At 46.3% G+C, this 288,358-nt stretch overlaps 2 protein-coding genes, 1 long non-coding RNA gene and 1 pseudogene across 5 annotated transcripts; 2 read left to right on the forward strand and 2 right to left on the reverse strand.

Annotated features, from left to right (window-relative positions):
- The first annotated feature begins 15,006 nt into the window (after positions 1-15,006).
- On the forward strand, positions 15,007-157,909 carry PTPN14 (protein tyrosine phosphatase non-receptor type 14). Of its 2 annotated transcripts, XM_084865526.1 has the most exons (20): positions 15,007-15,644; positions 30,248-30,337; positions 68,695-69,023; positions 80,129-80,298; positions 109,514-109,611; positions 113,186-113,253; positions 116,682-116,752; positions 118,463-118,550; positions 121,998-122,086; positions 125,077-125,164; positions 126,147-126,229; positions 128,732-128,789; positions 131,680-131,758; positions 133,125-134,647; positions 136,126-136,269; positions 137,824-138,042; positions 142,047-142,175; positions 144,147-144,381; positions 146,499-146,662; positions 150,740-157,909. In XM_084865526.1, the coding sequence occupies exons 3-20, from the start codon at positions 68,850-68,852 to the stop codon at positions 150,866-150,868; spliced, it is 3,609 nt and encodes a 1,202-aa protein (XP_084721652.1). In that variant the 5' UTR covers positions 15,007-15,644; positions 30,248-30,337; positions 68,695-68,849; the 3' UTR covers positions 150,869-157,909. The 2 variants fall into 2 exon arrangements, with proteins under 2 accessions (XP_084721652.1, XP_084721653.1); XM_084865527.1 differs by lacking the exon at positions 30,248-30,337.
- Positions 157,910-164,187: 6,278 nt separating this feature from the next.
- SMYD2 (SET and MYND domain containing 2) lies at positions 164,188-209,453 on the reverse strand. Its single transcript, XM_084865557.1, has 12 exons — positions 209,141-209,453; positions 190,978-191,041; positions 181,948-182,058; positions 179,249-179,309; positions 178,437-178,561; positions 177,044-177,111; positions 174,025-174,127; positions 171,400-171,510; positions 170,514-170,634; positions 169,461-169,635; positions 167,131-167,239; positions 164,188-164,623 (listed from the first exon to the last, which is right to left on the reverse strand). The coding sequence occupies exons 1-12, from the start codon at positions 209,311-209,313 to the stop codon at positions 164,543-164,545; spliced, it is 1,302 nt and encodes a 433-aa protein (XP_084721683.1). The 5' UTR covers positions 209,314-209,453; the 3' UTR covers positions 164,188-164,542.
- On the reverse strand, positions 197,529-198,775 carry LOC311613010 (elongation factor 1-alpha 1-like; annotated as a pseudogene). Its single transcript has one exon. The product of its transcript is annotated as an elongation factor 1-alpha 1-like (transcript).
- Positions 209,454-209,616: 163 nt separating the features above from the next.
- Positions 209,617-246,036, forward strand: LOC311612551. Its single transcript, XR_014793306.1, has 6 exons — positions 209,617-209,799; positions 214,942-215,066; positions 220,924-220,960; positions 223,458-223,591; positions 245,645-245,732; positions 245,896-246,036. It is a non-coding gene; the product is annotated as an uncharacterized lncRNA (long non-coding RNA).
- The last annotated feature ends 42,322 nt before the right edge of the window (positions 246,037-288,358 follow it).

Consider the following 288,358-nt stretch of genomic DNA (forward strand, 5'->3'; position numbering starts at 1 on the left):
GCACCTGTGGGAGAGAAAGGAAGAGAGATGGGAAAAGGAAGGACAGGATGTTCCACATTCCCCAGCCCAGACTCAGAGATCATGCTGGTCGATAAGAAACACCTTATATAAAAGATGAATTATTCTGAAGATTCAAGTATACCAAATTGTAGGTTAGGAGACCCATTTTCCTCTCAATATTATTTTTCCCTTTTATTATGTTTAGTACAATTTGTCCATGTGAATATATTTGGGGAAATAATTTATTTAACATTTCTGTCTGTGCTACTTCTCACGTTCATGACACAAAGAGCATGTCTAGCACTCTCTTATATCTAGTGTTCAGCACAAGCCCTGGCACATACAAAGTTCAAGATACAGGAGTTGAGCCTTGACCCAGTAGCTCAGTTGGTTAAAGCATCATCCTGATATGCCAGGGTTGTGGGTTTGATCCCTGGTCACGACCCATACAAGAATTAACCAATGAATGCATAAATAAGTGGAACAACAAAATGGATACCTCTCTCTCTCTCTCTCTCTCTCTCTCTCTCTCTCTCTCTCTGTCTCTCTCTCTCTCCCTCTCCCTCTCTCTTCCTCTTTCTCTAACATCAATCAATAAATAATATTTTTAAAAAGATACAAGGGTTCAATTAAATAATGATATAATAATTTATGCAAGAATAAAAATTACAGGCTTAGCCAAAACCGGTTTGGCTCAATGGATAGAGCGTCGGCTTGGGGACTGAAAGGTCCTGGGTTCAATTCCAGTCAAGGGGATATACCTTGGTTGCGGGCATATCCCCAGTAGGGGCATATCCCCAGTAGGGGGTGTGAAGAGGCAGCTGATCGATGACTCTCTCTCATCAATGTTTCTAACTTTCTCTCTCTCTCCCTTCCTCTCTGTACAAAATCAATAAAATATATTTAGAAAAAAAAATTACAGGCTTAAATTTATAGGCATAAATAAATTAATAAACTAAGAGTCAGTGGTCTTTTATGTATTTCCATATATATAATTTGGTACTTTTTTGCACTGCTATCCTCCACTAATAGATAAGTGTTGGGAGACACTGGAAATTTAAAAAACTACATGGGAGAAACACAGGAAATTGGGAAAACTTTATGTATTAACTTATTTTTCTCAGAGATTTTAGAAAAGACATTATTTTTGTGTGTGTATTTTACCTCAGTACTCTACTGGTGTTTGGGGATTGAAAGGTTATATTTTTCACTGACATGTCCAGCAAAATCCAAGTGTACAATAGCCATAGTTCTAGAACCACAGGAAGTCCACTACTTGTGTAGTTCCTCAAGCACTGGCCCAACCACTACTCTTACAAATAGGACTGGGGAAGGAACACATTAAGGGACTGTGAGCTCCCCATGCCACTGGTGCAGAAGGAAACATCTTAGAGAATTATCAGGGAACTATACAATTTTAGAGTTAAAAGGGGCTTTAGGCCTGTAATAAGGTCTGACTTCAGGTCCAGATCAGAAAGTGTGTGTGTGTGTGTGTGTGTGTGTGTGTGTGTGTAAACACTGAATTTGTGTAAATATTGAATTCTTTTTTATAATTAATACTGGTACACATAATACAAACAAGCCTATGCTGATAGCCTTGGTGATTTACCTTAAATGAGATACCACCCCCCAATATACTTATTTCATAAGTTTGGAATTTTACTAGGTTTTCTCCAAAGTGAAGCACGGTTGAACTACTCTGATGAAATCCCAATTTTAGTGCAAGTGAAAATGTCACTTTCTCCCCTTACAGACTCTTGCTGAGACCGGGGTGAGCTCACCGTGTGTCACACACTGAGGTCAGAGCCATGTGGCCCAGGCCGGGCAACCAGCAGCTGGAGTGGAGGGTCTCTTATCCGTGAATCATATCCCCATCCTGCCAATTTCTTATAACTGGCTTATTTTTGTGCATTTTTTAGGACCTTGATAGATTTGTGTGGCCATATGTTAATATTTACTTCCTTAGTAACAGAATTTGATTCAGAAATGACTATTCCTCCACAAATATGGGGGAGATTTCTCAAACTGATTTTTCTAGAATACTTGTCTTCAACATTAAAATTTGTACCAATGATTTTGCTGGCTGCAAATCAATAAAAACAAATATTCAGTCATATATATATCACAAAAATGTAACTTACTTTATAGAGCAGCCATTATTTGCATTAATTTTTTGTCCCTTATTTTAACATTGTTTTCTTCCTTTGTATAATTTTCAGATATTAGGAATTTTGAAGTTAGAATCCATTTTTAATCCTTTTACAGATCTTACAGAAAGGTGCTATTTTTATTTATTTATTTATTTTTGTCCCAAATGGTGTTTCCATGCTTAGGATAATTTTTTTTTTAAATCTTAATTTTTTTTCATGATTCAATGATGTTATATTGGTTTTTGAAGTTTTATGCTATGCCATTTCATTTGAACGATGTTTTAAATTAAATAATACAGCAAATGGTGGTAATAATGTTCTCTCAAGAAAACTAGCTATGCACCATTTTCCACAAGTTATATAATTAAAAAAACCAGACCCTGTGTCTTTATCAAAAACTATATATTCATTCAAAATTCTGTGTTAAGTACAGGAAAGTATCTAAAGATGACCACAAGGACTGCTTCAGTCTAAATATGGAAGGTGTTTAATAAGTTCCCCCAAAAAACATCTTACTCAAGTCTGTATTATCAACACTTAGCAAATAGTAGGGGGTTATTAAATGTTTTCGAATTAATGTTAATATCACCTTTGAATGTAGGAAAAAAATAATTAACATTACTCAATATCCATCTATGTGTAGTCTACAATAAATGAAATTTTACACAAACCCTATCATGTAAGTGTTATAAGGAGTTTGTAGAGAAACTGAAAAGAAAAGCTGCCCTCCTTAATTGGAAAAAAAATATGACAAAAATATTGCATGGATTTTTTTAGAACATATGGAGCTGGCTTGGCAGATGGGTGGGAGTAGGTGGTTCCTGGCACTCAGAGAGGCCCTACATGTCCATCTTCCTGTTCTTTGTCCAAAGAGAGAGAAGATCAATGCACACACAAAGTGTTTCTCTGTTTCTTAAATAAGGTCCATGTAGTTATGATACATGGCTTCTATTTATATTTTCTGCTTGCTGAGCTTTCCTTTTTTCTCTTTCTCTTCCCTCGATGAGTCTACTGTGGTTAAGTTATCAGCTATTTTAAATGAAATAATTCTAGTTGAAATGAATGGGTGAAAAAACTGAATTGATAGGATTGTTTACTTATTTGGTGGCCTAATCAGAGCTGGCCTAAAGACATCAAATTGAGGTCATAGGCCATGAGTTTGTGCAGGTGTGTGCATTGGGAAAGTTATGTAAAAATTTGATAAAATGTAAAAATCTAAGTCTGATGTGGTCTTCACCATCAATGAAGACAATGGTTATATTTATGGTTACTCGTTTTTAGTGAAGATTCCTTCTATCTACTCCAAAACAAATGTGTTTCCTAAGTTTGGAATTTTCATATTGTGTTTTCTCCACAAAGTACTTTTGAACTTACTCTGACAGATTAAAATACAAAATTGAGCAGAAATAAAAATGTCATTTTCTCCCCTATATTGTTAACAGGTTGATATGTATACTTATAGACTTAAAAAAAACACACACGCACACAAAACTGTGTATGTCCCACCCAAAATGTAGAAATGACTAACAGTCTACATATTGTAAAACTTATACTTAATCTCTGCTTTTTCTTGCATTTAAAAAAATACCCATATGTGTGTGTGTGTGTGTGTGTGTGTGCAGTGACACAAAAAAACCTTGCCTGTATCAGTTTGAAATTATAGTGATTATCTCGTGGAATGTTCAGATGAAAATAGGTTATGAAAACAGACAACCCACCTTTTAAAAAAATATTTTTTATTGAGTTTTAGAGAGAGAGGGAGAGAAAGAGAAACATTGCTGTGAGAGTGACACATAGGCTACCTCTTGCACGCCTCCTACTGGGGATCTACCCCACAGCCCGGTGGGGAATCAAACAGGCAACCTTTCAGTGTGTGGGGAAACGCCCAACTAACTGAGCACACCAGCCGGGCAACAACCCACTTTTAATTATGTACTTCAATATTGTTGAAAATAAGAATATATATATAAGAATATATATATATATTAACCTTTTATTATTAGGCTTTTAATATTAGTACTTTGTGCTTATACAGAATGAATCAGAACAGTATAATGAACTCTCATATATCCACCACCCATCTCCAACAATCATAAATTCATTGCCAATCTTGTTCTATCTATATTTCCATTCATTTCCCACCTGCTGTTTTATTCAGAAGCAAAAGCCATACACAACATTTCAACTATAAATATTTTAGTATGTATTTCTAAAAGAGGAGAACTCTTTATTTGAACATAAACACAGTACCGGTTATCATGTCTAAAACACTTCATTATTCCTTAATATCCAATCAGTGTTCCAAGGCCCTCAGAAGCGGCATTGACAGCTTTTCCATTTTAGACTTGGCTTACTTGACTAGGAGTGTTCCCCTGGGGAGGGACGTCAGAGGAGATGAGAGACCTCAGAGCTGTGCTCAGTAACCAGCAAGCAGATAGACGTTCGTTGGCAGGGAAGGTGGCCAGGGACAGGGGGGGCCTGGGGTCAGAAATAAGAACCAGGTTTGGGAAAACAATTTTTAGTTCTGCCTTTCCCGCAGCCCTGCAATGCCTTCCTGGTACTGTGGAGGTAGGAGATCAGGGTACAGGCTAGAAGCCATGGGCAGCTTCAGGGCAGAGCTTTGACTGGCATCTCTATGAGCACATGGCGGTTAGTGTAGCTGGTCTGCCCAGGGCCAGGAAAGCCCCCTCCACACACGTGCTGCCCCTCCCCCTCTGTGGGCATCCATTGTAATCAGAGCTCCTGCCTCCAATAAGAGATGGTTTAGAGTTCCTTGGATACCTCTCCCACCAACGCACACAGCAATAAACACACACACCATTTCACTAGGGGGAAGCGCAAGCTGGCTAGATTTTTTCCCTCTCCAGGATGCAGCTCACTCATCAAGGCGACTCATGGCCCCAGGGGAACAGAGGTGAGCTCAGAGGGCAAATTCTGAGCATGGCAAGTTTGAGGGATACCAGAGAACGCAGAACTCATGGAAAACAGAAGAGGAATTTTCCACCAGAATAATAAATATGCTTGAAGACATGGCAGAAGATACTGGAAACATGGGGTGAGAATAGGCAGTTCAGTAAAAGAATTAAAAATACTAAGAATGAATCCTGCCAGATGGAGAAAGACAAAGACTGCCTGGTATTACTTAGAAGTGGAATCTAAAAAAACAAAGCAAACCTCAAATCATCATGTTGTACACTTCAAATATCTTACAGTCTTGTCAATTATACCTCAATAACGTTTTAAAAATTAAATTTTCTTAGAGTTTTTATTGATTGATTGATTTTAGAAAGAGAAGGACAGAGAGGAGGTGAGAGAGTTACAGAGGGAGAGGGAGAGAGAAACATTGATTTGTTGTTCCACCCATTCATACATTCACTGGTTGATTCTTGTATGTGTTCTGACTGCAGTTAGAAAACTAACCTTGACATATTGGGACGATGCCCTAATCCTGTGGTGGGCAAACTGTGGCTCTCAAGCCACATGTGGCTCTTTGGCCTCTTGAGTGTGGCTCTTCCATAAAATACCCCAGCCTGAGTGAGTCTATTTTGAAGAAGTGGCGTTAAATGAAGTTTAGGTTTAAAAAATTTGGCTCTCAAAAGAAATTTCAATCGTTGTACTGTTGATATATGGCTCTGTTGACTAATGAGTTTGCCGACTGCTGCCCTAACCAACTGAGCTACCCAGCCAGGGCAAAAAAAAAAAAAAAAAAAAAAAAAAAAATTAAATAATAATAAAAATAAAAATAAAAAATTTTTAATTTAAAAATAAAAAAAGAATCCTGTTGTTATTGAATAAAGATTTTAATGGGTTGCTTAAATAAAGTATCTAGTAAATATATGAGCTGGAGATTAGATTGAGGGGTTCCCCCAGGAGACATCAGGAAAGGACAGAGTAAAGAACAAAAGAAAGAAAAAAGAAACTTGGAGAATCAGGTGTCAAAGTGTATTTGTAAGCACACCAGAAGAGCAGCAGGAAATTGAAGGAGGCCAATCATTCCAACAATAATGGCCAAGAATATCCCAAGGTCACACAGTCAATGGCAAAGCCAGGAGGTCAGCCAGCAACGTAGCTAAAGTGTATACCTGAACTATTAGTTTCTTTCTTAGGCCTACTCAGTCAGGTGTCAGTTTGGAGAAGAAAATTAAGTTAGGAATAGGGCCTAAAGGGAGGAAAATTATAAAATAAGTAGAAAAAGGGGCAGTTCAAGAACTGAGAAAGACAGTGTGTTAAGAGTGGGAATAAGCCCTAACCGGTTTGGCTCAGTGGATAGAGCATCAGCCTTGGGATTCAAGGGTCCCAGGTTCGATTCTGGTCAAGGGCATGTATCTTGGTTGTGGGCACATACCCAGTAGGGAGTGTGCAGGAGACAGCTGATCGATGTTTCCAACTATCCCTCTCCCTTCCTCTCTGTAAAAAATCAATAAAATATATTTTAGGAAAAGAGTGGAAGTAAGTCTGGATATGTCAACTCAAGATCCTTTAAACAAACAACCCTCCCCCCAAAAAAACCCCACAAAAACCCAAAACAACAAGACAACAGATAAACCACAATCTAAAAGTAACAACCCAAACAGACAAGTTACTTCATCTCTCAAATCCTCAATTTCTTTATAAATGCGAGACTGTAATCCCTACCGAATAGAGTGGTTATAAAGATTAAATAACATAATACATGTAGGACTTTAAGCACAGAGAAATAACTGCATATGCTCACATAAAGAATTTTTAAAAATTTATTCACATAATAATATTTGTTGATGATATTCTATGCACCACGCAGTAGAATACACTGGTGAACCAACCAAAAATCTCTACTGTAATGGAACTTCTGTGGAGGGCAGAGGGTTGTACTAGGAGAGAAAAGTAATAAACGAAAGAACATAAAAAGATAATATAATATGAGGGAGCGTGAGTGCTATCAAGGAAACGAGAGCAGGGTGAAGGAGGAATAGGGTTTGAAAAGGTTCAGGACAGCTGGGGAAGGTCTGTCCAAGGAATGAAGTGTGTGCGCAAGCCAGAAAGCAGAGCTCCTGGCAGAGGGAACAGAAACTTGCAAAGGTCCTGAGGTGACAGAGGACTTGGCATGTTCAAGGAATGGCAGAGTGTGGGTATGACAGGGGCAGCGTGTCCCAGGGAAGACCAGCTGCAAACCGGATCAGAAATAGAGCCCGTGACCAGATCGTGTGTGTTCTCATGTGTGACTAAACATTCAGGTTCTCTTTCACCATTTGAAAACTTTGCTCTCGCCTGTCCCACAAAGTCGAAGGTGCTGATTACAGAGGGAAGCCCAGCATGTAAATCAAAACATTAGTAAACATTTCCTAGCCTCTACGATTTAGTATGTCAGAAGGTACCTCTGCCTCCTGGTTGTAGTAAAAGACACCTCAAAATTGAGCTTTCTGGGCAATTGCTTTTCCCTGTGAGGATCTTCCCGTCCTCAGCAGTCATTCCAAACCAGTCCTCTCAGTGCCCTTGCCCAGGCCCGTGGGAATAACTCAGGAATGTTTGCAGTCCCAGAGCCAGTCGCATTCTGAGTCACCCCTCGGTCCAGGGGAGGCATCCAGGAAGCAGCCAGGTCTTAGGGGAGGTTTTGATTTACTGCTTTGGACTCTCCTACACAGCCATGCCCATCCCCGAGGTAACCCTACCTCACCCCCGCAGGCTGGGGTGTCCGTGTTCTGTAGAAAGGCATCCCAAACACGACCTGACCTCTCCGTCCCCCAGCGAAGGTTGTTCCTTGTCGCTAATCACAGCGGAAGGTTCCTTTGATGTCCCATACCTCTCAGAGGGGTGTTCTGGCTACAGCTGCCCATGTCAGAATCAAAGGCACCCCGTTCCTGTTTTTACTTTCCAGCCATCTCTGAATGTGCAATACGTTTGGAAGGCTGTCCAGTTTTTACCACCATAAATCTGGTATTTTCATTTGCATTGTTATTAGTCGACAACTTCATTTGGCTGTTTAATTTACATTAAAAAATAAAATAATGCCGAAACCGGTCTGGCTCAGTAGATAGAGTGTCAGCCTATGGACTGAAGAGTCCCAGGTTTGATTCCAGTCAAGGGCATGTACCTTGGTTTCAGGTACATCCTCAGTAGGGGGTGTGCAAGAGGCAGCTGATCAATGATTCTCTCTCATTGATGTTTCTAACTCTCTATCCCTCTCTCTTCCTCTCTGTAAAAAAATCAATAAAATATATTTAAAAATAATTTTCATAATAATAATAATACTACAATAAATAAATAAATAAATAAATAAATAAATAAATAAATAAATAAAAAAAACAGGAATAGCCCAGCTCGCATAGCTCAGTGGTTGAGTGTTGACCTAACAGCCAGGAGGTCATAGTTCGATTCCAGGTTAGGGCACATGCCCAGGTTGAGAGCTCAATCTCCAGCATGAGGCAAGCAGGAGGCAGGTGAGCAATGATTCTCACTTGTCATTGATGCTTCTATCTTTCTCTCCCTCTCCCTTCCTCTCTGAAATCAATAAAAAAGTATATATATATATATTTTTTAAAAAAGAATTAACTCTGTGTTTTGTGTAAAAACTACTTTAACCCACTGCTGTCCATAAAGAAAAGGGAGATCTACTGACTTTTTACTCAGAAACATCCTGGCTTACTTGGCTTCTCACAATAGTGTGCCTAACCGTCCTTCCTTTATCTCCCATGAACCATGATTTCAAGGTTCCACTCAGAATTTCTCTCTTCCAGTTATTCGCAGCAACCTAGCACCTGTTCCCAGCATCATGCCACAGAATGGCAACAGGCAGGTATTTTAGAGATTAGACCGGGATAATTACAGCTATCATTTACCTGCCCTCATGCAACTCCATGAAGGTGTTGATGGCTCCTTGGCTGGCCGTGGTAAATTCTAGAGCTGTGTACCTTCCTGAGAGCTGGCCCAGGTGGGGACATAAATGGGATAAAGAACAGTTTAGCTCATTTCATGGATGACAGATTCATAACTATTCTTAGAAACGAGGGTACCTCTGACCTTTTGAGATTAGCGTTGCGGACAGAAATGACTCTACACTCCCAGAAAGTGTGACTTCACCACTAAATCAAAATCTCCCCTAACACTCCCCTGCTTCCTGGCTGCCTCCCCTGGACTCAGCCTCACTTAACCTGATCTCCTTGAAAGGCCTTATTTCCAAATCTAACCATACTAGGACTCCAACATACAAATTTTGGAGAGACACATGCAATCCATAATTAACACTCACAACGATTACCTCCAATTATGCATATACAAGACCTAGTCTTGTTCCTGGAGCACTACAAGTGTTTACTGGACATTGGTTTCCTTACCTCCTCCCTCTGTTGCTCACCTTCATAGGTGACTTCCTTCCCTACAGGAGAAATCATCTTTGCATAGAAGGTGTAGAACGTTACAGAGTGAATGGAGTTCTCTTTGACAAGACGTTTCTCCTTTCTCTTATGGGTGTGGTTTCAGATTGTCCCCCTGGGTCACTCCTTGAGAAGTGACTTCCCACCCAAAGAGCTAGGCTCAGCCACAGCAGCCGGTCCTTCTTCAAGACACAAGATTGACAACTCAAGCCATATTCTTTCTCTTGGCAATTTGGATTTGAGATACAACCCCCGTTGAATGAGAGGAATCCAGCCTGCAGACACAGAATGTGGCTGATGATAGTATTAATAAGTAGCATTGAGAGCTCAGCGTGTACCAGGTACTCTTTGTTCTAGGAGTTTTTCACACATTGACTCGTCATTACCACACCCCCATGAAGCAGATATGTTCACCATTCCCCCTTTACAGGTGAGGGCATCCAGCGGTGAGAGCTTTAGTTCTTTGCCCAGGGACGCATGGCTGTTGAACTGGATATGCCCACAAGAGGAGGATATGACCCCCAGCCAGGAGGAGAGAAGTAGAGTACCTTTTTGGTTCTCTGGTCCTATTCTTCTTTCTTGTGGATTCCAAGTTCCAGTATCCTGCCAATATATTTCTATTTGGCTTGAACAATTTGAAGCGGGGTTTTGTTCATTGTAAACCAAAGGATTTGTACTAATTTAAATGACTCTATTCCGTTACTTATATACCTTGTGCACTTTCTACCTACCAGATCAGTTGCACACAACATTAGATTATGTTTTTTATTTTAACAACCATATATAATCACAAAAAAGTGATTTTTTTTTAAATGACTCTATTCCATTACAAAGTTTAAAAGTGTTCACGTATAAAATGAAGAGATTACAGTAGTAAAAGTCTTTTCTGTATAATAGATGGTTTTCAGCAATAAGGGGTGAGTACACCCTTCATTGGCAGTTTGCCCCAAAGAGGATATGGTGATGATTGGATGTGTGCGTTCCCATCAAGCCAGGAAAACCTGGAAAGCAAGGTTGGTGCTGAGGTAGGTGGTGGGAGTGGGGGAAAAGTCAGCAAGCTGAGCCTGGTGAATATGATCAGGAAGCTCATACCCTGAAGATATGATTCAAAGGGTGCTTGCAACCTAAGGTGAAATTAGTAGAGAATGATAATGAACACACGGAACATGGAAAGATACTTAATAGGGCCTGGGTTTCATTTCTTTTACAACTTCCTGAAAGTACCAATAATGGGTGTGAATGACCTTTTCTAGAGTTGCCTGATTAATATATGTTGCTGTCCTGTGGAACTTTTAAAGAGTAAACAATTGATTTAATTTTGCAGATTTTTATTGAAAAAAACTTGTAATCTGTCTAGAGTGAGTCTGCCCACTGGTACCTGACTCTGGGATCACTGCCCGGTGCAGCTGCCACACTATCCAGGAAAACAGATCCACCTTTCTCCTAGCAGCTTAAAAAAATACAACCTAAAAACCTTTGGCATTCTTTCCTGAAGGAGGCAACGAGGAGATAATTCATTTGGGGCCTCCGTTGGCAGGTATGGATAGGGGAGCCCTCTCTCCTTTGATTCAGGTCAGGAAGTAGCCCCTTTGGAAGGCAGGGAGCCTTTTCCTGACAGGTGGAAAAAAGGAAGAAAAATGAACCGGAGAGGTAATGACCAGAAGGCTTGGTGGCCAGAGGTGAGGGGGCTTCAGGAATGGGAGTTCAGACATCAGAAAAAAGGATGAAATGGAGGCAGGTGAACCTGGAGAGCGAACCCAAATATACCTTGTGCACTTTTACTGGTATCTTATCCATGCCTCCACAGAAGTCTATCATTTTACCAATATTTGAGAGTAGTGTGGCTTCCTGGCTTAGTCAACCTGTGGAAAGGCTGAGTGTTGGAGGACCCCGTTAATTCCCCAAACTGAAGGGCCTCAAAGATGCAACTAGGAAGGAGGAAGGGCTGTCTTCTGTGTCAGAAGTGATTCTTCCCAAGCAGATCCTGTGAAGTTCTCTCTAAAGGAGAGCTCATCACCTCAGGGACAACTCTGGGGCTGCACAATTCTGGGGATGCCAGTCACACTGTGGACTATTTTAGCTCTGGGAGCAGTGCTGTGTAAGTGTATGTGGCTGTACGTGACCATTCTTTTTAATCAGGTAGCTTTAAGAAACCACTAGCTGTTAAGAAGTTCATATCCCAGTTAATTTCCTACTTTGTTTTTATTGATAAGAAGCTCTGAATATACACTGAGTGGCCAGATTATTTGATCTCTGAACGCATAATAATCTGGCTATTCAGTGTATATCCTATATAATAAAAGGCTAATATGCAAATTGTCCCCTTGACCAGGAATTTGATCAGCAGTGGAAGTTCTGCCCACTTCCCCGTGGCCAGGCTGGCTGGACCTTACCCATGCACGAATTCATGCACCAGGCCTCTAAAAAAAATCTATCTATCTATCTATCTATCACCAGGCCTCTAATATATGTATATATATACACACACACACACACACACACACACACAGACACACACACATACACACACACACACACACACACACACACACACACACACTAAGTGACCAGATTATTATGCATTCAGAGATCACAATAATCTGGCCACTCAGTGTATATAACCATTAAAGCCCTCTTAAATTTGTTCTAAAATCTTCTCTTCTTTCCTTGCCTGTCACTTAATAATTTTTGTAGGTGTAGAATAATCTAGGCTTATCTTATTATATTTTTGCTATGTCAGTGGTTCTGAATTGGAAAACTTGGGAGATGTTTCAAAATATACCTGCCCAATATATCAATAGGGGAATGAAGAAGCAAATTGTGACATGTACACACACAATATAATTCCAGTTAAATGATGTTTGAGAACTAGCAGAACTCCTTTTCGGTGGTGGAAGTCAACCTGGAGAGGTAATACTTTCTAAGATGTCACAAAAGGGACATTTCTGTGGTGGATTTTCTTTATCCTTATCTGGGTGATGGATGTATCCATATGAAAAACCATCAATTATAGGGACACCAGATTTGGGCTTTTTATTACATGTGAATTATATCTCAATACTGCCTAAAATATTATAAATACACACAAGTACACACCTGTCCAAGTCTCTTCCTTAGACCCAGGGAATATGCTGAATAAGCTATGGGAGCAGCGGGTACAGAGAGGATGGATATCTTGAAAAAGCTCCCCTTTTCTTTCCCTCTATCACTGCCAAATATCCACTTAGGAACTGGAATTAGACGGAGGGTCAAAACCAACAAAACAATCATAATTACGTACATAAGACTTTAACAATGCGTAGATCCCTAGAGATCATCAGTTTTCCTTCCTCTCCAGAGTGCTCTGATTGGGGAGCTTGGTTTGTGTTGCTTTCAGTGTTTTTGACGTTTTGAAGGTGTAACATTAATAGATTGACAGGAGGAACACACTGAGGTAGGGGGAATCATGGAGGCCCAGGAGATTCTGCCTGCATTTGTAGTTTAAATAAGGCTTGCAGGAAGTTGAGATACTCTGGGAGTTATTTGAATCCACAGGTTCTGACAAAGCTATCAAGTAAATCCGGAGTGATATATTTGGGATCTATCCCCTCAGCCAAACTCCCATTCACTCTGCTGCACACTGAGATGAGGGTTGCTTTTTTTTTTTCCCCTCCTTTCTGAAAGAAGCCTGTGACTCCCTCTTACATACTTACCCAGAGAATGAAAAGGCTTTTTGTCACTTCAAGCTGGACTTCCTATTTAAAAAAAGGAAGCCTGTCTCCAAGCACATCCTTTGCTCCTTCTTCACCACACTTGTCTTAGCTGCTGTGCTGGGTGTTAGGTATCATAGCGATTTTAACACAACATACAGATGCCACTTCCTTTCCTCTGAGACCCCAAGGGGCATTTCTGTCTCAGGGGAAGAGCAGGCGCTTGGGTTTTACCTGGGAAGCCCGCAGGTATTTCCGTATCTTTTAACCTTCATTCTGTTTTGCTCAAACGTTGAAGAGATAAGTAGCTTGCATTTTTGGGCCAGACCAGACGAGGCTCCACTATCAGATGTGACTGCTGTGTGACCCTGGGTGAGATACAGAGCTACTCTTGCCTCACTTTCCTTATCTAGGAAATGGGGATAATGACAGTGGGGTGCAAAGTGCTTCCCACACTTCCTGGACCACACAGTAAGGCACTCCCTAATTTTCTTGGGAAACCCAGCAAGTCCACATTGAAGCTATCCGGCTGTTTCCTTGGAAGTTTGAGAAACGGATTTTCTTTCTCTTCACCCTTCCCCTTTTCCCTCCCTTTTGGTGTCTTCTCTGCTTCCTAGAATTCTGGAAATTGTCAAATGCTCAGAAAAGACAGTCGCCTACACACTTACACATGATGGGTATAATAGGTCTTGCTTTTTGGTTTCTCCATACTCTTCCTCAAGAGGCCCAGAGTTTTTGTGACTGTGGGACAGTGAAGTAATCCGGAACAGTATCTTGTGACAATGACTTCAAGGACCCTTTTCAATCTAAGAAAGGTTGCAAGGACTGGGCTTTGAGTCCTGGTTGATCCCTAAGGCATGTTTCAAGTTAATGCAAAGGACCACAGAAACGTAGGCAATACATCCTACGGCGACAGTAACCCAGGCTTTCTTAGGCTGGAATACTCCTCAGTCATCCAATCGGTCACCAGCAGGGCCAGGCCTACCGCCCTGGGTTCCTCTCCTGGCTCCATGCTTTTCCCATCCAACCGGCTGCGGGCCATTAACCCCACCTCCGAAAGTGCTCAGGAAGTTGCCTCCCCTGGCAGGGTGGGGCGAGTTTGTGGCTTGGAAAGAACCGGGGAAAAAAACGACCTATCCAACTCCTGGCGCGAAGAAACGGCTTTTGCGATTCCAGGAGAGGGGAGTGTGTGCGGGATGAGGTGGGTGGATTCAGACAGCAGGTCCAGTGCCCCCAGGTGCCGGGTGTCCTGGAGAGAGAACTCGGTGAAGGCACCTATCCTTTATCTCCCGATCTGCGCCCCCAGTGCAGGGGCTGCAGGGGCACGTCCTGCTCGGAGGGCTTCCCGCTGTAGGACGGACTGTGCTGCCTCCAGGCCCGATCGGCCAAGTCGCCGCCGCGGTCCTGCCCCTGCGGTTTCCCGAGGTCTCGGTGAGATCTTCCCGTTTTCCCGCGAGGCGGGGTCGGCTGTGATGGCTCTTCCTTCGCCACCCCCTGCGACTCTCCCTCCAGAGAGTTTAATCCCGTCCCCACCTTGACAAACATTGCCCCTCATTCCCCCCCAACCTGCCACGTTAAAAGTGCGCGCCCGCTCCGGGGCCTGCGGAAGGCGCCCGGGCCGCCCGGCATTCCTGGGATTCCAGCGCCGTGACGTCCCCGGGGACCGCGCGCCTCCGCTCCCGGGCGCCGCGCTCCGCTCCCGCGCCCGCCGCGCGCGCCCGCCCCCTGCGCGCGCCCGCCCTCCCGCCCCGCCGCGCCCGTCCCCCTGCGCGCGCCCGCCCGCCCTCCCGGCCGCATTCCTCCCGCCCGGCCGCGCGCCGCCCCGCGCTCCCTCCGCCTCCCTCCGCCTCCCTCCCGGCCCCCAGCGCCGCCGAGCCGGCCCAGGGGTGGGCGAACCGCGGCCGCCGGCGCCTGCTCCGTCCCCTCCCACTCGCACGGCCCCTTCCTCCCTCCTCTCCTCTCCCGGCGGCTCGCGTTTCCTGCCACTCGGGCTCTCCGGCCCTTCAAAGTTCTGCCCAACTTTTCCCTCGCGGGCGGGCGGGCGCTGCTGGCACGGGGCAGGTTGCTGCGCTCCGGCTCGCCCTGCTGCTGCCAGCTCTCCCGGCTCTGGTCCTCGGGGAGCCGCGGACACTGAGTGGCCTCTGGCGGTCCTTCCCCATCCTCCCCGGCCTGCTGGCTTCGCCCCGATCCCCCCCTCCCGCGGGCGGGACGCCCCGGGCTTCGGGGGCTCTCCGGGGCTCGGGCTCCGTGCGCCCCTGCGCGCACTCGGGCGCCCGGATCGCGGCGGAACCCTCTTCCCTCCCCTTTCGCCTCCTCTCCTCCGGATCCTTCCCTCCGCCCCTCCTCCGCCTGCCCCTGGAACCCATTCCCGGGGGAATTGGGGCTCCGCCGCGGCCGTGGAGGGACAGCCTCTCCGCGCGGGACTCCGGGGCTCCGGCCGGGCCATGTAAGCGCAGGTAAGCGCCGTCTGGGGCGCGGGAGTCGGGCCCGAGGTTGGGGGCGCCCGGCGGTGGACTTGGGCAAAGGCTGGCAAAGCGTTGACTTGGGATCGGCGGCGGCTCCGGGCGCGGACGAGGCTGCGGGGGCGCGGGGGGGCCCGGGCCGCGGGAGTTGGCTGTTGCGGGGGGAGCCGTGCGCTGCGAGGCGCACGGCTTGTCTGGGGAGTGAAGGGGGAAGGAAGGTGAGAGCCGTCTGGAGGAGAGCTTGTGGCTAAACCCACACAAGCCCCCGTCCTCCTCATACTCTCCTGCTTTTTTTTTTTTTGAGGGCGGGGGGCATGAGACTGGGCCTCGAAAGGGCAGCTGGCGATGCCCAGGGGCTGGGGACAGGAGGATGGAAGACAAGGACATGGCTATCGCTTCAGCGGAGACGGACAGGCGTCCTCCCTACCTACCCTCCTCTGCCCCCTAGGAGGACAGGATCTTCTGGTGAGGGAGAGGAGTCTCCCTGCCATCCCACTAGGCCCCGCCATGCCACCCAACTCCTAGGCTCCCTGGACCCCTGCTTGGGTGGTCAGGCCGGCTCCTAGGGGAAACCGGTGACCACATAATTTCAGAATGGGTCTCCGCCTCAAACTTTCAAACCTCCGTGTGTGAATTAACTTCTGAGGATGGTGGTGGTAATGCACTCTCTCCCTGGCGTGACTCCTACCTCTGGGTTTTGAATACTTTGTACTTGGGTTTTTCCCCCCACCTTTTTGAAGGAGTAGAGAGGTAGCTTTGCCCCCTACCTTCACCCCCAGCCCTCCTACACTTGAAGGGGATTGTGGGGTTTTCAGGAACTGGCTGGCTGTGGCGGGCTCTTCAGGAAGGTGAGGAATCTCTAGAGTGCAGGCTGCATGTATGGGTTACAGGGTTTCCACCCATGTGCGAATTTCTTAAAATACATCGGTTCATTCATTCATTTATTCAACACACCTAGCATTGAACTCCTGCTCTGTGCTAGGAACCAGGGACCCAAAGATGCTGTAAGGAGATCTCAGTGCAGCCCCTGGAGGCAGCCCCCAGGCCAGTGAGCAATCGCAGGGTTGCGAGCATTGCCAGGGAAAGCTTGAGGAGTCCTGGGGGTGAGGTTGGCTCACTCACCTGGAGGAAATGGGTGCGAAGGGATAGCCATCGAAAAAACATGTGCAAAGAGGTCATACCTGTCCAGAGGCCGGAGGGGGCTTACAGCCAAGTGTTGCATGGACATTTTTTTTTTTGATGTATCAGAAATTAAACTGGTAGCATGTTACCTACTTCTGGGAGTCAGATATCTCACAGCCTCCTTTTGGCCTTTTGGACACACCTGCATGCCTGAGGCTGTTTCTCCGGGGAGGGGAGCAGCGGTGGTGAGACCCTCTAAATTTTAATTGGTGCTAATTGGCCCATGGAGCGGGGGAGGGGGGGGGAAGGGGGTGTCATTAAGAATGGTATCCAGCCGAGACCGGTTTGGCTCAGTGGATAGAGCGTCGGCCTGCGGACTGAAAGGTCCTGGGTACGATTCTGGTCAAGAGCATGTACCTTGGTTGCCGGTGCGTCCGCAGTAGGGGGTGTGCAAGAGTCAGCTGATCGATGATTCTCTCTCATCGATGTTTCTAACTCTCTAGTCCTCTCTCTAAAAAGTCAATAAAATATATTAAATATATATATATATATTAAAAAAAATGGTATCGATTCTCTTTTTAAGAGCAGTTCGACTGCCACAGGTGATCATGCTGCAGCGGTAGAGACTCTAGGATGAAAGTTACCTATCTTTTGGTGATGGGGTTAAATGTGTGTGCCAATAATAATAATAATAATAATAATAATAAAATGCATGGCCTTCGTGCCTGGGCCCTGACCAGCACGGTGCTCTTTCCCCAGATCTGAATGCCGGCCCTGCTGTGCAGGGGGCGCTTACGTATGCGTCTCTGTGTTTGTTAGCCTATGCTCTCCTTTAAAAAGTCATCACTGCTCCAGCACGGTGGTGAGGACCACTTTTCCCTCCCCTGAAACTTTGTCAACACCGCGGGCGGGCGGTGGTGGCCTTGACGGCCCTGGACTCAGCAGCGCGCTCCCGCCTGGAAAAGGTCCTGCCAGAGCAGCGCATTCTCCGCGTGGTTTGCCTTTCCAGGGGCCTCTTCACCGGGCTGGCGTGGCGGGCGGTGTAGTATTTATTACTCCTCGTGGCCGCGTCCCCGCGGAGGTGGCAGAGGGCCAGCTGCCCGTGACCTCAGGCCGGCACATGGGAGCGGGAAGAGCACCCTGACACTTGGGGGTGTTTATCCAAGTGCCCTCCACTCACCCCCCCTTATCTCAGGAGCGGCTCTCCCGAAGGTAGAGGGCCTGCAGGAGGGGGATGGCCAGAGAGCAGCTCTCTCTTGCTAAACCCCCAGGCACCTTCCCAGTTTCTCCTGCTGGCTCAAACACAGCTTTTAGTGACACCGCAGTTATTCGGGTTTGCGCACACTGTGTGGCATGGGCAGCTGTGGTGGGAAGAACAGTTAGTCTTTTTTCAATGGGGAAGAATTTTAAAGAATTCAGAGAAAATTCAGAATTTTTTTTAGGTGAGTTCTTACTGTCCTGAATGGCAGGGGGGGAGAGGGGGGGGAGAGGGGTCAAGAAGTATGGCGATTTTTTCCCTAGTGCTTTCTAGCCTTATTAAGCGCTTAGGTTTTTGTTTTTTCTTAAAATGGGAAGCAAACATAAGCCCTTTGATTGACCATTGTAGCCAACCCGGGTTTTACATTCTTGTCCTTGTTCCTCTCCTAGCCTGCATTTGAACTTCTTTACATAGTCATCAAGCCTGTGTGTGTGTTTTAAAAATATATATATTTTATCGATTTTTTATAGGGAGGAAGGGAGAGGGATAGAGAGTTAGAAACATTGATGAGAGAGAAACATCGATCAGCTGCCTCCCGCACAACCCCCACTGGGTATGTGCCTGAAACCAAGGTACATGCCCTTGACCGGAATCGAACCAGGGACCCTTCAGTCCTCAGGCCAATGCTCCCCATCCACTGAGCCAAACCGGTTTCAGCATTTTTTCTGAACTCACTCTAAGCCTCGGAACAGCGCTAGGCACTTTGTTAGAGATAAGACAGGGGAAAAGAGATAAGATGAGCTACTTAATTAGCCCATTAAGTTATTGCTGCTTGCACTGATTAAGGAGAACACGGGAAGACAAACACGTTTTGGTAAAAAAAAAAAAAAAGGAGGTTAAGAAAATGTCTAAAGGAAGACCGTGATCCCTCCTCATGACTTAGTTTACCTTTCCCGTGTCTGAGCCCCATGGAGGGCTTATGGCACGGCCCAGGGGGGTGGCGGCCAGTTTTGCAGCTTTCCCGGCCGTCCGTGTGCAGGGTCAGGAAGCCAGGAGTAGGAATATAGCCAGGCCTTCGTTCTAGCCCTACCATCTTTTCAATTGTGTGATGTTGGAAGGTCTTTGCAGCCTGTTCGGAATCTCAAATTCAATCTCCATCTCTTCTTCTACATGATGGGGCCAGCGGTGTCTAGCTTGGCAGAATCTCGGTGGGGAGTTCGGTGTAATGCTATAGGGCCCCCTCCTCACATGGTGCCTCACCCAGAGTAGGTGTTGGGTCGAGGATGGCTATTTATATGTTCCAGGAGTTCCATGTGGCCATGAATGCGCTCTTTGTGTCACTTTTTCCCCCAGCAGCCCGAACTCACATGCGTGCCAACATACACATAAAGCTTTGTCTTTGACTTCTTTTTTTTTTTTTTTTGGTCTGTTGGCTCAACGCAAATGTGTTAGCTGGCAGCTGCCACGCAGCCCCTCCTGAGAGAGGAGGTTGACATTTGCAAGACCAGGCAGTAGGGAAGCGTGAGGAAGGAGGAGAGCCCCTTGGAGAAGGGCTGAGAAAAAGGTCCTTTTTTTCTGTGTGCTAATTACTACAACAGGGTCCAGGACTAGTTTAAGGGACCTGACATTGTTTTAAAAATATTTTTAAAATTTATTTTAGAGGGGAAGGGAGAGAGAGAGAGAGAGAGAGAGAGAGAGAGAGAGAGAGAGAGAGAAACATCAATGATGAAAGAGAATCATTGATCATTTGCCTCTTGCACGCCCCCTACAGGGGATCCAGCCCCCAACCCACCCATGTGCCCTGACCTCCTGACTCATATAGGTCGATAATGCTCAACCACTGAGCCACACTGGCTAGGCAGCATCCTGGTATTTCTGATGTTGAAATCCGGTGAATGAAAGAATGTTCCGATAAATAAGTAAGCCCGCCTTTAGCAAGAAGGCAAAAAACTTCCCAAAGGAATGTCTTTGCAACCTGATTTCCTTCTTTGAAGCACAAAGACAGTCAACTTCAGCGCCTCTCCGGGAATGCCCGCCTCAGGTTGCTTGAGCTTTAATGTCGCCTTTCATCTGAGAAGCCTCAAGTATTTGACAAACATTAGCTCCTTGATCTTCATATCATCCCTCCCAGGAGGAGGGAAGGTTAGAAGAAAGAACAGCTCGGAACACATCAGCAGGGCAGGTGTGTAGCATGTGTCCTTGAAGCAGAGTGGATTGTCATAGCCTAGAACCGGGTAACCTGCGCGTAGTTTGCTTGCAGGCCAGGAGGATGGGGGTGGGAGGGGACAGATGGGGAGGGTGGGGAAAGCCCAGGTAAAGAGCAGAGCTGGCTGGGATTTCCACAATGGGAAGGGAGAGGAAGACCACGCTGCCCAGACCAGCCATGCCTTTGCCATACATTGCAGGCATGCTGATTAGGACAATAAATAACCTCCGAATTATTTATAATTTGTGAATGAAAGGATGTGACGCCATACTTATGGATAAGAGTTCCCGTCGCTGAAGATAAAAGGTAACGGGGACTCTCAGTGCCTTTCTGTGGCATAGGGGTGGTTATGCGCCTGAGTCGGATTATAAATGGCATAGGAACATTGTTTTAATTTCCTTTCCCTTTTTCCTGTGGGTTCTATATTCCTTGGCTTGGTCTTTTGTCCTGCTCTCCTCCCGTCAAGCTTTTGTTTGGCTTGCTACGTGGTCCTTGCTATCGGAAACAAAACAAAAAAAACATAGTGTGGCCATTCTTAGGTCAACCTTGTGTGTAAAATTTGATACGTGGCCGATTTAGCGTAGTTCCTTAGGGGACTTAATTAGGCTTATAATTGGCTTGACCCAGAGGCCTATGGCATATCCTATAACGGTAGGCAGCCACCCCATACATGCTTGATGCTGGTCAACGGGGAGGTGTCTGGGAGAAAAGGAGAGAGGGTCCCATGGCATCCTCTCAGAAGCAGAATATCCTCTTCACGTCGGTGATGTTTGAGATTTCAGTAGTGAATTATACTCCTAAACTCGGAAGGTTTTTTTTTTTTAAAAAAAATATATATTTTATTGATTTTTTACAGAGAGGAAGAGAGAGAGCCAGAGAGCCAGAAACATCGATGAGAGAGAAACATCGACCAGCTGCCTCCTGCACACCCCCCACAGGGGGTGTGCCCGCAGCCAGTGTACATGCCCTTGACCAGAATCGAATCGAACCCGGGACCTTTCCGTCTGCAGACTGACGCTCTATCCACTGAGCCAAACCTGTTTTGGCAAAATAAATTCTCAAGTTTTACTGGGTGGGCCATTGGACCTAATTTGCCTCCCAAGTTTTGTTTTTTTGTTAGCGCTCCATGGGGAAAAATCACTCATTGTTAAAAATTAGCAGAAGTTGCCGAAGCAGGTTTGGCTCAGTGGATAGAGCGTCGGTCTGCGGACTGAAAGGTCTCAGGTTCGATTCCGGTGAAGGGCATGTACATTGGTTGCGGGCACATCCCCCGTAGGGGGTGTGCAAGAGGCAGCTGGTCAATGTTTCTCTCTCATTGACGTTTCTAGCTCTCTCTCTCTCTCCCTTCCTCTCTGTAAAAAATCAATAAAATATATTTAAAAAAAAATTAGCGGAAGTTCCTAATGCTTCCTTTTGCACACAACCTATCCTTGACTAACACTTCATTTCCTCAAGTCTTTGGAAATGTCACCTTCTGGAAGTTCTTTCTTTCACACTCCATTCCCCTGGAGTAGTCGGGGCCTTAGCTAAGGCAACGGACCTCAAAGGCCAGTGCGCATTGGAATCACCTGGAAGTCTTACTAAAGCTCAGAGGGCCGCTCCCCACACCCACGCCAGCTTCTGATTCAGCCCAGGTCTCGGGTGGGGCCCGAGAATTTGGGGCTCAGTGGTGCTAGTACCCCTGGTCCTTGACCAGCCGCACGTGGAGAATCCCGGAGCTGAGGAACCCACCCCTGTCCCCAGGCTTGGTAGGTAGTCACTTAAGTTTTCACGGCATTGGTGCGACCAGTTCTGTTCCTGGTTGTGTTAGGGCTCTGGAGGGGCCCGGAGTCACATAATGAGTACGTATGCGTGTGCCTACCCAAGCCCATGAGATCCTGAATTAGAGGTTTCCATTTTGATGGAACGGCTTGGCTGTCATCTCCAATCCAGACCTGGCTCCAGACAGTTTGGTTTATCTGGTAACTTCCATCCATCTGGCTATGCCACTTACATGAACTCACGAGTTTCTTGCTACAGAAGCTGCTGCTTCTGTATTCGTCAGGACTCTGCCGTCTGTTGAATTAGCTGCTGAAGCCAGGCCTTTGGAATTCTCTTCCTGTCACTCTTTCCTTGCAACCCCCCCTCACTCCCCCCCAACCTCCACCCTCAGACACCACTAACAAACACTTAGGTCCTTTGAGTTTTTGTCTCTAAAATACCTTTAATTTGCCCCCCCCCCCCCCCCCCCCCCCCCCGCCTCTTGGGATGGTTCAAGAGTTTCAAAGGCAGTGTTTGGTATAGTCTTTATCTACTTTTTCAAAGAGTTATTAAAAAAAAACCACCACAAATCTGTTTTTTATGTTATTTAGATTCCTTGTTTACTTCTTTTTACCTGTATGATAAAGTAAAAAGACTACCTTCCCATTCTTATCTGCTTCCCTCTCTCCCTCCTCCCACTCCCCTCTCCTCATTAATACTTTTTGGTGCTTAATTCACCCTCTCCTTGGTTACCTACCTTCCCAACCTGACTCCCCTCTCCCCCTTGCTGGCCATTCCGCCAAAGGTCCACCTTCTGACCACCAGTTAGCATTCCTTTCGTTAGAGTCTCATAGCACCTTGCACTTACCTATGTTGGTAAGTTTTCTCTTTCCCTGTTATATGCTTGCCTCCCTGTCTCCTTTGGTAAGTAAGTTGTAAGTGTCTCTACAGCAGCCGTGTTTCACTTGGTTCAGAATCGGAATCGCCACCCTAGACGGATGGAGGTTGGTTTGCAGTAGCCGTGTCTTAAGGTCACTGCTGCTCACTCTATCCCAGTGTTCCCAGCACGTTAAATGATTTTATTAAATCACTCAACAACCCTGCCAAGAAAGTACTATGATTGTCACTCTCTTGCAGAGGGTGAAAGGAGTTAATTTTTAAAAGTGTTTATAGATCAGTGGAGGAATGCATTTCTGAAACGCTGTCCTGAGGGTCTAGAGCCCAGCCTGGTTTGGAATTTCTTATGGATTCTGTATTATAGGAGGTGCAGTGCTCTCTGGAAATGACATCATGGTCATGACTATATTGATTTTTTAAAATGTAAACAGATGGCATTGCTATTTACTGTACACATCTTATTCATTGTACACATATTCCCTTGAGGAGATGAGCTGCATCCCTAAGCTGGTACTCTGATTCTTCATGTTGTTTTGCTTTACTTGGATACTTCCCCTACTTTTCAAACCTGGGAAAGCTTGCAGATCTAGGGAGTATGACGACCATAGAAGAATTTATAAGGAGGGACATTTGGAGTTGAGGCATGGAACAGAATTGTTTTATTGCAGAAATATTCAGTCTTTGAATTCTGAGTGACCAGTGTTTAAATGAGAGAGAGAGAGACAGACAGACACCCTTCATGACACTGTCCCCGCAGACTTGCCAACCTGCTCTTCCCCATCTAGAACCATAACAAGCAGCACGGATTGATCATCAATGATCATTCATGTTATCCCCTGAATTTCAAGGTGGGCCCTCCCCATTTTTGTAGTTCTCCAGTAGAGGGCCATCGAGTGGATTTCCTGGCCGTGACCGTGAATTGGGTGTGAATCACGTGTGCCCATGATCCACCCTTCAACTCGGTCGGTAAGGTTCTGTGCAGATTTATGTCCCACGATCCCCCAGGCTCCGTCACGCTGCAGCTGTTTCCTGAACAGACCCGGTCCTGTCCCACCTCTGCGTGTGCCCTCTCCTCGCCTGGGGATCCTGACACTCAGCATTGCCCTGCAGAGCCGCCCGGAGGCCCGCTGCAAGGCCAGCTCTCCCGTTGGGTGCCGTCCCTGACCTCTCTCCACGGTCAGGCCCTTCTGCCACGGTGCCCTTGGCATTTCACCCTCTGTGCTCGGTGTCCTGGCCGACCAGCCTATCAGCCACCTGGAGCTGCCACCCGTCTCCCTCCCTAGACCGCGTTCCTTTTCTGCTGCGGGTCCCCTGAAGCTGTCCATTCCAGCCTGTCTCCTCCGGGCCCCAGGAACGCCTCCGAGGCGGACTTTTCTTCCTTGACAGTCCTTCAGGGAAGCCAGCTATCTCAGCATCTTTTATCTGTTCTGTCACCTACCCCACTGCTCTCTCCTGTCCCAGGGCTGCCTGCGCAGACACCAGACCACCCCTGTACACTACAGAGCCTTGTTTTAAACAGTCTCCTGTTTGAAATCTGTACTGCCACTTTATGTTATTATTACTGTGTTTTTTTTTTGAGGAAGTTTGATTTTTTTTTTTTTTTTTCCCCAAGAGAGAGGAAAGGAGAGGGAGAGTTAGAAATGCCAGTAATGAGAGAATCATTGATCGGCTGCCTCCTGCCAATATCTCAATATCTGCCCCCTACTGGGGATCCAGCCTGAAACCTGGGCATGTGCCCTGACTGGGAATCTCACCGCAACCTCCTGGTTCCTAGGTGGACACTCAGCCCCTGAGCTCCTTTATGTCATTCAGAGATGCATATGTCTGTAGTAAAAGCTGTAAGGAAATGCCAGATAGATAAACACCAGGCACAGAGGGGAGGCGTGGAGGAGGGAAAGACGGAGATGCGGTACTTTATCTCCTGAGCTGGGTGGTGGGGACACGCGTGTGTACGATATTCCCCCCTAAGTCTCTCCAGGGTGGAAACGCTTTCATTTTCGGAACACACCCCATTGCCGGCGGTTAAACGCACACCGCCCAGCGGAGCAGTCAGGGCTCTGCACGCACAGCCCCTGCTCCCACCAACCCCTCTCCTGCCCTCGGCTGGTCTCTGCCGGCTCCCTGTCCCCCTGCTCCATGCATCTCCCACGGCTGAAACCTGTGGTTCTGACGCAGGCTGTTGTTACTGTCCCTTTTCCCTGGAGTTCTCTTTCACGTCTGCTCACATAATCTCCTCTTTTGTTCCTGAATTATCTAGTGTGATTTTTATGTCTTCTTGGGTATTGTTGTCTGACCTTTCTTTTTGTCATCAGGGAGCAGTCGTTGCCACCCGATCCGTCTTTGTGTTGGTACTTTGCATTCTTTACCAAGATACACTTCACATTGCCTTAGGATTGTGTGTCCACCTGTCTCCCTGAAGTTGTAAGCGCTTCCGGGATGTGTTTTATGATTTATTTGCCTTTGAGTTCTTGGCACCTGCTGCCAGGTAGGTGCTCAATAAGTGGGGATTGTTGAGTAGTAAATGTAAGATTAATTTGTTTTTAATTAATTTGTTTTTAATTTAAGTGATTTAAAAATATGTATTGATTGAATGCCGAAACTGGTTTGGCTTAGTGGTAGAGCGTCGGTCTGTGGACTGAAAGATCCCAGGTTCGATTCCGGTCAGGGGCATGTACATTGGTTGCGGGCACATCCCCGGTTGGGGGTGTGCAAGAAGCAGCTGGTCGATGTTTCTCTCTCACCGACGTTTCTAGCTCTCTCTCTCCCTTCCTCTCTGTAAAAAATCAATAAAATATATTTAAAAATATGTATTGATTGATGAGGTGGAGGGGAGGAGAGAGAGAGAGATTTGTTGTTTCACTTATTTATGCATTCATTGGCTGATTCTTATATGTGCACAGACCAGGGATCAAATCGGCGATCTTGGTGTATGGGGATGATGCTCTAACCAACTGAGCTATCTGGCTAGGGCTCAAGTCATTAAAAAAAAAAAAAAAAAAAAAAAAAAAAAAATATATATATATATATATATATATATACACACACACATACATATATATATATATATATATGTATATTGATTTTTAGAGAGAGGAAGGGAGAGGGATGGAGAGATAGAAACACCCCCCTACTTAAGATGGAGACTGCCATCTGGGCATGTGCCCTGACCGGGAATGGAACTGTGACTCTTGGTTCCTGAGGTTCAACCATTGAGCCACACCAGCCGGGCTCAGGCAATTTTGTTAAGGTGTGTCCAACAAAACGTCAACTCACATGGAAGGGAATGTCTCAATATCTGAAATGTAGACTGTACACGGAGTGGATTTACCAGATGGATTTTTCTAATCCAAACCCATGATTGGTTTCAGAAATGATTTCTTCCACCTTTCCGGTTTAACGTATGGCTTTGGCGATGGTTTGGCACTGGTGGGGGGGTGGGGAGGTGGGGAGGAGGGTTGTTTTGTTATTTAGCCCTCCTTCCCCATGCCACCACCATGGAGACACGGTGTGGTGGTTTCTGGAGCGCTGTCCGGGCTGTGTGAGCCCAGGTGGGGACGTGGACCTGGGCGTGGAAGGGTGGCTTCTGCCCTCAGCACTGCTTGCTCCCGGATGGAGAGGCCGAACGTCCGTGGAGCTGAGCGGCAGCACAGTTTATTCGTGTGGCAGACGCCTCCCCCTCCAGATATAATAACCGTGGTGAAGGGGGGGGGGTCCTGCTGTTTTAGGCTTAGGAAGGGGGTACTCGTCTGTTACCAAGCTCAGTGGTAGCAGCTCAAGCCAGCAGTTACTAGGTTTCCTTCAAGACTCCAGCAGACAGCGTTTGCTTCTGCCGCTGGGATCCGGTGGTCTGTGTGGTCTGTGTGGAGTGTATTTTTCGTAATGCATGTTGTAAAATGTGCCGTAGATGATGAAGGCACGCACTTTTTACTTATTTTTTTAATTTTTTTTAGACACACACACAAGTCTCCGAATTGTCATTTGACAAACCGGGCTGGCTGTCACAGTCCCTGTGTTTAAATGCGTGGGTTATACTAACTTAACATTCTGGGAGATGGTGCTTTAAAAAAAAAAATCTGTTCGTGTTAAAAAGGGCGCAGAGATTCTTTTATTCTAAAGTCAAAGAATTTGTTATGGGATATTATATAATTATGAGGTTTATTGGGGGTTGGGGGAAAAGTGTGACTGACGTGAAAAGAATGAAAACTCCGAAATGATGAAATGACACCTACCCGTGTTAATGATATTCTCTGGAAAATTACTGTTTACTTAAGAGGCATCTAAAAATAAAGGCTAGAAAGGACGATTTGTGCCGTGCTTCTGCTGAGCAGCTGTGTCGGTGGCTTTCAAAACGAGGCTTCGTCTCCCAGCACCAGGTTAGGTACAAGTGTGTATTGCACGTCCCTTCAGCCTGTGAATGCCTCTAGGTGTTTTAGCTTTCCCCGTGAATAGGAAGCGATACTAAGTTATTTAAGGGAATCGCTTCCTTCCTTTCTTCCTTCCTTCCTTCTTCTCTCCTTCCTCCTCCCTTCTTTCTCCCCCCAACCCCCTTTATAATAGACTAGAGGCCCAGTGCATGAAATTTGTGCATCTGAGGAGGGGTTCCCTGAGCCCGGCCTGCTCCCTCTCACAGTCCGGGAGCCCTCGGGGTTGTCTGAGTGCGGGGAGCAGGCCTAAGCCCTCAGTCAAACACCCCATGAGGGCTCCCAGACTGCAAGAGGGCGCATGCTGGGCTGAGGGACTCCTCCCTACCCTCTGCCCCAGTGCGTGAATGTCGTGCACCGGGCCTCTAGTGTATTCATAATACAGTGAAGAATAATGCCCAGATTAAATTTGAGGCACTACAGAAACTTCATCCTTCAAAGAAAGACCCAGCTATATTCAGTAGCCCGTCTTATTGAGGTCAGACGCTGTGGTTAATACATACAGGACGGAAAAACCTTGATTCTCCAAGATCTGGCCATCAGCCCTCCTTTCCCCTCACTTGTAAGACTGCCAAGGCAAGAGCAGGCAGGGCAAGGAGGTATAAATCACGGAGGGCTTCAGACAGGGCATTGCAACGATGTTCTTAACAGCGGCCACTGTGGACGTTGTTTTGGGTAACTGGGCATCGGACAAAGGCATGGCGACGGCAGCACAGACAGTTTTCCCCCAGCCTCTCTGTTTTCCCAGGCGGACCGGCTCAGTGTTTCCTTCACCATTTTCCCCACTCCCATTTCTGACCTTTGACTCAGCAGAGCTTCGGGTCTGGAAACCTTTTTCCCTCCACAACGGTGTATAGGCACAGCAGTCTTAGGAAAGCGATGCCATTTTTATCGATAGCTTTATTCTTGAGAAATATAAATGTGAAACGGGTTATTCACTGAAGTCTGGCAGGCAGTAAATGGAGGAAGTGGAATCCGATGGTCTGTATTAAGTATATTTATTTTGAGTACTGACCCCAATATTTATGTTGAGCTCAAGTTCTTTATTTTATTTTATTTTATTTTATTTTATTGATTTTTTTACAGAAAGGAAGGGAAAGGGATAGAAAGTTAGAAACATCGATCAGCTGCCTCCTGCACACCCCACCCTGGAGATGTGCCCACAACCAAGGTACATGCCCTTGACCGGAATCGAACCCGGGACCCCTCAGTCCGCAGGCTGACGCTCTATCCACTGAGCCAAATCAGTTAGGGCAAGGACAACACTATTATAGATGGTTATCCAACTATTCCTGGGAGCTCTGGCCGCCGAGCGGTGCCTCACGGGATGGGGGTACAGGATAGAGAGGCGGTTAGAGAGTGTTATTGGTGATGGTGAGAAGCAAGCCTGATGATGACACCTTAAATGACCAGCAGCGAGAGACTAATATTAGCGGGCATGTACCCACCACTTCCCATGGGCAAGTACTTTGTCAAGCACTTTAAGTGGATTAGCTTTCTGATCCTTGCAACAACCCTGTGAAGTAAGCACTTCTGTAGGATTGTTTTATAGATGAGAAAATGAAGGCTTAGGAAGGCCGTGGCAGGCGTGAGATCCTACAACTCGTAAATACTCGTTTACTGTGTAACACCATTGGCATGCAAACCCACATCAGCGATGGAGCCGAGAGTCAGGTCTGGGCATCACTGCCTCTCGGAGGTGAAAGGGAAAGCAGAGCTGGGCCCACTCACCAGCAGTCCTTGCATTCATTCGGTGTCTGTGCAGGGTGTGTATTCCTGCGCATACCGTCATTGAATTAGGGAATACTGGTACAGGACAATCGTTGATGTTCCTAAGAATGATCTCAAATTACCAAAAGATGATGAAGTTGCAGTTACATAGATGATGTGTTACAGAACTGGACACTTGAAACATATGTTATTGTTAACCAATGTTATCCCCAATAAGTTTAATTTAAAAGAACGTCGACTGTATATGAGAAAAGAAAAATAAAGTGTGATTATACTTGATATTCTTCATTTACTAATCCTAAATTGCTTAACTTAGATATTTATCAGACATTGATTTTAGAGACTTTAAGTGCACTTCAGGTTGCTGTTTTTGTTGTTGTTAATCCTCGTCTGAGGATCTTTGGTCTGTGAATTTTTTTATTTTTTTTTAATCTTCACCTGAAGGTATTTTTTCCCGTTGACTTCAGAGAGTGGAAGGGGAGGAAGAAGAGAGAGAAAAACATTGATGGGAGATAGTCACATCGATTGGTTGCCTCCTGCAAGTGCCCTGACCATCGCTGGGGGAACAAACCTGCAACCCAGGTACGTGCCCTTGACTGGAATTGAACCTGTGATCCTTCTGTGCTTGGGCCAGTGCAACCACTGAGCAACACCGGCCAGGGCACAGGTTGCTTTTTGGCAGAGACCTTGATGTATTTCATGGCAAGTTCAGATTTTGTTAATTCAAGCATTAGGTCATTCTCTCCCCTCAGAATACTCAACAGTACTTTAATAAAATTGGTAAAAGTCGACCTACAAATCTGTTTCTAGCAGTTTACATTTTTGTCCATATTTTTAAATCTTTGTATGTAGACATTTTCATAATTGTAGCTTCATATACTTAACATATGTGCATGTTTTTAGTACTTATTGTCTTAATAATAATATTTTAGTATATTTAGTATATTTGCATATAATTGATATTGTATAAATCCCTTTGTTATTTTTTTATTATTGAAAGTACATACCTTTGCATTTCTTATTATCCCATAGATGATAATGATAATCTCCCCATTAATAATTGTTGATTTTATTTTAGGATAAATTTCCATGAGTGAGATAGTTTATTCAGATGAATATTTTTATCATATCTTGTATCATAGAATTTTAAGCATAAGTCATAAAGATAAATTCAGAAGTCACACAACTTCATTTTCAGGCAGCTATACCCTGTCAGATCTTGCTTTGTGACTAGGAAGTCAATTATTACAGCAAATAACTATGGCTTTTGTTCTTTTTACAGTTCCTTGTAGTCTGCCAAGAGGATTGATGAGCCATAGATTCATACATTCAGAAGCTGAATACCGACACTTGAACTAGGTTCACTTTTGGCGTAAGTGTTTGCTAACCCTTACATCATTTAGAGCCAAATAAAGAGTATTGGGTAGAATTATTTCAGTTATGAATATGATATGTATAGAATTATTGAAACATTTATAAAAAGGTAGTATTTTAGTTGGAATTAAAGAAATATATGAGTAAATACTTCATTGGCAAAAAATAAGTAATTATAAATTATTACATCATTCTAAGTTAATTGCTTACCTCATTTTATATATATTAGTGGCCTGGTGCATGAATTTGTACACTAGTGCAGTCTCTCGGCTTGGCCTGTGGGATCAAGACAAAACTGGCTCTCCGACATCCCCTGAGGAGTCCCAGATTGCATGTGGGTGCAGGCCAGGCCAAGTGAGAGACGGGGAAGGTTGGCCAGCTGGGGAGGGGCTGCGGGAGGATTCTAGGACTTGTCTGGCCCATCTCACTCAATCCTGATTGGCAGGACCCCAGCAGCAAGCTAACCTGCCTGTCAGAGTGCCTGCCCCGTGGTGCTCAGTGCACATCATAGCAAGTGGTTGAGCAGCCTTAGCATATATATTAGCATATTATGCTTTGATTGGTTGAATGGCCGACCAGTCAAATGGACACTTAGCATATTAAGCTTTTATTATATAGGATGTCATTGCTATCTGCCCATTATGCTATTGATACTTTTTCACTATGCGTTTTCTTATATCAGCTACTCTATTACTTGCTGTATTTTGATAACTGTTGTATTAGTTTTTGCTTTGATAACACAAAAAGTTTCCATATCTTAGTAGCTTACAACAATAAACATTTATTTTTTTTTGTCTATGTCATATACTTTTGTGGATGGGCTGTCATTCTTAGTGGCTTGATTGGACTCAGTTTAGCTCACATGGCTTCTCATTTGGGAATCCAGGTTAAAGGGCAGCCCTACCTGGGTCTTGATGTTCTGATGGCTGATGGCAGGAATGTGGTGAGAAGCATGAATCTCATTTAAAGCTGCTTCATGAAGGTGGCAAGCATGCTGTCTGGTCACATCTCACTGGTCAAAGTCCATTACCTGGCCAAGCCAAAAATCACCGAGTTGGAGACCTACACTCACCCCATAGGATTCCCAGGCCAGTCTCAGGGACATGGATGGGTTGTATGACAGGAAGGGTTGGGATAATCCCACCTTTGATGCCATCACTGACTTAACTCTTCCCTTCTGCTGTGGTAGTTGGATTGCTTCTGATTTTAACACGTATAAATAGCATTGCTCTCAACGTTGTTGAGCAAATTACATGTATTTACTTGGAGAGTATTTCTGGGGATACGGTTTCCAAAGTTGGCTTTCTGGGTCAGAGGGCATGAATTGCTGGTGGATCTTATTACAGATGGCCAGATTGCTCTCCCGAAAGACTGTTGGTTTATAGTACCGTCATTAATATTTAAGTATACAGCCTACCGCATATCCTCCTGGCGCCGGGTTTTACCACTCTCGTTTTGTTAGTTTCATCATTGTTTGCAGCTTAATTTTCGCCATTAGTAATGATGGTATTCTAAAATGAAAACTATCAGAACAAATTATATTGTTGTTTGTCTATTAGTGAATAAAACAATTTTCTTTTGTTGTTTCCGAAAATCATTATAAAATGATTCGTTTTTACCCTTTCTTTGTTTCTTTGGCCCCCTATTTTTCTCAGTATGCTGTTTCCTAAATAGATTGTTATCCAGACTCTAAGACAAAAAACAATGAAAAAAAGTAAAATAAAGCTTGACTTGAGGTTTTGTAGTTTTTATCTGAATGAAATCCTAAATTTTTACTATAGACCTGGATAAGTGACTGAACCCATTCAGATTGCTGAATTTTGTTGCATGTGTTCAAGCCTTAGGAAAGGGGATTTATTTATTGTCCTCTTGCCTAACATTTAATGGCTTTAATTTCATGGTTTTCAGATTCACCTATGGCCATATGGTTTATATAGCAGAAAAGATCAACTGAAACTTAAGAACCAGTCTTTCCTACAGTTTCCCCCCTGCAACCGTAAACTAAAACTTTTTATTACCAACTGTATCCTCTCGTGGGCTTACTTTACAAACTGTCATGTTGCCTGCTGCTACGGTTGTCTTTGGCCTCTGCTTAGAAAGAGTGGAATCTAGACATTCCCATAAGGATCCCTGGTTTTGTTTCCTCATGTGAGGCTTTGAGACTTCACAGTGAAGGCAAAAACACTTGCGAGGGAGATAAGAGAAATCTTCAGGCCTGTAGGCAGAATGGGGTGGAGTGGTGTGTGTGTGTGTGTGTGTGTGTGTGTGTGTGTGTGTGTGTGTGTTGGCAGGGGAAGTGGTGCTGGCCTTTGGGAATAACAGTTGGATTTTGCAAGTACCATCGGAGTGCAAATGCCTCCCACCTCATTTAGCGAAGGAATGCCAAAAATCCTCGGAACTGAGAAATCCACTCTGTGTTTTGTGAAACAGACTGGTAAGAGCTTGTAAGAAATATTACAGCTCAGTGGGAAGCAAGTCCAACTGTGCGAGAAGCAAGTCAGTGCATGAAGCAGACGTCAGTGTGTGAACCAGAGTTTATCTGAACAGCAGTTGCCGATGGCAGAATGTTTAAGAGGTGTGTCTAGAGTGTTCACAGTGTGACTGTGAAGACTCCTCTTAGTGTTGAGGAGTTATGAATTTGGATCCATTTGCCAGGAACGTCTTTGGGTTTTTGCTCCTGAAGCGGTTTCTTATCTCAATTTAAACGTCATTTTGTATAAGTCTTCGTAGATTTTAATTATTTTTTGGACCACGAGGACCCATTGTTTATGAAGTTGGGGAAAACTGGATTCTGAGGCTCCAAGTAAGTGAGAATGAGGATGCTTTCTGTGAACATAGAGGAAAGCAAGTAAGTTCGGAACAGGAGCTTCTGGAATGCAGGCAATAAAGACGATGCTTGTTCATACCCAGTTGTTACATATCTAGGATGAATTTGTAAAAAGGTTACTACTGAGCTCTTCTCAAAGGTTGTCATGTGCATTGTAAATGTTTCTTGAACTGCTAATAGTTTAAAGACAAAAGAGGTGCTTATCCCTGTGGTGTGTTTCACTTCACTGATTTTTTTTATTAAATATATTTTATTGATTTTTTACAGAGCGGAAGAGAGAGGGATAGAGAGCTAGAAACATCGATGAGAGAGAGTCATCGATCAGCTGCCTCTTGCAGCTGCCTCTTGATCAGAACCCCCCCCCCCCCCACTGGGATGTGCCCACAACCAGGGTACATGCCCTTGACCGGAATCGAACCTGGGACCCTTCAGTCCGCAGGCCGACGCTCTATCCACTGAGCCAAACCGGTTTTGGCTCACCTCACTGATTTCTGTATGTTGGGGGAGTTGAAGCAAGGGTGTAACATGTATGTGTGTGTGACTTTTAGGTCTGGGGTGGATGGTCCCAAATATGGGACCTTGTCCAGTGTTGCCCCAAATCAGATAGTGTTACCTGGTCTACTCCCTGGACTGTCTCATTTCTTTTCCATTTTTTTCTTTTCTTCCTGGCCTGTAAGTTGGCCTACCTGTAGAGTCACTTATATAATGCTGTGGTCTGAATGTGCCCCACCCCAAATTCAGATGTTGAGATCCTAATCCCCAGGGGTGAGGGTATTAGGAAGGGGGTGTGTGCGTGCGTGCGTGCGTGCGTGCGTGCGTGTGAGAGAGAGAGATTTGGGAGGTGATGAGGGCTTGAGGGTGGAGCCCTTGGGAATGGGATGAGTGCTTTTATAAAAGAGACCCTAGCCCCGCAGAACTCCCCGGCCCCATCTGCTCTGTGAGGGCATAACCAGAAGTCTGCGACCCAGAAAAGGGTCCTCACCCGTGTTGGAACCCTGCTCTTGGGCTTCCAGCCACCAGAACTGTAAGCAGTACGTTTATGCTGTTCATCCACTGCCCAGACTGTGGTGTTTCATTACAGCACGTATTCCAAGTACCATAGGGAATGAGATGCGGAGCTTAGCCCGCTGGGTCACTGACTGGCAGAACGTGATTGTGGTTGACCTGAGAGGGTCTAGGACTACTGGACTGACTCTTGTAACCTGTGCCCGTCTGGCTCTTTCACTAACATGGACTCTTAAATGCAACCATAGATATCGGACAGGTTTGTGATACTGTAATGAGTATGTGTCGGTTGACGTCCATGAGTTGTTGGGGCTGTTTATAGGGAGGGCAGGGGTAATGCCTGCTCACTCCCCTCAGGCCTCCTGGCTGTGGGTCCCCCAGGGATGCCTCTGTTTGGCTGGTGTGCTCGGCTGTCACACACAAGTGCCTTTTGGGGGTAGCCATCTTGTAAAGGACCCATCATCATCTCTCCTTGCTTCTTTGATCACCTTGGCCTCGTCAACACATACTTTGATGGTGATTAGGTGCCCATAATATAGAGATTAGGATCTCTCATTCTTGGGCTGGGGTGGGGCGGGTGGAGGGTGTGTGGGGGGGAGGTAGGAAGAGAACAAGTTTTAAAAACCACCAGACTGGCCAAAAACAGTTTGGCTCAGTGGACAGAGCGTTGGCCTGCAAAGGTTCCAGGTTTGATTCCTGTCAAGGGCATGTACCTTGGTTGTGAGCACATCCCAGTAGGAGGTGTGCAGGAGGCAGCTGATCAATGTTTCTCTCTCATTGATGTTTCTAACTCTCTATCCCTCTCCCTTCCTCTCTGTAAAAAATCAATATTATATCCCCACCAGACTGCATTTGGCTGGCATACTATAAACTTGACTTAACTATGTACCCCAGCTGCCTTTTAGATTTTTCTACCTGATTGGTTGTGTTTGGCGAGGTGTTCTATGCTCCTGTGAAATCCAGTCTGTCTTTTAGCTACATGACTGTTTGGAATCCTGGGTGTACCTTCTGGGAGGAAATATTGTTCTACTGATAGGATTTTTTTGGTTAATGAAAAGGAATGCTAAAAAAAAAAAAAAGAAAAAAAAGAAAAGAAAGAGTTAAATATGTAATTAATGTTTGCAGACTCCCTGAATAGGTAGCCCAAATAGCAATGCATGCAGTAGGCTAAGCCTCGCTTAATTCCAACAGGCAGGATGGCTCAGTTCCCTGTATTCAGAATTCTTGAGGACTACTCTGGTGTGCCCAGACAACAGTCCATTGGGTTGAGAATGAGCTGAGTCCCCTTGACAGTTAGGCTCCTCCTTGGTAAGATTGCTCAGTTGGGACTCGTCTCTCCTGGTTGAACTCCTCAGACCAAGTTCCTTCAGAGGCAAAGCAAGAGACGGGACCCGATATGCAGACAGAAGCTTCTGTCCGCACCCAGACAGAAGTCTCTGGGAATTCTGAGGCACCTGGTCTGATTCTTACGTTTGGGCGAGAACTTTCCTCTCTCTCCTGAAGGCAGAGCTTTTCTGCTCCTCTGCTGTAGGGATTGGCCTTTCCCTACTTACGTCATTTGCTCTGTGTACTACGTCGTCACTCTCTCTTATTTATTTTATTTTTATTATTTTTCATTAATTTTATTTTTAAAATCTTTATTGTTGAGAGTATTACAGATGTCCCCCTTTTTCCACCCCATTGCCCCTCTCAACCTGGTTCCTGCCCCTCCCCCAGGCCTTCACCACCCTATCGTGTGTGCCCATAGGTAATGCATATATGCATATAAGACCTTTGGTTAATCTCTTCCCGCCCCCCTTCCCCCCTTCCTCAGTCTGTTCCATGTTTCCATGCCTCTGGTTCCATTTGTTCATTAGATTCCTTGTTTGTTTATTTTGATTTGTAGATTTAATTGTAGGTAGATATGTATTTGTTGCCATTTTATTGTTCATATTTTTTTATCTTTTCTTCAATATCCTTCAACAGTTTAAAAGGTATTTAATTGATTTTTTTTTTTTAAGAGAGAGAGAAGAAGAGAAAGCCAATGAGAGAGAGAAATGTGGATGTGAGAGATCGAGCCCACAAGCCAGGCATGTGCCCTGACCAGGAATCTTCCTGGCATCCGGAGACCTTTCGGTGCGTGGGACACCCAGCCCACTGAGCCACACTGGCCAGGGTGCTCTCTTTTCTTCTTTCCTGCTTTTTCTCCCTTTTCTATCAACTATCTTCCCCCCCCCCCCCCCCCCCCGCAACACATCTCAGGCTTAAAGGGGAAAAAAAAAACCACACTTCAAAAATCTCTGGATTTTCAAATGTTTTCCCCGTAATCATGGCCCTTCTTCTCTGCTGTGTCTGGGCCAGTCGACACTGGACTGTAATCTTGGTTTCCTTTCATTGCTATATTTTGTTTCTGGGAGTGGTGTTCAAAGAACTTCTCTACTGGAGTTCTCTCTCTCTCTCTCTCTCTCTCTCTATATATATATATATATATATATATAGTTTTTCTTGTAGTGTCTGGGCATCTGGAGTCCTTACTAGGCAGATTCTAAAGGTAATCTCCTATAGTGCATATTTCACCGGTGAATAAGTGCATTCCAGCGATCCTTTCCCATGCGGTATTACTCTCTGACCTAGGACACCAAACAGTGACTTCTTCGAATGGCATTTGGTGTGTGTACACTGACTCTGGCTTGGTTTTAATCGCTTTGATCACACCTCTGTCTGAAAAAGCAGCTCCCCATTAAAAAGGCAGCCCCATGACGAAGTGGCTCCAGCCTGCCACAGGAGAGTCCCTCAGGCCGTGTAAGATGAGACCGCGCCGGGCACAGGTGCAGTGGGCCAAGTCCGCGCGGCGCGCTGCATTTCTGCAAACTCTCCAGCCATCCCCCACCGTCCCCCGTGTGGCCCGGTGGAGAGGGCACTCCTGCGGAATTTCCGAAACTTGAGCCGGACTTCTGCCGCTAATGAGCTATTTTGGGGTTTTGGCAAGGCCACTCGTGACTCAGTTTCCTTGTCTTCCCTGTGAGTTAGTCGGTCTAGCAGAATGTGATGTTTTAGGCCCCTCGCTCCACACGTCTCTGAAAATCCAGTCGCTCTGCAGCAGTTTCTGCTCCAGCTCTGTGGTCGCATCGGTGGTCAGGCAAAGAAGGAGACCTCTGAGCTGTTGTGCTTCTCAGAAGAAACTACTAGTTGCCTGGTTTATTTTTGTCCAGGAAAAGATTCAAGTAGCACAGTTACATATTCAGTGAAGGGAAAAAAAAAAATTCTCGCAGCAACCGTTCATTTCATTTGAAGGACTCCGTGGCATGCACCCCGGGTCTGTCCCTCGGGGGGAAAAAGGGGGCAGTCCTGTAGGCAGTATATTTGCTACAGCTCCTTATGTAAGTCAATATTAATTTTGCGTGGATATATTTTCAGAGCTTCACCCTGCTCGCTGAGGTCACGTCAGACAGTATTAGATGTTGGCCTGCCCCAGGCTGGGAATCCTTGGGGTGAGAAGACGGGAGGAATGTGGCAGAAGTTCCTCGGGGCTGTGTGAGAGGATATTCATATCCTGCCGCCTCTCTGTTGCCCTCTGCAAAACATTACCTTTTATGACGGTGCCGACATAACGGCCACGTCTCTCCCCAGAGATTTGGGCCGGCGTGGCTGTGACGGTGCAGGTCTTGAAAGCGGGAGGCGTTGCTGTCAGGGGTGAGTGTGCCCCCCTGGCTTGTCCTGAGCTGCGATCTGTATCCTCAGGGGCGTTGCAACATCCTCTCTGGGGAATTTAGGTTTCCCGACACCCTCCACGGCAGACTTCTTCCTAGCGTACGCTCATTACATGGGTAATTTTGGGAATTCCATAACTTATTTCAAAATCATTGGAGGTGCTCAGGGGTGTTTCAAAGAAAGCAGGACGTGATGGAGAAGAGAGGTGAGAGAAGATGGGGAGGTGGGTCAGCGAAAAAATAACTTTCAAAGTCCATATTGTCCTTTTTTTTTAAAAAAAAATCCTATTATATTTTGAATCCTTTCATATTTTTAAAAGCACGCTTATGTTTCTTATGTAAGTTATTGGATTTTAATTTAACCAAAGGTCTTTTTTTTTAATTACTCATACACACACCACACACACACACAATTTGTTTTCATTGACACAAATCGCCGTTCTTTCCCTTTTTACTGCCTTGAAACATGAGTAGTGCTTTCACTTCTAGGCTGACTGTTATCATGGGTTGGCTCCGAAAGTTTGTCCATCAGTTAGCCCCAAACCAAGAATCGATTTTCCTGTGGAAAGATGTTCCAATTGGTGCTTGAGTTCTGAGCTGCGAGATTCCTAGCTGCTTGCTCAACAGCGGGGTCCTGAGGCTCCGGGTCAGACCCGGCGGAGGGAAGGCCTCGGGCCCTGTGGCTGAGGCCACGCTCCTAGGACCAGCGCCTGGGGAAGGCAGCTGGGCTCTTTCACAGAAACCGCCCGCAGGTCCCCGCGGCCACCCCCTGAGTCAGTTAAAGCAATTAGTCTGGTTCATTCTTGGTTAGGAGCGATGACCAGCAAGGGATGCTTAAGGCAAATGGGAAGATAGGCGAGGAGGAGGTGGACAGTCTCATATGAGAGGTTGACCTTTGAACACAAGATCCAAGGTCACTCTGCTTCTAGCAATGTCCCCGATCCCTTACTGTAAGGATCCCCTGAGGATTAATAGCTCATTCGCCTTCTGTAAGCTCTTCGTCTCCACATACCTCTGATTGAGTCTTAAAAGCCAGAATAATTTTCAGTATTTGGTATGTAGTCCACTTCTGCTCACCGTTGCAATTAAAAAAAAAACCACAATAATAATCTTGCGTTGATGTTTCCCTGCTTCTTACTAGGCATAGTGGCTGCATTTTAAATGGAATGGATAGAACCTGCAACTTTATTACATATTAAATGCGAAGTTGTACATGAAATCATTAAAAACATGGTGGCATTTACTTTCACAATTGGGTTTCTTTGTTTACCAGTAAAGTTTTTACAGCTTTCTTGCTAGTTTTTTTTTTTTTTTTTTTTTTTTTTTTTTCCTGGTTGTCTCCACTTATACTTTTCCAGTCCTTCAGTTAAAATCGCCCAGAATCTTGCTACTCTGGCTGAGTGGAGCATCATCCTTACACCAAAAGGCGGTAGTCAGGACACATACCTAAGCTGTGGGCTCAATCCCTGGTTAGGGAGCGTATAGGAGGCAACTGATCTCTGTCTCTGTCTCTGTCTCTGTCTCTCTGTCTCTCTCTCAAGTCAGTAAGCCTATCCTTGGGTGAGGATAAAAAAAGAAAAATAAAATAGCCTGAGTCTGCTAACTGCTCTCTCTAGGCAACCCCCTCCATTTCGCACCGTTTGTGTTTTGGACTCAAAGAATGTTAACTTTTTTTCCCCCTTAAATGCTGGTTTAAGCCAAACGCGGTTAGGAAAGCGAGCTTGTTTCAGAACCCGATGTAAACATCCATTGCATGTGTGTCCTTCAGTTCCATTTTCCTGGTCTGGATGTTTATATTCTGCCCGTTCCTTTTCTGAACATAGATAACTATTTGAGTCTGTTGAATGAGCTAACTGTTGGTCAGTCACGTGGCAAGTTATCTTTCTTGAAAAGGGGCTGCCGGTTTAGTCAACAGCTTGCCTTGGTAGCGATGGAACCAGGCCCCCAAATGGGCCGTTCGGTATCCTATTAGAGCTGCGTATGCATCTTTAAGAGGCTGCATTACTGGTCTCATCCTGGAGGGGATCTAAGAAGCTTCTGATTTCTATTTTCTTGCAAATTAAATAAAAACCAACAAGAGACCCAAAGCCTGGTTTTAGATGCCCCCGGCAACCGGTGTGAAGAGCAGGCAGAGGACCAGTATTGCCCAAACTTTCCTGATTGCCCGTTTGCCTCTCTTCCTAGGTTTCTTATCGAACTCTTCTTGCTCTCTCTTGTGCCTCCTTATTCACACTGTCATCAGTTTTGTATTTAGGCATATTTTTCTCACCTGGCAGGGATGGGCTGTTTTAATGATATTAGTTGTGTTGTTTAGAAAGTTCTTTCCTATGCCTGGGCCAGGGTAGGGGGCCGAGAAGTCCTTTTTGTCACTACCTACGGGATTGTCACCTACGTTATAAAAACAGCACACTTGGTATGCATGTCTACGGGAGGTCTTTTTATTCACGCTGTTAGCATGCCACGTGTACCAATTACCTTGTGTGATCCATGCCTCTTATTATTTTATTTTCTAAATATATATATATTTTTAATGATTTCAGAGAGGAAGGGAGAGGGAGAAAGAGAGAAACATCAATGATGAGAGAAAATCATTGATCAGCTGCCTCCTGCACGCCGCCCCCTACAGGGATAGAGCCTGCAACTCAGGCATGTGCCCTGACCGGGAATCAAACCGTGACCTCCTGGTTCACAGGTCGACACGCAACCACCGAGCCACACCTGCCAGGCTGATTCATGCTTTTTAAACAAAAGTTTTTTTAAAAAAAATGCATCTAGCTGCTTCCTTATTTATTTTTCTTTATAACCTCCCCCCGTTTTGCTTTTTTTTTTTTTTTTTAACTGTCACTTCCAAAGATCAATTTTGTTTTCTACTTAGGAGAACCGATTCCTCTCTCCCTGCAGTTCCTCCCGTGCAGTGGCACGTGGGCCCTGCAGCCACTGGGAGTGTGCCTTGTTTCCTCCTTGGCGTTACCAAAAGCACGGGAAGGCCTGTCACCTCTTTAAAGAGGCAAGAGCCTGGGCTAACCCACCCTGTAGGCCAGGTGGGCAAGAAAGAATGCTTATGACATTCTTTTCATCGGCTCCATGTGTGACCTCCCCGCAGGAGGTCAGGCAGTAAAACATTTGAGTGAGCTGCTGAAATGTTTTGTATTTATTTACAAGACTCTTAATCACAAGACTGGTCCCAATAAACTCGACAAGTCACAGTGATGGAGGAAAGTCTATGAGGCGTGCAGAGCAGTCAGCGTGGGGGCTGGGGGCCTTTGGATTGCACTGGGCATGCCCTCCTGTCCCCACCGTGGAGAGGCCGTCAGCAGTTCCGGGGCAGGTCCTGGGTGTCCGGCGAGGAGTGGGAGGACACTGGATCTGTCCTCACCTGCTGCTGAGCTGCTGGACGCTCTGCTTTTACCGTCCAGGCAGCCTCAGTGTTTGACTTCTGTTTTGCTGAAGATTCTCAGTTCTTCTTCTTTAACTGTACTCTTCCGCCATGCCCAGTGGATTCTGAGTTTTCTGTGGTATTGGAGTGGATGATTGCATTGCCTATCACGGTCTGATGTAAAGCAAAAGCATTCTCGTACCTTCTAAGTTTTGTCATTTTTATTGTCACTGAATTTTTGTTGTTAATCCTCATCTGAGGATATTTTCCCCATTTATTTTTTAGAGAGAGTGGTAGGGAGGGAAGGGGAAGGGAGGAATGGAGGGAGAGAGAATGAGAGAGAGAGAGAGAGAGAGAGAGAGAGAGAGACAGAGAGACAGAGAGACAGAGACATTGATGCAACCCAAGTATGTGCCTATGACTAGGAATCGAACCTTTGACTTTTTGTTGTTCGAGCCAACGCTCTAACCGCTGAGACACACCAGCCAGAGCAGAATCAGATCATTTATTTATTTATTTATTAAAAAAAAATATTTTATTGATTTTTTACAGAGAGGAGGAGAGAGGGATAGAGAGCTAGAAACGTCGATGAGAGAGAAACATCGACCAGCTGCCTCTTGCACACCCCCCACCGGGGATGTGCCCGCAACCAATGTACATGCCCTTGACCGGAATCGAACCCGGGACCCTTCAGTCCGCAGACCGACGCTCTACCACTGAGCCAAACCGGTTTCGGCACAATCAGGTCATTTAAATGATGAGGGCTTTGATATAGGAACACAGTTGTAGTGCTGTAGAAACATGCTTTCCTCTATCTAGCTTCTTCAGGGATTTTTTTTTTCTTTTTTAAAAGTAAAGCACTCATCTAATTAGGGAGGTAGTTTAAAACCAACATTTCTGGAATATAACGGAGTGCGTAGGGCAGACATTCTTGGGACGTTTTTGTCAGGTTACCTTTTGTTTTGTTGTTTGAAGGTAAGGACTACCACATTTTGTAGTTCAGCTTTATAATTTTGTCTCTATGTAGTTTCTGTTTTGCCGAATTTAACGTTACTTAAAATAAAATGAATAGCTATTGTGTTTACACATAGAGGCAATTACGGACGACTCCACCCGTCCTTATTCTCTCGCTTGGACCCAGCTGACCCAACGGTCCAGGGGATTTTGGATAGTTTCTCTTGAGTCCTCAGCTCAACAGAACCCATTAGAAATTCATTTTTGGAGATTCGGCCTCTCAGTGTAGATACATTGCTTACTTGGTCATCATCTACTGTTTTTCATTCTTTGTGAAATGCATCATTTACCACAATGGATGATGCAGGATAATAATATTCTAGGCCAAAAAAAAAAAAAAAAAAAAGAAGCTTATATTGGGAACAGTTAGTGTAATACAACATTTAACCCTCTCAATGCCCACAGTGAATGAAGAAGTGAAATAAAGTATGGTTGCTCTGGAAAATAACTCACCCCATTCTAACGAAGGTTGTCTTGAACCTACCGAGGAGGTGTCTCTTGTTAGTACTGGGGAGCAGATACGAGTGGTGTTGATAGGCTGGAGTCACATTTTCACTGGGGAGAAATGGCTCGGACATGGCTGCCCGATGTGGTGCTTCATCTCCCCCCCCCAGTGCTGGAGTTTCAATACCCAGTTCCATCTTTTTTTTTTTTTTTTTTTTTTAATGTATTTTATTGATTTTTTTTTTTACAGAGAGGAAGGGAGAGGGAGAGAGAGTTAGAAACATTGATGGGAAAGAAACATCGATCAGCTGGCTCTTGCATACCTCCTACTGGGAATGTGCCTCCAACCAAGGTACATGCCCTTGACCGGAATCGAACCTGGGACCTTTCAGTCCGCAGGCCGACGCTCTATCCACTGAGCCAAACCAGTTAGGGCCCCAGTTCCATCCTTAGACAAAGGTTGCTAACTGTGTGCTAGATGGCGTGCAGGCGGTAGCTGAGGGGTCATGAAAAGATACCAAAGCAAGGCCCCATTTTCAGAGGATTTTATTACAAGTTCTTCGTATTTTAGGTCCCCGTTTTCTAAAGAAGCCTGTAGTGTGAACTTTACATAATCAGGGGTCTTCAAACTACGGCCCGCGGGCCACATGCGGCCCGCAGAGGAGTCTGATCCGGCCCGCCAGGTTTTTTGGGCAGTGAGCGCAGCCGAGGTGTTACAGTAGGAATTAGTAGTTCATATAGTCCGGCCCTCCAGCTCTCTGAGGGACCGTGATCTGGCCCCCACTTTAAAAAGTTTGAGGACCCCTGTTTAAGTGTTTCTCTTCCCTCCCCTCCTCCCCCCTGCCTTCAGTTTCTTTTCCTTTCCATTTTATCTCAGAAGAAGGATGCATTTTACTTGGCTGGGGTGTTTTTGCACATTTGCACTTGTGGTCCCTGGTTACTGCTGTGATAAGGTGCTGAGTGTGGGTGGTTAGCTGGTAGTTCTCTCTTTAGCTATTTCAGCTGTATTATCCTCTTTACATTTGGTGAGTTGGCTTAGCAGCATCTCATGCGTCTTTCTGACTTTAAAAACTGGCCTTTCCATTACTCCTCTTGAAGCAGAGGAGTTACTGGCAGATTCCTAATGGTGGTGTGGACAGTAGAGGAAACGTTCACTTTATTTATTTTTTTATTTTTTTATTTTTTCAATTGATTACAGAGAGGAAGGGAGAAGGAGAGAGAGATAGAACTATCACTGATAAGAGAGAATCCTTGATTGGCTGCCTCCTGCACGCCCCCTACTGGGGATTGAGCTTGCAACTTGGGCACGTGCCCTGATAGGGAATCGAACCTTGACCTTCCTGGTTTATAGGTTGATGCTCAACCACTTAGCTACACTGGCAGGGCAACAAACAAACAAACAAACAAACAAACAAAAACCCCTCCTCTTGACTTTGTTGGGTTTTGATTGTTTTCAGCTGGAAATAACCTGCATGCCGGGTGGCACATTCTGGGGGCACTCCCTCCCAGAACCCCAGGGGACGAAGGAATGGGTGTGAGTTCTCTCTCTGGAAAGATTAGAGTTTACCTGGACGGGACACTCAGTACCTGCCCGTCTCCCTGCATCTATTTCTTGCATCCAAGCGAGCCTAGCGCTTTCAACACATAAGATTGTCTTCTCTGTTTCCATCTGACTCTGTCCCCAAAGAAGACAAAGATGTGCAGTCCTGGTAGCAGTGTGGACGGCCTGGGCGAGCCTTCACACACACACACTCAACAAAACCGCACTGTATGTTTGTTTTTGCTCCGGCGCTAATCTGGCAAGAATGGTGCCCCACAGGAAAGTCAACATATCCGAATAAATCATCAGTGTTACAGGAATGCCGGGTTTCAGCCGCCGTAATATCTGCCTCGCACACATTTCTCGGTGATGACTCTTTTAAGCTTGTCCCCGGGGGTGAAGGGGGTTGGGAGGGGGACGGGAAGACACGGCTGTCCTGGCAGAGGATGGTCTGAAGTGCTGGGAATTGCTTTTCAGTTTGCAGAACTATCTCAGCTTCTTCCACGGTCAGCATGCACCACAGCAACCGAGCCCAACGGAAGACATCAGGCAGAGGTGATTTCTGCCTGGCGAGTGCCATGGCTTCGCCTGTTCGAGGTGGGTGGGGAAGGAAGGGTGAGGGAACTGCAGAGGCAAATGGCTTCCCCGTGACTGGGCCTGCCTGCTATGCATGTGCCAAGTGAGGGAGATTTTTTCCCCAGAGAACCTGGGGGTGGGGGTGGAGTGGGTGGGGTGAGTCTGCCTCCTCTGGGGGTGCGGTGTACTTCCTGCTTTTATGTCTTGGCAAGAGGGGTTCAGGAGAGCTAGACCCAGGTGCCGGGAGCTTCTCTGAGAAGTTGGATACAGCCCTCTTGATCAGATACGGGACAGAGGCCTACGTGAGAATAGCAGCCCCATGGCACTTTGGCTAAGAAAGCTGTATTTTTGCCAAATGTCCCATTTCCAAGGGAGGCGATAGAGCAGCACATGTGTGAGAGAAGGAAGCAAAAGCCATTTTGTGGGATTGAAAATGCGACGCACATGATGAACTCAGGTTTTTATAAAAACTCAGTGAAATAGAGTGTGAATTTGTCATTGTCTTCTTTTAAGATTTTAAAATTGATTTTGAGAAAGGAAGCAAGAAAGGGAGAGAAAGATACATTTAAGTGAGAGCGAAACATCCATCTGTTGCCAAGGTATATGCCCTTGACCAGAATCAAACCTGGGACCTTCCAGTCCGCAGGCCAACGCTCTATCCACCGAGCCAAACCAGATTCGGCAGATTATTGTTAATTTAAATATATAAATCAGATATACTTCAAAGGTTAAAAATCCCTTTAGTTTGAGTTCGTGTTGGGACCAGCATTCCTGGTGGGTTTTTTTTGTTTTTGTTTTTTAGGGTTTTTGTTTGTCTTAAATTCTTTAAAAACAAAAACAAAACGTGTGGTAAGAAAACAGATCAAAGTTGTTGTTTTAACCAGTTTTTAATGTACATCTCAGTCGTGTTCAAGGAGACTCCTGCTGTTGTGCAGCGGATCTCCAGAAAGCTTCATTTTGCAGAACTGCAACCCTCAACCCTCGAAACACTAATTTTTCCTCCCACCAGCCCCTGGTACCTGCCGTTCTGTTCCTGTGAATTCGACATAAGTGGAATCATACAGTGTTTGTCTTTTCGTGACTGGCTTATTTCACTTAACATACTCCCCCAAGGTTCCTCTACGCTGGAGCATTATCAGAATTCCCTTCCTTCAGAAGGCTGAGTCACATCCCATGGCGAGTAGAGACCCAGTTTTGTTTATCTAGTCGTCTGTCTGGACCCCTTAGGTTGCTTTTACCTCTTGGCTCCTGGGAATAGTGCAGCTGTGAACGTGGTTCGCAAAAACCTCGGTGAGGTCCTGCTTTCAGTTCTTTTGGAAATAGACCCAGAAATGGGATTGCTGAATCATAAGGCAGCTCTTTTTGTTTGTTTGTTTTGTTTTGGGAACCTCCATACCGTTTTCCATAGCAACTGTATCGTCTGCATTCTCATCAACAGAGTATAAGACTCCCAGTTTCTCCATGTTCTTATAAAACTCCCAGTTTCTCCATGTTCTTGCCAAACGCCCCCTCCCCCTGTTTTTTTAATGCTAGCTATCCTAATGGCTGCGGGGTGGTATCTCATTGGGGCTTTGGTTTTGATTTCTCCAATGACGAGTGATGTTGAGCATCTTTTCAGGTGCTTCTGCAGGCCGTTGTCTTATATTTTTCTACTTAGTAGCTATAAATCTGGGAGCTTTCAAGCGTTGTAAGAGTGCACTTCCTGGTATTTCCTTGGGTCACATGGGAGAATATTCCCGCACAGAGCCACGAGAGCTTACCTTACTGAGCCAGCCTAAGCCGAGGCTCCCTCGGAGAAACCGGGCGCTGGAGCGCGCACCCGTGCTTCTGGCTTTCACCGCTCGGAGGACGTAGCCGCGGACCTGCTGTGTCCTGGCCCGTGTTCGGAGCTCCCCAGGTAAAGCACAGGCACATGGAGAGGATCTCTGGCTGTTAGTCCCGTGTCGAGGGGCCACTTTTCATCCCGACAGCACTGTGCTGTGGACTGCGATTAAGCTTTTTGAGGGGAGGTGGTGGAGGGCGAGGGAGGGGGGGAAGGAAAAGGTGAAGTGACTGAGCTTTTTCCCAGAATGCTGAACCGTCTCACAGTGGCAGAGCTTAATGCACCTGGGGAGGATGGATAAGCTAAAGCTAGCCATAGAAGAGAAGTAGGTAAATGATCCTTTCCCCCTACTTTGTTATTAGATAATCTCCCTACTATGTTATTAGATAATCAACCTACCATGTTATTAGGTAACTAGAGGCCTAGTGCGTGAAATTCGTACATGGGTAGGGTCCCTAGCAAGAGGAAGGGAGGGACTGCAGGTGATTGGCAGGCCGGCCACACCTCCTGGTCGAGCTCCAGGGTCAAGGGGACAATTTGATATTAGGCCTTTATTATACAGGACACTGACTGGAACAAAAGAGAGTTGGTTGAATCCGTCTGGTGACAATAAGGGCAATGTCTAAAACCCTCAGATCCTGGAGAAGAGTCCATTTAACTCAGTGACAGCGAATGAGTAGTTTCAGGGTTAAGAAGTGTTCTGGCCCCCCCCCCCCCCCCTTTCCCCAGTCGAAAATTTTATTCTAGGATTTAATATTCTAGGGTGCACCCTGTGGACTCAGGATTCATTAAAAAAAAAAGGGTGTCCACGTTGGGGTCTTGCCCTCCCGATGTCCTTTTCTGAGAGTGCATTCATGGGCCTGACCACAGCTGCGGTCTCAGAGACAAGGCATTCCTGCCTCTTCCAGGTCTGGGAGGGACTGTCTGGGCTCTGGTGAGCCAGCCGGTTAATGGTTAACTCCTACAACACGCCAGACATAACACCTAATCTTTTGATGAGCCCTGCTGCTCAGAATGAATAATGGTTAACCATTCCTTACCTCTGACTAAGCGGCCCGTATACCTTCCATAGTTTGTTCTCTTCAATAGCTGACACTGTGAAGGACTTCTTTTTTTCTTCTTCTTCTTTTGTAAATAGCATTTCCATAGCACAGACGTCTTATGACTCATTCCTTGCCTAGGAGCAGGTGGTGTCCCTGAATAGTTTGCCACCTTATAGGGATGAGTAGAATAATTCTACCTGTTTTTCATATAGTAGCTCTCTCCCAGCTGTGTGGTGAGAGGCCAGCCAATATGAAATAGCCTCTTCCTCAGTGCAAATATCCTGTTTCCCCGAAAATAAGACAGTGTCTTATATTAATTTTTGCTCCCAAAGATGCGCTAGGTCTTATTTTCAGGGGATGTCTTATTTTTCCATGAAGAAGAATATGGTATACATTTATTGTTAAATGAAAATAAAGGAAATTTATTACCTGAATACGGTATGGTAGTACGGTAGTTGTCAACACAAACCAGACAAACTGTGAATCCTACAGTATCAAGAATTTACTCATTTGTTCAATGACAATCATGTCATCATCTTCTGGAACATCATCATAACAATCCAATTCCAGAATTTCCTGGTGAATTTCTCGTGACTCCATTTCTTTCAGAATCAATGGACCAAATCTCTCATGTTTAGCCTGGGGCGGGGGGGGGAGGGCCTTATTTTCGGGGAGACGCCTTATATTTCACTCAGAAGGAAACCTGTAAGTAGGTCTTATTTTCGGAGGATGTCTTATTTTTGGGAAACATGGTATATATGAAAAGACAACTAGTGCTCTTGTTAGCAGAAGAGTCTTTTTAAATTAAAAAATAAAATTGATGGATGTTAGATAGAGAGGAAGAGAGGGACAGAGAGAGAGAGAGACAGATTTGTCGTTCCACTTATTTATGCATTCATTGGTTGACTCTTACATGTGCCCTGACCGGGGATTGAACCCGAAACCTTGCCCGTATCAGGCGATGCTCTAACCATCTGAGCCACACTGGCCAGGGCAGAAGGGCCTTGCTAAAAGTCTGCTGTGCTGCATGTGACTGAGATTTTCTTCTTTATGAGAACAGTCCTCTGGGCTGGAAAAAGATAAAGAAAAAAAAAAAAAAATCAAATCCAACAAAGGAAGCAAAGAGAGATTCGAGACTCCCTCCCCTCACAGGGGCTGCCTCGAGCCGGGGCATGGCCAGTGACCCGGTGGCCCTCTCGGAGGACTCGGCCACCTCACTGCGGGGTACAGAGCTGGGCCCCCGGGGAGAGTGCTGCAGGCCTGCAGGTGCAGCCTCAGGCTCCCCATTGTTAGGGCCAAGGGAAGCCGTAGGAGCTCTTGCCCGATTTAGGGACTTTTCTATAAACATTCGAAATAGCCTTTATGTCATAAAAAAAAAAAAAAAAAAAAAAGCTTGGCTGAAAATTAGTGTTTGCAGTTCTGAGAGGTGTGTCCCTCAGGGCTTCAATGCTTTCACACGCGTTATCAGGGTCCCCACTTCCTTCCTCAGTAATCTGGGCAAGCAGTTGTTCTCGGTTTCCTTTCTCCGTAGAATCTGTCTGCTGTCTAGGCGGAGGGTGGCTGGCTGGCACGGCCGGGGTCTCTCTGGCTTGGAAGTACCCCGGAGAGCTCATTGTAACTCTGGTCTGCACTGACGGTTGGATCTGGGTTGGAGCATTTCTTGCTTATTACAATCTCTTAAGTTAAAAAAAAAAAAAAAAGAAAAAGACTGGGCTCTTTTTAAAAAAATGTATATATATATTTTATTTAAAAAAATGTATATATATATTTTATTGATTTTTTTACAGAGAGGAAGGGAGAGGGAGAGAGTTAGAAACATTGCTGAGAGAGAAACATCGATCAGCTACCTCCTGTACACTCACTCCCCACTGGGGATGTGTCTGCAACCAAGGTACATGCCCTTGACCAGAATCGAACCTGAGACCCTGGAGTCCGCAGGCCAACGCTCTATCCACTGAGCAAAACCGGTTAGGGCTTTTTTTTTTCTTTTCTTTTTTGTAGTGAAGGTTTTCCAGAAAGTTCTGAGGGCTGGCTGCATCTCCCATTCAGGCTTTGGCTCTGTGCATGGGCTGGCATCCTCACCTCTCCTCAGACACTGCCTTGGGCAAGGGGCCAGGCATAGTTGTGTCTTTATCTTACTTGACTTTCCTTTGGAATGTGACATTGACCCTGGCCTCCTCTTGGAAGTTACCTTCTTGGCGTCCCCTTCCCCCCTGATGTTCCTCCTCCTCCTCCCCTGGGTGTTCCTCTTCACTGTCCTTTGTGGGTGCTCGTTCACTGCTGGATGCAGGCGAGGTCTAGCGTCTGACTCCATGCCTTCCTGACACTTTTCTCGGGGGCATTCATCTGTAACTCAGACCCCTCTCTCTCCAGGGCCCCCACATTCCAGCTGCCTACTGGGTGTTCCATGCAGTGGACCGCAGATATCTGAACCTCAGAATATGCCACAAGCAGAATTCATTTCATTTCCTTGCAGACCAGTCCCTGTTCCTGCGTTCCCTGCCTCGGTGACTGTGTCCCCTCCTACCCAGTTAAAGAACCAGGGTGGGGGGGGGGGTGCAGCACTTGAGGCAACTAAATAAACTTCTCGTTCTTCTTCATGTTTCTTTTCCTTCTTTCTTTCTTTAAAAAATATATTATTGATTTTTAACAGAGATGAATAGAGAGGGATAGAGAGTTAGAAACATAGATGAGAGAGAATCATCGATCAGCTGCCTCTTGCACACTCCCTACTGGGGATGTGCCCGCAACCAAGGTACATGCCCTTGACCGGAATCGAACCTGGGACCTTTCAGTCCGCAGACCGACGCTCTATCCACTGAGCCAAACCAGTTTCTGCATTCTTCACGTTTCTTATCCCATAAGCACCAAGCCCGTTTCCTTACTGGGAGGTCCCTGCTTTCCCCCTAGTCCAAGCTGATCCCACTGTCCTTCAGTGTCCGTACCTCCTTACCTCCCGCAGAAGGAATCCCCAGGATTCCGTCCTAGCCCCTCGTCCTGGGGTTTAATAAATCCTGTTTACCTGTCGATCCGAACTTGATTGAGTCTAGCTGTGGCCAAGCTCGTGCTGTAGTTTCCCCAGGGCTGGCAGAGGGGGACTGTGGAGATGTGCCATGTGCTGGAGGTGCCCGAGGACACTTCTGTGGCTGATGGGCGTGCTGCCCTTTTCGTGCAGAGACGGGGCTGGGGCATCCGCTGCGGGCTTGCTGGCCCCGAAAGCCATTTCTGTCATTTGTTTTGCGTTGGATGTGTCATGGGAAGGTGACAGAGGGCTGGAGGGAAGAACACTGACTTCCAGAACTCTGCCCTGAGGACTAGGAAAGAAGAATGCACGAGAAACACCCAATAGGAGATGGTTCTCTATAATGGGAGGTTTGGGGCGACCACCCGGGGGCTGGGCTAGGGGCTTGGATGGAACAGGGACAGAAAGGCTCCGTGTCCGGCTCAGTGGCCATCGGCTGAGGTGACAGTCCTCGCCTACTCTCTGACTCCCCGGTGCGGCGTGAAGGCGGGTCTCCTCAGAGGCGGTGCTCGGAGGCCGCTGCGTTTGGTCCATAATGTCAGTTGGGAGACTTTTCTTTAGTCTTAAGTGGACTTTGCCGTTTTTGTAACTAGTGGGGAAGAGTCGGGAAACGGTGACATCCTTGTAACGACCAAGTCCTGGTTCTCCAGTTTGGAGAAGGTACCTGAGTGTCCTTTTTCTCATGCACCCCCCATCACCAGGAGATGCTGTGTACAGAATGGTTTGAGTCCTGGGGAGCAGTTGCTCTAGGCTTGTCCATACTGTGGAAGCTCAGAGACTCACCTGTGAGGTAACATAACTAAATAGACATAAGGCCAACCAGCCCTGGCCAGGTAATGCAGTTGGTTAAAGCAGTGGTCGGCAAACTCATTAATGTCAACAGAGCCAAATATCAACAGTACAATGATTGAAATTTCTTTTGAGAGCCACATTTTTTAAACTTCTTCTAACTCCACTTCTTCAAAATATACTCACCCAGGCCGTGGTATTTTGTGGAAGAGCCACACTCAAGGGGCCAAAGAGCTGCATGTGGCTCGCGAGCCATGGTTTGCTGACCACTGGGTTTATAGCATGAACCCCATATGCCAAGATTGCAGGTCTGAAATCTGGTCAGGGCACACAAGAATCAACCAATGAATGTACAAATAGGTAGAACAACAAACTGATGTTTCTCTCTCTCTCTCTCTCCCTCTCTCTCTCTCTCTCTCTCTCTCTCTCTCTCAAAGTAATACATAAATGTTTTTAAAAAGGCATAAGGCAAAACTTAACGGAGTAGTTGCAGTCATGTACATTTGCTACCGGACAGGTAGAAATATTTCGTATGCAAGTAAAAGAAAAATGACTCCTAAATTATTGCTGGTGTTCGTCTGTGCTCTTCTGCAGCTAAATATGTCTCGTGATTTTCTCTGATTGCCCCAAGGGGTTGTTCACAGGCCAGCATTACCCTAGCAGGGTCACGAGAGCACACGGCAAAAGTGTGGCACTTGGTGCCGAGAGAGGGAAGAACAAGCCCTGGAGAGCTGGTGGCAATGGAACTGCCCCGAGCGGAGATTTGAAGTGAAAATGGACCACTCGTTTTGGTGTCTCTGTTTTTTTAAACCCTGTTTGTAAAGTTTATCTTGTCCTGCACACACACACCTGCACATTGGAGATAAGAATGGACGAAGGGCCTCTGATGACAAATGCGTGGCTGTGTTTGAATAAGGTTCTCTGTCCTGATTGCTGAGCGGGGTCCAGGTGCCGGGCCTGGGCTGTCTGTCAGTGTCTTTCCCACACCAGGCCCAACACAGCGTGTGCTTAGGCAGATTACATGTCACCGGAGATTACTTTGAGGACTTAATGAGCAGGACTCAGAAGAAATGGTTGTCATAGTAAACACTGGTTGTGCCATTTCGTTGCACATTTTTTATTGTATGCTTTCTAACAGAATTGTATTTAAATGTTACTTTGCATGGCATGTTTCTTCGAGTATAAACTAATATTACGATTTTCATAACTTGGGGTTTAACACCCAAGATTCTCCCCCTTGGATTTTATCTTTTTGGTTGGAACTTTCTTTTGAGATGCTTTTGTGTAGTTTGGTAGGGTTAGGCTGCTAATGTATATACATTATCAGTAACCTAGACTAAGGTTTTTTAAAGTTAGAAATTTGAGCAGCTGATTTAATTATTCTGTAATCTTTAAAACCTTAGAGGGAAATCTGGTTACATCCTATGCAAATAATTGACAGGAGCCGAGTTGTTCAGCCACCAGGTTTTAATGTCCAGGAACTTGATGGCATCCACATAGCAGGCTGGGCGGCTGAGTCTCACCACTTCTATTTCATTTATGTTTTTCATATATATTTTCTGTTAATATTTTTTAAAATGTTTTTTTTTTTTTTTATTTCATAGGAAGGGAGAGGGAGAGAGAAATGTCAATGATGAGAGAGAATCATCGATTGCCTCCTGCACGCCCCCTATTGGGGATTAAGCCCACAACCCAGGCATGTGCCCTGGCAGGGAATCAAACCAGTGACCTTTTGGTTCATGGATCGATGCTCAGCCACTGAGCCACACACTGGAATTGTCACTCATGGCCTGAAATGCCACACAGGAGTTGCTGCCAGAAACACTCGCATGGAGATCCAGTTGCCCTTTCGCCTCCTCAGGTGACTGGTCCAGATGTGTCGCCAGGAGCAAGACTCCCTGTGGGAAATGTAGTGGCTTTGGAAGTTGCGTTTCATGTGACGTGAAGGGTGTTTCTATATTCAGAGACATCAAACAAAGCTGAGTATTATTTTCTTTTTTAGGAGTTGACTCATAGGCATTTTTAGAACATTTATCCTTAAATTAGAAATAATATAACAACTTTGCAGATTAACATTAAAAAAAATTACCGTTACTTGAACTTTGGCAGACTTTCTGAGTTCACGTAAATGGATAAATTTTCTCTGTAAAATGCTGGCTTTGAAGTATTCTTTTGAGGGCAGAGATAAAATGTATTCAACTTAAACTTTTAAGTTACGTTTATTTTTTGCGTGAGTAGGTGAAAGGTGAATATAATGCAGAATTTAAAAAGTACACAAGAGCCAGTGCACTGAAAGATTGCTGGTTCTATTCCTGGTTGAGGCGAATGCCTGGGTTGTGTCTTTGGTCTCCAGTCCATTGGGTTGTGTGCAAAGGGCTATTGATTGATGTATCCCTCTCACATTGATGAGTCTCTCTATTCCTCCCTCCCTCTCTCCTTTTCCTTCCCTCTCTCCCTTTCCCTCCCTCCCCACTCTCTAAGAGTGTCCTCAGTGAGGATTGAAAAAAAAACACACACCAAGATTATATTATACAATAGAAGGTCTTCATTCCACCCTCAGGTCCCCTCTTCTCTAAGGATTGTAAGCAGTTTGTAAGTTAGTCTTCCAGAACTATTCTGTGTGTCTATATAAACCCCTGCCCTCGCTTTTCTGCACATTTAGTACATACGCCACTCCTGTTCTCTGCCAGTATTGCCTCTTATCCCAGAAGCCATTTATTTCAGTGTATAAAAGGCCTCCTTGTTCATTTTCCTCTTACTAGTGTGTGCATGTGCTATTATTGACGGTCTTCTGAGGGGAGCTTTTAAGTTGTTCCTGGGTTCTGTAATGACCAATAATTTTTTTTCATACACGTAAGAGTGTTAAAATAAATTTCCAGAAGTAGAATTGCTAGGTTAAAGGCGTCTGCCCTTGTGATTTTAATAGATATTGCCAAATGGCTTGCCATGGGAGTTACACCACCAGCAATGTATTGGGGGACAAGGTAGACTCTTGGCTCTGAAGTCTTTCTCTTGGGGGTGGGAGTTAGAGAATTTGAAAATATTCAGGTAATTTGAATATATATATATATATATATATATATATATATACACACACACACACACACTATTATATAATGTATACGCATTTAATTATACTTTGATCAATATTTCCTTATTGTGTAGTCATATTGCCGAATTCTTTGGAAGCTGGGTGTTTAAGTGGCTCGATGTTTACAGCATCGAGAGCCATCTGTCAGATTGTGAAAAGGTGAACAAGGAGGTCATTTGAGGAGCTTTTGGATTCGTGTCCTCCCTTTCCGTCTATGCTCCTCAGAATTCTTTAGGATTCAGCTCGGTGTTGCCTTCTTCCGTGGAACCTGTAATCAGTCTAGCTCTTGTGGGCGGGGGACACATTTGCACCCGTCCTCAGCTCCATGCTCTCACTGAAAGGGATCTGTGTCATGCTTACCAGCCATGTCGGGAGACCCGATGTTAGAGCTGTTTTAACTCCTCTCTCTTTGCCCTGTGATTTTCCTCTAGTTCTTGGGACAGAAACAATAAGGTTCAATAAATGCTATTTTCTCAAATTTCTAAAAGCCCTCTCAAGTACTTTATTATAACAGTTTATTTTTTTAGAGTAGGGAAGTAATAATGACCATTGTAGGAAACTGTAAAAAAATATAGAAAATTTTATATAGCAACAAATAAACGTCACCCAGCATTTCGCCTTCCAGAGATCATCACCTCATCAGTTCTTTTGCCCCTTTCTGTCTCTGTGTGTAATTAAATTGGGAACAACATGTCGATGCAGTTTTATAGTCTCTCCTTGTCGCCCTGCCAGCAGTTGACAGTTTGAGTATGTCCGCCCAGAGCTTTTCCTGTGCACGTCATGCGTAATGTGAAGTGTAAAGAAAGTTTCAGAAAAATAAATTAGAAACTAAATCACGCCAAGCATAAGGCTGCACCTGCTTTTGCTACTCAGTGCTGTGGTCAGCTCCTCGTGTGTGTGTACAGAGCCTGCTTCTTTTCAACGTATGTCCCATGTCCCATAAATACCACATCTCCGTGGTATGCGCTTTTCCCTATTATAATTAAGGCTGAGGTGAACATATTTTTACACAGATACATGTGGTATTTTGGATAGGTTCCAGAAGTGGTGTTACTACAAGTGTAATGAACGGTCATGCATGCCTAAGTTTTGACTAAGGGTAATGTCAAATTTCCCCTTAAAAATGTCCTACCTGTGTATATCTCTGTCAATAACATTGTGATATCTTCGTCAGCACTGGAATGATCAGCCTTTTTTAATTTATTTTTTTCTTTTCTTCAATTTGACAGGGAAAAAAGCGGCCTCTTATGCATGTATAATTTACATTTTACTGATAGTGAGGTTGAGTATCTTCATATGCTTCTTACCCCTATGTCTTTCAGCTATAAAGTGTCTTTTTTGTCTTTAAGTTTCTTATTGAATTTTTATGATACTAACTTTTCTGTCTTTTACATATATTGCAAGTATTTTGTCTCAGGTGGTTGTCTTATAATCAATCCACTTTCCATTGCCTTTAGCTATAGAGGCATTTAAAATTCTGTAATAAAATCTGATAGTATTTAGGAGAGATTTGCATAGCTTCCTTTCTTACATTTAGACTGAGCTAGATTGAGAGAATGATACACTTGTACTGTTTCCTTTCCCCTGTAGTTTCATCATGAAGTTTGGTATATTTTTGCATAGTATTTTTATGACTTACCAAAGTAGTTTCATATAATAATAGATCAAATTAAAATTGAATGACGGAAGTTTATATGTTGCAGGTGAACTATTTTTTGATGATTTTTCAAATCACTCTCCCGTTTTCATTTAGTTTGGGTTTTTTTCAAATCGTGTTCCCTGGTCACTTCAGGCATCTTAAGACTCAGGACTGGGGTATCCTGGAGGATGTGCAACTCAGTTCTGCTTTTATTGTAATGTGGCATCTGAAAATGAAGGTGCTTTCCTTTAAAAAGATCCAGAAAACCAACGATTGGGAGTTTGGGGAGCTGGGCAGGGTTTCCCTGGGGGGTTCCAGTGTGTTGGTGTTGGTCATGTGTGTGGCCAGTGTGCTTTGGGGCTAGAATTCCTTGCCGTGAGGACTTGGGCGGAGCTCCCTGGGCAGGGCTGGGCTAGGCCTCCCTCTGTGTCCAGCCCTATCCTGTTACAGTCAAAGTACGTCCCGCAGTCTGACCTTCCGCTCTGGAACACTTTGCACACTATTATTCCCCATTTCCTCTTGGATACCTCTCTCATCTGTACACTGGGATCTCATTATGCAGAAGCAATAAATACTTCAGAGCATAAATGTTTTTGTTAAGAGCTGAAGCACATTTTCTAAATCTGTGAACACCAGTGAAGTTGAAAAGTACCGAGTACATTTACAAACTAACACCCAGGAATGACAGGGGAGTTTTATTTTTTATGCTTAGAAAAGGAACACGAAGTGTTGTTTATCCGTGGGTGTGAAAAATATGTTAAAATAGTGTATCATGACTATATTCAAACACCGTTTTTCTTGCCCCATCTTGTTTTATAACTTCAATCTTGTCCTAATACATTTCTCTTGGAGTGGATGAATGTCACATTATTTATTACTAGAGGCCCAGTGCATAAAATTTGTGCACTCAGAGGGGAGGGTTCCCTCAGCCTGGCCTGTACCAGGAGCCCTTGGGGGATGTCCAGCTGATGGCTTGGGCTTGCTGGGAAGCGAGTCTAAGCCGTCAGTTGGACATCCATAGCGCTACCACGGAGGCAGGAGAGGCTCCTGCCACCACTGTTGCACTTACTAGCCATGAGCCCAGCTTCTGGCTGAGCGGTGCTTCCCCTGTGGGAGCTCCCTGACCACCAGGAGGCAGTTCCTGCATTGAACATCTGTCCCCTGGTGGTCAGTGCATGTCATAGCGACTGGTCATTCTGCTGTTCAGTTGATTTGCCTATTAGCCTTTTATTATGTAGGATTTGGACTCCATTGAGCTACTGCAGATTTTTTGACTGTTTAATTCTTATTCCTCACCTTAAGGGATCAGCTGATCCTTGAACAATGTAGGGGTTAGACCCCTCCCTCCCCCAAATCCTGCACAGTCAGAATGCGCGTAAGTCTTTGGATTCAGTTGGTTAACACACATTTGTATGTAACATATACTGTATTCTTACAGTAACGTAAGGCAGAGAAAAGAAAATGTTATTAAGAAAACCATAAGGAAGAGAAAACAGTACATTACTGTACGTCTTTAGCGAAAAAAGCCTGTATATAAGTTGCCCCCTGAAGTTCAAACTTGGTGTAGTTCAAGGGTCAACGGTATTTAATTGTCTTTCAGAAGGTACCAGATAAATTTTAGTGCTTAGTATCGTCCCTTTTGGGGCTGAGGCTAAGAAGAGAGGCTGCATCTTGCCTCCCATGCTGGCCCCAATTTTCAGACAGCTCTGGTTCACCCAAAGTAGTCATCTCCTGAAGGAAGATGTATTCCAGGTTTTCTTACATAGAGTATTGAGAAAAGGCAGAGATTAATACAGTATTATCTCTGGGCGAGGGGAGGGGGTCTAATACAATATGAATACTCCAAAGATTGTATAGGGGCAAAGTAGATGTTTCTCCTTCTGCCTTCCTCCCTCTGAGGTCAGAGGTGTTCCATGTTTTTCTCCAAGCTCCCGTAAGCACAGACACACAAAGGATGACTGGTTTGGCTCTCTCCCCTCCCCCCCCCCCCCAACCCTTACATGTTATTCTGCAACTTTTCCCTCTTACCAGTACACCCTGGGTGTCACTCTGAACCAATAGATTCTATTCTAGTTACTGATAACTACATAAGACCCTAAATAATTTTTTATGCCAAGATTTTTTTGAACATAACTCTGTTATGGATATCCAGGGTGTTTGTTGAGCCTTATACATAACCCTTAAGATTCGTTGCTTTTATTTCCTATGAAAGTTTCCCAAAAGTGGCATTGCTGAGTCAGAGAACGTGTTAATTATAGTGCGGAGGGGTTTGGGGTTGCAGAAGCTTTTTAAAACGCTGTTGGTTCCTGCCCTCTTACAGCCCAGTGGGAGAACAGATGATGTGCATTCTTTTCCCAGGGATTTATTTTTTTATTGCTCAGTAGATGGTGATGTTTTTCCCCCCCAGAAAAGTTTGAAATCCTTAACATCCTGAAACAGGTATAAATCAAGGGATCCTCTTTCATGAGGTGTACTGTGTAAATTGGGATTGTGAGGATTAAATGATGTAATGCGTGCAGATCACTGAGATGATTTTATAGCTGAAACGGTGACAGCTGATATAATGCTACTCCTGCAGGAAGACTCATTCCGAATTCTCCATTTATATAGAGCACTGAGGAAAGGCAGAAATGAAGCGATTTAAAGTTGGCTGTGCTCCTTAGCGATGGATTTGTCAGCCATTGTGCATGTTTACGTTTTCCAGCTGTTAAGAGCTCAGTCCAACGTGGGAACTGAAGCACTTGACCTTTGCCCTCCTGTCCCTGCTCCTGTGCTCATACCCTGCAGGGCCGCAGGCACCCCCCTGGGCCTGGGAGCCATCCCACACGCAGCGTCTTGTCTCCGGTGGCCCAGGCTTGCTCTGCCCCAGGCGGGGCAGCTGAGCAAATCCTCAGCTTGAGGTCAGCGAGGGTGACAGGAGTGGTCCTAGGCCAGTGGTCGGCAAACTCATTAGTCCACAGAGCCAAATACCAACAGTGCAACAATTGAAATTTCTTCTGAGAGCCACATTTTTAAAATTTAAACTTCTTCTAACGCCACTTCTTCAACATAGACTCGCCCAGGCCGTGGTATTTTGTGGAAGAGCCACACTCAAGGGGCCAAAGAGCCGCAGTTGGCCGACCACGGTCCTAGGCTAACACAAGGGTTTTAAAACAGTGAATGTATTGTCGTCGGGTGGACAGGCAATGCCATTTCTTCGTAACGTCGCTCAGAGCTGAGTGGTGCAACCTAAGGTTACCCACGTTTCCACCTAGGTAGTATGTGTAGTGTGTGTGTGTGTGTGTGTGTGTGTGTGTGTGTGTCTGCTAGGCAGGGGATGGAGAGGAGAAAGGACACATAAGCTGGCGTGGCTGTACGTGTATACATGAGTGTTTGTAGTCTGTCTGCATGGAGGTGTCTGCATGTCCCATGACTCTCCCTGTTTGGAGGCTCTGCGCTCTCCCATCCGTCATTAGCATTTGGTTACTCCAGTTGGGATTAGGCAACTCTTTACAGCTGACATGAGTTCGTACCTGTCTTCATTCCTTCTCCCCTCTGAGTCAGAGCCTTGGCTCCGGAGGAGCGATTGCCCCGTAACATTTCGAACCCGCTCGGCTGTCCCCTGACTCACTGCAGCGGCGGCCACATACCTGACACCCACCGGGCGCCCTGTCACGGCGCCCAGGCCGGGGGACCTGTACTTGCTTGCCTTGCGCTCCTGTTTTGTCTCCCGAACTTCAAAAACCCTCCGACTCTGGGCTCGGCGGAAAGCAGTCTTGATTCCTTGTGCTGCTTTAGCAGGCGCTCGGTTTCCTTGCATTTCCTGCAGGACTGGGCGAAGCGGCACCGATCATTCCAAGGGCAGCGAGAGCACACACGTGCAGGGTGCCAGCGCGTGGGTATTCCTAACTCCCGGGGTCTTCCCGACAACGCTGGTGGTGGACACTGTTATCGCCCCCGCGTTGTACCTGCGGAAAGTGAGGTGGCCTCGGAGCCTGCAGATTTCAGTAGACGGTGATGGTTTGTTTAGTTTTTTTCCCAGAGAAAAAAAACAAAAAAACCTGCCTGGTTCTACCGCTGGGAAGTGGCCCCTGTGTGGAGGTGACCCCCCACCTGGGCGAGGCTGGCTGGTGGGGCTCAAGGAGCCGGGGAACCAGGGGAGCTGAGCTCCGGGCCCGCAGGCCCAGGGCCGAGGCTTGGCAGAGATGCTGGCTGTTGCTTACGTTGGGAGAGGAAGTGACACAGATGAGTCCTCTCCTCCCAGAGCCCCGGACCTGGGAGGGCCGTGGAGGGAGCTCAGGCCCGGGCAGGGCAGGAAGGAAACGGGGGATGGAGGTGTGGAAACCGCCGGGAGGTCACTGGCAGCAGCGGGCTCTCACCGGGAGGGGAGCGGAGAGCCCCGCTCTGCGGCCCTGTGGTCCCTCGGGGCGCGCCTGGCAGGGGGGAGGGCCAAGCACACGTTAAAGGTGTGTTCGCCCGCAGAGTTCCTTCTGTTTTGACGAGTGAGTCATATGACCACGCTGGAAAGCCTCTTGGGCTGCCCTTGTGATCGGGCTTCTTGGAATGGGTTTGTGAAGAGGTTGCGTGCGACGTGCTGGGATTGTCTCTCTGCAGCGCGGACGGGTGCTGTGAACGGAAAGCAGGCGTCCAGGTAGGAGGCATGGGGGGTGGGAGACGGGGTGCTGGGGCAGGGGCAGGGCTCCGGTTCGGTGCCAGGTCCTCTGCATCGGACATCCCGGGGCTGAAAACGGGTTGCCAGCCTCAGGGGCCATCCCTGCCGTATCTGAATGAGGTCCACCGCGGGCGAGCAAAGAGAATGTGGGAGCTTGCTCTTGTCGGGTTAGTTTCCTCTCACCAGGTTGTAGTGTCAGCTTCCGTTCTGGATAGTGTGTGAGCACGGTTCTTGGAGTCAGAACATGGGGTCAGATAATGTCTGTCTGTATGATGGGGGGCTAGTTCTTAACCTCTGCAGCCCGGCTGCCCTCCTCTGTACCATGGGGGCATGGGGACTGACCGGAGGGCAGGAGGGCTATGGGAAGTACCGCTCCGCAGTGGCCCGTTCCTTGTACCCGCTCTGAACACGGAGGCGCTCCTTACCGCCTTCTCGGTGTCGGACACGGGGGGAGCGTGTGCTCCGGTTCCTGGCTGCGAGCAGCTCGGGCACCCCCGGACCCGCATCACTGAGGGTGTAGAAGCGGATCGCAGAGAGAGCTGCAGTTGGGGAGGCGCGGCTCCTGCGGTCTCCAAGGAGGGAGCCCTCGGGGACAGGCATTCCTGGCAGGAGAGGCAGAGAAGGCTCCCTGGGGAAGCAGGCCGGGCGCAGGCCTGCTGATAACGCTACCTGATGCCAGCCGGACGGGGGAGACGCCCCTGTCGGTGTCTGACTGACCGGCCTCTGCATGTCACCCAGCTCGTCCTTGTAGCTCCAGAAAGCATTTTTCCCCGCCCTCTTTTACACATGGAGAGCTTACGCTGTCAGTTTGGTCCAGTTCGGTGGTCTGCAAACTCAGTGGTCAACAGAGCCAAATATCAACATGTAAATTTCTCTTGGAGAGCCTGTCTCCCACCTTTAACAGTTGTCAGCATGCCCGATGTCTGTCGTACCCCTGACATTCCCCCGGCCCCCCATTATTGTGGAGAAAAGTCCCGGACCACCTGCTATTTTATTCGTAAATATTCAGGGTGCCCTTTGATTGTCTTAGAGAAGATTCAGGAATGTCGGAAATGGAAATGTTCGCATTTGAAGATCCTTCTGGTGGGAAGATCTTGCCTCCTTAGACAAGGCGGTCATCCTCAAAGCTGGGGGTGGGAAATGATATTATTAGGACAATCACCTGGGGGAGCCTTCAGACCACTTGTCCCCTCAGAGCTGGCTTCTGCAGCCCCCAGTCCGCCTCAGTGGGAGATCTCGGCCTTTGCTGCGTTGTGGGGTTGGTTTGCTCCTGAGCGCTACAGCGGGAATAAAAGCCAGGGGACCACTGCTTGCGGGTAAAAGTGATTCCAGGCAATGGGAGCTTTATCTGGCAAGAACTAATTTGTTGTTATTTTTAACCACCATGGGTGGGGGCTGTTTAAAAAAAAAAAAAAAATATATATATATATTTTTTTTTGCCCTTTTAATCAGAATATGCTGGATATTACTTGTTTCCATTTGCTATAGGGAGTTTTTTGGACAGAGTCTGCCCTCCTGTGGAGTGCTTATTTTTATACACTGAGTTGCCAGATTATTATGATCTCTGAACACATAATAATCTGGCCACTCAAGTGTATATTCTATATAATAAAAGGCTAATATGCAAATTGTCCCCTCCACCAGGAGTTCAACCAGCAGGCAGGCCGGCCAGCCGCCCATGTCCCTTCCCCTTAGCCAGGCTGGTCCGACCCCACCCATGCATGAATTCATGTACCGGGCGTCTAAAATACACACACACACACACACACACACACACACACACACACTGAGTGGCCAGATTATTATGCATTCAGAGATCATAATAATCTGGCCACTCATGTAGTTTACTTGTCACCTGCCTCCTTGCCTTTTTTTATCCTGAAAACATGCTTTTTCCTTGTCTCCTTGAAATCTGCGAAGGGCTACGGAGCAACGTCCAGAGCTTACAGGCGCTCCCAGTGCACCGATCGTACGGGTGCTGTTGTTTCTGAGCACAGTGTGTGTTGTAGGCATGAAGAGCTTTGTGGTGGTGGACTGGCTGCTCAGCAGAGGTGTGGGTGCTGGTCCCCGGTCCCAGCGATCCTCTGCGTGGATGAGGCTGTTGTGTAGCCACCGTGCATGCAGGTGGGCCTGATGGGCGCGGTGCGGGTTAGCAGGACTCTGCCCTCTCACTCCAAAGCTAGCTGAAGGAGGTCTCCACAGGCCATGTGCGTGGGTAGCACACAGGAACGTTGGGAAATGCGTTTCTGGACAAATTCCTCTCCATCTCACCACTGCCTTTTGAAAGTGAGGAGGCGAGAAATGAAGGAATTAAACAATGTGACCATTCTGCTTTTGTTGTTAAAAGGGAGGGCCTTGCATTTTACACCTTGCACAACACTCTTACTTGGCCAAAAAGAATTGGACGTGTGGATTTCATTTGGGTATTCCACAATAAAATGTATAGAAGAAGCGAATAGTCTAATTTCCACCACACAAAACTGACTTCTGTTCTGCTCTTCTTTAAGGGGGAAATCAGAGAAGACATTTTCCCCTAAGCTTTTCTTTCCCAATCCACTCCACCCGACCCCACCCCAACCCACTCCACCCGTCTTTAAAATTCTCCTTCGGGAAAATGACACAGTATTTTTTTCAAAACCCAGCTGAGCTGTGCCGGGATTTATACACAGGATGGACGGGTTGCATCAGTCTTTCCTCTCTCACACCTAGACGAGGGTTGCATAGCTCTGTGAGGTGTGCTTGGGAGTTGTAAAAATACGGAATGCTGGAAAAATTCCAGAGTCTGTTGGTAAATATAGAACTCAGCTCAACCGCACTTAGCTTCTATCGGTGATTTTTCGAACTTGAGGGGGGAAAAAGGGCAGGTATCCGTAACGTAGCATGGGAAATAAAGAGAACGTGTGATGACTACGTTTGAGATTTGGATTTTAGTGTCTCTTTCATTCCCCTGAAGACATCACAGATAATGCAGTCAAGAGGACTAGACTGCATTTGGTTGACAATATAAAAGATCCCTCCACTTCTCACCCATCGTATTCAGAGGTTTATTAGGTCAGCCGAGTGGCTTTTTTTCTGCATTATAAGAAAGCAGTCTTTGCGTTGTGTTGTTAACGTAGCGGTTTTGTTTGTTTGTTTGTTTGTTTGTTTTTTGGGTGATATGTTTAGGGAAAGAAATGAGAGTACTGTAGAAGGTGCTGGAAATCCACAGCTGGGAGTTCCCGGTGAAGCTTCCACATGAGAGCTTTCCGGAAGCTGATTGGTTAGCAGTAGGCGTTAGAAGTGACTAGTCTTTTCTGAATGTGTCTCCCACTGTAGCATGTACAGAAAAGGCCTTTACCAGCGTGGTGCTTACGGAGCAAATGCCCCAACTAATTGCTTTCGGCAGTCTGGGCACATTATAACACCATGTTATAATGATCAGGTCGGTGGGTTCATTGTTTTTTGTGAAGAACTTCCCAAGGATATACTTAGAGAAAGAAGAGAGAGAGAGAGAGAGAGAGGAGGCGTTCTGTACATGCCCCTACAAGGTATCCAATCCACAACCTAGGTGTGTGTCCTGACCAGGAATTGAACCGGCAACACTTCGGTGCACAGGTGGACAATGCTCAACCAACTGAGCTGCTTGGGCCGGCTAGTTCTAGGTTTACAATGTTCCTGTGGGAAGCATGATCAGTCCCTGAGAACCACATGGGGACAGTGAGAAAGGCACCAGGAGCCAGGCTGTGTAACATAGGACTTGCTGGTAGACTTCATGGCGATTCTGTGGTACGGTGGGATATCAGAATCCTGGTCTCTCTGTCTTTCAAGGACGAAGCAGAGGAATTGGGCTTAAAATACAGCAGGGAGCTGGCTTGTGCTTAAGGTAGAGCTATCGTCTCCTCAGGAGAGTTCAGAGGGGGGTGAGTGACAGGAGCTTAAATACGCGAGGTCATTCATAGACCCTTACAATGCTGAGACTGAAAGGGACTGGGCGGTCATCTCTGACCCCCTCGTTACAGGTTAGTGTCACACAGATCGTTTACCTGGGACACTTTGGGGGTACCCCTTCCTGAGGGTAAGGAATGTCGTCAATGAGAGCCTGGAAGTTCTTTCCAGAAGCCCAGCTCCGTGAGCACACGGTTCTGGCTGTGCATGCCGTGAGCTTTTAATGGAGGTCAATAGGGTGGGTCTTACAGGTGGAGGGAACGGGCTTCCAGTTTTGAAGGAGTGCAGAGTCAAAAAGTGTGGCTACTTCCGACATACATCGGTTTTTGCTCTGCCCAGTAAGCATGAACATGACCGTGGGAGTTGAGCCAAGGTGATCTGAGGGAAGGAAGGATCAGAGGAGTCCATGGAGGAGGCAGGGCCGCTGAAAGGGAGCCGCAAGGCGTAGGTGTGGCTGGGATCTGCTTAGTGCCTGCGTGGAGGGTTGCCTTGCTTTTTTAACCTTTTGGTTGTGAAAACGTTTAGATACACAGGAAAGCTAAAGGAAGAGCGCCATGAATGCCTGGACACTGACCACCTAGATATGACAGCTGTTCATGTTTTATCATATGTGTTTCAACTCTGAACTTTGTATGTCCTCATGTGCGTGTATTGTCTTTTAGCCACAGGCATCCTGCCATTACACCCCTCAGTATATCTATCGGCAATGCCTAACTCCTAAATCTCTCTCTCCCCCCCCCCCCCTTTTTAAATTAAATGTATTGAGGTGACATTGGTTAATATGATGACACAGGTTTCCAGTGTGGGTTTCTATGTTACAAGATCCGTATGCTGCACTGTGTGCCCAGCCATCCTCTAAATCTCACTGACCTTTAGAAGGACTGGACCAGTTTTTTTCTTTCTTTCTTTTTTTTAATAAATATAGGTATTTTATTTATTTATTTATTTATTTATTTATTTATTTATTTATTTATTTTTACAGAGAGGAATAGAGGGGGATAGAGAATTAGAAACATGGATGAGAGGGAAACATCAACCAGCTGCCTCCTGCACACCCCTACCAGGGATGTGCCTGCAGCCAAGGTACATGCCCTTGACCGGAATGGAACCTGGGACCTTTCAGTCCACAGGCCGACGCTCTTACCACTGAGCCAAACCGGTTAGGGCTGGACCAGTTTTCTTATAACCTTTTTGTTGCTACCTTACCAGGGAGGTTTCTTGCAAATTGAAGATGTGAAAAAACTTAAAATAGTCAGGTATTGTATAGGAGATATCTTGGCAGGTTGTTCGATGTCGTTCCAGATGTGCCACTTTTTCAGTATCTAATGCACTTTACTCTTTATTTGCAACCGTACGATAAGGCAGCTATAAAATGTTAGAACAGTTTAGAAATCTACAAACAATAAAGCGGGAGTTCTGTTTAATATCACCGCTGTGTCGTCCTGAGATAACAGTTCATCGCTTTGGTGAACCTACCTTCTTTCCCAGGTCTGTGAGGTTTTTTTTGTTTATGCATTATAAAGTCTATGATCTTCCATGTACAGAGGATCACCGTTTTTATAATAAAAAACAAACAATCCTGTTGTTGTGCAGCTTACATTTTGCCCCACTCCCTGTGCGTTTTGGACGGAATCCCACCGCCTCGGTAGCGAGGGCTGTTGTTAACAGCGGCTGGGATCCATGTGCACCGAGCCGGCCGCATTCCTTCCTCAAGACGAGACACACCCCATTGTAAAGGGCCTGGCCCGGGATTAGCTCCATGGCGTGTGCCCACAGAGCAAATATTTTCCTCCGTGCGAGGCTCCTCAGCTCACATAGGAACTGACTCTTGGTGTTCTGGGCCCCGTGTTTCAACACGTTGTGGGGAGCGCGTGCCTAGTAAACTCTTCAGGGCTCTGCATTTGAATTCTGGCTCTCATTTTACTTTTTATTTTATTTTTTTTGGTCTTTTATGGGCGGGTCCCTCCATCCTCCTTTCTGTAGTTATCAGGAGATCACCAGGCTGGCCTACCTTGGAAGTAAACATGCTTCTCTGCCAACATAAAGTGATTAGAAATGTGAATCTGTTTCACCGAGTCACAGGCTCTCCTCGCGTGTATATCTTAAGCCACCATAAAACATATCCCTGTCATGCTGAGGAATGTGCCGAGGGCAGACAGCAAAGACTGGCCGGGGGAGTGTGGGGAGTGTGCGTTGCTGTATTGTAGGTTTATGCCCTGACAATCTCCGTGAGGCCTGGGGCACTGACACGGAGTGGTTGCTACATGTTGAAGCCATTTCATTTATTTAGTTGTTTATTTTTTTCCCCCCTATGTTTTTACTGATTTTAGAGAGGTAGGGAGAAGGAGAGATAAAAACATCAATGATGACAGAGAGAGAATCATCGGTTGGCTGCCTCCTGCACGCCCCCTACTGGGGATCGAGCCCACAACCTGGGCATGGGACCTCCTGGTTCGTGGCTTGATGCTCAAACACTGAGCCACACCAACGGGCCTGTTTTATTGATTAGTTCCAGAATTCCTGCAGGTAGTTATTCATCCTTGTCCATTCATGTGTCAGGGGGCTCAGAGGTAATTCTGTGGATGAAGGGTTTGAAGCCTGGCTCAACTGCCCCACACAGGGAATCAGGCTACCAGAGGAGGATCATGGGAACGGGAGACGGTCCTGCAAGCTGGATGGAGAGCCGAAGGTTGGACAGAGGGGCTGTCTGGCCATCCCTGTCTCTTTGGAGGATCCTAGCCTCCCTGTGAGAGCGTTGCAGGCTCAGCATGGGATGGGGAAGCCGCTTGGTGGTGGTGGTTTTATTGTTGGGTTCTCCATGGCAATGATGTCATCACTGGCATATGGTGGACCACCAGCGTATCAGGAAATCTCGTTTTTAGTAAGTTAACTAATTTGGTCATAGGGCTTTTGCATCAAGCATTTTGTAAAAGAACCAAATGATGCTAGGGTGGTTCCCCAGATCTGACTGTCTAAATATTTGGTAAAAAAGGACATGAAAAAATTTTAAGCACATTAAAGAATTCATATATTAAACATGTTTTTTAAAAGTAGAAAGTTGCTGACTGTATCAATTGTGTATTTCCTCCATATTCTGTTATCCTTTCTCAGTAAATATACAAGAAGATAAGTGATAAAATGTTAAAATAAAACCAAAGCAAATCATGTTACTGAAAGTAGAGAGGCAGTGCTGAGATTTTTAATTTCATCAGCAAATCTTTTAAATCAACAAAAACCTTGCTTTTTCTCTCTGCAAAACAGGTGCTAACATCCACACCACAGGGTTGTTCAGGGGGTTGAAATGAGATCATATATATATTTAGAAGTTAAAGAAACAGTGTTGATCCACTCCGATTGCTCTCTTGAGCAGACAGGATGGTACGGTGAAAAAAGCATGTGAGTTGATGTAGCATAGACATTGGGTGTGAATTCTTTGCCATGTATGAGTTCCTTTATTTAATCAGTTAATTATTTAATTCTTACCTGGGGGTATACTTATTGATTTTAGAGAGTGAGGGAGGGAGGGAGAGAGAAACAACTTGGTTGCCTCCAGTATGCGCTCTGGGCAGTGATGGAAGCCACATCCTAGGGTATGTGCCCTGACTGGGGATGGAACCTGAAACCTTTTTGGTGCACGGAATGAAGCTCCAACCAGCGGAGCCACCGGCCAGTGCTTGGATGAGTTCCTTTAATCTCTCCGAATCTCCGTTCCTTTGGCTCTCACAGGAGTTTATCCTGTCTCCCTTGCGAGATAAGATATGGTGCACGGGCTCTCCCCGGTGTCTCGCAGGTTCTGGAACCTGGATGTTTATCTGGGGGAAGAGGGTGTCTGTGCAGTGAAAAACGTGCCCCGTCCCCCACAGCGTGCCCTCCCCAGTGACCTTGCTGCTTTTCTCTTTGCAGCGACCCCTCGGCGTGCCACCCCGGGCATGGACACCTTCTCCCGGGTCTGGAGGAGCACGGCTGGTAGCGCCATCGCCGGGTCCCCGGACTGCTAAGGCCATCCCAGGGGCGAGGGTGCCGGGCGAGGAGGGCGGCCTCCGAGGGCCAGAGCCACCATGCCTTTCGGCCTGAAGCTCCGCCGGACGCGGCGCTACAACGTCTTGAGCAAGAACTGCTTCGTCACCCGGATCCGCCTGCTGGACAGCAATGTCATCGAGTGCACGCTGTCCGTGGAGAGCACGGGGCAGGAGTGCCTGGAGGCTGTGGCCCAGAGGCTGGAGCTGCGGGAGGTAAGGTGTGTGTGTGTGTGTGTGTGTGTGTGTGTGTGTGTGCGTGTGTGTGTGGCGGGTTCGCGAGCGAGAACTCACCCAAGGGACCACCCCTCTGTCTGGGCACCTGCCTTGCCTTTCCACTTTGGACATATGTGTCTGCCTTCTATTATAATTTTCGTAACGCTGAATACCCCTCGTACTCATGAGAACATAGAATTAGGTGCAGCTAAGCACGGTGCAGTGCATATCCCCACCAAACTCCAGTGCAACGCGTACCCCCACCAAACTCTTCCCGTACCCCTGGGGGTACGCCACGTACCACACTTTGGGAAACACCAGCTTAGAAGATGAAACACGCTATATCAGCAGGGCCTTGATCTGACAGCCTTCCGGGGAGAGAAGCAAGAACACTCTTGGAGCCTCCCGGGGGTGACGGCCTCCCTCTTGGTCCCACTGATGGGCCGGGGTTCGGGGGAGCTGGCCATGAGAGGCTCTCCTCGCCAACCTCATTTTCAGTCTGCTGAAGGGTGGAGTGGTGGGTAGCTGGGGTGGCATTCCGGCTGCGTGTCCAGGCGACCACGCCCGCGGAGGGAGGGATGCAGCTGCTTTCCTTTTTTGCTCTTTTGTTTCTCTGTTTTCCTCTCCGAAGGGAAGGAAGAGGGAATAAGCAGTTCAGAGTGAGTGTGAGCAGAGAGTTTTTTGGTGGGAGCCTGGCACATGGACTTTGGTTCCCATTAAGATTCCTCCCGACCCTCGTTTCCCTTTGTACCATCTGTGAGACTTCTTTGGGCCTTAAGCAAACCCTGGGGTGACTCTATAGCCAGTTATAGATGGCGTGGCTCTTTAGGAGAGCCTCTTACTGAGGGCAGCGTGTCCTTCCGAACAAGCAGGCCCTGCAGGTTCCAGTCTCTCAGACACTCCGGAGAGGAGATGCGGTGAGGAGGGCCCACAGCATTTGTCTTGAGAACCACGGGTCACACCGGCTAGTGGGTGAGGGGATGGTTGAGAGGTTGCCAGAGCTGAAATGACTACAGCTCCTGAGAGTCAAGCCTTTCTCCGAGGCCCTGGGACACCGTTGCCCAAGGCCTCAGGGTGATGGGGAAGAGGGGCGGTGCCTGTTGGAAGTGATCGATGGATGGTGTCTGACCCCCGCCCCTCACGACCCACCTTCTCTCCATGCGCATCTAGGATGTGGGGTCACTGAAGGTCCTCTTCTCCCCTTGGCGTCTTCCACAGGCAACTCTTCTGCCCCAGGGGCTGTTCTGCCGGAGCACTTCTGCCTCCTGCTGGCCTTCATGGTGATTCTCTGGCCTCGGAGGTCAGGTCTTCCTTCGGAATTTATTCTACTGTGTAGGAGCCCTTCCTGCTCAGCAGACATGCCTAGCTCTGTAGCTGACACACTAGAATAAACGTGCTCTGAACTTGTTGGTCAATGGTTGGCTGGCTCTCTCTCTCTCTTTCTCCCTCTCTCTCTCTCTCTCTCTCTCTCTCTTTTTCTTTTTTTGCTCATTAGTAACCCATTTAGGTAGATTTATTTTATTTATTTTTAAACATTTTTATTGATTTTAGAGAGGAAGGGAGAGAGAGAGATGGAAACATCAATGGTGAGAAGGAATCATTGATCGGCTGCCTTCTGCATGACCTCCTACTGGGGATTGAGCTTGCAATCTAGATGTGGACCCCTGACTGCAACCGAACCTGGGACTCTTCAGTCTGCAGGCCGACACTCTATCCACTAAGCCAAACCGGCTAGGGTTGGAAATATATATATTTAAACGTAGGTATGTGCATGAATATAAAGGAAGAACCTTGATACTATAGATCAGTTGGGCAGGAAGCTGGTGTAAATTCTTGGCAGACATTTAGTTACAGAGGTCATTTAAAAATGTATGCAGTGATTTTACTTTTGAGTATTCCCAGTAAGTCACATTGGAGTAAGTATTCTTCACACGCATTGGGAGGCACAGAGCATGTGGCTCAGGAGTTACAGGTGCAGCCTTCGGAGTCTGGGACTTGAGTTCAACTTACAGGTCTGTTGCTTTTTAGTTAGAAAACCTTGGAAAAGTGACTTCACTTCTGGAATAATGACCCTCCCTTTATTTAGGGCTATTGTCCATATTAAAAGAGATACAGTATGGGAAATGTGTCGTGCTGTCTCTAATAATATAGCAACATGTGGTGGTTCCAATTGGAGAGTCTTTTTCAATGAGGAAAATCTTGAGCAACTGCAGTGCATCAGACATTGCTGTTCAGATGTGCACAGACGGCCCAGCTGGTGTGGCTCAGTGGTTGAGCACTGACCTATGAACCAGGCGGTCACGGTTTGATTTCTGGACAGGGCACATGCCCGGGTTTTGGGCTCCATTCCCAATACGGGTGTGCAGGAGGCAGCCAATCAGTGATTCTCATCATTGATGTTTCTGTCTCTCTCTTCCTCTCCCTTCTTGTCTGAAATCAATAAAAAAAATATTTAAAAAAAAGATGTGCACAGACTAGTAGGGGAGCCCCACATTTAAATATATATATATTTTTATTGATTTTTTATAGAGAGGAAGAGAGAGGGATAGAGAGTTAGAAACATCGATGAGAGAGAGTCATCGACCACACCCCCTACATGCCCGCAACCAAGGTACATGCCCTTGACCGGAATCGAACCTGGGACCTTTCAGTTCGCAGGCTGACGCTCTATCCACTGAGCCAAACCGGTTTCAGCAGGGGAGCCCCACATTTAGACGAACAGCTGAGAATGGACCCACGCTGAGATGGGTGCCCTCCTGCCCTCATCCATGCCCTCCTGCCCCACCGAACCCCGAAGCCCTGGCAGCGAGAGGAAGCCTCAGGGAAAGAAGGAGCCTTCCCTCTTTGCTCGGGGACCAGAAAGACGCAGAGGAGAGCAGCAGGTGGAAGAGAAGGCGAGGTCCCCCTGGGCGTGGGGGCCTGGGTGTTTGCAGATCCAGGGATGTGAAACAGCAGCACATTCCTGGGGTCTGAGAAGCCACCCCTGCCAATCACCAGGCAGAGCTACGGTGTGAGGTGCAAGGTGAGGCGTGTCTGGAGACGCGTAGGGTTAGTCATTACTCTCCGTAAACCATTGTTTCTGGCAGCAAGAGGGCAAAGGTCAAGCCCGGATTACCCCGCCGCGGTGCTGTCACAAAGGCTGAAGCGGGGAAGTCACATGCTGCTGTCAGGTGTGGGTGGCAGGGTGACTGATCTCTTAATGCTCAGGTGTGGTGCGCGCTCCACGCCGGCTTTATTTTGACGCATCCGCATTAGACCACATCACTTTCTTTCCTGATGGCCTGTGACAGATGGCGTCTGAGGTATGTATGGCCTTTTGTAGAACAGTCCGGTCGCTACCTCTGAGCTCAAGGGTGCGCTAGAGCAGCCCGGGACTGTGTTCTCCTTCGGTGCATCCGCATCGGGAGGAGGAATGCACGCTCCACTCTGAAGCCTGAGTCGGAGGGGTGACCAGGGTCTGTTCCACTCACTTGACTTTGGATTGGGGTCCGTTTCCAAAGAGAGCCTTTGGCGCGTCAGAGGAGAAAGTGGACGTCCCTCTAAAACAGAACAACACGTTTGGTCTCGGTGAGGCCTGGGAACCCGATACTGGCGGATGTTTCCTTTTGCCATGAGAAGTGCCCTGTGGTTTAGCCGTGTCCTAAACTTGATAATAGCATTATATCGGGAAAGGAAAATTCATTTTGATTTGAGTTTAGATCTGCATGAATTATAATTTGTGTTTCACCATTTAATTTTTTTTTTAAAGCAGTTTTAGGTTTATAACAAAATTGGGTGGAAAGCAGAGTTCCATGTACCACTTGCCCCCACCTGCCCTCCTATTCTCCTCCGCCATCAACATCCCGAGTCACAGGAAGCATTTGTTACAATTGGTGAGTCCATGTTAACACAGCCTTGTCCCTCAAAGTCCACAGTTTACATTAGGGGAGGGAGGAAGAGAGAGAGAGAGAGAGAGAGAGAGAGAGAGACAGACACTGATTTTTTTGGTTCTACGTATCGATGCATTCATTGGTTGATGCTTGTATGTGCCCTAACCGGGGATCGAACCTGCAACCTTGGTGTATTGGGATGATGCTCTAACCAACTGGGCCCATTAGGGTTCCCTCTTGTGGTTGTATTTTGACAAATGTGTAATGACGTGTGTCCTCGCTGGAAGCTTTTTGAGGGTCAAGACTGGTTCTGCATGCCCGGATGTGCTGCCCTGTCCAATGGCTCCCAGATGGCCCCGGCCCGGTTCCCAGGTCAGCACATACAGTCCCGCCCTGGGAAGCTGAAAGCTGAGTAGCATAGGGCCCCTGCCCCCAGAAACCCCAGCGTTTAGAGAACAGGACAAACAAGCAGCAAAGCGCAGGGGACAGTCCGTACCGAGGTCCAGAAACAGGAAAGCCCATGGAATTGTCAGGGAAGGGCAGAGTTCAGGTTGCAGCGATCCGTCTGTGTGAGTGCGCGTGGAGGGGTCATGGCGGGGAGCACAGGAGTGTGGAAGGGCTGGCGGGAGTTAGTAGCTTTTGAAGGGTCAGATGTATCTGGGTAGGGAATTTTGGCCAGATCCTGTAGGAGATCGTTTCCAAAACGTGTCACCAAAATATGAAAACAACCGCCAGCTTTTAACATGCTACCTGTTGTGCTGAGCCCCTTCCGCGTGTCACCTCATTTAATTCTCAGAACAAGCCTGGGAGGTGGCTCTCCTGCTGTCCCCGGTTTACGGACGCGGGACCACAGTTCAGGGTGCCCTGCCCGCCCTCGCTGGGCTGGCTCACACTCAGGCAGACGACCCCACCATCCTACTTCCCAGGGATGCGTCGTGGCAGAAGAGGGGCCGTGGTACATGCTGTGGGAAACGCCCTTGTAAGTTTTATCGGTTAGGAGTTAATAAAGATATGGAATCTTAGCATGCATTTCGTATCATCAAAGGAAAGCTAACTAACTTTAAGGGTATTTCCGTGGTTTGCTTTTATGCTAATGTTTTCAGAATTGGCCGCTGAAGTGTGATGATGGGAGCATTTGCTTGATTCAGGGGAACACCTAATTTGCAGACCCTGTCAGATAACAGTGGCATTTGCTGCGCTGTATAGCCTGCTTACCCACATCCATGCACTGTTGTATGTGCAGTGGACTAAAATAATCAACACTGATAAAGTATCAATTGAAAAGTAGTCTGGCAGAAGCCGGTTTGGCTCAGTGGATAGAGCGTCGGTCTGGGGACTGAAAGGTCCCGGGTTCGATTCCAGTCAAGGGCATGCACCTTGGTTGCGGGCAAATCCCTGGTAGGGGGTGTGCAAGAGGCAACTGATCAATGATTCTCTCTCATCGATGTTTCTAACTCTCTATTCCTCTCTCTTCCCCTCTGTAAAAAATCAATAAAAAAATATTTTAAAAAAAGAAAAAGAAAAAAAAAAAAAGAAAAAAAGAAAAGTAGTCTGATGGGGAGATTCCCAGTCTTTCAGTTTGTGTTGCTTTTTTTTGTCTTATTTATTAAAAATATTAAGGAAAAATAATCTTTTTAGCTTAATGTCAGATCTTCGAGGTACATTGACACCAGGGTCTGTTTTCTAGACACGGAAACCGTAGGTGAAATAATTCCCCCCAGTCTCGACTTATAAGGCTCCATCTTTTTGCATATTCGGAGTGATTTTTTTCGTGGTAATGAGATTTGCTTCTTGTGTCTATGTTACTCTGCAGTGTCTTTTCCTGTGCTGTTAGGAAGCGATTGGCTAGGAAAATGAAGGGGGTGCAGTGGTAAATTATAGATGTGTCAGCTCTAGAAATCTCAGACATACCCAGGGGAGAGGTTGATTGCACACAAGTTGTTTTGTGCAATTATCCGCCTGATGAACAGAGGCTTACTTTCCAAATGTGATTGCATGAAGTGCGGTTTCAGAGTGCCTGTACGTCTTTAAAAGTATTTCCCTGGCCTCAGTGGAAGTTGTAGTGCTTTTCCTAATTCCTGTGTCTTTTATGTGGAGGCACACCAACTCTCTATTTCTAACTTTACAACTGAAATACTGCAGGCAGCCTGTTACAACTTTGTGCAAGAAATGCTAAACTTTTGCTTCTGGATGATTAACTCTTCAGAATGCTTGAGATAAGATCATGGACTTAATCCCTAGTAATTGCCATGACCGTGTCTGTAACCCCTGCAAATAGCATTAAAGCTGTGCCACTGGTCGAAAAATTAGAAAAAACACACACGCCAACCTTCAAGAAATCCCTTCCTATTGATAGCCAGTGTGGCTGGGGAGGAGGATAACAGCCATCTCTACAAATAAATGAACAAACGAATAAGAAAATGCCCCAGAGTGGCCCTGGCTGGCGTGGCTCAGTTGGTTGAATGTCATGCCCTGCACCGAAAGATCCCCGGTTCCATCCCTTGTCAGGGCACATATCCGGGTCCTTAGTGGGAGGACACACATCGAGGCAAATGATTGATGTTTTTGTTTCACATCGATGTTTCTCTCTCTCCCTCTCTCCTTTTTCTTCTTCTCTTTATAAAAATCAATGAAACATCAGTATTTAAAAAAACACACAAAACGGTGCTCTAGGCTTTTTGAAAGACCATGACTCACTAGAGTCTTTTCATGATACCAAAAGAGAGACCTTCCTTTGACACCAAAATCGTCACTGAAGAAGCTAACATTTTTGAGTGCCTGCATATACGTTTGCTTCCTCTGTTCAAATGCAAAGCTCCAAGCCAAGCAAACCAGGAAACTACTCATGAAAATGACAATTTAATGTGGCTCTCTATGTTGTTTCTTAGCGTGGTGCATTTTTTAGTAACTGATTTAATGATATCCTTATAGCAAGTTAGCTTTTCTTGGACGATAGGAAATGCATGGTAAGATCCCATATCTTTATAAACTCCAGCCATGATGAAAATAGCAAAAATTAAGTTGTGTCGTAGTGGTGCATTTTTAGTAACTACCTGGGCGCTGGTTCTCCTGTCCTCTTTCCTCATCCTTTTTAACGAACTCATTGCAGAACTCAGCGCACTTGAGCTGTTTTTCCAAGAAAACGAGAGGAATAAAAAGGGATGGACAGCTCCCCAGGAGGTATGGTGAGGAGGAGGTGGGCCTGGCTTAGGTTGGGTGCCTCCGAGATAAACCAATCAAGCATTCTCCGCATCCCTGCATTTACTCGGGGAAACACAGTGGGTCCTTTTGATCACGGAGGAGCTGGTTTCTATTCAGAGTCATCCACGCATTCTCCCCAACCGCGTGGCGATGGTTAGCAGGGAGGCCCAGCTTCCAGGATTCAGCTGGAGTTTAAGTTGGCCAGTCCGCTGTGAACAGGCCGCTGTGGTCCCAGCTGGGCCCGAGGGGATGCGTGGTCCCTTGGCTAACACACAGGAAGTTGGTTGGTGCACGTGTTCATTTAAGTGAGCTGTGAGGTTCTGATTTCATTTCCCGTGTGGCACTGTGTACACCAGCGCTGCATTGCAAACTTGAAGAGAGCTGGGTAGGAACTTGGAGACGGGTTTTCCTCCTCTACCGAAGACCCCAGAGCACAGAGACAGCTGGCGTAGGAACGAGGGCTGGCGTGGGCATGGGGAAGGTTACTTTGGGCATAGCTTCACAGAACGGTGTATGTATGGATGGGGAGCTCATGAATGGACTTTGCTTTGTACTTGACAGTTGAACTCAGCTCTTGTGAAATTAGGTTGTGTGGCTGTGAGTAGGTAAACACTGGGTCTGGCAGGTTACCGTACCTGTCTCCTCGAATCCTACCTTGCATTGGAAACTCCGTATGTTGAGTAGTTTTCTATAATTTTTTTTTTATTGGGTAAATGCATAACGAGTCACCCTGAAATACGCTGTGTCCTATGGAAAAGGAAGTGTTGCAACAACAGCACAAATCTTAGGCTGTGAATTAGGGTGTGTGTTTTTTTGTATTCGAAGTGGCTTGCCTCTTTATTTAGAGTTCTGGGTATCCACGAAGGCTCAACCCTGTTACATTACCATGATTTCTCTTGCACCTCATCACCACCCCCCTTTCAATGTACACACCTGTGTGTGCGTTTATCTGTGCATGGCTGTGGGTGTGTATGTGTACTCCATGGAATATTCTGTCTCAGACTTTTTTTGGGGGTGGGGTGGGGAGATCAGGTCTGGTTTAATGATTGGCTGGATGGGAATGAGAAAAGGAAATTTAAAACACTAGCCTTTATGAAAGCACAGGAGCCGGAAACAAATTTTTAAAAAAATCCTCTTTTGAAAAATCAACCATAGACTGTTTATGCAGTTACTGAGGGCCCTTTATAATTTGGGTGTTACTAATTTGAGTGAGTGTTATCATCTGAATGAAGCGAGGCCCATAAATTATATCCCTGAAAGTCAACACTACTTTGAGCAAAAGACACTAAATCATGGGCGGCCTGCTTAATAACTAAAGTTTGTCCTCCCTTTCTCCACCCAAATGCTTATAAAGGGCTCTTTTCCAAGCAAAATACTTGCACATTACTGGTTACATATACCGTATTACCTCATTTATTCTATGCAAACTCACCGCTGGCCATCCAAAAGACGCTTCTATGATCCTAGACTTCTTAACGGACTTTAGTATAATGCAGAACCGCCTTGGGCCTTTTCTCAGCTTACTAAGTACCCAGGTTACCTCGCTTCAAGATTCACCCGAGCCTCCATCATAGATCCTCCAGGACAGCATCTGAGTGAGGTGCCCAGGTCCCCCCAACATCTGTAAGGAGACTCTCAAGGAAGTCCTGTGGAGGCACTGCTCTGTGACTATTTTTTTCTTCTTATTTTATTTTATTTTATTTTATTTTATTTTATTTTATTTTATTTTATTTTATTTTATTTTATTTTATTTTATTTTGTGTTTATTGATTTTAGAGAAAGAGGAAGGGAAAGGGAGAGAGAAAGAAACATCGATGTGTGAGTGAGGCATCAGTCAGTAGGCTGCCTCCGAAGCCTGAAACCCGGGCATGTGCCCGGACTGTGAATGGAGCTGGCAATCTCTTGGTGCACAGGATGACACTCAACCACCTGAGCCACACAGGGGGCCAGGGCTCTTACACCTTTTAGACTTTTGTGTGATTGACCGGCAGGCTTTCCAGCTTTGACGTTGACTTGCCTTTTCTCTTTTAGTTCAGGCAACTGCTGTTTTCTGGTCCAGCGGTTCATGGGGTAGCCGGTCGCACTGACGAACAAGGTTCTTGAGGCTTGCCTGCTTTACTTCCCAGGGAAGCTGATGGTGGAAGTAGCATCCGCAGCAGCAGGAGACACCATTTATGAAGCGTTTGCTTAACAGGTCCCTCCTCCCCACCCCCATGCACGGTTGATGGGCATCACCGCACTGACACCCGAGGAGCCTGTGGGCGATAGGCGTCGTCAGCACCCCCATTTTACAGATGGGGAGGCTCTGAGACGGGAGGAGGCACCATAGCTTGGCCACAGTCCCTGAGGCAGTGAGTCCCTGGGAGATGAGTGACCTCAGAGCCTGTTTTCTTCACTTTCTCTCCCTCACCCGTCCTGGGTCACCCTGGATCCGCTCACGGACTCCCCGGAGCTGGGAGAGGAACAATAGGGTCGGAATTCACTCCAGCCAGTTTGTCTGAGCCGACAGACATGGAACCTTGGCTCTGGCTCTGTTTGTTGGCATTTCGTTGCTCGAGAAATGCATGGACTTCTGGTGTGAACTTGCCCTTGGGGACCTCGTGGAGGAAATCGGATCAAATCACCGCTCCCACCAGAAAGTATCGTTTAACAACACCTTGTGGAGGTTTTGGGTCTCTAGCTGTAGGGAGGCGAGGCGAGGTCTGGCTTTCCAGTAAAGTCAGAGTCTGCAGGCCTGGGTAGCGCTGTGGCCCCGGTGAGCCGCAGTGTGGAGGAGGAGGGGCGGGGGGGGGGGGGCGGCCAGCTGGCGGGGGAACATCTGCCCAGCAATGCCTTTGGAAACGAAGCATCATCCTGAAAAGCATTCTTTTGAAGGCAGGTTTCCAGGTGTGCTGTTCAGTGTTTCGAGGCTGTGATTGAAATAGAAAAGAAGTCTTCAAAAGCAGCGATCTGGGTGTTTTTTTGGCGATTGTTGTGCTAATCCTGAAATCTGAGCATCAGTTAATATGAAGGCAGGATCGGATGCCTGAAAGCACCCGTTTTCATCATTGGGCACGTGGTTCACCATGAAACTGGGTGAGGCTTCACGTCTGAGGGTGACAAACCTCACTTTCATCGATCAAATCCCACCATAATGGGCCAGGAACAGCCACCGGGGCCCCTGGCAGCTGCGAAGAGGAGACTCCATCACTCTGAAAGCTTGATGCGGGGGAGAGATTTGCTTCGGTTCACGTACAATGACGTGGTCCAGGCAGTGTGGTTTCAAGGACTCCAGTGAAGCTCCAAAGGAATGAGTCCAATTTCAGTTAAAATCTGGGACTAGCCGAAACCGGTTTGGCTCAGTGAATAGAGCGTTGGCCTGTGGACTGAGAGGTCCCGGATTCAATTCCTGTCAAGGGCATGTACCTTGGTTGCGGGCACATCCCCAGTAGGGGGTGTGCAGGAGGCCAGCTGGACGATGTTTCTCTCTCATCCATGTTTCTAGCTCTCTATCCCTCTCCCTTCCTCTCTGTAAAAAAATCAATAAAATATATTAAAAAAAAAAATCTGGGACTGGATGACAATGTTCCACGCGGTGGAAGCTGGCCGTTGGCAGAAGGCCTTGTCCTAGGAGTTGAGTCATCGGTTCCTTTGCAGCAGGTGCAGGGACTGTGCTTGCCTTGGCCGGCCCGTTCCGTGTGAGAGCACGGGGCCCCAGGGGCCACGGGGATGTCAGCCTGGAGATCTAAGGAAAAAGCCGGCGAGGTCCCCATCCTGCACCACCCCCTCACCCCGACACAGGTGCATCAGCATCCACCCAGGCAAACAGCAGCAATGGGTGTGGATCCTGCCTCTGGATACTCAGCGCCGATCACAATCCCTGTGTACATGTGGTTTCTTTTTCTTAAGTCCTCCCAGCGTTAGAAAGTGACAGCTGAGCACCTGTGTATGGGCCGGGGCGCCGCGGGGGCCGGGAGGCTGGGAGCCCCGTTCCCTGTGTGGTCTTGGGAGGGCCCTCACCAGTGTAGACTGATGTTGTTTTGCCCTTTTATCTAGACGCACTACTTTGGCCTCTGGTTTCTCAGCAAGAGCCAGCAAGCACGATGGGTGGAGCTGGAGAAACCGCTGAAGAAACATCTGGACAAGTTCGCTAACGAGCCTCTGCTTTTCTTCGGAGTCATGTTCTACGTGCCAAATGTGTCATGGCTTCAGCAGGAGGCCACGAGGTAGGTGCATGCGCCTCCCCGCATTCCGTGTCAGGGCGTGGACGAGTGGCGAGGCTTCTGATGAAGGACATGAGCTGGTTCATCTAGGGTGTGTGTGTGTGTGTGTGTGCCTGCGTGTGTATGTGTGTGCGCGCGCACACTTGTGTGCATGTGTGCGTGTATGTGTGTGCATGCGTGTGTGCACGTGTGCATGCGTGTGTGCGTGCACGTGTGCATGTGTGTGTGTATGTGTGTGTGTGTACATGTGTGCGTGTGTTCCGTGGGCAGTAGATGGGGATTCTTCTCCAATTGCTTTTCAGCTTTAGAATATTTGTTTGAATTCATGTTGCTAACTCTGACTCAACTGTTCCCTACAATGCTTATAAGACTGCAGTGATCCTGAGTCAGGTAGAAGTTGGTGTCATTGGGCGCTGTGGGGAAAATAGGCTAGAATCTAATTGAAAAATGGACCTCCTATTTACCGGGTAGTCCATGCCTTTGCTCACAATGTCCCCAAACAAAATGTGCCTACAAACTTTGGATTTGAGGGTTGGGAAGGTAAGGGGAGATGGGAGTAGAATTGAGGAAAACATGGAGGGATAAGAGTTTTGATTGACAAGAGGGGAGACCCACCTGGGGATTGGTCCCTTCCTCCTGCTCATTGGCTGCTTAACCTTGGAGAGAATCACCTGCCATCTTTGGAGTGATATTTCTCCTCATGAGAGGGATTTGGATAATTCCTCAAGTTCTGATAGTCTGTGATTCTACGAATGACACGAATGCATTTTTGTTGGTGGTGGTACAGTTCACTTATTGGTAAGAGTTTTCCATTAAAATGTCCTCGTTGGGGGGCTATCTCATCCAGTGGTTATTTGCAGTAATAAAAGGAATTGCTTGAACTCTCTGGTTTTCTCCTTTTCCCCGGATCATGGCATTCCGAGTGCGTGGGTGGCAGGGCCAGTGACATGCTGAGACAAAGGAGCAAGTGGCATTCGACTCCATGCGTGCATGTGTGGTTTCTTAGATTTTAACTTTCTGAAATAGAATGTACTTGACATTTTTATATATGCATTTTGAGGTAATGGCTCCCATCATTTTTTTTTTTTAATAAAAAACTTGTTAAATTAGGTGGTTTTTATGTAAATAGAGGGCATGAGATAGCTCCCAGTCTGACCCAGGAAACCTGTGTTCAGTCTTTCAGGTGCCATTCCTTGGAAGCATTTGGTTGTATACTGCCATCCATTGTTTTCAAGTTATTTCACTTATCTAAGTCCTTTTTTGAAAATATGTTTTTTATTGATTTCAGAGAGGGAGAGAGAGAGAAACATCAATGTTAAGAGAGAGTCATTGATTCCCTGTCCCCTACTGGGGATTGAGCCCACAATCTGGGCATGTGCCCTAGACCAGAATCGAACCTGGGACCCTTCAGTCGACTGGCCAACACTCAATCCACTGAGCCAAACCGGCTAGGGCTAAGCCCTTTCTGTACAAGAAGTGATTTACGCCTCAAATGTGGACGAATCCTGCTGGCTTATGAATCCTTGCTGAGTACTTACACAGTTAGGAAGATAGCATTGGGTTAATAAGTACTTGCCGATCGTGGCTCTCGGACCATTAACTGCAAGGCAATGAGTAACAAGACTGAAACACGGGCTATAAATTACTGCCTATTGAAAGAAGTCATCCATGAGAAAAAAACGAAGTGCTGCTACTTTATTTATTTATTTTTTTAATATACTTTATTAATTTTTTACAGAGAGGAAGGGAGAGGAATAGAGAGCTAGAAACATCGATGAGAGAGAAACATCGACCAGCTGCCTCTTGCACACCCCCTACCGGGGATGTGCCCGCAACCAATGTACATGCCCTTGACCAGAATCGAACCTGGGACCTTTCAGTCCGCAGACTGATGCTCTACCACTGAGCCAAACTGGTTTCGGCAGAAGTGCTGCTACTTTAGACAGACTGACTCTGTTAGGTCCGTTGCTTCAGAAGAGCAGTTGAAATGGCAAGGGACTCGGGCATTGTGCTTTAAGAAGTTAAAGAAATCACGCCCAAACTGGTTTGGCTCAGTGGATAGAGCTTCGGCCTGTGGACTGTAAGGTCCCAGGTTCGATTCTTGTCAAGGGCATGTACCTTGGTTGCAGGCACATCCCCAGTAGGGAGTGTGCAAGAGGCAGCTGATCGATGATTCTCTCTCATCGATGTTTCTAACTCTATTCCTCTCTGTAAAAAAATCAAGAAAATATATTTAAAAAAAAAAAAGTTAAATCAGTTTGTTTGGAAAAATGAAGACTTGTGAGGGCATGGGTGGCTGCCCTGGGATATATGAAGACTTTTGGGGAGGAATTCTGTGTCCGTTCTGGAACACAAAATTAGGGCTGATAGTGAAGTTCAAGGAATTGAAAGGCTTTGGTTACTTGACTCAACATAAGAACATGGCTTCTAATGGTTAAGCCCATAAAAAACGAGGAGCAGGCAGACATATAGACGGGCAAGGTCCCTGGCGTCCGGAATTGCTGGCACAGAGCAGGTGGTGATGTGAGGTTCCACGGAGGAGACTGTCATAGGGGGTGGGATGTTGGAATAAACCAGTTGCTTCAACAGACCATGGCCTGCTATATCCTAATTACCCGGAGTGCTTATTGTAAACATGGATTCTAGGGCTGCACCAGAAGTCTGCATTGGAATGGCTAAGGCATGTCTAAGGGGATCATGCATTGTTTAAAATAATAATTCCTCGGGTGGTTCTGATGTTCGTTCGTACTTGGGAATCAATAGATTAATTAACCTCTAAAGTTCTTTATCGTTTTAGGTTTTCCAGGTAAGTAAACTTAACGTTTGCATTATCGGGCTGTCAGTATTTGCATTCCCAAGCTGAAACAAAGCAAAACGTGTTGACCCCTCAAGTTTGAGGTAAAGAGTAAGAGTTTTTGGTGGTGCTGGTTATTGAGGCTGAGAATTAGGCGGCACGTCTTTCCCTTTCCTTTAGAATTCCTTTTGCTTTGTGAGCATGGTCCATTTAAGATGAAGTTCGATTGGGAGGGACAGTGTTTTCCAACACGAGATTCTGAAGCAAACTCTGTGACTGCCGTTTGCTCAGAAAAACTAACAAAGAAAATAATGCAACGCTTGGAGGACACTATTAGGCTCAAACGTTGGAACTAAACTATGTAGGTTTCTGATGGTACCTTTTATGGTGAAGGATGCTTAAAGTTAGGAGCTGGTTAGCATGAGGAGGGGTGTGTGAGAGAGAGAGAGATAGAGAGGGAGGAGGGGAGAAGGAGAGAGAGAGAGAGAGAGAGAGAGAGAGAGAGAGAGAGAGAGAGAGAGAGAGAGAGAGAGAGAGAATTCTAGGAATTTTTTTTGCCTCCAGGTGCCTTAGAACTGGAATGCTTCAAGGAGTGTCAGAGCAAATCAAAGCCTTAACCTGGGGCGATGGAGAAATAAGAGAGAAGGATTGTACGTACAGGAAGGACAATGTATAGAGGGAGAAAGGAAAGCAAAAGGGACTAACATACACATGGGAAGGTTGAGGGCCGCCGACAGTGACTCAGGTGTGATTCAGTGAGACCTGCCGTGGGTGGAAGGCACATAGACTAGAGTACAAAGAAGACACGGGCTGGACAGAATCGCATCTTTCGATGCTCGGGGTTTCTGGGTTTGATGTTAGAGGCAAATAGATGAGCTGAATTCAAGGTGAAGAATGTTCCTCAGAGTCAGTAGGAGCCTTTGAGGGAGTGTGTGTGTGTGTGTGTGTGGGTGGGGGTGGGGGGGGGCAGAAATCTGAGCAGTGTCAGGAGGTTTTAGAAGCATCTGGGGTCCCATCTGAAGGTTGAGACTCCTGAGGCAGAGCAGGCAGGAGGAGCGGTGGTGGGACTGGGCTCCGGAGGAATCCTCCCTGGAGGAGGAGGGCGATGACTAACTCGGCAGCCATCCGCTGTAATTCCAGTTTCCAGGCGGCTCAGGTGGGAGATGGGCTTTGGCCTCTGCGAGCACCTGGGACCAGCCCTGTCTGACACCAAACAGCTCGTCTTTGTGATGCCCACAGAGAGAGAGAGAGAGAGATTTGCATAGATTAGAAATAGAAATCTGTCTTCCAGGGCGGGCAAACCCTTTGGAGGAGGCAACCATTCAACCATCTGTGCTTAAAAAAATAAGCCTTTGTCTGAGCCAACCAAACTTGTTTTCACCCAACACAGGTTTGCAGTGGCCTGGCTCCCTCTCTCTGAGAGGGAAGCTGGTTCTGTAGAATTCATCAGGACCAGCACTTCTCTTGGAAGAAGGAGAGTTTAGAAGTAAACTGTTAGTTTGATGTGTGTGTCAACCCATGTATATTAAGACCCACAGGGGTGAAAGGAAGTTATAGTTAAAAGGCATGTATTTCATTTATTATCCCCAGATAATCCCTTTCTTGAAGACTTGCAGATTAATAGACTATACAGCCCTGGCCTGTGTGGTTCAGTGGTTGGAGCATTGTCCCGTGGACCTAAGGGTCATGGGCTTGATTCCTAGTCAAGGGCACATACCTGGGTTGCAGGCTTGATCCCTGGTCCTGGTTGGGATACATACAAACACACAACCAATTGGTATCTCTCACCTCTCTCTTTTTTTTTTCTCTCTCTCTGCCCCCTCCTTCCCTTCCACTCTCTCTAAAAATCAATGGGAAAAATATCCTCAGGTGAGGATTAAAAACAACAAGAAAAAATGGACTATACAAAGGAAACCAACAAAAATTTTCCAATGTTGTTGGCTGTCAACTGTTTAAGAAAGCAATGGGCTTTATTGAAATTATCAAGTCCAGATGTTTTTTTTTAATTAGGAAATTAAGAAGCTCTGTTTCTTGACATTAATTTTGACATACTGTGTCTCATCTCCTGGATATACCTTTTGAAGAACAAATCTCTGCATAAGTGAGGGAAATCAGCCAAGATGCTAATGATTGAGTTGGGGGAGAAATGAACCACTCAGGCCTTAGTTTTAGGTGATAATTGAAGGAGAAGACAAAAGATATTAGAAGGAGAATACACATAGGAGTACACATACAAAGGAAAACAAATCTCTTGATACACTTACAGAAGTGCGAAGAAACTGGTGAAAAGGATACCCTCATAGGCAGAGGGAGGGTGAGTCATGAAACCAGAGGAATTAAGGAGATTAAGAAGACATTTTGTTAACCCCTCTCCAAACTGTAAGACTCAGTACCTTGGGGCTGTAAAAATGTTCTTTTCCCCTAAACCTTTGGTTAAAATGCCTCAAGGGATGGGGCCATCATAGTTTTTTTTTTCTTTCTTTTTTTTTTTTTTCCCCATTTCGCTTAGCTTCTCATATTCCTGTTGCCAGCTTTTCTGTCCAGCAAAGGAACTCTTACTAGCAGCTCATCTTCCCCTGCCTCCAAGGAAAGATTTCTGTAATGTGTTTTAATCATTTGCGTAGCAACAGGCTCATTATGAACACATGGTTTTCAGCTTTTTCTGGACCCAGAAGGGAAAACGATGGCTTGTGAGAGGTGGAGAAATTCTTAGTCAAACAGAAGGATACTTAATAATAGCAAAAGGGAAGCCAGGGAACTCCGGGCCAAGATCACTGCTTTGAGTTTAGCTCTGGGCTTTTTCCAAGTCTTTCTCCAGCGAGGAAGTCCCTCTTGAGTGTTGTGTTGTGTGTGTGTGTGTGTGTGTGTGTGTGTGTGTTTAATATGAAAGAAAACTTTTCAAGGAAAAAGTCATTTTTGAAGAGGGAATTTAGGCTCCAAAACTTGGAGCTGCTGACCCCAGGCACGCATGGCTTGAAAAACATTGCATTCTGGGACATTTTTCTTGCACCAGAACGTGTTTGCCTTTGCATGGCTCACCGTGGAATGGTACGTTTGCCTCGTGCCAAGGAGCCTTTCATTGTCCCCGTGCGGGCAGGAAACCTTTGCCTCTTTCCCAGAGCGGGCGTGTAGCCTGGCGCTCAGGTGGGGCTGCCCGCCCTCCTCGTGGGGAGCTCTGTATGGAAGCAAAGCAGTGGAACCGCCGCTGTGCCCGGCGCAGCCACTCCACACACACACGCCAAGGACGGCCCAGCACACCGCTGTGCGTCTGCAGGACCTGTCCCGGCTCCCTCCCGCCAGCGGGTGCTGCCCCGTGGTTTCTGCGGATCCCCCGTAGTCTCCAGTGACACACTGTGCTGGTCTGCTAGGTCAGGCTGCCTCCCCCTCATTCCCGGGGAGATTTTAAAAATGCCGGCTCTCTGTATGGGATGGTGCGTGGGGACATTCTTCAGGGTTAAATACCGTTCCTCTCTGGGAAGAAGTCCCTGGAGAGGTGTCTTTCCACACTGAAAACGGCACCATGAAGAGGGCGTGTGCATCTTTGTGTGATGGTGAAGGGCAAAGGAGTTAGGTTCTTGCATTTTTACACTATGATGGGGGCCCTCTTTTCTCCCAGTTACATTTTTGGGCCAAACACACACACACACACACACACACACACACACACACACACACTTTAATCTTCACCCAAAGATATGCTTTATTGATTTCTAGAGAGAGAGAGGAAGGGAGAGAGGGAAAGAGAGATAAACATCCCTCTGTTGCCTCCTGAATGTGCCCTGACCTGGGATCCAACCTGTAACCTTCTGGTACCTGGGACGATGCTCCAACCAGTTGAACCACCCAGCCAGGGCCCATTGGTGTATTGGTCATCAAGCCAGACGAGGTGAAGCCTAGCATCCTCATAAAGGCCAAAAGGGTGTTTTATTTGGGGGGGGGGAAGGAATAAAAAAATATATACATATGTATTACTTTTATTTTTTAAAATACCGCATTTTCCGGCGTATAAGACGACTTTTGAAACGAAAAAAAGTCAACCGAAAATCGGGGGCAAAAGACCAAAATTGCACAAAAATTACCTGCAGATCTTGACGGCAAAGTAAGCCTTTTCTTTGAAGTGGGGGGTAGTCTTATACAGCGAATATAGGCCTAAACCTATGTTTTAACTGTAAAATTAGAGGGTCGTCTTATACGCCGGAAAATACAGTAAACTAGGTTTTAGGATGCAGTCCACAGATCATACAAAGGCTTTCTTCCTCTTACCGTTCTGTCACATACCGGTGCTGTCCCCACTTAAGCTCTTGCCATCTGCCTTGCATGCCGTTGGATTAAGTCTGCATCCAGCCCGTGTTTACTGTCCCTTTTAGAAGCTCTAATTATGGTAAGGTCCCCATTTCCTTTCACAGCACCGTTTATTCTGCTCCTCTGGTTCTTTGATTTCTTTTATTATTTTGAAATGCCATCTTAATGGCTATTGGAAGTGGGAAACAGGGACTCCCTTCCAGCCCCCATCCAAGGCGAGGTGGCTGGAGTTCCCTGGGAGGACAGAATCTGCTGAGCATCTCGGATCCTCCCTCCGAGCGGCCCCAGCTGGTGAATGGGAGCTTGTTCTCTCTCCGGGGATGGCTGAGGACGTGGTCGTTGCTGCCAGAGAGCTGAGATATTTTAAGACTCTATTGATACTAGGACTTAGTCTCCAACATGATTCTGTGTGGTGCGTGTGTAATGTATGACCAGATGACAGAGGAAAATGGCTGTCTGGGAGCCACAGAGCAGTCTCGGAGGCAAGAAGAATGGCTGGCCCACAAGGAGGTTAGTCGGTGAGAAGGATAGCTGCCATCCACATGGCTTTTTGATTTCAGCCTTTATTACAGGTTGCTTATAAGGTGGGCATCTCGCTAGTCAAGTAGGAGGAGAAGGATGAGCAGACCTCAGCACCTTTCCTGCTCCCCCAAAGAGCTGGATCTCCAGGCGGCTTGTAGTTCATGTCCGAGTGTCTGATGTAGTGGAGACTTAGTTGAGTTTGTCCTTAGGGATGACTGAAACCCAGGGAGCCTGGCCAGTGTCTCCGGGGACCTGGACCAGCTCGATGGGCGGAGACTCGTGCATTTAGGTCCACAGGGGGGCCCTGCACCGGGCTTCATCTCTGCTGTTGCCCTCTTGAAATTCTTCATTTTTGCACAGCAGACCCTACATTTTAATTTGCCCCTGGACTCTGCAAGTTCTGGAGCCGACCCTGCCCAGGACAGCCCGGGGTCCACCTCTGCTCAGGCACCTCCGCTCCTGTTGTTGCTGCCTTGTGAGCTGCGCTCAGCTGGGTGGATCTGATGGGTGCGATCAAAGCGACCGCGTCAATACCAAAAGCCTGCAGGGGAACTAAAGGAAAACATTCCCTATCTATGCAAATAGGGACGCAGATACGTGGCCCTGGTAACCATTTCCGCTCCTGGACCTGACTCACTGGAACATCCCACAGAGCCTGGGGAGCTGTTACAAAGCCCATGTAACTTCCTGTAGGGAAGCCGATGGGCTCGCTTTTTTCAGTCCCCACCTAAGACTTCCTCACGTCTTACTGGGAGAAGAGGACCCTGCAGGGTTCATGCCTGTCTTCATCAAGTCCAGAGCACCCCTGAGTGCCGGGCCTGCTTCCCAGTGCAAGCCTTCCAGCTGTATGGAGCTGCTGCTTTCCCCCCTCCGCTCCCCCAGGAAGAAGCTACAGCTTGCAAAACACGCAGGGAGGTGTAGGGAGTTGTGTAGGCAACCCACTGCTCCAGAGCAGCGAGGTGCAGGCAAATAAAAGGAAGTTAACCTTTAAGCCTTGGTATTTGTTCCCTTTAGGGGAGGGAAAACAAAGAGTCAAATAAATCAGTGTCCTTTAGTACTATCAGGTGCCCTGTCAGTGAAGGGAAAACTCAGAATTTTACAAGGCAATGATACATCAGGGGCGTCATTTATGTCTCAGAGGGAGCTTTCATGGAATGTTAGGGTTTTCCAGGCATCTGGCACTTGATTTTCACCCTTTATAAAAAGCAAAATATACTTCTGTTTTAATTAGTAAAGCAACGTTTTCTTTAAAAAAAAAAAATTAGGTGAAATAGTACTTCTAAAAACACCTTTGCCTTTAAAGAGTTAGAATGATCTCATTTCTAATCAGATGATTAGTGTGTGTGTTTACTAGTATTTGGTGATCTATTCTGAACTGTTTAAAAGAGGACAGAATCGTGCGTTTCTGTTGAGCCATTCTGAAAATAACGATTTCTTAAGCCAGGGTATTAATTTTATCCACGTGCATTCCTTGATTTCCAAAGACACATTCATGCATTTGTTCATTCACTCACTCATCGATTCCAAATGATCCCACATTCCATCCATGGAATGATAAAGGTTTGTGGTGGAGCATGGATTAACAATTTAGGTTACTCTATGTATGCAAAAGCTTAGTAGCATGTGACGATCCCACCCAGCCGTGTTTACCTTCAGCCGAGGGGTGGGGAGAGGGGAAAACAAACAGGAGCTGTGGGAAGAGGTGTTTTGTCATGTCGAAGCACGCCAGCTATGCTTTCTGAATTTTTAAAAGACATCCACTTCCTTATAAGGGATTCTTAGAATTCGGAGGTTGATCATTATAATGGGTGGGATTGGGAATGGCAGGTTAATTTCAATAATGGATTTAAAAATAAAACACATCTTGTCGGGGGGGGGGGGGAGGGGAGAGGAGGCACAGGGAGTAGATGTTCTAAAACTCTTTGTTCCACGTTATTCCTGGAAGTGGAGGGCTGGGGCCTTGAATTGGAGCGAATGGGGTGGGGAAGGAAATGGACAGATGTGCTGTGTATTCCCACACTACATCGGTCCACAGCGCTTGAGTGGCAGCAGGAGAGAGAAGGCACAGAATCCTTTCTCTGTGCCTTCTGGTACGGCGCTGTCTGACCGATACAAGACCTAACCCTCCGCAGCCTGAGGATATTGTGGCTCTGTGGAAGAACTTCATCCTATCACATGGTGCAGTGCAGTAATAGCAATGCTGGTAGTGGCTGGCATTTCTGTGTAGCTCCTATGTTATGTGTCCTCAGTGATGTTCAGTCCTTACTGGGGCCCTAGGAAAACAGGGTGGGCACTATTTTTATTCTCTTAAAAAAAGGATTGTTTTTGCCCCACTGGTGTGGGTTAGTGGTTGAGTATGGACTAAGGTGACCAGACATCTTGCTTTTGGCGGAACAGTCCTGATTTTTAACAATTTGTCCTGCGTCCCGCGGCGTTTTAAAAAAAGTTGTTAAAAATTGGGACCGTCCCGCCAAAAGCGGGATGTCTGGTCACCTTAGTATAGACCCATGAACCAGGAGGTCATGGTTTGATTCCAGGTCAGGGCACATGCCTGGCTTGTGGGCTCGATCCCTAGAAGGGGGTGTGCAGGAGGCAGCCAATCAATGATTGTTCTCTCTCACCATTGATATTTGTATCTCTCTCTCTCTCCCTTTCCTTTTCTCTCTGAAATCAATAAAAACAGGATTGTGTTTTTTTAAAAAAGTTTTGTTACTCACAAGTAGAGGTTTCATCCATTAAATAAATGGAATCTTTTACATTACATTGCCAGAGAAAAACATCCCCCCATGCCCGCGCTCTCCAGCTTAGCGGAGTAGCACACTTAGATTCTGTTGAAGTGCAGAGGAAGCAGAGGACTAGAGTACCTGTAAAGCCAGAGGTCATAAACTGGTCCCATGAAGCTGATTCTGGTCGGTAGGTGGTTTTGTTCCACCGGGACCGTTTTCAGAGAATCGAATTTGGATGCTTCACAGAGGGGCACACATTATCTAGTTTGCCCCAGGTCCCCAGCCCCCTACAGCCATGCGGTCAGCAGCGTTCACTCCTTCCTGAGACCGCATGGCCCTGCGGGCATGTAGGTGGTGACCTCTGACACCTGTACACGTAACTCAAGTGCTTCTCAGCCCTGGATCTAACCATCCCTCACTGGCTCCGTTAGATGGATGCCACTGCCGCCCACCAAGACTGTAGATGGTACAACTGGATGCCTCATTTCCCTCAGTCCATAGGGGAACTTGGCTTTTATGCGATATCACTCCGGAATGCCCAGTGACTCGTCCCCGTACTTTACGTGGCAGAGATGTGGCTCAAGGTTTTCAGATTTCCTCTTTATTTATTTCTATGTCTGCATCATCTCTGATTACCTATGAAAAGTTCCATCCACCAGAGAGGTACCGTATGTCCTGTAGGCAAAAACACACACACACAAAACACACACACACACACACACACACACAAAACACACACACACACACAAAAAAACACCCCCCCGCCCCCCCAAAAAAAATCACAAATCTTCAACAACACAGCCTATTTGAGAAAGTACCGTTTGCCATCTATCAAGACAGATGAAGGTTTACTTCCCGTTTTTCTATCTGGACAGGGAACACCACAGATTACAGAGGCCAGCTGCTTTATTTTGTAGCCGAAGAGACTGAGAACCAGGCAATACAGGGACATGGCCTGCAGGGACATGGCTGTGTAGCTGGTACGAGAACGGTTGGCTCTAAGTGAACCAAGCCTGTGACGTGGGAAAGCCCATAGATACGATGGACTGGAACTTCCCGAAAGCCCGTGCCCGCCCTCCCCTCCCTTCCCCTGCAGCACCAAAGGGACAGGCCGTGGAATTGGAAGAGATGCGTTTTGTCCAAGGGAAGGAAGTCGTTGAGACAGAAGAAACAAAGGGTAGGGGGAAACAGGCGCTTCTTTGAACCGCCTTTAAATAGCGAGCATTATGTGGAGATGGGAGCTCAGATGGGTTTTCTTTAACGTTTTTTATCAGCGATCTGCAGCCCTGGGCACCGAGGGAGCGTGCCAAGCTTTCCGGTGACACCAAGCCCTTCAGAAGGGTGGGAAATGGAGACACTGGAGAGACACAGCGGGAAGGTGTCAGCCAGGGTCAAGTTCCCAGGTGTGACTGTGGAATAATAATAACGGCGTAGTTCTAGTTCATGAGAGTAGAAGGAGGAGGAGTCACAGAGGGGACGTGTTGCTACGGGTTCTAGCCGCACGCTCTCTCTCAAGGTCAGCCTGTGACTCTTGTACCTGCAGCTGGGGGAGAGTGAGTAGAGGGTTCGCCTGCATAAACGTGTGTCAACGTTTTTCAGAGTCCAGTCCAGCTAATTTCACGTAAACTTTAGCTAAAAGGCAAGTCAGACACATGATGCTTTCATAGAAAATCATGGAGATGATGCCGTGTTGGACACAGATGTTTTTGGCCAGGACATACATTTGGAAGAAGGTAGAAGAGTATAACTAAAGAGAGAAACCATAGGTCTGAGGGAAACTCAGAAAGGTCCGTCATTTGGATCCTTGAAATCAGTGACTAACTGTGAAAAGACGGGTACTGATGGAAACATCTGAACACGAGTGCTGCATCTGCTCCACTGTGTTGTCTGTTGTGAATGATCGATGGAGTCAGCAAAGAACTGGTAGTCAGCCTAATAGTCAAGGAAAACAATAGCTAGGAATACAGTGTAGTTCAAAAACAAAGCTCTGCTCTGGTAGGAGCACAGCCCTGAAGTGAGAAGGCCTGTCTCTCGGTATTTGTTTCTTGTCAGGCTCTGTAGATTCCCCAGTTCCCCTAACTCATCCTTTGTGTGATCGTCAGTCAGGAGAGAATACCAGCATGGCTACTAATGAGAATTAATTCGGAAAGCACCAATCATAGCAGGTGATCAAATAGTGCTTTTTTTTTTTTTTTTTTTTTTTTTTAAGTGCAAAAGGCATATCATAAGGTATTGGGGGAAATTGCTGCCTTCCTTAGGAAGCTGTGCAGGTAGATGGGAGTCACCGGGTAGAAGAATCACTCCCAGTTTTCACGAACTGAAAACGTCCCCTGGAAGAGCATTCTGGGAAATAGTTTGCCCTAGCCAAGTGGAGACATGACAGTGGCACCAAGGGGCTTAGTGCAGAACCCAAATCCCTGTTTCAGGAGGAACTCGACATGTTGAGTTCAGATTTGGAGGTGACTCATGAGTCCCAGAAATCAACATCGCCCTCCAAAGACGAAGGGCTTGATGATGCTGAAGATGATGTCAGATTTGTCTCTTACTCTCTCAGGCACTCCCCAAAGATGGAGTGGCAAAATGAATTTAAGCCAAAAAATGTATTTGCCAAAATGATGGTCATCATCACCTGTCTTCCCTAAGGAGGTGCCCTGCCCTCATCCCAACCTCACCAGTGCAAGGGGGCAGATCCAGTCCCGAGGGCCCAGGCCGGTGCTGCTTCCTGCTGAGGTTATCAGGTGAGAGCGAGGAAACGGGATAAGGCAGGCCTGGCCACCAGCCTCCCCGACGGACGGTCAGAGCGGCTGATCAGAGACTGGAGGCGAGGTGAGCTGCAGCAGGAGCGGCCAGGCTGACCGGATGCTAATCTTGCAGAACTTGCGACTTGAAGAGGGTTTTGTCTGAGGAAGGTAAACAGATTCCAGGGAAAGATTATTGAAGGAGATGATGGACTCTTGGTAAGCGATGATTGTGAAAGAAAAACAAACAAACAAAAACAAAACAAACAAACAAAAAAACTAAGAGATTGGGGGCTCTTTGATTCTTTAGGTGTGGTCTTGAACCTGCCAGTATCAGAATTGTCTGTGGCATTCTTTAGAAATGCAGTTTCTGGTACTTAACTTCCAGAATTAGATCTGGCTTTCATCAGTCCTACAGGTGATTTGTACTCTTACCTTTGGTTCCATGAAATGCAACTCTATCCTGATGTTCCTTCAGCTACAGCTGTTGGATGTTAGGAAACAGATGTTAGAGACTCTCAGGGTGGATTTTGAGGAACTGGGAAGGAATCAAGAATTGCTAAGGAAGTGAAATAGATATTCAGTGGGGGTGGTGGTGATGGGACGAACAGAATGGACTATAACCCAAGGTTCTGCAGAGATATTGGTCGGGTTGTGTTTCCTCTGTCTCAGAATACAACATTAAGCCTTTCAGTGAAACTTTAATAAGGCATAACAGATTGTGTGTAATATAATGTATGTTTACATGCATATATAAACATAAGGGTATATGCTTATTGTATAAGAATTTAGTATCATGTACATCTTTAAAAAAAAAAAGTCATAACAGCTGCTTTAGGATCCTAAAATCTTTTTTTAAAAAAAAATATATTTTATTGATTTTTTACAGAGAGGAAGGGAGAGGGATAGATAGCTAGAAACGTCAATGAGAGAGAAACATCGACCAGCTGCCTCTTGCACACCCTCTACCGGGGATGTGCACGCAGCCAAGGTACATGCCCTTGACCAGAATCGAACCTGGGACCCTTCAGTCTGCAGACCGACGCTCTATCCACTGAGCCAAACCGATTTTGGCTAAAGACATTATTTTTATACTGTTTAATAGAATCCTTGATTCTATTAAACAGTATAACCAGAAGCACAATATATTTGCGAAAAATTGAAAGAGAGGGAAGGTTCATTTCTGGATAGCAGGTATCTTCATTTGCCAAACAAACTTCTGTGACTACCTTACTATAAATGGGGAGATTTTTGTGTCTGAGATGCATGTGCACACACATGCCCGTAACTTAATGTGCTCCCTCTTGTTAGGAGTATGGAAGCTTTATCCTGAGAGCGAATACTCTCATGTTTTTTCACAAAAAATATTCCACTCTTATTTTTAAAAATTTGGCTTGGAAGTAGTTTATCCACAGGAAGTTGGAAAATACCAGCTAAAGGAAGGCTGGTATTCTTTACACCTGGCTGATTTTTAAAAGGGCATCTGAAATGATTTAACTGTTCTACCCTAAAGTAGGCATTTTTCCTTTCTGATTTAATATGATTATTTTCTAGTTTGTAACACTGTATAATTATAACTGCAGTGCAATTAGAAATCGATTTAGAGTTTTGATGATCTGTAGAAGAAAGAGAATTGAATGAGAGAGTCATCCTGTGGTACTTGCATTTTACCTAGAAACACACACACACACACACACAAAAAACAACACAACAACAAACAAAAAAACTAAAACAAAAACGTTTTACCCTTGACCCAGTGTATCAGTAATTGGGTTAGAGAGCATTAAAATAAGTGAGAGACTCAATCCAGCTTTTGGTCATGGAGAATGAAATGTATGTGTGTATTTAATCGTTTAGAGTCACGTTTGCTAATCTTGTGAAGATTAGCTAATTCTTTAGGCTCATTTGAGCATTGCACAGATTCTCCTCTTAGGTTTTCATTTAAGAAACACAGAACTTGGTAAGGATACAGGACATCACGAATCAATAATTCCGAGGTCTCCCACAAGAAACCAGCGTGATCAGAGCTTGAGCTGCGTCTCTGCAGACCACCGTGTGTCTGCGTCTGGCGTGTGTCCCATGCTAACTCACATCCTTCACTTACACACTCCAGCCTCCACTTCACCCCTCCCCCTTCACTGCTTTGTTATATTCCTCCACAGGAATTGACCAGTTTCCCCATTCCATTGCTGAAGGTCATCGGATTATTTCCATTTGGAACTGTTATGAACTGTGCTGCTGTTTCCATTTCTAGTACACATGTTAAGGGCATTATATATCCTATGGCCATTCTTGCACACGGCTTTGATGAGTGTACTCATTTCTGCTGAGTATGTTGCACCCAACAGCTCTCCAAAAATTGTGTTACTCCCAGGAAAATAAAAAGCAGATTTGAAGGCTCAAACACCTTAGGTACTTGATCTTGGTTCCGTTTGCTCCCTATATTGAATTCATTATTCACGTGCGAGCCCCTCAGGACACGCCCGTGAACACAAAAGCAAGCACTTGGTTGGGATTAATGATCTTTCTTAATGTTAATAATATGGACGACTGCTAACATTTATTGAGTCCTTTATGGCAGGGCATACTTCTAAACCCTTCCTATGTGTTATGCCATGTGGTCCTTACAACAACTCTTAGAGTTAGTGCTTTACCTCCCTGATTTTACAGAATGGGAAACAGACACAGAGTCGTTGAGGAACCTGCCCAGGATCACCCTGAGAGTTAGTGACAGAGCTGTGATAGGAACGGACACTGAGTGGCTGCCGCTTCCACACACGTGGAACCCTCTGCAGCTCCACTTCCCATTCGAATCCATTCCAGCCGACTCGCCCCCGCTTTCTGCTCTAACCTGAATACAGTGGCTTGGTGGAGAGCACAGGCTTTGGGTCAGACAGACTTGGCTTTGAATTCTAGCTCCACCACTTGCTCTCCGTGTGCCCTTGGATGGCTTATTTATCCTCCCTAAGACTTGGTCTCTTCACGAACAGAAAGATCTGCTGAGGATTAAACTGGTTAGTAAATGGAAAGGCATGTTTTACAGTGCCTGGCACTGTTATTACCTGGCCCCATGACTTGAATCTCTACTATCCATCTGCTTATTAGGGTGTACGCACCAACTCTCAGCGTCCTTCTTAAGGGTTGTTGCTTCATCATTGTCCTTTTATCAAAAGATGTTTAATGGCTAACCATTGCCTAGAAGGCAGAGACCAACATTCAGAGCATTTGAGGCATTGCAGGGCTCTGTCTTCCTTAAGGCCTTCTACGTCCTTCCACAAACCCTCCTGACTTGTCTGACAGGTCATAGTCTTTGTTGCGTGGCACCTGGGTTTCTTGGCCCTCCCTCTGTTCCTTGCCAGTTCATGAAGCATCTTCCTCTTCCTTTCTCCCCTCTGCCTTGGAGACTCACTTCTGGGCATTCATGGAAAACCTAAGGAGAAGGCACAGTGTAAAAGGCAGAGAGGATAAGATGTCACTCCGGTCCCGAATGGGATTTCCAGTCTATTATGGAAAAGTATATGGTCCCTTACAAATACCTGAACTTGAAGCTACACTAGCTTCCTTGACATTCTCCAACTGCCCACCACACGCTTTCCTGCAGGCCCTGGTATCGGCTGCAGTATACATTCTTTCCCGAAATACCCACATGGCCAGCTCCTCACTTCCTTCAGATCTCCACTCAGGGTTCACTTTATCAGAGACCCTGTTTGACCACCTCCCACTTCACTACTCTCCATACATCTTTCTAATTTTATCTCAGTAAACTTACTTATGGACTTAGTTATTGCTTGGCATCCCCACTGGAAGGTGAGTTTCTTGGACGAGAACAGGGACTGGGATTTTTAGTTCATGGCTATATCCCGGTTGCTGAGAACAACTCCTGGCATGTAGTAGGTGCTCATTAAGTTCCATTGAACGGATGGATGAATAACTGAATGTATTTACTGGTGTATTTCTAATATTTTACCAGCAAATTGGGTCTAAGTTGGTTTAGATTGTAAGAGGTTAAGAAATCATCACAGTAATAGAATTTGGCAGGTTTTGTAATGATTTCTAACCAATAGATTTTGTGCTGGTTCCATGAACGTATTAGGATATAGGAGGGCGTATATTTTCTGCAGTCATCATTTTAAGGAGAAGCCTGCTGAGCTTTTTGTGTAAGGGGGAGTTTTTCTTTAGGAATCATGGCCTCTGAGTCTGGCCTTACGCCTGGCACAATCATTGACTTGTCCGGAACTAGAGTCCTTTCTTGGTTTTATGCCTCCGAGTTCTTGGTTCCTAAGAAGGCATGTGATGTGTTCCTAGTTTAATGAGATCCTTTTAAATTCTTAAACATAAAAGGAAAAATGTGTTTATAGCAGCTCTTTCCATAAAATGGAGGGGATGAGGGATTCTCTCTGATGTGAGAATTCTAGTTCTCTGCTTGACAATTCTGTCTTCCTTGCCCCCATACCTACACAGTGGGCTTCTTTCTATCTGGGTATAGTCAGGTGTTACTTTGGGTCTTCATTTTCTTCTCTAGGAAGTTGCACTTTCTACCTTAAAGTTTATCATGGGTTGTGGGTTGTAGAGGACTGCTTTGCAGAGACTTTATAAAAGAAGGGCATCTAAAATTATTTCCAGTTGTATTCAACAAGAGGAGGCTCTGGTTCTTTCATCCCACAGCCCCCTAAGGGCTTTGAAAGGAGGAACTGTAGAGACATTTTCCATGCCTGAGACCGTCAAGCACAATTTTGGCAGAAATCTCAGCCTAGGAAGACACTGGATTCTTGGGCCGTGAGATGTTTGCTGGTTTGGGATTTTATCTTTGATAGTTTGCGTCTCCACTTGATGTCCTCAACTGCTTTTGAAGATTCTGCAGAAGGAAAGTATTCATTTCCAGCAGTAAAAATCCAGAAAGTGGTTAGCGGATTCATGTTGGAATGTGTTTACAACCTTCTGTAGTTCTTTTCTTCCTTCCAGTTTTCCCTTTGAGATGTATGCTCCAGACTTATAGAATCTGCAGGCAGTGCCAATTTGCTAACACAGGCACATGTCATGAAAGAGCCTTTGACTAATATTTGGCAAGTCACCGAGCCTCACCGAGCCTCCACTTCCTTGTGGGTAGGTGGGAAATTGTAGTGACTGTCTTAAAGGGTTGTTGCAAATATGAAACGATGTGAATTATGACCCATGAAAACAGTTGGAAAACAACTCCCAAAATGGAAAGCGCTGTTATTATTAAGGATTAGTGAATCTTTTGGATTTTTAACATCCAGAGAAATTGATTAAAATTTTAATTGTGGAGAATTCAGGAGTACCAAGCGTTGGCTGGACATGTGTGTGTGTGTGTTTGTTATTTCTTTCAGAGTGCCCCAGGAACAAATTCAAGTTGCTTCCAGCCAGTCTGTAACTAACTGGCTGGACATAAAGAAGGCCATGTCATAGATGGCTGCCAAGATGTAATGGAAATGTAACTCTGGCCTAATGGAAACGTACGGTGAACACCTCCTGTGTGCTAGTGGTTGAGGGGGGAATACAGAACAAAAGAAGCTTTTAAAGTAGCCAAAGAGCAAAAATAGAACTACATAGTTAAACCAATACCTAGTCAATGCCATGTTAGAGTTAAAGAATGCAGTGGAAACACACAGGATGGAATGAATGATTCCAAGTCGGTGGCTGGAGAAAGACATTTTATTTTGCAGTACCTGGAGTTTATGTGATTTGGGGATTTTTTTTTTCCTGCTGAGTCCAGTATTGCTCTATGCCAGCTATTTGGGTGGCTAACTCCCAAAAAAGCGTGTTTTTTTGTTTTGTTTTGTTTTACCCACTGGGTTTCTCTGAGTCAGTAGACAATCATGATGCTTTTTGCGTAGTTACCAAAGATAAAATCTTCTACTAGGTCTGTGAATTATTGATCAAAAGGGGTGGTCCCTGCCTTCAGGATATGCATGGGCTGGTAGAAATGGGAAATGTGTAGATAGATGGTTGTTCACATGGGGTACAGACGTGTCAGAGTCCAAAGACAGGATGTACTGAAAACAGATAAAAGATTCTCAGCCCATCCCTGTGCTGAAAAAAACCACAATCAATGACAGATCATTCCCTTCCCAATAGGTACCTTAGACCGCAGGTCCTCACAGCTGGAAGAGGTCCCCTTGGCCTGGCTCATCACTTGCTTTCAATATAGAATTATAGGTTGTTTCCTGAGTACGGCAGGTGTGTACGCGTTGGGTAGAGACTAGCACGTTCCATTTGTAAGACCAGAGGAAGGCCTCCTCTTTGTGCTGTCCTGCTCTGATGGTGGGAAACTGGCTGAAAGAAGGTAGAGTCCTAGTACCCAGTGGTCTCCCCTCTCACCTCCATCTATACTGAGTTTTCTGGTTACCACCAGTGATCAGGTACTCTGCGTATCTAGCCATCTGGCTTAATATAGGCTGGGAACTTCTGTTTTTATCATAGTGTCTAAGGATGTATTTGATTACTGACTTTCATTCCATCATTCATTCGTCAAACATTTGTTAAGCCCGTAGTATTTCCTGCTCATTTCTAGGACATGATTTCATCAACAGAAGAAGTGGCTTCATTGTGTGTGTGTGTGTTTTAAATTTTTTAAATTAATTGATTGATTTGAGAGAGAGAAAAAGAAACACCCATATGTTGTTCCACTTATTTGTGCAGTCATTGGTTGATTCTTGCATGTGCCCTGACCAGGGATCAAACTTGCAACCTTGCCGTATCAAGATGACACTCTAACCGACTGAGTTACCTGGCCAGGGCAGAAGTGGCTTCTTCTGCAGTTGTTCACTGGTTTAATTAGGAATAACAAGGAAGGACTCAAGCCTGTCCACAGAGATGATCCTCCTGACACATATTTGCTGATTTTTATTTAGTTTCTCCTTCAGACCAGGCATATTGCTAACGACAGTACTGCTCTACCATCTGCCAGCTCACCAAAATTTGAAGGATGTTAGGCAAACATCTTAGCCACGAACCTGGCTCTTTACCAGGAAGACAGATCTTTAGGCAGTTGACTCACCCAACTTCCAAATGCAGTTTACTAGCAAGCTCCCCTTCCCCACAGTGGAATTGTAGGTGAGATTAAGAACACATGATGTTCAGGGCAGGCAGGTATGTGGTTTGAGCTGATGAATCAAGCCATACTTATTTTGAGAGTAAGGGATCTGGCTCCATTAGGTACCGTGGTAATGCAAAGGAGTGGCTCTGGCCGGGCGGGGGGTGGGGGCGGGGGGAGAGACCCACACGGAGCCTTGCTCCTCCTTGGTCTGTGCTCCATTTGCCCCCAGGAGGCTTTATTTCATGCGATTGTTGATCTTTGACTATGATTCATCCCCAAGTTATTTCTTTGCTGCTTGGGAGCTCAGAAAGCAGTTTACATAACTCTCAGGTAAACAAATGGTCCACGATGAAGGAGCATTTTTATTTTGGTAAGACCATGTTTTAAGAGCAGTTTTAGGCTTATAACAAAATTGAGGGAGAGCTATAGAGATTTTTCCATATTCTCCTCCCCACCCCCAGGTATAGTCTCCCGCCCCCTTATCATCACTCACTAGACTTTTCACCAAGGATGACCTATGCTGACACACCCAAAGCCCATAGTTTATATTGGGGTTCACTCTTGGTGTTGTATATTCTTTAGACAAATATATGACATATATTCATCATTATAATGTCATACAGAATATTTTCAGTGCCCTAAGTATCCTCTGTGCTCTGTCTGTTCATCCTCCCCAGACCCCAACTCCTGGCAGCCACTGTCTCTATAGATTTCCTCTCTCCAGAATGTCATCTAGTTAGAATCATACAGTATGATTGATTTCTTTTACTTAATAATATGCATTTAAGGCTCCTCCATGTCTTTTCATGGCTTGATAGCTCAGTTCTTTTTAATGTTGAATAACATTCTCTTGTCTAGATGTACCTCAGTTTGTTTATTCACCTACTGAAGGACATTTGGTTGCTTCCAACTTTTGGCAATTGTGAATGAAGCTGCTATAAACATCTGTGTGCAGGCTTCTTTTTGTTTTGTTTATCCTCACCTGAGGATATTTTTCTCCATTGATTTTTAGAGGGAGTGGGGGTTTGGAGGGGGAGAGAGAAGCATTGATGTGAGAAAGACACATTGATTGGTTTGCCTTCTGATGAAGTGTCTGTTAAGGTCTTTGGCCTATTTTTAAAATTGGGTTATTTGTTTTCTTATTGTTGCATTTTAAGAGATCTTTGTGTGTTTGGGTCAGTTCTTCATCAGGTGTGTCTTTTGCAAATAGTCTTTCCTCACCTGTGACTGTCTTCCAATTCTCTTGATACTGCCTTTGGCAGAGGGGAAGTTTTTAATTTTAATGAAGTCCAGTCTATCAGTTATTTCTTTCATGGATTGTGTCTTTACCATTGTATCTAAGAAATCATTTCCATTCCCAGGCTCATCTAGATTTTCTCCTGTTATCTAATACCGTGGTCGCCAATTGGTGGTCTGTGAGGTCTGAAAGCTTGGCGACCACTGATCTAGTAGGTTTAGGGTTTTTGTGGTTTTGCATTTTGCATTGAGGTTTGTCATCCATTTTGAGTTAATTTTTGTGAAAGGTATAAGGTCTGGTCTAGATTCGGTTTTTTTGCAAATTCATGGTCATGTGGTAGCATGTATCAATATCTCATTCCTTTTTATGGCTAAATAATATTTTATTGTATGGCTAGATCAACTTTTGGTCATAAGTTGGTGGACATTTGGCTAGATTCTCTTTTTTTTCCTTTTTCTATTATGAGCAATGTTGCTGTGTGAACGTTTCTGTGTGAACACGTATTCTCAATTCTCGTGGGTATATACCTAGGCGCCGAATTGCCCGGTCATGTGGTAACTCCATATTTTTAACTTTTTGAGGAACTGCCAGACTGTTTTTTCCAAGTCGCTGGAGATTGTGAAGACTGAGCAAAACAGACGTAGGTTCTATTTTAACATCGTCATCTTGAGGACAGGGTTTTCTCTGGAGGCTAAGGTAGTGCTGCTTCCGATGCCAGGTTTTCCCAGTTCAGGGAATCACAGCCCACGGCGGTGAAACCTGTCGGTTCTTTTAAATTCTCCCGGCGGGATTGCTGGGGCTCTGCGCCCAGCTCTCCCGGACGGGGCAGGAGGAGAGGAGTCAGGGTCCCCCCTCGCCCTGAAATATGGTAGGGAATGGATTTTTCTTTTCTTTTCTTTTCTTTTTTTTTTTTTTTTTTAAGAGAACCCCTGATTAAATGGTAGGCTGTTATTAGGGAGTTTATCGTACTTCTAAACTATACTTGGGTTCCCTGTAATTTGTTATAATTAATGCGGGAGTTCAAGAGCAGCAAGCCAGGATCGGGCCGGGGCACGCTCCTCTCTTTCCCAGCACCTTGGCTATCACAGTCCGCCTCCCCCAGCCATCAAGGCCCGTGCGTGTGTGTGTTTACGTGCATTTGAACAAACACAGCCCTTTTAAGGAAAGAATTGCAATCCTTTGACTCACGGTAAGGCGTCTCGGGGAGAAGCTGGGTGTCTGGCAAAACAGGGTATATTGATCGGTGGATGTTGAAAGCTCGTGTCTCGATGTGTTTGCGTGCACGCACGTGTTTGTGTTTTCCCACAGGCACGTGTATTGGCTTGTGGTGTGAGAAAGGCCAGAAAGAAACACACACACACACACACACACACACACACACACACAAAACTACCTTCCCTTTTAAGGTGATCTTTGTCGAGTTAAGAGTTCTAGCCTTTTTGTTTTCTTCTCTCCCTGTTGGGTTATTTCAACGTTTGCAGAGCTGCAGGAGCGTTGGCTTGTCCTTTGCGTGGCCATGGGGTTGTGTTGCCTGTCCACATGGACGTTCATTCAGTATAAAAGCCTGTTGGTGGTAGGGCAGGGGCCAGGTACCAGCCACCTTATTATCCCTGAATAATCACGCACTGAAGTCTGCTCAGGGGCTTGAGGAGAGAGGGACGCCGGGAAGGAGGCGGCCGGGTTGATCTGGTTGCACGCCTGCCTGCGGACTGGTTCTCTGCGCCTGGCGGCCAGAGGACAGGGCAGCCGCCCTGCCCATTATCTGGGTTTACAGCCCGAACACCCTGTGGAATGGCTGGAATGTGCTGTTTCTCTCCTGTTGGTGCCTCTGTCCATCTACGAGTTGAAATTGCTGTCCAGTGCCCCCAAATGCCAGGACAGCGTGTCCTCAGGCCCCTCTTTTTCTGTCTTTTATATCAGAGAAGCATGTACATTCCCCCCTTGTCCCCATACCCCTCCCCTCCAATATAATATCCACCAGAAAGCAATGAGAGTGTTTGGGTACATACTGCACTGGCCTTGGGGAATCTAGCAACAGCCTTCTGATACTGCTGACTATAGGAAGTTTTCTAGTGAGGAGAGGCATTTACTAGTAAAGTCTGACCCTTTAGTGCCCTGGCCGGGTACCTCAGTAGATTAGCGCAGCATGCTGATATGCCAAGGTTTCAGGTTCGATCCCTGGTCAGGTTACGTATAAGAACTAACCACTGAATGTATGAATGAGTGGAACACCAAATTTATATTTCTGTCTCTGTTTGTGCTCTCTTATTCTTTCTCTCTCTCTCACTCCCCCTTTCTTTTTCTCTCTCTCTAAAATCAATCAATCAATAAAAATAGTCTTACCCCTTTTTTACCTTTTATTTCTAAAATATATTTTTATTGATTTCAGAGAGGAAGGGAGAGGGGGAGAGAGAGAGAAACATCAATGATGAGAATCATTGATTGGGCTGCCTTTTGCACACCCCTCATTGGGGATTGAGCCCACAACCCGGGCATGTGCCCTGACCAGCAAGCGCACCACCTCCTGGTTCACAGGTGGATGTTCAACCACTGAACCACGCTGGCTGGCATCCCCTGCTTCTAATGGGAGCCTCCAATCAGAGACCCCGATCTCTAGATTTTGCTTTGTCCTCTGTGTGTCTTACAAGTTCCCAACACATAGTTAGAATACAAAGCCCAGTCTTTTCCCTTCCCCTGCCTCTGAGAGGGCAGAGTGAAGTGATCCAGGGCCATTGCCTTGAGAAGAAACAGATCCGAAAAATCCAGGGGCCAGCCTATGAAACATGTCCTGTACAGGGTTTTTATAGAACGACTTCTCGTGCTAGTGTTTGCCTCAAAGACTGTGGCTCAGATGATCTGATGGGGGAGGGAGGGCACTTTGGTTATTACAGTCCTTCCTTAGAAGCAGTGGATCATAAAAATCACCAGGTAGTGATGTTTTCATATACACAAACACACACACACACACACACACACACACATATACATACATATATATATATATATATATATATATATATATATATATATATTTTTTTTTTTTAAAGTTGATTTTTATAGATAGAGAAGACAGAGAGATAGAAACACTGGGGAATTGAACTGGCGACCTCTTGGTTCCCTGGGTGGATGGATGCTCAACCACTGAGCCCACACCGGCCGGGCAGTGGTGGTGGCGATGTTTCCATGTTTACTTTTGGACTTCAGTGACACCGATGACTTGCCTGCGAAGATTGGGATTCAGATGCCACTTCTCATCGCCTGGGCGGCTGCCCTGCCGAGAAAGAGCTCCGTGCTCTGGCCTGTCTGGCCCGGCCTTTGAGGCTGTGTTACCCTGGGCAAGTCATTCTCCCCCAGCACCGTTCCCTTCTCTAAAAGCAAAAGGGCTGGGCTTTTTGAAATCCTCCCCTTAGTAAGCGAGCGAGGCCGGCTCAGGCTGCGGCCATAGACGCCGCCCAGACCTCCGTTGTTTCCAGAGACAAAGGCTTGTTCCTCGCCTCGCTCTGTGCGTGCTGTGCCCATGGCCTCCTTTCCTCGGGGCTCGAGCTCGCCGAGCTGAAGTCCCCATCTGGACGCGGCAGGTCTCCGGGCGGTCAGGGGGACATGGAGATGGAAACCCCGCAGAAGGCTGGGCGCGGGAGTGGCACGTGTCACTCCCACCCCAGTTTCCTGGACCCCAAAGCTCGTCAGAGTGAACGAGGTAGGCAGGGGTGACCCTCTCAGAGGGAAGGCCCACGGAACAGAACTCATCACTGCCCACCCTCCCGTCCCTGCTGTCCTGTGGTTGGTGCTCAGGGTGTTGGGTCCTTGGGAGGAAGCAGGACCAGAATCAGATCGGAAGGCTTTCCTCTTTTCCTGCCTGTTCCCTGTTTGAGGCACTTCCACTGGACTGGACTTGGAAGGGATATTGCGCTCGTGGGAGGGGTGCGTTCCCTGTTATTGGGGTTCTGTGCTCTCACAGCCCATGCCTTCCAGAGCACCACATGCAGCTTCTCAGCCCGAGGAGTATTGACAGACCTGCAGGTACGCTGTGGTGGTGTAAGTGCTTAGCTAAATCCCTCACGTGCGGATTGAAAGGAGAGACCTTGGATCCCAGCAGGACACCGGCAACCATGGAGGGCGGTGCTGGGGAGCGGGGTCTGGAAGTCTTTCCATACCACCGTCCCCTGGACGGAATGCTCTGGTGATTTCGCCTGAAGTTTAAAAATGGCCTTTTCAAAATCGCAGGGGGAGGGAGGAACACGGAAAAAGACACTTAAGTTCTTGATTGTCTAGAACAGCGTTTTTCAACCTGATGTTGCCTGGTGTGCCGTAGGTGCAGACAAGACAAGAATTTTATAATTTTTCACTATTTTGTTTACTTAATATTTCATAATAAAGTAATTATAAAATACTTTCTTTGTGTTTATTTGATTCCTATTCAAGAGAATTACTTTATATATAGTCAATATAGGCACAGAGTTAAATTTTTTAACATTTTCTAATGGTGGTGTGCCTCGTGATTTTTTTCATGAAACAAGTGTGCCTTTGCCCAAAAAAGGTTGAAAAACACTGGTCTAGAAACGGTCCGGGTCGATGAGACTCCAGCTGTCATGTCAGCACCGATCGATGTCAGGAAAACTTTTCTGTCTCACCCACAGAAGCCTGCCTTTCCCCCAGAAACCAATCTCCTCTTCAGAGTCAGAAAAAACCAACAAACAAGAAACTGTGAAAGTGGAAAGGCTGCCTTTATTCAGCAGGCATCACGGTTTTCCCCGATTCTTAGAAGGAGGGCAGAGTCCTAGCCTTCAGCCCCACATTGGACCTCAGCAGTCAGGTGACTTCCAGGCCTCCGAACATGAACAAGTTTTCCTTGCGAACTTGAGTTGTAAAGAGGGTCCCTCTGGAAAGTTGGCAAACCCTGACTTTCCTGGCATGGGGATCCGGTTTTTCTCTTTTCCCCTCCACCCAGAGCTGTGACAGGGTGGAGTGTACTTCCGTGAAATTGCATGTTTCCAAAATAGGATCCGCTCTGAACATTTTACTGCTGTGAGAATGGAATTGCTGATCAAAAAAACGAGCAAAAGCCAAGCACGCTAGAAATAGAACCTCAGCTCCTAGTCTCTACTTTCATCTTCATCTAGGATGGAATTAATATACTTTATCAGAGTGCCTTTTGAGCGGAAATGTGGCCAGTGGCTTCCATGGTGGTCCGAATTCCGTCCTCACTTCTGCAATTGCATGTAGGGATATTCCCAAGTTCGTGAGGTCATCGCACTGTTGTGAATGCTGCTCGGCTTCACTCTTTAGTCTGTAGTCTAGGCCGGGGGTCCCCAAACGGTGGTCTGTGAGGTCCGAAAGACTGGCGACTGTTGGTCGAGGCAGCTTCCAGGAAAGGGTGCTAGACTCTGGAGCTCCCTCCAACCTGCAGGACCAGGAGCGGTCCTGGTGTTCCCTGCTGGTGGGAAGGCGGTGTTCACTGCTGCTGGGATGGGATGGTTGTGTTATGGAACTTGCTTGAGCATCACAGAAGCGATAGTTGAAGAAGGAATTTGGGATCAGCAGGGTGAGAACACTAGATGTATTGTTTGCTGGATCCTATGGATTCATTAGTTGATGGTCTATTCCCAGCGGCATCAGCCGATCATTTTCTTCCCCGAGGTGAAGCGTAAAAAGGCTATAGCGATGGCAGTAATGCCGGGATAGGACCTTTGAAAGTGTTGTACTTGTTGGTTCTTAAAAATGGCACCCTTCATAGTGCTCTAGAGGGAGAAAGGCGAGGGCCTTGGTCAGGAGGTGATGAGCGGTCCTGTCTTGGACCTCTCCAGGAGGTGCCCTGGCTTCTAGTCCACCGTGGACACACAGGAAGTGCTCAGTAAGTCTGGGATATTCATGAATGGATTTAGATGTGGACTGGAAGTAAAAGTGTCCTTCTGAGGGTGGATCCCGTGAAAGGATTATGATATTTATTTTTATTTTTATTTAAAATATATTTTATTGATTTTTTACAGAGAGGAAAGGAAAGGGATAGAGAGGTAGAAACATCAATGAGAGAGAAACATCGATCAGCTGCCTCCTGCACACCCCTTCTGGGGATGTGCCCGAAACCAAGGTACATGCCCTTGACAGGAATTGAACCTGGGACTTTTCAGTCCGCAGGCCGACGTTCTATCCACTGAGCCAGACTGGTTTCAGCGAATTATGAATATTTTAGCTGAAAGATAGGATGGAAATAGGAAAAATAGGTTGTTTCCTATTAAGTCTTTTTAAAAAAGATTTTTAAAATTAATTTTTAGAAGGGGAGTAAAGGAGAGAGAGAAATATCGATATGAGGCATGATATTAGCCACCTCTACTGGGGATCTAGCTGCAACTCAGGCATATGCCCTGACTAGGAATGGAACCGGCAACTCAGTGCACAGGACCACACCCAACAACCGAGCCCCACTGGCCAGGGCTATGCATTAATTTTGACTAAAAAGGATTTTTAAAGGTGGCTGATTTGAGCGTTTTTCCCCACCAGAGACTGGCATGGTTATCTTTATCCTGTCCTGTAGACCCAGGAGGAACGAAGCAATAGAGATCACACTGCAGTGGGCAGGCAGCCTGGTATTCCCTCCAATAGGCATTCAGGCACTGTGTAAGGATACCCCTGTCCAGCGGGGCAATGAGCTCTTGATGCTGACTGCTGCTCTCCAGAGGCATCGGGCTTTGGGTCACTCCAGACTTACCTGGACCGACACGCCAACATTAGCAAAAAGAGAGAGGATGGTTACCAGGAGCAAAAAGGTTGTTAGCATGCCCTAGCTGGTTTGGCTCAGTGGATAGAGCATAGGCCTGCAGACTGAAGGGGTCTCAGGTTCGATTCCAGTCAAGGGCACATACCCAGGTTGCAGGCTCAGTCCCCAGTGGGGGGCATGCAGTCAATCCATCATTCTCTCTCATCATTGATGTTTCTGTCTCTCTCTTCCCTCTCACTTCCTCTCTGAAATCAATAAAAAAAAGAAATATTTTTTTAAAATGTTAGCGTTTGTCAGGAAGTAATGCTAGAGGGGACTGACTGTTGTGGGTGTGACCGTGTCCTAAGAGTACGGCCAAAGGAAGTGGGGTCCTGGGAGAAAAAAGGTTTGTGGTGAGGCGTTTTCTAAGTGTCGGGGTAATTCTGAGAGTGCAGTTTTACTGGTGAGGAAACCATGCACAGTGTTCGCTGCTGAGAACAGTGGTCTGGCCTGAGCTCTGAGGTTGCGCACGGACACATCCTGTCCTCCTGCAGCTGGCTGGTTTGGGGATGTCCTTGGGGTGGGAAGGCTCCGTGTTGCATTCGATTCGATTTTTATGAGACACACACATGCCGGGCGAGCCTGGCTCCCAGGCCTTTTACCCCGTGCCCTCGCAGAATTCCAAATATTCGGCCCGCTTGTGATCCACCCTTCCCAAACTTCCGAGTTCAAACAAACCGTGCGTTCCCAGAACCTTTGCAGGAAGCACGCTGCTGAGCGCGCCCCGGCAGCTGTGTTGTCGCGGGCGCCCGGGTGTGGGGGCGCAGATTCCACTCCTGGTCTCTGTGACGGGGCGCTGGGGCGCTGGCCCTGAGGGCCCAGGAGGGGACGGTTTGATGATGAGAAGGCTCCCCGCCTCTGAATGAACGGGGTGCGGCACCCGCCACATCAAACAAAGATACACAGGCCGGGTCACTTCCCATCTTTCAGAGCGCTGACCTCTGTGAGCATCACCTGCGTATCCTGCTGTGGACACAGGGTTTTATATCTAGAGACACCCACGTTAACGGGAATATATCCCAAGTGTGTGTGTGTGTGTGTGTGTGTGTTATTTTAAGGCTGTTTGTTCCTCTGTTCCCACGCACCAGGTATCAGTATTACCTGCAAGTCAAAAAGGACGTGCTGGAGGGGCGGCTGCGGTGCACGCTGGAGCAGGTGATTCGGCTGGCCGGCCTAGCCGTGCAAGGTAAGGGACGGGGCTGACCCCCCCACCATGGGACATCCCGCCCTCTGTCTGATGATGATGTCGTTGGCCTCTGGGAGGGAAAAGGGACACTGGCTTCCAGATCCCTTAGGGATGCTCCCTTTTCATTCCGAGATAGCGTCCGTTCAAGATGCAGAGGAAGCGATTTTTTGTGGCGGGATGGTGCTGGCTCTCTCAGGGCTGTTTGCAAATGGCTTCTGCTTGTATAATCTCAGGTGTTTTTTGTTTGTTTGTTTGTTTGTTTTAATGAAAGAATAGCAGCTCTCCTCCCGTTAATTAAAGCTGCATTTCAGGGTTTGTGGGACCTTTTCTCAGAACCATGCCACTGCCCAGTGTTGTGGTTCAGGGCGATGGCTATGTACATCTGTTTCCAGTGTGAGACCTTTAAACAGCATGGCATACCATCTTCCTCTGCAGTTAAAGAGAGAGATTGGAAATGCTTAGTTGTGACGTGACACTGCAAGCGTGGATCAGACTTCATTTATCTCTCGACCTTCCCCTTTAGATTTATCAGAGAGCTATTTTTTACCATCTCTGAGTCGTTACATGTATGTTTACATATACTTATATAACAGATGTTACATAATTTTTTTACATGTATTTCTACTCATTGTTGAGTAATAGCTTATCTTGAGTCATATTAAAAACAAGATAAAGCCCTAGCCGATTTGGCTCAGTGGATAGAGCATCGGCCTGCAGACTGAAAGGTCCCAGGTTCGATTCCGGCCAAAGGCATGCCACCTCGGTTGCAGACTCTTCCTGGCCTGGGCCCTGGTTGGGGTATGTGCAGGAGGCAACCAGTTGATGTATTTCTCTTACATCAATCAATATTTCTGTCTCTCCCTCTGTCTTCCACTCTCTCTAAAAAAATCAATGGAAAAATATCCTCAGGTGAGGATTAAAAATACCCTCAGGTGAGGATTAACAAGGTAAAAATACATTTTTTGAGAGAAACGTGTTTTCCTTTCAGTCACTTGGTTTAAATTCAGTGACCATTCCAGTGTCAGCCTGCCCATCCTTGCTGTGCGGGCTGTCATTCTAGAAGCTGTGAACTGGCCTTCCCATCCCAAACGCTGAGCTGCAGGTGAATCGTTTGGGTCCGAAGTGTCCGCAGAGGCAGCCTTCCCTTGAGCCCTGTCCTTCGGGTGGTAGCAGGTTAGTGGTGCCTGTTGGCTGCACAGTGGTTACCCTGTGGATGGAAGGACAGAGAACATCCTGTGTTCCATCTGTCCACTCAGAGACCGGGAAAGGAAGGAACAGTGGCCAGAACAGTGAACCAGAACAATCTGTGGTTATAACAGAGAATCATGAAATCATGGAAAAAGACAGGGAGAAGAGAGAGCAGGCCCTGTATGTGCCTTGTCTTCACATTCCTTTTAAAAAGCTTTCCTTTCTGTTCATTTTCTCCCCTCTTGCTCTGTTATGTTGTTGTTAATCCTCACCTGAGCATATTTTTCCACTGTTTTTTGTTGTTGTTGTTGTTTTTTTTTTTTTTAAGAGAGAGAGAGTGGAAGGGATGGGGAGAGACGAAAGAGAGAGAAACTTTGATGTGAGAGAGACACATTGATTGGTTGCCTCCCACACAGGCCCCCACCAGGCCTAGGGATCAAGCCTGCAAGGAACTGAACCCAGGACCCTTCACTTCATGGGCCAATGCTCTGTCCATGGAGCCAAACCAGCTAGGGCCCCTCCGCTCACTCTTCAGTCACTGTGCTCAGTGCGGGCTGCCTGGGTTTGTGAAGACCCTGGTGATAGCTCTTGGGCTGAAGGAAGTCGGTGGACCTTCTCTTTGGCTCCTCTTCGTTCTGATGAAAGCTGCTCTGGCTGTGATGTTTGTAGGTCACTTCCCTGAGAGCCTTGCTGGGCAGTTAGAAAGACACCTCGGTAGAGATATATATGTCAGCATGAGATATGATAGCTGATGGCCAAACATACACACAGGCAGAGCACGAGGTCTTGCTCTGCCTGGAGTCCTCCCCTAGTTGTAATCAGTTACGTGTCTGGGCAGTGCTTCTCCTCTGTGTCCTCCTTTCCTCCTTTGACGCCTTCTAGCCTGCCCCACCCAGGCCTTCTCCACACCATTGTCTGCCCATGGCTTATGCACATATGCTTGCAAGTTCTTTGGTTGAGATCTGCCCACCCACCCACCCCTTCCGGGCAGTGCCTCTCGCTGGCCTTCCGTGTGGATCCTGGTGTTCTCTTTCTCTTGTTACCTTGAAGTAACCTGACTACTTCTACCTGATGTTAAATCTTTTACATGAATTTACATTTCATGCTGCTTTCATTCTTTGGAGAGTAAGTGGAATTAGAAGCAAGAGATTTATAGATGCATTTTATTTTAACCTTAGAATAATAGGATCTTATTTTTTATTTAAAAAATCTTTATTGTTGGAAGTATTACATAGCCCCCTCTTTTCCCCTCATGGACCCCTTCTAGCTACCCCTGCCCCCTCGCCCCAGGCCTTCACCACACCATTGTCTGTGCCCATGGCTTATGCACATATGCTTGCAAGTTCTTTGGTTGAGCTCTGCCCACCCACCCACCCCTTCCGGGCAGTGCCTCTTGCTGGCCTTCCGTGTGGATCCTGGCGATCTCTGTCTCTTGTTACCTTACAGTGACCTTGCTCCACTTCTACCTGATGCTAAATCTTTTTTTTTTTTTTTAAATATATTTTATTGATTTTTAACAGAGAGAAAGGGAGAGAGCTAGAGAGCTAGAAACGTCGATGAGAGAGAAACATCGACCAGCTGCCTCTTGCACACCCCCTACCAGGGATGTGCCCGCAACCAAGGTACATGCCCTTGACCAGAATCGAACCTGGGACCTTTCAGTCCACAGACCGACGCTCTACCACTGAGCCAAACCAGCTTCGGCCTGATGCTAAATCTTTTACATGAAAGGAAATCTCATGCTGCTTTCATTTTTTTTTTTTTTTTTTTTTTTAATAAGCAAGGGGTTTATAGATTTGTGATACAGGCTCACTGTGTTCCTTTTGCATGGGCTCAGACAGAGCATCGTGAGATGAAAACAGAACAAAACAGGATTTTTGGCATCTTGAGCCCTCGAAGACGTTCAGTAGGAGGTGTCAGATTGTGCACGGGTGCTTGCCAAGGGTGCTTTACAGCGGGAATTTCCAGCTGCAGATGGACGAGGAGCTGGAGATGGGCTTGGCTCTTCGGTTGCCTGAACGAACCCTGAGCGAGAAAGTCCCCTTGGCACGCATTCTGACGGGCCGTGTTGATGCATATTTAACTAGGAGATAAATATAGGTTTGGGTGTAAGTTTTAAAAATAGCTTAAGAATCACTTTCAGATTCTCCCATTCTTTCTAGAAAGTCGCATAGCAGTGCTCACACGCTGGCATTCTCAGTATTGCTAGGTAAACGTAGCAACAGTATCAATCAAGCACATCTCGGCACTGTTTTTGTGTTTTTCTGTAATAGTGCAGAAATAGGATGATGGGGGAAGAAAAAAATGTGGTGATACGTGTACCCTGTTTTATTCCACCTTAATGTCTTATGAAAAGTGAAATGATTCCCCCTTCTCTTCTTTTCAGCTGATTTTGGAGACTATAACCAGTTTGATTCTCAAGATTTCCTCAGAGAATATGTGCTATTTCCTATGGTAAGTGTAATACCCTTTTTCGCAATTAATTTTCTACCTTCTCTGGGTGTTTAATTCGTTCCTTTGGGAATCTCGTGCTATTGATACACACACACACACACACACACACACACACACACACACATTTCCCGGGGAGGAGAGTCCATGAATGTATGAAGCATGGACAAGGTTTATAAAATGATGAACAAGGAAAGATGCCTCTTCTCACCTCCTCAAGGCACTTATCTGCCCTCTCTCCCCGCCCCCCTGGGCGATGAAGTTATACAGGAAACAGGGCCTGTGCTCAGGCAGACCACGGAGTGGTTGAGTCAATCTGGAGTTTGCCAAACCCAAAGCCAAGGCCAAGTGTATTAAAGTACATCAGGGCTTTGTGTGGGGAGACAGGGCTGCATCTTAAGGCACGGGCAGGATTGCAGAGAGGAGGGGAGCAAGGAATGACCTAGGCAGAGACAAGGAGCAGCGGCAGGTGGACAAGAGTCCGCTGGCCAGTCAGACTGTCACTCAGGGGTGCAGGAGGGGACCTGGAGGTGGCAGGTGAGATCCACGCGTCTGAGGAATGAGATCCCCGCGTGGGCTCCATCCAGGGCCTGCAGAGCCCGCATTTGAGAGCTGCTGGTGTAGCCAGTGAGACGGTTCGTGGGAGCAGGTTGGATGAGAACCTGGCGTGTTCCTGGCAAGAGATAGGAAGTAGGTGTGAGCTGGGAAGATAAAACCAAGAAAGGAAAGCAAGAGAGAGAGGTTTTAGAAGTAAAACGGGTAGAACTCGGCTTCTCACCGGTGGTGGCCTCTGGGAGAGAGTCAGGTGTCTGGTGACAAAGGTTTTGGGAGAAGTTAGGCTACAGTTACTGCCCATCGTCAGGGCATGAGATGGGTTTAAATCACTGGAAGGAAGACGTAGGTAGATGAGGTGAGGGCACCACGAGAGACACAGGGCTGAAGAGGTGGCCCGGAGGAGGAGAAGCTGTCGGAGGAGAAGCTGACGTCCAGCCCAGGGAATGTGGAAACCAGGGGAGTGACGGCTGAGAGGGGTCCCTAAGGCCGGGGTGACATTCCCAGGATGTGCTGTGATGGGATGTGATGGGCCAGGCCGGTTCTCCCAGGAAGGGTCGGCCGGAGCACGAGCGGAGATGTGAAAGGGGGTTTGCCTGAGCCCTGAGCCCTTGGGAGAGGAGGCCTGGGGGGAGGGGGTCAGGCCGGGTCCCAGGGAAGAGGCCTGAATGCCAGGCCCAGGTGCTGACCTAATTGAGCAGGCCACGGGGAGCCCCGGCAGGCTGTAAACGTCCCGCTTGGTTCCACCAGAGCTTTCAAAGGGAAGCACGCATTCCTCTGGCGGGGGAGGGCCGATGGGATGAATGGCCGCGTTTGATCTGGGAGAGCAACCCGAATTTGTCAAACGGCATTTCTGCGGCGGAGAAAAGAACAAAGTTAAGTACACAAGGGCGCTCCACAGGTGTGCGGCTGTGCGCGGGCTTGCATGCCGCCGTTTGTCACCGGTGCGGGCCCACCCCTCGGGGAGGCCCGGGGCCGGGCGGAGGCCCTGGAGGGAGCACAATAGCAGAGGGTACCTGTGGATGGGTCCCCCTTTCAGAGGAGGAAGCGGAGGCTCAATGGAGCCCCTTTTGATCTTCACTTAACCGTTCTTTATTTTATGCCGTTGCCTCATTGCCTTTTCTCTCGGCGTTTCAAAACTGGGATGGGGTTGCTACTGCCACTCAAGGCCCAGAGGCACGCCCAGAGCCGGGCCTGAGCCATGTGGTGTCTTTGTGACTCCACAGCCTCAAACTGAAAACGGGGAGCCTTGTTTTCCCACCCGTAGCCTGGAGTCCGTTCAACGGACGGCGAAACAGGAAACAGTACATGCACCAGCAAAAGCATGAAAAATAAGAACCGCTAGGCATCCCCTTCATCCTCTCTGAGGTTCCTCACGAGCGTCTGCAGAACTAAAAGAATTTCCAGGAGGTGGCCGTGCTGCCATTCTTCAGCTCCCAAAACGCTGAGTGGCCACACCTTCATAATTTGAGAGAGTTTTGAGGGGTACCTTTTTGGGGTTAGTGTTTCATCGATGCAGAGTTATTAATTTGGAGGTGATCTCTCTATAAGAGGTATATTAGAATCCAGGAGGCTTCCTGCCTAAACATCATCCACAAACCCCCATCCCCACCCCCAGTGTTTGCAGGAGCCCCGGAGGGCCTCATCAGGACACACAGCCCAGGACCCCTTCTGACACCCCTCTGGAGCCCAGAGGAGAGGGGTGCATGTCTGCCCTCCTCGGTGCTGGGAAGGGTGGAGGCAGCTGGCCCCGTAGCTTGAGCCTCCCCAGGCCCCACAAGCTGGAGAATCACTGTCTGTCGGTGTCTCAGGACCCGATTGCCCTGGTCTCCCTGTCTGGGGCTTACTCCTCCAGACTTCCTCTCTCCATCGCAGACAAGGCGTCGCTGGTAAATGTTTAACAAGCCCTGTAAATGCTCCCTCCGGCGCTGGGGGGAGCCGGGAAGAGATGTGAGTAACCGGCTCTGACCCCAGGGGAGCTGGCTCACCACCCGTCCTGGGGCCTGCGTTTCAGTAGGTCGGGGACACCAGCTGGCTGGCTGCTCAGCTGGTGTCTTCCGGAGTTCTCCTGCGGCATGTTAGCCACCCAGGCCTGTTTGGCTCCCCAGGCAAGGCTCCATCGAGGAGCTCGGGCTGAGCAGGTGGCTCTGACTTGGTTTGCTGGTGGTGGTGGACAGAAAGGCCAGGCACAGTCCCTTCCTAGCTCAGCTTTTGACGGGATGATGGCCTGGACACTCACTCATCTGCCTTATCCCTGATGGTTAAAAACATGTAAATTCTTAGAAAGCATCCTGCATAATAAAATCCTAATCTGCAAATTGACTGAACAGTGGAATGCCCGGTCTCTGTGACGTGCACTGACCACCAGGGGGCAGATGCTCAATGCAGGAGCTGCCCCCTGGTGGCCAATGCGCTCCCATTGGGCTTGCTGCTCCTTAGCGCTGCCTCGGAGGTGGGAGAGGCTCCCGCCGCCACCGCTGGGCAGCACTAAAAGCCCCTCAAGGGATGTCCACTGAGAGGTCCCAAACTAAGAGAGGTCACAGGCCAGGCTGAGAGGACCCCTCCCCCCCATCCCCAGTGCATGAATGTCATGCACCGGGCCTCTAGTTTTTAATAAAAATAAGTTTGAGAGGGAAGAAGAACGTTCATGAAAAAAAGAGCTATTCCTAGACCCTACAGAGTGTACCTGGCAACCCTAAATGTGTCTTAAAATAGTCTAAATTATAATGGAGAGCCACGCTAGAAAAGTAATCAGTCCTGGAAACTAAGCTTTGAGTTGGAAGGTGCGAAGGGGAGACGGAGGAAGGGAGGCGGATGAGGACGCTGGAGGTGCTGGGAGCAGAGTGGTCAATGACCGTGGCTGCCGTCTGTTTTCCTAGGATTTGGCCCTGGAGGAGGCTGTTCTGGAGGAGCTGACACAGAAGGTGGCCCAGGAGCACAAAGGCCGCAGGTAAGGCAGGAGGGCTGCCCCCGGGCCCAGTGCCAGCCGCTGTCCTGACCCCGGCAGGAAGCTCTGAGTCCCTGCCCCACCCCTGGCTGGAGTCACACCGTTTTATGCCTTCCAGCCTGAGTCAGCGCTGCTCTCAGAGGCGTGTGTAGACTGGGCTGCTTGTCCTCCCTCCCTTTCTCTCTCCTTCTCCTTCTCTCTTTCCCCCTCCTCCCTCCCCTTTGTTTTCTTATCTCTTTCTCCCTTTAAAAAAAATATATATTTTTATTGATTTCAGAAAGTAAGGGCGAGGGAGAGAGATACAGAAACATCAGTGGTGAGCGGGAATCATTGATCGGCTGCCTCCTGCACGCTCCTGCTGGGGCCAGGCATGCGCTCTGACCGGGAATAGAACCCGTGAATTCCTGGTTCACAGGTTGATGCTGAGCCACTGAGCCACGCTGGGCTCCTACCTCCCCCTCTCCCCCAGTTTTCTTCCATACCAGCAAGCCTGCACAGATGTGGAGCTGGTGGTCTGGAGGCTTCCTCTCTGGAGCCTTCCTAAGAGCCTGTTGCCCGGCCTGGGAAGCCCGGTGCTTGCCTGTTCTCAGAGGGAGAGGCACTATCCCAAGGGGAGAGGGGGCCACTTGTACAGTAAGGAAGTCCTGAGCGCTCGGGGCCAGGGCTCTTGGGAGCACATTGGGAGCAATGGGAAAGCATGTCCTTCCCTCCCACCTCCGAGGACCCCGGCAGGTCCTAGGGTCTCCTCTTGGCCGCTTGGCTCCCAAAATGCCATCCTCATAAACTATTGTGAGTTTTTTCCCCAGGTGGGAGAAAAGCTTGTTTTGAAGCAAGCAGCATTGTTCTTAGGGATGTCTGTACTACTAATGACTTAGGCTAGTTGTTCTCAACCTTCCTAATGCCGCGACCCCTTAATACAGTTCCTCATGTTGTGATGACCCCCAACCATAAAGTTATTTTCGTTGCTTCTTCATGACTTTAATTTTGCTACTGTTATGAATCGTAATGTGAATATCTGTGTTTTCTGATGGTCTTAGGCTCTACAGCAGGGGGTCTTTAAACTACGGCCCGTGGGCCACATGCGGCCCGCAGAGGAGTCTGATCCGGCCCGCCAGGTTTTTTGGGCACTGAGCACAGCCGAGGTGTTACAGTAGGAATTAGTAGTTCATATAGTCCGGCCCTCCAGCTCTCTGAGGGACCGTGATCTGGCCCCCACTTTAAAAAGTTTGAGGACCCCTGCTCTACAGCAGTGATTCTCACACCTGTGGGTCGCAACCCCTAGATTGAGAACTGCTAGCAGGGTCGCCTGAGACCATCGGAAAACACAGATATTTTTACATGGCGATTCATAACAGTAGCAAAATGACGGTTATGAAATAATTTTATGGTTGGGGTCACCACAACATGAGGAACTGTATGAAAGGGTCGAGGCCTTAGGAAGGTTGAGAACCGCCGACTTAGGCTTTCTAGAGGTGGCGGCTCATCATTGAATGCTTCGCCTTCCTCTTAGGATTCCCTGGTGCACACAGCCTCCTGGGGCATCTGTTAATGCATTACCGAGGGCACCTGCCCTCACGGTGGGGCCGGTGGTGATTGCTCTGCCCAGCGCTGCAGCTGAGCCCCAGCTCTGGAATGGGCCCCGGGGAGGGCAGGACCTTCCGCCTTCTGGGTTCGCCCTTAACCGTGTCCTCCTCCCGTGCCTTTTGCCTCCAGTGGGATCCTGCCCGCCGAAGCGGAGCTTCTGTACATCAACGAAGTGGAGCGCTTGGATGGATTCGGGCAGGAAATCTTCCCCGTGAAGGTAGCGTCCGCTGGCCCGGCCTTGCGTCAGTCAGCCTTCCGAGAGGGCCACAGACATTTGGGATCGGGTGTTGATAGGAGCAGGCAGACGGCCTGGTTTTCTCTCTGCCACGTGGCAGTACTTGGCAAGTCCGGCTTACTTGACTAAAGCAAAGATTTTTATTTTTATTTTTGTAACTGAGAGATTTTGATTGGATGGGCTTCAGGAGAAGAATGTCTCATTTATAGGGTATGAGTGAGTACCAAACACTAGCCCATCCTGCACAGCGAAGGGCGCAAGGCCCAGGTTCAGTCTCGCCCCGGGACAGGGAGCAGAGGTGGCATGGGCTTTAATAAAGACCGGCCCCCTCAGTCTCTTCCCCATCCGTATGCGCTCTCCTCCTCTTAAAGCTGACACACCTGGTTTCTGGTGTCCTTGATGCACCCATGCTTTCTCTCTCCTGTCCGAGAGAGCCCCCATTGTGGGCGTCCAGCCCCCCTGGTGTTCTCTGGAAACGATGCACAGGAAACTGTTACAGTATGTCACCTCCTTTGCAAAAAAATAAAAAATTAAAATGCACCTCCTGAGTGGGTGTGGTTGTCGGGGGCAGGGGGCAGGGCATGGTGCATGGGCGTTTATCCAGCCGAGCCCATGAGCCAAACGCATTTTCCTCTCTCTGCCGACCAACTTTGCAAAAGATGGAGGTTGTTTTTTTTTTTTAACCAGAAACCTAAAGCCACTGGCACATTTCAGCAGTTTGGGCGTCGCCTGCCATTTCGGCATAAACATTCCGCTCCGGGCTGGCTCCGCTGGCTGTGTCCTAAGTGCTCCGTGCGGGGCTTGTGGAGAGGCTAATGGCTCTTTTTTGGGTTTGTTTAACTTTCTTGTGCTTCTCTCCTGGCCGCCTTCATAAGGCTGGAACCCATTTTCCTCGCCATAATGCCTCAGACGCCATCTGCCTCCCACTTACATCTCAGCAGCCCGTACAGAGTCATGATGTCTGGGGTCCCGGAAATAGAGTTCCCCGTTCTCCACTCCTAGAAAGCTGACTTCCAGTCTCTCCCTGCAGGGCGGGGGTTTGGCTGTGGTGGTCATTTGCTTGTTTTGTTTTTCGTGCTTCTGACTTGTGGGAGGAAGGGAGGGGCAGCAGGGATAGCATGTGAAATCCACTGTGCTTGGTCCTGATGTACTTTCTAGTATGTTTCTTAGAGGGACCCTGGGTCTTACCCTGCGCCGGCAGACAGGCACTGCTGACTCACTGCCCGTGGGCGTCAACGAGCTGGGCTTCTTTTTCCTCTTTCCTAACCTTCTCCTCCCCTCAGCCCCCCACGTATCTGTTCATGACTAAGGGGACCACCTACACACCCCAGGATTCCTGGCAGCCCGGTGCAGGGGTGATGGGCGGGCCAATAGGACCGGGGGGGGGGGGGGGAGGGATGTGGTCAGCGCCGAGACGGTGGAAAAGCAGACAGGACAGCATGCAGGGCCGGACTGTGGGGAGGCAGCCCCTTTGGGTTAGCCCAGGTCCTACTGACCAAGTAAAACATAAAACCTTGTGGTGGAGTCCTCCGGGAGGACATTTCCATTTAGCGAGGGCTTTTCCATGACTGGTTCCTTACAGATTCTCCAGGCTGGAGGAGGGTGAGTTCCGTTCCCAGCAGGTCTGCCCACCTCTCACAGACATAGGTGTGGCGGCTGCCTCAGTGGCTCCTGCACAGTCAGAGCACATGGCCTGGGGAGGGTGCTCGGGAGTGAGTCAGAGTCTGGAGCCTTGGGCCTTGGGGAAGTTCGAGGTCGAGCCCTGCGGTTCTGCCCAGTAGGGTATGCCCAGTGCGGGTGCCTCAGGCGTCGGTTCTGAGATTTTCCCACCCGGTGGTCTGCTCTTCCTGTGTCCCAGGATTTTCCTTCTTCCTCCCTCCTCCACTTCATCTGCCTTCTTCTCCCACACGTTCTCCTGCTTCCCTCTTCGTGTCTCATAATGACAAGGCCCCCTTTCCCCTTCCATTTCTTTCTCTCCCGACTCTTTCTGCTCTGGCCGCCAGCAGGGTCTCTCACCTTTCTCCATCCCTGTTGGAAAACTCCTATCCAGTGTTCTCGTTGGTGGGCGGGTTGAGAAGAGCTCACTGGGAGGGGACTTGGGGCCAAGCAGAGTGTACGCAGTGAAGTCACAGTCCACGGGCCTCTTCCTTGTTCACAAAGCTCTCAGCCAGCGTTGAGCATCCCACGCTGGACCGTGAATAGATAGTGAAGCATCCCACCCTGCATGATGCCCTCATAGGAACCCCAGTGGCCAACTCGGTGAGAGCGAAGCCTAGAAGACAGAGATTCTGAAGGGCAAAGAACCCCCTGCCCCAAATACCATCCTGTCACACACACACACACACACACACACACACACGTATTACCTCTTTATAGGAATAGATTGCTTTTAAAAAGGAACATTCAGAAAATAAAATATCTCTCAGAAATTAAAAGTGTGACATCAGACGGAAAATGTAATAGGTGAGAAGATAAAATGAAGGAACTCTCACCAAAAAGCAAAGCAATGGGACGTGGGCTGCAGAAGATAAAAGGAGAGGGCCAGCGCAGGATGTCCAACATTTGGATAATAGGAATTCTACAGGGAGTAAACAGAGGAAGCAGGAAGTAATAGTTCGAGAAAACATCCTAGAACCTATGAACGTGAGGTTCTGAAGTAAAAAGCCAAGCTCAGTAGGGTCCATAGTAGGGCTTTCATTGTTGTGAGTTGGTGCCTTTAAGGGAGAGGAAATGGTGGGTCCCTCCAGGACTGCTGTTGGCTTCTTTTAAACAAGCTCTAAAGAATATTCAGTATATTCAGTTCTTCCAACTGTGTGCATATATAATCGCATGTATGTAGTATGCATATAGAATCCAGCTATGTGGATGTAAGATTATAGTTTAAAAAACAGAAACCAAGATACACATAGATACTCATAGGTGTTCACAAAAGAGAACATCTGAACTGCCAACAAACCTGAGAAAACCCTAAAATTATTTTAAGCAGGGAAGGCGTCGTGACAAATTGAGAAAAACAGATACCTCATACGTTAGGGTAGGGGTGTTGAACTCAATCAGAGAAGGGGCCGAAATCTAAAATCCAGCCTAAATCTCGGGCCGAATGGTTTACTGAACAGTCATAAACTGACAGTGTCATAAACTGACAGCGGAGTGCAGTGATGACAGCGTGGTGCGGGCCACATTGCAAGGCCTGGCGGGCTGGATTTGGCCCGCGGGCCTTGTGTTTGACACATGTGCGTTAGGATGTGCAGTGGGGCGCATCCCTTCAGGATCTAGTTGCCTGATTGCCATGATGCTGCTGCGACTCATTTTTATTTATGGGCGAGAAACAGGGCGTGGCCCCCACGGGCTGCTGAGGCCCAGGGCTGGGAGCCGCGGGACCGCTAAGCATGTGTCTCATCACCACTGTCTTTCCTTGGCCTCCTGCAGGACAATCATGGGAACAGTGTGCACCTGGGCATTTTCTTCATGGGGATTTTTGTGAGAAACAGAATCGGAAGACAAGCAGTGATACACAGGTAGTTCTGTTCGCCTTCTCCCCCTCTCCCCCCCCTCCACCCTTTGTCCTTTGTTTCATTGAGGAACTAGGCAAAAACCCACGACATGGAAAAGTTATACAAGTGATTGAATCCCAGTGTGGATCAGAGTTGGGCTCTTCCTCACTCAGCTAAGATCAGCCTTCTGTGGGATTTAAGTTGGTTATGGGGAATTTAGCTCCCTTTTCCTGGAGGCCTGCTTGGGGGATGGGAAGGCCTTCTTCACAGCTGACCCAGGAAGTGCATCGATGAACCCCACTGACCCGGGAGGATGGGAACTAAACTCTATGAGCCTGTTTGGAGACAGGCTCTCCCGTTGCCTCTTGCTGATTCCCTTTGCTGGAATCTCCACGACCAGTCATTCCATTCAGACCGGCTTCTTCCCCTTGTCTTGGCCACAGGTGCTAGCAGAGTGCTCACTGGCTTGTTTCTAGGTTCACAAAGGAGGGTTAGTTGCGAAGGTATATTTTGAAAAAAAGCAACCAATCTGTGACACACTAAGGGACGTTGGAATTTTTTGCTATTTTGGCCCTTTGTCTCCTTTTCCATGTAACATGCGTAGAACTAATACAGGGATGTGTCCGAGTGTCCCCTCAGGTACATGCCAGTGAGCTTGCTTTGAACCCGTGCTCATAGATCCCATGTGGTGTCAACAGTCTAACACAAGCACATGCTCGCTTTTGTACAAGGGAATGCCTGTGGCCTGCTATTTTTTGGAAGGACAGCTTTCCCGTGTGTGCACCTGGCAGGCAGAGCTGCGCATTAGGGTAGAGAATCAAAGAGGGAAACACGTAGAGAATAAATATTCTATTGAAGCCCTGGAGGTAAGCCTGGGCCAGCCACCTACTCTCTGGGTCAGCGGTTGCTGCAGGTCATTTTGAGACATTTTTCCTACCAAAGGCTCCCTAATAGGCTTTTTTTGTCCCCCTACATCTTACGCTGCCATTACTTTTGTCCTTTATTTTCTCTTGCTCTTTGATTAGAGACATCATTGAAGCGTGAGTAGGGAGAGAGATCTTGGGGGCTACTGAGTAAATTTGATTTCTGGATATGCTTAGTCAACCCCATACACTGACAAGAAATTATAAATCAATTGAGTAAAATATAGAAATACTGTACGGGCAGAGTTGTGACTATAACATTTTACGCATATCTAAAGCTATGCAGGTGTTTTGTCCCACACAGTCCTCCATAGCATGAGAGAATAAATGCTCTATTGAACTGGAAACTTTCCAATACTTGCCGAGGGCTCACTTCAAGATAGTGGTGCTGAGTTCTCCATAGCTAAATCAGTGCTTTTTATTTATTTTTTTCCCCTTGAGCCTGGAGAAGTAGACAAGTCTTGCCTTACAACTAGCGAGGTTAAATAGAAGAAAATAGCAATTTGAAAGTTGGCTGGTCCCGAGCCACACACAGGATGTGTTCAGTCTCCTTGGGAAATGCTTCCAAACCTCTTCCTTTAGCTTTTATCACAACACTCCTCACAAGGGGGAAACTGATTTCTGCCATAATGCCACGCAAGTCATGCCATAGGCGAAGCCATATGGTGGAGTGAGGAGTAGATTTGGAGTTTTGGCAGTGGACTTGAAGGAATGGAGCCAGAGGAAACCAAATACTCTTCTCTCTAGAGACCTTCACTGGGAAGCGTCTAGCTTTGCGTCCAGGTAGATGTGATCCGATGATGGGATGGTAGGTTGACAGACATCTGTGCTGGGCACTTGGAGCCGGTATGGCCCCAGCAGTTGTACACAAACACAGTTGGCACTGGTGTCACGGAAAGGTGATTGGAGGAACCTCTGGAAGCTCCAGGTATAGAAGTCACCCATCCCTGGTGAGCAGAGTGAGTGTGGCGAAGTCATGCACTCACATGCGTCTAAATTGCCTCATCACCGAAGTAGAAGCAATAATCTCTGCCTTGTCACCGTAGAGAGTTGATCAAGGAACCATACTCTGTACAGATGGACGGCAATATTATTACTTTCAATGTTTTCAGCAAACATGTAGCGCATGCTGTGTGCCAGGTACGTGGCTCCGTGCTTGGAATACAGAGATGCGGAAAGCAGAATCTACCTGGGGCATGGAGCTTATGGTCAAGTTTGGTTTGGTCAGGGAGCTAGTCATGGAAGTAAGCGGTCATGATGCAACGTGGTAACTGGTAGAGGGCGACACCAGGCTCTTTCCCAGCATGTGGGTGGTTGGGGTGAGGAAGGGCTGCCGAGAGAAGGCGACTCCTGAGCTGAGTTACACGGATCATTCCAGACAGAGGGGGAAAGGTGACGAGGAAAAGCCCGATGGAGAGCAGTCAGTGGGCAGGAATTCTAGGTTGGGGCACCAGGGGAAGGGTAGACAGTAGTGAGAGCCGGTTAGAAATGGGCTCCGAGTAGAATGGGAAGCAGTAGCTTGCCCTCCCATGTCTGGTGGTTAGTTCTGTGTATCACGCTTTATATTAGGAAGAGAAGGATTGTGTGCGTGTAGTTCACAGAAATGTTGGCACATTGGATACTCACCTCCCAGGCATGTTTTCTAGGTGATGTATCAGTAATGACAGTGCATGACGTGTACATGGCAGCACAGAATCCACGTGGATTCTTCGCCTAGATTCCGGAACATTGTCCTTTCCAATAATGTGCTCCTCCATCATTTAAATCCAGGATCGTGGGGGAATCCTTTGTCAGTTTGGAACTGGAAATAACAAGGCAGCAGAAGTCGCTTACAAATGTCCCCCCGCCCCCCACTAGACAATGTATCTAGATATTGTTTGCATAGGATTTTTTTATTTTTTTATTTTTATTTTAGCTATTTCAATAGATTCGTATTGCATTTTCTGTCCTTTCCACCTTGAGAGAAGGAACAGTTTGCTTTTGAAAATATAGCTCAGTCATCCTTTACAAAACCAGCCAGTGGCCCGCCCGTGAGGATTGTAAATGCACGGGCTGCCCAGGGGCCAACGCGGTTGCCTTTGCTCTGTCCAGGTGGAACGACATGGGGAACATCACGCACAACAAGTCGACCATCCTGGTGGAGCTCATCAACAAGGAGGAGACGGTGCTCTTCCACACGGTGAGCACGACGCACGAAGGCGGGGTCCGGCCGGCCGCGTGGCCCCGTGCCTTCTCAGCTCACCGTGTGCTTCCTTTGCTCTCCGTACCTTGAGGGAATAAATAAATGTTCTGTTGAACCGAGACTTCCTGCCCTGGCCCAGCGCTGTCATTGCTCACTCCAGGATAATGGTGGTGATTTCACATCCAAAACGCCCGCTTTCCAAGCTGAAGCTTGACTCTCCCCCTTCCTTCTGTGTGATAGATCGCATTGTCTGTCTGGCGGGCCACGTTCCTCAGCACTCTGGTGACAGCCCTCATCAAGCAACCTCCGAGCGATGGCCCTTCCGCTGAGGGCCTCCTCCAGAGCCAAGGCTGTTCGTGCAGCTCCCCGCTTCTCATTTAGTGATGCTTGGTGCTCATTCCGCTCTCTGCCTTCATTCATTCATTTTTATTTTTATTTATTTTTTAAAATATGTTTTTATTGATTTCAGAGAGGAAGGGAGAGGGAGCGAGGGATAAAAACATCAGTGATGAGAAGGAATCATTGACTGGCTGCCTCTTGCACACCCCCTATTGGGAACTGAGCCCACAACCCAGGCATATGCCCTTGACCGGAATCGAATCTGGGGCCTTTCAGTCCATAGGCAGATGCTCTATCCATTGAGCCAAACCAGCTAGGGCCGTTCATTCATTTTTTTTTTTAAGCACTTAGTTTGGTATGATGTGAAGACATGCCAGTTCATCACCGCGACCCCAAGGCCGTGGGCATAAAGGATGCTTTAGCAGACAGTCTTGTCTTGCTGTCCTTTGACGGGCTTCGTGCCTGTGGCTGCCACTCAATCGCAGCACGTTGGTGTGTGACTCGGGGTGTTATTAATACTTTGTGATTGACCGGAAGCATTCCCTTCTACACAGGAAGGGAGGAAAGGGATGTGTCCCTGCTTAGGGAATGCTCCTATAATCAAAGGGACATTTACTTATTTTTCTCTGTCTTTCCCAAGGACGATATTGAAAACGCCAAGTACATCTCCCGGCTGTTTGCCACACGGCACAAGTTTTACAAGCAAAACAAGATCTGCACCGAGTAAGTAAACGTCCCGCCTGCCCTCCGGACGGATGGCCTGGCCTGGCTAAATGCCTATGCGCTTTGGGGGAGGTTGCAGGTGGCTTTTCCCGTCCCCTCTCTTCCCCTTGTTCCTCGTAGAAGCCAAAGGCGGGCCCGAGAGCGCTCTAATGATGAGGACTGTGCGGGGTAGTTAGTGCCTGTGCCTGGGGAGCAAATCGCTCACAAATTGACTGTGAGTGCCGGACTGCCTGGCCGGCCCGGCGCACGGCTGCCATTAGTGCCTTCCCGACCTCTGCGAGGGGTTTGGAGGAGCCGAGCTGGTCTCAATTTGCCGGGGCGCCCCTCCGTGTCGGGCGCGGGGGAGGTTCAGAAGTGTGGGGCCCGGGGACGGGCCCGCTTGAAAGAGAAGACGCGCCTGTCATCCTCAGCCCCATCTCGCCGGCACAGTTGGGCAACCCCGCGTGTGCCTGCGGGTCATGCCATCTCCCCGGAAACGAGGGGCCGGGTAATTAGAGGAGGGCCTGGAGGACGCTAATGGATGTCACCCACCCGCCCCGTGTGTGTGCATGCATTTTACATTTAATTTGGAAATAAGGATGATAAAGGGGAGAGTCTGATGAGGGAACTTGAACGTGACCTGACCTCGGGTACCGCGTGCTGGGGCTCGCACGCTCGCGTTGCCTTTGCCTGGACTGCCTTCAAAAGGTAGAGTACGTCTGGGGTTGGGGCGCCCGACGTGTTTAATTTTGTCTCAAAGGACGTGAGGGATGTAAATGCAAGAGGAGGACTGCCTTCCCACGGCCCCGGCAGCTACGTCCCCGAGGGGGCGCGTGTGGTCCTGACGCAGCGGCTGCTGATGAGCATGTTTTTTTTTAGGAGCGCATCGCCGGGGCCTGCAGACTCTTTTCTCTGCACGACGGAGGCTCTTGCACGGCAGTCACTGCCATTGGCGCTGTAGTGGGTAGTGGGTAGTATCAGATCTGCCAGCCAAAGATGGCAAATGTCAATTAGAGGAGTATTGACCAAGGAGCGGCAACGTCAGCAGCCAGAGATACCACCTCCCAGCCACATGCGCACACACTCGCTCTCCTCTGGGGCTGGGAATCCCCCCTCGCTCTTTCTTGGCAGTTCTTTGCTGTTGCTCGTGGGGGGTGTCCTTGGCATTAACAAGAGTCCTGTGGTCAGCTTCTGTGGGGTGAAGGAAAAATCACGTGGAGAAGTGAATTCTCTTCTGTAATAAAATTCTGGTCTGACCATTTTCTCAGCAGGCAGATTTACCGATTTTGTATTTCTTTTGTGGCCTTCTCTTAGGATATAGGCAAACATCACGTATCAGACTGAAAGCGAAAGAAATTATCCTTTCCTTTCCTACTTTTGCTAATGACCATTCCTTTCTTCTTCCTAACCAGTTATGGGAGGTTCCTCACTTCATAGCTGATAAAAATTGGGACTCTCTTAAAAGTTACCCCCCCACCCCCACCCCCTCACCGGCCACCTACACAGTATATTTTGAATACAGTTGTTGCCGAGTCTCACCCCGGGACATCCCTCTCCACTCTCTGACTTCTAAAAGACCGCCGTTGGTATATTTTCCTCTCTCTCAGTTACTGATTGTCACCTCTGATACAGCCTAGAAAGTGGTTCCCATGTTTCTTGACTTTGGGGATGAAAAAATGTAGAGGGAAGAGAGAGAAGGTTCTAATAATAATGTATTTAGCCAGTTAAATAAAGCCCAATATTACTCTATTGTTTCCATCATTTCATTAAAAAACTCATCACCAAAATGGTAGGAAAAATGAAATTTCAGAATAAGGAGAGTGCTTTAAATTGAAGAATTTTAGCTTGATGGCCAACTCTACATGTCCTGTTTTTTGGGTTTGGTTTTTTTTTTTTTTTTTGCATTTAATGAATTGCATTTTTCATTGAGGACATGGAAACTGTAATTCTGGAATTTGGGATTTGTTTCTCAAAGGCATCTTTTCCATTTCTTAAGAGTTTGATGATATTCTTAGTCCCTGCTCATTTTTAGTCTACATTAAAAAAAAATGTTGAGCCTCAGTCTGGAAAGGATCTCTGACTAGAGGAATATTTGCAATACGTATGATCTTAATGAAAAATACCTTCACACCTCAAAAATATTTTGGATTTTTATTTTTTTTACTTTACTGACAGTATTTAAAAATATTTTTGTTCTTTTTTATTATGAAAGACTTTACATATATGCAAAGGGACAAAAAATACAATGGCTGCTTTTTGTATTTCCCTCATTATGTTTCTTTAGAAATAAGCCCTATTCTTCTAGCAGTGCTTTGTAAAACCGTTTGTAAAAGTACATTATGTCCCAAACATTTTGAAAATACAGAAACGAATAAAAAAGGGAATTGTAATTGTTTTTAGTGTTACCGCCCAGAGATAATATTGATGTTTTGCCGTGAATCTTACCATCTTTCCCCTTTTCTCCCTCTCTTGCCTGTCTTGTATCTAGGAAATAATAACCCTTCTTTTCATCTTTTTATGTAGACAATCAAATTCCCCACCCCCCATCAGACGCCAGCCCACCTGGAGCCGATCCTCTCTGGTATGTATAAAATATTCAGCAATCGAAAGTAGTCAGTGTGCTGGGGATAGAGGGTCCTTTTGTTGCTAATTTGAGAGGCGAGGTGATGAGGGCATTATGACCAGGTGAGGTCAGGCGAGAGTGCAGAAGGGTGTCAGTCTTCCGAGTAGGTGTGACGCGTATCCGTTTTGCCTCATTGTGCCCATGATGTCCGTCCTTTCTCTAAGTGAGGCTGAAGGTTCAGCCCCGTGAGGAAGTCTTATTCAGGGGGATGAGACCGTGTTCCTTCAGCATGTAACCTACTGTTTCAACCCACTTGTTCTCATCTGTTGTTTTATCACCGTTTTTGCTTGTTACATGTAGCATGCCTTCAGATATCAGCTCCACAAGTTCTTCTGCATTTATTGCCATAAATAGAGCTTAATAAACTAATCAGAAAATGCTTTTCAACTTTTTTTTTTTTACTAGTTTTTTATTTTTTTTTTAAAGAGAGAGAGGAAGGAAGAGAGCAGAGACAGAGAGATAGAGGGAGAGAGAGAAACATTGATGTGAAAGAGAAACATCGATGGATTGCTTCCCACACATGCCCTGACTGGGAATTGAACCAGAAACCTGGTTATATGCCCTGACTGGGAATCGAACCCACCACCTTTTGGTGCATTAGACGATATTCTAACCAACTCAGCCACACTGGCCAGGGCAGAAATGCTTTTTAAATGATCAGAAATGGAATAGTTCTAGTTGATGTTCTCTATAGGGAAGATTAATTGTACATTTTCTGATTTTCAGGGCCACAGACTTTTTTTTAACTGCTCTTCTCATCATGTGAATAAGGAAACACAACGCTAATTTCATTACATGTGTTTTGTCTTAGGCTGTGTTTTATTCTGAGGATTACTTAAGGCTAATATAACAAAAAAGGTGTTGAAGAATTGATTTCCTTTAAGGTTTTCTACTTGTTTGAAGTCTTAATTCTTTATTAAGGTTATGATTTTTTATATGTAATTAAAATAAACATGTGCCCTTTTAATTTTTCTAGGTTCCTTTGAATTGGTAGAAAAAATTGAATTTTTCTTTATCATCATATATATAGGGTATACAAGAATTGTATATCTTTTAATTAATTATTATTCTTTCTATTTTGGAAAATACATACACCTAAACTCCTGGAATTCTAGAATTGGGCCATTATGTCATCACATAAACATTCTGAGTATCCACATGACTGTTACTGTTCTTGACATGATGACCAGTATCTCACAAGTAGTCCGTGAGTTGGAGATCAAAGAGGATCCCTTTGAACCCTTCCCCTGAAGTACCAGTACATCTGTTTGTGTTTTCCTTGGTTCCTATCAGTCTTCTTTTCCCTTCTTTAGATTCCACGTGTCTTTACTAGTGAGATCGTTTTTTCCTTTATGTCCCTGGGGCACCATGGGAGGCAGAGTTCTAGAGTTCTCAGGCTTCCTGTGGGCTGATCTCATTCTGAGTCTCTGGAGAAGATGCCGAGGCTTCTGTTTCCTCTGCCCCTTAGGAGTGAACCATCTCACCGAGTTCCTTGGGCTGCGTAGGAGGAAGCCAGATAACCCTGTCTCCTCTGGCTTCCTCTCTGATAACCGGAGGCCTGATTGCTCTCCTCTGTCCCGTCTGCTGCCTGCCTCACGGCAGCTAGTTGCTTTTTGTATGAGCCGGTCTGGAAAGGAATAGGATAATGTATTAGAATGTGTAAGAGATGGAACAAATAAGGTAATCCTGGAATGGTGTCAGGAAGATTACTTATTATTGTCCTTTGCCTATATACTCATGCCAGATCATAAACAGTCCCATACTTGATTTTTTTTTTTTTTTTTTTTTTAAATAAGAGCAAGACAAAGGCAGTGAGCCAACATTGCTTGCCATTTATTTCTGTTCCCTGGTATGAATCCCTCCCCAGAGTGGTTTTTTTTTTTTTAAGTCTCAAACTTGGTTGTCCTACCCTGGAAAAATCGAATTTAATTATGTGTAACTGAGAAGAGGCAACAACAAAAAATTTTTTTTATTTAAAAATATTTTTAAATTGCAACTCAAAGCCCAGTCAAAGGGAGATCTGGAAATATTTTGGAGAGTTGATATAACACCTTTTCTTTGGTACCCTGAACTTCACTACATTGATTTCTGTTCTATTTTTCTTCTCCCTGATTCTTCTTAATGTTTGGATCCTTGTTTTCATTACCTCCTTTATTTGCCCATTGGATGCTGAAGCATTATTTGTAGGGGAGGAAATGATAAGTTATTTACCCAGCTTCAGACTTTGGGAAGCGCTCGTCTTCTGTTGAGAGACATTGAGAAAGTGTGGCCCCTACTGGCTTTGGCTTTTTTGGGGGCCTGATCTGAGCTTTTCTCCTAAGTTGTCATATTTCATTGAATGTCTAATAAGGCTAACTAAAAAAGAACCAAATTGAAATATACGAGATCAATCCTTTTTGGTGATTTACAACTTTAAAGTTGAAAATTTTTAGCATCAGAACTCTTTCTTCAAACGAACTCTCATCTGGAATCCCAATATAAAAATGAAATGGGTCATGTTTGAGGTATTTTACTCCCATGCAAACTTTCGTTCTATTAAAAAAAAAAGAGGCATTGAGAGCTTGGCAAGCGTATTAGAAAAGAGATTATAAATAGATATGTTCATGTTGATTGTAGCATCTTTGTCTTTCTCACGTTGAACCAGCCATCTTGTGTCTTCAGTGCTGACTTAGCAATGAGGAGGGGGTACGGATGGAAAGAGGGGTGGGTCGAGGGTAGACGGCAGAGCAGCCCCTGCCTGCTTCCCTGCGGACGCCGGAGACGGGCGTGTGCTCGGCTGGTTCTCCGTGGCAGCGGAGGGCCCTCAGTGACAGGCCTGCCCACCGGTGCCGTCTGTTCTCTGTTTCAGCCCCGGCAGCAGCCGTACATCTTGCCTCCTATGCACATCCAGTGTGGAGAGCACTACTCGGAAACACACACTTCGCAAGGTAACTCGGGCTTGCCATGTTCCCTTCCTTGGGTGAAGGGTTAAGAAGAATAAAGAAGACTTTTCTTTTTTAGGTGATAGTGATGCTTTCATTGCTAATCTTGTCATTGTCCGAATCAGCAGCTTCCATTTGTGTAAAGCACAGACTATCGTTTACCCCGGAGAGAGGAATTGCCCCAGAATGGGCTGCAAAAGGGAGTTGGAGAAGGTAGCAAGCAGGGTTCTCTTCTCCTCCCTCTCCTGAGTGGGCGTGGAGAAGAGGGCGTGGCAGCGAGGCCCACGGGGGTTGCCTGGACTCTCGCTGCCAGTATCACAAGTCCGTCACAGTCGGTCAGGCTTTCATGCTGACAGAATACAGGCATCTAGAATAATTGGAAGAAATATACAAATAATGTCAACCCTTCCCACCAGCCCTTCTCTCCCAGCGCTTATAAAGGAAATCTGTTGTATTCCTCTCTTGTAACTCACATGCAAAGTAATTATTGTTAGAATAATAATAACATTAATAGAGGAAGTCCCCTCCTTCGGCACTGTTCTCAGCACCTTCAGTAATCCTCAAAATACGCCTAGGAGATGAGATAGGGATTGCTATTATTTCCAATTTACAAGTATAGGATTGGGATGCAGGAAGGGTATGGGAGGGGCTTGGGTATGAAAATCAGTGTTTTGACCCTCAAGCCAGTGCTCTTGATCATGACACCAATTTGATCATGACACCTCAAGGAAGGAATGGCGTTAGGTGTTGCATATTAACAGTGTGAAATGGAAAGAAACATCAGTGATGAAAGAGGATCATTGATTGGCTGCCTTCTGCATGCTCCCTACTGGGGATCAAGCTGGCAGCCCAGGGCATGTGCCCTTGGCCGGAATCGAACCTGGGACCCTTCAGTCCACAGGCTGACGCTCTATCCACTGAGCCAAACCAGCCAGGGCTCAGGATGCTTTAGAATGTCCCTTTTGTACATTGGCGTCCCATCCAGGAAATGTCCAGGTTTGATGGAATGTGGGTGGAGCTCATGGGTGTGCACTTTCCATGACTTTTTTTTTTTTTTTAAATATATTTTTTACAGAGAGGAAGAGAGAGGGATAGAGAGTTAGAAACATCGATGAGAGAGTCATCTATCATCTGCCTCCTGCACACTCCCCACTGGGCATGTGCCCGCAACCAAGGCACATGCCCTTGACCGGAATCGAACCTGGGACCTTTCAGTCCGCAGGCCGACGCTCTATCCACTGAGCCAAACCGGTTTCGGCCATGACTTCTTTAGGTCGAGTGTCACATACCTACGCCATGGCTTAGGTGAGGGTAGACTTGGCCGCGGCAGGGCGGTGTGGGGGCTCACGTGCCTCTGTTTGGCCGCCTGCAGACAGCATCTTCCACGGGAACGAAGACGCCTTCTACTGCAACTCGCACAACAGCCTGGACCTGAACTACCTAAACGGCACCATCCCCAACGGCAGCGTGTGCAGCGTCCACAGCATCAACTCCCTGAACTGCTCGCAGAGCTTCCTGCAGGCGTCGCCCGTCTCCTCCAACCTCAGCATCCCCGGGAGCGACATCATGCGGGCCGACTACATCCCGAGCCACCGGCACAGCGCCATCATCGTGCCGTCCTACCGGCCCACCCCGGACTACGACACCGTCATGCGCCAGATGAAGCGGGGGGTGGTGCCCGCCGACAGCCAGAGCCAGTCCCTGAGGAACCTCAACATCCTCAACACCCACGCCTACAACCAGCCCGAGGACCTGGTGTACAGCCAGCCCGAGATGCGGGAGAGGCACCCCTACACCGTCCCCTACGGGCCGCAGGGGGGCTACGGCAAGCCGGTGGGCCCGTCCGACCCGGCGGCGCCGGCGGCGGGGGGCCCCAAGAACAGCGCGGGGCCCTGCAGCAAGCCGGGGGCCAGCGCCATCTCCCACACGGTGAGCACCCCGGAGCTGGCCAACATGCAGCTGCAGGGCGCGCACGGCTACCACCCGGCCCACGTGCTTCAGAACCACCTCTTCCGCCCGCCGCCCCCCTACCCGCGGCCCCGGCCCGCCACCAGCACCCCGGACCTGGCCAGCCACCGCCACCGCTACGTCAGCGGCAGCAGCCCCGACCTGGTGACCCGCAAGGTGCAGCTGTCGGTGAAGACCTTCCAGGAGGACAGCAGCCCCGTGGTGCACCAGTCCCTGCAGGAGGTGAGCGCGCCCCTCACGGCCCACGCCAAGCACCACGGCGCCGTGAACAAGCGCCACAGCCTGGAGGTGATGAGCAGCATGGTGCGGGGCATGGAGGCCATGACCCTCAAGTCCCTCAACATCCCCATGGCCCGCCGCAACACGCTCCGGGAGCAGGGGCCCCCCAAGGAGGCGCCGGGGGGCCACGAGGTGCCCCAGCTGCCCCAGTACCACCACAAGAAGACCTTCTCGGACGCCACGATGCTGATCCACAGCAGCGAGAGCGAGGAGGAGGAGGAGGAAGAGGAGGAGCAGCAGCGGCGGCCGGCCGAGCCCGCGCCCCCCCGGATCCCGGGCCTCCGCGGGGGGACCGTGGAGTACAGCGCCCAGCTGCAGGCGGCCCTGGCGCGCATCCCCAAGAAGCCCCCGCCCGAGTACCCCGGGCCCAGGAAGAGCGTCAGCAACGGGGCGCTGCGGCAGGACCAGGCCGGCGTGCCCCCCGCCGTGGCCAGGGCCCGGGGGCTGCGGCACGGGCCGGCCAAGGCCGTGAGCGTCTCCCGCGCCGACCAGCTGGCCGTCAACGGGGCGGCCCTGGGCCCGTCCCTCTCGGAGCCCGACCTGACCAGCGTGAAGGAGCGGGTCAAGAAGGAGCCCGTGAAGGAGCGGCCGGTGTCCGAGATGTTCTCCCTGGAGGACAGCATCATAGAGAGGGAGATGATGATCCGGGTGAGTGCCCTCCTGTCCCCTCCCGGGCCATGGGTGGAGGGGGGCGGTTCACACGCTGGCCCCCCTCCCCTGAGCCTCTGCTGCTCCTTGTCCCTGAGGACGTTCACGGCGGGAGCACGGGCTGCAGATGCCGAAGAAGGTGCGAGGCGCGTGCAGGGGCAGGTTAGGGGTGGAGAGGGGCCTTCTGCATTGAAACAGGTGGCATTTTATTTCACAACACGTCGTGCTTGCCCCTTCAAAAATACACCTTCCCTTCTCCCGCATGGGTGCCAATGGGCGCGCTTGGCACAAAGCGCAGTCATGGAGTTAGGGTGTCCCAGGCTGGGGGTGTGGAGGTTGGGGTTGTGGGGGTCGTGGCCAGTGTTTGGCTGTTTATTCAGGATCCGACTCTCGGTGTGAGCTGCGAGGGGCTCACCTTCCTGCACCTGCTGATGTTTTGTGTTTTCCCCTCCCCAGGGGAAAGCTTATTCCCCCCCAGTTAAATGCTAAAAGAACAACATCTCCTGAGCGTTTTCCGTGTCAGTCAGTGTACGTGTCAGGATGGCTCACCGATATTGACCGGCCTGCATGCAGAGAGACAGCTTGAGTTTCAGATTTTTTTTTTTTAATAGACGGTTAACACAAAGCCAAGAAAAGTTACGGTAAACTTGGAAGTTTACTGTTGAGCTGCAATTCCCCGTTAAGCTTAGTCTATTGAGAATTCAGATACATGTATGCTTGTATACACACACACACACACACACACGCACACATGCACACACATGCACAGTGGGAATCAAACTGGAAAGAACCGTCAAGGGCCACTGTTGAAGGCAGCCAAGTTCCCGGGTTCAGAATCTAATCTGCAACAACTTCAGACAAACCTTGGGAGCATCCTCAGCCTCTCAGGGTGGCCATCCATGGAATGGTCCAGGTGTCTGCAAATGGTTTCATTTATGTTTGGGTCAAAACCTCAAACTGTAACCCTCATCTGTTTATATGCTTTATTTATTTATCTTTTTTTTTTTTAAAAAAAAAAAATGTGTTATTGATCTCAGAGAGGGAGAGGGAGAGAGAGAAACATCAATGATGAGAGAGAATCATTGGTTGACTGCCCCCTACAGGCCCCACACTGGGGATCGAGCCCACAGTCCAGGCATGTGCCCTGACCAGGAATGGAACCGTGACCTCCCGGTTCATAGGTCGACACTCAGTCCCTGAGCCGTGCCGGCTGGGCTGTGCGCAGCCTTGGCTATTATTTGTTTGTCGTGTGTCCGTCTATTCATCTGCTTTAAACTAAAAGCACAGGGGTCCTGGCGGGACGGGCTTCCTCGGGCACACCGTGGGAAGTACTGGGTAGGCTGTGTTTGACTTCGCCCAGCTAATGGTGGCTGTCTGCATTCCTTGGCTGGGGAGCTACAGATTTGGGGAGATTAAAACACATTCCAGAATGCTCCCGGTATTGTAAACAATGAGAACATGCCTTTTCTTGCCACAAGAATCTAGAGAAGCAGAAGATGGCAGGCCTGGAGGCGCAGAAGCGGCCTCTGATGTTGGCGGCACTGAACGGTCTCTCGGTGGCGCGGGTCCCGGGGCGGGAAGACAGCCGAGTCGATGGCACCCGGATCCTCATGGACGAGAGGGTAAGCCCTGGGCTGGTCAGGCACGTGATTCATTCCCTGTGCTCTTCGGATTCCTGAGCCTCTCTCCTTGCCCGAACACGCCAGCTCCGAGGTTCAGGCGGTGAATTAATTCTTCAGGTTGAGATCACGACGGAGTCTAACGTGTTGTAGTCAGTGGGCCCCTTCCAAGTACCTGCTGTTTCTCAGTCAAGGTGGCGCAGCGATGACTGACTGAGAGGGCAGCCCCGAAAGCCCCTCATGGGCCACGTGGCCCGGGTCAAGCCACTCGTTTTCTTTGGGCCTCTCTCCCTTTTTGCAAACCTGAGGAAGCTGCAAAACGATTTCTGTAGCTCTCAGTGTCTGTGTTTTTTTGTTTTTTTAAAAGTATATTTTATTGATTTTTTTTACAGAGAGGAAGGGAGAGGGATAGAGAGTTAGAAACGTCAATGAGAGAGAAACATCGATCACATGCCTCCTGCACCCTGCCCTCCCCCCACCACCCCCCAATCAGGAATGTGCCCATCACCAAGATACATGCCTTTGACTGGAATCAAACCCAGGACCCTTGAGTCCACAGGCCGATGCTCTATCCACTGAGCCAAACCAGTTTCGGCTCAGTGTCTGTGGTTTTTATGAATGATGAGCATGTGTGGAATTCTCTGTGACGCCATCCCCTCCACCCACGGTCAGAATGAGGTGCACGTTAGTGTTTCCGAGGTGGAGACAGTGCTCCCTTAGCTCCTGACACTGCAGTCAGAGGCTAAAGAAGCAGGCTTCCAGTGCTCGTAACAGCAAGGTTTTAGACTCCTGTCGGTAAGTATGAAGTATTAGAATATTTTTAAAGCCAGAATGACTTTAGAGGAATGGTTTAATCCCGCCGTCAGCAAACTGTGGCTCGCGAGCCACATGCGGCTCTTTGGCCCCTTAGAGTGTGGCTCTTCCACAAAATACCACGGCCTGGGCGAGTCTATGTTGAAGAAGTGGCGTTAGAAGAAGTTTATGTTTAAAAACATGTGGCTCTCAAAAGAAATGTCCATCGTTGAACTGTTGATATTTGGCTCTGTTGACCAATGAGTGTGCCGACCACTGATTTAATCCAATCAGTACCTATTATTGTAATTGGTAGTTTGGCTGTGGGAAAAATAAAGTGGGAGGGGGGTTTATAAATCCCCAGAACTGCTGGACTGTGGACCAGCATCCTATTAATATTTATCTCAGTGAAATGGGCTGTGTGCATGGAGAAAAGGGGGTTTGGATAACCATCTCCTCACAGTAAGGCTTTGAACAGAGTGTGTCACTAACACAGACACCAGTTTTGAACCTCACCCCATTTGCCTGGCTTCCCAAATTTGTCCTGTTGAAGCTGTGAATGGGAAGGACGTTGGTGGCTGGACAGCAGAAACTAGCACTGTGGTTACTAATGAGACCAAATCATCAAGCATTCCTTGGGCATCATGACACTACTTAACCAGCAGCCTCCCTGTCCGTATTTAAAGAAACCCGGTGGTTTATTTGGGATTTCGGGGTTGGGGGGGAGAGAGCGTTCAGTGAGCTGAAGGTTCATTTCTGTTGCAGTTCAGGACCCTGAAGAAGAAGCTGGAGGAGGGAATGGTGTTCACAGAATACGAGCAAATCCCAAAGAAGAAGGCGAACGGCGTTTTCAGCACGGCGGCCCTGCCGGAAAACGCCGAGCGCAGCCGGATCCGCGAGGTGGTCCCCTACGAGGAGAACCGCGTGGAGCTGATCCCCACCAAAGAGAATAACACGGGTTACATCAACGCCTCCCACATCAAGGTGAGCCGCGAGCGGGCGGGCCGGCAGGGTTTGTCGGAGATGCCGGGGTCAAAGGTAAAAATGCAGGGAGGGGAAAAAATGCAGGACGGCTGCCACTGTGCATCTTGGCTTGTCCCCAGACCCCGAGGGAATGTTTTTGAACTTCTGGGCTTTTTCTGACTCAACTGGAAGGGCATGCCCAGCACTGCAGACAGAAGGAAGCTGGCGGCCTTGGCAAAAAGCTCGGGTCAGCTATTTCTGAAGCTTGCTCTCTACAGAGGATTTAACCGTTCCTTCTCCTTGTGGGTTAGAGCTCTCCCCCACACTCACAGGGGAACGGAGGACTGTCCTTTTCCATTTGTAAGGAGCGGGCGATGGAGACTTGGGGAGTCCCAGGCGTTATCTTACTGCCACGGAGGCTTTTATGATGCTCAGGAGTCACAAAACTTAGCGTTCTCCCTGGTAGTACGACAGGTGATGGGTTTAACACCTGCAGTCCCAAAGTTGCATGATGTTTAGGAGAGTGGGCGAATGTAGTCGTAAACCATGGGGGTGAGCTTGCTAGTGACTCTTGAGAGATTTGCCTCCTTATCCAGAGCAAACTGCAGCTCTTTGGCCCCTGGAGTGTGGCTCTTCCACAAAATGCCACGGCCTGGGCGAGTCTATGTTGAAGAAGTGGCCTTAGAAGAAGTTTATGTTTAAAAAAATGTGGCTCTCAAAAGACATTTCAGCCATTGTACTGTTGATATTTGGCTCTGTTGACTCATGAGTTTGCTGACCACTGCATTAGGGTCATTACATTTTTGTTAATATTTCAGAAACGTAAACCTTTTTTTATCTCAGTATTTTGTAGGCTTTAAAATTAGTCAGCTTAGTTTGGCTCCAGTTGGAATTCAGAGGTAAGAATGCTTGTGTTAGATCAGTGGTGGGCAAACTCACTGGTCGACAGAGCCAACTATCCACAGTACATCGATTGAAATTCCTTTTGAGAGCCACATTTTTAAAACGTAAACTTCTAACGCCACTTCTTAAACATAGACTCGCCCAGGCCGTGGTATTTTGTGGAAGAGCCACACTCTAAGGCAGTGTTTCCCAACCTTCTCTCATGATGAGAATCACCTGGTGGAGTTGTTAAAACACAGATTCCTGAATCCCAACTAAGAAGTGCTAAACTAGAATTTTTGAGAACATATAGGTAAAATTGCATACCTAACTTAGTGCTCTGTATATAACATCTGTGTTAGAGCACTAGTTAAGTATACAATTTTACCTATATGTTCCCAAAAATTCTAGTTTAGCACTTCTTAGTTGGGATTCAGGAATCTGTGTTTTAACAACTCCACCAGGTGATTCTCATCATGAGAGAAGGTTGGGAAACACTGCTCTAAGGGGCCAAAGAGCCGCATGTGGCTCGGGAGCCGCAGTTTGCCGACCACAGGGTTAGATGTTTCCTGAATCGCTTGCCTTCCTCCGGGTCCCTGATAACAGAACATATGTATTTAGATCGTCACCATTTGCTTTCTTGTCTGAAACAGAAGAATTTATTCACGTACCGCTGTTAGAGCCGTTGTCACAGGCCGTTTTTAAACAGGAGAAGGCTCACGTTATGAGTCTGATGTGATCGGTACCTTAGAAACCTGTTTCTGGCTTTGCCCAGAGTTATTTCCTTTCTTCCTTGGACTTCTCAACTGTACCCAGATCCTTGGTAGATTCCTCTGAGCCTCCAAAACACAGCCAGATGTCTGGCTCCCGTATCGGTTATAACAGTTTTGAATCAAAATATGAAAAGTGAACCGGGGTGGGGTGTGAGTGTTTTTGCACACAGGGCATAGATAACCACATATATTTTTGTAGTGTATCAGGAAGTACTGTCAAAAGAAATATAAAAGAGTGTTATCCTGGATCAGGTTGCATATTTTGCTCTCATTTTTTGAGAACAAGAACGAAAACAATAATTAAAAAAAACACAAAAAACCGAGCCCCAGGAAACTGGTCTTAAGTAAACTGATGCTGGTGCAGGCCATGAGCTTCATCTGGCTGGACTCACAATGGCCAGAATAATGTGGTCCCACAAGGATGCGACTCCCACAGCTGCTTTTATTTTTTATTTTTTAAATATATTTTATTGATCTTCCACAGAGAGGAAGGAAGAGGGATAGAGAGCTAGAAACGTCAATGAGAGAGAAACATTGACCGGCTGCCTCCTGCATACCCACTTCCGGGGACGTGCCCACAACCAAGATACATGCCCTTGACCGGAATCGAACCTGGGACCTTTCATTCCACAGGCCGATGCTCTATCCACTGAGCCAAACCGGTTTCAGCCACAGCTGCTGCTTGATAGCAGGTCTGTGGGAATCTTTTGTGGCCATGTTACACCGTCTTCGCCTTTGGCCCGGCCTCCCCTCCCCTTTCCCATCTGCCGTCTGGACAAAGCTGTGCCCGCGCACCGGCCCTGCCCACGGGGTGTGCTGAGCGGAGGCATTCCCTTCCCCGGTGTTCTCCGGGGCCCCCGTTTCATCCTGCGGACCTGGGTTAGACACGGGTGCGTTCCATCGGCCCGCAGAGCTTTGCAGGAACTTGTCTGGGCTGTTGGGAGCGAGCGGTGCGTTTGTTTGCCAGCGTTTGTTCCCTGGGTTCCGAGCAGCCGTTAGCACAGAGCGGATTTATTTGCTCCAGAGGTGGAACCACATCTGTGAAGTCTACCTCCGTAACACTGGCGGTTGTGTTTCTAAGGCAGTTTTTAATGCCCTCCTGTCAATACTTGGAATTTGCTGGAAGGCCCTGGGCAGCAGCAGCAGCAGGCTCTGCAAGTATTTAAGGCTCCTATATGTTGGATGCCAGGGAGGCTAATGTTTAAAGTCATAGCGCCACAGATAACCCGGTGCCTGGCCAGCCAACAGCTAGATGGATGATATCCCCAGCCCCTGACCTGGCTTGGCTTGCCAGCATTGACCTGAACATGCCTTGTGCAATGAGGCAGTTCACAGACACTGTTTTTTTTTATTTGAATCAAGTTAGCATCTAGTTTCATAAAACAGATGAGGTGGGGGAAGTTTCGAACCGTGACCGCTTCATTGCTCCTAGGACTAGGTGGAGATCTGCCCCGGTGGGGTGTGAGGGGCCTGACTCCGCAATGCCAAGGCGCAGGCATGGAAGGGGACGTGAAAGAAGCCTCGCAAAGGCCGCCATCTCCTCCGGATGGCACGGCCTTCAGCACTCAGCTCACAGCTTGCTGTGGTTGTCCGCCGCTGGAATTTACAGCTGTAGGATTCTCCTCCCAAGGCCGCTCTGAGCTGTATGGGGTAGCGATTTTCTAAAGCCATCTCACGGCTCCCGAGTTTGGCTGGATGCTGGGGAATGGCAAAAGATCATGTGTGGTTGACTTAAGTGCCTCCATGACACCTCCACCGTGTGTGGCGGGTCCAGCCGAGGTTCATGACAACTGTCCGTATCGGGTCCGCAGCAGCAGGAAGACATTCCTCCTGGAGGGTCTCCTTCCACGGTGCACGTCGTCATAGCTTGACAGGACGCCAGGGAGCTCTGTTTCTCAAACCGGGGGTCACGGTATAGCAGAGTCCACTTAGAGTCAGGACCAGTTTGGGGGGTGTTGTTGTTTTTTTTGTTTGTTTGTAAGTAGACTAGAATAGAGAAAAGAATGGAAATGATCAAAGTGCATGGCACACAGGCATAACTCTTGTTTCTGTAATAAATTCTGTTAGGCCACACACACACACACACACACACACACGCGCGCGCCTATTCATCTAACGTGTGTGTGTGTGTGTGTGTTTGTGTTTATGTATATGTGTGCTTTTAAAAAAATGCGCTGCTTTGCACCTAATTCCTGGGGGTTGCAGTAAGAAGAGAGGGTTAATGGCATTTTCATGCGAGAATGTCTCCGTAGCCCCCTGCGGCCTCAGGGGTTTTGATGTTGGCACAGAGCCATGTGGCCGCCCCCTGGTCAGCAGGTAACGCCATCCTGGATTGGGGGCTGCCTCACCGATGCTTTCCTTGGTTTGTAGGTGGTGGTTGGCGGGGCCGAATGGCACTACATCGCCACGCAGGGGCCCCTGCCGCACACGTGCCACGACTTCTGGCAGATGGTGTGGGAGCAGGGAGCCAACGTGATCGCCATGGTCACCGCAGAGGAGGTAAGGGGAGCGGCTGGCAGCCGCCTGGCCAGGGGAGGGGTGGCCAGAACATGGGCTTTGTGTCGGGGACTGGGCTGCTCCGGAAGCTTCCTGCGGCACCACGTCTCTGCAGAGCCTCTTCCGTGGGCATTGCACGTGTCTCCTCTCCTCACTTCCCCGTAGACGGGTTTCCTTCTCCAAAGAGAGTCTGTTGGCTTCCATTTTCACCAGCTTTTCACTCTTTTCCCTGCATTGCCATGAATGAAAAATTAAACCGTAAAGAACCAGCTCACTTTTGTGTGCCAGACAACACAACCCATAGTCTCTGCCCCGGGTCGAGGACCTGGGCTGCTGTGGGTGAATGGGCATATACTTGTTCCAACCACGGCCATGGCCGGCCGACACCCGTCATGCTTATTGCAGAGGGAGATGGGAGCTGTGGGTCCAGTAGAGGTTCTTTATTCTTTTCTTTTCTTTTTAATGTATTTTATTGATTTTTTTTTTTTCAGAGAGGAAGGGATAGGGATAGAGAGCTAGAAACGATGAGAGAGAAACATCGACCAGCTGCCTCCTGCACACCTCCTACTAGGAATGTGCCTGCAACCAAGGTACATGCCCTTGACCGGAATCGAACCTGGGACCTTTCAGTCCGCAGGCCGACGCTCTATCCACTGAGCCAGACCGGTCTCGGCAGGTTCTTGACTCTTTAGGGAGAGGAGGAAAATGTGTTTTCTTCCTTTGCCAAGTCACGCAGTCGTTCTGTTGTACCTGGAGAGGTCTCCGTTATGGAAATGGGCACAGGCCACCGCGCAGCTCACCGGGAGCTGCGGTCTTTGGGGGGGAAAGTGTTTTATGTTTCTTTTCTTGTCACATTCTCAGTGTTTTATCTTAACCACTTCCTTTTGTTCCTTTCGATCCATTGTAACTTACGTTTTTTGAAGTCATTTAAGGAAATAGCTTCGTGTGGTTTTTACCCCTTCGCTAATAATTTTTTTAAAATATATTTTTATTAATTTCAGAGAGGAAGGAAGAGGGAGAGAGAGATCGAAACACCCATGATGAGAGAGAATCATGGATCGGCTGCCTCCTGCAAGTCCCCCACTGGGGATCGAGCCCACAACCGGGCATGTGACCTTGACCGGAATCGAACCTGAGACCTTTCAGTATGCAGGCCGATGCTTTATCCACTGAGCCAAACCAGCTAGGGCTTGCTAATAATTTTTAAAGGTGGGGAACAGAGATAATTGAAAAGAAATCACATTTTCTCCATGGACTGTTCCGAGCAGTTGCTTTCCAGAGCGGCCCATTGGAAGATAGTGGTGGCCCTGGCTGGGAGGTTCCGTTGGAGCATCGTCCCGAACACCAGATTTGCGGGTTCGATTCCCAGTCAGGGCACATACCTAGGTTGAGGGTTTGATCTCCGTTTGGGGAGCATACAGGAAGCAACTGATTGGTGTTTCTCTTTCACATGGATATGTGTGTGTGTCTCTTTCTCAGTGTGGTCTAATAGAGAGAGCCCTGGGCTGAACATCAGAATTGACCACTAAGACGCTGTCACTCCCCTGCCTAAGGTCGCTCCATCTCCTTGGGCAGCTTCCCACTGTCTGTGGAGTGAAATCCAAACTGCCTCCCATGGACCAGGAGGCCTTTCCGACCTCCTGGCACCCACCTTCCTCCTGTTTCTTTACCACCCCAAGCGTGTTCTCACCTCTAGACTCCGCCACTCTGGCTCTTCTCTCTCCAACATTCAACTGCAGCTCAGCAGCGAATCTTTTACATGTCCCGTTGCTGTAGCTACCATTGTGCATCTTCTTATGGGTCTTAGCTGAGATTTGTAGGATCTAGTCTGTGATAGACACTGCACAGTGCTACTGAGTTAGTGACTTAGAAGCTATTCACGTTCCCCCCTACGCTCAGATTTTGAGATTAAGAGGATAAGCTGCTGGCTTCCCCTGACTAATTTTCCCAACTTCACTTTTGTGTGTGATTCAGGAGGGCGGACGCACCAAGAGCCACCGCTACTGGCCCAAGCTGGGCTCCAAGCACAGCTCAGCCACCTATGGCAAGTTCAAGGTCACCACGAAGTTCCGAACCGATTCCGGTTGCTATGCAACCACCGGCTTGAAGGTCAAGCACCTTTTGTCTGGGCAGGAAAGGACAGTGTGGCATTTGCAGTACACGGACTGGCCAGATCATGGCTGCCCCGAGGATGTCCAAGGATTTCTGTGTAAGTGTTCCCTTCCCAGCCAGGGTTTTACCAACTGAGTCAGTGGACTGATCTGTTGGAGGTGAAATGGAAAGAGAAGATGCTTTCTGTTAAGTGGCAAAAGTATTCTAACAGGGACGTATTCATTTCTTCTCATGCGGGACAGAGAACACAAATATACTGTGTGTCACTTACCCTGTTCTCTTTACCTTTTACGCAAGTAAGCTAAAACTGTGGTCAGCTAATTGACTCCACTCTAATTTAGAACTTTCCTCATGACTGAATCATTATTCTGATACACGTTTGAACCTTGAAAACATGCTAAGTCAGCCCTGGCTGGTGTGGCTCAGTTGGTTGGGCATTGTCCGTCCCCTGCACAGAATGGTTGGACACTGAAAGTAGAGAAGAGAAAGATGATCAGAATCAAATAATCTAGAGAACACGAAAAGATTCCTGCCCGTGTTTCGATCAGATTCCCTGGATACAGAATGCTAGGGCCATCCTCCAGAGGTGTTAGTACGAGTGCTAGGGAAGCATCCATTCAAACCCAGTTCCTCTGTGTTGCAGGGAACACCATTAGATGGTAGCATCTGCCACATTGGTCATTTCTTTTACTTTATAATTTAGCACAAGAAACCCTTGTCTCTCGTTTGGGAACATTGCCTTTTGTCAGAGAGAATGCGCAGTTGCCCGGTATCCCTTCCCCCTCGCAGAAACACCGAGGAGAGAACGCCAGGCACAGGGTGGCTCATGCTAGCACCCAACAGCAACCAGTCTAGTCAGCTTAGGCTGTCTTCCCTCTGTTTTTATTTATTTATTTATTTTATTTTGGTTTGTTTGTTTTGTTCTCTCACATTTTACATGACTCCTGGTGGTGCTAGTAGTAATAGGTGTTGTGTTTCTTTCAATGTATTTATTGATTTTAGAGAGAGAGGGTGAGAGATAGAGAAACATCCTGCATGTCCCACACTGGGGACCGAGCCTGAAACCCAGGCATGGGCCCTGACCAGGAATCAAACCAGTGACCTAGTTCATAAGTCAACGCTCAACCACTGAGCCCACACCAACCAGGCAGGAAAAGTTGTTTATTTGGTAAACTCAGTGACTTGGTAATGAGATAAGCGAACAAGGAAAAACAGTTCTTATTGACTGTATGGAAAGCAGATGCTACTGGATGAACCAGACCGAGGGGCACGCCCTTTTTCCTCTCCACCAATGTGAGCATCTCCCTGAGCCCCTTGTATGTAGCTCCATCAGGGTGAGCCTTTCCTTTCCGAGTGCCCAGGCCTTCCAACCTGCTTCTCCCTGAGCCAGCGACTGCAAAATCTCATTTCTGAATCGACTTCCTCCACTTCCTGGCCTGTTTTAGAAGTACATGTATACCCTTTTTTTTTTTTTTTTTTTACGGCCATGAAGGACAGACAGTGTAATTTTTCACTTGTGCCCCAATGGAGTATGAACAGACCCCCCTCCCCCTGGCCCTGCTGAGCTAGGCAGTTGCTGGGAGGGATGGGGAAGGTAGCAAGATTCCCCCCAAACATGTGGCCTCCAGCAACGGGGCAGGGGGGTGGCTTACCTTGAGCTATTCCACCAGGTGAGACCCAAGCTGTAAAGCAGGTGTCCCCCCCCCCCCCCCCCCCCGGTGTCTATTTTAAAATCTAAAAATGAAGCCGGGCCTTGGCTGACACCCGCTCACTCAGTGAGGGGAAGGGAGAGGGCAGATGGAGGCCCTTCCCACCAGACACCGGCGCTGCCAGGCGGGCGTTTCCAGGGGACCCCGCCGGGGCTCTGCTCCCCGGCTGTTGACGGGAGGAATTGCTGTAAGTAATGTCGAGGCTCATCTGCTTGGGGGACTTGGGGATTTGCAGAGGGGAGAACCGAATTTAATTTTTAAAGAAGAACTATTTAATTCAAAGGACACATTCTCCCGTGGACTAATGGACTCCCAGCTGGTCCCTTCTGGCTCCGGGACTGGGCCGTGGGTGCCAGCCAAATCATTAGTGTCTTGTAAGAACTGTAAATCATTGTCACTTAAAAAAAAAGAAAAAAAAAGATTCTCCATCAGTTTTGGCTTCCCCCGGCTCCTGGATGCAGGGCCCCGCGGGGCTGCCCTGACGGACGTGCCCTCTGTCTTGCAGCCTACCTGGAGGAGATCCAGTCGGTGCGCCGGCACACCAACAGCATGCTGGAGGGCACCCAGAGCCGGCACCCGCCCATCGTGGTCCACTGCACCGCGGGCGTGGGCCGCACCGGCGTGGTCATCCTCTCCGAGCTCATGATCTACTGCCTGGAGCACAATGAGGTGAGTCCCCCAGGGCCTCCCGAGCCCGCCGCCTGGGGACCAAGCTGGGCCCTGGCCAGGCCTGCACCTTCTCTCCCGGCCCAGCTCCCTCTGTCCTGACAAGAGCTTTCCACAGCCTCCATCCCTGCTCTGGCTCTGACATTTGTCTTTCACTGCCCCGTGCGGACACCCATGTCCTCTGGAGAGGTCCGAGTGTCCCATAGGGACCGGTTAGAAAGTCTGATCTTCGTCAGCATGGACTTCCAGGAGCTGGCGGGGTTGTGTAGGCCGTCTGGCTTCATCGTGAGTACTTCCCCGTGGTGCGTGGTTTGGTCACACGACGTTTCCATGCGTCTGGCGTGTCTGGGATGTGTGTGGGCCTCCAGCCTACGTGAAAGTGCGTGTAGTGCACAAGGCTTTGGCATCCTTCGGAGTGGGTTTTCTCTAAAGGGGGTGGTTGCTGGCTCCGGTCTAGACGGGCAGTGGCCGGAGTGACAGAGCGAAGTGGGCATCTGAGTGCCTTTGCCGAGGTCAGGCCCCGCTCCTCTCCCTGAAGCAGGGCTGTGGCCGAGGTGGTGCCCACAGGGTGCATGGCATCCCTTCCTGCTCCAGCCAGGTCTTCACTCTGAGGGGCTTTGGATTCCCTCAGGATGAACGGCACTGGGGGCCGGTACCGCCCGCTGTTTGTGTATGTGGGGCTTAGAATGGCTGTCGCGTGTTCTGTCTTAGTGGGGTCCTCACAGCAGCCACGTAGAGGGGCTGGGCACATGCCAGTCCTCCTGCTTTACGGATGGGGAAACTGAGGCCCAGGCACTGTGCAGTGGCTTGTCTGGAGCCCCGAGGCTCTGAAGCAGTGGTGCCACGCTGAGAAACGAGATCTTCTCCCTCCCCCCTTCCTCCTCCCCAGCCCCATGATTTCCTTCTCCGCTCTGCCTCCAACTTCAAGTCTCCTCAGGTTCCGGTTCATTTTTCCAAATTACACAGCTCGGAGGACCTGAGGACACTTTCCAGGTGGCTCGGTAGCTTTTCGGGAAAGTTACAACACACGTTCTGCGAAGGAATTGAGGAATTGACGCAGTAATATACGGGTCTACTCATTACTATCCGTGATTTGAAAATCAGATTAACTACTACCCCATGAAATTCGTTCTAGAGTAACTTGCAGGGAAACAATCAATGCTAAGTTTAAACATGTTCAAAGGACTGTAAACTCCCTTCCTGCCTATAAAGTTCATCTTGGAAGCTTCCAGTCTGTAGGATGCCGGGGAGGAGTGTTCGCAAGAATGTGGCCTAAGGTTGGAAAACACCGAACGTTCTGGTGAGGAGCAAGACGAGGAATCAGTTGAGACTGCGTCACAGAGGTTTCACCATCTTCTAGGAGCTTCTGTCCTTTTGTCTCACATGACAGTTCTGGGTTGCTTGCTTCTGCCACTGTTGGAAGTCTCTAGTAGAGTGGATTGCTTGCCACCAAGTCCCAAATCCACTCAGCACTGGGAGATGGGATGAGATGGGGTGGAACCAGGGGACCAATGGCTTGAGCATTCTGTGGGCTTCCCTGGGCTACCGTGGGCTCCCCTGGGGTACTGTGGGCTCCGGGGGGTGAAGGAAGGGCCTCGCCATCTCTTGCCCCCACCCACCCATGTCTCTTTCTCCCTACTCCCATCACTTTCTTCCCCTTCTCTTCTCCATTCCCCATGCACTCTTCTGCTCCCCGTCCTCCTCTTTAACTTGAGAAGCTATTCTGTCCATCTTGTCTGGAGACCCATTAAAGGCCAAGCCTCAGTGAGGAGATGACACGAAGGCTCATTGATCACCAGATGTTCCTGGCCCAGCAGAACGTACACACAGCGCATATCAGAGCCAGCATGGCACCGAGGGAGGGACCCGGCCATGGGGGCCTCGCGTGGACTTGATGAGGGCTCGGGCGATTAAATTCTCCTCTCCGGTGTGTCCAAACATAGCGGATTTCCTCCATGCCCAGTCGCACGCCAGAACATTCTTGGCCGGAACGTGGTCAGTCCAAAAGGGACTTCTGTTCCCATTGATATTCAAAGATAGCTGGATGACTCATTTTTCACTTCCCTTCCCCAGCACAAATATAGCTGGCCTTATCTGCCCGTTTCCCATCAGTGCCATTGGTAGATGGTGAGGGAGAAAAACGTTCTCCACTCTGTTCTGCTTCAGGCCTGATGAGAAAGCTCCAAGCTCTTATTTTGGGAGAAGAATGGAACACGTTTAGTTTGTTCATTTGTGGGTTTTTTTCTACAAATATGAAAATGTATGTCCTATTATTTTCCTGTCTAAACTTTCCTGCCTCCTTTCCATGGCTTCTGGATTAACCCCCTTTATGTTTTATTCTCAAATCCATGCAGTTTTAATTTTGTCAGTGAAATGCCTTTTCTTCTCCCTGAAGCAAAGATGTGTGAGGTCAGCCCCTATGAGGGGATGGGAGGGGACTCACCCAGGCTGTTCCAGAAAGCCTCTTTGTGGCCCCTTGCTTTTGGTCTCAGAATGTTTACCTGTCACGTTTTAATGCCCACACGTTTTATGGTCAATAATACTCTCTTTTGGCCCCTGGAGTTAATTTCAAATGACCAGGTTAACACCAGCCAAATAGCAAGGTGGCTTGGTCTTCCTGCTTTTCTGAGTTGGTTATTCCTCCTTCATAGAGCAGGGAGGAGAAAATGCCTTCCAAGCAAGGCTGAGCGAGCATCAGCTTCCTCATAATTCCTTGGGTTAGGGCCAGTGGCCATCAGCGCCTGTGAGAGTGAATCTTCAAGGCAACGGGGACTCTTACCTTGAGGACCAAGGGACCCTTCTTTGTCTTATCTCCAAATTGCACCTTATCAGATAATTGCTCCTTGGGGCTGAATCTTATAGGCTATCAAGATGGTGGTGGGGATAGAAGAGGAGGTGGTGGTGGAGATAGTAGGATGGTGATGGTGGTAGCAGAGATGGAAGTGGAGGTGATGGTGATGATGATGATAATAATGAAAATATAACAACAGCTAACCTGTATTTAGTGTTTACATATGCCGGCACTATTATAATGGTTTTCCAACTAGAGAAGCCTTTACAGTTAACTCTGTGGGAAGAGTCTTATTAGCACCCTTGTGTAACACAGGAAATAAAGGAATGTGTCCATATCCCACACCTAGGAAGTAGAGTGGTGCTTCAGCAGGTGATGGTTCATTTCATAATATTATAAAATGGTCATGCGTGGTCTTTAAGAACTGTGTGCAGACATTGTGCTCAGTGCTTCACATGGATGTCTTTATTATGATCCAGGAAGTAGGTATGTGATCCAGAAGCTAATACCCCATGTCAGTCACTAACCTGGGCAGGGCCACTGTGCCATTGGAGGATCCTTGTCCTTATCTACAGGTGAAGAAAGGAAGATCAAGAGATGGCATAAATCCTACCGTTGGGCCACGATAGGGTTGAGACTACCAGTTGGGTTTAACTCCAGCCTCTATGTTTTCTCTAACACACTGGTCTGTATTTTATATACCTTGTTTCCCCAAAAATAAGACATCCTCCGAAAATAAGACCTAGCGTATGGAAAGATAAGACATCCCCTGAAAATAAGACCTAGCGCAACTTCGGGAGGAAAAAATTAATATAAGACACTGTCTTATTTTCGGGGAAACAGGGTAGCACATCCCTGGCTGGTGTGGCTCAGTGGTTGAGTGCTGACCCATGAACCAGGAGGTCACAGTTCCATTCCCAGTCAGGGCACATGCCCGGGTTGTAGTCTCATTCCCCAATATGGGGTGTGCAGGAGGAGGCGGCCAATCAATGATTCTCTCTCATCCTTGATGTTTCCATCTCTCTCTCCCTCTTCCTTCCTCTCTTTGAAATCAATAAAAACATATTAAAAATAAGATACAGTAGCATATCCGTGGCACGTGCCAACCTGGTTCTCCAACTGCTGGTATCAAGTCTTTGATTGGGAAAATCTACAGGGGGCTGAGTCCTTTGCTCCCTCCTGTGCCTGTGCGTGGACAGCGAAGGAACGCTGCTCGGACGAGGGAATGGGGAAGTACCCCCGGGAAGCTCCCCATCTCAGGACCTTGTGCTTTTTCTCTCTTCTTGCAGAAAGTGGAAGTGCCCATGATGCTGAGGCTCCTCCGGGAGCAGAGGATGTTCATGATCCAGACCATCGCTCAGTACAAGTTTGTCTACCAGGTCCTCATCCAGTTCCTCCAAAACTCCAGACTCATTTAACCCCCGGACCCAGCCCCATCGTGCAGATGGGGAGGCGCCTCCAGACAGAGCCCGCGCCCCCAGCAGGGCACGGATGGCTGGAGCCGGCAGGACACGGGCTCCCTCATCCCGGGAGCCAAGATGCTTCATAAACATCATGTATTATTTTGTATGAGATAATTTATTTTTTTCCCCCTTTTGGAATAACTTGTGTGAATCATTGTAATGGCAGTTTTGATGGCAATGTAGTGCTTTTCATTGGAACCACATTTTGACTGATCTGCATTGTAACGTGTTGGTAGGGAAAGGTCGCCTGGTGGATCATTTGGGGGACAGAGGCAGAAGGGGAGCACATCTCTGGTGAAGTTGCAGCCAGATGGGTAACCAACCCTGAAATCCATCAGCTTAATTGCTCATGTCCAAATCAAAGATGGCAAGAAAATGAATTTATCCTAAAATGTAAAGGTGAGGGTGCCAAGACCTTTTTTCTCTGAAGGAAAAAAAAAAAAAAATCTGCTCTTCTCTTATATTTTGGGCTCGGGAGCCTTGATGGACAGATTCCTCCCTTCTTCCTTCGATCCTCACCCTCAGTAGTCTTCCCCCAGTCCCTCCTCCAACCTTGAGTGACAGCCGGAGCAGCTAGTGGAAAGGCTGCATTGACTGTGCAGTCATCCTTGCCCACGCTGAATGGGGAGCTTTGTTTGCATCTTTCCCGACCACCCATTAACCTGGGCTCTGGAGGCTGTGTTTCCTTGCCAGGGGCTGCACCCTCAGTATTTGCAGCTTCTCCTCATTTGCTCGGTGGGTGCCAGGCTGGTGGCCTTGGAGGCCCTGGGCCAGGCCATCTGTGCAGCTCGGCGTCTTGCCTGATTGAGAGAAGCAAATGGACCAGAGTGAGAAGAGAGACAGGAAGGCCCTCGATCCTGCGTTTGTTTAGGATGGGTGTGCTGGACGGGGGTCTGAAGGTCAAAAGGCTGGGGCGTTCTGTCTGTCCGTGAGCTGCCAAGTCATTGGGAAGATTACAAAGGAGACGGTGGAGAACGCTGACTTATGGGGGGGGGGGGGGGGGCTGACTCTCAGCAGGGGTCCTGGCCAGGAGCCACACCAAGTGTGACCCTACTGTGCTCATGCCATCTCCAGACTTTGGTCTGTGGGAGTGGAACTCAGCGCGCTCAGGGCTCTGTCAGCGTAGGCCTGGCCCCCGTGATGAACGTGGGGGAGTTGGTCTCGCACAGAGCCCTGTGGTGGTCCCTCCTTTCCCCATACAATCCACTCTGGTCATTGTCCACGCTGCCTTCAGGGAAGCTCCGCCCCCCTTTGTCTCTTCCTGGGCCTTCACTGGCCCCTGTGCTTCAGAATTTCTTAGGTCAGTACACAGATATTCCATGCACTTTCCATCTTGCTGAGTTTGGGGGGCATTTTCTTCTCTAGTTTTTCTTGAATGTAACTTTTAAATTGTTTTGCTCCCCGAATCGACCACTGTGGTGTTCTACCGTGCCTTCTTCTACTGCTGCTTTTATTTTCTTCTTTGTCTCTTCCTGGGCTGGAAATACAAGGAAAGAAGACCCTCAGAGCAACTAGAAAGAAGAGTTTGCCTCTTTAACTTATTGTCATCACACACCAATGGACGGATGGGTGTGGACACAAGTCCCCATGAACTGCTTTGGCATAGGAATCGGCTCAGCTTCACATCTGGCCAGATGGTATGATTTTTCTCTTTTTTAGACTCAGAGTCTCGGGTGATGGAGGGCCTTTTGTCTTCTACCCCATGGTCTAAAGGAGTCTAATAACTTCAGCTGAGCTCTGCAGGTCCCGGAATTTTGGTTTAGATTCTGAAAAAGAAAGCCATTAGCATGCCATGTATTTCCAGCGGAACAGAGCTCACAGCCCTCACCCAGGCGCCTCAGGACTTGGATCATCCACAGGCAGAGAGGAATTGGTTTCCTTTCCTTAGATTCAGTCCATCCTTGGATTATTCTGCTGTGAGGGATGTCTGAACAGTGGGTCTGCAAGTGCCTGCTTTATTGTTTGACGAACTGTCAGTTTGTCTCTCTCATCTCGTGGGCCACAGCGTCGGCGGTGCTGACAGGTCTCGTGTGGGCAGCCCATAGATCTGCTGTCTCTTTGAGCTCATCACTCACGGTCCCCTCTTCAACCTGTGCACTGTGGCTCCTGTGCTCCAGGAGTACTCAATGAATGCAGGAAATGAATGGGTTTAATATCCCGTTTCCCAGCCAAAGTTTATGTTGAAACCCAAAGGCAAACATTGAACGTTATGCCCCATCTTCCCTTTTGAAAAACAAGTGCTTTGGGTCCTTCAGCACATTTTGCATTCCTTTCCACGGCTCCCAGCAAATGCCAGCCCTTCTCCTGTTCAATTAGCGGCCGCCACTTAAAGTTCTTCCAGTGGCATCTGCATAATCATTGCCCAGAGATGCTTTGTATCCGGGAAGCCTGCCAAGGAATAAACCTTGAAGCAAAAGAGTATTAAATTAGTTATCTAGTTAGAGCTTTTGGAATGAGTTCCTGATGATGTACCAAGTCTGAAGCCGGGGCTGTTGGAGAGTCTGTTTGCTGTGGTTTGGGTTTGAAAAGAGAAAATTAAAAAAGTTTCTCAACAACAAAGCCCTCCAACACATCCAGGCCTCTGGTTCTGAAGTTCTCCAGGTGACATGCTTTGTTTCTTTAATCCTCACTCATCTGGATGCCCCGGCCCCGTGTTTGTCCTTGCTCAGTGCGGCCGCTGGATTGTGGGGGCAGAGTTTGATGTCTTCATCCTGGAGCTGAGCCTGTGAGCTTCATTTCTCCAAGGAGACACCACCTTTCAGTAGCATTTCCATCTACAGACACCTCTCCCTCTGGACAGGAGGTAGCGCACATTGATTTCTCCAGCTGGGAGCAGTACGATGAGGGAAGGGGGAAACCTCCACATGGAATACTTGGAGTCATAGACTTCCGAGAAGCCCAAATACAGGTAATCTCACTTTCCTACTTTTTGTGGTCCTAGACTGAGATGAGGAGCTCCATTTTTAACTAATCATTATCATCGTTTGCCTAGGGAGTCACTTGTCCATCTCGGCTCCTTCCTTGTGGGCTGTTCTCCGAGATTTGACCCTGGGCTCGCCCAGTGCTCACCTCACCTTCATCCTGTTGCCCTCAGCTCCTGTGGTTCAGTTATCAGCCCCAGTGGGTACGGCAAGTCAGCGTTTTTCTTCAGTTGCTTCCTTTTCTATCTTTCCCAGCTGACTCTAGGTTGGCCCATAGGAAATCTCCAATAGTTGGACCATATTTTACTTATAACAACATGGGTCAACCTAATCTGTCGTGTGTTTCTTCCCCCAACACAGTTATTGATCCCACCACACAGAAAGATGGCATTTTTTCCGAACAAGTGCCGTAGCTCACGGAGGCCTGTGCAGTGAGTCTTGCTCTGGTGATTGTCGCCTCACTCGGAGGGGCCCGGGTGTCCCCGCAGAGATGTCGGTACATGTTGATTCTGACGGGCGGGCTTGGCCATCAGGAGTGTCACCCTGGGGGTTTTCTGCTGCTGTCTTTCCTGGCTGTGCCATCGGTATGAGCTGTCCTCAGCCCAGGGGTTAGGGAACGTGATGTGCGACCCCCGAAGGTGGCCTCCGACTTCCACTGCGTGCTTGGCGGGAAAACGGGTCTAGTTATGGATTCTTTTGGGGCAGATAGTCCACCACTTGGGGTGGGAGGCAGGTGCAGGGAGCTCAGATTCAAGGACTGGGATTGGGTCGGATCCACGTTCCTCTATCCTTCATTCCATCCCAGTGTCAGGGGTAGCTGGGCTCCTGGGGTAGGACGCTTCCAGAGGCACCCAGTGGTCACTGTCGGGCTCTTGGGGTGGCCCTGGGTGGGAACTCAGCTTCCTCTTGTTTTACCAAAGATTCTGCTGCTGCTGCTGCTCTGTCTCATTGCCTGTGGTTTTTACCAGACGTTTTCTCACGCTCTTAGGTAGTGATTCCTTTTTTGGTGAGCACAAAGCAACAACCCATCCCACACCACCTCTAAGTGGAGAAGTTGGGGTTTTCCGTGGACACCGTACACCCTTCCCAGTGGCCCACAGCTCTGTGACTGACAGACTGGTTGGCCTTGTGGGGTGGGAATCGCTAGGGTGCTCAGTTGTGTTTGACACTTCCCTTGAGTGAGCTCCGAGTGAGAATACAGAATGGTTTTGTTTTGCCTGTTTATGAGGCCCTGGGTGTGTGTGGGGGTGAGGGATGGGTGGGGGGTGACAAAAGCCTGGGAGAAATGTGAGGTGTGTCCATTCCAATTCCGCCAACCCATCAACTCGAGTGGGCAAGCACTGTTATCCAGACAAGACCACCTTTCTTGTCTTTGCCAGCTTAATCCATCTGCAGGCTGCTCTCCAGGCCGCACCAAAGGGCTCTGTAAAAATGCCCATGAGCCTGCGACGGTGCGGTTTGGTGCCGTAAAGGGGAGGATGCACAGCCCTCCCTTCCCAACAGCAAATCCAAGGGCACGGCCTTGGAAGGCAGCAGGGCCAGAGTTGAAGTGCAGCCTGGGTTTGACAAGCAGCTGCTTGGAAGTCCCTGCTCCTCCTGCCACCCTCGGGGCCATCAGGATCCTTCTGTCCAGAAAGTGCCTTACCCTTGCCCGGGGAGGAGATAGGAATGGGGAGAGGAGGGGGAGCTTTTAGATCAGCCCTGAGGTTAGTATCAAAACATTCACAATAATCTTCCGGACCTGAGGATGTCTGTCCTGAGCCCTTGTTTGTGGTTCTAAGCCGTGTCTTCACTGCTGGCAGAGCGCTCGATGGTGCCCTGGGTTCTGGTGGTGCCTCCCCTCGCTTGCCGGTAACTGATCCTTTCCTGGCAGCCTGACCAGCGGGGTTCTGCTCCTCCAGGGGCTCCAGGGTTCGCCATGGCAGCTCCCGGGCAGCTTCGTTCCCCGTTCCTGTCCTTTGTGCAAGTGCTCATGGTCAGGACCCAGAAGGGGAGGTGTCAGGACAGTGACTGCAGTTGTTCCTTGTCTTGTCGGGGGAACTGGGGGGCCTACCTTGTGATGTCACCTCTTCCTTCCCAGAGCACCTCCCTCCCCTGGGCCGGGCGGACCCCGGCCTGCTCTCCGCTCACTGTCACCAGCACACCGTTTCTTCCCCTGCCTGGTCAGGGTGGCCCCTACAGAATGGTTCCATCTGGTCACCGAGAACCACTCTTCAGCCTCTCCGAACGATGTCATTAGGAAGTCAGATTTTGATTTTTGGAAGTTACGTCGTTTCAAGGAGCAGGAGATCTGGCAGGTGGAAATAACCAGAATGGAAACAGCTGCCCGACCCACCCACTTTTTCCCGCTTGGCCATGCCTCTTCCCCCGTGCCCCCAGCACGAGAGATGAAGCTAGGATGGACTCGATGGCCGGCCCTGCTGAGAACTGCAGCAGCACCCGCTGTTCCTCTCATGGTAACCTACGTGGGTTCCCAGCGGCTGCATTGGGCACATGGTGTGCGTGGTCCGATGTATTTGTTTCTAGCTTCCTCCTGTCCCCATGCCCCCTCCATCCTGGCCAGGATCAGGGGCGGCGCCAGCTCCCCAGGCACTTCCACATCTGTCACCCAGGGGAGGGGCAGGCAGGCCACTCATCCACTCTCTAGCGAACCCCGTTCTCCTTCCTCAGCCTCCTCCTCCAGGGAACCCCCCCGCCCCCCACCTGACACAGTTTCAAGGAGAAAGCTGCCTGGGGTCTCTGGGGTCTCGGTGTGGCCGGGGTGGTGCTGTTTTGCTGAAATCTCAGGAATCCTGCTTTGAGCGTAGGGAGGTGGTTCTCAGGGCTGGGGTGCCTGGCGTCCTGGGCACTTCTCAGGGGCCTCCCTCCTCCCTCCGCTGCGGGATAGCTAAATAGTAACCTTCAGCAGAGAGCTGAAAGCTGTTCTCCGGAGCCATTTTTTTTCTTTTTTTCCAACTTGAACGTTGTCAAATGTTACTGCCGGGTCCCTTTCGCTGAACTTTCTTGCCACTGCTTGGAATCTTCCCAATCCTACTCTGTCCTTCCAGGAGTGAGGTTCCTCTTCCGTAGAGATGGTTCCCTGGCATTTCCTTTGTTCCTCTCCTAGCTCACTCCTCCGAGGAGCCTTAACGTGGAAAAAGAAAGGGTTACACATGCAGATGACTATTGACTCTATAACCTTACGTAGCTTGTGTTGCTTCAGATAACAGGCTTATTATCTAATAGTTTGTTCCCCTGGACCGTTGTCCCGCGACTTCATTCAGTATTTGGATGCTTTCCTTGGTCTGTGTTTCATACAATGTCGTGCATTGTGGTATCCTCCGAACCACTTGACACTGAACAGGTTTCAAGTCCAAAGGATGTACAGACAGGTCCGCCGCTTAGAAACGAGTTGGTTCTGAAGGTGTGTGGGTTCCGCCCACAGAGGCCTGGCCTCCAGCGCAGCTGAAATCTGGGGTTGGGTCGGCCAGAGCTGGTTGGCTGCTGTGCTTTCCAGGGCTGACCCGGAGAGGTAGCCACCTGGCACGCTGTTGCTATGAGCAATGCATTCCGGGTTGGGACTTGGGATCCTGAGTTGCCACCTTACAAATGGAAGCCCTGCCTCTCTGTTACTGACTTGTAAGGGGAGAGAGAGAGTGGGGAGTTCGTAGGACATTCCCTAAGTGGGGAAATGGCTTATCCATGTTCATTGTCAACTCGGCTTTGTTATACACTCCCTCTCAATTTAATAATATTAAAAGCCTTAAGTAAAACTATGCATGCTATTTGATGTGCTTTTTTTTTTTATATCAGTCAATAAGCTTGTGCTTGGCAGTTTTGTACACAGGTATGCGGTGTATAAAACTGACTTTTTGACAGTATTGTTTGCACTGTTTCCTATCTGTTTTTATAACGTCTTATTTCGATACTGGCCCTAGTTGCCTATTGTGTATGTTCTCACTGCCCGTGTCATGGCTGTGAAATGTTTCATACGTGCCTTTACAAATGTGAGATCTTTATTCTAACCTTTTTTTATATAAAAGATATCTATGATTGACATATTGCAATAAACTTTTTTTCCCCCCCCAGAGAAAAACAGTTGCGTTTTCTCTCTTCTGTACTGTGTGTGTGTGCTTTTGTTGAAAGGGTTATTTTCTCAGGGACAAAGGCCTGGGAACCTCTCCTTTTCAGTTTTCTAACACCCATTTATTTCTACTCACATTTTATTCCTGTATAACGTGATCATACTAAAGAATTAGTTTGCCATTTCCAGAGTGGTCACTGTTGGAAAAAACATCTGAATGGGCTGATCGCTAGGCAGATGGAGTGAAGACGACACGGAATCGGACCCTCCTCACCAATGCTGTGATGACCCTCATGGGGCGCCAGGTCCCTTCCCCCAACTGCCATTTACTCAGGCCCCAAGCGTGCACCTGCAGAAGACAGGCACTAGGCTGCCAGACAAGACCCAACCTGTAGTTTTTGTCTGTCGACGCTACTAAGATGAGTTATTAACAACTCATCGCTAGCTCGAAGGCGGCGGCCCCTCCCTCATCATTTCCAGCCCATCAGCTGCCATACGTACACGATGAAGCCGTGGTGGTGAGGGCCGACACCGTGGGGCTTTGATACAGACCAGGGCAACAGCACCATGGCGGGGAGTAACCCATGTGCAGCCCTGGCACCAGGCCAGTTCCTGTTCACCTTCATAGGTCCCAGCGTGGTTCACGTGATGAAAATGAGGATAATGGAAGCGAGGGTGGAAGGAGACGGCAAATGTCTCGTTAAACGTACAGATCTCTGTATATGTTGATTGTGACAACAAAACGATAGTTCTTGAAGGAAAAGCCACATGCTATTCTTAAAAGACAAAATGTCAATGAAAATGGAGAGAAGTCCTGTAGATGGCAAGATAATAGGTACACACACTAATATGTTTTCTCTCTCATGGACGGGGTAAATAGACTCAGTTTATTTTCTTTGGTTGATAAACAGAAAAAGTGGTTTTTATATAATTCAGAAAACACTACTAGACCTCTAGCTCCAAACAGAGCTGGAGAGGAACTTTTTTTTTTTTTTTTTTTTTTTTTTTTTTAATGTAAAAGAATAAAAGAAAAATACTAAATACAAATATGCAGTAAAATGGCAAAAACGGGCTCAAACATGCCCACTTTGAGATTTCACTTTTTATTTTCTTTAATAAAAATAAATGGGGAGAACTTAGACTTACCAGTTATGAAACATAATAGAAGAAAAGCTCATTCATAGTAGCTATAGAAACATTAAATCTAGGTGTTAAGGGGAATGTGTAGGACCTACACAAACATAACTAAGCCCTTTTGAGGCAAAACAGACAAATTGGTAAACACTACATTCTTGGATAGAGGAGATCATTTCTCTGTGTATCGCTGACTCCAAAGCAATCCTCATATCACAACAGCATTTTTGGAGATGGGAGATGGGGCAAGGCCAAGAGAGGACTCTCGAGTACTTGGGAGGGTTAAATGTAGGATAATGGTTAGAAAAATCCAAGAGAACACAAGAGATTAATTAGCTCCAGTGGATACTAAAAGTTTTAGAGTGTAACAAAAATTAAGAATATTTTACTGGCAAATCAATGGGATGATTTAGTATAGAAATAAGCCGACGTCTTAAGGGAATGAGAACATTTCAATTCAGCAGGGGGAGGAAAAACCCATTCAATAAACGATGCTAGCATAAGTAGCTAGCAACTGTGAACATTAAACATTTTTAAATAGTATCATCAGATTTCTATTAGCACAATTCCAGATAGATCAAATACATTTAAAAAATGGCTTTAGCCGAAACCGGTTTGGCTCAATGGTAGAGCGTTGGTCTGCGGGCTGAAAGGTCCCGGGTTCGATTCTGGCCAAGGGCATGTACGTTGGTTGCGGGCACATCCCCGGTAGGGGGTGTGCAGGAGGCGGCTGGTCGATGTTTCTCTCTCATCGACGTTTCTGGCTATCTCTCTCCCTTCCTCTCTGTAAAAAATCAATAAAATATATTAAAAAAAATAAATTAAAAAATGGCTTTATTTCTTTTCTTCATTTAACAATGCAAACAAGCTACCACGGGAGCTAATCTGCTGTGTTCTCTTAGATTTTTCTACTTGGGTCATGGAAAACAGTGAATGGCCCTGGCTGGTGTTGCTCTGTGGTTGAGCATCATCTCAGGCACCTAAAGGCCACTCATTCAATTCTGGGTCAGGCACATGCCTAGGTTGTGGGCTCAATCCCCAGTAGGGGGCATGCAGGGGGCAGCCAAATGATGTTTTTCTTTCACACTGATGTTTCTCCCTCTCTCTTCCTCTCTCTTTCAAATCAATAAAAACATTTTTTAAAAATAAAGTTAACGGACAACTAGAGGAATCATTGTCAGCACAGGACGAAGAACGAATATCCCAAAACACATTGAGCTCTTATAAATTATAATGAAAGACATGCATAGCAAAATCAGCAACTGCCATAAAAAACAACTCAGAGAAGAAACACAATTCCTAGGTGGATTAGGCAGTAACCAATCCCCTTAATAAATGCATATAAAAGTATTTCACACAGTAAATAGGCAAAAAAAGTTTTTAATAGTACTGTTTTAGGAGGGTAGAGGAAAACAAATACTACAAATATTATATCCTACTGACACCTGATAGTTTTTTTAGAAAGAAAATGTGGCAACAAATACTCCAAACGTTTATATGGAACCATTAAAGACCCTGAATAGTTGCAGCAATCTTGAGAAAGAAGAACAAATAGGAGAGATCACAATACCAGATATCAAACCACAATACAAAGCTATTATAACCAAAACAGTCTGGTACTAGCACAAGAACAGGCATATAAACCAATGGAATAGAACAGAGACCCCCAACATTGACCCACACCGTTACAGTCAATTAATATTTGACAAAAGAGGCCATAACATACAATAAACACAGTTTCTTCAACAAATGATACTGGGAAAAGTGGACAGACGCATGCAAAAAGATGAAATTAAACCAACTTACACCATACAAAAAAATAAACTCAAGATGGATAAAAGACTTACATGTAAGGCATGAAACTGTAAAAATCTTAGAGGAGAACACAGGCAGTAAAATCTCAGCAATCTCACATAGCTATGTTTATGGGTACATTTCTTAGGGCAGTAGTCGGCAAACTCATTAGTCAACAGAGCCAAATATCAAAGGTACAACCATTAAAATTTCTTTTGAGAGTCAAATTTTTTAAACTTAAACTTCTTCTAATGCCACTTCTTCAAAAAGACTCCTCCAGGTCGTGGTATTTTGTGGAAGAGCCACACTCTAAGGGGCCAAAGAGCCGCATGTGGCTCTCGAGCCCCAGTTTGCCGACCACTGTCCTAGGGCAAAGGAAACTAAGGAGAAAAACAAATGGGACTACATCAAACTAAAAAGCTTCTGCACAGCAAAATGAAAAGGTAACCCACTGTATGGGAGAACATATTTGCCAATGATACATCTGATAAGGGGTTAATATCTAAAGTATATAAAGGACTCGTACAACTCAACAACAAACAATCCAATTAGAAATAGGTTGAAGACCTGAATAAACATTTCTCCAAGAAGGACATACAAATGGCCTAGAATCCTAGAGACATCTGAAAAAATTCTCAGTCACTAACCATCAGAGAAATGCAAATTAAAACCACATCACACCTGTCAGAATGAGACATCACCTCACACCTCATCAACGAATCAACAAACAAGTGCTGGCAAGCCTGTGGAGAAAAGGAAACACTGGCACACTGCTGATGGGGATGCAGATTGGTGCAGCCACTATGCAAAACAGTATGGCGTATGCTCAAAAAAATAAAGAGTGGAACTTCCGTTTGACTCAGTGATCCCGGTTCTGGGAATATATCCTAAAAACCCCCAAACAACAATCAAAGAATATACACCCACCTATGTTCATAATTGCGTTATTTACAATAGTGAAGATTTGGAAACAGCCCAGGTGCCCATCAGTAGATGCATGGATAAAAAAGCTGTGGGACATTTACGCTGTGGAATACTATGCAGCTGTGAAAAAGAGGGGCCTCTTACCCTTTGGGACAGCATGGATGGACCTGGAAAATATTATGCTCACTGAAATAAGCCAATCGAAGAAAGATAAATAAATATCATATGATCTCACTTATTTGTGGAATTTAATGATCAAAATAAATTGACCAACAAAATAAGACCCAAAGCATGAGGCATGGAACACACTGACATACCTTGATGTAGGGTTGGGGGGACGAGAAGAGAAAAACCAAAGAATTTATATGCTTATATGCATAGCCAGGGGACATGGACAATAGGGTCATGAAGACCTGGGAAGGGGGTGGGTAGGGGCTGGAAGAAGGGAGACAAAGGGGAGAGAGATGCGAGGTATCTGTAATACTATCAACAATAAAAAAATATTAAAATAAAATGATCAGTCTCCCCCCTCCCCCCCCCCCCGAAAAAAAAATGTGGCCATATTTATTCCACATAAATATTTCCACTATTGGATTATGAAATCCCACGTCTAGGAATCTATCCCCAAGATGCTATCACACGTCAGCAAAGTTATTAGTCTAAGATTGTTCAGTGTGGCATTGTTTATAACAGCAGCAAACTGGAAAAACCACAGGTCCATCACGAGGAGAACGGCTGAGCACATTGCAACACGCACATTCTTCTGCCTCTAAAAAGATCGAGGCAAATCTGCAGAAGCTAAAATGGGAAGAGGTCCTTATTGTTGAGTCAGAGATTACAAAATACGTCAGGGCCATTCTGCCTTGGTTTCTCTAAATCTACTTATATGGAGATGGAAAAATTGGGACCACATATGCAAACTGTTTACCATGGTTTCCTCTGGAGAGTGGAACTGGTTCAGATCCCTTTGCTTTATTTTAAATTTATTGAACAATTATGACTTTCATAAAACGCCAAGATGGTGGGCTAAGCTTCTTTTAGGCTTAGCTACAGAGTAAATTAGCTTTATTAAAACCCTAAACTCCCAGAGGCAGGACCATGCCTTCCTCATCTCTCCACACTCAAGAGCTGTCTTGCATACAGTAGGTGTTCAATAAACACCTTATTGCACTTGACTGGACAAGAGAATGCATCCTACCTGCTGGGCCCACTGTGTGCCGTGAACTGTGTGTGTGAGAGATGCGTGTGGGTGTGTGGAGATGAAGAAAAGATAACACAGCAGATTCATGGCTGCTCAAGCTATTTGCATGAGCCTGAATATAAAAAAGCTGGCATGAACTCCATCAGGTTTAAGGATTACCTAATGGGGGAGTTCCTCTTTGGATTACGGGAAACATCCCTGCGCCTGGCACAGGCCTGGTCCTGGGCCTGCTCTCCGCAGCAGTTGCTAACAAACACTCCCCAGGTTGCTACCTTCTGGGTCGTGGGGAAGCTGGATTCCTGCTGGCCTCGTGCTCCCGCTCGGGGAGAGACCAGTGTTTGCTCAACAACACCGAGTTGGTAAGGAAAAATTCTTTTCCTTCTTAAGCTTCCCTGGGAGTGTTTCCAGACAAGGAGAGGACTGCACAGACCCATGAACAGAAGGTGGAAAGTCTGCTTTCAGCCAGATGAGGAAATAGCCAAGAAAGAGAAGCACGTGGGAAACATCTGTATGCATGGAAGGGAGAGCAGGCACCAGACCCAAGAATCAAAACAGACACAGGCTCCTCCCAGGGAGGGCCACCCAGCTCCCTTCATTGTACCTTTATCCTCCCCTCCCTTTTTTTAAATTCAACTATTTATTTTGCTTTGCTGTAAAAGATGTTTTCAATTACAATTGACATTCAATATTGTATTAATTTCAGGTGTACAGTAGGGTGGTCAGCCATCTACCTGGCACCATACATAGCTATGGCAATATTATTGACTATATTCCTTATGCTGGACTCGGGGAGCTATGCAGGCTGTCTTGCACATAGTAGGTTTTCACTAAATGTCTCATTGCACTTGACTGGACAAGAGAATGTGTCCCACTTCCTGGCCTCACTGTGTGCCGTGAACTGTGGGAGATGCATGTGGATGTGGGGACAAGAGGAAAAGTGACACAGCTGTCAAGAGAGGAACCTGGCATCCCCATGACCTTGGTAACCGCCACTTGGCACTTAGTCCCTTCACCTTTTTCACAGGCACCCTTTTCCCCTCCCTGCAATTCCCTCTTTCTTCCTCCAAAGGCACTGAACCCTGAAAGCAACTCCAGGCTAAAGAGGCCACCTGATCCACCTCCGAGGGGAGGCCTGGCTCACTAACCGACACAGAACAGGGGTGACCTCCACTCCATGATGGGGCCCCCCACCTCTCAGAAATCCTCCCCGCTGACAAAAGGAAACACACACTTCAAATACCATTCCCTTTTTTATTCTCTTTCATCATTCAGGTTTGTTCACATTATAATAACAGGCATGAAGAGAAAGACATAATCACAGTTTTCAAAACTCAACCTGTCCCAAGTATCATACATGAAATCATGCCATCCTCTCTTAGGGGGGGAAAGCATTAAAAAAACGACTGTGACCTGACGGTTAAAATTAAGACCAATTCCACGTGTGCCATGTGTTAAGGTTGAAGTGCACATAGTGTTTTCATGGCAATGACTTTACAGAAATGCAGGCGTGATGTATCTGATTGGGAAATATTCAAATACTCGAAGGTTTCTGCATGAGCACTTTAAATAAAAACTGCCACACTGGCATCGGTTCAGTGGCTTTCAATTTCCTGTTTGATCTCAGAAATGTACGGATGATCTTTGCCGTGAGCCACTTCCATGATCGCCAAGGCCTAAGAGAGAGAGACAAAGAGGGGGTGGGGGGTAAGAGCCCGAAGCCCATCCCCCCGCACCTGCACCGACTTTAATTCAGCTGGATTCTCTGCGTTAAGGGCAAGAGGCAGACTTGCTTTCAGAGTCTGCGCTCTGCTCCAGCATCTGCTCCAAAAGGGGGAGAAAGAAAAAAAAAAAAAAAAAAAAGGCCCTGGCAGGGTGGCTCAGTAGGTTCGAACAACATCTGGTACACCAAAAGGTTGTGGGTTCATTCCTGGTCAGGCCACATACCTAGGTTTCAGGTTGGATCCCAGGTTGGGGCACATAGGGGAGACAACTGATGGATGTTTCTCTCTCCCTCTCCTTTCCTCTCTCTCTGAAATAAATAAAAATATATCCTCAGGCCCTAGCTGGTTCGGCTCAGTGGATAGAGCATCAGCCTGAAGACTGAAGGGTCCTGGGTTCCGGTCAAGGGCACATACCCAGGTTGCAGGCTCCATCCCCTGTGTGGGGGTGTGCAGGAGGCAGCCGATTTGTGATTCTCATCACTGGTGTTTCTCTCTCTCTCTTCCTCTTTCTTCCTCTTTGAGATCAACAAAAACATATATTTTTTTTAAATTTAAAAACAAATATATCCTCCGGTGAGGATTTTGAAAAAGGACCAGATTAGCTAGTAACCAAAGGGTCGCCCAGTTTCTACCACTGCAATAGCTGAAGAAACCAGAGAGAGAAACTGATTGCATGACATTTTTTTTACCCTAATAATCTAAGATTTGAGTAAAAAAAATGCTTTAGGGATGGATTTGGCTACGGTCAACCAAGTAAACAGCTCTGCTGGAACAGAAAAGTCACAGTGAACTTTACCTCAAACCTGTTTGATGCTAAGGTTACATCACTAATCTACAAGACACGACTAAGCCATTTTTCCCTTTCAAAGAGTGCATGCTTTCCTCTTAATACATATTCTTAAACAGAAACACCTAAAAAATCGCTGCAGGTTTCATTTTTGGAAGTTAGAGAGAACGTACTAAATAAGGTTCTTTTAGAGTGAAGAGCAATAAAGTGAAGTCTCCACTGGCTCCATTGCTTCCTAGCTGTGTGACCTCGGGCAACTGACTTCACCACTCTGTGCCTCTCAGAGTGAATACACATCGCGTGTTTGGAATAGTGCCTGGCATATAGAAAGTACGTACTGAATAAGAATTTATTTTGCTCCTTTGAACTCAACCATATGACTCACAGAAATACTCAAATGACTCCCATTCTCCCAAGCGGGGTTTCTGATGGCCTGTGACTATGACAGCATTCTTTCTGCTGTGCCCCTCTGTTCCCAGGTCTCACACCCACAGGAGGCAGGCCATGGAAGAGGGCAGGTCTTCAGAATCACCTACCCTGTTTCCCCGAAAATAAGACGGTGTCTTATATTAATTTTTTCACCCAAAGTTGCGCTAGGTCTTATTTTCAGGGGATGTCTTATCTTTCCATGCGCTAGGCCTTATTTTTGGAGAATGTCTTATTTTCGGGGAAACACGGTATTAGATGCCTCCCCTCACCTTCTGCATTCCTTTCATGACTCACGTTCCTTGCTCAAATCTACCCTACCCTTCTTTCACCTCGTACTTAATTACCTACCAGCCCATTGCAATGGTGACCTCACAGGTTAATTCCCTCTCTCCACCCAAGTAACGAAGGCGATAAACAGACAGATTTACCGGTTTAAAAAAGGAAAATGTTATACTTAACTCACGCTCCTAGCCTGGCGGGGCCCTGACCCTCGCATGTGGGATTCAGACCTCACCACCATGGTCCCCAACAGCCTGGGAAGGTTTGGGGAATCTGGAGGCCTGGGCATCCAGGCTAGCCGGTGGCCCCAACTTTTACAAACATTCTCTGACAGAGGTCAACAGGCTGGTCCCAACGGTTACATGTTATCAACTGTTCACTTCTACATCAACGGCGAGGAGAGTCGACGGGTACAACCACACTGCTGGGAGGTGAGGGCCAGGGCTCGGCCTCTCCAGGGAGCACTGGGTGGCCGGCGGAGGCTGCCAGGGGCCTGGTTTCCCTGCGTGCCTGTCACAATAGGAGTGGAGGCAGCTGAAGCCTTCGACTCAGAACGTCCCGTTTAAAATAAAGGCCCCAGCATGTACCCGAGGCTAATTACTTAACCCATTTCGCATCTCAATTTCCTCATCAGAAAAGGCTCATTTTTGTGAGAATTAAAAGCCACATGTCAGGGTCCCGGGATGTAAGTGACATACCTCGTGGCCTCTGCCCACGGGCACGGACCAGGCAGCGTGGCCTCCCAGGTGTGGGCTGAGCGTCCCATCCGGGCCGACCCCTCTCCCCACAGGAGGGCCTGGATGCCAACTAGCAAAGGCTCAGCGACTCCACCGCCATCTGCCGAGCCCACCCCTCCCACTGCCAAGGCCAGAGCGGGGCCAGGGGCCTCTCGAGGGAGGGAGAAAGGAGAACGGGGGAGTGGGGAGAAGGGTACAGAGAAGGCGGCCTCGGGTCTCAGACGTACCTTCCGCAGGGCTTTCTCGCCGGCAGCTCTGTTCTCCAGGCCCAGGTACAGCCTGCCCAGCTTCAGCCACATGGAGGCCACGTTCAGGGAGTACCGTGGGTAGTGCTTGCTGGGAGGGGAGAAAAGACAACAGGCCAGCTTGTCAGAGGCCGCCGGGCAGCCCACAGGCAGGGCGCCGTCTGCGTGGCTGCTGAGCTGGTGACGCCACACCCACGGAAGCCACGCCCCTCCCACCCCACAGGTGTGGCCGGAGCCTGTGGATGGTCAGCCCCAGGGGATCACCTGGAGGCACTTCATGGAATTCCGTTTGTGTGTCTCTGAAAAGCTACATAAAAACTGCAGGAGAAATCCTACACAAAAATAGTTACAAACAAGGCATTCAATCCTCATCAGATTTTCTTGTTTTAGGTGCACCCAAAACAGGGCATTGGGAAACCATCTTTTTGGGTAAATTCCCTATAATGGGGCATTAGGCCTCTCCCTCCTACTTGCCCACTCCCATTAAAGAGATAGTATACTTAGCCGAAGCCGGTGTAGCTCAGTGGATAGAGTGTCGACCTGAGGACTGAAAGGTCCCAGGTTCGATTCCCGTCATGTTCATGTACCTTGGTTGCAGGCACATCCCCGGTAGGGGGTGTGCAAGAGGCAGCTGATCGATGATTCTCTCTCATCGATGTTTCTAGCTCTCTATCCCTCTCTCTTCCTCTCTGTAAAAAATCAATAAAATATATTTATTAAAAAAAAAAGAGAGAGATAGTATACTTAAAGACATACACACACTGATATGCCTCAAGGCCCCAGCTTGGTATCACAGTCTATGAAACCAGTTGGTTTGGCAAAACTATAAGCTCTGAAGTCAGGAGAATGCCTCCTGTTTCCTCTAGATCTTCTTCCTCTGTTGTCTGGTAGAGAGCTTTATACATACACAGTGGGCACTGCCATCTGGTTTTAACCGATGGCTGACTGACAGGTGGGGCTGGCCTAGAAGAGAGCCCTCTTCCTGGGAACAGAGACCGGCAGGTGGCTCCTGGGCAAGAGGATGGGTGCTGGGGTGTGTGTAGGTGTTTCTTTACAGGCTGGTACCCTCAAAATTCATCCAAAATACACGCATTCTGACTATATTCCTGGGCAGGGGCCAGGCCCTGGGGCAATGCTGTCCCCTGCACCCCCATCCTCCTAATTGCCTCCAGAAGATGAGGCCTGGGATTCACTAAGCTCAGGAAGAATCCAGAACAGCAAGTTCCTGCTGGGAAACTGCAAGGCTGAGATTATCTCATTCCTTCTCCTTCTCCTTCTCCTTCTCCTCCTCCTCCTTCTTCTCCTCCCTCCAGATCTCACAGAGGAAAGTGTGCATGCAACCACAGGACTTTCTCGTCCGCTGGCGGAAGGATGGGCTTTGAGATTATCCCCAATGTAGCAAATTCTAAGAGCAGATTTTAGGAGCTACTTCCCCTTGGGCTCCCCCTGCTGGCTAATCAGGGCAATGAGGGGGAGGTAGAGGGTCAGCAGGGCAGCGAACATTAAGACCAGACACCAATGAAACAGTCCCTCGGCTCAGAACTCAGAACGTGAACAGAGGGCTTCTCACATTCTCGAGAAACACCTGGGGTGCTTCGGGGGCACAGGGGTTTCAGGGCCAGGGCCCAGGTTCTGACCCACTTGGTCCTGAGGCGATCGTGGCCATGCAAACGAGAAACGTGTTTAACAAGCACCCCAGGGATCTGACCCAGGCCACGTCAGCCCTGGAGTGGCTAGTCAGAGGCAGAGGACAGTGCCACGGCCTCCATCTGTCACCCACGCTAAGGGTTAGTAACCCCTCCACAGGAAACTTCCCCGTGGCTGAGAGTCATTATCACCATACGGTAAGACCCAGCTTGATCTCTTCAAACCGAGGCAGGATATTGAATAACCACAGCCAATTCAATGGCCCCGAAGTTTCCTCAGCAACCTGGGCTGCAGTTTAGGAAAACACGAGGGGAGAAGGTGGAAAATGATGAAAAGAAACAAACAGGTGGGTTTTTAAATACTGGCCTGAAACAGCTACCATGGATGGCACCCGGTGAGGTCCCAGGACTCCATCTAGCGCCAGCAATCCCTGCGAAACCTCTACCTGCCATCCTACCTGTCTCTTCCCGATGGTGGAGGGGACAGGCAGGACCCAGGGAGCGGCACCCTGCCCCTGTACCTCCGGATGTGGGTGCAGAGAAGAGAAAGCTGGTCTGGGCCTGCTCCAACACGGGACAGTGAGGAGGCAAAACGGCTTAGGTACACACGCCAAACCACGAGGCTCCGTTCCGTGCGGAGGTGGTCGGCATGGCCGTGGCAATCACCTGTAGGGCTTAATGATTTTCTGTCCGTATCGCAGAGCTCCTTCCCAGTCCTGGGTGTACAGGCAGACGCCCATGGCTTGGTACATCATGTGCAGCATGTACACGTTACTGTCCTCAAACACGGAGCTCATCTTCTCCTGGCTGAGCTCGCAGATCTCCAGCAGCTCGCTAGGGGGTGCTGTGGGGTCAAGGAAAGCACTGGCCGGCAGGCTGGGTCTGAGGAGTTGTTTTGTCCACTCCACCCATCCCCGCTCCTTCTGAAAAGGTCCATTACAAAAAGCCACCCAAAAGTGAAAGGAATCACTTTTTTTTTTCTTTCTTAAAGAAACAAATGGGAAACTCTGAAGACCTCAACTGCTAAAATACAACAGAACTTCAGCCACTGGCGACAGACCCTCCCTCTGATCGGCTGTACACAATGCTGATGAGACTCACCAACCTGCAGCCTCCTTGTTCAATGGAAACCCTCAAGGCTGAGCTGAAGCATTTTTAAGGAAGAGGTCCCCACCCTGGGAAAGTTCTTTCTCACGCTGAGAAACAGACGTGCCTTTCTCCAATTTCCTTGCACTTGGACTGAGTGCTTCCCGTAGTATAAATCTCATGCCTTTTCAACTCCCAAGACAATGCTTTAGGAGTATGGGCTGTGGAGGCCAGCAGACACGGGGCAGAATCCTGGGTCTGTTGCGGAGCTGCGTCCTTGGGGCAAATGATCTGTCTCTAATACAGGGCGATGACCAGGTGAGGCAACGGAAGCAAAGCCTGTGCCCAAAGTAACGCGCCCCCAAAATGAGCGCCTTCAAAGAACCGTCCTCTGTAGTTTTAGACAATAACATGTCCACCACATTGAGCTCCTGACCAAACTAGCCAAAGAGAAATAAGATCGACATCAGAAACCGAGGTGGTTGACCCCAAGTCATGGGTGGTGCGTGAGCCTCCACCCATTTACGGGGGGACAGTCTTCCTCCGACATCCAGCACCTTCTGCCCGCCCCCTGCTCCCCTTCCCGCCTCTCCAGCACCTCCCGCAGGCACTCCCCGCAGCCACCAAGGATATACTTGTAGTGCTTGGCCCTCCGGAACTCCTCGATGACGTTGCGCGCGTACCGGACCATGTCCCGGACGGCCTCGGCCTTGGGGGCGTCGTTGAGCTTCCGGATTTTCACCTTGGCCTTATCCTGAGGGGAATGTCCACAATGCAAGGCGTCACCTACCCCCGGAAACCACCCGGATGGGGAAACCTCGGGAACGGGGCATTCTCCCAGGCAGAGGGGCAGGCCTGCCCACTCGAAAGTTACCAAAGGATAAAGGGGATCAGGTGGTGGATCGAAGAGAAATGCAACACATCTTTACCTTTTTACAAAAAAACAAACAAACAAACAAACAAACAAACCAAAAACCCAAAATATTTTCTAGACAATCCTCACCTGGGCAGGACACCCAGAACACGTGTGTCCGGATATGTACAAAGCAAGAGACTAGAATGAGGAGGGGCGGCGTCATGGACGGAATAACCAGGGCAGAGACAACCCCACGCCCCGTGAACAGGCTGGGAGCCTGGAAGCTGTGCTCAGGAGCTCCACCCACCCCCCCTTCTGTGCAATCCTTTCTTTTCCAGGAAACACCTGGGCACGGGCGTCTCTCATTTGCGCGGTGCCATGGAAACGTCGTCGTCATCGGGTTTGGACAGAGACCCTGTCTGACCGGATTCCCGTGGGCTGACTCAGGAGGAGCACTGACAGGGCCAGAAGCCCGGTCGGCGGAGACCCCCGGGGCACACGGGGCGCTGTGTGGCAGAGAGGCCCAGACCCCCGGGGCACACGGGGCGTTGGTGTGGCAGAGAGGCCCGGACCCCCGGGTCACACGGGGCGTTGGTGTGGCAGAGAGGCCTGGGCACACAGAACCCAAAGACACTCTGCCCCCCGCGTCCTCGGGGAGCTCACCTTGTCCTTGGTGGTGCACTCCCGGCACTCGCAGGTGAAGAAGTAGGAGTCTCGCAGCCGGTCGTTCCTGTCTTCTGTGGGATACAGGAGGTCAATGTAGCTGGTGAACACCTAAGGGGGTCCAAAAAGTGCCCGTTGCAGCCGGCCACAGGCCCCCTCGCGCCTCGGCCTCCCTGTGGCTCTGCCAGCGTCCACGGAGGCGTCCTTGCGGGGACAGACGCAGAGGGCGGCCACGGTTCGGGATCCACGCACTTCAACGCCCAACCCCCCAGGGCCGTCCACCTGCTTTGGGGCGGGGGGAGAAAGGGCGTCTCTTCCCGCCTCTCACAGAGTCAAGGAGCCCCTAACTTGTCTCCTGGGCAGAAGCAGAGCCCCTCGGGGCAAAGGCTCCCCTTGCCCCCCGGGGACCGGCCCTGGGCTGTCCCTGCCCGGCCTCTCTCATTCCACAAGCTGACGGCTTCTCTGCATTATTGATGTTTCCCCTTCTCCTTCCATCTGCTGGCGATGGAGCAAGGAGCTGGGCCCGGCAGGCTGGGACCTGTGTGCACAGGCAGGACGCAGCTTCTCGGACCCTGGCGTGCTAAGGCCCAGCCAACTGGGCCCGACGGGGAACCTGGAGAGGTCTCCCCTGGGGGCTCCTCGGGGCCTGCAGTCCTCGCTTTCCCTACCGGGGTCTGTGACGGAGTCTGGGAGCATATGGAGGAGGCCGGCGGTGAACTGTCCGTGATCTCCTCCCAGGGACGGGACTCGCTGCTCATCCCACACCATCAGGCAAATGTCTGACTGCACAGATGGATGGCACAGAGCCGTCCGCGTGCCAGGAACCTCGGGCACTGGCGGGCGGGCAGGGGGCAACTGCAGGGGCTGCCAAGCTCTTTCCACCCCAGAGGGCAGTCATGGGGACCTCAGGGCTCATTGATGCCCTGGGGAATGGACTCCTTTCCTTTGTGAAGGGCAAGTCGCCCCCAAATCAGTGCCTTCCCTCAAAGACGGTGACTGCATTGCAGATCTGGAAGAGTCCAGGAGGGCAAACCAACAGGAGTGAGGCCTGTTGGCCTAAGTGGCAGGAGCCTCCTGCCTCATTTCTTTACAATGATTGAGGGCCACGTAGTGCAACAAGCAGAAGAGCCAGAAGATGGCGACAGAGGCCGCTCAGTGCCACTGCTCCTGTCTCCCCCTCAGCCCACAGGAGCACCTGGCTGGGTGATGTCCATTCTCACCGTCTCAACCCAATGGTCGGCAAACTCATTCGTCAACAGAGCCAAATACCAATAGTACAACGGTTGAAATTTCTTTTGAGAATCAAATTTTTTAAACTTCTTCTGACACCACTTCTTCAAATTAGACTGGCCCAGGTCGTGGTATTTTGTGGAAGAGCCACACTCAAGGGGCCAAAGAGCTGCATATGGCTCACAAGCCGCAGTTTGCAGACCACCTCTTTAACCAAAAAGGTACCTGCATGGTCTCCACAAGATATTCAGAAACCACGATACTGCGACCCCAAGCTCGATACCCTCGTCATGATGAATTCAGCAAAGAACACCTCGGTTCAGCTCTGGGTTAGCTGACAGCTGCCGAGAAGCCAAGGCCTTCATCGTTCAGCACACTGATCGCTGCGTTTCACACTTAAAAACCCACACATGCTCCTTAAAGTGTGAAAGATTGTTAAGCTGAAGTCTATTCCAAAGTGGGTCATCATCATCCCTAACAACTGATTTGTTTCATTTTTGTGTCACGTACATCAGGACAGAGAGCCCGAGCAGTGGCCAAGCACCTGGTCCCTATCACGCCCCACAGAAAGGCGGGGGCTGCAGGTGCCTTCTGCCGAACTGCATCCCTAAAATGCGGACTCTCCCAAGTCCAGGTGCCGACTTGAGAGGGCCTGAAGGGCCGATATGTCATTTGGAGTTGTAACTTTTTAAAAAGTATTTTATCCTCACCTGAGGATATGTTTATTGACTTTAGAGAGAGGGAAATGGAGAGAGAGAGAGAGAGAGAGAGAGAGAGAGAGAGAGAGAGAGAGAAAGAGAGAGATACGTGAGAGAAACATCCATCACTTGCCTCCTGTGTGTGTCCCAACCAACCTGGGATTGCACCCGAAACCTGTTTTGGTTTATGGGACCATTTTCCACCCAACTGAGCCACGTGGCCGGGGCTGGAGTTGTGACTCTTTAGCTACTGGGGTGCTATGTGTTCTTGTAGGTAACAATGCTTTTGGCCTTTTGGGGGCAGAAAAATAGGCCAAAATTCACTAATTTTAAAAAAGCTCCCACTGCACTGTTTGGTGGTGGGAACACAGACTCCACAGGCAACCCGGAATTTCATTCTGCTCGCCTTGCCGCCTCCTTTCTCTGAAAATCTCCACGCGCCTCTGTGGGGAACTCCACTCACCGTGTTTCTTTCCTGTTTTTCTCTTGGATGGAAACGGCAAGCACCAAGCGGGAGCCAAACGCATGGGACTCCAAGCCATAGGTCACAGCTCTGAACACTGACTCTGGGAGACCTGAGGTGGACACGGTGGAACGGCCGGGACCCCTCCCAGCCCGTCTCCCCCAGAGAGTTCTCACCCTGCCTCTGGAAACAGCTGTCTGCCCGCCGCCCCAGCCGCCCACGCCTCGCACTCACCTCGTCTCCCGGGCTGATTTCCTGGACGGCTCTGACTTCCGCCAGGGTCCCCTTGTAGGTCACAATGACATTGGGGCAGCAACTGTGATTCATCAATGCAACACTGTCAATCGGGAGAGAGAACCAACATGCTCAATGAGGGTGACAGACTAGGTCAGTGGTGGGCCAACTCATTAGTCAACAGAGCCAACTATCAATAGTACGACTGAAATTTCTTTGGAGAGCCAAATTTTTTAAACTTAAACTTCTTCTAATGCCACTTCTTCAAAATAGACGCGCCCAGGTATTTTGTGATATTTTGTGGAAGAGCCACACCCAAGGGGCCAAAGAGCCACATGTGGCTCTCGAGCCCCAGTTTGCCGACCACGGGTCTAGGCAATCCTTGGCTACTTCCTTGCGAAGCAGCGGTCATTTGGTCTTTTCAAGACATTAACAGACAAACCTAAGAGCTGGCCATCAGATCCTAAGAGGTTTTTCTGCATTCATTGACCATCTTAAACTTCCACAGTATTGAAAAGTGAAATGTGTCGTCCCAGTGACAGTTAAAACCAGCCCAGGGGTTGAGCACTGACCTACGAATCAGGAGATCAGGGTTCAATTCCCAGTCAGAGCACATGCCTGGCTTGTGGGCTTGGTTCCCAGTGGGGGTGAGGGTGGGGAGGGGCATGCAGGAGGCTGCGGATTAATGATTCTCTCTCAATATGACTGTTCTATCTCTTTGTCTCCCTCTCCCTTTCTCTCTGAAATCAATAAAAATATATATTTTAAAAACACACACACAAAAAAAACAAAAACAAAATGTTTTTGTGACCTCTAAGCGGGAAACAAAAAAACACACACAACACACAATGATAAAAAATTGGAAACAAAGACTCCTGGCTCACGACCCAGCACCTATAGTGAAGTGCATCTCGCTGTGCCCCGTCCGAGACAAGGGGGGGGGGTCATTTCCAAGCCGCTTTTGATGTCAGTGGATTATCTCTAACGTGTTTTCTTCCGACGCTGAGACATCGCCCCCGGGGAGGTGCCATCTTCCTAGGGGAGGGCTTGTGATCCTCCGAGAGACCCGGAGGAGCCCGTGGGAGCCTCTGTCCCTCCGAGTCCTCATCGGGGAAACTGGGACACGCAGCACCTGCTGCTCATGGCCTGCTTTTCAGGGGCGCGCGGACGGAGACTCGCCTGTGCGAGGGGCTTTGAGCTTTCTGATTATATCAAGGTCAAAGTTCTGAGAACAGAAATTTCTAAACTACAGGGGGAAAATGCTTGATCTCTGGAAATGCTGCCTTTGAAATCACAATGCCGAATTGATTTCCGTCCGAAGGGATTTTTCTCCCAATTAAAAGGGCCGGCAGAAACACCCGGGGCGCGTGCGGGCATGGGCATCCATATGTCCCATGGCTCTGGGGGCCTCTGGCCTGAACCCTCAGCCACCAAAAGCCCTCTCCCATTTGCCCCAGGAATACAAAAAAGCAGAGAGGATGGGCTGCCCCGGGCTGGCCGTGTAGGGGTGTGTGTGTGTGAAGGGGGGGAGGGTAGCCCCCTTTAGCGCCAGGCGCTGAGGGGTCTGAGTGAAGTCGGAGGTGGCCTTGAGCCTGGGAGGGCATGGAGCACCCCTCTCCCTGCAAGTGGTGCCTCGGGTCCTCGGAAACCCCGTAAGCACACGCCATGGAAAAGCAGAGCCCTAGAACCATCCTGCAGGAGACGTATGAAGTTTTCCATTTCAAAACAGACCCCTCGGTATCCTTTGAAGGAAGGTGGGGGAATGCTAAGGACAAGAACTTAGAACAACTGCCGCTCCGGGCATCATCATTTTCCTGGCAATCACAGAAAAGGGTGAAACCTCCAACAGTACTCCTTGGCGCCTGCTTTCAGTCTGACCTTAGAGGCTGGGCAGAGCCATCGAGTTCCTTCCAGGCCTAACGGGGTCCACACCAGCCCCCTGAGGAGGGTCTCATGGCCTTTCTCCTTTCCTCTTCCTTTTCCCAAGGGCAAAATGTCCACAAGAGCTTCTTCCCCAAACACTTTGTCCCTCACTATTGGAGTTCAAACCACAGGAACCGTGTTATCAGGGGGATAAACGCTTTGTTCGCCTGGGAGCCGTGAGCCTGTATCCCTGAGGCCTGCAGGATGCACAGAACTGGGTGACGCCAGGCAGACACCCCAGGAGCTCACATGTCATCCATGCTAAGGCGTGTGGGGGGGGGGGGGGTCAAGGATTCCTGCAATGGCTCTGACCTAAAGCCAGCGGCCCCTGTAGTGAGTACTGAGCAGCGTCCCTGTAGACAGAATAATCTGCAACGTGGGTTAACTCAGACAGGGATGCAGGAAGGCTCCTGGTGCCCGCTGGGAAGCCAGGGCTTGATTTCATGGGACTGGAGCATTTTTGGTGAAAACACTCATTCCATCAAAAAGACCGTGGCCAAGCCATGCTTGGCCATCCATGAACGCCAGGGTTACCGAGATCTCCACGTGGCGGCTGGCTAGCTTCTTTGAGTGAAGCATTCCTGAGGGAAGCGAAACTCCGATAGTTCTCTGGCATCCCCCAGCCCCCTCACTCTCTGCTTTAGTCCACTCTCTCTCCAAGCTGCGCTGTGCCTGCACAGGCGTTCCTCAGGCAGGACAGATGGAGAAGCAGCTCGTACATTCTCCACGTCAGCCTGTGGCCAGTTGTTGAACGGAAATTAATGTGCAAGAAACCCGGAGATTTCCATAACCACGGATATGCAAACTATAGCACGTTTCTCAGCGGGGCACACGATAAAAACGCTCTTTAATAACAGCTCTCTAGTAACAGACCGGGCAGGACCTAACACGCAGCAGTTCTCTTAACAACTGCCGTCGGCTCCTCAAACGTAGGGGAAATACTCTGAAATCTGGCAGAATTAAAAAGGTGTCTTAATTCACTCGGAGTTCCATGTCTGTCACATGCAGTTAGGTAGGTTATTTTATTTATTTATTTTTTTAAAATCAAATTATAGTGTTAAATAAGTAAAAAGAAAAGAAGTCAAACTCAGCCTACTCGGGAAATATTGCTGATCCCAAATGAGACAGTTCTTCATCCTCAATGGTGAAGCCGTTGCAGTTAACCTGCAGGGAGAAAGGAGAAAGAAAGAAAGAAAACAAAATAACGCGCACTCAATCTTCCTTCTGGACAGAAATCACTGCTTTCGTGTCTGACCTTTTAATTTCCGACCTTCTGTCCGGATAGAGAGATCACCGCTTTAATTTCTGACCTTTAATGCACCAGGAAGATGTTCCGGTTTAGTGATTTTAAAACCTTCCTTTCGGCCAAGGTATCCTTTGTTCAAACAAAATTCGCAAAAGAGAAACGGTCAGGGGAAGTGCCCCTGGTCTAGCCTGCCCGTCCACCTACACGCAGTAGCCCAATGGCACAGACCACAGAGGCCCAAGGACTAACGTCAGCATATCTGCCAGGGAGTTCGTATTCTGGCATATAGAGAGCTCTTTGAAAAGAAAAGACCAGTCCTAACCAGCCCCACTGAGTTTGGCTCAGTGGATAGAGTGTCGGCCTGCGGACTGAAAGGTCCCAGGTTCAATTCCGGTCAAGGGCATGTACCTTGGTTGCGGGCACGTCCCCAGTAAGGGGTGTGCAGGAGGCAGCTGATGGATGTTTCTCTCTCATCGATGTTTCTCTCTCTATCCCTCTCCTTTCCTCTCTGTAAAAAAAACAACTCAATAAAATATATTAAAAAAAAAATAACAAGTGCTGTCCCAGCCTCACACCACGCTCTTGTCCTGCCTCTCGGGCCCCAGCCCCCTGTCCGCTCTTCCAGCCTCTGAGCCCGTTCCTCTCTGGCTCATGGGAGGGTGGGGGGTAAGGTGTGGCCCAGGCGCACTGGCGGCCAAAGGTGCCCACACTCCCTCCACAGCACAGAGGTGCGCTTTCATCCGTCGGAGCACAGGCATGGTTGGGAAATGTATTTTTGGTGTGCGGCCTACATCTAGTCTACATGCTAATGATGAGGATAGCGTTAGCAAGGCACTTACACTTGATTTGATTTGGGGAGTGGGGGGGAAGACTGTGGCCCATGCATCTTTTTTTATTTTTATTTTTTATTTTATTGATTTTTTTACAGAGAGGAAGGGAGAGAGATAGAGTGCTAGAAACATCGATGAGAGAGAAACATCGACCAGCTGCCTCTTGCACACCCCCTACCAGGGATGTGCCCGCAACCAATGTACATGCCCTTGACCAGAATTGAACCTGGGACCCTTCAGTCCGCAGACCAATGCTCTACCACTGAGCCAAACCGGTTTTGGCAACCCATGCATCTTTCTTAACACTCAAGCTCACTTTTCTCCTCCAGGGACATTTCAGAAGACAGGCAAATTGCTGTGCAATTTGGCTTAAACATCATCACCGCCATGTCCCCGGATGCTGTTCCCCTCACCTGTGCAAAGAGTGCCACCAGGCTCTGGTTGTCGGGAAACTCGAGGTGCTTGGAGTAGAAGTGATGGAGAGCAGAAATGTCACTCTGAATCAAATCCTTCTTCTCATTGTCTAATTTATCCAGATCTGTGGGTAAGCACACCGCGACTCAGCAGGGAGAAAGCTGGGTTTCCAGCTGCACCCTTTTCTTACTGTCAATGGCATGGAGGAGACCGGAAATGTATGGGGAGCCCCCAAAATACTCCTCCTCATCACTCAGTCTAACTGATGAACCCGAGGGGAAGAAAAGCTGGTATTCCTTCTCTTCCTCTGACACCTGACATCTCTCAGGACGTGACATTTCAACTGTCCATTGGCCACGGGGCCAGGGATGCATGGCCGTGACCGATAACCAGCCTCAGCCCATTCGGGGGCCCCCAGTCGGCCCTGGCATTGGTGTTATGATCAAGAAGCCAGAGAGCTGCCCCCATTTAAAGAGTTTCAGTAAAGACATAGGCTGTTTTCAGGGCTGCAACTCAGCAAAGATCCAAAAGGATTCAGCAGGCCGGGGAGCCCGCAGAGATGGCTGGGAACGCAATAACTCATCCCAGAGGTTCCTACTTCCCATTAATTACTTCCCAATAACCCTGTCGACTCAGGAAAACAAGTTTTAGTCATTTTTCAAAACAGCGTGTAAGTCAAAGTAAAAGCTATTCACGATGCGCTCCCCACCCGAACCAAGACGAGCTGTCACCCCCGCCTTCGGCCCCGCCTCATCCATGATAAAAGGGGAGAGAAAGTAACTCGGCCGCCGCCGGTCACACAGACACTTACGCGATTCAAACTCCTTCACGGCTAGCAGTTTCTCTGAAGGTGTTCTCTCCGGGTGGCTTTTCTAGCAATCGGGGAAGAAATCACACAGAAACGGGTTTTTAACAACCAGGGCAAAAGGCGCTTTCACTTCTAACATCCACATGAAGGAAAAGCAACAATTCTCAATGAAGGCCAGAAAGTGACCCAAGAATCCACCACTGGGAGTGTTTGCCCAACGTTCCAATCCAAGAATCCTTAAGTGGTTTGTGACGTGTGTGTGTGTGTGTGTGTGTGTGTGTTTAAGCATCTGCCGTGTGTGTGTGTGTGTGTGTGTGTGTTTAAGCATCTGCCGTGTGTGTGTGTGTGTGTGTGTGTGTGTGTGTGTGTGTTTAAGCATCTGCCGTGTGTGTGTGTGTGTGTGTGTGTGTGTGTGTGTGTGTTTAAGCATCTGCCGTGTCCCTAACGCCCCGCTAATGCTACGCACACAGTAGGCTCATAAAATTCTTGTTATAGGAAAGAACAGCGGCTGAAAAACAACTTTTTAGGGCCCTGGCTTAAAAGGCCCCGAGCCAACAGATGAGCCGTCATCCTATTGATTATGTCTCCTTCTGAAAAGGAACAAAATCAAGCCCCCCATCCATTTTGCACTTTCTTTAAGCATACGCTAACATGATCTCGGATTCCCCGTTTCAAAAAGAACACTCTGGGTTGTGTCTGTGAGCCCGGATTCGCTTGAAAACGCGTGGCGGCCTTTGTTCCGGGCGTCCCCAGAGGAGCCGACAATAGTAAACCCGCCAGGCTTTGAGAACATGAATAAACTCGGTGTTGACAAGAGTTCAAAAGCGGGGCTCCGGAGCTGGCCCGAGGCGTGTCTTTGTAATCTGGCCATTCAATGTGGGCATACAGGTGGTCTCGCAGGGCGCGCTCACCTCCCTAGTTAACATGTTAAGCTTCTCCCCGGTAGCTGGGCAGCCCGGCTCCCCTAATCCTTTGCAAGCCACTAGAATACAAATGGCGTTTTTCTTTTTTTAATCATCTGGATCCTACAGGGATGAAAAGGTGGCCAGGTAGCTTTTCCTTGAAGAGACTATTAGTGGCCGCAGTCATTACAATGGGAGTTGAAGGAAACGGATCTAAATGCATCGCAGCGTTCGGGCGACCCTCTTAGCACCACAACATCTCAGTGGTTCTTGTTGGGAAGCAGGGAATCTTCCGTTCACGGGGCGCATTTCTCTAAGACTGGTGGCTCGTGTTACCCTGGGAAAGCTTTTCATTCAGGAAAGCACGCCAGCTCCTTCTGGGTTCTTAAACACGACTCTATAAATAATATCAATGGAAGGGGGGCGGCCCATGGGGGCAGCTTGGTCACCCAACTCTCCCAGGATGCCTGCATAGCTAACGGGATGGCTTATTTACCCTGAGACACCTCACCAAGGCACACGGGTGTCTCCCTACCCTTTCCTTCTGAGCAGGTACCTGCATATATTTAAGAAACACTGTATAGTAAGGATCCAAAGGTCAACCTCCTCCAGGGAAAGCAATCCTGATTTCTCCGGCTCCCTCCGTTGCCCCGAGCCGGTGCCCTGGCATTTCAGCGAGCACCTGACCCCGGCTGAACATAACGGGGCGGTGAGCTCATTGTTCGGAAATGATCCACTTCTGTTTACGCGGCCCGGAATCCCAGCTTAAGGCTGGGGACGGGATGGTGCTAATCACTGTGATCCCATTTGGCTCAGATAAAAAAAAATATACACAAAGTTTTAAAACTGGGGAGGGAGATGCTGGCATAAAGAAGAGGGGGGGTGAAGTTTCAGCGTGCAAGAATGACAGTACAGGTTCTGGCTCCCACCTGGTTGTTAGCCCATGAGTAAGAGGTTCCAGTTTTCACCAAAAACAACCACGGGAGAACATGCCAGCTTGTGCATGGGCCAATCCACGGACATAAACGCCGGCGAGCCCCGCGTGGCCGATGACACTGTGTCCCCCCCCCCCTTTTTTTTTTTTCCTTGACCCCTTGGAGCCCAGGCATCTCCCTGGCAGACGGTCAGTGAGGGCTGAGCAGACCAGGGGAGAGCTGTCCGTCCTGGCGGCATCGAGGGAGCAAACTGCTGTCCTGGTCACACAAGAGCGTGTCTTTCCTCCCTCCTGTCTTTTACCCTCTGCCCTTTGCCTTGGTTTCTAGTTTTCCACTCGGCTTCTTTCTTCTCACTTGCATATGCCTTCCTGGCTGTGCCATCCCACCCCTCACCTGCCTAGACGTGGGCAGGGAAGGAGACGAGAAGAACAGAACGCAGTACAGGAGGGGGGGGCATGGGGTGCCCTCTCTGAGTCACAAAAAAGGGCTGGTTCCCTACGATGTGCTCATTCTTCTGTTCAATCGGGTGTTCATGCCTTGAAAAGCTGTATTTTTCCACGTAATCCTATCTCATAAAAAAAAAAAAAAAAAAAAAAAGCCTGAATTTCACAGCCCTGGATAAGCAACACGTTCCCTGCCACGATCCCGGCCTGGGGTAAGCACCGTCCTGGTTGCCTAGGGCACGTGACAAACCGGCCTCCACCTGGGGTTGTGTTCCCAGCCCTGCCCGTGTGGAGGCGACGGGAAACGGGCCCAAGGATGAGCAACACGAGATGACCACACAGGTCAGTTCCTCACCTCTCTGACCTTTAAGAAAAAAAAAAAATGCAATGACACGCACTCACACATTACCCCGTGTCCTCACCTGTTTGGCCAGGATCCTCGCCGTGAGCCTGACGGTCTCGGAGGGGCTCCAGTTTTCCCCGAAAACAACCATGGCAGAACATTCCAGCTTGTGCATGGGCCAGTCTTCTTTCTGGGAAGGTCAAAACATGGGGTTCAGCGCACACGTCCCGGAATGGAGTTCCAGCGGAGGACGCGACAATTCCTCCCGGCTAAGGTCAAGGGAAACGTGTTTCCTTTTGGAAAACACCACGAGGCTCACAGCAGCCGGAGATGAAAACATCCTTTAAGGTGCACACGGTCCCATAACCCTGACAGGGGACCAGCCAAGGCTGTCTGGATGGGAACATGGCCCTGTGCCTCTTCACGGGCATCTTGTGTCTTTCTGCAGCCCCTCGCTGCTCCAGGCCCCACACGCGCCTGGCCCTCTCTGGTCACAGACTGTGATGGGGGGTATTTAGACATAAGGCTTCCTGCAGATTTCAGCGGAAAAAAATGGGAACACTGGACTCCTTTCTCTCCCACGTCTTCAAGTGTTGTGCCCCAGGTGGAGGGTGAAGGATACACGCTCAGTACGGGAAGGGGAGGGGTAATGCCAGGGGGTCCAGGAAGCTGAGCGGGGACGGGACACGAGGTGCTGTGGGCCCATGGAAGAGGGTAAGGAGTGGGGAGGAAGGGATTGTGACAGCTGGTGACACGGCTAGTGTGGGATGGCCGAGAACTGACCAGACACCATGGAGGTCACGGCTAGCTTAAAAACAAACAGGTGTGACAGCGTGGAGTACCTACTGGCTGCTGGCAGTGGATGAGAGAGAGAGAGAGAGAGGGAGAGAGAGAGAGAGAGAGAGAGAGAGAGAGAGAGAGAGAGAGAGGAGGAACTGGGAGAAATGGGGTGGACGCTTGGAGGGGTGAAGGGTGGGGGATCATTTTGTATTTGGGAAATGTCAGAGCATTGGATACTGATGGGGTCGTCACGCCCTCTTCCCCAGTGGCACCAGGTACTGTCTGTTCTTCCCTCAGCCTTCCCTCCTCAGGAAACGGCAGCCCATTCTCAGATGCTGAGGCCAGAAGCCTGGAGGCCGCCTTGTCCCCCTCACAGGCACGCTCCTCTCGGGCAAGTCCGTCACCTGGGCCTTCAGAGGACGCCCGGAGCCCGATCGCTTCTCACTACCCCCTTCCAGCCTAGCACAGCCCTGCCGTCTCTCACGGTGACGACTGCCCTTGCCTTCGATGCCCCCTTTGACCCCGGCGGCGGGGAGGCCTGGCTCTGCCTGCCGACCCCCACCACCTGTGATCCACAGAGCAGCCAGAGTCATCGGCCTGTTACACAAAATCCGACCACGCCACCTCTCAGCCCGGAGCCTCCTGCTGGCTTCTCCTCCAGAGCAAAAGGCAGAGCCTCAGGTGACCTGTGAGGACACACATGCAGCGAGGAGTCACTCCGCCTGGCGCCTGACCACGAGGGCCGAGCACGCTCCCTCTTGTCCCTGAACAAACCAAGCATGTTCCTGCCTCAGGGCCTGTGGCCCCTGCTGGATACTTCCTCCTCAATACCTACGCCAACCCTCCCTCGCTCCTCCATGCCTCTGCTCCCATCGCCTTTTCAGGACACCTGCTACGGACAGATACCCTGCCCCAAACAGCACTTCCCGCATCTTTATGTTTCTCCTTAGTAACCTCTCACCACCTGATGTATTATTACACATTCACTAGGTTTCTGGCTTAGTGGCCCCCCCCCAACCCCATTACAACAAAGGAACTCCGTCTGTTTGGTTCCCACCGGTCACCCCAGAGCTTAGAACAGTGCCTGGCTTTTCCAAGGCCCTCCACCAAGTGGCCGGATGATGAAGATGACTCCCCACCCCCTTCCTTCCCTCCTTCCCTTCACCCCGTTCCAAGGAGGAAGGACACGGTGTCACTCGGTGATTGAATGCTGTGTGTGACACAGACCCTTGGCCCCGGTGCTGGGCCAAGACGTTCTGCAGAGTTAAATAACGGCCGCCGTGCCAAATATAACCGAGGGCGGGGAGAGGGAGGAATGGCAAGGCCTGCACCGGGGCGGAGAAGGGGATCTGCTTTTAGTCAGAGCCTAAAATAAGAGCGCGGTGCCACGAGGTAGGGGGCAGGTGGGCCCAGCTCCCTGCAGGCAGGCAAGCCAGCCAGCGCCCTCCCCAGATGCCAGGCGAAGAGAGAAAGACAAAGAGCGGGCTCCAGGCCTCAGGATGCTGATGGGAACGGGTGCCAGAGGCAGCGACTGACCACTGGGAGCGGGGTCCACTCTGACCCCCGGAGCTCTAACAAAAGGCCTAGGCAGGGCCTGGGGGAGACTGGCTTTCTAAACTGTGGACGGTGCCTCTGGTGGTTAACGACAACGAGCTCCCGGGAGAAAGAAGTTTAATATTGACATTTGTTCCTATGAGTTGTTCATTGTTTATTCATATACTTGGTACCACATGAACGTGAATAGAAATAGCACGTAATGTTGACACTGAACTGATGTAAATGCCCTCAAAGGGAAGCGAGGCACTTTGGGGGGGAGGAGAGCAGAGTGCGGTCAGGAAGGACGCTGGTTGGGGGGTTGGGAAACCTAAATTCTTTTTTTTTTTTTTAATGTAATTTATTGATTTCAGAGAGGAAGGGAGAGGGAGAAAGATAGAAACAGCAATGATGAGAGAGAATCATAGGTCGGCTGCCTCCTGCATGCCCCCTACTGGGGATCGAGCCAGCCACCGGGGCATGTGCCCTTGACCAAGAATCAAACTGTGTGTGACCTCCTGGTTCATAGGTCGAGGCTCAACCACTGAGCCACACGGCCGGACTGAAGCCTGCATTCTTATGCCTACTCTACAGAGAAGCAACGGCATGGCGCCAGACAGGCCTCTTAATCCCTTTGCGTCCGTAGCCTTGGCCATAAATAACATGATCCTTAAGTTACTTAGCAGGTCCAGAAGCCTGAGTCTACTATTTTACACCTTCCAACAGTGCTAATCAGGCACCAAGCTTGAGGCGTTCCAAGGATAAGCAGGCATTCATGTCACCAGAAAGGGACGTGTGAGGGTCCAACCAGCTCATCCGCAGGAAGCACTCAGGATAGTGCCTGGCACACAGTGCCCTCACGGCAGGGTAAGTGTTCATTTATGGGTTCGTTCATTCATTCATTCATTCAATTCATTCATTCAATTCATTCATTCATTCAATGAGCTCTGCAACTGACCCTACAGGCAGGGATGGGAGAAGAAGTCTTTGACTTTATTTGTGCCTTTATCGGAAAACCAGATAAAAGCCAGAGCCCCCGTAACGGGATACTGTCTCACACAGCAGCTACAGCAGAGAGATGGCCTGCCTCCAGGGAGCGCAGGATCACGTAAGTTTCATCCAGGGACATTAATCAGAATCATAACGTTTTCACTTTCTGTAGGATGGTGATGACATTATCTTAGAGAAGCCGGTAGAGTCAAGTTGCCCTCGATATTATAAACAATCAGACTGGACAAAACCAGGGGGAAATTAGGCTAGCCTTTTACTTATTTATATTTATTTATGTCTTAGCAGCAACTATACAAAATAGTTTTGCAACTCTTTGTGTTTTTTAGAATATTTTTGGTTAGTTTCTCTAAAACCTCTTATCCTATTTTTCCCCCTTCTAAATTCAAGCTATTACTCCTGCCCTGATTGCAATCTTCATAAAAATTTTTATGTAAACTTGGATCCCATTTTCCAGAAAAAAACAATATGCAGTAAAAATACGTGCACAGGAAGGATTCCAAAAGGCGTATACCAAAGCATCACCAATGATTTTCTCTGGAAAGGTAAGGGTATAGATGCTCTTCCTGAGCTTTGAGACTGGACTTCCCGAGTTTCCTACAGGAAGCACAGATTACCAGCGCCCTCAACTCAAACAAGCCCATCCACATAAAAGTAAGACCTGGGCTCTTTCTGTGGATTTGTAACTCCTCTTTCATTCTGAGCCAACGTGCCACCTGCTCCGCATGGCGGCTTACCTTTCTGCGCACGGACACAAGTGCTTAAAGAGGCAGAAAGAGTTGCTACACTGTCTCGCGGTGCACCAGCATTTCCAAGCCTGGAAGAGTGACTGCTCAGCCAGCCACTTTTCTGCAGAGCAGAGGATACCCTGTCTTCCTGGCTCAGGAGACCCCGTTTTTACCGCCAAGTCCCCCTCTCTAACGCTTGCATCTGGTGTCTCTCTTGTTCTCCTGGCGCCTTCAAAACAGCCACAAGCGGCTTGTACGCACATGTACGCGCTTTCCTGCAATGTGGACTAGTGAGCAAACGTCACACACTTTCCATTCCCTTCGAGAGCAAACGGAAATAGGACCATTTCACGGGGAGGTGACCCCCGCTGCTGAATCCTCACCCTGAGGACACATGCACTGAAAAGAGTGACTGTAGGGATGCACTCGGCCACTCAGACACAGACTGTCCCCGTGTCACACATGTAGAAAAGGTTTCTAATATCATTTAAAAACAAGTGGCCCAGTTGACGGTGCTTCCTATGTCTGTGAGACCAAAGGGAACGTAACCAAGATGGAACCCATGACTCGGGCCCACTCACTAATCACCCAGAACCACGACAGGCCACGTGAGCATGTCTGACGCATTTTCTACACGTCAGGGTTTTTTTCCCCCCAGTTGACAAACATCAAGGACTTTCTGTCATCTTTAGTCACATGCTCCTTACATGTGCTTTTTAAAAATTTTCTTATCTAGGCCAGGGCATGCTCCTTCCTACTTTCAAAAGCACTCATAACCGCATCACCTCCATGTATACAACACAAACAGGTTGTTTTTTTTTTCTTCTGCTTGTTAGCGTTAAGAAATAACACTCCAGAAAGTTCTACATTCCAATGACTCCTCTAAAACCACCGGCTTTCTAAAGCGCGTCTCTTAAACATGTCATGGTGCTGTTTAATGACGTCTGAGTGAGGGAAGACTACGCTGAGCTTTCCAGGCATATTTATAAAAACAAATGTCGTTCATGAAAACACACAGGTTACAGCACAAGCCTAACTGAAAAGCAGGTTCTGTTTCTTTTGCATTTCCCCCCATTACCCTCTTATGCTTCATCCATTAAGACCTTTCCTCTGGCAGGGTCACCCTGAGTCAAGTGACGGAGGAGGAGAAAGTCAATGGGGCAGGATGCAGCCAAACTGTAGAAAATCCAGCAAAATCCGAACACGCTGAGGTTACAGAGAAGGGTCCGGGGGGAATGCACACGTCCATGAAAAGCTCACTTCCATTTCTGTAACTCGTTCCCATGGTGTCTTTTTCCCTAGGGCAGTGGTCGGCAAACTCATTAGTCAACAGAGCCAAATATCAAAGGTACAACCATTAAAATTTCTTTTGAGAGCCAAAGTGTTTAAACTTAAACTTCTTCTAACGCCACTTCTTCCAAATAGACTCGCCCAGGCCGTGGTATTTTGTGGAAGAGCCACACTCAAGCGGCCAAAGAGCCACATGTGGCTCTGGAGCCGCAGTTTGCAGACCACAGCACTAGGGGGCCATCAGCATTCCCACACAGAGTGCTGGGAAGTGGCGAAGGGCTTCCTCTAGCCCTTGGTATGCACTGGCAGGTCACTCAACCAGTATGGGCGTTGTTTCATCTCCTCGGGCTGAACCTGACCGCCTTTATTCCAACCTCACCCTCCGTTGTGTGATGGTGACCCCCTGAGGCCTGCAGGCGGGTGGGGCCCACCTGGGAAGGAGGCCCAGGGAGGGCGAGGCTTTCTCAGGTGGAGAATCACTCAATTACCTTCCTTCTCCTGTTTGAGCCACCTTCATTCCTGCACCAGAGCCTCCACGTGGATCCCGTCCAAACATTCCCGCAGGCGGAATCCCGAGGACATTTCCATCCGGAGCAAATGCCTCCGATTCCTCCCTAAGCACATAGGACGCCCTTGAACTCCCTGTTACTAAACACCTGGGACCACCTTTCTCATTGTAACGCTCTGCCCTGCACCTACTTAGCTCTTCAGAACTAAAGAATGGAAAGCCAACCTAACCGGTTTGGCTCAGTGGATAGAGCATCAGCCTGCGGACTGAAAGGTCCCAGGTTTGATTCTGGTCAGGGGCATGTACCCAGTAGGGGGTGTGCAGGAGACAGCTGATCGATGTTACTCTCTCATCGATGTTTCTAACTCTCTATCCCTCTCCCTTCTCTCTGTAAAAAAAAAAAATCAATAAAATATATTGAGAGAGAAAAAAAGAAAAAGAAAAGAAAAGAATGGAAAGCCATGGGCGTCGGCCTCCTCCTTCAGCCAGAGGAGGCAGATGAAAGAAAAGGGAAAGGAACAGGTCAGGCCCAGCCTGTCACCTCTGGAAACCGGGGGCTTCAGGAGCGGCGTTATCCCTGGTCATCGAGGCGGGCCTCTGGCCCCCAGATTCCTGGCAGACGCACAGGAAAAGTGACCTGGAGACGGGCTCCCGGGCTGAGGGTGCAGGGCCCAGGAACTGGGCAAGCAGCGGGAACACTCCACACATGGCGAGGCTGAACACAGCGAGCTGCCTAGGCCTAAGGCCTTTGAACGTGGCTTACAGTCACAGGACTGCATCCTCCATCCCGGGCTCCCTGCTGCCCAGGCAAGCCCTTCAGGATTTAACCAGCTGTGCAATCTGACTGCAGAAAGCGAGTGCAGAGACCGTCAGGCTGCCTGCTGTGAAGTCGTAAACAGGCCCTCGGGTTGGTGTGTTTGGTTCATGTGAACCCCCCAAGAGAGGGCACCCTTCACTGTGTGCTCACAAATGAGGTTCTGAGTCTGCAGATCTGGGAGACGAGGTCCTGAAGGCAGGGGAACCCGCAGAGCCACCTTAAAACCCCAACATGGCCCTGGCCGGTTTGGCTCAGTGGATAGAGTGTTGGCCTGTGGACTGAAGGGTCTCAGGTTCAATTCCAGTCAAGAGCATGTGCCTTGGTTGTGGGCACATCCCCCGTGGCGGGGGGGAAGGAGGGTGCAGGAGGCAGCTGATTGATGTTTCTCTCTCATCAATGTTTCTAACTCTCTATCCTTCTCCCTTCCTATCTGTAAAAAAAATCAATAAAATATATATTTTTTAAAAAAACAAACACAAAAAAATCCCCAACGTGGACCATAATGATTCATTAAAATAATGCCACTTTGTGAGGCTGACAGGACAGTAGCTTATGCTTAAGATGCCCAGAGTTGACTCAGCACCTCACACATCCCGATGTTCTCTATTAATGCCGCGTTCACAGGTACACCATTAGCGGTCTCAAGGTCTCAGGATCCATCCACTCTCTTAGGTAAAAAAAAAAAAAAAAAAAAAAAAAAAAAAAAGCCCCTTAAATCTAAAGCATGCTGTATGCATTATTAGCATAAGCCTAACCTTCAGTCTTGCCCGAATTATTGTAACATTATTTTTTCATAAGCCCACGCCCCTGGACACGGTGTCAGTTGAGATAGATTTCATATCTGTCACCTGGCCTGGGCAATTCACGACAATGGGCACCACTGTCCTTGCTTACACTGGAAGACACTGAGGTGGAGGGAGCTCCCTGGAATGGCCAAGTTCACAGAGCTAGCAGGCTACAGAGCTGGGAACCCGGCCTCCTGCTGGTCTGGGTCATATTCCCTGAACTGCGTGTGATTTACTACCTGCTTCTCTGGAGACCCAGAATGTAATGTTATATTTTTCTAGGCTTGTTTAAGTTAAATATAGAAACAGCTAACTTATCAGGCCTGGGCCACATCACACAAGTCCCAGGGCTCACTGACATCTCCAGCCCCCAGCCATCTAACCACGAAATGTTCTAGCCACAACTGGTGGGAGCAACGTATGGTCAGTCTCTCCTCTTCGAGAGAAGGCCCACTCCCCGGAAACTCAGCCACGGCCGTGTACATTCTCACTGTCGCAAAGGCGGGCGGTCCCGGAAGTCTGCCTTGGAGACGCAGAGAGGGGACTGTGCCTGTGGCCTCCGGTGCCAATGGCACAGCCCGGGCCTCCTTCTGGCAGGAGCCCGCCGTGGCTGGAGCGCCTCGGTCAGATGACATGAAGGCTTAGCAACCTCTCCCATGGCTAAATATCGCTCTTTGGGGACATTCAGAGGCAGCTGCGTGGGGACAGGAGAAGGAAACAAATGGAATCGAGGGTGACTGGAAGTAGATGGGGGGTGGGGGGCGGGATGTGAATGACACCACGTCACTCCATCAGTGGGAGCCGCTGTTTAAGGGCATAGCATGTCCCAGGGTGTGTTTTTTAGGTTTGGATTGAAAAAATTGACTGGGGAGCTCTAGCCAGTTTGTCTCCGTGGATCGAGCGTCGGCCTGTGAACTGAAAGGTCCTGGGTTCGATTCCAGTCAAGGGCATGTACCTTGGTTGCAGGTTCGGTCCCCAGCCCTGGTCGGGGGCATGTGGAAGGAAAACAATCGATGTTTTTCTCACTCTGTCTCTCCCCCAAAACCCCCACCCTGCAAAGAGCCCACAAGACTTCCTCCAACCTGAGTCTCAGGTCTCTTGATACTTCTCCATCAAACCAGATGCCTGTGGTCTGCACGCAGCCAGCCTCCTGAACCCGCCCAGCCCCAGTCCCAGTCCCAGTCCGGAGCAGCCACCCTCCAGATGTCTGAACAAAGGCCGTGCCAGGGGCTCACCTAAGTCTAGCTGAACCCAGGCTGGGTTCAAACAGCCCCGGGGTGCGGCCTGCTAGAAGGATGTGAACATTTTAAAGACAGCACTTGAGCATTTCTCATCTGTCATCTCTGCATGTTCCATCCGCTGCTGGTGGCCTTGGGGGCAAACGGTCACACACCTGCCTGTGCCCCACATGGCTCTCCCTGTGTCTCTCCCACTTCTCCTGCTCCCGTTTCCTGGTCCTATAAATGGCGCCCATAGGGGACTGTCCGGGTTCTGGGTCAGCTCCCAGGGGTATCCAGCCACATCCCACACCACCACGCGGCTTTCCGGCTCCGGCTGCAGGAGGGCGCTGAGGGAGCCCGTGACAAGCCAGAGAAGGATGTTGGGGGTCCCCGATGTTTCCGGAAACAAGGCCCTCCCTGCCAGGCGGCCCCGCACCTACCTGACACTCCACATTGCAGTAAAATGCCTGCTTGCATCTTCCACATTTGGACAATCCTTCTTTCCTTGAAAACAGAAAGGGCACGGTAGTGGCGAGAGGCACAGACACGCGAAGCCGCATATTGATTTATCATGCAATAATCCCAGCCATCTGGCCGGGAAGCAGAGCCAAGAGTCCCCATACCTTCCTCCCCCCCGGATCAGTGGCGTTTTTTCCCAGAGGAGGTTTTGACCAGATCCAGTCCTTGAGGAGGAGCGAGCGGGTCCAAGAGCATGCGCTCCGACATGCACCATCCCTGGCAGCGTGAAGGGCACTTTCCGGGGAGCGGGAGGCCATGCTCTCTGCTCGTGGGACCCCGCCGCGGCCCCCATCACCTGCCCTAGGGCTCAGGAGTCTGGGCAACTCAAAGGCTTCTAGGTCCCAGTTTCCTCAGCTGCTGCCGAGGGACAGACATAGACCGTGGGGGGGGGGGGAGGTTTGACATCCTGAAGACAGAGGACTGGGGCACACAGGAAACCTCAGAGTGAGTGACAGCTTTATTGTTGTTGTTGTTTTTATAGCAAAGGTGGAGATTTAGTGAAGAGTAAGTACAGATTCCCACAGAACGGACTCCCACACAGGGAGGGGGAAAGGGCCCCAGGGACAGCTTTCTTGTTCAGGAGATGCCGGGGATGCAGGACAGGAGACTGCCTGTGTCAATAATCCAAAGGTCCAGAAGGGGAAGCTGGAAAGCAATGCAACCCAGCAAGCGGGGGCACATCCTTGAGGACAACGGGACGGGCTAGGATTGGTCCCTACGGCACCGCGTCAGCGGGCTCCTGAGCGGTTCTCCTGCCTCTTCCCAATTCGGCCAACGCTCCCTGTGCACTGGGGTCCTAGCTGCTTCCCAGGAAGGACAGGGACACAGGAGCTTTCCAGCTGCTGCGTGTGTAGCAGTCGATGAGCATTAGATAAGCCAAAGCTTTTTTTTTTTTTTTAATTATTAATATATTTTATTGATTTTTTTAAAGAGAGGAAGGGAGAGGGACAGAGAGTTAGAAATGTCGATGAGAGAGAAACATCCATCAGCTGACTCCTGCACCCCCTCTCCCCCCTCACGGATGTGCCCACAACCAAGGTACGTGCCCTTGATCGGAATCGAACCTGGAACCTTTCAGTCTGCAGGCCAATGCTCTATCCATTGAGCCAAACCGGTCAGGGCAAGCCAAAGCTTTTTTTATTGTAAAAAAACTGTGAAGCTACTGAATTAAACCCCACACGGACAGAACTCCGAAACGATTGTCTGGAGGTGGGGACCCCCACTGGTTACACTGATTCGCACGCTCGGCGCTGCAGCCGGCTTTCTAGCCCGAAAACATGCCAGCACCACGAGGGGCATTCCTGAGGGCAGCACCTCATCGCCACCCTCCTCCCCTCGCCCACCCGCCCGCCCGTGGAACCCGGGTTCTAGAACGTGCATTAGCGCGCTACAGAAGCAGCCAGTGGCAGTCACCACACAGCTCCCATAGGATCCAAAAAGGCGCCCACGGTTGGAAGGAAGCAGGCTGTCCTGCCATGTTCATGACAGCACTTGGCTTCCCGGGAGCCACCTGCAGCGCGGGTGGGAGAAAAGCACATCTTGCCGCTGAGGCATAAATAAATGTTCCGAGTTTGCACATCTCACCGGCTCACCAGGGAACCCACGTGTTCAGCCCAGTGTATCCTCTGGCCTGAAATGCCCCCGAGGTTGTGTCTCAAGGGCTCCGTACTCTGACTTCGCACTTTGGAAGATGAAATAAATGAGATATGAGGTCCAAGCCGTCTTGCATTTTTTTTTTTTTTTTTTTTTTTTTTTTTATCTAGGGAAAGAGGGCACGAAGTGACATGGAAGCAAGGGCTCAGGGCTGTGGGCCTTGAAGAAGTGCCAGGGGGAGGGAGAGCAAAGATGGGCAAAGCCAGGGAATGGGGTTCCAAAATTCTTTCCAAAAAGAAGTGTTTGCAAATGCATCCTGGGTGGGGAGATGCCACAGATCCTCCCGGCACAGGAGGAGGAAAAGGAACCCGTTACTGACAGTGAAAAGCAAAAGAATCTGCTTTGGCCGAAGCCGGTTTGGCTCAGTGGATAGAGCGTCAGTCTGCGGACTGAAAGGTCCCAGGTTCGATTCCAGTCAAGGGCATGTACATTGGTTGCGGGCACATCCCCGGTAGGTGGTGTGCAAGAGGCAGCTGGTCGATGTTTCTCTCTCATCGACGTTTCTAGCTCTCTATCGCTCTCCCTTCCTCTCTGTAAAAAATCAATAAAATATATTTTTAAAAAAAGAAAAAAAAAAGAATCTGCGTTGGTCTACTCTGGTCTGAGCGATTCTAGACGAAGAGGGGTGGGCCTACAGAGGGAGCTCTGTTGAAATTATCCCAATGTGTGCTTCAGTTCTTCCCGTGAACTAGGGGGAGTTGTAAACTTTTCTTAAGCCCAGTGGTTGAAACTCAGACTAAAACTTTGCTGAGGTGGTACCCACATGGTGTGAGCATGCGCTGGGGAGAGAAAGGAAGAGAGAGGAAGAGAGCCTGCGTTTGCCTATTGCTGACGGAGAAGGTGAGCCGGAGAGAAACTTCATATGGGATATTCGCTTTCACTGGAGGAACACACGAGGCCTTGAGAATAAACTCCGCGCCGACAGAAGACGCAGCCGTGAATCTTTCATTTGCCACACAACCTGATCAGAAATGTCCAGGTTTGGGGCAAGGCAGCAAAACAAAGGAAACAAAATTCCCCTCAAAGAAAAGTTCATAAAGGTCACCTGGAGGAATTAACTGAAATATAAAACAACCCAAAAGGAGTGGAACTCAAAGAAAGTGAAGGGTGAGTCTCCAATCACCTCCAGAGGGTCTCAGCCTGGCCTCACTGGGCCTGGTGTAGGACCCAGAAATTCTCATCTCGTTGGTCTCAGCTGGGTGAATGTTTGGTTAAGAATAGAGTGGCAGATGCCACATTTTCTAACTATGGCAAGAAAACATTCTAGAAGCCAGGAGTGAGTTGTTTTTTTAAAAAAATATTTTTATTGATTTCAGAGAGGAAGGGGTGTGGGAAGACAGAGAGAAAAAGAGAGAGAGAGAGAGAGAGAGAGAGAGAGAGAGAGAGAGAGAGAGAGAGAAGTGTCAATAATGAGAGAGAATCAGTGATTAGCTGCCTCCTGCACACCCTACACTGGGGACTGAGCCCACACTCCGGGCATATGCCCTGACCAGGAATCGAACTGTGATCTCCTGGTTTACGGGTCGATGCTCAACCACTGAGCCACGCCAGCCAGGCGGGAGTGAGTTTTTAAGACGACAGCCTCAGCTTTCTGTCCACGCCTCCGGATACCCACTTCATAATTGAGGATGAATACAGCAAGTCCTGTTTTCTTTCTGATGCCTGAGGAGCTATGTGCTTTTGGGAAAACTACTGACCCTTTCTGAACCTGCTCCCTCCACTATAGAGATACAGTTCTGCCTTATAGGTTTGTTATGAAAATTAAGTGAGAAAACACAAGTTGCCATGTCCTAGGCCTCTACGTTTAATTAGCCTTCACTCTTTTTACCCCCCGTCCCAAATGATATCAACTACTGAAATATCTTCAGGATGATCTCACCCAGACTCATATTTACAGGATTTATGTTTGCAAAGCCTTTGTTTTATGGGCAAACATTGCCCCTGCTGTTACCTCTTTGAACGTAAGGAACGGTTCCGTCCACAAAGATTGGAAAGGCAGGCCAGAGGAAAACCCTGATCTGATCACAAGCGGCGGGAACAGATCTTAGAAGGCACGCTCCTGCCATTTTTTACTGGAGGAGACGCGCGGCAGTGATTAATTTTCTTGCTTTTAAAAATTCGGAAGCCACGAAGCTGTAATTAGAGATGTAATTAACAACTCCCGCTAGTTAGCGCGTGGCCGCGGGTGCTGTTGGTCTCTGGATGAAAAAGGGTTTGATCCCGTAAGCTCCCTAGCTTCCCAGACTGAAACGAACGCTGGGTGGGTTTCACCATGAAAGAAAACGATCCTGGCGTGGAGGGGGGCTTGCGATCACAATTACTTTTAACTAACGGCGACAGGAGAAGTGACAAGTGTGCGCTGGGGAACAGAGACGGCCCCGGCCAGACGGGGAAAGAGAAAAGGAAAAAAGCCCAGCGGCGCAATATCCGTGGGTTGACATAAGACAATCAGAAACAAAGTTAGCCTCCCACCCAGAGAGAGAGAGAGAGAGAGAGAGAGAGAGAGAGAGAGAGAGAGAGAGAGAGAGAGGGAGAGGAGAGAGAGAGGTTGCACCAGTAAATTTTTATGTGAGAGAAACAAAAATGGGAGGAATTGTGGCGGAACCCTATTATAATCCTAGTCTGGGGGGGGGGGGGACAAGGATAACACGGAGGCTCGGGGTTTTGTGTGACAGTAAAAGATGCTCCCTGTCACTTTAATCCACAATGGAGCCGGGCGCCGGGACCCACGGGTGGGGGGGCGGGGGGCGGGGGTGGGGGCGGCTTCTTCCAGGAGCCCCGCTGAACCTCCCCTTCGCAGGAGGCTTTGTTCCGAGGCTTGTTAAAAGTTGGAGCCGGGGCCCGGGGGAGGCGGGAAATATTTAGGGCAGTGAGGGAGCAACTAATAGGTTTCCCCAACGACAGGAACAGGAACTGGATGTACAAGGAGAAAGCGGGCTTTGGTGGTCAGGGCGATGAATGGCTGGCCTTGCGACAAAACGATGACACTGCGGGGGACGGAGGGGGTGTAGGTCACAGGGTACACATGTTCGGTGGTACGTTCTGAGGATTGAATGTACAGCGTGGGGACTACCGGTGAATAATACAGTATTGTGTACTTGAAAGGTGCGGAGGGTAGAGTGTGGGCATTCTCACCGCACAGACAAAAAAAGTTAACTCTGTGCCGTGATGTGTTCATGATCTTGATCTCAGTCCTCATTCCACAACGGATACCATCGTACCCTCTACCTAGGAGCGGTGTTTGCCAATTATTCCTCCATCAAGCTAAAAGAGTGCTATAAATATGGCTCTAGCTAAGCTCAGAAATGAAAAAAAAAATGACAAAGAAATGAATAAAAATGACACTGATTTACTGATTTAGGATTTGTTTTAATGCAGGCTTTGGCCGGCATGGAATTCACCTTTGCCTTAGAAAGAGCAGTTCATGAAATAGAGGAGAAAAAGGAAGAGCCCACAGTGAACACTCAATTGCTCTTTCCAGCCACTGGACGGCACGTGGTCCAGCCACATCCTGTAGACCCTGCAAAGCACTAACAGCTCACGCCTGCCCCACGACCGGATGTGCCCTTTAATATTTAGCATCTGCCTCTGGAAACATGTACTTCATTAACCTTTGTGGGAGATCAGAATGACACTTTTTTTTTTCCCTCCTAGTTTATCTTCCACTTCTGTCGCCTACTGAAGTCAAAAAGGAGAGAAACAATGAATGCCTTTCGTTTTATCTCGGTTCTCTCATAAATAAACGGACAATAAGTAACATTTCTTCGAATGGTGTCAGAGGTTATCATTAATACTCTGGAACACCAATAATATTAGATTCCCCTATGACCACGTTTGCCCTAACGTCCATAACACCCAGGTGTTGACATACCAAGGGAAGGGACAAAACCAAGGTTATATAAATTTAACTATTTAAAAACTCAAAACACTCCTCACTGTATTCCTCACTTCAGAATGCAGGCCACAGAGTAGGGGGAAAAAACGTGTGAAAATACCTTTTTGACCTAATGCTAAGCGTGAGTCCCAGAATATAGTCAGGCCTTCCGCAGCCAGACATGAGTATTAGCTCCTTGCCCAACAAACAGGCGATCTGCAATGAATCTAACAAGAAAACGTATCTCTTCAATTGCTTGCAGAAGAATTTTAAGAGGGGTCACCCTCTCATCCTATTTTTCTATACACAAACAATCATTAATCGAATTGCCAATTTGTGTAGGTGAACTACCCTAATTGTGGATTTTTACCCTGAGAACTCAAACTCACCAGATATTGTTTAAATAGGTGTAGCAGACATTTTTCTTTTTTCTTTTCCTCCTCATTAAACTTTAATGGGTTTCAAAAGTATGTGACTGATACGGGGTCAAGTTGTTTCCATTTAAATGTACTGATTTTTGCCCAGCCAGCGTGGCTCAGTGGTTGAGTGTTGACCTATGAACCACGAGATCACAAATGGTTTGATTCCTGGTCAAGGCACATGCCCGTGTTTGGGCTCCACAGTAGGGGGCAACCAATTGATGTTTCTCTTAGATGTTTCTATCTCTTCATCCCTCTCCCTTCCTCTCTCTAAAAATCAATAAACTATTTTTAAAAGTACTGATTTTGAAAACAAATAACTTAAAAAACTGCCCACACACAAACAACAATCCACCAAATTGTCCACAAAACATTCTTCTTTCCTTCTGAAGATTTTATGATGCATTGTATTCATTAACCAGTCTCTTACATTAAACTTAAATGGCCAGTTGAGACAAACAGTTCTGAGACCATTCTTCCACCACTGATTGAGATGGGGATGGCAGGGATTGGGGGTACCATTCATTCAGTTAGCCTTTTGAGCTTTCTGGGCAGACTTCGTAGCTTTGCCAGCTCCAGCTGCCTTCTTGACTACTGCTTGGATGACACCCACAGCAACTGTCTGTGTCATGTCACGAACAGCAGAACCGCCCAGAGGAGGGCAGTCCGAGATACTCTCACCACACATGGGCTTGCCAGGAACCATATCGATGATGGCAATATCAGCAGATTTCAAAAACTTTGGGCCACCTTCCAGCTGTTTCCCCAGAACGACGATCACTCCTCTCCTTCAGCTCAGCAAACTTTCAAGCAAGATGAGCTGTGTGACAATCCATGCCGGCGTGTGTCCGGCGCTGATCTGGCCTGGGTGGCTCAGGATAATCACCTGAGCTGTGAAGCCAGCTGCTTCCGCTGGTGGGTCATTTTGGCTTTCACCAGCCACATCGCCACGACATCTTTGACAGGCACATTCTTGACACTGAAGCCCACACTGTCCCTAGGAAGAGCTTCACTCAAAACCCCAGGGTGCATTTCATCGGACTTCACTTCAGTTGTAACGCTGACTGCAGCGAAGTGGCCACCACTGAGAACACCAGTCTTCACTCGGCCCACAGGGACCGTGCCCACGCCACCCATCTGGTAGCCATCCTGGAGGGGCAGATACAGAGTTGGAGGCAGGATGCAATCCAGAGCTTCAGGCAGTGGGTCCCACTGGCACTGCCATCTCTACAGGTGACTTTCCATCCCCCGAACCAAAAGGCATGTTAACACTTGGCTCCAGCACGTCATCTCCATTCCAACCAGAAATTAGGACAAATGCTACTGTGTCTGGGGTGTAGCCCCTTTTCTTCATGAAGATGCCGACTTCTTGAACAATTTCCTCATATCCTTTCTGCTCGTGAAACCCACTTGGTTGACACCAACCATCAGCTGTTTCATGCTCAGTGTGTCAGCCAGAAGGGCCTGCTCACGGGTGTGCCTGATTCTTGGAGATGCCTGCTTCAAGTTCACCAGCACCTGTAGCAACAATCAGGGTGGCACAGGCAGCCTGGGAAGGGCCTGTAGTTGTGGTTTTGATGAAGTCTTTGTGACCTGGGGCATCAATGATGGTCATACAATACCTTCTGGTCTCGAATGTCCACAGGGAGCCGTCAGTGTGATACCACGCTCACGTTCAACCTTCGTGGATCCCCCCACATCTATAGATCTGCTGCCAGTAGTGGCAGGCTTGCGGGAATCTGGGTCTCCAATAATGACGATGTCGAAATGCATCTTTCACGACCCCCGGGTTCTGGCTGCAAACCCGTTGCGGAAAAGCAGACTTTTTTTTTTTTTTCTTCAATCCTTACTGATTTCTAAATAAAGGATCCTTTTTATACTATAAAACCTTGTCCATGAGGCAGGGACGAAGTACGTTAATCTACCTTAGCCAAGTAAATTGTATTCAGAAAGTATTATTTTCTCTGTGTAAGGTAGTGTGTCAGGCTCTGGGGGAATACTATTTTTATAAAAACGGAGCTTTTTGAGGAAATACGCCCTACCTTCATGACAGTGATTAATATAAACATCAGGCAAGATGATTCAGATGACACTGAACTGACAGCAGGAAGCTACTCCTGGGACTGCACTCTTAAAGACATGATGGCACCTACAGAGAGGGCACCTACAGAGAACGCTGTCCTGATCACCCCAGAATCCCCAAGGTCACAGCACAGGGCTGGGGCAGTAGGGTGTTTAATCAATATACATAGAAGAATGAAAATTGGTAGTATATATATATGAATACAATTAAGAGCTGTGTGGGCTGGAATGTTTAAAAGGGAGCTGCATAACAGAGATGTGAGTTGAGTTGGATCTCTGTTGAGGATGAACAGACGTAGGGAAGGCCTTACCTGGACGGGGCCTTCTAGGTTACACACGGGCAAAGGAGGAAGGAAGAACAACACGGATAAAGGGAAAGGAATGAAGAAAGACCACCCAGATTGCGTTTAGGGTCTCGGTAAAAGAGCAGGGAGAGATAACGCTGGATCGGATGAGGTGGGCGTTTCATGGGGAGAGACATAACCCACCTGGCTCGCTGGACTACGTTTAGGGTTTTTAAGGGGCTGAGGGAACAGGCTGGCAGGACAAGTTTTAGTTGGAGGACCTTGGAACTTGGCCATTTATGGTAAAGGGGTGTCAGCACCGGATCTTCCTGGACAAGGGACCCTTGGAATCTGAAAGGGTTCCGGTGTTCAAGTTCCAGTTATGTCCCAGGTTCTGTGGGGCCTGAGGGGCGGGGGTGGACTCTGGTTCCGGCTGGGGACAGCTGGAGGTCAAAGTTCCCTCCTCTACCCACGTGTCCACCGCATGACCTAACGGTTTTGCTCTGTTGTCTCTGGAAAGATCAAACAGGATAGGGCCATTCTGGGCGGGTTCTGCGGCGACAGCTCTGCTACATATGTGTGTGACTGATGGAGAAGAGATTTTGCATGTGTTTCTTATACCAATATCTCCCCAGTGAGGACAACCAGCAGAATATAAGCCCGGGGCGGGACTCATAGCCCTGCAGAGTCCTCCCTGGTACTCACAGACCCAAGTGAAAAAGTTCAAGGTCTTTCCATTTTTTTTTTGTCACAGATTGCAACCTAACTCCTCTCAAGAGCCAGGACATCAAATCCTTGACATTTTTTTTTTTTTTTTAAATTTGGCTCAGATGAAAAACTGTATCTCATGGGTCAGCCAGACTTTCTCGCCACCTCCATCTCCCTTCCCCTTTCCCCCTCCCCCCCCCAAATAGGCCTGTGTCATCAAGCCCTGGTGTGAAATTCCCTTCTCCCGTGAGCTGGCCTTATTGCTTCTCTCCTCCTGGGGACACTGTACATCACCGTGCACGCGTGGATACACACCGCTGTCTCAGCTATCGTGGCAAGCATTCATTCTGGTTTCCAGGCATCCTACATTTGCCACAGATAAGCATTTAGGAATTTTCCGATGCACTCCTTCCCGTGAAAGCTAAGCTAATCCACTTGATTAATATGCACACAATATTTCCATTTAATCACTGAAACCTTCCACTTGGTGTACAAGAGCCACCAGATTTTATGTTAATAAATTGGCACAAGGAGCGCCACACTATTTTTAAATTTCTGATTGAAGGAGAATCTGAGAGACACAGCTGGGTTCTCAGCAAACGAGTGAACTAGAAAGATAAGTTGTTTCCTGTGCCCTCAAGACTTTTTTGGCATTATTTTCCTGCTAAATTGCAGATTTCTGTCCTTCAGAGAGGTCTTGAAGAGATCTGATTTCCTTCTGTTCTATTGTGCTGGCGTGAACGCCTTTGCAATTGAAAAGGAGGCCGCGGAGGGTGGTAGGAACAGAGTCAGCAGAAGTTGCACAAAGTGAGGTGTGCGGCTTTGTGACTGGGTAGAGCGCCTGTGCTAATGAGGCCAAGGTCGTGGGTTCAACCCCTGAAAAGGCAGTCACTTCAGACAATTCCCTGCTGGAGGGCTGCACCCCTAAACTACGGCAGATTTGCTAGAAATCCAAAGATGAGAGGGCCGGGGATGTGGGTGGGAAAGGTGAGGGTGATGTACAGAGTCTGATCACGCAGGTCCCTTGAGTGGAGACGGACCTCTGGTCCCAGGACTGGCCACTGTCCAGGGAGGGGTGAGGGGCCAGGGGCAGGGTGGTCGCTTCGGAAAGCCTCAGGGCCACCCGGCTGCCCGGAGGAGGGCTCACCATCTGCATCCCGTCAAGTACAATTAGGGTGCCCTGTGCTAGGTCTGCCTAGCTCCCTGGTGAGGATCAGGACATACACACACACTCGGAGACATGCAGGCAAACCTAGAGAGGGGCTGGGCTGTCCGTGAGAGGAGCAGAAATGGCACTGAGGACTCAGTAATAGGGGACATTTTCTTAAATTGGCCTTGCACAGGCCAGATGAAAGCATGCCTTGAACTTCGAAATATGAATACCTCACCCACTCTACACCTGAGGTCTACAAAAAAGCTGTGTGCGTGTGTGTGTGTGTGTGTGGGGGGGGGGCACACAGAGGAGGGGGAGGAAGTGACAAGGTGACTCCAGGAAATATAAAGGATATTTATAATGAGCAACTGCCTCCTTGGGAAGCAGAAATAAAGTGGCTTAAAATTGTGATTATTTTGTATGTCTTTACATCGACAAGAAAAAATAAAGGGGATATTAACCTAAAGGCAAAAGAGGTAAGCCTAACACACAAACATAAATAGGAACTTCCTTTGTAATTCTCTATCTCAAGTTCTAACACAGGCAGCTGTGCTGTCCCAGGTTCCCCCTGATTCTGAGTCCTCCTGAAGACCAGCTGCTGCCAAAGTGTCACACCGAGCCCCGAACCTTCCCAAAGAAATTGAAGACATCACTCAGCATCCTTTAAAGAACCTCTGACCGATAGTGTGCCATCGGCGTATCCCACAGAAACCCCACGCAGGGGCCTCCTACAATAATAGCTGCATCATAAACTATGTTTTCAAACCTGGCTGACTTACCTTTGCACAGAGCAAGGTTCTGGAGAACGGATACGTCTAAGAAAAAGGAAAGGGGTTCTACGCTGATGCTGCCCTCCCAGAGATGTAGGTAGGTCTGAAGACTGAGATGACAAACCCATCTTAGTTCTAGCATAAGATTAATCGATATTACAAACCCACAAAAGGACCAAATCCTGGTGTTCTTTTTACGGCTTATTAGGTAATGATTGATACATATAAAAGAATATATGTAGCTCTTGTGCAAATTCCAAAGCACTGTAATAAAAACATCTCCGAACCCATAACAGGAGACGATACAGGCACAAATCAGATGAATCAATTTATTTGTTAAAATTTAAAAAATAATGCATTCGTTTGTTGAATTATCTTTTGGGGAAAGCAAAAGAGGTGGTAAAAATGGCATTCATTCAGCCTGGCCATCATGGCTCAGTGGTTGAGCATCGACCTATGAAGGAAGAGGTCATGGTTCTACCAGTTTTCCTGGTCAGGGCAGATGCCCAGTGTTTCATGCTCAATTTCCCAGTAGGAGGCGTGCAAGAGGCAGCCAGTCAATGATTCTCATCATTGAAGTTTCTCTCTCTCTCTCCCTCTTCCTTCCTCTCTAAAGTCAATAAAAAGTATGTATATTAAAAAAAAATGCATTCATTCAAGGAGAAACCAGCAACGAATTAAGTCCTGGTGTCCAGGTGTGAACGACACAGTCGATTCGGGCGGAAAGGGGCAGAGAGAGGAAGCTCAGACTGCAATAGGAAAACAGGGCTCCATCTGTGAAGAGCACAGAGCCTGGCCCTTAGAAGACATTCGATGCCTGTGTGACAATAAAAAGAAAGCGGAATTCAAGGAAACAACTTAACCTGCCTAACATTCAGTTTCCTCCTACCTTCCCGAGAGAATCAAAATAAGAACGTGCATGGAAATGCTTTATGAGCTGTAAAGAGCAATGTGATTGAAAGTAATGCCATTTTATATAGATCTTCAGATTTTTTTTATTTTTTATTTTTTATTGAGAGGATTTTCTGCAATTGCTTTGGGGAGGGAAAGGGGCTAGAAGGTGGTTTTAACTCACCGGGGTTTGCATCTCACTGCAGGACATCCTGCTGCTGTTCTGTCTCTTTCATCTCAAATTGTTTCCAAACGGCAGCTTGGGCACTGAGCCTCTATAAGCCAACACAGACACCATGCTCCCTGCATAGGAAAACTACGCATGTGACAGCACTTGGCACCTTTGAAGTCCAGAGGAGAGAGCAGAGAGGAGCCTGCTATCCTTGCTGTGTGGAAAATTCTGTTTTCCTCCATTCCCCTTTTCAAATATGTGTTTAATGTCATAGTGAACGTGTATTAAAGTGTCTAAGCACTTTGGAGCTAGAAAAGGCTTTTTAGGAAAAAAAAAAAAAAAAAAAAAAAAGCTTTACCCCTGGCTAGTGTGGCTTAGTGGGTTGAGAGTCCTGTGCACTGAAAGACTGCTGGTTCATTTCCTTGTCAGGGCATCTGCCCAGTTTGTGGGTTCAATCCCCAATTGATTTCTCTTTCTCTCTCTCTATCTCCCCCCTGCCCCTGCTTCCTCCCCCCCCCCTTCTACTCTCTCTAAAAAATAAATAAATAAATAAATAAATAGCCTTAAGTGGAACTCCCATTTGACCCAGTAATCCCACTTCTAGGAATATATCCAAAGAAACTAGAAACACCAATCAGAAAGAATATATATACACCCTATGCTCCTAACAGCGCAATTCACCATAGCTAAGATTTGGAAACAGCCTAAGTGCCCATCAGCAGATGAGTGAATTAAAAAGCTGTGGTACAGCTACACAATGGAATGCTATGCTGCTATAAAAACAAAGGAATTCTTACCATTTGCAACAGCATGGATGGAACTGGAGAGCATTATGCTAAGCGAAATAGGCCAGTCAGAGAAAGATAAATATCACATGATCTCACTCATTTGTGGAATATAATGAACAACATAAACTGATGAACAAAAACAGACTCAGAGACAGAGAAACATCTATCAGACTGCCAAACCTCAGAGGGGAAGTAGGGGAGGGTGGGGGTAAAGAGGAGAGAGCAACCTAAGGACTCGTATGCATGCATATAAGCCTAACCAATGGACACAGACCCCAGGGGGATGAGGACATGAGAGGGGGTAGGGAGGGAAAGGGGGGCAATGAGAGGATAAGGACACATATGTACCATCTTAATCAATAAAGAAGAAAAAATAAAAATAAAAGCTTTATCTGTGTAGGTTTATGATACCATTTCCATTAGGTTTTGAAAAAATACTGCACTATTCTAGGGGGCCTGAGTTTGAGAGCTGCTTCTTTTAGCTCTGGGTAATGGGCCATCTGAATGATGACTCCATTGGTCAACCATTTCCAGTATTTCCTTCTCAGTATCCCTCACTCCAACCCCAACACCATTAAAAACAAACAAAACAAAACCCACACACCCCTTCCTGAAATCACAACATTTGATCACACTAAACATTTGCCAGCAGAGCTCATCGAACAAGTACCAGCCAGACACCGGGCCAGGCGGACCACTTACTCTGTGGTAGGGCTGTGCTGAGCCCCCGATTTCCACCATCTCGGGGCTAGTGTGGTGGGTGGGTATCAATGTTTACATTTTACAGACAAAGGAGCCTGGGAATTCAGAGAGGTTAAGCGATTCGCCTAAAGACAAACCAGCAGGAAGGGATGAAGCCAGAATTCAAACCAAAGTCCCTCCTTTGCAGCCTCTAAATAAAAGAAAAACCTGAAATATGGCAATGTGGAAAGTGACAACACACTATCTCATCTGACATGCAGGTGGCTGAATTTTGTGTTCTTTAATGTACCTTCTTAGAAGAAATCTGTTGTCTGTATTTTTGAACCTTACTACCCATTGGGGAAAAAAACACACAACAAAAACAAAACAAAAACCATGTGAAAAGAAGGTGGAATCCTCTATTAGGGCCAGTGTCCAATTTTTCACTCAGAAAACAAGGTAATGTGAGACGATGTGAAGCTATTTCTCCCCTTTGAGACTCCAATTCTCGGGAAATGTTCTGGGAATAAGTACCATCACAGCAGCCCTGCCGACAACACCTGTGGGCAGAGCAGCTAAGACAGCCCTGACAGTTTGGTCAAACAGGGGGGAAAGGGGATGGACACTGCTACTGAACACATCAGGGGACTGTACATCTTTATAACTGCTGAAATAAGGTGTCTCCACCTGAATGCTTTGCTCATGCAAACCTTTTACGTCTTAAAAGCACCCCTGAGTGGGCCAGACATAATACAAATTCCTTGAAACTGGGATTTCAAGCACCCCTGAGTGGGCCAGACATAATACAAATTCCTTGAAAAGAGGGGTTCCAACACCTCTATTCCAAGGAAGTTCAGTGGGCCTTCCTACTTTCCCCCCATAATCTAAACAAATGAATAAAGAGACAATATTCTCGCCCTTAAATGACCCAGGAGCCAAGAGAATAAAAGATCATCGGAGGGGACGTTTGCCCACCTGAGGACCTGCATAGGAAGTGAATAATCAGATGGAACACTCACTGAGATTACAGCGAATTTTCCCACTTTTCCCTTTCGGAGACAATGTCAAGTGCTGAAATGTGTCACATACCAAGTTTGAAATATAATGAAAAAAAAAAAAAAAAAAGCCCAGAAAACTGCCACAAAACGTTGGCCAATGCCAAAAACCTATGTTTGAATGTGAGTGGGTGTGTTCATAAAATGTATCTAAGAGGTCTGGTAAGGACAGCTCCCAATTAGAAGACATTTATATTTTTAGAAGCTGCCTTCCAGCAGCTGAGGCAAGATCCACATCTTCCCAAGTGTCACCTGCCCGAACTGAGACAATATGTCTCACAGGAAAACCTCTCCGGCAGAAAGGATCCTTGGTCTGAACTGTCCTGACAGTGGCAATCCCAATCCAAGGTGACCTAAGAAACGTCCCGTGGTTTTTGTGTTTAGTTTTGTTTTTCCAACTTAGAGAACATAATTATTCCTGAAGCAATCACCTATTTTCCTCCAAAATAAGTGAAACCTTCATACAACGACTATGACAGGGAAAATCTCTAGTGGCCCATTTATCTAAGCACTATTGTTTTTATCAAACTTCCAGCATAAGAAAAGATAAGGAGTAGTTTTCTAAGGTAAGGGGTGGGGGGAGAGTGGGGGGTAAGGAGTGGGTTTTGCCCTGTTTGCTTCAATATTTGAGAGTCCTGTCCCTGCTCCCCGGAGGCACCATGGAGACAGACATCCAGGCGTTTCTCCAGGACAGCTGGACCGGCTGATCTGTCCCGGGTCACGCACAGACAGCGGCCAGAGGAAATAGTGCTAAATCTATGAGAATGATCTAACTCACTCCGAACTAATCAGAGGGAACAGAACTCACAGAGTGGAGTCGGAAGATATGTCTAATGCCATTCTAGCGCCACCGTGTCCTGATTTCTTGTGTGTTATGTTAACCGTGACTTCAAACGGGAGGAAGTGAACCGTGGGTGTTGACAGGTCACACAAGCCAACAGAGAGAGGTGGGGGAGGTGCGGGAGAACCGCCCTGCTGCATGTGCATGTGACGGCTCTGGTTCCCGGCCTAGGGCAGCAATTAGCAAACCTGACAAGTGTCATTCAGAAAACGGGGAGGAGAGTGGGGGTGGGGGCAAACTTTGTCACATAGGCAAAGCTGACCCTGACTGTGCATCAGTGTTCTAAGGCTGGGTGTGTGTGTGTGTGTATGTGTGTGTGGAACAGATAAAGTTAAGGACACTCACAGCTAAAGAAAAGCATCTCACCCAAGCCGGTTTGGCTCAGTGGTAGAGCGTCGGTCTGCAGACTGAAAGGTCCCAGGTTCGATTCTGGACAAGGGCATGTACATTGGTTGCGGGCACATCCCCGGTAGGGGGTGTGCAAGAGGCAGCTGGCCGATGTTTCTCTCTCATCGACGTTTCTAGCTCTCTATCTCTCTCCCTTCTTCTCTGTTAAAAATCAATAAAATATATTTTTTTTAAAAAAGAAAAAAAAAAAAGAAATGAAAAGCATCTCTCAGCCCTGCTTCTCCCATCTCAACCCAGAGATATCTGATCCCTAATTCATTTGAGGTGAGGACGGGGAACTACCAGCTGAGTGAGTACCTACTATGTGTCTGGCATCACGAGGCGAGTCTTCTCTCCCACCACGGACCGCTAGGATCCCTGACGAGGGGAGGGAGGCCCCTTCCGGGGTGGGTGATCCTGCTTTGCTCCCGCCACTCCTGCCACCCACACCGCTTCAGGCTCTGAGCCACAGTGAGGCTCAGAAGATCAAGGGGACCAGTCGCAGCAGCCCTTTTTAACTTTGGGAAAACCCAATGCTCACTTCACTCGCACGTTGCAAAGTGGTGCCATGACCCTTTAGCTCTTGGCTCGCCAATTCAAAGCGCCACATCACATACAGCCCTGACGCTGCCCACCGCGATGATTCTGTATCTAGTTCCTTTCCAGGTTCCCCCAAGCGGAAGACAGCTCTGTCAGGGAGAGTCGTCTGGCCAAGATTACTACGGCATTTAGCTTCCGTCCCTTCTTTTCAGGCGCCTTACTGCGGAATAAGGCGCACCGGTCTCGGAGATGGAGTCCTTCGGTGTAGGCTGGACTTGAGACCTGTATTCTAAAGGAAGCTGCAGGAACTCAGGTGCGCTCCACCTAGCCTAAGTTTCCCCATCTCAAAGATGAAGAAACGGAGGTTCGAAGATAGTACAGCAGAGTCCATTTCTCAGAGAGCAGTGGGAGGCCAGGGACAGACTTCACTCCAACGCCATGCTTCCAGCCATGCTCATTTTACTGAGCACCTAATTGGGTGGGACATGGGCAAAACTGAAGAGACCACAGATTTCATTCCCTTAACTACGGGTGTGACTCTTTATACACAGTCACACTTCCTCTGTGTGTTAAATGGTGCGAGAGGGTGTTGCATGGGTGACTTCTAAAGTGCTTTTCAGGTCTGAAGCTATCATAAAGCTTGAGGCTATAATTACGTGTCGGTGTATGTGGGTATATACGCATACATACAAACATAGACATATAAGGGATAGATTCTCCCTTCCTCCAGTGGATGGACAGAGGTAAACCCCACCTGCGGCCAGACAGTCCTGAGCTCTGAACCACCAATCAGCACCTGCCAAATACCCTAAGCCCCCGCCCCCCCCCTTTCCTAAGTCCCTAGGTCCCTAATCACCAATCAGAGTGTGCTCAGTGCCCTAAGCCCCGCTCCCTATCCTTAAAGGTGCTTGTACCCCGGCCCTTGCTCTCTTCTCTCTCCCGCCCCTCTTTCTGGAAGCAGCCGGCAGAGGTACTCTTCTCTTCAATAAAGCCTGTGTGTGTCCTGCCATCCCGGTCTCCAGCCTTCTCTATTTCATCTATCAATATGCATAGGATAAGTGCCATTTTCAACCACACATTTTTTGCCTAACCCCCCAGTGACTGTGTCTCCCCAGTTCTGAGCCAGGTCTGATGCGCCCCATCAGTGCAGGCCCTTAGAACCCCAGGTGCGTGGTCAGTGTCCCTGGGGCTTCTCTCCAAACACCAAGTGCGGAGCGCCAGAGGAAGGAAGAAGAGGGAAGGCATGCACTTTCCATGAATATTCAGTGTCACTAAGTCCCTTGGAGGAAACAGCAAATCTGTGGCAGGGCCGGGCTGCGGGTAACAGAACACACCTCAGGAAGCGCAAGTTAAAGGTGGCAGACTATGGCTGCCTGAACCTGGGGTCTCCCCACCCCGCCCCCTGGCAATGTCCGGGGCGGGCAGCGCATGGCCTTGCGTGGAACAAGGCTGGCTCCGCGCCCAGCCCACGTCTGCGGGCAGCACCCAGCTTCTCCCAGCTTGGCACACTGTGCCCACGTGGGCAAACTCTGCAAACGTGCGGGACAGGGCCTGTGGCGGCGGGAACTTGGCTCCTGTTCCCTCCATCACGTGGCTGGCCCAGCGGGGATCAAACCACCAGCCCTCCCGCCACTGGACCTCCCCTAGACAACCCGCGCCCCCCCCCTCCACCTGAGCGGCCGGCGCTAGGACCCCGCGCGCCGCGCGCACTTCCTCCCGCCGCGGTCCGAGCCCTGGCCCGGCGCCCCCACCCCGCTCCCGCCGCCGCCCGCCGCCCGCCGCCTACCTGGCGAAGCAGTGCTCGCAGTGGTTGCCCCGCTCGTTGGCTGTGAGCACGCAGGCGTAGGCCGGGCAGGAGAAGAGCAGGTCCCCCACCTGGAAGGGCCGCAGGGCGCGCAGCCCCCGGCCCTTGCCCGGGCTGCCGAAGCGCTCCAGGCCGTCGCCCCCCTCAGCCCGCATGGTGGCGGCGGCGGCGGCGGCGGCGGCGGGAGGGCGGCGGGCGCCGGCCGAGCCCGAGCTGTGCTCCCCGCGCGCTGTTATTGGAGAAGCGTCACCCCGAGCCGAGCCGCGGGGGGCGGGGTGGGGAGCCGCCCCGGCGGACGCGGTCTCCCCGGAAGGGAAGACGGCCCCGCCCGGCCCCGGAGGGGGTGAGGGGTGGGGGTGGGGTGGGGGCCGTTGCCGTGGCCCCGCCCCGAGCGTGGGACCCTCGGCCGCCCCCGCCGCCTCCCGGGCCGCTTCCGGTGCGGCCGCGACAAAGGCTGCAGCCCCGGCGGCTCCGCCGGGAAGGAGGCGGGAGACAGACGCCTGCGCCTCCGCCGCGTCTCCACGGAGCGCGGGTCGCGGTTCCCGGCCCCGGGGCGGGACGGTCGCCTGCCTGCCTGCGGGGACCCGTCCCGAGGCCTCCCCCCTGGACAGTCAGCCGGGCCCTAGGAGGACCCGCCCTGGGTAATTGCAAGGGGGCAGAGGTGTCTCTCAGCCTGGCGTGCTTGTGTCCACCGGGGAACAGGGCAGAGACATTGCAATTAGGAAAGTTGGATGTGCTAAGGGTTAAAGGTCTCTAACCCTGTGAGGCTTTTCTTCTTGTAGGGTAGCTCTGAGGGTAGGGTGTGGACTTAGTTTCCCCCTCTGCCTACCCCCCTAGAGGGGGTTTAGCTGCAGGGCCCTAAAGGAAAGGGGGGGTGCCCAGGCTCATGGAGGAGGCTGAGACGTTGAATAAGCAGAGGAGTTGAAGGCTGTTGTTGGGGGCAATGCCAGGCTGTGGCCAGACCCCTGAGCTGGAGTTTGCAGTGGTTTTCACAATCATCTTAGAAAAGTCAGGTCAACACCCAAAACATGTACAACAGTGCTAAGTAGCTTTAGTTCCGTGCACATACGTGCTGTTGGTGTGTTACGATGAGAAAGAAGGATACAATCTGTGCACATAGGATTATTATGTAAAGGCCGAAGCTGACGTGCATACAGTAAAGGCGAAAAGGGTGAAGAGTTTAGCGGAAAAGACCTATGCTTAACACTCAGGTTTGTTCTCAAACTATGTTACCCCCGGAAGGTCAAGGATTACTTTAGCAAAATGTGGTTTGGAATATGCCATGAGGTCAGTAGACTTTTTGACACTTATTAAATTCCTAAAATGACTAAGCCTCTAGCTTCCCCGCAAAGAAAAATACATCAGGAATGCCATTTCACTCGTGCATCTTAAGAACTGTTCACTGAGAGCACCCGCCATGGGCCAGATGGAAAGATGGACAGAGTGTAGCTCTTTGCATTCAGCACATTCACAATCCAATAACGATTACTGTTCGCTCTGGAGAATTATGGGCCAGGCATCAAACTAAGTGCATCAATCACGATATTTCATTTGATCCGTGGTTACAACAGTGAGTTAAGTGTTTATAGCTCCCATTTCCAAAATTGGGCAACTGAGAGTCAGAATCATGTCCAAGACCACACATGTCAGTTGCAGAATTTCAACCTCAGTCTGAAACAGAGGCCCGCACTCCTAACTCCCCTGACTCTCCCGGAGCAAACAAACACAGCTCACTTCATGTTGATGTTACGGTGGCCTGGACAATGTGTTCTGTGAAAATTCAGGCCGTGAGGGACACATTCAGCGGGAAGAGTGAGGAAGGTGCCACGCTCAAGGGACGTTTGAGCTGAGCCTAAAGGATGGATGGGGCTTTGCCAGTACAGGAGCCGAGAACAGTTTTCCGGGCAGAGAGAACCACGTGCAAAGACAGGGAACTCAAAGAACAGTGAGTGTAGTGGGGCCCCCTGAGTGGTTCTGAGCGTAGTGTGAGTGAGCGCTCAAGGAGAGGACAGCTGATGAGGCAGCAGCAACGGGAGAAGTTTTGTCCCAGACATGGGGTGGGAGCCCCTGGAAGTGTTCCTGCAGAGGGGGTGCTACAATCAGTGTTCTAGACTCAGTTCTACTGGCAGTCTCGCAGGTAGATTGGAAGGGGACAGGACTGACCAGGGGACCGCCGGTTCAGAGAGCATCTGCAGTATTTTCAATGAGAGGTGAAGAAAGCCCGAAGGAGGCATTGGGGAAAGAAGCAAAGGTGTTTGAGGATCATCCCAACTTCTTCTTGGGCATCGGGTGTCTCTTCCACGTGGGGGAGATACATGGCAAGCAGATAACAGCTGGTGTCGACTTTCTTCCTAGCCGTAGCCTGATCGGTCTTACAGGCTGAAGGCAGGAACCATCAATATCCTAGAAGGTGGGGACCAAAAGCGGCATTTTCTTGCTAACAAGGAAAGTAAGGGCCTGTGAAGCTAATGAGTTGCCTGTGTAACCCAGGGACAGGCAGAGCTAGCATGGAAGCCCACCACATGTGCGTTTAACATTTAAATATTCATTACATGCTTACTGTGTTCCAAGCAACAGAGATATGGGCTGCTGATAGAATGGTAACGAAAGCTGACTCATTCCCTGCCCTCGCAGAGCTCTGTACAGAATTCTGGTGGAGGAAGCAGACTTGGATCACATAATCACACAACTATGGGCAGTCAGTTGGTCTCAAGGTCTTAGGGAAATCGAACCTAGTCTAGGGAAGCTTTTTTTGGAGACAGTGATGCCTGCACTAAATCCAAAGGATGGATAGAATTTAATCAAGAGAAGAGGTGGAGGGACGTGCATGTGCAAAGTTCCATGGGTCTGAAAGACATGATTGGAGCAGAGCTAGATGGAGAGTGTTGTTCCAGGTTATTTTAGGGGGTAAGTAGCATTAGCTGGACAGGCTAATGGAGTCAGAAAAGCCTCTGACAGGTGCCAGTCTACTACGTTAGATAAACTTTATGCCACACACTAAGTTGATTTTGGCAATTGTGTTTTGTTATAGACTAGAGGCCCAGTGCACGAAATTCGTGCACAGGTAGGGTTCCTAGGCCTGGCCAATGATCAGGGCCAATCCGGGCCTTCCAGCTGCCAGCCAGGGCTTTCCTTCTCTGGCTATCGGCTTCCTGGGCCTGCCTTTGTTCTGCACCGCCCACTGGTGGTCAGTGCACATCATAGCAAGTGATCGAACTCCTGATCTCCCAGGCAGACTCCCTAGGGGGACCCTTTGCATATCAGCCTTTGAGATTATATATATATATATATATATATATATATATATATATATATGTGTGTGTGTGTGTGTGTGTGTGTGTGTGTGTGTGTGTGTATATATATACACACAATATATATATATATATCTCAATATATATGTATTATATATGTTAATGAAAGAAATTTCTCAAACCCTACAAGTTTTTGAGTTACATGTCCACATAGGCAGCCCTTGGATAAATTTTGAGGCTGTATGGTTTTTAACTCTGATTTCTGGGAGCTTTAAGAAGAAGAAAGAAGAAAAGATGATGTGGAAGTAAACACACAGTTATGAACAGTAAACAGTTTACCGTTTCAAGGATCAATTGTGCAAAGTAATCTATTGTTTGCATTTTAGTTGTATGCAATTTTTTTTTCTTCCCTCAGTGAGAAAAACATTAGCATAGCTGTTGAGTTGTCTTCCCAGGCAGGTGGCGGCTGAGGCAGACTTGTTCTTGCGGTGAAGGTGACTGATTTAAGGACACAGGAAGAGGAGCCATCTCCTTTCAGAAACACGCCTGTGCTGAACACAGAGTGACTCGAGATGGAAAAATAGTCAAGCAACAGCCATGAATTGAGGCACTTAAAAGTACAAAGAAAACTGTTTACAATGAATGGCCAAGGAATGGCAACAGACCAGCCTGGGCAAACCGATGACAGCACTCTTAATGCAATCCATACTTGTCACTCTCACTCGGAATTCTCACATTCCGTGAAAGTCACCTTCCAGCTGCCGGGGCCCCTCCATCTCTTCTTCCACTTGCTCTGCCCACGGTTTGGAAGGAATGGAGTGAGTTCTCCATTACTTCGCCTTGCTGTAGCTCACCAGAAGCGAGACAAAGAGGAAGACCCCCTTTGCTTACTATCTCTAACCTAGAAATTGATCTAAGTAATGAGGGAAATTTCCTTCCAATCACAACTTGGCAAGTGAAGGAAATAGCTCTGGCCTAGGGAAATCAAGCCTTAGCTAAGAGGGAATACGGATGAACGTGGGCAATGGACTGGTACTATATACTGGCACACCTCTGTGTATTCCAGTATTGATTATGCATCTACACCGAGATAGACCCTTCTCAGACAAAGGTGAAGAGACCAATGTACATGCAAAGAGCTATGCAGTGGCTGAATGATGGCATCTGAGGATATTGGAACCCGTAAACATTATCTTATATCCATGGTCAGCAAACTGCGGCTCTCAAGCCACATGCGACTCTTTGGTCCCTTGAGTGTGGCTCTTCCACAAAATACCATGGCCTAGATGAGTCTATTTTGAAGAAGTAGCACTAGAAGAAGTTTAAGTTTTAAAAATGTGGCTCTCAAAAGAAATTTCAGTCATTGTACTGTTGACTAATGAGTTTGCTGATATGGTTACCTTAGATGTGTTCAGTTAAAGACCTTGAGGTGCCATAAGTGTCCTGGATTATCAGGTTGGCCCTCAATGCAAGCAAATGAGTCTTTATAAGAGATTGGACAGTCAGATAAGGAGGCAACAATGTTACCGCAGAGGCGAGGTTAGAGCAGCGTTGCTACCAACCCAGCAATGCAAGGACCACCAGAGACAAGGAACAGATGTTTCCCCGAAGAGCCTCTGGGGTCAGTGTGGCCCTGCAACTCCTTGATTCCAGCCCAGGGATACTGATTTCAGACTTCCGGCTTCCAGCGTCATGAGTGAATACATTTCTGTTGTTTAAGCCACCTCATCTGTGGTAATCTGTCACAGCAGCCACAGGAAACCAATACAAATGATAACGATCAAAGTTTTAATAGGGGAACGAACAAAGTGTGGTAGAAGGGCTTCACAGAAGACCTGATATTTTTAGCTCCTTCCAGAAGGAAAATTAAGGATTGACCATGAAAAAGAGTCTGTGCCCCCTACCCTTACCCCAAAACGGGTTTCAGAACCCGAAGATGTAAAGTCACTGGGATAGGAGAGAACCTGACAATCCAGAGAATTTTTCTTTTACTTAATGATCACTTCCCTAGCTCTTACTAGGTACCAGGTGCACTTTTACATTACGTTCTCACTTTATCCTCCTAACAGCATTTTATAGATGAAGACACTGGATCACCATAGTTGGGACACTTGTGAACATACTAGGTGAACAGTGGGGGGTGGACTCGAAGCAGGCTGTGTAGCTCTGCATCCATGCCCTGGGCCCCTGCACCTCGTGGCCTTCCTATTTGGCCTGAGCGATAACCATGGGTGGGGGCTCTCCAGTGAGGCTGGGGCAGCAGGAGTGGCCCCACGATGAAGGGTCCTGTAGAGCCGTGTGCATAGGGTTAGGGCACAGTGGAGCCAGAGAAGGAATTTGGCAGATGTGACCCAATTGTTGCTTTGGAAAGGTCACTTTTCAGGGCTGAATGGAGGGTAAATTACAGGAGGGGGAGAGAAATGAGTCTAATGCAGTAGGTAGTCCAGAGGAGGGATGTGCCTGGCGTGAACAAGGGCAGTGACAGTGGTGATGGAGAGGATGGATATGGATTTGAGATCTTCTCATTAACAGGACCTGGGGATCAGAGCGCATGAAGAGGAAGAGGAAGGGGGATTATGAGCCATGAGAAAGTACGGTGACGGCTGACATCACCTCCGTCCAGTCCCTCCAGTTCATTTCCTCCCACCTTTCACCCTGTGAGTATTCCTCAAACAAGGTCTTCTTATTTCTTCCACCTCTGTGTTTCCAATTTAACTCTTTATTTCCCTTCCTAGGCCCCTCCACCCTTATGGCCTCACTTTAGGATTACTGCGATAGCAGTAATATTTTGAGATAGTGAACGGCCGGTCACTCATTGGGTTCTCTGTTTACTTTTATACCCTTGCCCTTACCGCCCACTAAGTGGCATTGACTCAAAAATAAATGATATTTATGCATTAGATTCTGAAACATTTTCTGAGTGACTGAAGTTCTGAAAGAGGTGATAAAGTTTTGATGTGTGGTGATACTTTAATATCAAGGGTATGTTTGACCTAGCTCATAGATTTACTTTCTTTTTTTAAAGTATATTTTTATTGATTACAGAGAGGAAGGAGATTGAGCTGGCAACCCAGGCATGTGCTCTTGACCAGAATCGAACCTTGGGCCCTTCAGTCCACAGGCTTACGTTCTATCCACTGAGCCAATCCGGCCAGGGCGTTCCTAGACTTTCTTGTTCTTTTGCAGTGGGGAGGAGAGGGGAAATATATTATTGTTATTTTCCTGATCATGGACCCATAGGTATTGGCTTGCAATGCTGACGAGTGTCCTGTGCTGCTCTACTGTCTCAGTAGCGAGCAAAGGTGTTCACTTGGCCATAAAGAAACCTCTGCTTCAAGCTGAAGAGCAGCAAGAGCATCCCTAACACATACTTTACAGACCTAACCCAGCCTCTCAGCCGCACTGCAGCGTTTTCACATAGAGGCAGAGTTACCATGGAAGGAGAAGCTATTTATATCAGTGGGAGGAATACTGAAGCCCAAGAAAAGTACATACATAGCTATTTGGGAGTCAGTTTTATCATTTCTTAAACTACCAGCCATATCCTCTTGTATGTAGAGGGAAAAAGAGATTAAGAAACAGAGCTTAAATTGGGTTTGTCCTCAGCATTCAGGAAATATAATAGTTCTAACTAGATACTAAAGATGGAATAAAAGGGCATCAAAAAAACAAGGCCCCATTACTGACATTCTTGGTTCTCATCTAGATTCATAAGTTTTTTTTTTTAAATCTTTGAAAAGTCTTACTACCTTTCCCCCCATTTAAAAAATAAAACAAAACAAAAGGAGGTAATAACTGTAACAAAGTTTAGAACTTGTGATATTTCTAAGTTGTTGAGAACAGGCTAAATTTCTTATCTGGGGGAGGCCGGCTTATCTAACAGCTGGAAGGAGGGGATGGACATAGAATTTGATTTTCTTACCAAAGGCTGATGGCTTTGAGCAACTTGCCTGGAGCCAGATTTTTGGTCTTTTATGCTCCCTCTAGAATCCTCTCTGATTTTATGTGAAAGCAGAAGAGTTCCATAAAAAGAAGAGATGGCCCTGACCAGTATGGCTCAGTTGGTTGAGCATTCCAACTACCAAAAGGTCACTGATTCCATTCTGGGTCAGGGCACATGTCCAGGTTTCAGGCTTAATCCCCAGTAGAGGGTGTGCAGGAGGCAGCCAATCAGTGTTTCTCACATAGATGTTTTCCTCTAAGATCCATTAAAAATATATTTTAAAATAAAGAAATTTATATATATAAAAGCCTAAGCGACGTCCAATTGTTCGACTGGTAGCTATGCACGCAATGACCACCAGGGGGCTGATGCTCAGTGCAGGAGCTGCTGAGCTGCCTTAACTTGTCAGCTGCGGTTTTCAGGTGAGCCCTGGAAACCAGAGAGGAGGGAGCCTAATTTCAGGGTGCGTCACCCGAGAACCACCCTCTTGCAATCCGGGACCCCTGGGGGGATATCAGAGAACAGGTTTTGGCCTGATCCCCACAGGCCAGGCCAAGTATAAATCCATGCACTGGGCCTCTAGTATATTTATAAGTATGTTTATAAATAAACTAGTGACTTGGTGCATAGATTCATGCACATTGAAAGGAAATTAATTACAAGGTAGCTGGTGGGGCAGGACTGAGTGAGACAAGAGATGGGCTGGACATGCCCTGGAGCCAACCTCCTGTGGTCCCTTCCCAGCTGCACCTGGGCCGAGACTCAAAGGGTATCTGTAGAACAAGCAGGGTCTTTCTGGCAGTTGGGGTCCCTTGGCCTGGCCTGCGGGGATTGGCTGAAACTGGCTCTCCAACATCCCCCTAGGGGTCCCAGAGTTGCCGTACAACAGCAACTTTGCAGAGGGCAATCTGCAAAGTTGCTGTTGTACAGGATGCGAAACACAAGTGTGCAGTAAACAACTTATAGAAAGCTATTGTATAAAAATGTACTAGAGTGTAAGATTCCTCCTGAAGGCAAGGTTACTAGGCTGTTCTGCTCCAGGCAATGCCTGAAGCAAGGTAATGTTCAATAAATATTTGTTGGATGAATGGATAACACATGGCAGAGAATGTTGAGTCTTATGAGAATTGTAAAAAAAAAAAAAAAAGGCCATGGTCAGTGTGACTGGGTTGAGTGTCCTTCCATGCACCGAAAGGTTGCTGGTTTGCAGTCGAGGCACTGATCAACATTTCTCTCTCTAAAATCAGTAAAAACATATTTTAAGGGAAATTGCAATAGAAAGGACAGGTGACTTCAGCATCTTTGAAGTTATATACGTAGAGTTAATTAAGCAGATAGTCAGGCCATGAACAGAATCTCCTTTGCATTACGATTGTTTCTCGAATCCATCAGTTGCTTTGTCTTCCTCTTCTAGGAAGACCCTGAGCACATTAGGTAATTGAACACGTTACTTGTTACACCGGGTTCCAGGAAATGAATGTTAGACCAGATGACAAATATGCTAGGTGTTTTTGGATGGCTGGATGATTATATGGATAATGATTACATGAGTAGCCTGCCAAAGCTCTGATTCATAGACAGTATTGCCTAGCAGAGAGACCTAACAGAAAGATGTTCGATAAGTAATAGAGGGGGTGGTTATGCAAATGTGATAAAACATGTGAGGACAATACATTAATGATTGAGGTTTGGGAAATGGGGAAAAATATCATTAAGGTCATTTTAGTTTTACTGTTTTATTATTTAAACTGACTTCAACCAAAAAACTTGCCTCTGCCCACCCTATATAGTGCTAGACCTAGTTCACTTTGAAATCCTTTGGACTGTTTTCTCACCACTTTCTGAATAGTTGACTAAATATACATAATGGCTGTTTGTCTTGGGGTGCTCTCTTACATTGAGCTCTTTACTACTAGATTTCAGCGACTCTGGTGCCTGCTACAGTCTCACCAGTTGACAGCAAAATGAGACAAACACGAACAATATACTGCTTATGTATAGAAAGCTAAGCTGACTAATCTTAAAGGAAATTTTTTTTAAAAATCTGAAATTAGGACCTTTTCAAAGTTAGAATACTGTTTCTTTTTAAATGTTGGAGGCTGTAGATGGTAATTTTTTTTTTTTTTAATGTTTTAGGCAAAATAAAAACTGTCAGGCCTATATGGATCCCACTGTCTTTTACATAAAGACATAATATAAACAATAAAAATAAAGTACAAAGTGAAAATCACATATAATTGCACCATTCAAAGATAATTATCCCAAACTTCTTCATTTTTCAAATTTATAGGGCAGGGTAAAAGTAGGTTTATGGCTGATCATATGTAAAATAATACAATAATGAATAAATAATAATACAAGAATAAACTCCGTGTTTCACATACTCACAACTGTAAATCTACCTTTGCCCCACCCTGTATATACTTTATGTGACACATCTACACATCTATTTAGATAGATAGCATACAAAATTTCATGCTGTTCTATAATCTACTTTTTCCCACATGTCATTGACATCTTTTAGTATCATTAAACATTGATCTATATCATCATTTTTCATGGCTCCATGGTCTTCTATTGCACCATAAGTCATTTAGCCAACCCGAAGTTCAGGACCATTTGAAGTTTTTAGTTGGTCTATACCAGTGTTTCCCAACCTTCTCTCATGATGAGAATCACCTGGTGGAGTTGTTAAAACACAGATTCCTGAATCCCAACTAAGAAGTGCTAAACTAGAATTTTTGAGAACATATAGGTAAAATTGCATACCTAACTTAGTGCTCTGTATATAACATCTGTGTTAGAGCACTAGTTAAGTATACAATTTTACCTATATGTTCCCAAAAATTCTAGTTTAGCACTTCTTAGTTGGGATTCAGGAATCTGTGTTTTAACAACTCCACCAGGTGATTCTCATCATGAGAGAAGGTTGGGAAACACTGGTCTATACAATGTTCTAATAAGCATCTTTTAAATAGCTGTTTAAGTAACTCTAATAAAGAAATTGCTTTTCTTAGGGGAAATGTTACATATAATACTATTTCCTGGAGCTTCACAAGGCTTATTTGTGTATTTAGCAAGTATTTACCGAGCATCTACCAACTGTGCTAGGTGCTGGGATTAATATATTCAAGGCTCTGGAAATTCTTACAATAAAGATGAAAGAAATCTCTGAAATTTTTAAATTTAAGGTTTCCCAACTTGTATTCTATTTTGGTTGTTGATCATGGAAACCTTTCCCTTTTTGAAATAGGATATCACTCATATTTCAAACGAGCATCTTTGTATTTCACTTGTCTTACTTGGAGCAGAATTTAGAAGATGATAATCTAGTATCAGTCTTGTTGAAAACTACTAATTAAGTGCCTGTATTTACCTGTTACTTTTATAGGAACTCTGAAAAAAAAATCTTGGGAATTATTTAGAGGAAAGATATGTGTTAGACGTTTCAGAAGAATACATCTTTGATCTAAATTACCAGATTAACTTCCAGAGGAAGTAGTATTTTGGTATAAATATTTTGTTGGGACACTGGGATTTTATTTTGCTTTGTTGTTTTTTTTTGTTTTTGTTTTTTTTTTAAAAAATAGTATTCATTCAGTGGATAGAGTGTCGGCCTGGGGATTGAAAGGTCCCAGGTTCGATTCCAGTCAAGGGCATGTACCTTGGTTGTGGGCACATCCCCAGTAGGGGTTGTGCAAGAGGCAGCTGATCAATGATTCTCTCTCATTGATGTTTCTAACTCTCTATTCCTTTCTCTTCCTCTTTGTAAAAAATCAATAAAAATATATTTAAAAAATAGTATTCATATCATCAGAACAACAGGGCACTTGAACATAGGAGGAGAATATGAGATAAAGTTTCCAGCTCTACAGTGGATTTGTTGGGGGGAAAGGAGTGAATTTTCCCGGGGAAATAGAATAGACTGAGGAGGAGAGAATAAAAAAGAAAGAGATGAGATTATTAAAAGGAATTAAGGATGTATCAATAGGTTATGAAGATTTTATAGCAACATGTGGAATAATTAAAAATAAGATATTTCATATAAAAATAAGGATCCTGAGTCCCATTTATAATATGTAAAAACCAGCAAGGAAAAAAAAATTGAGTGAGAAGGAAGAAATCAATAAAATAATAGTGTTCAGATTTGGGTGCTTTCTCCCCCCTCAACTCTAATTGTGGTTTTCGTTTTTATTTTTTAAATACATGATACAATTGAAAAAGAAATCCTAAAGGATCAGACAAAATTAGGAGAAGAGAGGCTTATGGAGGAGGAGGAAGAGAGGTTGAGTCGGACAAAGGCAACGCATAGATTAAAGCGAACGAGGGTAGGAGAAAGAACATCCCATTTGTCCTGGAGGAGATCATTAATGGCACCAGTGCTGTGAAGTGGACAAAAGCTGTCTGTAGTGGGGTCAGATGAGAGAACTGGAGAAGAATAATTTTTTTTTTTTTTAGGACCTAGGAGCATAATAATTCACCGAGAGGGTCCCAGCAGCCACTGTTACTTTGGTTTGGGTTTTATCATGTAGGGATTTTGCCTATATCATTTTTTTTTTTTTTACCCCCAGAAGCTGATAAATGAAAACCTGGGGAAAAAAAAATCCTGTGAGTAAGTTTCTTTGCCCTTATATTTGAACTGAATAATAAAGAAATGGTAAATTCTTTCTCTGAGCTGTGATAGAAATGCTACCATATAGAAATCTTAATAATATGCCCTGTGTATACCATTTAAAAACAGGAGAACCTGGTCACCCCAGGTCATGTCAGGTGCCTTTTTTCCCCTCGGTGATTTGTGTATATTTTATCCATAAAAGACAAGTTATTGTGAAAGGATATGAAATATAGGTTTAAGAATCTCAAAGAACAAAGTGCATTTTTTTGCTGTTTGAATTTCTTAAAATTAAGTTCTTAAGACTCCTGCTGCTTACCTTTAAGCAAGCAACCTTGGAACTACTCCATGAAATCTGGTGAAAGGATGAACCAAAGAGTTTCCATATATATATATATATATATATATATATATATATATATATATAAAGCAGATGGGAGAGAGAACATGTAAGTCTCTTCATACTTATTAGCTGAATTGAATGCCTGTGGTGGGTCTCTCGGGAGCACACAGTAGCAGCCTCTTTGTATCACAACTCAGCCGGAAGCATTTATTCCCTTGCAATTAAGGCCAAGGGTGCCACCAGTGATGCGAATGGAAGCAATTATGTGGATTATTCAGTTCCCTCCACGTGTCTCAAGAGTTTGTGTGTTTGTGGCTTTATGTTTGTGTGGAAGTCCCCGTATTATATTTCCCTTGGTTCTCCCTGGCTCTGCAGGTTCAACCTCGGCTAAGAACAATAGCTAACACTCCTGTGGCGCTTCCTCCATGCCAGACATTGTGCTGGGCGCTTTAGATACATTATCTTTGTCCGTCTTTTCAAAACTCTGGGGTGGGGGTGGGGTGGAGGGAGTGTTAAATGTGAATGCATTGGTTCCCCAGAAGCAGATACTGAAATGAAGTTCATTATACAGGGTTTTATCCCCGAGATGGCTCTAGGAGAGACCAGTATGGAGTCGGGGAAGCAGGCCAGGGATAGGGAGTTGAGCCAAGTGAGGGAGCAGCTCAGGCCAAATCCTTCAATCTGTCCCACAGAGCAACTCTAGGCCATGGGTTAGGAAAGGGAGCTTGACTTCCATTCAGGAGTGTATAGTCATTGATTAACAACCAACTGGGGTAGCAAAGTATATTGGGGTGTGGGCGGGGGACTCTATGAAAGAGGAGTAGCAGGTGCTTACTGAAGAAGGTGGGACAGAAACATCTATGTTTTCTGCTGCATTAGGTACAGTTACCTCCACGTGACAGTTGAGGCCACTGAGTCTTGCCCAAGATATCAGGGCTCATACGTGTAACACAAACCATTTCAATTTGATTTGTTTTTTAAAAATGCCAAGAGTAGTCTGAGGACCAATCTGTTAATTCTTTGTTAAACTAAGCTTCAGCTACCCAAGTCTCTAAGGTAAGCTCACAGAACAGACTGAAACGTTGGACAGTTGGTGTGCTTTGTAGAATGCACCGCTCCCAAACCATCTAACCGACAGAAATTGCCCAGTTCTCATAGAACTATGTAAAAAAGAATTCCACGAGTCTTTCTTTTTGTTGTTGTTGTTGCAAATGGCAAGATTTCATTTTTATTGCTGCATAATATACTTATATATTTATATTTATACGTACACTTACATTTATATTTATATATCACATCTTCTTTATCCATTCATCTCTTGGTGAATACCTAGGTTGTTTCTATATTTTGGCTATTGTAAATAATGCTGCAATGAACATAGGGATGCATGTATCTTTTCAAATTAGTATTCCTGTTTTCTTTGGATAAATACACAGAAGATGGATTATTGGGCTGTATGGTATATCTACTTTTAGCTTTTTGAGGAACCTCCATACTGTTTTTTGATAGTCGCTGCACAAATTTGCAGCCCCACCAACATCCACGAGTCTTTCTTAACAAGATGTATTCACACAGACCCCATTTTTACGAGATGATGTCAGTTTAAAATGCTGACCTGGTTTTCTACACACTTATCGTCGTCTTAATCTCCCTGTTTTTCCAAACAGAGTTTATTTTCCTCACCAGGTCACTAACATGATTTTCTTGGCTTGGATTTGGTGTAAAATTGTCTGTTTTCGGAAACAGCTTAAAAACTCTTTTTTGTAAACTTTAAAGGGATTCACTATTTTTTCTAAGTGAATTCTCTTTATTTCCCCATCTGAACACGGGGAGTGCACACACTTCTTGGCTATCCCTTTCCACTGAGTAAAGAGAGGAAATGTTTGTGCGTAGTGGTGGGTGACCAGTGACGTGGTCTGTGTTCAGAACGGCTGTGCTGGAGCAGGTGACAGGAGGACAAAAACTGGTAGCCCCACCCGAGGCAAGGAATCAGCTAGAACGTTGCTGGTCCAAAGGTGATGCTAAGGTAGAGAAGGCGCCAGGACAGCGTGAGAGCACTCACAGGGGAAGACTTGAGGATGGGGGAGCTAGCTGCTCAGCCATCTTCTGTAAGTTGTGGCTAAAGGGGAAAATGCTCTTTTTGTTTTTAGATACTGGTGAGGATGATGCTCTGTAGTTGCGTTGAATCCTAGTCTCTGCTGTGCCATCAGGACTGCCGAGACGGGGAGATGGATGGAAAGGCTGGAGTGCTGGAGGAAGATTCTGCGATTCTGGATAATAAAAGGTAACCCTTCTGCGGTGCTTATTAAATGTAAGGGACTGTTCTAAACCTTTAACATATGCTAACTCCTTACATTCTCCAAACAGCCTCCAAGGTAGGTACTTGTATTATCTCCATTTCACAGAAGAGGACACTTGAGGCCCAGAGAGATGACATAACTTGTTCACCATCATACAGCTGGGTGGTTGTGGAGCTGGGGTTCAAGTGCGGGTTATCTTGCTTTCCGATTCCATGCTCCTACCCACTACTCAGTGCCTCCCAGCCCGAATGTAGAGAAGGTGCTCATTGCATTACTAGAAATGATGCACTCATAGTTTAATCTATTTCTGAATGCCTTGCAACTTTTTTTTTTTTTGAGGGCTCTGTTTCAGTATCGTGGAATAGCTAAGTGATAGGAGAAAACTTGACTTCTGAGGGTTAAAAACATTTACCAAAAGGCCTTCAAGCTGAGGCCACGTAGAAAAGTCCACGTACCTGCTGGGCAACTGCGAGCAGAGGTGCTCCCTTCTGTTGGAGGAGACGGTGTTCCCTCCCAGGGGGGCTGCAATGGCAACAGTTTTATCAGTTATATCACAAAGTCATCTCAGCACCCAGCTGCTCGCTAAGAATTAAACTGCTGGAACCAGATCTGGCGAGCCTCATGTTACCATGGTGTGGAGAAGGTGTGCAGTTACTGTGATATATTTAGTTTTTCAAAAACAGTTACATTTAAGAAGGACTTTCTTACCAAAAAATAATATATCTTGATATTACTTGTGGTTATTTGCTTCATGTCCCCAAGTAAACAATCACACACCTATTTATTCTGAGCAAAATTAACCTCGTGCCCAGTTTATGGTTTGTGGACAGGATTGCCTGGGGGAAGGCGGGGATCACTCACACTCCCAAAGGAGCCCAGAGCCCTCGTGCCTCTGCTGCCCTCTAGAGGCTGTCAGGCGAAGGCAGCTCTTCTCTGAACCTCCCTTGTGAAGTGTAGGAAGATGCCTTTCTTACTCTTCCTTTTGAATCTCTAGTATAGGGGTGTCGAACTCAATCAGAGAAGGGTCCAAAATCTAAAATCCAGCCTAAATCGCGGGCCGAATGGTTTACTGAACAGTCATAAACTGACAATGTCATAAACTGACAGTGGAGTGCAGTGATGACAGCGCGGTGCGGGCCACATTGCAAGGCCTGGCGGGCTGGATTTGGCCCGCGGGCCTTGTGTTTGACACATGTGCTCTAGTAAATGCCACTTGTCAAAAGGTGCTGAGGTAAAAACACTCAGAACTTCCAAAAGCAACAATGGGACTTAATAAAAATTCTAAGCCAGGCCTTTGATAGTTACTCTGTACTCAGGGAAGGTATAAAGCTTCTGTCCTGTGTTTCCCACCCCCCTCTCCTATCCCCAATCTCAGACAGTAGATAGGAATTAGTCAAGGTTGTTTTAAGACTATAAATTGAGCTAACACAAAGCATCTGCCACATGCCAGGTACTAGTCTAAGTGCTTCCCATATACCAACCTATTTATAATCTATTGTATATTAACAGTCCTTCTGTAGTGTGATCATCTCCACTTTACAAATTAGGGAAGCCGATGTTAGGAAAATGATTAAATATTTCTCACAGTACATGAGTGACAGCTGGATTCGAACCCAGGTATTTCTGGCTACCTGGACTGGACTTGTGACCACTTTGCATACTGCCGCTTTTATAGCTATTAGAGCGTGCATCAAAAGTCTAACTTTAGGTAGAGGTTTTGCTAAATAACTTTAACCTGGATCTAGAGTAGATTACTGGCCTGGAAACTTTCAAATATGACAGACAAAAAAGGAGGAAGATGAGAAGCAGAAGGAGGAGGAGAAGGAGAGAGGAAGAAGGAACTATTGTTGAGATATGGCAACAAAATATGATGCGTGGTCCATGGCTATATCTTAAGTATAGAAAACAAAGCTATAAACAACATTACTGGGAAATTTGAATATGGACTATATTGGATAACAACATATTCATGTTAAATTTCTTGACTATGATCCTTTCATTGTGATATAGGAATATGTTGTTGTTCTTAAGTGGCACTTGATGAAGTATTTATAGGTGAAATGTCATGATATCAGCAATATACTATCAAAAATTCAGGGAAAAACAAAACATATACATGAGAAAGGAAATTTAGCAAAATGTTAAAAATTCGTAACACAAGGTATAGGTTATATAAAATCTACATAAAGATTTTGCAGGTTGGAATTACAAGAGTGAAAATTAGAGGAGAAATTAACTGTATCTCAAAGTTAGAGCCAGCCAAGAATAGAGCCAATCTATTTGCCTAGACTGCCCCAAGTAAGGACAAATAAGAGAAGTGTGTGGGGGCTGGAATCCATAGGCACAATTGGAAATCTGTAGACATGTGTTGTGTGTGGGTGTATGAGATGTTAAAGCTTGTTTATTAATGTTTTTCCATTAGTAATAGATATAACATGCTTCAGTTATATTTTCAAAAAATATTTACATTTACATCCAATGGGAAATAAAGCAAATTAAAAAGCCCTTTATAAAACTAAAACGGGTCTAATTTCATGGTTAAGGTTACTCCGTTTTTGTTATCAACAAATAAGACATAGAGAGTGGTCTATCTTTTTATTTATTTATTTATTCAGGAGATAAATGTTCCAGGCACAGATCAAGGGGTTTGAGATACACAAGTGAATAAACCAAGACCCCTGAATGCATGGTGCTTATCTTCTGGTGGGAAGGAGATAATAAACATGAAAACTAACTGAAGTGCAGATAATGTTAGAAAGTGATCATTGCCAAGGAAAACTAGAAAAATAGAACATTATGGCAGGGAGTTGGGACAGGTGGTTGTGGAGAAAAGAGTTTGTGATTTTAAATAGGATTTCCATAGGCTTTATTCAAGTGTGACTCATGACATTTAGAAGGGAAGTAGAAGAGAATAGTGAAGAAAGTCCCTAAGGTAAAGGCATGCCCAGTGTGGCTAGAGCCGAGTGATCACGGGGGAAAGAGTAGAGGATATGAAGTCAGAAAGGACGTAGAGGACCAGTTCATAGAGGTAATCATGAAGGTGTTGTTTAAAAAAAAAAAAAAAAAATATATATATATATATATATATATATATATATATATATATTGTTGATTTTTTTTTACAGAAAGGAAGGGAGAGGGAGAGAGAGAGTTAGAAACATTGATGAGAGAGAAACATCCATCAGCTGCCTCCCACAAACCCCCTACTGGGGGTGTTCCCGCAACCAAGGTACATGCCCTTGACTGGAATCGAACCTGGGACCCTTGAGTCCACAGGCCAACGCTCTATCCAATGAGTCAAACCAGCCAGAGCTGGTTTTTATGTTGAGTGAAAATAGGAAGCCAGGGATCTGACTTCATATTTAAAAGGATCATTCTTTTAGGCAGTCAAAGCAGGAAGCAAGAGTCCCCAGTTAGGCTATTGCAATTATCCAAGCAAGAGATGATAGTGACTCAGCATTGGTCAGTAGAATTGGTGGTGGAAATTATGATTGGATTCTGGATATGTTTTGATAGTACAGGCAACAAGAAGGATTTACTGATCAATTAGTTGTGTTTGAGAAACAGAGATATGTCAAGGATGACTCAGTGTTTCATCCTGAGCAACTGAAAAAATGAAGTTGTCTTTCACTCATACAGGGAACATTAGGTAAAGCATATTTTGAGGGGGAAGACCAAGATTTGAGTTTTGGACATGCAGAGTTAGGACTGTCAATTAGACATCCAGTTGGATATGTCATAAAGGTACTTTTGATAAAGAAGTTGAGATTGAAGAGAGGTCAGGTCTGGAGATTTAAAACTGGTGATCATAGGTGTATAGATGGTAGGATCACTAAGACAGTGAGTGTGGACAGAGAAGAAAAGAAATTAAGAACTGTGCCCTTAGCATTATTATTTTATGTTTATTATTATACTTGTTATGGTTCTTATTTTGTTTTGAAAATTATTACTACACTCTACAAAATAAAAATAGACAATTATCTAAATTACCGAAGATTATAAAATAAATTTGCAAAGTATATTAATTTTCCTCTGGTTTGATTTTTCTACAGAAGTCTGCATTATTTAGATACTAGAAGAACTACAATTTTAGCTGCTTTATCCCAGTGTTATTTAATCAATAATCTGTTAATCTTTAGGAGAGTAAAGCTCAAAAGTGCTTTCGAGTAATTCTCTAGGTGGAATAATCCTCATCTGTATTTTCTGAATTTAAGTAAGATGTTTTTTGTTGGAATATGATAATTCTTTCCTCTTTTCCTCATGCTTATGACATGGCAGTTCTCATTTTGATGATTTAGTAAATGGCTTTTGAAAATTATACCCATAAAACTACAAATCAAGAAGAGAGAGAGGAGAAAATGGTGTCTCTAGGCAAAGATACATAAACATATTTGTTGTTTCACCTAATAAAGACAATTGGTGAAGATAAGGAATTCACTAAACAGCAAATAAGCCCATGTCATAAATGCATTTTATCAGTAAGATTTGGATGTTAGTGTCAGATCCATTTTAACGCGTTTTTTTGTGTTTTTTTCCCCCACAAATGAAATATATAATTGTGGTAGGCAATCTAGATAATATTCGCCTGTGATGAGCTCTATCAATAAAGAAAAACCCAACTTAATCCAACTTTAAGAATAAAGGAGTGCATTGATTCACATAATGAAAAATACAGAGGTAGTCAGGCTTCTGAGTTTGTTTATCAAATACCTGCTGTTGTTTTTCCTGTCTTCCTGCTCTGCCATCCACTGTGTTGTCTTCAACCCAGAGCTGGCTTTCTTTGCAGGCCCAGAGAGGCTGCCAAAAGTAGCTGAGCTATTTGCTCTCTTGAAAATGCCCAAGGAAAAAGAATGCCTTCCTCAATTATCTGGCAAGTGATCCGAGCATAGTGCCAGTCCTCGTGGCCAGTGGAATGCCATGTGCTGATAGTCTCATGGCCTCAGCCACTTGATCCTGTGACAGAGGGCATGGGACACCCTTGACTTGCTATATCCTTGAAGATGTCGGTGAGGTCAATGCCCTTTGAGGCATATGGCTGCTACACAGCAGGTGTGGAGTGGCATGGTTGTCAAGGAGATGGTTATCACAGGTGATCCAACTCAGTTGACACTCCAATGTATTGTTGAAACTCAACTCCCTAACCTTGACTATATTTCTCCCTGAGGGCCTTTCTTCATTTGGTAGTGACAGAAAACCACCTATATCTGATTATAAAAAATTTTTAACTGAAACTCAGGAGACATAGACAAGAGAAAAAGCATTTACTTTTCAAAAATTACTATCCAGTATAAAAGCTAATGCTTTGTTGCACCTATAGAGAATGTCTTTTTGACCAGAGCAGATATAGAATAACCTACATAAACATCGTTTTTATATGAGCACTTCTCTATCACTGATGTGTTTGAACACATTTTTATGATAGAAGCTTGTTTCTAATATATTTAAGTTCTGTTATATATATAATTCTTTTAAAAAATATATTTTATTGATTTCTTACCGAGAGGAAGGGAGAGGGATAGAGAGTTAGAAACATCAATGAGAGAGAAACATTGGCCAGCTGCCTCCTACACACCTCCCATTGGGGATGTGCCTGCAACCAAGGTACATGCCCTGACCAGAATCGAACCTGGGACCTTTCAGTCCGCAGGTTGACACTCTATCCACTGATCCAAACCGGTTCTGCCTACATGTATAGTTCTAAGAAAGAAATTATAGTCACATCCTAGTTTAATGGGGGCCGTGTTTCAACTAATGGATGAATCAAACATTTGTGGCTTCCCCCTAAACTCATACTAAAATGAAAGTAAAGGTGTTTTGGAAAGCATAGATCCTCAGGGACAAGTCTAACATGAGATGAGATAAAAACAAGAGTTAGAAAGGAAATGGATAAGTGCCAGGCCATGAAAACGTAAAGCTTACAGTGGAAAAGGCACAGAAGCAATCTAGTTTAAACCTCTAAAGGCTCAGGAATTGGCAGTGCAAGGCGTCTTTGAAAGTGAAGGTGGAGACGGGGCTGAGAACGGAATTGTTTGCCAGGCAGTTAAAGAAGCAGTTAAGCCCACATCGTGTTCTCTTGCTGTGTAGGTGAGCAGTTGTCTCCCTGTTCCATTCCTCTGCACCATAATTTAAAAAGAGGAGATTTCCTTTTAGAGGAGAGGTGAACCAGAAGATCTCTGGACTGGAAGACACAGGCACAACCAAGGGCAGAGGAAACCTAAAAACAGGATGATCTCAGTAAAAGGGGAGAACCTCAACTTTAATCTCTTACCAGGCTCCCAAAATGCCAGAAGCCAGACAGGAGATTGAATGTCCCTTCTCTGAGAAATCTGACTAGCCCAAGACCATAGACCTAAAAATACAAACAACTCAAGGATCCAGTAATGAAAGGGCTGAATGAAGTCCTACTTTATAATGAAGTCCATCACTCACAACTTCCAAGCAGCTATTTAGGTCTCCATTTTAAAGTGTAAGCAGATTACCATATATTCAAGGGAAACCTCGAATAAGAAAGAGAGACCAAACAGCAGAAACAGAAATTTGGAAGAAATAGGAACTGTGTTCAGAAAAGAAAATTGTGAGGGGGAAAAACTAGCCTCAAGAATATAAGAAAAGTCATTATATGTATGGAACAAGAACATAATACTATGATAAAAGAATATTCAGAGGTTTTAAAAGAACCCTTGACATTAAAATATGATTTAAATGAAAACATGAAGAAAGATAGAATAGCGAAAATTTCAATAAAGTTGAACAATTTGACAAGATAGATAATAGATTAAATTTAATTTAAAATAGACTAAATGGATTTTTAAAATGTAGAGAGTCAGTCTAGAAATTCCCATCTATAATAATAAAAGCATAATATGCTAATTAGACTGGACAGTTAAATATCCTTCCGGATGTCATTCTGGTGGCAGGGGCTGAGATAGAGGCAGTTAGGGGTAATCAGACAGGCAGAGTAGTTAGGAGCAATCAGGCAAGCAGGCAAGTGGTTAGGGGTGATCCGGCAGGCAGGCAGAGTGGTAAAGGATAATCAGGCAGGCAGGTAGATAAGTGGTTAGGGTCCAGCTGTCCTGAATTGCAAGAGGGATGTCTGATTGGCAGTTTGACATCCCCTGAGGGGTCCGGGATTACAAGAGGGTACAGGCCCGGCTGAGAGAGCCTCCCCCTGACACCCCATGCACTAATTTCGTGCACTGCTCCTCTAGTATGTAAATAACAGGAGTTCCAGAAAGAGAAAATAGATAAGCACAAGGAATAAAGAGAAAATCATAAGGCTTCCAGGGGTTGGGGAGTTGAGACCAAGTCATACGCATAGAATGTCAGATGGCATTTGAGTTAACAATAACAACAATGGGAGTTAGAAGAGAATGTAATAATGTCTAAAAATTCTTTAGGTAAATGATTTCAACCTGGAATTTTATATACTGCCAAACTGTCATTTAGAGTAAGGATATCCTCCAACAAGTGAAGTATCAAAAATATTACTTCTACAAACCTTTGACCAGAACAACTAGGGGATATGGTATGCCAAAACCAGGAAATAAATCAAGGGGAATGATGTGTCTAGAACAGCAGTCACTAACTTTTTGGATCTTTGGACCTTAGCAACCTCTGGTCTAGGACACATACACAGGGAGGAAAAAGTGTCCTAGGATGCTAGGAAAGGTAGATTGTAGGGCATAAAACGTAAATGTAATCACAGCATATTATTCCATATTTTGTTGACTTTAACATGCTATCAATTATAAAAGAAGTCATTATTTTATGTACAACTAGAGAAAGAAAAATCTCTGCAAATGACACAATTACTTAATGTTAGTTTTGTGTGATGTATGAATCAGTCACATCAGTCCCTTGTTGCTTTGCAATTTCTTTTTTACTAAGGGATTTGGTGTACTTTCTGGTCTTAATTGCTGTGATAAGGAATCATTTCCACATTCTCATTAACCAACATAACATAGTTTCTCTACTCATGGGTATCTTTTTTCTTTGGTCTCATGCAAAGCACTTGGTTATGCTTTGCAAGAAGATATTGAATTGCTATCATTCAACCAATGAGAAATGTTTGTTTTACCAGTAATAAATTTATGCTCCAGTACTCTCCTTTTTCTATGTATACAATAACTACTTGTTTTAATGCCAATTTATAGTGTGATATTTCTGGAGGTATTATGTATGATAATTACATTCAACATGTAAAGTGTTTATCATGTATGAACTCAGCTGAAGTGATGACATTATCAATAGTTTTGACCAAACTTACGCATATACTATGACAACTAAATCACAATTCCCTGCCTAACCACAATTGAAAAACACAGCTAGAGGTAAGAGATGTTAAAATCTGAGGAAAAAAGAATTACATAATAAGGTAGCTCATCTATGATTAGGATAAACATAATAATCTATATATAAAAGCCTAAGTGACTGTTATGATTGGTCACCTGGTCACTATGACATGCACTGACCACCATGGGGCAGATGCTCAATGCAGGAGCTGTTCCCTGGTGGTCAGTGTGCTCCCATAGCCAACCTCCCACACCCACCAGCCTGTCCCAATTGGCCTCATAAGATTGGGCGAGATGGCCTTGATCAGCCCTGACCACCTGCCAGGCCTAGGGATCCCACCCATGCACAAATTTGTGTGCCAGGCCTCTAATAATACTATAAACAATGAATATGAAATAATCAAAAGTTGATATATACCTGTATTAGAGGAATGGTGAGGGGAAGGATACACACACACACACACACACACACACACGTGTGTGTGTGTGTGTGTGTGTGTGTGTATACATATACATACATACACAACTATATATGATGGTGTTGGGTGCAACAGTGTTGAAGAAAAGCTAAACCCTTAATTTTTATGGTGAGAGGACAAATGTTAATGCCTAATCTTGGATATTCATGATGTACAAGTAAACATGTTATTGAAAGATAATATTAACACATAGTAAATAACTAAAAGAATTGAGAGAGGTTGTCTTTGAATAACAGTTCTGGGGTCAGAGGAACTCTTATTTTTAAAATAAGGCTTAAGCTATTTGAAATTTTAGGCTATGTACATATAATTTTGATAAATAGAAAATTTGAAATAAATCAGTGGCAGCATAAAAATTGCTCACATGATTTTCCATTTTTAGTAAACTAGGAGTTTATAAGCTTAGTTGACATTTTAAAATCTCAGGAATAATTTTCTAACAGGAGAGATAACACACCAGATGTGATATGAAATACACCATGGGTCTGCAGTTCTTATGGAGTAATTACTTATACTGAACTAAGAAAGAGATCTGTGTCGTTACTGAAACTGATTTTTCTTTTTGGCTCAGGTATTATCTTACCCAAAATATGTAGACATGAAAAACTTTCTTCCTCTAAATATCTTATAAATGTTGGCATTTACAGCTAGGATTCTTTCTACCTCTCTGCATGTTAGCAGTCTTGATTGGCTGGGCCTTTAGCCATCCTCAAAGTGCCTTTCTTTATATAGTTTTCAGATCAACTTCTGTCCCTTGTGCTTCATTGCCTCTTTGTGGGCTTCTCCTCCTCTGCTCATATGGGAGGTTGGTTTTAAGTTGGTGGATCAGATTTCTTAGTCAAGAGGCAGTATCTCCCATATCTTAATCAGACCTTCTTTTTTTAAAAAATATATTTTTATTGATTTTAGAGAAGAAGGGAGAGGGAGAGAGAGAGAGAAACATCAAGGAGGAGAAAGAATCACTGGTTGGCTGCCTCTTGCACATCACTTACTGGGGATTGAGCCTGAAACCCAGGGATGTGTGCCCTTGACAGGAATCAAACCTGGGACCCTTCAGTCTGCAGGCCTACACTCTATCCACTGAGCCAAACCAGCTAGGGCTTAATCAGATCTTCTTAATTAGCCTATGAGGGTAGCATGATATAATGTGAAGAGCACTAGAGCACAAGTCAGGAGACTGGATTCTCATCCAAGCTGGGCTATCTAGTGTCTCACTTGCACCGTAGTTTTCCCATTTGTTAATGGAAAAGTTTAGAATAGGAGCTTTCTAAGGCATCCTGCTCTTATAGTATTGTATGATTCTGGGCATATGCACTTATCTAAGTGCTTTATTACTAGATTAAATCACAACATAAACTAGTAATTCTGATTTTTTGATAAAGCTTTATCATTGTGTACAATAGGTTGGCAAATAGGAACTTAAAAGAAAGAGGTAGACTTAAATTACTGGACAAAGAAAATAGCTGGATAAAGGGCACAGAACTTTCTAAAGTAAAAAACAACATTGATGTTGCATTCTATACTGGTAATGTACATATAGATGACATTTTAGGGATAAATGCTTCTTAACTAGTTGATGCACACTTGTGAGTGAATGGGGCGTATAGTCTGTTTCTAAATATTGCTTCTAAGCAAATTAATGACTTTAAATGTTAATCCATTGGATTGTGTCCTGTTACGACGATCACTGCTTGTTTTATGATGTCACCAGTTAAGAAAGAAACCGACTTAGCAAAATCAGGTGAATCACTACCTTGAAAACAAGCCATCTAATCACAGTTAATTAAAACATTAGAAACTCTCCTGAAAACAATATCAGACTGTGGTGAAAGAATGTTCAGTGGATCAAAATTATATACCACCTAAGAAAAATATATCCTCACTTCTGTTGCTGTATTTAATGAAAACAGCAATAAACTTTGCCTTCCATGAGAAGAGTTATGTGAGATTGGAAGGCCTTCAATGACAAGGCATGCTGCACTGTGCAAGTGGTATGATCTTTGTGCTACTCACGGGGAGCTGACCTACAGTTAGAGGACAACTAGCTTTTCCTTTCTCAATTCCACCGCCTCTGCAAATGCCATGCATAAGGGGGAACCAGGTAAAAGTCACATAGAATGTCAACTTTGTGTTCAAGCAATCGCACAAAGCCCTTCAATTGTACATGGAACAAGTCACTACCTCAATGGTTTTCAACTATCTGAAGATTTTTTTTTTTTTTTAGATTCATCTATCTGGACCCCATTCTTTGAAAAGTGGTGGAAAGTGGCTCAATTTGTCTATAATCTATATGTTTTGTTGAAAACTACACTAAGTGCAGGTTCTAATATCAATCAAAGATTGTTAAAAACTTTTATTAGGACACTTAAACCCTTTAATGAAATATTTTTGATACAACCCATTTATCTTAAAACCTACCTGAATTTTAGATCTTTATTTTATGGTCTTTGGGATGGAAATCTTACTGATATGCTTGTTTCTATAATATTTAATTCAATAAAAATAACTAATGTAGTCTACTTTAATCATCTTTATTCTTTTTCTTTTTAGGGGGGTTTTATTGAATTATTTATTCCATATTCCTCAAAGTATGGAGAGCAAAAAATAGGTTATAAATTATGTTACTACTGCTTTTCAATATCTCAATCCCCTCATTAGTAGAATCAATACCCATAATATGTGGCCATTTCCCAAAGATAATGTGCAATTTCAGAACTTCACAAATTTTTATAGATCAAAAAGAAAAAAAACATATATCTTTCTAGATTACCTCAACTCATTTCTTTCCTGGTTCTTGTCTAGTACAATAAGTTAAAAAAAAAAAAAAAAAGACACAAAGGAAATGCAAGTTACAAGCAGATTTCTTCTTCTTTGCCTCCCTTCCAGTTTTGTTTTATGTTATTATGGACTAAAGATAATAGAGGTATGAGTGATGTGAGTGGGGACAAGGGAGGTGAGATTGGGAAGTTCTGACATACCTGTTTGGTGGGAAATTTTCTTAACAAAATCTCCTCTCTATCAGGTCTTGACGAATCTCATGTTTTTGACATAGATGGGAGGCTACATGGTGAAACTAGTTCCACATGCAGTGAGGAACTGCACAGTGGCTTTAACACATGGCTGACTGACTTGGAACATGCTCCCTTCGCGGTGGAGCACTCAGCAAGGCCCTTGGAGGTTCTCTGCTTGACAACCTCAAACTCTTCTTTCCATTGTCCCTTCCGGCCTGCACAGAGCCCCAGATTCCCAGGCCTCACACCACCTCCACAGGCTTTAGAAACCAAAGTCTTTCTTGGGTAAGATTTTTCTCCCATCTTTCCCTGGACACATTCTTTAATTCACACACACACATGCACATACGCTACTTTGCAATGAACACGATGAAGGGGAGAGAAAGAAAGGTGAAGGCTCCAAGGGAACAGACAGATCCCGGCTTTTATCTCAAGTCTCTTTGCTTCTATGGTTCATGGGACTTTGGTTTTGGAGTCTCAGCCCAATTTGAACGTTCGAGCTGCCTATTACTGGTGGAAAAGGGGGGCAAAAAAAGAGCCGCTTCCCCGTCTCTTTGCCTTAATCTGCTGTTCACGTGGAAGAGTGTGCGGCTGACCCAAACCTCGCTGACATGTCAGCGTGCAGCCGCAGGACGAGGGGTGTTTGATTTATAAATGGAATGTATAATAGGCACGATGCCTTCTGAGCCGACTGTTCATGGAAAATCACATGCCGCTCACATGAGGGACCAAGATCTTTTTTTATTATTTTAATGAATTGAGTTTTGTCAGTGCACCAGGGAGATAAGAAGATACCTGCCAATAACCCTCTGATTGTGTCCTCGGCCAATTGGTGGGCTTGAACACGGGTACCCCTCTCGTCAATTGAGTTTGTGTGTTAAGTCAAGGTTTAGCTTTGGATTTGAAGCTCTCGTTCAAACAAAGCCACAGACGCTCCAACTCCGACTCCCGACGGTGGAAACCATCACATAATTCCTCCTCTTTGTTTCTTTAAAGAACACGGGGTTGGTAAAAAAAAAAAATAAAAAAAAAAATCCATTTTGGGAAGACTTGGTCTGAAGATAATGATAGTGAAGATGAGAAAAGACAGCAGGTTGTAAGTTCTGGCCTAAGTTTGGAAAGAGGGACAGGGGGAGGGGAGGGTTGAAAAGGTAATAAACTACAGCAAGGCCAACAGATCAACCAATGCGAGAAAAACCAACAGGTAACAAGGGGCCTCTGGAGCTTCTGAAGAATAGAGATCAGTAGAAAAGCGTTTTGAATGAGAAATAAAATGCTCCTTCCTGTCAGGGAGGAAGAGAGGTGGATGGTGCTTGAGAAACAGGGAAAAAATGCAATTAAAACCCAGATATGAATAAAGATCAGGTGGGAGAGGATGTCACCCTGTGGCCTTTGGAACTGTGTTTCTGCTGCTTCCCCAGATTATTTTTTCCCTGAAACAAAGGAACAATGTTGTGGAAAAGTGGGTGCCAGATACTTTAGGAAAATGAGACACAGTGAAGCGGATAAAGGAGACAAAGACAATCGCAGTCATAGGCAGTAAACCGAAGGCAGCTGAGGCCTGAAACAAAAGGCGAAAACTCAGAGCCAGCAAGATGACTGAACCATGGGAAGGAAGGAGGGGAAGATGATTCACAATGACATTTGAAAGACATCGGTTTGAATATTTATTCGCGTGTTGCACACTGCTTGGCCTTGGGGAACTGCCTTTGTTCAGCAAGCCGTTTCCCAGTTTTAAGGCAATAAACAGGAAGAGAGTGTGAAAGATGGCCACAGATGCTTGGTCCATGGCATTGAGAGTGAATCTGATATAAGACTTTGGCTCCGAGAGGCTGGTGGGATGGAGGCATTATTGCCGAGGAAGATTGTCTCTCTCTCCACAATCAGGTTCCAAGAGGAAATGCATGGTTAAAATGCTGTGAAAGGATTCCTTGTCATGAGACTAAAGTTTCCACCATGTCCTCTTCTGGGGTAATTCCACTTCTTTTTAATTCATCCTGGATACAGACAAGAATAAGAGAGTGAGCAAGGTCAACTGTATAATAAAGAAAGCTTGGAACCCATTAAGTGATTCACCTTTGAAGGGGGGCCTCATGTCTGTATTTGTATGTATGTTCTTTCATGTAAGCATGCCCATCAGAGGAAGTTTTAAGTGAGACTTATTAGTCCACCAGTCTCATTAATTTTCACAGAAAATAAGACAGAAGGATAATTCGTAGAAGAAAATGATCATCCTTTAGGATGCTATGCTGTTATCAAAATATCAGTGATAATACCCCAAGTATGGTATTCCTATTGTTCTTAACAATAAAGTGAATTTTTCCTGTGCCAGTCAAGGATGTATTTATATAACTAGTTAGTGGGCGTTTATTCTGGCAATGAAAAAAAATCACCCATAACTGTGGAGCTGCTCTTTAAGCATTTATTAGTAAAATTCTGCCCCAAATGGGAAAGAACCTAAACAAATTTCAAAAACTGAAAATTTAGTTTCCCATGGAGTTGAGAAGCAATGGTGGAGAACAGAATTGCCTGAGGCATCAGTGAGCCCCTGAGTTGGTTGGCAGTGTTTGGGTGTAGTTAGGGGAAAATGATCTAGAGCACTCTGTCATGGAGGAAATGCACCTGCACTGCCATCGGAGTGGACAAGGAACTCGGTGCTGTCCAGTCCAATGCCCAGAGCAGCATAGTGGCCAGTATAGAGGCTGAGTCAGGGTTGGTAGAAATGGGGCAGTGGGAACGACAGCACTCAGCCAAAACATTGACTTGCTGTTGGAAAGGAAATGCAGGTTTAGAATCAACACACAAAGATCGTTGTGACCTTATGTCCTCTGCAGCTGGGCAGCAACACAGTCTGAAGAAGTAGAAGCCCACAGTCTCTTCATTTGCCTTCCTGTACCTTAAAGAGCAAGTATCTTGACAAAGGTCAACTGAGTTAGGGCAATCCATGGATGGTTCAGCCAATAGACAGAGGTTATGCCTCAGTCTTCCCAAACTGGTGGTATGGAATCCTGAGATGGCTCCATCACATGTTAAAATGGTTCCCACAATTTCCTGAAAAGAAAGCTAATGCAGAGGTATTTATTTTACATAGAATTCCAGGGTCCAAATGTAGAGGAGCCAGTCCTACTTACACATATCTCTATCACATCCTTAGTTGGCCGATGCTTTTACTATGTGTTAACTCATTTAATCATCAGAGGATGATTATTTGTTTTGACTAGGTAAGGTGATTGAGGACAAAGGTCATGTCTTTTTTGTCACCAGTTGTTGCCTAATATAGAGTAAAGCCCATGATAAATGTTTGTAGAATAATGAAATTATTTAGTATCCAGAGAGTTAATTGTCTCATTAATAATTCATTTAGTTTCTATGTTTTTTGTGTAAAAAATACGATGTTTGGACTAAATTTGTCCCCATTAGCTGGCTATCAGAACAAATCTGGTTTTTTTTAAATGAACACATTCCACCCTAACCGGTTTGGCTAGGTGAATAGACTGTCAGCCTGCTGACTGAAAGGTCTCGGGTTCGATTCCAGTCCAGGGCATGTACCTTGGTTCTGGGCACGTCCCCAGTAGGGGTGTGCAGGATGCAGCTGATCGATGTTTCTCTCTCATCGATGTTTCAGACTCTCTATCTCTCTCCTTTCCTCTCAGTAAAAAAATCAATAAAATATATTTTTTAAAAAAAGAAAAGATAAAGAACACATTCCCAGGCTCCATCCCAGTCCACATAATTGAAATATCTCATTGTGGGTCCAGGGAAAGCAAGTTGAGGACTAGAAGAGCTCTCAACACCCATCCATCTTTAAGATTCTCTGAAATGAATGGCTCCTTTAGTATATTAAGTATTTACCATTAATTAAATAGCTAAGTAACGACAGTGGGTTTTCGAGTCTTTGCCTTGAAGAGAAGAGAAGAAACACACACGCAAACATGCTTAGCTCACAATACCATTTTATACACTTTTCAGAGAAGCTATGCTGATTGCTGTGAACCCTTTCATTTATGCAGCGTGTTGTCAATGACTTCATCTCCTTATTTTGTGTGGTTTTCGGCAATAATCCCCACCACCACCATTGTGTTTGGTTTCTGAGACCCATGCTGACAGGTCAGAGAGGAGAGAATGGAGGAGTGAAGACAATGAGAACAGAATAATAAGAGGTAGAATGTTTGACTCTTCTGGTCATTATGGGATTTTTGCAGTGTTAGTGAGCTAATTGCCATTTAGAAAGTTGTAGATGTCTGTGTTACCTGGATGAGCTACGCTTACACAGCTTCTTGTTGTGGTTGGTAATTAGATGGTTGGTAATTAATTTCTATCCTCCAACAGGCAGATTTGGAATCACATTAGGTTGTTTCTACCCCAGGGACACTGCTGGGACTTTGGGGAAGTTGTGACAGCTGTAGGGTGAGATTCAGGACAGGACCTGCTACAGCCACATGGGATGGAAATAACAATTACTGAGGAATTTCTAAGAATATATACAATCCAAAATGGAAATGGTAGTGTTTCCTTTTTTTTTTGAATGAGTATAGTGTGGACCCCTTTGGGTTTAAGGCCACGTTACATAAAAAATAAAGACTATAAAAGACTCACAGCCAAGAAGACAGGAAACTTCATTTTTATGCTCTCAGTGGCAAAGTCAGGTGAGAATATTTCTGAGGGAAAGACCAAGATTTGAGTGGATATTCCCAGAGGCAATTGATTGGACCTTGTCTTAGGCAACAATGGTGTGTGTGTGTGTGTGTGTGTGTGTGTGTGTGTGTGTGTAGGTGTATGTATGTGTATTTGGGGGCAGGAGGTGTGTGGAGGAGAGAAGGTGATCACACTCTTAAAACTCACTTAGCTTCAAAGAAGGAGGAAAAGGCTGTGGATTATTTTGGCTAAATGCACCCAAGAACAATTCTCAGTCAGGCAGTCCTAAGACCAATGAAATAAGTTCTTATCTTCATTCTCTGGAGAGACAGTTTCCATTGAGAAGCCTCTGAAAGCCACAGGTGTGGGAGGTAGCCTGGAGCCCCTCTGAGAGGCGGCCAGGAATGCATGTGTGAATGGAAGGCCTCCTGGAGCCCAGGAAGAACGTTTCAGGAGAAGAAACTCAGATCCATGGAACAACTTTAGAGTTGTAATTAGCACATACGCAGTTACAACCATCTAAGTCTGTATTCACAAAATGGGGGAACTTAGAATGGCAGAAAATTTCCTTTGTGTGTGTGTGTGTGTGTGTTTAGATTTCAAGTCTTTAAATTCTTAAAAAAACAAACAAACAAACAAACAAACAAACAAAAAAACACCCACATTAGCAACCAATGTATCAGGAGTTAATTTATTTCACAAATATTGATTGAGAACCTACTGTATGCCAGTGAAGAAGCTCTTGTGTTCTCTTCCATCACGGGCTTCTTCTCCTGTGAGTCTTCAGCCTGGACCACCAGAGCCTTGAGACACCTGCCACCGCCATAGAACTGAGGCCCAAAGAAACGCCCACAGCCCCCTTCCCGCACTCTTCCTCCCAGGGCATGGGAGCTGGGTCTGAATGAACTGGAGGAATACAACAGTTGTTTTACAGATATATTCTCTCCCCCTCACTCCAGAAAAACTCATCCTTTTGAACATAAACTATTAGCTTGTTTACCTTCAGGAAATAAAAATAGTCATAGTCCTTCCCCTTTGACATCACTTTGAATTGCTGTCAGGTGATCCCTCCTCATTGATGCTCTAATTCCCCTCACACAGACCTATCACTTTAGGAAGTGTACTTTTCCTCCCATAAAGCCAGAGGCAGATAGATAGAGATCAGTTCAAATACAAAGTCACACGAAATACAAAGTTGAAGGGACTCACTGAATAGTTCACCTTCTGCACCAACCTCTACACACACACACCCACACACACACACACTATTTCCTTGAAATTTATGTGAGACTTTAGGGTCTATGGTAAAGACTTGGATTTTGGAAGGCTTAACGTTTATGGAATGTGGCAAACATTAACATAACATGACATTAAAAATATGTCGGGGCGATGTCTGCAATATTTTTCAAGTGTTTAGATCACTGCATCAAAATCACCTGGAAGAATTGACTTTAGTCTCAGCTTCTATTTAAAATTATTTAAAAGTTTATATAAGAGAGTTGTAGACGTCTAAAATAAGATTTCTGGGGTGGTGGTGTTATAATTACACCAAAGAATCCTCACTTTGAATGAGCAATCGACACTGGCATTCAGACCCTGGGGGTTTAGCTCTGTGACCGATGCCATCCATTTGTCCGCTCCCAGGAAGCCTCTGGTCAGTGCTCAGGGCAGCGTCCTTCCCAAGTTTCCTTCCATACCTTTTCCTTCTCCTCTCCCCCCTCAGCCAGGGTCCTCTCTTAGGATTCTCTGTTCAAATGATCTGCATTCTGATTTGCAAATTCTTTCTTTTCTACATCTTTATGTGTTTTTCTTTTTTACTTTCCCCTTCTCTTCCAGGCTTTTACCAATTCTCAGAGAAAGAACTTTAGAGGCTATTTCTAAACACAATGTAGGAAAGGCCTGGCTATGCATTTGTCTTCTTTTCCATGGTCTTCTTACTCTTCTTCCTCCCTGAATAGAGGAACACGAATGAACGAGACAGACCTAAATGCTGCCTTAGCATAGTCCATTCAGGACGTTCCCAGATCACTATGTTCCCTCAGTGACAATATCGATGGGTGATGATGGTAAGTGTTTATTTGTGGCTAATGCCATTTTTGGACAGCTTGATAGAAGCTGGAGTGGAAATACACTGGAGGATGAATGGATGAATATAAATGCATTCTCTGTAAATAATGATGGTCTGGAGGAAAAAACAAAGGAATAATTTCCACCATTTCGATTCAAGGGATTAGCTGAATTGAATAAATTAGCCTATTAACATTATAGTATCATAAAACAGAAAGTATTCAATAAATATTTGATGACTGACTAACTGAAAAGTTTGTTTTTGTTTTCCTCATTAAAATATGTGAATCAACAAAGCTAAAAATATATGGCTCTCCATGTGGGAAAGCCATGATCACTAACAATCAATCTGTTTCAAATTTCCACAAATTATCAGCTACACTTTAAGGACTCGGGGATTGTTGATATTAACCTAGATTTCTAGGAAATCAAGATTTGGTTCAAATTGAAAGATGTAAGATTTTATGAACCCAAAGATTTAAAAGGCATTAAAATAAAATAAATGTTGACTAATCCCTTTGGGAAATCAGCCTAGGATTAGATTATGTTCCTATGATAAATCAGAACTTCTCAAGAAAATGAATAGAACACCAGACGCATATTAACATCTGTGTTTTATCTGGAAAAATGTAAAGAAAAATACTTGTAATTCTTGTTTGGAAAATTTACTCAATTTTATTTAAATGTGGTATCATAGAATAGTGCCATGAACACATTGGCACCATTCTATTGTTTTTTCTTGGGGGAAATAATGTTCACATCTGAAAATATTTAATCATAGAATGACATCGTTACAAGGATCATTATAAACTTTGTAGAGAAACCCCCTCCCTCACAAGGGGAAAGCAAGGCTCATAGGAAGGCAGGATCCACTCAGGACAAACCCATGTTTCTCAGCAGAGATGTTTAAATGCAGGGTCCGTGGTTCTCAGCAGAGATGTCTAAGTGCAGGGTCCATAATTCATATCGTCTCCACAATCACCATCTTTGACAGTTGGTCTCTCTCTTTTTTAAATTCTCACCCGAGAATATTTTTCCATTGATTTTTTTAGAGAGTAGAAGGGATGGAGGAGACAGAGAGAGAGAAAGAGAGAGAGAGAGAGAGAGAGAGAGAGAGAGAGAGAGAGAGAGAGAGAGAGGCATCAATTGCTTGCCTCTCACATACCCTGAATGGGCTGGGAATTGAGCATTCAACTAAGGTATGGGAACCCACAACCCTTTGGTCTGTGGACTGATGCTCTAACCACCAGCCAGGGCAGTAACCAATTTTTTTTTTTTACTGGATTACTTGAAATCTGAAGTGTTCTTGGAAGGTGGTAAAATATGATGCTTCATTTCTCAAACTCTGGCCGCAGAACTGCTTTACATACTCTTAAAAACTGCTGAAGACCCCAGAGACCTTTGTTTATGTGGGTTATTTCTATGAACAAATGTTACAAATTAAAATCGGTAAAATTTTTAAGGACAAGAATACACAAACCCACATACTATTAGCCTCAGTGCTGCCATCAGCACACAGCATGAAGCTTTTGGAAAACTAAACTGTATACTTAGGAGAGAATGACAGTGAAAATGTGTTAGTGTCATGAAGATAGTTTTGGCCTTGGAGAAGCCGGCTGCTGTGATGAGAACCACTGCTCTTCTGGTACAAATTCTGGCTCTGTCACTTACTAATTGGCCAAGTTGGGTAGCCTCACTAGGATTCAGTTTTTTTCATCTCAAAATGTGTACAACAGTGTCTCTCTTGTAGGTTTAAGGTTAGTATTCAGTGAAATAATGTATATCAGTACCATTGTATAGTTCAGGGTAAGCAGTCAGTACTGGGAGCTGTTAGTAAATGGGGTTTGTATCTGATTGGGAAGACCTAGCTTATCTGTGCCCAGCGGGTATTACATCATCAGTCCTGTTGGGGTCCTATCCAGCCTGATCTTCCATCTTCAATTTCCACCCATTTTTGAGTAAAGCAATAATTGTTTTAATAAAAATGCCAGTTTTCTAAAGTTACTGTGACTGAGCAGAGAAAGAAGATAACTTAATAGTTATTTAATACTTTTTTAATTTCTCAGGCATTTTTAATATATATTTTTATTGATTTCAGAGAGGAAGGGAGAGGGAGAAAGAGAAACATCAATGATGAGAGAGAATCCTTGATTGGCTGCCTCTTGCACGTTCCCTACTGGGGACTGAGCCCGCAACCTGGGCATGTGCCCTTGACTGGAATCCAACCTGGGACCCTTCAGTCTTCAGGCTGATGCTCTATCCACCGAGCCAAATCAGCTAGGGCTTCTCAGGCATTTTGATTGATTAAAGAGGAAGACTGACATATTTTATTGACATTATTCAGTTTTCAGCAATAAAATACATTTGCACAGAATGACCTCTATAAAGATGGTATTTATACAAAGGAAGAATTGGGCTCAAGAGCTGTTACAACAAATATGACTAAAGTTAGTATCTCTGATCTCCAAAACAGATTTTCAGGTATAAGCCAATGTAACTTGTTTCTATCCTCTTTTAAGTGCTGACATTCCAATGAGATAGAGCGTTGGGAATTTGCTGAGACCTGATTTGGTTCAATAACTTATGATTAGCCATTGTTTGTGGGGTAAGGTGTATTTTGTAAGAAAATGTCTTGCAATATATGGAAGAGTTACGTTGGTCTAAGATTTATCTTGGATCCATGTGTAATTAAGCATAATGTGATAATATTTACAACTAAAATCCCCAGGAGTACCTTCTTCTTTTTCTTGCTGTTAATAAGGTGTCCACTTCATTAATTTGGTCATCAAAGAGCTATGTTTATATATGTTAGGATTTACATATTAGGAGTGAAATGTCCACAGAAATTGGAGCGAAGAGACAAGGATTACAAAAGTATCTAGATTTTTCTTTTTGGGAAAGTAATAGAGAGAGAGAGAGAGAGAGAGAGAGAGAGAGAGAGAGAGAGAGAGAGAGAGAGAAGTCATAAGGCACCTGAAGCTTTTTCTTTATAGCAGTGTCTGTGGTATATCAATTAAACTTCTCACTTCTATGGAATTATCCATGGAAATGGAGGGTTAGTATTGGAGCCTGACTCTGCAAGAATTGGGGCCACCAGCCAGATGAGCATGGGAGGGCCTACCTGTGCTCAGAAAGCTGTGGTAGGAAATGGATGTGACTTGATTCTACTGATCGAAACATCCATATTCCAAGTCACATGGATGAACCTTGGATGAGGACATTTTGCTAGGTGAGATATATCAGTCACAGATGGGTAAATAATACAGGATTCCACTTATATGAGGTGTCTAACATAGTCACACACATGGAATCAAAGAAAGGAACAGTGGTGGTCAGGAGCTGGAGTGAGAGGGAATTGGAGAGTTGCTAATGACTAGGGAATAACATTTCAGGTAAGCAAGGTAATTAAGTTCCAGAAATCTGCTCTAAAGCACTGTATCTATGGTTAACAATAGATATTACACACTTAAACATTTGTTAGAGGGGGAAAAAGTCTTCTTACCACCATAAAATATATAAGTTCTTTAAACTACTCTTTTCTCTGAACCTTACAGATATATGTACTGGCTCCTGAATATAACAGGCAGCATTGTCAGACCTGATGCACACGGCTGCAGGGCTTTCTCTGAGATCTGTAACCAGGTATGAGCGACCCAGGAAAATCCTGACTAGTTACCCCGGTATGTAAAGCCCTCCACTAGCTGTGAATTATTTAAGCAGAATCTGCCCGGTGAGATTTGAGAGGACATCTTGTGAGTCTTAGAAGCAAAATGCCAATGTCTGCTGTCATCCTACTTGTTTTTAGAGAAATCTGCAATAGCTGGAAAAACAGAACTCTGGCCAACAATGAAGAGGGTAAATAGGGAGCTACTTCAGGCGAGGAGCCGAAAAGGACCCTTGCCAGGGCCTCCAGATGTTTCCTCTGGCCTTGCCTCATCTCTTCGGTTTTATCTGTCTTGCACTTTTGCCAATTTCTTCTACCTAACTGCACACAAGCCCCTCCCTCCCTGTCTCCCCCCCCGCCCCCCCCGCCCTGCCCCGACAAATAAATAATCTCTGTAATGTCCTTAAATAAGTCAGGGGCTAAGAATTGAGAAAGGACCTGTTGACAGAAGGGTTCACCATGCTCCAAACAGAATCTACTTATCCACAAGTGTAAAAAACACATCCTTATCTGTTCTCAGCTCACTGACTGATATTTCCATGCCATCTCCAGAAGGTGTTTGCGTGCCATGCCAATGGTCTTTCTGGAGCCATGGAGTGGAGAGGGAATTTTCCCCAGAGGGCAGAAGAGTATGCGTGTTGGAGCCAAGCAGACGTTTCCCAGGCTCCGGTATTGTCCTGTTAGCCAGCAATGAGCAGATGTTAGCTTCTTCTGATGCACAAGGAAGAAGAGTGCAATTTTCTCACCATCCTGATGTCATCTCCGATTGTTGTTTTTGCTGTCCTTCTAAATAATAGCGTTTCTGGCATGAGGACTTATCTCAGGATTCAGCCCAGCCATGTTCTGAGATCCCTGGGCCCCGACGCTGATGGATTTATGCAGGTTGTGATTCTCTGACTAATTTGCTTTGAATGAGGTGAACACTTGGGAAAACCAAAATGTCATTTCCAAGATTTTACATCCTAACGGGAAATACAGCAGGAAATGTAGAGAGAAAAAAATATTTTTCACCTCTGAATGTCAAAATGGACTTTTTATTTGTCCTTTAAATTAATTGAAGAAGAAAAAAAAAAGATAACCCGGTTATATTTTGTTCTTCTTTACACAAAAATTGCAAGACCTTGCAATACTTCTGTTTCTTCCCCTTTTGCTATCGTAAGTGATTTTAAACATTCTCCATGCGGCTGGAAACGGAATAATTTCATGGCTTCCCTGTTGTGCTATGTGAATATGTAGGTTAGTGTTTTTGCCCTGAACGTCTCTTCACACTTTCTGTTTAAGGAGCCCAGAACTGAACCTCTTTCAAAGGAAGTCACCACAGGGGAGGTCACCTGGAAACTCAGGACCAGAGGTGGATACCACTCCTGACCATCTCTCTCCTTTACTTCTGCATGGCACCATCCCGTCCCCTTCGGAGGAATTGTGATCCTGACTTCACACAGAAGGAAACTTTGGTGGGGGTGGCTGGGTAACCTGTTGAAAGGAACAGAATCAGTAAGTGAGGAACCCACGTCTGACCACTTGCAGGAATCATTCAGTGCTTCGAGTACTTCATTACAGCCCAGTGAGAGGCAGTGAGGGGAGTTCTGAGTACCAGCAGTTAATTTGGTCTGGACATTTGGATGAAATGAAGTAAAACCTGCGGAAGGCTTTGGATGAGTTTCTGCAATAAAATTATCTTTTTCTAATTCTTCAGCCCAAAAAGTTCCTCAAATAGACCCAACTTCAGGGGGCTTGCCCTTCTTTCCCTGGCTTTTTCAAGGATGGTCCTCTGTAGGGTGTCAGTAGGGACCAGCTCCATGCGGTTCCTCCACCAGGGAAAGGATGAGGGGAAGGATGGGGCTGCCTGGCGGCTGCTGCTGACAGAGACCCAGTGGTCCATACATTCCCTGCCACCTGGAGGCTTCCCTTTCTTTACTTAAGCCAGTTTTCTCCTAACTCTGTGTGTTGGCGAAAAGGAAGAAGATGTGATTAAAAAAACTGGGTCACACGTCCCATCAGCATGCCTGAAGCACTCAGAGGAACTCAGTACGATTTTTAAGAACTTCAGTAGGTCTGTACTTGGAAATGATCCTTAGTTATTCTGTTCCCTTATACAATAGAATTGTCTGCATGAGCAAGTCACACAAACTCTCCAGGCCTCACAATCACATAAACTTTGAAATGAAGAGGGTGACTAATGTAAAGTTTTGACAATGAGGTTCTGCAAAAATCCAAATATATACAAAGGCCAGCACGTAGAAAATAAGTTGATGGAGTCGATCATAAGCTCTTCAAGGGCAGGGACCACCTCTCTAATTTCTTTTGATTCCTCTAATGCTTGGTGCTTAGCGCCGAGCAGGTGTTCCTAAGCCTCCTTGGCTGTCGAGCCAAGTGCTAAGATGCAGAAGCTTTATTTGTCCGCACCAATCTGTGCTGGGGGCCTTCCCTGCCAAAAGGGGCCAGTGAATTAAAGATTCCATAATTAGACACCGCGCTGCCCCGGGCACTCTGTCCCTGATTGTCAGTGTCCCCACGATGGCACGTGACAGTTGCCGGTCTCTCCGGGGCACCTGTTCAGCTGATGGGAATGTTAATTTTACTTTATTTTTATTCTGCACAGAGGAAAGCACATTATTCAAGCCCATTGAAGAAATGATTGCCACTTAAAACTCAAGAGAGGGATTATTCCCCCCTTCAATGGCAAGTCATGGATGGGGCAGTATAAATGACAAAACTGAGAAAAGGCCAGTCTGCCTATGGAAATCAAACACATGTAGTGTAAATAGTCTGGAAAGGGATATGTGTGTATACACTTCAATCCTATTTATTTGGCACTTACTATGTGTCACAAATTTTATGTAGGGCATGCTATTATTCCACTTTATCTTCATTAAACTCCCATGACAAAGTTAGTACATTATTAGTCCATTTTAGAAATGAGAAAGTAGGTTTAGGAAGATAAAACAGCTTGCCCAAGGTCAAGGAAATGATAACTGGTGAACTGTAGTCTCTCTCTCTCTCTCTGATCCCTTTAATTACTATCCTCTTCTCTCTCGCACAGCCCCTCCCGTTTTTAAAAATGTTTTTTATTGATTTTTTTTACTGAGAGAGAAAGGGAGAGGGAGAGAAGCATCAATCTGCCCCCTGTCACCCTTACCAGGGATCCAGCCTGCAACACAGGGCTTGAACCAGAAACTTGCCACCAAAAGAGCCACACCTCCAGTTTTGTATGTAGGGAGGGAGATGGCTTCATTGTTTTTCTCCTGCCTTCTCCTGATCTACAGTTAGTGCTGAACAGAAAAGTTAGTAGTTTTTTGAAAAATCTATTTTGATTGATTTGTTTGTAGGGTTCCAGAAGCTGGAGGTATTTTGTCATTTTTCCCCCCAAGTGCTTGCCTCTTCCAACTCTGTAAGTTTAGTTAAAGAGAGAAAAGGAGCCAGGGCTGGGAATAAAGCAATCACAAAGACAGCTCCAGGTCTGCAGTTAGTGGTTACTGTTTCACTGGATCCTTATAACACACCTGGGAGGCAAGTGGGGCAGTATGGCTGAATCTCGTTTTACAGACAGGGAACGGAAGCCTGTGTGCTGAAGAACATGTGCAGGACCACTCAGACGGTGAGGAAAACTCCGTACTCAACTCCAGATCATTGACCCTACGTTTGAGATGCTTGAAAATGCAGAGTTGTGGTTTCAATAATCAGTTCCCAGAGATTTCTAGAGGATTTGGGGCCACTAGTGATTTCATCCCACTTTCCCACCATTCCCAACTCTAAACCTGGTTGTCAGTCCTGACCCAGGCAACGGTGGGGCTGGCAGGCAGCTCAGAGCAATGAAGGCCATAGGCTCCATGGGAATTCCAACATCTGGGAGAGGCCCCAGAGAGCAGAGAAAGAGTGATAACATGGATAAAGACACTCCTAGCCAAACAGGTGAAGATCAAACAAACATGTAGAGAAGCCTGGAAGATATTTGCTGACTTTAATGAAGAAAATAAGACTACTTAAGGGAATTCAAGGATAAATAAGCAAACAAAACAAAAACATTTTCCAACTAAAAACTGAGATTTGTAAACTAAAATATTCAGTACAGAATTTGAAGGAGAGCATGAACACTGTTAAGATTCAAATTAATATGACCAAGTGGGGGGAAAAATGTTAAAGCAAAGAAGAAAACAAAGCCGAAGACACCCAAAACAAATAAATAATCCAAACAAACAAAAACAAAAGGTAAGAAAATTATGAGGAAAAGATAAGAGACTTGAAGGATAGATCCTGGTCAAGAAATCTAAGAGAGAACCAAGCTGGACTAGCCCATGGAGTTCAGATCAGTTATGATGGTGAGGTTATTAATTTGACTTGTTTCTATGTAGTGAACATTATGTATATGTGTAAATATAATAAGTTTATAATCTAAGGTAGGGGTGTCGAACTCAATCAGAGAAGGGGCCAAAATCTAAAATCCAGCCTAAATCGCGGGCCGAATGGTTTACTGAACAGTCATAAACTGACAATGTCATAAACTGACAGCGGAGTGCAGTGATGACAGCGCGGTGCGGGCCACATTGCAAGGCCTGGCGGGCTGGATTTGGCCCGCGGGCCTTGTGTTTGACACATGTGGTCTAAGGCAGTGTTTCCCAACCTTCTCTCATGATGAGAATCACCTGGTGGAGTTGTTAAAACACAGATTCCTGAATCCCAACTAAGAAGTGCTAAACTAGAATTTTTGAGAACATATAGGTAAAATTGCATACCTAACTTAGTGCTCTGTATATAAAATCTGTCTTAGAGTACTAGTTAAGTATACAATTTTACCTATATGTTCCCAAAAATTCTAGTTTAGCACTTCTTAGTTGGGATTCAGGAATCTGTGTTTTAACAACTCCACCAGGTGATTCTCATCATGAGAGAAGTTTGGGAAACACTGGTCTAAGGTATAAAGAGACATTTGGGGAGAAACACACATATATATATGTTGTACACAGTTTGTATTACTCTATGTGAGTATATGTGTATATATATATTTGCCCCTCCTCCCTCATGTCTTTGTCTCTATTTTATGCTTTAAGTTTAAAGGCAAGATCTGTATGGCTATATTCTGTGGTGGCTAGAGAGGTATTGAGTTTTGATGACTGATTAACTTTTGCCTTTCTGATTCATTTCTTTCTCTTTGTACTCTGGCCAGAACTTCAGGCTCTTGACAAATCCTTGTTGAAGATGGAGGAAAAGAAACCATGAGAAATGATCTTAGGGGGTGGGTGGGAATGCCTAAGTTTTTCCCAGCTCAGCTGCTTTCAGGCAAAGTTGTGAAATGGTCCTTGGTCCCCCATCTAGCTGTCCAACTACCCCCACCTCAGGACTTGGCAGCTCCTCATTTATCTTGCTCTCTCTCTCTGTCAAGAGTCCCCCATCCAAAAGGGCACCAATCATTGTTTTCATATGTGAACTTTCCAGGAGCAGTTTGTGATCATCCTTTTGGTTCAAATTTGAAAAAACAAAACACACAAACAAACCGACAAAAACCTTCAAAGAACTTCTCTTTAAGAGAGATGAAACTTCAGGTATTATCAGGCTATGAAAGAAAGTATTTGGGTTCAACAGAGCCTCTCACGAGTTCCTCAAACAACAGAGATTGGCCCATTGGAGAATTATTAAATAAGCACCAGCAAGTTGGAAAGGCAGGCTTGTTCAGTCCATGGGACAAAGGCACTGAGCCTACCATCTATTAGTACATTTACTAGTCCATTTTAGAAATGAGAAAGTAGTTATGTGGAGTGTAATCAAACAGAAAGAGTTCATCCGCCGGGTGCTAGCAAGGCCACCCACGAACCACGAGAATTGCAGTGGAGAAAGTTGGGCTATTTTGTTAGGAATGGTGCCACCCAGGAAATGGGAAGTTAATGCTCAAAAGCTGGAACTCCACGTGTAGGCTGCAGATCATGTAGGGCAGCATCATGCGATGCTGTAGATCAGGAATGCAGTGTCGTGCTGGGAGCCGATTGGTCGGAGGTCTGGGTAACGAATCATTTCTCTAGGCCTTGCAGACAGCTCTGAGGTCTGTTCCTGTGTCCCTCTGTCCCAACTCATGGGAAAGTAGCCAGGATCGTTCCACCTTAGGGCTGAGGAACTGAAATGTAACTTAGGTCAAGATGTTATCTTTAGCCGGCAGAGGTCCAGACCATTAGCCAGGGCCAAGGCTGCCTGTCCTCTGCTGCCCGGAGGTTATTGATTATCTGGGGGAAAGGTTGGGTCTCTAAGGAGTAGAGAGAGAAAGAGAGAGAGAGATGATTTGTAGAGCTCGGATTTAAAGCTAAAGTCAGTAATGACCCTCAGCTTCACATCCAGCAGGCTAATCAGGCAGATGTTGGGTGCAATTTCCTTTCCTACACCCACTTCCCCAACTTAACCAGTTCTAGAGTGGCAAACCATGTGTAAAATGCTCTGCTTCTTTAAAATGGACTCAAGAAAGGAAAGCCAGATGAGCACACAGCCCGTATGGAGGAATATTCAACCTGGAGAAACTGAGCAGAAAGAAAAGTAAGCAAACAGCCAAGAGGCCGTCCCATTAGTATTAATTTAGGCATCAAAGCGAAACCTGAAAACACAATGAAAGCAGCGAAGACCTTGGCTGTAAGAACAGAGGAGAATAAGGCAGAATTAAAGAGCTGGAAAACTCAAACTGTCGGGGGGAAGGTGAGGGGGTCTCCCCAGAGCCCGGCATGACTAGGAGCGGGGAAGAGGGTGAGCTGCCAGGGAGGCTGGAGCAGGTGCGGGGCCTGCGAAGGGGCCTGTGGAACTCCATTTGTCTGCAGAGTTCCTTGAATCCAGATCAACGTGGAAGACAGGGAGACTGAGGAGGCGAGGGGCGTGCAGAGTGGGGCCTCAGGGCCTGCTCTCTCTTTACTTGCCTCCCAGATGGTTGTTCAGCCTGAAGAGAGGGGTGAATGTTTGTTTGCATGAAGTTAGGTCCACATATAGTTGAGCCTTAATGGATGGTAATTTCTCTGCTTCTTTATTCTCAGGACAGTTTGAGTTTTGGAAGTGACAGTCCCTCCTTCACCAAACTTGAGTCAAATTCCTCTGAATTCCTTTCCCAACTAGGCCTCCTCCACTTTTGGATCTCCATGTCTGTCTTGAACAAGAATTCAGTCAAGATGATTTAACAGAACCTCCCTGCTCCTTGCTAAGTTTTTCCCAGCTCAGGTGCTTCCTGGTCACCTTCAATATAGGATTCATTTCCTCATTTCCTACCGTCCCAGGTGATGTCTGATCACCCTGGTGTGCCTAAATCCACGGTCAGCAAACTGCGGCTCGCGAGCCACATGCAGCTCTTTGGCCCCTTGAGTGTGGCTCTTCCACAAAATACCATGGCCTGGGTGAGTCTATTTTGAAGAAGTGGCGTTAGAAGAAGTTTTAAGTTTAAAACATTTGGCTCTCAAAAGAAATTTCAATCGTTGTACTGTTCACATTTGGCTCTGTTGACTAATGAGTTTGCTGACCACTGGCCTAGAGCAAGAACTTTGTTAAGTTGATTTAGCTAGCATCCCCGTTATTCCTGATGTTTCCTCTTAGTAATTTTCTATCCACAGACCATAAACCCCAACCCCTCTGCTCCTACACATCCCACTTTTCCACATTGCATTCAGAGTATTGCATTCATGGTCCCCTTGGATGCCTGGGTCCCAGCAAGATTCTCATTTAAGTGGTCTGCATGTGACATGGGTAATGGAGAGTTTTAATATATTTTTATTGATTTCAGAGAGGAAGGGAGAAGGGAGAGAGAGGGAAACATCAATGATGAGAGAGAATCATTCATTGGCTGCCTCCTTCACATCCCCTACTGGGGACTGAGCCCAGGACCCCAGCATGTGCCCTTGACCAGAATCCAACCCGGGACCCTTCAGTCCGCAGGCCAATGCTCTATTTGATTGCCAAACAAGCTAAGGCGGGCATGCAAAACCTGCAAAATCCTAATATCTGTCCTAATTGTTCCCTGATGAAGTCTGCCTTACTGTTTTAATAAGTGTCATGAATAATTTTTTTTTTTTGAGAGAAAAGAGGGTCCGTATTTTCTGATAATCTGGGAATGAGCAAAAGCAAATGAACTTGAAATGAGGCACCTAAGCATCATTTCAAAGGTATCATTCAGACCCAAGGGTGTGTTTTATTCTATTGGCACTGTGGTTCTCTTCTCTCTTCTTCTCCCCCTTTCAATCCTCTAACTCCATGAGCTCCCAAATGTGGATAATTATTAAGTGCGAAATTTTGAAGATGAAGTCAGACTTTTGAGGCCTAGTTTAGGCCTTCGTTACTTCTCTACTAGATCAGTGCTTTCATGCAATATGAATTATAATGTGCATTCATATTGCATGGGGTCTTATAGTTGCCAGCACCGTAGCAATAGCACTGGTCATTTGCTAAAATGGCACTCAACAATTGTTAGTAAACTAAATGCAACTTAGATAAGCCTCTTGCAAAGTGTAAGTTTTAGGATTTAAGTTTATGACCATACTTCTCATATTTCTCTGCTGGTGACCCCTCATTCCTTCTGAGGGTTCAGTCAGGCCAGATTTCAGAATGGCTGTCTGTTAATATGAGTGCTCCCAAACCTTCCATTGCTTTCCCTTGAAAGCCAACACATCCTTATTTTTTTCTGAAACTATGCTGTATTTTCCGTGCTGGGGTGGGGGAGAGTGCTGGTCAAGCAAGGAGGTGGGCCATGAGTCTTTTGTTTCCTGCTGAGCTGATGGAAGCTTTTCCTGCCTGCCCTCCCTTAGAAAGAACTGCCTGCTCAGGCATATATTGACGGCAGGGAGAGACTGGAGCTAAGGGTAAGGCCGGAAAAGATGTGCAAACCTTTCGGAAAAATCCAAAGGAAAGTGCAGGAATTGCTAAATTTAAATGGCTATTCTTTGGGATGCCTTTTTTTTTTTTTTTTTTTTTTTTTTTTTTTTTTTTTGAGGGCAGTTAATATTTTAACTCAAGATTTAAGTTGGAAATGTTTATGGTTATAGAGAAGAAGAGGAAGGTTCTTTTAAAAATGAACAGAAATGAATAGAAATATAATCCTCACCCCTAAAACCCTGCACTTAATTTTAGAATTAGTAAGACACCTGGAAGGAACTGAACAGAAGTGTGTCAGAAGGATTTTGAGAGTTGGCCATACTTTTTTTTTGCAAATGAACAGCAGGCTGTGTTTTGAAAAGTATTCTTCCACATCTAAGGAGACAGCCAGGGACTTATCTCTTGTTCTCTTCTCCTTGGATGACCTTTGCCAACTATAAACTTTTAAAAAATGCATTTCTTTAGAGTAGTTTTAGGTTTACAGCAAAATGAAATGGAAGGTACAGAGAGTTCCCATATACATCCTGCCCCAGACATGCATAGCTTCCCCCATTATCAACATCATCAGAGCGGTATCTTTGTTACAGCTGATGAACCTACATGGACACACCATCATCACCCAAAGTCTTTAGTTTACATTAGGGCTCACTCTTGGTGTTGTTCATTCTGTGGGTTTGGACAAAGAATAAGGACATGTATCCATCATTGTAGGATCATATAGAGTAGTTTCACTGCCCTAAATATCCTGTGCTCGGCCTGTCTTCTCTCCCTCCCCCTGCATCTCCTGAGAACCACTTATCTCTTTACTGTCCCTATGGTTTTGCTTTCTCCAGAATGTCATATAGTATGTAGCTTTTTAAAGTTCTTTTTCTTAGTAATAATACATTTAGCTTTTCCCTATGTCTTTTCCTGGCTTGATAGCTCATTTCTTTATTTTAATGAATTAATTTCTTTCTTTCTATCTTTTTTGTTTCCTTTCTTGATTTTTCAGTGCTGAGTAATATTCCATTATCTGAATGTGCCTCGAACTTATTAATTACTTCCAGGTTTTGACACTTATGAATAAAATTTCTACAAAATTTGCAGAAATGCAGGTTTTTGTGTGGGCATAAGTAAATACCAAGGGGTGTGATTGCTGGATCCTAAGGTAGAATATGCTTAATTTTGTAAGAAACTCTCAAGCTGCCTTCCAACATGGTTGCACCCATCAGCAGTGAATGAGAGTTCCCGCTGCTCCACATCCTTGCTGGGGGGATGACCGCTTTTGGTGCTGTCAGTGTTTTGGATTTTGGTCCTTCTCATCCATGTTTAGTGGTATCTCCTTGTTGTTTAATTTGCATTTCCTGATGACCTATGACGGGGCATGTTTCATATGCTAATCTGCCACCTGTATATCTTCTTTGTTGAAGTTAAGCACCAGCTCCATGTATATCTTTTGATCAGGCTGTTTATTTTCTAATTGTTGAGTTTTAAGCAAACACCAACTTTTTACCCAGTGTCTTTTGGGGCCAACTTCTTATATGAAGTGATATGGACTGAGATTAATTACTAAGATTCAGAACCTTAAAAAGAAAGTGAAGATTGAGAACAAAACCAACTTTTTGTGAGATCCGATTTGGTTTAAACCAAAGATAAAAAGGATACCGCATGAAGAGCAACAGCTGGTGGGATTTAGTCCTGGAGTCATAAAAAAATGGGAAACCCAGTGCCAACTTTTTCTGGTCTGTCTCCCGCTTTTCCATAGAAGCCATCCCAGTATCATGGGTCTCAGTGGCCTTCTTAGCTTCACTCAGTTCCCTTCCACAAATGTTAGTAACAGGGCTAGCCTTGTCGCTGTGTCCTCCATCAGTTGCCTTTCCTGAGCACAAAGTGGTGTGGAGGAGACATGGAACAAAGCTCTAGAATTGTGTCATTCAAAGGAGGCATATAGGTTTTTTTCAGGTCCATTTGTTTTGTTCCCCAAATCTGCAGATGGCTTGCACCCCATGAGAGGAGTCAAAAAGGTGAATGGCAGCGATCTAAAGAAAATCTTGAGAAACGGATAGCTGGAGGGCCAACGCAGCAAACCCAGGTAAGTGGACAGCCACGAGTGTGTACGACTTCCATGCAGACTGAGCTCTTCCAGGGTGAGTTCTCCCAACGTGGACCCAGGAAGCTGTTTCGGGAGGGAGATTATGTTGAACTTGGGTCCCTGTCTGCCTTCCTCCATTTGTGCCTCCTCCCTTGGCTGTTGCAAGGGATGCATATTCCTCCTCACTATGCGTAAATGCTGTTCCAGGAGGGCCATGGAACCTTGACTCTCGTATGGGAGTGTAGTGACACGAGCTTCTGTTTTGCTTGTAGAGATCTCGTCCTTAGGCAATGGGTTACTTTGCAACAAAAGTGTGGACTTTTCTCCTTAGAGCCTTGTAGTCGCCATCTCTGCCACATGTGGTGCAGTGTAACTGTGGACGGATGAGGTGTGTTATTTCATCCACATTGCCCCTGGAACACGACTTACTGTATAGGGACACTCTTGAGCCATTTTATGACTCAAGAAAATACTTGTGATACTGGTTAGTTTTCCAGACTTAAAGATAATCGTTATATTTGTATCACTTCATGTGTTTAATTATAGACCCCTGCCCCCCAAAGAAATAGAGCATTGAAGATAAGCATGCTACCTGAATAACCAGGCTGCCCTGGGAACCGCCTGTTCATGTCACTTGCCCAGTTTATTGGCTTTAGAAAACTTATTGATATATAAATTTTATTGATTTGTAAGCGTTCTTAGCATATTTGCATTTAAGAATACTTGTCTTTGTCATGTGTTTTGCAGTTCTTTTGATTTTTGAAGATGAAAATGTGATAATACATTGTCCTTTATAGGTTCTGAGTTTTAATACTTAGAAATACCTTTTTTATCTGAGACGGCAATCAGATTCTCTGGTGGTGGGGAGGAGGGGTGGGAGCGGTTGGTAATTCTTTTTAAAGCCTCCAGGACAACTTTGGTTTCTCCTGTTTTTGTGACAGAGATTTTCAGGAAATGAGTTCACAGAACTAACTCCTTTCCTAGCTCCTTTTGCAATAGCAAGCAGCTGGGGAAGCAGGCGGAGGTAAATACTAGACATTAAGTTAGACCCGGCACACAATAGCTACTAACACACCTTTATGGAAAGAATGCACGGCTAGCTTTTGTCTTAATTCAGCAGGGGTAGAGGTCTTCCAACTTTGCCAGGTGCTTTCCAGACACTATCACTTGCACAGCCCCAAGATTTCCTGCAGCAGAAAGAGAGGTGGGGCCGGGGTGGCTTGGTCAGCACTGGCCAGAGCCTGACGACAGTTTTATAGAGGAAACGCCTTGTGGGCGCCACCGGGGCTGTTCCTCCTCCAGGTACTAGGACACGGTGACTGAAGAAGGTCAGACAATGACAGTTTCTACCGGGAGCTAGCTCGCTTTGAAGAAGGACTTGTTACTTTAAACAAACCATAGTGTATGCAAGATGCATTTTGTCCCACAGACTGGGAGCCAGCTGAGAGCCCTGCTGGGGTTTCCAGTCCTTTTCTTGTCACTTTCTGCCATCTACCGGCGACAATGTGAATTACTCCAGATTTATTTGAGGTTATGCCCATAAGGAAGGATTCCTGCACCTTTCTCAATCTGAAATACAATTTTCCAGAGAGGTGGTGCCGTCATTCACCAGGATCCAAAATTTACTTCTCTCAAAATCACAGTTCTGAGGGGATTGAATTGTCTGAGGGATCACTGTAGTATTCTTTGTCTGAAAAGCAGGATTTGAATGCTGACCATCTGAGTTTAAATCTTGGCTCTACGAATGTCTGTGTGACTCTGGGCAAGAAACAACTTACTGGAGTCTCAGTTTGCTCATTGGTAATGGGGATAGATAGTGCCTCATAGGGTTTGGCTCAGATGATATGAATTCTCAAATAGAAAGCGTACAGAATCTGGCACCTCCCAATGTGATCTATTACTTGCTCGAAGTCTGCCTGAGAGTTTAGTCAGGCATTAATTTGGAACACAGCTCATTTCACAAACTAATTACTATGTATAACTCACACCCATTGTTTGTATAGTTCCCCCCCCTCCAAACTGCTTCCATTTTAACTCTTGAAGCTCCACTCAAAAGCAGCCACTGTTTGGTCAACACCCCAAGGAGAATAAAATGGTACATCTTTATAGTCCAAGTCAAAAAACATCCTTCTCTTTTGCTAGACATTCTCCTTCAGGCTTGTAAATTGGAACAAGATGGCCAGGAGATGTAGTGGACCTTGTGGGAATACCCTAACCACGAAGTCGAGGTAGCACATGACAGTGTTCAGACTTGGGGAGACAGTAGAGTGCCTCTGGAAGCTGGGGTTACCAGAAAATTGGCCTGGCTCCTCTAGGACATCACAGCCATAGATGACACCGTTGGCCCAACCCACAGATGCAGTACTAGTCCTAGGATGTGGAGTAGACCAGACAGGAAATGTGGAGGGATTCCTCATATCTAGTCCTCTCACATAAACAGGCTCTGACCTTCTATCTCCCTGACCCCCACTGCTGGCTTCCTGCAACCTGGCCGAGCAAATGAGATAGAGAAGCGGAAAGGGATTGTGACATCCCTGCTCCTCTTTTTGCCACTTCTACAAGAGTTCTCTGGTTTTCATGAGGCTAGCAAGGAGACAGAGCTATGGAGGAAGAAGAACCAAGATAATAATACCCGAATTTCCTGGATCAGGATGCATTGCAAGACCTGGATAATGTAGGAGCTCTCAGCCAAGCAAAATTAAAAAATAAAAGTGATTCATATTTTGCACATATCTAAAGGTGAATACATGACTCATGTTGGCTACGAATGTTGTATTCTATACCACCTTACGGACACACAGGCGACAAAGGTGGCCAAGGGTCAGAGTGGGGACTGCGTTGGCTTTTGGAGGCAGACAGAGTATTTGAATATCCTACTGCTAGCTTTGTGGCTTTCATTCACCTCTGCATTTGTTTCCTCATCTGAAAAAATGGGGATAATAATATATTCCTTTCAGAGTGATTATATAGATTATATAAAGATATAAAACATGAAGTACAGTATCTATTAACACTATGAAGAATACATTGTCTTGCCCTCAAGGTGCTTGTAGTCTAGTTTGGAATGCCAAGACTATCAGCATAATAATCATAATTATATTCTGTAACAAGCAGTGCTTTGCAGGTAACATAGGAGTTTGAAGTAGGGAGACAAGCACCCCATCAAGTTCTGTTACATCTCAGTGTGTTCAGCATACGTTTTAAGCATCTGTCATGCACTAGGCTGTATTATCACGATGGTTCTGATCACAGATTCTAGAATCAGAAATATTTGTGTTTCAAACCCATCTAGGCCACTTCCTAGAATTGTGACTTTGGGCAGTTATACAGCAAACATTCTGAGTTTTTTTTTTCACTTATAGAATAAAGCTTTTGATAGTACCTGCCTCATAGGTTGCTGTGAGGAATAAGTTAATTGATACTCAGAAAGGATGTAGCAAAATTCCTGGCACCTTGCCAGTGTAAATAAGTTACTGCTGCTGTCCTTGTCACTGTCATCATCATCACACCACCAGTCCCTGTGCACCTCACAGTTCAATAGATCCTGGAACCATTTCTGATTTTTGAAGCCATTGATAGGTATCCAAGCAGAATAGAACCCATTTTTCTAAAAAGGGAAAGATTTTTACTTGGGAAATTTGCAAGGTGTTGCCTGGGGTGAGGGGGTGTACTTTCTTGTAACTACACCCACTTTGGGAGTGTGCTTCCTGAGAGCTCCCCATGAAGTGGGGGCAGAGAGTAGGGTCTTTACTAGGCCTGGTATTTGTTATAGGACCAAAACTTATCTTGTTCAATCTTTAAATTACGCTAGATTTAGCGATTAGGGGTCCTGACTTGCTATGACCTTTAACATATTGGGTCGGCAAGTAAGTAATTGCGGGTTTCACACACACATGGCTTCAGTTGAATTTTTAGGTTTGCAGACGTAGTACAAATGTAAAACACATTTTGTTATTTGATAGTTGGCTATTCAGCTGTTAATCAGTAAAAAAAGTTTTTTGATCTGTTTTGTAGTTTTCATTTGGCGTTCGTTGAAAAATGGAAAATCAAAAGGAACATTTTCGTCATATTTTGCTTTTTTATTTCCGCAAAGGGAAAACGCATCGCAAGCTCATAAAAAGTTATGTGCTATTTATGGTGATGAAGCCTTAAAAGAACGGCAGTGTCAAAATTGGTTTGCCAAATTTCGTTCTGGTGATTTTTCACTCAAAGATGAAAAACGCTCTGGTCGTCCAGTTGAAGTTGATGACGCCCTAATCAAAGCAATAATCAATTCAGACTGTCACAGTACAACACGTGAGATTGCAGAGAAGCTTCATGTATCACATACATGTATTGAAAATCACTTAAAACAACTTGGCTATGTTCAAAAACTCGATACATGGGTTCCTCACGAACTGAAAGAATCACAGTTAACGCAACGCATTAGCAGCTGCGATTTGCTAAAGAAACGTAATGAAAATGATCCATTTTTAAAACGACTGATAACTGGCGATGAAAAATGGGTTGTTTACAACAATATCAAGCGGAAAAGATCGTGGAGCAGGCCAGGTGAACCAACTCAAACAACATCAAAAGCTGATATTCATCAAAAGAAGGTTTTGTTATCAGTTTGGTGGGATTACAAAGGAATTGTCTACTTTGAACTCTTACCACCCAACCGAACGATCAATTCTGATGTCTACATTGAACAACTAACGAAATTAAACAATGCAGTTGAAGAAAAGCGGCCCGAATTGACAAATCGAAAAGGTGTTGTATTCCATCATGACAATGCAAGGCCACACACATCTTTGGTCACTCGGCAAAAATTAATGGAGCTTGGTTGAGATGTTTTGCCACATCCACCATATAGTCCTGACCTTGCACCATCTGATTTCTTTTTGTTTCGATCTTTACAAAACTCCTTGAATGGTAAAAATTTCAATAATGATGATGATGTCAAATCGTACCTGATTCAGTTTTTTGCTAATAAAAACCAGAAGTTTTTTGAACGTGGGATTATGATGCTGCCTGAAAGATGGCAAAAGGTCATTGATCAAAATGGGCAATACATTACAGAATAAAGTAATTTAGTTCCATGAAAAAATTGTCTTTGATTTTCTTTAAAAAATCCGCAATTACTTATTTGCCGACCCAATATATTGATGCACAACTGTGGTTTGTGTATCCCAGGGGACTCTAAAGTTCCGTCAAATAAAATATGACTGAGCTGCTAATCTACTGCTTAGGAGCCACTTCATTGGGGAAGGGGCACTTTTAGCATGAAAGTGGCATAAAAGTCAAGAAGTGGGCTCCAGAAAAAGGAAGTTTTAGTCTCTGAATAAGGCTTTCACTCCTGGTTTATGAGAAAACAACCAAACAAACAGGATTGCTTATTAAGCTCCTTTCATCAAAGAATTTTGAAAACTGAGGTGCAACTCTTCTCTGAGATGGGGGTAGACCAGATGGCCTTAAAGTTTCTTTTTCAATATGGTGTTCTGCTCATTGGGTGGAAGATGGACCAGAACCCAGAAGAGTTAAATGGGAACTCCTACCCTTAGAGGCCACACAGAGTTCTCTTTAGAATTTTTCCAAAGCCGTTGGCTAACTACCTATAACAAGTCAGCATCCACGAAGGAGAAGCACGTCTGGGTATTTTTAGACAGAAAAGTGCTGTCTCCTTGTCATTGTGTAGAAAGTGCTTTTCTCGCCCGTTCCCTTGGTGAGGCCTCCAGTCACTCCGAAGAGAAAGGAGCTACCTGGCAAATAAAGATAAGCTGTGCTCATTAGCAGAGATTTACAAGGGAAAAGGCTGTTGAAAAATGGATAAGGAGGTGATTGTGTTCCCCTGGCTCTAACGCAGGGACTGGTTTCCTTGCGTCAGGAGCGAGCAGCCAGCGAGGAGCTGAACATGTTGCTACCCGCGTGACCCTGAGTCCACTCATGGCTGCACTCCGTGGAAGGAACCCGCAGCCTAGGAGGGGAATGAGCTGTCCTGACTGTAGATGCCCCCGTGGAGGACTGATGCTCTGCCAGGAGAGTGCCACGCTGTGGATGTTGGGAGAAAAGAGACAGTCATGCAGGGCAGCCCCAGTGCCAGGCTTGGGTCCAGCACAGCACCTCAGTGTGTCTCACTCCCCACACACCCCTGCCATGCTCCACCCAGTTAGCAAGGACTCTTGCACCAAGTCTCTTGGAAGGATCAGGTAAACAGTTGGAGGTGAAAATGAAGGATGGTGGTAGAGGCCATGTGGTCACGATGTCCAACACCTGGTTCAAAACTGAGCGCAGTCAGATGTTCCACGTGCATAGAAATTGGCCAGTGGGAAGACTAAGAGATCTCCTGACTGACTGTAGCACTTACACCTGATTTTGGAAAGTGGTCTGTTCTTTTATACCGTTTGCTTTTTGATGTGAAGAACTGGTATCAGCCAAAAGCCAAAGACACCCATGTTTGTCTATCTACGGCTTATCTCCCGGCTTTCTCCACCAGCCCCATCCAGGGACAGAGGAAACGGGAGAGCCCTGAGGGGAGGGAACTAAGTCGGCTCTTTGTCCAGCTCCTCAGGGCTGTGCCAACTCTGGGGGATTCCTGTAAAGCAAGAGCCAGGACAAAACACCAAAAAGATGACCCGATCCACTTGTGCCTGGCTCCTTCACATGTACCTGCCGCTTGTGTGTAGACCTGGGGAGAGGGAAAGCAGGTGTGGGCGGAAGTTATACCGAGAAATGCGTGTATTTTTTTGAGGCCGGACATTTTGTTCTCAGGCTAATTCATGAACCTTATAGTGTGTGTGAGTGTGTGAGTAATACCTCAGCGTCATAAAGCAGAACACGAAGACTGTTTGCTAGTAGTTGGGAATCAGTTATCAACCTTCCACCTTAACCCCCAAACTGATTATTTGCCTCATCTGGTTATTTGGATATTTCTGAGGAATAATGAAGAGCTGGGAACAGAATGTTATTGAAACATCCACTTACAGCTGTGCGTTTAATTGCTTGGAAGTGTGGAAATGCAGTTTTTATATTCCCAGACTCTATCTTTTCCAGGCACATTCTCTTCAACTTTTTTTGTAGAAATAGGCAGGGCCCCAAATACTTCTAGAACAAGTCTGTAATTCAAGCGTGCCTCCGTCGGAGTGGATTTACCAGGAATGAATGAAGCTTAAGCTCCAGGCTTCTCACTTCTATAGGCTGCTTAAAGGCAGCCTGGGAATGTACCAGTGTGTCACATGGTTGCATGTTTTTGTTAAATTTGCAAAAATGAGATCTTTAAAAAAAATAAAGCTTTTCTTAAAGAAGGCCACCCCAATGTTCTAAGTTTAAATACCCGAGCAAACTTACAGAGGGGTGATAATTTCTTAAAAGCCACTCACCTTCATCTTAAGAATAACTAGGTGAACTTAGAATACTTTAGAAGAGGAGTGTTTTGGTGATTGCCATTGTGTTCTCAGTATACCAAACATCATTTATTATAGTTCGATTTGTCTTGAGGAAAGTGGCTACAGAGGATGGAAGGGTTTCTGAAGGGTTTCACAATGCTAATAATGGGGAAGAAAATAACACCACCTATTTCAGGACAGGAAGGGGCTGCCTCCGTGTTAATTGTGGGACATTAGCTATTGGCAAAAGGGCTGCATGGCACATGTGTCCTCTGGGCCCTTTCCCTAAGGCTGGGAGAAGTGAAAGGCCTGTTTGAAATGACCTGGGGACCTTCATATTTCCTTTGCTGCTTTCATCTTTCAGTTTTTGGACAAGGCTTGGGCCTCGATGTTTCCTGTGGTTGACTTTGTTGAATCAAATGGTTCCCAAGGAGCAGGGAGCAAAGGGCTCCCATAGGGTATCAGGAGGGGTTCATGAGATCCTGAGGCTCTGTGTCATTTGAACCCCAACTCTGGTCCTCATAACCACATCAGAACAGGGAAGGTGCTGAAGCAGAGAGAGAGGCAGGGCATCTGAACTTCAGGTGGCCCAGGATTGGTTAGTATGGTCCCAATCCTTCATTTATCCCCTCTCTTTCTCCCTACTTCTCCCTGTGTGTTTTAGATCATCTCAACAAACAACATGACTGGAGCATTTTAGCTTGCTCTGTGAGTTTCTGTTCTCTGCCCTCTGAGGTGGTTTGCCTAGGGATATACTTAGAGGCTACCATTGCATCTAAGTAATTTTCCACATAATAACATTAATCAAAGGTATTTAATTCTGGTAATAACTCCCAACAACAATCCTATATGGATGTTTCTTGTCAGGCAGCTTTCTTAGATAGCTCTCCTCAAAGCTCTGACCTGGGAACACAGGAACCTTTGATCTGTGGCCTCACCTCCTTGAAAACACTGAATCCTTTCCATTACATAAGCAGATGGTGAAGAATTACACGTGGGATAATTACACGTGTCACATAGCTGTGCCCAATTGCAAGGGAGGCTGGGGAATGTAGTCTAGCTGTGTGACCAAGAGGAAAAAGGGAAAGGGGTTGTGAAGAACCAGCCAGTGTGTGCTGGAATGTGAGTACAAACTAATACCAACCATGAAGGGAAGGTGAGGGTATGTGGCCACTTCATTCCTCAAAATTTACGAATGTAAGATTATTCTGTTTACACACATTCCTCAGGGCCAGGTGGTTGAAGCTGATGGCTACTTAAGCCAATTTAAAATGACACAAATAATCAATACTATTTTAGAAAAATTAGGAAATACAAGATGACTACTTGATACACATTTTAATTGATGGTGCTCTCTGTTGGCACCATTCTGCTAAATAGTAAGAAGTGTGTAGCTTTATCTGTTAAGACTATATTGAATCACAGAATAATTTAAAGCAAAAAATTAAATAGAATAATAGAATTTTAGAACTAGAAGGCACCTTAGAAATTATTTAATGCAAAGCCCTAATGGATGATGAAACTGAAAGCAAAGCAGAGGGAGGTCCATTTCCCAAGCTCGGACAATGCTTTGAGATCGAAACTCTCCATTCCATGGAAAGCATAATGACTTGACTTACCCAAAGTCACAGAGCTGCTGTGAGACTGGGACCCAGAGCTTCAAATTATAAGTCAATATGTTCTTCACACATATTGAATTAGTACTTTTCCCCTCCCCCTGCTGCGTATGCATATATATATATATATATATATATATATATATATATATATATATATATTTATGCTCCTTTTCCAAGTCATTTTATGCGAGTTTAATTTACAGTCCACTGAGGTGGAAGGAAGATATGATTCATGTGCATGATTCTCAGAATGTGAGGCCAGCAGGTCCGGGGTGTTACATCTGTAATAGCATCATTTTCACGGCTTGCATGCTATTTTGCATATAGCGTCAAAGTATTTTGCGTGGTAGTCACTAAGTTCCAAGAGAAATGGGATATTCTTTTCACTGGTCTGGAAAAGAGCAAGTCGCAGTGCCTGACTTCAGAATGACCCATTGTTCCAAGCCTAACAGGTGCAGATTTTGACAGTAAGGGTCGGATCCCATTACCACTCGAGTTGCACGGATCACTGACCTTGAAAGAGGGCTGCACACACATCAGTGTGGGACCCCTTGTTTAGGAACCACGGCCACTAATCTGAATGGCTATTTAGAGCTGTGAATGGCATTTAACAGGCGGCCCTCCATTCTCCTGTGCTCATGGAAGAATCTCAGGCCTTCTCATTAGAACTGACACTTCCCAGGCCAGAGGGAGGGCCTGGGTGAGTTAGAGAGGTGAGATCTTCATCCTAAAGGACAGGGTACAGTTTGGGGCCAGCTGGGGATAAAAGAAGTCACTATTGGCAATTGGGACTTAGAGTTTATGATTGTGCCTCCATGACAACAAACAGTCAGGTGGAAAGTCTGAAAGATACCTCGGTTTAAAAGTTAAATGATTCAATAAAGTCATTTTATAAGTAGCTCGTTAAAAAGAATGAATCCTTCAGGTCTTACTCATACACCCCCTGCCCACACTTTTTTTTTAATTTAAATTATTTATTGTTTAAAGTATTACATGTCTCCTTTTTCCTCCATTGACCTCTCCCCAGCCCATTCTTGATTTTCCATGTAAACAGGCCTTTCCCCTCAGAAGCTGGTTTGATGGTTTGTTTTCATTTCATTTCATTTAGTTTGTAGTTTGCTATTGTATACATGGTGGTTACAGTGATCACTTTGGCTAATTTCTTGGAATCAAAATATAAGAAAGGGAACTACAAATGGTTTAGTAATTGATTCTGAGAGTATGTGGCCACTGCATGGTTATTTCATGGACAAATTTGTTTGCTGCTGGGTGCAAATAAAGCATTTACCTAATTTTGTCTCACACTGAATATCAGATACATATTTACAGCACAACATTTAGCCCACAAAGATATTGAAAGAAAAATGAATTAACATTTTATATTTTATTGAGATGTAATTGACATATAAAATTTGATAAATGTAGGATATGCAACCTGTTTTCCATCATAATCTTAGCTAACACCTCTACCACAACATACTATTGTACATTTTTCTGTATGGTTAGAACAGTTAAGATCTAATCTCTCAGCAACTTTGAAGTTTATAATAGAGTGTTGTTGGCTATAATCGCTATGCTGTGCATTTGAACTCAAGCACTTATTTGTCTACGAGCTGCCAGTTTGGACACTTAAATGACATCTGTCATTCCACTGATCTCCCCGGTTGATTCAGTTTGTCTGGAAGGCTAAGCGGGTGTCTCCTTTCTCCCTCTCCACCCCATGTGTCCCTGCTGGAACCTACAAACACACTTTTAAGGTCTTAGTGCCATCTATTTTGCTTCTGGGGAATGGTGAGGTTATATAACTTTCTCAAGATCCTTGGGTAAGAAAATGGGAGTTCTCTCTTTAGAATCCAGACTGCTTCAAACCCAGGCTATTTCATGCAAGATTCTTGCCTCCCAGTGACATGATAACACTGTATTAACTGAATAAATCAGTGGCAAGTTCAGTTAACAAATTAGGGGAGGAGCAAAAGGTTATCCTTAAAGAAATGGAAAAGCTTGTTGGCCATGGTTACCTTCCCTTTCAGTTGCTTGTCATCTTCTGTTCAATGGTGATTACTACTTAGCTCTCAGCTCTTCGGCATCATTTAGGGAACCAGAACGCAACACAACTTCCAATATTCATTTGTATTTGTATTTGTTCTACAAAAGTATAATTCTTTACTAAGTTATCAGGTTTTTTTGTTTGTTTGTTTGTTTTTTCCAACTGCTTCTTATTTATTTATAGTAATCAGTTTGTATAATTAACCACAGCATTTTTTTTTGTACTAGTAGAGCAGCGTTTTTCAACCGCTGTTCCGCGGCACACTAGTGTGCCGCGAGATGTTGCCTGGTGTGCCGTAGGTGCAGACAAGACAAGAATTTTATAATTTTTCACTATTTTGTTTACTTAATATTTCATAATAAAGTAATTATAAAATACTTTCTTTGTGTTTATTTGATTCCTATTCAAGAGAATTACTTTATATATAGTCAATATAGGCACAGAGTTAAATTTTTTAACATTTTCTAATGGTGGTTTGCCTCGTGATTTTTTTCATGAAACAAGTGTGCCTTTGCCCAAAAAAGGTTGAAAAACACTGTAGTAGAGTATAATATTACCCACTAAAGACCAAAAACTAAACTCCTAAGTATAAATAAAGTGCTTATCTTATTTACGTGCTACTACCCTGAGTGGGGTTTACATAACGTTGGCTTTCCTCCTGGACTTCAGAAAAAAATCGCCTTATCTTATTTCTATCTGTGGCTTATTGCAGTCTCTCTTCATGACAGTTATCAGCATCATTCAAGTATTTCCTTAACTGTGACCATTCATGTTACTTTCTGCCCACCATTGTTTAACGTACCCGAATGACCATGTGTTCTGTCTCTATTTTTCCTTTTTAAGAGGATGGTTAACAAAATCCCTTCTTTGAGACTTGCTGGATAATGCACTTGCCCAGAGATGGATCTCGGATTGGAGACAGGAGAAAGTGGGAATATACCCAACATGCTTCTGCCTCCACCTGGTATTGTCTGTTTACTTACTTCCTGGCTGTCCAGGTCTAGCAGAGCACCTGGCATACATAGCTCAATACACGTTGACTCCGATGTGGTCGTCATGTGTTAACATAAGCAGGTCTGCTGACCCCCCATTGTTGAAATGCAGATGTCCATGGCATGGATCAGGGGGCCAGAGGTTTAAGATTCTGATTGGAGAGGAATACCTAATGTGTCCCCCCGCCCCTCCTGCTTCTGCTGTTTAGGCACAGCCCTCGCATCCGCCCCAGGACAGAGTTTTTTTTTCGATGTCCCACACTCTCCGTATTTGTTTCATTCCTCTTCCAGAGTCACACCCTAATTTATCTTCCCTGGGTATGTGTTGGGGGTGTATTTACTTAGTGAAAGAACATTCCAATAACCTTTTCTGTTTTAATGATGTTTCTATTAGCCTTCTTCTTTTATTTCCCACGCTGGCCAGGGCCCCATTCAAGAAGGAAGGGGGCCTTTAACTAAAGTACAGGGTCCCTGAAAGCAGAGTAGAAGCAAAATTTAATATCAAGGGTGGTTCATTGAGGAAGGTGGAGGAGTTGTGGCGAGCTGGAACAGGGATGAAGGTGAGGGGTGGGCGTGCAGGAGGAATGTGTGTTTTTGAAAACAAGGGTAAAGGATTGAGAGGAAGGACCTAAGATCTAAGATTTAAATACAAACTCTGGCTTTTCAAGTCTCGAAGGAGTTCGCCTGGCTTGTTTAGATTTGGCTTTTAGTAAAATCTATTATTATTGCTGTTGTTTTGTTGTTGTTGGTGGATTTGTCTTTTGCTTTCATCTCTTTAGAAGACCTCTCTATTGTTCTGAGATTATGTTAGAATGCATGTAAACGGTGGAGGGTGGGGGATGGTTGTAAAAAAATGGATGACCTGGGGGGAAAGTCAATGGGAGGGGAAAAGGAGACATATGTACTACTAGTTGGGTCGGCAACTAAGTACTTGCGGATTTTTTAAAAACAATTTTTTCATGGAACTAAATAACTTTATTCTGTAATGTATTGCCCATTTTGATCAATGACCTTTTGCCATCTTTCAGGCAGCATCATAATCCCACGATCAAAAAACGTCTGGTTTTTATTAGCAAAAAACTGAATCAGGTACGATTTGACATCATCATCATTATTGAAATTTTTACCATTCAAGGAGTTTTGTAAAGATCGAAACAAAAAGTAATCAGATGGTGCAAGGTCAGGACTATATGGTGGATGTGGCAAAACATCCCAACCAAGCTCCATTAATTTTTGCCGAGTGACCAAAGATGTGTGTGGCCTTGCATTGTCATGATGGAATACAACACCTTTTCGATTTGTCAATTCGGGCCGCTTTTCTTCAACTGCATTGTTTAATTTCGTTAGTTGTTCAATGTAGACATCAGAATTGATCGTTCGGTTGGGTGGTAAGAGTTCAAAGTAGACAATTCCTTTGTAATCCCACCAAACTGATAACAAAACCTTCTTTTGATGAATATCAGCTTTTGATGTTGTTTGAGTTGGTTCACCTGGCCTGCTCCACGATCTTTTCCGCTTGATATTGTTGTAAACAACCCATTTTTCATCGCCAGTTATCAGTCGTTTTAAAAATGGATCATTTTCATTATGTTTCTTTAGCAAATCGCAGCTGCTAATGCGTTGCGTTAACTGTGATTCTTTCAGTTCTTGAGGAACCCATGTATCGAGTTTTTGAACATAGCCAAGTTGTTTTAAGTGATTTTCAATGCATGTATGTGATACATGAAGCTTCTCTGCAATCTCACGTGTTGTACTGTGACAGTGCGAATTGATTATTGCTTTGATTAGGGCGTCATCAACTTCAACTGGACGACCAGAGCGTTTTTCATCTTTGAGTGAAAAATCACCAGAACGAAATTTGGCAAACCAATTTTGACACTGCCGTTCTTTTAAGGCTTCGTCACCATAAACAGTACATAACTTTTTATGAGCTTGCGATGCGTTTTTCCCTTTGCGGAAATAAAAAAGCAAAATATGACGAAAATGTTCCTTTTGATTTTCCATTTTTCAACGAATGCCAAACGAAAACTACAAAACAGATCAAAAAACTTTTTTTTTTACTGATTAACAGCTGAATAGCCAACTATCAAATAACAAAATGTGTTTTACATTTGTACTACGTCTGCAAACCTAAAAATTCAACTGAAGCCATATATGTGTGAAACCCGCAATTACTGAGTTACCGACCATATTTGTAATACTTTAAACAATAAAATTAAATTAAAAAAGAAATGGATGACCTGCAAGGAGGTTGTTTTGAAATCTTCATGGTCTGAGAGGGAGAGACAAAGGGGAATTTGCCAACGTTCTCACGTTATGAAAGGATTATTTGGAAGGAGTGATATTTCAGGAACCACTCGGGTAAAGGGAACATCCTAACTGGCAGTGTGTGCAGAGGGAGAGCCGGCTGGGAGGCAGGAGAGAGGACTTGAACAGAGGAGCCGTGCATGTTGTGAAACAATCATGAACCTGATGCCGATTCTGTGGGAGCTGCTGTCCCGAATTCGCCCATATCTGACGCTCTTGCTGCTCTCACAGCTGGCCCAGCATCTGTTTTGGATGAAAGTCTTTCTTCCTCTTTTGTCTTGACCCACTGCCTTTTCCAAGTTGGTGAGTGAGGTCATAGAGATGACCTACAGAAAAATAAGATGAAGAAAAAAGTAACAACTAAATTGGGATATGCAACGGTTTATCTCGGATCACAGATAGACATACACAGATGATGCCATTTCACTTTCCCAAATTCCCATTCCTTCGAACTTCTAGCCCAGCCCAATTAATCTGTCTTTTAGGAAAACTTTCGTATGCCCCCAGCAGTGTGTGACCATCACCTTCCTTTCACTGCAAGAGCATGCTCAGCCTTTCTCACCCACCTCGTGGACAGGGACCATGCCTTATCTCTTCTTCATGTGCCTGTAGCCAGCGCCTGATACATATTTTTGAGTCAAATATGGATTAAAATGCAATAAAGATTTTGAAGTAATGGTTCCATTTGGACAGAATCAGCAAACTTCTGTGTTTGTAATGATTACGTAGATATTTCTATGTACACACACGTGCTTTAACCTTTACGTGGGCCCACACTTGTTTAGAGGCAGTGGAGGAGGGGGGTCGAGGTTTAGCATTCAGGCTCTGGGGAGATAGAGGTTTTTCACTCTCCAGCTGCATGATGTTGGACAAGGTCTTCAAACTATCCTCCTTAAGTACCCCTTGTGTGACTGGGGATGATACTAGCATCTGTCTTGTAAGACAGTTTTCAGAACAAAATGACATCATACTTGTAAAGCTTAGAGCAATTTCTCTCACTAGTGAATACATAATGAATAGTAACTATTGATGATATTATTATTATTATTATTATTATCAATATTATTATCTTGCTTATAAATTCTCTCATCTGTGTTAGTCTTGTCCCCAATCCCAGAGCGTATAAACTTCTTGTGGGTAGAGAGTTTCTCTCTCTACTATATTTCCTACTTCAATCTTAAGTAGAGAGCAAACATGTAATAATTTGGCATTTCTTAGTTGTTCGGATTAGGGTGATATAGTGGCCCCTGGAGAACTCATGGGCCTCACATTTCTCAGCAACATGCCAGGCAGTGAAAGTGTGAAGGTAAGTGATAGGTCTGACCTCTGGGGGGTCCCATGTTTGGTCAGAAAACCCAGGGGCCTCTGGAACTTTCTGAGATGGTAGTAAGAAATATTTATACCCTGTTTCCCCGAAAATAAGACAGTGTCTTATATTAACTTTTGCTCCCAAAGATGCGCTAGGTCTTATTTTCAGGGGATGTCTTATTTTTCCATGAAGAAGAATATGGTACACATTTATTATTAAATGAAAATAAAGTAAATTTATTACCTGTATACGGTACAGTAGTACATTAGTTGTCAACACAAACCAGACAAACTGTGAATCCTACGGTATCAAGAATTTACTCATTTATTCAATGACAATCATGTCATCATCATCATAACAATCCAATTCCTGAATTTCCTGTTGAATTTCTTGTGACTCCATTTCTTTCAGAATCAGTGGACCAAATCTCTCATGTTTAGCCTAGGGGGGGGGGCTAAATTTGGGGGGGATGCCTTATATTTCACTCAAAAGGAAACCTGTAAGTAGGTCTTATTTTGGGAGGATGTCTTATTTTCGGGGAAACAGGGTAGCTACAGGCAAAACCTTTTGCAACAGACAGCATTAAAAAGAAACTAAACTCACTTCAAGTTCTAACCAGACACATGTCTTAGGAATGATAACATGACTGGGTAATTTTAATTTTTTCTTGTCCCTTTTTTTTTTTTTAAGTAATGAGATTTGAAATTAAGTTCTTATTCATTGCTATGAATAAATTTTATCTGGGATAATGTTGGTTTCTAGGAATATTTAGTGCATCTTTTCATAAGCCTCGAAATACAGGAGTAGGCAAAAGTAGGTTTACAATTGCATTGCAACATTCTTTTGAGTTAATAAAGTTATCATAATAATTATAACCTGCATGTCTTTTTCCATACAAAAATTGTAAACCTACTTTTGCCTACTTGTATATTTAGTATAGCTTTTCAGACTCAGTTCAGGGAGAGAAATGAAGAGAGGACCTAGCAAGATTGTAGTATTGGGAAAATATCTTCATCCCTTTTTCAAACATTTTGAGATGAGTGAGACTCCAGATACCTATTGCTAAATAAGTGCCCCCTTCACCAAGATATTTCAAGAGAAATTGAATCCTTTAGACTCTGATTCTTTTACACTCGACTCAACAGAATCTTTTGTAAGGGCAACTTGATAGCTAAGAAACCCCCGGAGTCTTTATTCTTGAACTTGGAGGTCACATTTTTGCCAGTGCTCATTGCAACTTGAACCCGAGGGAAGCTCAAGCTCAGATTCAAATTTGGAACCCACAACCTTGAGCAAGAGATAATGCCGGAACATCCCTTCTCTCTGCAAACTCACACAGAAGTCACACTGGGAGACCTGGACATCTTAGTGAAGCATGTGTACTGGGGAAGGGAAGAACCATTAGGCCAGTCCAGATGTGTCTAAGGGTCAGGTCACGGGCAGGAGTCAGCCCATGCCCATGCAGTGGCCCTTGGGGAAAGGTGAGATCTGGAATTCCAAGGTCATGTACCCAGGGGCCAGCCTGGGAAAGAAGTGAAGCCTCCAGGCTTGTGGATGAGGTGAATGGGTGTTGTGGGCTGAGTGTGCTCTGTGAGTTCATTCATTCCTTTATCAAGTACTCATCAAGCTGGTGCTATGAACAAACATTACACGGACACTGGAAATGCAGAGGCAGCATTTCTGTCAGAGGTCAATGAAGTTGGATGCTAGTTAATTTGGGAAGGACAGATTTTAATTGGCAACAACTATTGCCGTACAGAAAAAAAATTCAGCGTGACTGGAAGTCAGTTTCAATAAGCACAGAGGAGATGGGTGTTTGAAAAAGAGAATGAGGGGGTGCATAGAGGAGTGAATGGGGGTTCAGTAGAGTCATGGAAGAAAAATATGACAAAAAGTGGGAGGTCGGTCCACGTGAAACCCATGTGCGTTTACTAACTGGCGTTTACTAAAGTTAGACTCCTACCCCCACAGACTAGGAGATGGGGCCCTATCTCCAGGTGTTGGCTGGAACAAACAGTAAATTCTTTTGGTGGGCTTGAGTTTTCTCAGGCAGGTGCTTTAACAGGAGCGGGGGCCACCATAGGGATGTGGCCTCCAGCTTTTAGAAACGATATTAGTGTTTGTTCAAGCCTTTTAGGCCAAGATTGAGGCTGACTAGAATTTGGTCAGAAGAGACTGTCACTTCCCTTGTGGAATTTCATTCTTTCAGGAAATTAAAGAGTACCACTTGATTAAATTCTTTAAAAAAATATTTTTATTGATTTCAGAGAAGAAGGGAGAGAAAGATAGAAACATCAACAATGAGAAAGAGTCATTGATTGACTGCCTCCTGCACACCCACTACTGGGGATTGAGCCCACAACCCTGGCATGTGCCCTTGGCCAGAATCAAACTCAGGACCTTTCAGTCCGCAGGCCAACGCTCTAGTGAGCCAAACAAACTAGGGCTAATTAAATTATTTACAATGACTTTACAGTAAGAGTGTGTGTTCTGTACTTCAGATATTCCTAGCAGGATTAGTAAGGAGGCAGTCGGTTAATTTCTATGAAATTAACTAACTTGGGACATTCATGCAAGAATTACTCCAGTCAGGTGTAACATCTAAATGAGATCATTCTGTTGTGACATGTTCATTTCATTGTCCTCAAAGAGTTGATCATGATGTCTGAGTTCCTTTGGCATTCAGAAAGTCTGAACTCGCCTTCGTCGATGGATAGTTCATGTCAAACACACGAACACATCTCTCTTTTGACTTGACATGATGATTTGGACACTTTCAGAACCAATCTCTGCCCCAAGTCTTGAAATAACTTCTCAATCAGCTTCTTGGCACCTCCTTCTCACTATTTTTGTATCTTCAAAGAGGGAAACTCATAATATCAGGGCCCAATATAAAAATCTGAGCAAAAGTAGAACCTGAGTTCTGGTTCCAATTCTGTCACACTTCCCCTATGACACAGGATAGGTCAACCCCTGCGGCATCAACTTTCTGCTCTAGGCTCAGCAGGACATAGTGAGATGTGCCCTGATGGAAGAGTGCTGTGAAGATTAAAACATGCTATTCACATGCTAGTGTCCATGGAGTTCATAAGCATGGGACACACAGCACTGGATTAGGTAGGTACTACAGGGGAGACAAATATGTAGAAGATGTGGTTCCTACCTTCAAGATGCTGACAGTCATTTTGAGATGATGCTGTAAGGAATTTAAAGCAAAACATGGAAAAATACTGTGATTTCCATTGTTCTAGCTTTGTCATTTTCAGGGGAAGGATTTGAAAGGAGCATGCATACACTCTTTCCCCCTCTGGCTTAAGCCCTATATATGAGTGACTAAGAAACACATTACACTTACTGTGCTATTGTGGTTTATTGGAATATGAGATGCAAAGTAAGGCAGTGATCTGGTCACATATGCAAGGAGACCGCCACCTGCTTCTCTGATGCAGTCCATGTGGTGTCTCCCCTGACATGGCCTTTACTGGGATGATGACTGAGCCCCTGGTGGGGAAACATGACTGTTCAGAAGAGCCTTTTTTCCGGAGGGACATTATGTGTCTAAAGTGGACCCAGGCCCCATTTCTTCTCTTCATCTTTTACTAAAAGGTTCACTTGAGTTATCTGTAAATTTAACAACTGTGGCTTAAAGTCCTGTTACTTCGCAGGCCTTACTCCATCTATTCTGGCCCTTTTTATCAGTACTCCAGAATTTGGGACTTGCAGCAATAAAAAGAGCAGAGAAATATTGTCTGCCTCTCCACACCTTCCAGACCTGGTATCTCATACTGCCTCCTCCTCCCACCCACGGCCCCAGATGGAAGGACAGCTCAGGACTGAGTCTGTAGTGAGGATGAGACACTAAGCGCTCCTCTGGTCCCCTTTCCTTTCGTGTGACAATTCTGCTGCTGGGAGAAGCATTCACAGCTTAGTAAGGGCATTATAAACGCTCTCTGCCAAGCCCCAATGGATGGAATCCCTAGGCCTGCGTTTCCTATGGTTCGCAATGCATGCTGTTGCAAAGGCAAGTGGCCTTCCTTTATTGATGAAATACCTTGAGCAGTTCTTCCACAGCCCGTGGCTGCCATGCCTGACTGAGCAAATCCTGCCCTCCCGCTCGGCTCCCTAGAGGAGCCTCTCAGGACCACACTGGAAAAAGCAAATGATCGATTGATGATGAAATTGGCCAACTTGCCAATAACGGGAAATGGCTTTGTTCTTCCCACTGCAAGGATGTCAGCTCTGTGTGTAGCCTCTGCCGGGAGGCAGGGGATGGGAGGGAACCCTGGTCAAAATGGACACAGATGAACTTTTCGGAGCGTTCCCAGGGAGCACAAGGACAATAAGAGTGACTCAGGGTCTGTCTTGATTTTGACCAATTTAAAATGTTTCACATCGTCTTATGAGCAGATATTTATATTTTCAGAAGAAATATAGTGGTAAGAGCTAAGATTTGCTAAGAACAGGTTTCTCATCCCTTTATTTGGGTGAATGAGAGTGTCGTGGGTGAGCATGCAAATTTTAACATATATAAAATACTCCGAAGGCAACAAGACAACTAGAAGAACCACTAGGAATCTGCAGTCCCCTTGAGGAAACAAAATATGCACATGAAACAACGTGAAATTAATACAAAACATGGCAAAAAGGAAAAAATGGATAAAACGGTCATTTTTTTATTTCATATGTCTGAAATCATAAAATTAATCCTTTTATTTGAAGAGGAATATTAATTATCTTATAAAATTTAGGATATACATAAAATAATACAGATAAGAATAACTACTACTTGCAATCCAGAAAAAAAAACAATTATTTAACATTTTAATATAATTCTTTGTTTATTTTTAAAAGCTTATAGACTTTATTTGTAGAAGAGTACTTCACTCATACTCTTTCTAGAAAATAACAACAAAGAGAACAATATGCAAAAGGGTTAGGTACATTCACACAATTATACAACCAATCTGATATTATTAAAAGACATGTATAGATAGATATAATAGATTTTTTTATTAGATTTATTTTTACAAGCAATGTTTTGTCCTAGCTTCATGAATAATCCATGTCAGTATAGAAAAATTAGAAAATACCTATTATTCTAATTCTAAGAAATCATTAATGTTAACTTTTACTGTATATCTTTCATGCATTTTCCCATGCAAAAACATGGATATGTGTAAGTGAGCATGTATATATCTGATTGGGGCTGGCAGCCAGGAGCCTGGAGTGGGTGAGTAGGTGGACAGAGGTGACTACAGACCCGGGATGTGAACTCTGAGTCCCAGAGGGAGTCAGGAGAGGATGGTTTAAGAGGCAGATCTTGAAGGTTCCCATACAGGGAGACTGAAGAGAGAGAGGGACCCGCCACCCAATCTTAGAAGTGCTCAGCTAGTACAGACAGTGCAAATCATCCCCAGAGCCTGGGTGTTCTAACTCTTAGGTAACTTTTGAAGACCACCACGGAAATCAACATGTTCTTCCAGCAGGACAATGAGCTGAGCATATTCCAGAAGTAAACAACCAAGAGCCAAAGGTCAGCTTGGTGGACATTGTGATGGGCACCACCCAGGTCTCCGTGCAGGAGTAGAGGACTCATTCCCCAGCCAGAAGACCCCAGCCAATGGTCTCTGCTGAAGAAAACTCCCTCCTCACTGGCCTGAATCCCATGACTGTTCAAACAAGGAGGATAAAGCTATGCCCCCCTCATGCCAATGAGGAGCACTTCCAAAGGGTCACCCCACCTTCAGAGCTCCCATAGGACTGGTTGACGACTGCACTGAGATAGCATCACCTTGTCCCTCTGCCGACTTCTGCCTCCTTCCTTCCCGTTCCTTCCCCGGGTGTTGATACCGAGGGCATTGCTCACACACACCTGCGAGCCAATCTCCACCCCAGAGTCTGCTTTCCAGGGTCTGCCTGCTTCCCTGGCTGATAGTTTGTCTTTCAAAAGTCAGGCAGGCGGTGACTGAGCTTGACAACAAGGTGTGAACGTCTATGTCAGGTTCTAAAGAAGAGGTGCAAGACCAGATAGATAAGCATTTGGCTCTATGATGACACTGTCAGCAGACTTTACATCTTCAAAGCCTTTCCCACAAGGCTTTGATAATCTCCACCATCTGATGGGATAGGCAGGACAGGTCTGGTGTGTGTGTGTTTGTGCTCCTTTTACCTGTTTGGAAACCAACAACAGACTGAGGGTTGGTGACATGAACAAGGCTAGTAAGTAGCAGAATAGGGACTTGGAAATGAGCTCGCTTGATCTCTGATTTACAACCCTTATAAAATACATGGAAATGGGACTGTCCTTAAAAAAATGGGGATTTTTGTAGACACCACAAGTGGAAAGGCAGGAGAATTGCTGTAAGGTTCTACCAAAGTACAGATGGCAAGGCACAGATGTGTGACCACGAAGAATTGCAAAGTGGTGCTTTTACACCATTTCTGTCCATACTAGTGTTTTGTTTTTTGTTTGTTTGTTTGTTTTTATAGCAAAGGATAAGTCTGTGATCACACCAATTACACATATGTATTGACTAATCTGTGTAATTAGATATTTTATATACACATGCAATTTTAAACCATATGTATGTAACTTCCCCCCCACTGATTACTTCCTATAGCTCTTGGCCCTCAAGCTGTTTCCCAAGCCTCTGGTGTTCTAGCCGAGTGGACGGTCTCCCACATAGTCTCAGGTCACATTTATTTCTAAGATTCATGTGTGTGCTGTGAACAGGCACATCGGAGCACAGCAAGGCAAGCCCAAGTTTTCTCATGGTTTTCTCCCTCCAGAAGCTTCCTTTTTGGCCCTAAGACATAGCAGGCATCCAAGGCAGTTTTCTTTAGGGTGTGCCTCGAACCCGGGCGCCCCCCCCTCCCCCCCCCCGCCTTCTCCTCCATCTCAGACTACGCCCATCTCCTACTGCAGGACAACCATGCTGCAGAGAGCAAACAAGTGGCTTTCTGGTGCCTGTGGCCTGAAGGTGTCTGAGGAGCACAGGGCTCCACACTCCCTCTGGGCAGTTAGCAGATTGCTGTGGTCCGCAGCCCGAAGCCCGCAGGCCGCTCAGAGAGGGACTTCAGCGCCTGCCCACCTCTACTGCAAACAGAGGCACGTTGTGTGGCTTTCTGTGCAAAACAGCCACAGCGTTTCTATAGCGGATTTCTCAGCATCATGGATCGCAGAATACAGCAACAAATGTGATGATGAGGCACAATTTTTAAACAGACATGCAGAGAAGTAATCGGAATAAGGCCATGAAATAATCGTCCTCATTAAAACCAAACCAAAGCAAACACAGTCATCCTTCAAAGGGTATTAAAGGGGGGGAAACCCAAAATGTCCTAAGAGATTAATAATTTGCTCATTAATTTTATTGGATAATTACACATCATTGGTCCTTCCAGAGTCACGCATTTTTTTTAAAAAATAAAAAAAAAATGCCTTTCAGATGTCTCCCTTCCGATGGGCACATCAGGTGTGCAGAGAGCTTTTTTAAGCATGCAAAAGAAATGAATCACAATATTAGGCAGTGTGCTCTTTTTCTTTAAGATGGCAGCCTCTCCTAAAACATGAACCTGTTCCAAAAAGATGCTCCTAATTTAGAAGAAATTAGAGGCAGGGTCTACACTAACGCTTCATTAGTATGTATTTTCACATAATTCAATTAGCCCAAAACACACACGCACACTAGCCATGCTGTTCCCTGCTCTGGGAGTGTCAGCGAGACTTTTAGCAGATCTGAAACAAAATTGCATAAATGTCATGTAAAGCTCCGTGCATACAAAGATACCTTCAGGGTTCTAATAAATTCATGAAACTTTTTAAAGTATGATTTCCTAGCAGGCAATCACTTTTAATTAACAGGATCACCTACAGCAACACATGTCCTTCAAAAACTTACATTATTTTTTCTTTTTGAATTTCAAAGTTTCTGTAGTAAAAGTTGAATAGCTGAGTAGCTTAACCTCAAAAGGATTCCAGGCTTTTATGACAGTTATAAATCACTGTGGTGCCTTCTTTATAAGAAAAAAAGATTCTTAACACAACAGAGAAAGAAGGAAATCTCTTTTTAGTCATAGCTAGAAGCAAGCATTTTCTCCAAAGGTCAAAAAACTTTTCCTCGGTTAAAGAATAATTTTTAAGGACATTGCAGCTACTTGTACAAGTAATCTCTCCTAATTTACTTTATGAATTAAACATTCGTTTCCAGGATTGTGGTTTGACACGGGATGGACGCGCCTCTTTACGCAGCTGGCTTTTGTCGCGTTTTTCTTCTTTGGTTTTTGGTAAACACGGGGCTTTGGCTGAATGTGGGGTCTTACTTAATGAGCCCTCCTCCACGAGGAAAAAGAGACTCTATCCACTCGCCAAAGGATTCAGTTGAGTGGTTCTTGCCATTTTCCCCCAAGCCTTTGTTTGAAAGACAGGGACGTGTTCCTAGGCTGACCAGGGCTAGTGGTGAGATGGGGAGAAATCTGAAAAAGAGACCCTGGATGAGTCTGAGATGAGGGAAGAGGAAGGAACACCAAAAAGAAACCTGTTGACCTCCCCACCTCCCTTTGTGCTTAGGGCTTGTGGGCAGTTGGATAAGGGGATGCTGGCTCCAACAGTACCACCTGGTGAGGGATTTCCCTCCTGCCACTTTCCTGCACCCCAACCTTGATCCCCCTCCCCCTGAGGCTCTTATTCTCTTAAATAGGGGGCTGCTTTGGTTTTGTGATTTCCCCAAATGGGAGAGAGAATCCTTGGAAATCTGGGGAGTGGAGAATGAGGATGATGTCTTCTGTGAAGGTGGTAAAATACTTGCAGGGTGGAGATTGCACTGGCAGGACCTCTGGGCTAAGCTGAGGGGGTGCGAGCACATCCAGCTATTCAAGCACTTCTCCCCGCTGCCTGGCATCCCTAAGGCCAGGCCAGCGTCCACCTGGGGGACTGCAGAAGCCGCGCTGCTGGTCCTTTGGCCTCTAGTGTTCCTCTCAAACCCATTCTCCACATAGAGTTCTCTCCCTGGGGTTTGAAGGAATTGACCTGGCCGCAGACTCCAGCAGGTGTTAGGAACACAAGACCGTTTCAAAACATACATCTGATCACTTACTTTTTAGTTCAATTCTCTCAATAGTTTCCTCCTGTCCTTAAGAGAAAAAAAAATCTCAATTCCTTAATTTGGTACAAAATACTTTTGTGATCTTCTCCTCTGCTTGTATTTCTAGCCCCCCTTTTATCTGCCAGTCTGATTCCCAGCTATACTGTACTATTTGTAGGCCATTTTCCCTGAATGCCAACCAGAGGGCTATTTTCTTTCTGAGATTTCTTTCCCCTCCCCGAACATGGCTTTTTAGTTAAAATCTTTGGATGATCCCGTACTTTACCCCCTCTCTTTTTCAGTTTGAGTTAAAGGTCATGCTACTTAATACCTACTCATTCATCAAATCCCCACTTAAAATTCACACCTTCACATCCTTTTGGAGAACTTCTCTGGATCCCCCAAACTGTAGACCATTCTAGGGTCTCTCCACGCATGCTCAGTTCATTTCAGTGACCCCTCCCCCCATTTATTCAGTGAAAGGATTCTCACCATTAGGTTAATTAATTAACACACCCATCATTTTTTTTCGGGGGGGAGGGGAGGATGAGAATGCTTAGGATCTAATCTTAGAGAAAATTTCAATTATACAATACTATATTATCAACTCTAATCACCATTCTCTACATTAGATCCTTTGAACTTATTTATCTTATAACTGAAAGTTTATACCCCTTTACCAATCTCTCCTCATTTCCCCTACTCTGGTTTTATGAGTTCAACTTTTTATTTTATTTTAAATTTCACATATGAGTGATGTCATGTAGTATTTGTCTATTTCTGCCTGTTTGGCTTGTTTTCTTTCTCTTAGCATAATTCCCTCAAGGTTCATCCATGTTGTTGCAAATGGCAGGATTTTGTTCTTTTTAAAGGCCAAATAATATTTCGCTATAAATATACATTCATCCATTGATGGGCACTTGCCTGTTTCCATATTTTGGCTATTGTGAATAATGCTGAAACAAATATGGTAGTTCAGATATCTATTTGAGATAGTGATTTCATTCTAAAATAGTTCTTTTTGTAAAGTCTTTATTTTACCTTGGATTCCTGATGGTTATTTTCACTGGATATATAATTATAGATTGTAATTTTTTTCTTTCTGTACTCTAAAGATGTCATTGCATTATCTTCTAGCTTTTATTGTTGTTGTTATGAAGCATGCAGTCATTTTTATCTCTACTTTTCTGTTTATGTCTTTTTCCACATTGTCCTTTTGAAGATTTTCTCTCTTTCACTGGTTTTTAGCCATTTAATTGTATAATAAAGTCTTGATATGATTTTCTTTTTGTTTATCATGCTTGAGGTTTATTGAGATTCTTAGACCATTGTATTTAGTGCTTTCATAAAGTTTGAAAATTTCTAATCATTATTTCTTCAAACATTCACTGCCCTTTCTTGGCACTTCAGCTACACTACTTGTTATAGTGTCACAGTTACTGAAACTCTTTTTTTTGGGGGGGTCTTTTTCTATGTTTCATTTTGGATAGTTTATATCTGCAGCATCTAATCTGTTAACTTCATCCAGTGAATTTTCCATTTCAAAAATCTATTTCAGTGAGGGAAGTTTTATTTATTTTTATTTAAAAAAAAACTTTCATTGATTTATTAATTATAAATTCTTGGGCATTTTTATAATAGCTTTTTTAACATCTTTTTTTGCTATTTTTTTTAACTCTGGCATTTCTGCATCTATTTCTATTGACTTATTTTATTTATATCATCACTTTTTTTTCCTGGTTCTTGGTATGTCTTGTATATCTTGATTGAGTGCTAACTATTGTGATTTTTACATTGTTGAGAGTTTTTTTTCTTTTTCTTTAAGTAGTATAGTATTCTGTTCAACCAATTACTTAAGCTAAGTAAAGGCCATATTGATTTTTTGGGGAGCTTAATTTCCAACTTTTAAAGGGTTGAGCTAGAGTAGACTTTACCCTAATGCTATTTTAGCGCTACTACTTAGGTGAGAAATTTCTGGACTCTGTACTAAATGAACGAAGTCATTAACAATGTCCTTCATTTTATCTGGGCAGAACTTGAAATTCTTCCAACACTGTGAAATCTGAAAATTATTCAGCAGATAGTATCTTGTTTTCCCTCGTCTGGCCTTGTGCATTTTCATCCTGTTTATAATCAGTATATTATTCAAGAGCAGACTCAAGGGATTGCCTATGCAGATTCCTGTACTTCTTTTCAGAACTGTTCCCACCTCTCTGATACTCTGTACATCCTACTGCTTCAGCTTCTCTTAACAACTGATGACAATGACATTCTTAGAACACTTCAAAGATTATGTATTATATTTTCCAGATCTGTCAAATGATGAAATATCTTGATAGAAAATATAAAATTTGACCTTAGGTCTACTTTTAGACTCACAAAGGGAAAGCTAAATAAATGCTGTTAAAAAATTGGATTTCATTTAGACAAGATAAGAGATTCACTGGGAGAGTTAGGCAAAATAATAGAAAATTCTCAAATAAAAAAATGGTTAATTTTTCATAATATTTTCTGCAATTAAGATGATTTCCATATATGGCTTCATTATAATGATACATAAAATTATGATGTATTTCTGTATCTAATATAGTTTAACATGTTTTTACTGGTAATTTCATTTACTACTAAAAACATTTTCCAAATTAAAATGAATTTTAAAAATTATTTGAGAATGATGTGGCTCAAGAAAGGTTGATTATTTGGTATTACTAAAAATGGAATGTAGATTATATGAACATCTTAATTATAAAACACAGTGATTTTGCTGAAATGAATGCAAGAAAAAGAAACTTCAGGGATGAATATGCTTGCAGTGTATGTATCTTTATTACTAGCCCAAATATTTCTGGCCCATAACATGCTCAATATTAATTTGCTGTCTGATATTTAACCTGTGCGAATGTGTGCATATATGCATTTTAGCTTTACATATGTTTTTCCATTTTGTCATTGTGAAGAGGTGTTTGCCATGATACAAGGTTAGAACATATTGCATTAAACGATTGTTAGCTTGATTTATAACTTTTAAGACTTATGGTATGTGGCTGTCACTTGTACACTTATGCTGGACCTGCAAGTGATAAGGGTGCTCTTGGTCAGAAGAACCATTTCTAAGACGTTATTTTGCCTCTTATTAACTGTGTCACCTTCAACAAATCACTGAACTCCTCTGAATCTCATTTCCCGAAGACATAGGCTTATAATATATTAATATTATCCACTTGTCTCCTAGGGTTCTTTTGAAAATCAGCTGATATGATGATGATAGCAGCAGCAGTAGCAGCAAAAGCAAATATCTAATGCCTATTGTGTGCTATTTATTAACTCTTTAATCTTTGCAATAACCCTGTGAGCGAGTGCTATTATTGTCTCTATTTTATAGAGGAGAGACCTGAGGCACAGAGAGGTTAAGCAGCTTACCCAATGCCCCACTGCTAGTTAATAGTGGAGATGTGATTTGAACTGAGGCAGTCTAACTTACATTTTCTAAACCAAAAAGAACATAGGAGGTATTGTCATTATCAGCTATGGTCTGTGATTGTATTCACGTGGGTAGGTGTAATAATGGCTCACACAGCATCTACATTGTTAGTTTGATGCTACATTTCTTGCCTTCCAGCTCCTTATGGAAGAGTTAGGGGCTGTGAATTTATAGTGCCCGAACTTTCCTTCTGGGGTTCATGGCATAAATAGAAAATCGACCTTAAAAACATCAGTTATTATCACTTTGTGAAAATGATTAAAAGGTTTGGCTGGAGACTGATATAGCCCATATGTTGAAACAAGTATCATCAGTCATGTAGTTCAATGCAGTAACCCCTTCAAAAATATTCCTGATACTTCAAGTTTTCTTAGGGTCTACTAATTTGAATTGGTGAAAATTAGAAGAAATAGAAAATTGATAGGAGAGAACCAATGACAAGTCAGATAAATATCAATCAGATAAATAGCTCAAAAATTGTGAGGAATGGAGAGATATGTAGCCCTTAACCTCAACTTCATAAAATATAACGTTATCATTTGTCTCATAATGTAGTAATGGATAACTGAAGTCCTCCTTAAGTTCCAGCGATTTTAGAAATAGACAAGTAATTTATAGTTATTGTCCTGACAACTCTATATTATGTCATATTGAGTCTAAATATAAATTCATCTTCATCTGAAAAGTTTTCTAATTTCTATAGAATTTCTGACCATGGAAGGTAGAGAACCAAACTTTACAGGCCAATAGATGCTGGTGGTCCTTCGGGCTCTCGCACTAGATGGGAGACATGCCACGCAGTTATCAGCAGATCTTGGCAGACTGGAAAGGTGCTACATGTCCTGGACCTTTGGGGTCCCCTGCCAACAGCTGAATTTGCTCATTTTACACCCAGGAAAGTGGGGGCCTCACGTAACCATACCACATATTGGAGCCAGGTGTCTGGTATTTTCCTTTTGTTTATGTTTTTGTGCTGATGCTTGAGAAACTCAAGGAAAACCGGTCACTATTTCAGCCACAGTTGTTTTTGGACAATGGCACTGGCATCGAATGCTTGGCTCCCCAACATGACTGCAGGAGCCGCGGGCTATGCTCATCAAGGGAAACCCAGAACATTCCTTTGCAGCAGCAACTACAGACTGGGCTCTGATGGGAGGCTACTGGGCATTCCATGAAAAAAAAAAAAAGGGGGGGGGAGGGGGCAGTTATATTCAAACAAATTTAGGGAAACTCTGCTTAAGAGAATCAACTGTGAATTTTTGTATGCCATGGAACTTCTCCGAACATGTAGTCTCTCAATGTGCCCTGTGACTTGGGGAGGATCATTCAGAGCACCTCGCTAATGCGTGTTGTGTGGAGCATGCTTTGAACAGGGGCGCTCTGCCATAATACTTCAGACTTCATAATCTGTGCCACCTCAACGAACCTGGTTGTTTGAGGAAATTGGGGGCGTAAATATTAAGGTGGCGCCTGAATGGGAAAGGCATAAGCAGGAAGCAGCGAGCCCACCGTCTGTTTCTGTCCCCTTTTCAAATGCGGGAGCATGCACGGCTCCCCTGCTGCCCCCTCCCTTTCTTCTCCCCCTCCAAGAACAAGAAGCAGGGCACTCGGAACAAACACAACTGCTTGTGCAAAGAATCGGGCACCGTGGTTCCGAGTGGCTCCAAGGCTCATGCCTGAATTAAAGGCGAGGCCACATAAGAGGAAATAAAAGGGTCCGCTCGGAGATCAAATGAAACATTTGTATAGAACCTTATTCAAAATGGATACAAATGCATCAATTCTTCAGAATTATAGGTGAATCAAAAGAAAATTACATCCAAGGAGATAAAGCAGCAGCCAGCAGTCGAACCACGTACAGTGCAGAGAGGCCACTTTGAAGCTTCTGGCCTGGCGTGCCAAAGAGCCAGATGTGGCAGGTGGAATTATAGCGGCTCCAGCCCAGCATCTGGAGTGGATAAATCTGTCCCACAGAAAATTGAGAGGTACACGAGGAGGTGATGAGAGTGACCGGTTAAAAATGCATTTTTTTGAAAGAAAAATTGCTTTGAAGAATACTGAATATTCTTTTTTTTTATTATTCAACAAAAATTAAGTCTAGGCTCAATATTACTCTTTTTATTGGTGGTGGTGTGAAAGAATCATAGATGAGGATTCTTCAAGCTCCAAAATAGCTAACCCCTATAATTTCTCTCTTCTCTGGTAGAGAGATTGGGGAGGGGAGAAGGGAGGGCAGCAGAGATAGGGATAGATGGATAAATAAATAGATAGATGATAGATATATATGTGTGTGGGAGGGGACACAACATTATGTTATTGTGTATATATGAAGAAAGCACGATGCTCTGAGACTGAGCCAGTCATTCATAATTAGGACCCTGATTCAGTCAGTCTACAGGCTGGAGATTTTGTTTGTTTGTGTGTGTGTGTGTGTGTGTGTGTGTGTGTGTGTGTCTGTGTGTAGATGTATTCTTCAGAGCTTCCTTCTACCAATTGGAGGATTGTGATTTTTTTTTTCCATTACCATAAGGATATGCAATACGAAAACAGCTGTCACAGACATGAACAATTTCATAAAGACAATAGGCAACACGGCGATTACTCATAAGCATTGATCTAGATTACAAAATCCTCTGGCTCGACCATCCAGTCAACCCCATCCCATTGCAGAAGCTTCAAGGGAGAAACAGCAACAGGAGAGATTTGTTGAGGAAGGTCCACTTAGTAGTGGAGTCGGGGTGGGTGTCAGGGTCCCGATTCCTGGTGCAAGGGCCTCTCTTTGCCATGCCTTTTGGGTTGCTTTGAGTTTTCAAAATCCTTCCCTACCGTGTAGCCCTTCCACACCACCACATGATGGGAGGTGATGTGAATATAGACACTTGGCGTCTTCAGTTCCAAGAATTTGTCCCTTGCAGTGGGACAGAAGTAACTGTCTATGCCTTTTTTTGAGAAGAGAAAGTGAGGAAGGGGCTTACACCAAGGAGCTGGGGGAGGTTAATAATGAAGAAACACACTCAGCGACATTCTTCTGGGAGGTAATGTAGACTCATTCTCTGGCCATCTGCTCTCATTAGGTGGAATCTAAATGTGGAGAGTGGATAACCAACCAGCTTGATAACGGGTACTCAGTAATCATCTCCCTTGTACTTAGTGAAGGTGGAAAAGCAAAGGCGGGCCCTCCAGCCTATGAATTACAATCTCAGCCATAATCTTATCAGGATCCATTCTCCTGCTGTCAGCACCCACTGCTGGTGCCTTGGAGTCCTCTGACCAGGACCATCTTTTAATCCTCTCCGCTGGCCAAGGAGGGGAGGTGGACAGGCAGGACAGGCGTTATCATGCCTATTGGCAGGTAAGGAAATGGAGCATCTGGGAAGTTAAATGCCTAGTCCAGAGGCAGGATGCAAATGTCCATCTGCCTCCCAAATTGGTGCGTTGCGTATTCCAGCACCCAGCTCCTGGGTATTGGATGTGAGGAAGGGTAACTGCAGAAAGCCAGGCTGGTGCT

Source organism: Pipistrellus hanaki (genome assembly GCF_964339955.1).
Source record: "Pipistrellus hanaki genome assembly, chromosome: 18".
Taxonomy (NCBI): domain Eukaryota; kingdom Metazoa; phylum Chordata; class Mammalia; order Chiroptera; family Vespertilionidae; genus Pipistrellus; species Pipistrellus hanaki.

Bases quoted from the DNA above. Each gene is read 5' to 3' on its own strand.
- PTPN14 (XM_084865526.1), top strand. From the start codon at position 68,850: ATGCCTTTCGGCCTGAAGCTCCGCCGGACGCGGCGCTACAACGTCTTG. The intron at 113,254-116,681 runs GTAAGTGTAATA...CTGTTTTCCTAG, and splicing joins AATATGTGCTATTTCCTATG to GATTTGGCCCTGGAGGAGGC. The intron at 136,270-137,823 runs GTAAGCCCTGGG...TTTCTGTTGCAG, and splicing joins GGATCCTCATGGACGAGAGG to TTCAGGACCCTGAAGAAGAA.
- SMYD2 (XM_084865557.1), bottom strand. From the start codon at position 209,313: ATGCGGGCTGAGGGGGGCGACGGCCTGGAGCGCTTCGGCAGCCCGGGC. The intron at 178,562-179,248 runs GTAAGTGTCTGT...GCTTACCCACAG, and splicing joins CGTGAAGGAGTTTGAATCGC to ATCTGGATAAATTAGACAAT. The intron at 164,624-167,130 runs GTACGTCTGAGA...TCTCTCTCTTAG, and splicing joins GCGAGAAAGCCCTGCGGAAG to GCCTTGGCGATCATGGAAGT.